The following is a 288,358-nucleotide window of genomic DNA, read 5'->3' on the forward strand; positions in this document are numbered from 1 at the left end:
GTCAAGAGAATACATGATTATTAACACACACAAGGGTTTTTATCAGTATACTTGCCTACCCTTTGGAATATCATCTGCATGCATTATCTTCCAAAGGACAATGGAGAATCTTTTGCAAGGACTTCCCCGAGTGGTAGTATACCGAGGTGATGTTCTGATCACAGGGTCAACTGAGACCGAACATTTGGCCAACTTGGAGAGGCGCTAAGAAGATGCATGGAAGCCGGATTATGGTTAAAGAAAGAAAATATACATTTCAAGCACCTGGGTCACAGGGTGGATGCCGTGGGTTTGTATCTAGTAGAAGAGAAAATTTGGGCACCCTCTATGTCCAATGTAACTGAACTCAAAACTTTCCTGGCAAGTATGGCTTCTTGCCAAACTTATCAACTGTGTTAGCACCATTACACTTGTTGTTAAGAAAGAATCCCAGTTGGTCGTTGAATTCACAACAGGAAGAAACCTTTGTGAAAGTAAAGAAACTTGCATTCGTCCTGTTTATCGGTGCACTATGACCCATTGAAAGAATTGGTATTAACATGTGATGTTTCTCTATATGGTGTAGGAGCTGTGTTATCACATAGAATGAAAAATGGATCAGAAAGGCCCATTGGCTACATCTCGAGAACCCTCTCCATAGCCAAGAAGAGTTATTCCCAGATGGAAAAGGAAAGGAAGATTTAGTGGTGCAATTCAGAGTGAAGAAATTCCACCAGTATCTGCATGGATGACATTTCACCATAGTGCCTGACTATAAACCATTAATGTGTTTATTCAGTGAAGTTTAGGACATTCTGCCATTAGCATCACCAAGAATACAACATTGGGCTCTGATATTATCTGCATATGAGTATACTTTTATGTACTGTTCTGGTTTACATATTGAAAATGCGGACGCACTCAGTTGTCTCCCGTTATCAGATAGCATTGTACATGCTCCAGTGCCACAAGAATTTGTGCTATTACTGAATTTCTTGAATTCTTCACCTGTGTGTGCGAAACAAATTAGAAATTGGATGAACAGAGATCCAATATTATTGATAATCAGAGACCTTGTTTTGCAAGGATAGTCAAATTCGCCTGTATCAGAAGAGATGAGACCATTCCATGCCTGAAAAACAGAGTTGAGTTGTCAAGATAGAATTTTGTTGTGGGGATCAAGAGTTGATCATCTCATCGCAAGGAAGAGAACCACTCTTGACACAGCTTCACAGTGCGCATCCAGGCATATCGAAGATGAAAATGCTTGTGCGAATCTATGTCTAGTGGCCAAGCATTGACAATTACATTGAAAACATGGTCAAGCACTGTCTCCAGTGTCAGCAGCAACAGAAGTTGCCTGTTTCAGCTCCACTGCATCTGTGGGAATGGCCTGGTAGAAGAGAGAATCATTTGAAAACACATGGACCATATTCATGATAGAGACATTCCAACAACCAACTACTCCGCCCATGATTAACGTCGAGCCATCAATTCCTGAGGGAACAGGATTGACCCAGAATAATCATACCCGATGTCTCTGTGGAGTTGCCAAACCCAGAAATGTCACCTTTCTAATGATGTATCTCGCGCTGCAGTTCCTCATCATGTTGATCCTGTTGAGGAACCTTAAGTGGTAGAGCTACACCACTCTAACCATATAAGGAGAACACCTCAGAGGCTTAATCTTTATGCACATATATATGTATATGATGTTGGATATTCAAATGTTCTCTGTAATTAGAAACTGTAAAAAAAACTAACGGGGGAGGAAATGTAGTAACTGAAGGTATAGCTTCTCCTGCTGTCTATCAGGGGTCACATGATATTCAGGGAAACTCTGACCAATGAGCCCTAAGCACGGCAATCCTGAGGGATGGGGCTTCCTGACAAGAGTCCTGATCAAGCATCTGGTATCTGAAAAACTCTCAGTAATAAAGTTGACCTGTTTCTTGCTGAAAGCTGTCCACTCCATCAGATCCAGCCCATCTGAATCCCCTCTTCCTGTGACCCCAGCAGCTCCAGCTCCACAGGCCGATGATAGTGCCACTGCCACACAGCAGGACCCTGAAAGCAGGCTGGAGCCTTCCAGGTCTAGGCCCTCCAGAGGACGCTGGACAAGGTCGTTACAGTAAGGGCATAGCTGTCAGCAGGCTGCCTCCATCTCTGATGTGGATTTCAGGAGCACCAAGATGTAGTGACAGGGTTGGGAAGGTTAAGGAGATGTATTTGCACAGCCTAGGCACGGTTGTTAATCACTTGTACGTAATGTTCACTATTGTAAATAAACTCCCAAGAATGTCTTGCTGCCTATGGCTCCTTGTTCTGAAGAGCAGTTTGAAACCTTGGTTCCTGAACAAGATAAAGGCAGGTGTCTCAGTCCAGGGCCTCTTCCCTGTGCTTTGTGCAGCCTTCAGACCAAAGTGATGGTCCAGCCTTACACTCACTGGGCACTTTACTGACGACTGCGCCTTGATGATGCTGGTCATTGCTGTCAGAATGTAGTGGACAGGCGTCACAAAGTTCCATCATTCTCTCTGTGTGCTCTCAGCACCTTTAAGGTGGGGCTGGCCCCCATCTCTTCACCATCTGTGACCAGTGACTCTGTGCTCCTGAAGGGAGCAGGTGCTGAAGGCTGACAAAAGGTCAGGTGCTTTTAAAGTTTCACGACTGTGTTTTCATGATCTGATCCTGATCACAAAACGCAATCGAGCTGCCCTCGGCCAGACAGAAATCAAAATTTCACAGATGCTATGTGAAAATCTATGGAATTTTCTCATTGCATGTCATCATCATTCTCCTGGAATCAAGCGACTACTGGGGCCTCCACTGCATCTCCATGCCTTATCACAGAGGGTATGTGCGCTGCCGTCAGCCAGACTGAAGTCAACCATTCACAGATGCAATGTGAAGATGAATAGTGCCTCCTCACTGCATGTTGTCATTATCCTCCACAAATCTAGGAGCTATGAGGGCCTCCCAAGAGCGCCTGCCTCATCTGGCCAGTTCAATGGTCTAATCACCTTCATTGTCACCTTCAAGGACCTCCTCACCCTCGCCCCCATAGATGTTGTCCTCATCAAAGGAGATGTGCAGCTCCACCATCTCCTGTTCATCCAGCTCCTCGCCCCGTTGTAGCGCCAAGTTGTAAATGGCGCAGCAGGTGACAACAATGCGTGACACCCTCTGTGGACCACTGGACCAGTCCAGGCACCTGAACCATATTTTCAGCATCCAGATGTTTTGTCCCACCAAGTTGCGAGTTGCAGCATAAGCCTCATTTTGCCTTTGCTTGGGTGCAGTCTGAGGCCACCACATGGGTGCCATCAGCACATCCTCTGCAGGTAGCCTTTGTCCCCGAGGAGCCATCCTTGCAGCCTCTGTGAACCCTGGAAGATGTCAGGGATTTGAGACCTGTTAAGGGTGTAGAGTCATGGACGCTCCCTGGGAACTGTGTGCACATCTGCAGGATGTGTTTATGGTGGTTGCACACAGCTGAACGTTCAGTGAGTGGAAGTCCTTGCAGTTGACATAGTTGACTGCTTGTTGCCATGGAGATCTGAGTGCTATGTGAATGCTGTCAATGGCATCCTGTACCAGTGAGAAACCTGAGATCTAGGCAAATCCCAGCGCTTTTGCATCCTGGCTTTCCTGGTTCCGGGTGAAATGTGTGCCCTTGCGAAGGTGGCATCCATGACCTCATTGGTGCATCTGAGGGTGGAGGCTTGCAATATCCCACAGAGGTCATGTGTGGAGCCCTGAAAAGAGCATCATGGTCACTTTCATGTCCATGGGTGGTGGATACCCTCCATGTCTCCGTGGCACCAAATCCTGTAGCAGCTGGCAGAGATACCAACCAGTTCCTTCGATATGCACTGTCTTTGGTGACACTGGTTCTCGGTCATCTGCAGGAATGAAAGGCAGCATCTATAGACCCTGTCTCTAGCTCAGCACCAACCAGTGAGGACTCACGGTGGCTCTTCAGTGGTGTGTGCTGGAACCTCAGCTGCCCCTTCTTCCTGAGGGTACTGCTCCTCTGACCAGCCAAGCGCCTCTGTCACTCTCTTCTCCTTCTTCTCCACTCTCTGTATGTAACAAGGCATACTGTTTGGTTAGCAGGTTCCATGCTCCTTATGTACTCCTCCTGCAGGTTGAAAGAGAGAGATGCAAGGGTTAGTTTGTGTACACTAAGAACCTCTCTTAGTTAAGTCTGAAGTCCCCTGAACACATCCCAGAGAATGCTGGCTACCACTTGGATGGCCAGAGTTTAATGCCTTTCATGGCTGCCTGAAATACCACCCACCTCTGCCCCACTCCACCTGACCAATTGGCAGCAGCTTTGCCCACTGGACTGCATGCTGTGTTCTCAGCTCAGGCACAGACATTCTCCTAACCCATACTGCAAGGCTGCACTGTTAGCTTGAACCATGGGGGAGGCTGGTACAAAACTGAATGATGACATTGCAAGGATCTGTGAGCACCTCCACCAGTGACTGCTCCATGACCAGTTTTAGCAAGGAGATTGTACAACGTGCCCAGTCGTCCAACTGTTCTGCAGTCCGCTAAAATGCTCATTAGTTTGCAGGCTGTGCACAAGGGGTGAAAAGTTTAGGAGCATATGATGGCACATTGATGCCTCTGCATTTCTTGAATGGGCAGATAAGCTGGTGGTCCGACTCCACACACGTCAATGTGGCTGCACCTGAACTGTCTCGGCTGAGGAGGAATGGTCACTTTACACAAGGTTTCCTTAATACATGGCTGCTTCCCTGCCCCCCCCACCCTGCACGTGCTTGCGCTTTACCATCAACTGCAATGCAGCCCTTCCCACCCCCCAAGTCGCCTCTACCACAATGCAGCCCTTGCCCTCCCGCAAGTTACCTCGACCGCAGTGCAGCCCTTGCCCCACCAAGTTGCCTCCACATTGAACTCCAACAAGCGACCCAGACAAGTGCTGTGCAACTTTACTGTGCACTCACCTCTTAGCTCCCCTCAAAGTGCAGACCGCCAAGAGTACACCTTATACATGCTGTTGTGAAACATGTTGGTGTGCTTGATTGATCCAGCGGGGGTGGGGGGGGGTTGATTCCAGTGGGCTAGCCTCATAATGACATGCAGATGTAATGCAATGTGGTTCCCGACGTCCTACAGCAGAAACCATGGCCTGCCATTGACGGATGGTGCGAACGATTGCAAACTGGTTTCACAACATCATGAAACTGACTTTTGGCCTTCTCACCGTATTGAGCGCTCATGCCTACCATACATGCCCGATACCATCTGGCACAGAAATTACCGCCCAGAGTGAAGTGGGCTTGGGGGTGGGTGCTGGTTAAACACAGGATGTAAGTGAATTAGCAAATGTACTCACTTGTCCTGAACTGGTAACGTCATTAAATCATTTCCTGCACTACAGCCAATACCGAGGCACAAAGCTCCTGCTGCTCACCGCTTCAGTCGCTGCCAACTGCACGTTCTTAGTGAGAGCCAAAGGGTTCCTCCTCTCATTGCTGGGGAAATGTATATCCCTCCTGCACCTTGCGTATCCAGTGGTAATTCCAAGGTTGCATCATTAAATTTGTGTGTTTTCTTTATTCCCTGCTTTCCCATTACTATAGGGTCAGTATCTCCGTCTTTGTCCAATTGCAACCAGAAATGTGGATCATGCACAACACTTGGCTTTCAATGTTCCTCTACGTAATGCCCAAGAAATAGGTGCATATTAGGAAAATTGGCCCCATTGTCTTTGTGCCTTAGCAAAATAATGGGCCTAAAATTACCTTTTGAAGAACAAATGTATCAACAAAAGAAACAAATGCAGAAAGTGATTTCTAATTCTTTCACTGTTTTAGACAAATGTTCATCTGGTACTGATGAGATAGATATGTGTGTAAGCATACATAGGTGCTGACATATGCTTTGTGTAAATTAACAAAAATAATCTTTGGGAATACCTAGTAAGACTCCCATAATCATATAATTATAAACAAGTAATATTTAAAGGCACAAATTTGTTTCCTGAAAGGCATGTATTTTTTGCATTTTTATACTTGTATTCATACTTCCAAACATTATAATTGACATGCATATTGTATATAGGAACCCTAAAATTTAGAACAGACTTTCCAGAACCCCCCTTGATGTAATATTCCATTTCATGCTCCACTTTGTAGGCCGAATAGCTCTGCTATGTGACTGCTATTTCATTTTTTGCAGCTCGATTAGGCTCAGTTCCTCTCCTTACTTGCTGATTAAATGGATTGCTTTTAAATTGTGTTGCGTTCTGCACAGCATCAAAATATTTTTGATGTTCATCGCTGATCCATTTGTACTTTGCAAAAATAAAACTTCTATCATGCTTTGCTAGCACCCTTTTGGGTTCATATGATTGATTCTATTGCCATATGCTATTAAATCTGGGCCTATAATATGCAGCACCATCAAGGCTACCTCTTACTCAGTAAATGCAGGCTTCCTTTTTTTCCAGTTAGTTGGGCACACCACTTCCAATTAGGTGTGCTACTGAGGCTATTGTTTTGTTGTGTATAGGAACTTAAGACTTCATATAAAGGCTTGTCTATGTGCTTAACAATTATTATTTTGGGTTTTCAATGTTTGGACAGTTTCACTTTCTATTGTTTCAAGCTGAAAATAGGGCAAACAAGATAAATAAGATAAGTCACCATTACAGACCAGTCTAAGCGCAAGACTTGGGCCTGAAATTTACCCTTGGCAGGCACGTGCGATTAGCAGCCCAGGGACCAGTCGGGAAACAGACGCACGACCACAATCGGCCTCCGACCGCGGTTTTACGCCGGCTGGCCAATTAAGATCCGCCCAGCAGGTAACACATCTTGCCAATGGTTGGGGAGGGCCGGGCAGGGGCAGGCGCCGGATCTAATGGTGACCCGGCGGGCGGTTTAGAAACGGCCTTTGAAGGCTGTCAGGGCAGAACATATCTTCTGCATTCTGAAAACCAAAGCTCAACAGCAGCTGGAGACGCCAGGCGGGAGGCCAGGTCCCATGGGCACTTGCTCCCGGTTTTGGGATGAGTGCCTCGCATTGCTCTTGGAGGAGTTGGCTGCCAGAAGGGACACCCTTGTCCTCAGAGATGGAAGGAGGTGGCTACCACACCTGACAAAAAGAGCTTGGCAGGAGGTGGCAGCACAGGTCAGCAGCCACAATGTTATGCAGCGCACATGGGTGCAGTTTCACAAAAGGTTCATCCTACTGCTCTCGGGAAGGGTGAGTACCATGTTGGCATGGATCAGCATGGTAAAGTGTTATGGGCTGGCCATTTCCCTGTGGAGCTCAGAGGGGTTAGAGTCTAAGTGCCAACTGTCAATGACGCCAGAGCTGGCCAAGGGGGTGAATCCTGGCTGCTTGGGCTGAGTGCCTTGTAGCTCGAGGGGCACAACTCATTGTGCCCTGTCAGGTGCTCCTCAGGTGAGATTGGCCAGGCTGCGATAGTGCTGCAGGTAGACAGTGGACTAATCAATGCTCCTCTATCCTTTCAGGGGAGGACGACCCACAACAACATTGAGAAGTCACAGACAGGCAGAAGCCCCCCAAACCTCTTAGTCCTGACCAGATTTGAGTGGGATGCCTTGGAGCTGGAGAGGCATTACTCACCTAGTTCAGCTGGTCATAGAGAGACGAAGGTAAGAGTGCAATGCACAAAGGTGAGAGTTTTTGATGGTGCAACTATTCTAGGATAGTCTCTTCATTGACTGGAGCTTCAAAACTGAAGCCCCCATTGATCATTGAAAGACGATGGTACCATGATGCAGATCTCTATTGTCTCATCAGGGTGCCTGGCATGCACAGTGACAGCGTGATGACTTAAACTAATGACATGTCCTTGTTCCCCCTTAGATTCACTAGCTCGCCCACGACCGCAGGACCCTGAATTTCACCCCTGATGCCAAAGGACCACCGGGCTTCAGCTGTACCTGCATCACGCCCGCTCTCTGAACCAGGCACCAGTGCAGATACCAGCACCTCGATGGGTGTTAGATCTTCGGCTACAATGTTGGCACAGCGTTGAGGGCAGTTCACACACATTTGAGGTGCAGACCGAGGCAGAGAGTGCCCAGTGCGCCGGCAGTTGAAGGGCTGCTGGAGACCAGGATGATGCTCAGTCAAAGGCTGATGATGAGCCTCTGGAGTAGATCATTATTTGGCAGATGCTGGATGTCCAGCAGGATGTACGGGAGGATCTGGCGGAGATCCATCAGAGTCTGTGTGCCATTGTCTCTGTTGTGGAGGAGTCCGTGCGGAGCATAAGCACTGTGGTGACCCTCATGGCCGAGCGCACTGCCTCCTCCATTGATAGAATGGTGACTCTCATGGAGAGGCAGCTCCAGGAACAGAATCAGGGGTTCCCAGGGTTGCGCTCGGACCTGCAAACCCTCACACAGGCAATGACCTCAGGTGGTCAGTCCAAGTGTAGGAGGTGGATGAGGCACCTAGTATCCCAGCTAGGTGAAAAAAAATCCTCAGTGGCGAGCAGAGCGACCTCATGTTGGAGCATGAGCTGCTTTTCGACTCTGCAGGTTCCTCTCAGAGCACTCTGGATGATGGCAGCAGCTCCTTCGCCCCTCTGCCAGTGACCATGGCATCTGATGAGGCTGTAATGACTAGGGAGATGCCAGCTGTGGCTCTGGCTGCTCCCTCCAAGGTTCCACTTGCCAAAGGACGACTGTCAAGGTCATCAAGGCCAACAAGACAGCAGAGTCAGCAGGCTGCCTCCAATGCTGCTGCCAGCGAGGGGGTAGGGGCATCAAGACATAGCTATGTGAAACATATGTTTAAGGCACCATGAGCACAAGAGGGACTGGTCATGGGTGATCTTCTGTTCTGCAATGTTTTGTTTATGTTTACTGGTCTGGTAATGAACACCAAAGATGGTAATGTTAATTTGTTTTGTTTGTGAAAATTAGATAAATTTTATTTTCATCATAATAGCCTGAGTATGCTTCACTTTTTCTTTTGGTGTTGGATACACTAGTATGTAAAAAGAATACGTGAGTGTCTCTAAACTTCACTGCACAGGTGCTGAATAGAGTTTGGGTTTAAATGAAAGGGTCATTTCAGACATCCTGGCGGCAGCCCTGGCATGAAGCAGATCTTTGGCAGCCTAGCCGAAGGAGCATTGGATCAAGGCAGCCCTGGTGTCCCTTCCCCCCTGGAGATTACCGAGGTCTGGCTCCACACCCTCAGCATTCTCCTCACCATGCTCCTCTTCTGACTCACTACTGGGTTCATCATCTGGGGCCTGTGCAGCTGCGTCAACACCCTGGTCCTCCAGTTGATCCCCCCTTGCCAGTGCCAGATTGTGGAGACCGCAGCATGCAGCCACTATCAATGACACCCACTCTTGGGGGGATATTGTAGCGCTCCCCCTGAATGGTCCAGGCATCAGAAGTGCATCTTCAGAAGAGCCATGGCCCCCTCTATCACCGCCTTTGTGGAGGCATGGCCTCTGTTATAACGCTGCTCTGCCTCTATTCTTGCGTGGCAGAGAGGCGTCAAGAGCTACCTTTTCAACGGATAGCCCTTGTCACCCAGCAGCCATCCATCCAGTCGGGCTGGAGTACCGAAGAGCCTCGGCACCAGGGAATATCTCAGGGTGTAAGTTTCATGGGAGCTGCCTGGATATCTTGCACAGACTTGAAGAATATACGTCCTGTCATCATACACTATCTAATGTTTGTTAAGTGGGATCCCTCCTTGTTGACAAAGGCACCTAGCTGACCCACTGGTGCCTTGATGTGTCGATTGCACCCTGGGTGCGGGGGAATCCAGCAATTGCAGCAAAGCCTCTGGCTCACTCAGCCTGGCTGGCCTCATCCATATGGAAATGAATAAATGTCATTACCCACCTGAACAGAGCTTCTGTCACCAGCTTGATGCAACAATGGACAACTGATTGGGGCACTCCATGAAGATCCCCTGCTGACCCCTGGAAAGAGGCGGAAGCAAAGAAGTTGAGGGCCACTGTGACCTTCAGAGCCATTGGCGTAGGGTGTCCACCCACACAGTCGGAGCTGATCTCAGGCCTAATCATCTGGCAAATGGAGGTCACAGTCTCCCTGGAGAGGTGGATCCTCCTTTGGCATTGCACCTCGGACATATTGAGGTAGCTGCATCACTGCTTGTAAACCCTGGCAGCAGAATAGTGGCGTCTTCTGCGGCCCCTTCCACCTTGGACTACCTGCTGGTTCTGCGCCCCTTGTGCCTGTGCCTCTCCTCCCACAGGTCACTCCCCGGGAAGCTGCATAGTGACACCTGGCCACCTCTTCCCTCTGCCCCTCTCTTTTTCCTCAGAGCAAGTGCCTCCAGTGGAGAACACAATCCCCATTACCAGGGTAACAGCTGTCTGATACCTGGAAGGGTCTACATGGTCAGAATCCTCTGGGGGCCTTCAACACAAACCCAGCACACATCCACAGGACCCTCACTCATTGCCAGTGCAAGGGACATCATCATTCAATCTCTGACGCAAACCTTCATTGTCCTCAGCCCGTCCGTAGGACCACTCACTATGCACAGGCCAGGCACATTTATCATCTGGCCTGGAAAAAATTATTAATTTTGCTTCCAATTTCCACCCCTCTGTCACTTTCACATGGTCCATCACTGACACTTCCCTTCACTTCCTTGACCTCTCTGTCTCAATTTCTGGTGATAGACTGTCCACCAATATTCATTACAAGCCCACAAACTCCCACAGCAACCTTGACCACAACTCCTCACACCCAGCTTCCTGTAAGGACTCCAACCCATTCTCTCATTTCCTTCACCTCCGTTGCATCTGTTCCAATGATGCCACTTTCCAAAACAGTTCTTTTGGCATGCCTTCCTTCCTCCTTAACCGAGGTTTCCCACCCACGTGGTTGACAGGGCCCTCAACCGTGTCCGACCCATCTCCTGCGCCTCCACCCTCACAACTTCCTCTCCCTCCCAGTACCATGATAGGGTGCCCCTTTGTCCTCACTTATCACCCCACTGGCCTCCGCATTCAAAGGATCATCCTCCTTCATTTCCACCAACTCCAGCATGATGCCACCACCAAACACATCTTCCATTCACCCCACCCTATCGGCCTTCCGCAGGGATCGTTCTCTCTCGGGCACTCTGGTTCACTCCTCCATCATCCATAAAACCCCAACCCCCTCCCACGGCACTTTCCAATGCAATCGCAGAAGGTGCAACACCTGCTCCTTTACTTCCCCCCCACCCTCATCGTCCAAGGGTCCAAACATTCCTTTCAAGTGAAGCAGTGCTTCATCTTCCGACTAGGCACTTTACAGCCTTCCGGACTGAATATTGAGTTCAGCAACTTCAGATCATGAACTCTCTCCTCCATCCTCACCCCATTTTGATCCTCTTTTTTCAAGTATTTATTTTTAAATTTATATATATATATTTTTCCCACCTATTTCTATTATTATCATTTTTTAAAATTTATTTCCATTCATTGTTTTATCCCCATCTTTTAGCCTATTTTGATTTTTTTTTCCCACACTGTCCCCTCCTCTCTCCCCCACCAGGGCCATCTGTCATTTGCTCATTCTGCTTTTTACTCTTAATGTCACCATTAGCACCTCCTTTAGCCAGTATCACCACCATCAACACCCCTTTGACCTTTTGTTTATGACATCATTTGCAATCTCTCCTTTGCCTCCACTTATCACTCGTCTCCTATCCAGCTTCACCTATCCCACCTCCTTAAACAGTATATATTTCACCACACTTTTACTTCTCTTTAGTTCTGAAGAAGAGTCATACGGACTCGAAAGGTTAACTCTGTCTTTCTCTCCACAGATGCTGTCAGACCTGCTGAGTTTTTCCAGCAGTTTTTGGTTTTGTTTCCGATTTCCAGCATCCGCAGTATTTTGCTTTTACATCTATCATCTGGCCTGGCAGGTGTCCTGATTACACTTTCTCCATCTCTATCCATGCAGGACAAGCTGGCACACAACAAAAGAGAGAGGTCCCAGACCAGTGGCGGAATGCCTGAAATCAAAGACCTCACGGACTTTGAAAACAGAGCCATCCAGCTGGCCACTGATGACTGGGACTGGTCCTGCGCTGATAGTGAGGTCGGCGCTGCTCTACCAAGTGAGGATCCAGCAGTGCAACCATGCTGTGAGTGATGTGTCCTGTTTCACAGGCCACTGCCATGCACTAATTATCTCTCCTTGCTTTCGCAAGCACATTTGCCAAACAGCCGACAGAGTCCATGACCCAGGGCCTCCAATCAAGCCACAAAAAATCCTCCAAAGAGGAATCTGAAGGCATCCTCCTTGAAGTTCTGCCACAGCGCTCACCCACACCCTGCACCAGCACCGAGACACACACCTCGGTGGGACCTAGTTCTACAACAGGCACGGGATCACATATTAGTGAGTACAATGCACAGTCTGATCCACAGCAGGTGCTGGCAGGGACTTTCCAGGTCCCCGGCATTCGGAGGGCTGCTGGAGGCCAGGAACCTGTTGAGTCTGAGTCAGATGACGAGCCTCTGGACTTGGTCATGTAACAATTGCTGGAGCTGCAAAGGCAAGCTCGGGAACATCAGGAAGGGATGTCCGCTGCAGTCCTCAGATTAAAAGGCATGATAGAGGGGTCTGTCTGTCCTCAGGATGAGGTGATAGCACTGGCATGCCAATGCACCGAGGTCAACACTGATAGGATGGCAGCTGCCATGGAGACCTTCATCCAGGACGTCACTCCTGCACTGCTGCGCGGGCTGAATTCCATCGCTGAGGCCATAGTTGGCATCCAACAGTGTGTATGTGAGAAGGATGCCGGGCAGCTCGATCTCACTGCAGCTATCCCTTCCCCTCACGGAGTCAGCCAGAGGGCCTCTGGCACCCATAGGGAGGAGGATCAGCATTTGTGCACCCTAAGGCCATCCATCCAGGTGACTCCGGGGCTATCCAGCCCATCCGAATCCCCTCTTCCTGTGACCTCTGCAGATCCAGCTTCGCAGGCTGAGGAGGGTGCCACTGCCACACAGCAGGACCCCAAAAGCAGACCGGGGCTCACCAAGTCTCGGCCCTCCAGAAGGTGCCCTTCAAGATCATCACGGACAGGGCGACACAGTCAGCAGGCTGCCTCCACCTCCGCTGTGGATGTCCAGGGAGCACCAAGACGTAGCGGCAGCGTTAGAGCAGTTAAGGAAAATTAGTTTCACAGTCTGGGCACGGGTATTGGTCACTTGTACATACTGTTCACTATTGTCAATAAACTCCTAAGTATGTCATCCTGTCTGTGGCTCCTTGTTCTGATGAGCAGTGTTCTTGTCACTCAGATGTGAAACCTTTCCACACAAGATAAAAGGCAGGTGTCTCAGTCCAGGGCCTCTTCTCTGTGTTCTGTACAGCCTTCAGACCACAAAGATGGTCCAGCCTCACACTCCCTGGAAACATTACTGATGCCTGCACCTCAGCAGTGCTGGTCATTGCTACCAGAATGTAAAGGGCAGGTGCTACATAGCTTTCACATTCTCTCTATGTGCTCTCAGGACATTTAAGGTGGGGCTGGCCCTATCACATCAGCATCTGTGACCAGTGATGCTGTGCACCAGCTCCTGAAGGGCTGAGGTGCTGAAGGCGGACACAGCATCAGATGTGTCTAAAGTTTCATGGCTGCTTCTCTGAGATAACCCTAATCATGGAGGGCAAGCAAGATGCCCTCGGCCAGACAGGAGTCAGACATTCTCAGAGGCTGTGTGATAATTTATGGAGTGTCCTCACTGCATGTTGTCATCATCCTCCTGCAATCAAGCAATTATTAGGGCCTCCACTGCATCTCCATTACAGGAGTAGTATCATAGAGGGTACCTGCACTGCCATAAGCCAGGCTGGAGTCAAACGTTCACAACTGCGCTGAGGATCTATGGGGACACACTGCAAGTCATCATCATCCTCCACAAATCTGGCAGCTATAAAGGCCTCATCTAGCCAGAGCAAGGGCCTCATCCCCATCATCATCACCACTGAGGACCTCCTCACCCTCATCCCCATTGGCACCCTCCTCACCGGAGGAGATTTGCAGCTCCTCCATCTCCTCCTCAGCCAGCTCGTCTCCCCATTGGAGTGCCAGGTTGTAAAGGGTGCAGCAGATGACAATTATCCATGACACCCTCTGTGGACTATATTGCAGGGCACCGCCAGAATGGTCTAGGCACTGGAACTGCATCTTCAGCATCCCAGTGGTCTGCTCCACTAAGTTGTGAGCTGCTGCATGAGCTTCATTATAGCGTCGCTCTGCTGCAGTCTGAGGCCACTGCACGGGTGTCATCAGCCACGTCCTTTGTGTGTAGCCCTTGTCCCTTAGGGGCCAACCCTACAGCCTCTGTGGACCCTGGAAGACATCAAGGATCTGTGACTGACTGAGGATGTAGGCATCATGCACAATCCCTGGAAGCCGTGCACACACCTGCAGGATGTGTTTGTGGTGGTCGCTACCAGCTGCACGTTCAGTGAGTGGAAGCCCTTGTGGTTGATGTTGTCCACTAAGTGTAGCGATGGACACATGAATGCCACATGAGTGCAGTCAATCACACCCTGAACCTGTGGGAATCCCAAGATCAGGATGAAGCCAATGGCCTTTGTACGCTGACTGTCCTGGGCAAAATGCATAAAGTTGTGTGCCCTTGAGAAAATGGCATCCGTGACCTCATGGATGCATTTGTGGGTGGTGGATTATGAAATCCCACAGGGGTCACCTGTGGAACCACGAAAAGAGCCATTTGCATAGACATTGAGCACCATGGTCATTTTCACAGCCACTGGCAGTGGATGCCCTCCATATCCCTTTGGTGCCAAGTCCTACAGAAAGTGGCAGATGTAAGCCACCAGGTCCCTAGACATGCGCAGTCGCCGGCGCCACTGATACTCAATTATCTGCAGGAATGGCAGGCAGCCTCTATAAACCCTGGGTGTTGCTAGGCACTGACCAGCCATGGCTCACTGTTGCTCCTGGACAGTGTGTGTGGGAGGCCCAGCTGCCCCTTCTTCATGAGGTTGCTGCTCCTGCCTTTATGGGACCAGGACCCTCAGTCATTCTCTCCTCCATCTTCTATGGCCTCTGTAGGCCATCAGGCTTACAGCTAGGTCACCAGGCTCCATGCTCCTGATGTGGTCCCCCTGCAGCATGAAAGAGAGAGAGAGACATGGTTAGCATGGCTGGGGTACTTAGCATCTTTCCTGGCCCTATGTGACTGGCCCTTAATGCTTCCCAGAGAGTGATGGCCACTCCTCGGATGGCCACAGATGAGTGTGCTGCATGGCTGCCCTGTCAACCTGCGACATGGGGACACTAGTCCAAAGAGGGATGCTGAGATTGCAAGGGGCTGTAAGCACCTCCAGCAGTGACTGGTACATGGCCAGCATTGGCGAGGAGATTGTACAATGTGTGCAATACAACTGCTCAGCGGTCCAGTAAAGCTGTCGCAGACTCACAGTCTGTGCTTGGGTGGTGGGGTGTAAGGTCCGGAGCGCTTGGTGGCCCTTTGGCGCCTCCACGAGCTTGTATGGGCGGGCTGGCTAGGAGTCTGACCCCAATCATATCACTGTGGCTGCGCCTGATCTGTCTCAGTTGCAGAGGAATGGTCAGTTTATACAGGTGTCCCTAACGTGTGGCCATTCCCCTCGCTTACCCTGCCCCCACCTCAATTTCATGTGCATGGGATCCAGTTGCCCCTTGACACCCCCACCTATATTACAGTCAACTCCGAGGCCAGGCAGCAGTTGCCCCCGGATGACACCCCCTCAAAAATAGTCGCCTCCGTGGCTGGGCTGCAGTTGCCCCTGGACAGCAACCCACCCACCCCCCACCACCCCACCAACCCCACCCCACCGAAAACAGTCACCTCCGAGGCAGGGTGACACTTCACTCCGACCACACCCGGCACCCCTGAAGCCTGCAAAGCAACAGACAACCCTGGCGAGCTGTGGAAAACGATGCTGTTCACTCCCCTCCAGTTCCCCCAAAGCGAAGGCTGCCAAGTGCACATCGCCTATGTGCTGTTGTGAAACACATCGACGTGCTTTCCCACCGACGTGGATGGATGATCTAGCGGGGGTCCAGAGCCTGGCGGGATGGCCTTTTAATGAGATGCTGATGTATTACAATGAGCTCCCTGCTGACCATTGGCGGGAACAGCAGACCGCCATCGGTGGGCTGAGCAGACGATCGTGACCTGCCTTCCTGCCCTCGTTATCCAGATCGTGTCATATTGTGCATGCCCGCCATCTATCACACCCGCTGCCAACAGGCGCGAAAATTCCACCCTTTGTCTCCCTCACAAAAGAACTCTAACTTTTTCACTTTTGAAGATCAAGCCTCTGAATTTCCTCAAAGCCACTCCAACTCAGACTGCCTCAATAACTGCACACCTCCCAGGGTTTCAATCTCACCTCCTGGGATTCCATTCCAAGTCTGTACTCCAGTGTCTACTTACTGGCATAACTTCAGCTACTGAACAGCTGGTTAGTTGCACTGAGCAGGCACTGTCCAAGTATTTCACCAATTTCCTCAGTTACACCAAGCTATAAATGGCTCCCAGGGCTCTTTCTGAGTCCTAACCCTTTCCAGCACAGAGCCAGTGACCCTCTGCCACCTCTCAGCTCTGCAGGACTTCTCCTGAGCCCCAACTACACAGGGCCAGCTAACAGCAACGCTTATGCTGCCTGGAGTCTGCCAGCAGCAGCACCCTTTTCAGTATGGCTTTCTCCCCCTGCTGCAGAACACTCAATCCCCCAGGAAACACACATAAATTTAAAACCTAGAGCTTTCTTAAACTCCACCTACTGCCATGGTGATCCTTCCAGGACTCACTGGATGTTCTTAAATTAATTGTAGCTCTAACTCTTGAATCAAAACAACTCTCTGAGCTGCATTTCTTTGCAAGCAGCATAGATACCTTGTCTTCAATTCTCTATCTATGTAAACCCACCTGCTGTTTTATGACCTTCCCTTTCTAGCTTTGAATGCTTTAAGTCAACATGACCCCAATCTTTTAAGTGTAATAGTCTTCAAGGTGCATTAGTTGCATTTAACCCATTTTCTACAGTTAACTTTGATCTTCCCAGGACTAAAAAAATCCTCTAAAATATTACTATAAACCATGAACAATGGTTATAACAATAGCACAAATATTTACAATTAAGTGCCTTCAACACCCTTATGGGACTTTGGAAGACTCAGAATCTACAAATTGCAAACCCAGAGGCTTCTGCTATTGTCTCCAAATGTAAAAACCTTGAAACTCTTTCCTTTGGCCTTTAACAATTAAACCACCCAGGCTTACTTTACAGCCTTCTACACTCAACATTGAGTTCAACAACTTAGGACCACAAGCTCTGTCCTCTATTCTGATTCCCACCCCCAAGTGACAGTCTGTGTTTTGTTCTCATGTTTTTGCCTTCAGACAGTGCTGACCTTTATTTTGTTATTCACACATTTTCTGGACTAATTTTTGTTCTTTTAGTGCTATCATTACCATTCCCTTTGCCGTTTGTTCCATGACATATTTGTTATTTCATCTCCCCCACTCTTTAACCTATCCCTGACCTTCTCTTTTGCTCAACCTGTCTCTCCCCACTTTTTTAACAGCAGAAAACCCATCACATTCCTACCTCTCTTCAGTTCTGAAGAAGTCATATTGTCTCGAAATGTTAACTGTTTCTCACCCCACAGATGATGCCAGACCTCTTGAGCTTTTCCAGTACTTTCTATTTTTATTTCACCCAGGCTTACTGTCAGACAAACGTCAAAGCAAGTCACATGACCCCCTTCCTTTACTCTAAATTTAAAGCTATAGTCCCAAAATATTATAATCTTATAAACCTCCCAATGGTAACAATAACCAACTAAATGGCTAGATAAAATCATGCAGAAGCAAGTTAAAATTTCCAAATAAATGATATATGCACTGGATTTATGTCAACAAAGCACGATGCTTAAATGCTTTCCAGGTGATTCTATGAATAAAACTCTTGAATTTGTTACTGCAGCACCAACATGTGTTTCCTAAATAAATCAGCACCTTTCAAAGCTATTTATAAAGAAATGTAGAAGAATGGAACAGCATTACAAGCGAAAGTGGATGCCAGCTGTGATAACAGTTACACTTTAGCAATGTATCCACTTTTAAAACTGCAAATTAAGACACTAGGATTATTATTGCCTCAGGTACAGTTCAAGTGGAATTTCCATTAAATTAATTTTACAAGAACTATTTTTACAACACCAAAAAACCCACAGTTAAGAAAACTTAGAATTAGTACTTTATGGAAGGTTCAAGATTGCTAATTGAATCAAGCCATGAAAAATCTTGAAAGGAAAAGCTTTGGCTTACAGTTTGAAATAAAGTAAAGCTCAGAAAAACATAGGAGGTTCCCGAGAAGGGCTCATAACCAAAAGCTGCCTCAGTGCTATTAACTGGTCACTATAACTAAAGCAACCAAATTGCCAGAATATCTGCACAATATGCCCTTCCATTTGCAACTCTCCTCGGGTAGCTGTATTTCATATCTCCTCATGCACAGTTCATTTTGGCCTTAGTCTTTCATGTGGCTCTTCCAGCTAGGATAAATTCTATTATCTCCTGTGTACATTGATGTTTGCCCATGCAACACACAAGCCCTCTCCATTCCACACTTATTTTAACATGATCAGCACCTGAATAGAGGGCACATTTTTCTTGACTTCTGCATTGATGTAATGTGTAAACTTCTGCCCTTAACAGGTTACTCTACTATTTGGATATGAGGATTATGGGAAACATTCAGACAACCCTCAAAAGCCCAAATTAAATACTAATGCCTTTACTAGATTTGTTAGGAATATCAACTGACAAAACAACATGCCATTAGCAATACATCTGTTAGTCACAAATACGTTATATGGAGTTATACATGATCATCTATTGAGCAGTAACCTCCTGTCAATTGTATTCTTCAGTAGTTAACCACATTGGTTAGTTTCAGCCTCAGATCACTTTTTATAATACTTTTTGTACCCTTCTTTCCAAGTTGGGCAGGATGTTTCATTGGCAGCTCCATACTATCCTATCAAAATTCACCTTGAGCTACAGTTTTCACTGGGGCATCAAATTCATTGTTCAAACCCAATGTATTCTGCTGTTCATAAGATCATGAAAAATAAGTGAAGGAGGAGGCAATCTTACATGTTGTACATTTGTTTTAAATTTCCTTCAGTAGTTCCATCACTCTAGGGCACTGAAGATTTCTTAAATCATTATCAGTACTCACAAAAGAATCAGAATTGATGAGCTGGAGTCTGAGCTCTAGACGCTGCAGCACATCCAGGAGGGGGAGAGTTACCTGGATGCTTTGTTTCAGGAGGCAGTCACACCCGGTAGATTAAGTACCTCAAGTTCGGTCAGTGGTCAGGGTCAGCAGGGTGTGACTGCAAGTGAGGCAGGTAGAGAGATTCTGTGTTCAGGAACAGAGGAGCCTCAGCTCGTGACCGTGTCCAACAGGTATGAGGTACTTGCTCCCTGTGTGGATGAGGAACAGGGCTGTAGGGAGGATGAGCCAGCTGACTACGGCACTGTGGCACAGGAGGCCATTCAAGAGGGGGGAGCAAAAAGACAAGTGGTAGTTGTAGGGGATTCTATAATTATGGGAATTGATAGCATCCTTTGTAAGCAAGATCGAGAGTCCCACATGGTATGTTGCCTGCCCGGTGCCAGGGTGAAGGACATATCTGACCGGCTTGAAAGGATATTGGAGAGGGTGGGGGAGGATCCAGTTGTTGTGGTCCACGTCAGGACAAATAACACAGGTAAGACTAGTAAAGAGGACCTGTTTGGGGATTATCAGGAACTAGGAACTAAATTAAAGAACAGGTCATCAAGGGTTATAATCTCCGGATTACTACCCGAGTCATGTGCAAGTTGGCATAGGGACGCGAGAATAAGGGAAGTAAACACATGGCTAAGGGAGTGGTGCGGGAAAGAGGGGTTCCATTTCATGGGGTACTGGCATCAGTATTGGAACAGGAGGGATCTGTACCGTTGGGATGGTCTCCACCTGAACCGATCTGGGACTAATGTTCTAGCGAAAAGGGTAAAAAGGGTGGTCAACAGGAATTTAAACTAGAAAGTGGTGGGGGAGGGAAGGGTAAACCTCCAAGATGTATGACTAATGGGAAACAAAGCAACAGGTTAGCATTTGGGGGGATGGATTCAACTTCGTGGAAAATTATGAAAGAACTGAAAAGAAAGGAGAGGCTATTACAGTCTCCAGAACACAAAATAGGACAGAGTGTTTCGAAAGGGCTAGGAATCTAACTTCAAGCACATCAGATAAAGGGATGACAATGAGAAAGGGGACGGGAAATACAGGACTGAAGGTGTTGTATCTGAATGCACGCAGTATACGAAATAAGGTAAATAACCTTGTGGCGCAGCTTGAAATTGGCAGGTATTATGTGGTGGGCATCACGGAGACATGGCTGCAAGGGGATCAGGACTGGGAGCTAAATATCCAAGGATATACATCCTATCGAAGAGATAGACAGGTTGGCAGAGGGGGTGGGGTTGCTTTGTTAGTAAGAAATTAAATTAAATCGATAGCAAGAAATGACATAGGGTCAGATGATGTAGAAGCTGTGAGGGTAGAGTTGAGGAACCGCAAGGGTAAAAAAACCATAATGGGAGTTATGTACAGACCTCTGAACAGTAGTCAGGATGTGAGGCACAAGATACACCAGGAGATAGAAAAGGTGTGTAAGAAAGCTAAGGTTACAGTGATCATGGGGGATTTCAATATGCAGGAAGACTGGGAAAATCAGGTTGGATCTCAAGAAAAGGAATTTGTGGAATGTCTACAAGATGGCTTTTTGGAGCAGCTTGTGGTGGAGCCCACTAGGGAACAGGCAATTTTAGATTTAGTGATGTGTAATGAGGCAGATTTGATAAGGGAGCTTAAGGTGAAGGAACCCTTAGGAGGAAGTGACCATAATATGATAAAATTTACCCTGCAATTTGAGAGGAAAAAGCTGGAATCAGAAGTTACGGTATTACAGTTGAATAAAGGCAACTACAGAGGCATGAGGGAAGAGCGGGCCAGAAGTGACTGGGAGATGAGCCTAGCAGGAAAGACAGTGGAACAGCAATGGCAGGAGTTTCTGGGAGTAATTTGGAAGACACAGCAAAAATTCATCCCTAGGAAGAAACAAACTAAAGGGAGGATGAGGCAACCATGGCTGACAAGGGAAGTCAGGGACAGCATAAAAGCTAAAGAGAAAGCATACAATGCGGCGAAGAGCAGTGGGAAACCAGGGGATTGGGAAGCCTACAAAGACCAACAAAGGACAACTAAAAAAGAAATAAGGAGGGAGAAGATTAAATATGAGGGTAAACTAGCCAGTAATATAAAAGAAGATTGCAAGAATTTTTTTAGATATAAAAAGGGTAAGAGAGAGGCAAAAGTGGACATTGGGCCACTGGAAAATGACGCTGGAGAAGTAGTAGGGGAACAAAGAAATGGCGGAGGAACTAAATAGTACTTTGCGTCAGTCTTCATGGTGGAAGACCCGAGTAACATCCCCAAAGTTCAAGAGAGTCGGGGGGCAGAAATGAGTATGGTGGTCATTACCAAGGAGAAGGTGCTAGGAAAACTGAAAGGTATGAAGGTGGATAAATCACCTAGACCAGATGGATTACACCCCAGAGTTCTGAAGGAGATAGCTGAAAAGATAGTGGAGGCATTAGTGGTGATCTTTCAGGAATCACTGGAGTCAGGGAGGGTCCCAGAGGACTGGAAAATCCCTAAGATAACCCCCCTGTTTAAGAAGGGATTGAGGCAAAAGATGGGATATTACAGGCTGATTAGCCTGACCTCGGTCGTTGGTAAGATTTTAGAGTCCATTATTAAGAATGAGATTTCTGAATACTTGGAAGTGCATGGTAAAATAGAGCAAAGTCAGCATGGTTTCATCAAGAGGAGGTCACGCCTGACAAATCTGTTAGAATTCTTTGAGGAGGTAACGCGTAGGTAGACAAAGGAGAGCCAATGGATGTTATCTACTTGGACTTCCAGAAGGCTTTTGACAAGGTGCCATACAGAAGACTGCTCAGTAAGATAAGACCCCGTGGTGCTAGCATGGATAGAAGATTGGCTGTCTGGCAGGAGGCAGAGAGTGGGGATAAGGGGGTCCTTCTCAGGATGGCAGCTGATCACTGAGCTCCGCAGGGGTCAGTGTTGGGACCACAACTTTTCACTTTATACATTAATGATCTAGATGAAGGAACTGAGGGCATCCTGGCTAAGTTTGCAGATGATGCAAAGATAGGTGGAGGGACAGGTAGTATTGAGGAGGCGGGGAGGCTGCAGAAGGATTTGAACAGGTTAGGAGAATGGGCAAAGAAGTGGCAGATGGAATACAATGTGGGGAAGTGTGAGGTCATGCACTTTGGTAGGAAGAATGGTGGCATAGACTATTTTCTGAATGGGGAGAGAATTCAGAAATCTGGTGTGCAAAGGGACTTGGGAGTCCTAGTCCAGGATTCTCTTAAGCTTGACTTGCAGGTTGAGTCGGTAGTTAGGAAGGCAAATGCAATGTTGGCATTTATTTCAAGAGGACTAGAGAATAAAAGCAGGGATGTGCTACTGAGGCTTTATAAGGCTCTGGTCAGACCACATTTAGAATATTGTGAGCAGTTTTGGGCCCCGTATCTCAGGAAGGATGGGCTGGCCCTGGAGAGGGTCCAGAGGAGGTTCACGAGAACGATCCCAGGAATGAAGGCTTAACATATGAGGAACATTTGAAGACTCTGGGTCTATACTCAATGGAGTTTAGAAGGATGAGGGGGGATCTGATTGAAATTTACAGAATACTGAAAGGCCTGGATAGAGTGGATGTGGGGAAGATGTTTCCATTAGTAGGAGAGACTAGGACCCGAGGGCACAGCCTCAGAGTAAAGGGAAGACCTTTTGGAACAGAGATGAGGAGAAACTTCTTTAGCCAGAGAGTGGTGAATCTGTGGAATTCATTGCCACAGAAAGTTGTGGAGGCCAGGTCATTGAGTGTATTTAAGACTGAGATAGGTAGATTCTTGACTGGTAAGGGGATCAAAGGTTACGGGGAGAAGGTGGGAGAATGGGGTTGAGAAACTTATCAGCCATGATTGAATGGTGGAGCAGACTCGATGGGCCGAATGGCCTAACTTCTGCTCCTATGTCTTATGGTCTTATGGTCTAAAAGCAGCTTTATTTCCTGTTCATGCATATTTCAGGGCCACCGACATAATTAACAATCAGAATGCCTCAAATTACTGACGTCTTACAAGGTGGTGGAAAAACAGAAAATGTTGGAAAAACTCAGCAGGTCTCGCAGCATCTGTGGAGAGAGAAACAGAGTTAACATTTCAAATCTTTATGACTCCTTCAGAGCTAAAGAGAAGTAGAATATGATGGATTATATACTGTTTAAGAGGGGGTGAAGCAGTTGGAATGAGATAGAAGGTCAGGGATAGCTGACAGCTAAGGAGAGATTGACAAATATGTCATGGACACAAGGCAAAGGGAGTGTTAATGGGAGTGGTACAGAGTAAAGAAGGTGCTGATAGTGGTCTATATTCTTCCATTCCTACCATCTTTCAAAATATCAGCATTCCTCCTGTTCTAGCTTCTTGATCAACTCCAATTTTAATCACTTCTCTATTGGTGCCTGTGCTGTTAGCTACATAGGCCCTGAGCTCTGGAATTCCCTCCATAAATCTTATGGGCTAGGTGTCAAATTTTGTTTTATAATTCTCTTTTGAAGGTTGTTGGAATGTTTTACTACATTTATGGTGCTGTACAATATGAACTGTTATTGTTGATAAAGTGGAATTCCACCATTCTAAATCCAAGGCTGAGTCTGTTAAAAACTTGGACCTTCAAAGATATCAACTTGGATCTGATCATATAATTCACTATCCTAACCAGTCTGAGCATATAATTTTAATGGTGGTTTACCCACACTGCTCTATGCCTGATCATATAATAGCTGGGCCTGGGAATGGGCCTTGAGTATCACTTTGTGATCTGAGTTAGGTATTCATGCCTTGCACATTTATACGTAATTAATCTGTTGAAAGCACACTGAGTATAACTTAGCCAGATGAGACTTCATATCAGACAACTTTTTTATAACAGAATCAAATGCAAATCGCCAAAGCCAAGCGATAGTCTTCTCACATGCTGAGTTTAAGGTGGTTAGTCCACCATTTAGTCTGTAGAGGGTACAATCATCGGTAATGTGTCAATAAGCTACTTCATTTCGCAGTAAAGTGAAAATAAAGAATGTCAGTTACGATTGCACTCAAAAATAAAACCAGCTATCTATTCATAAAACTACAAGTAAAGACAATCCATGCTAGTCAGTATAAAAGGTCATTTTAACTGACTTAAGCAAAAAGCACCAGATCATTTATTTCTGGACTACAACCTTCAGTTGCTTAACAGGCTTGCAACATTCTTTTTCTCCCTCTCCTTGACTGTCAGTGTTTTGTCTCCTGTTATTCACAGGCATATAAGGAACATCTGTCAGAACTTGAATCAAATGCACAGGGTCACTGGGCAAGATTTTCCCGCGGGCTTTGGGGTTCCAACTTGGGAGCAAACAGGGGCCCGATGCCACACTTGCCGTCAGCAAGAGCAACAATGCATTATTACTAATTGGCTGCCTCAGCCATTCAATTCAGGACTTTGGGTGGGCTCTTGATGTTGGTGGCCCAATCAGTGGGGTCTACAGCTCTGGAGCCTTGGCAGCCACACCAGGAGTGGTGGACACTGCTGAAGCTGATAGGAGACATCAAGGGCACCTCAACTTGGAGGGAGCCTCAGCGCCGTGAAACTAAATTAACAATGCAGAGTGAAAATGTGGAATGTCCCGAGGAACAGGGGGAAAGCCCTCAAGGGGATTTGTTGGGCTGCAGCCTTCCAGCTCTGATTGCACCCCAGCCTGTTGCAGGGAGGTCATCCTCGTTGGGGTAGTGGCCTATCCTGGCAGTGCAGGAAAATTGCCAGTGATCCCGAAAAATTGCTCCAAGTTGGGGCCTTAGCTATTATCAGGGGGCTGAGACCTCACTCTATGGCTATTGAACCCTGGAGGAACATATGCATCACATGCTGGGTGGATCCTCATGAGCATGGCTCTGCCGCGAAGCAGCTCACAGAGAGGTTTTCGTTGATGTCTCGGGTCTGCTTCAGGACATCATGGTCTTGGCCATGGACAGCTATGGTGAGAGGTGGGGGAGGGGAAGGTCCACCTGTGAGTGGGAGAGGAAGGTGTACTGAGGGGTGGGAGAGGAATGTCTAGGTTTCAATGTGAGAGGAAGGTGCACTGGGGGGTTGAGGCTGGGAGTGGGAGAACAAAGATGTTGGGATGGCTGAAGTTGGGAGGGGGAAGGGAGCACAGGGGGTTGGAGGGTGTAATGAGCAAGAATGCAGCAACTGGTGAGCTACGTGTAAGGGGGGAGGAAAGAGTAAGAGAAGGAGGTTGGCAGGGTAGGAGTTTAGAGGGGGAAGGGCTTTCGGGGGAGGAAGGAGTCTATGGGCAGGAACAGGTCCAGAGGGTGGAAGGAGCCCTGGGAAAGGAGGGAATCCGGGGAGAAGAGGGAGTAAGGGTGGAGGAGGGAACAAGGGGGAATGTCCAGGCGAATGTGCAAGGGAGGGGTCACTGGAGTCAATGACTGGCATCTGGGGAGCGAAATGAGGGTGGGCATGGTAGGAGGGAATGGTGAGCATGAGAGCAATCAGAGAGAACCGGAAGGGTGGGAGCCGAGGGTGCAACAGTAACAGTAGAAGGGACAGTGAGGGTGGTTGATGTGGAGCTGGAGGTAGACACGGACCCAGAGCGTGAGATTCTCAGGAAGATAGGGAATGTGCACGTTCACCTGGACATCCTGGAAAGAAAAGAGTTCTGGTTAGTAAGTGAGGGTAGGGAGGTGGAAGGTCATGCTGGGGGATCAGCAGCGATAGGGGATAGGACATGGGTCACTGGGGGAGGGGAAAGGATGGTGGAGCTCAGAAGAAACGTAATGACTTCCATGGCTGTTGAAATAAAAAATGTGCGGAGCCTCGTGTTGGACGGGCACAGGTGCTGTATGGGAGTGTGATCAGTGGGTGGGCGGAGATGCAGGTCAGCTCAGATGGACAACTGAACGCGAACGCCAGCAAGCAGCATTGAAAATGCTGGGAACATTGAGACGGGTGTGATGGGTGAAGGCTGCGTGTGCATAGGAGAGTGCTTGCACGAGGCTCTGAAAGGCCCTGCAAAACAGACACACGTCTCCCTCCAGAATCACTCGTGGTCCGGCTGCATACAGATGAACTGCTAGTGGGGGGGATGCAGGGGGAGGACTTGCAAAGCTGAAAGACACCATTACACATTATTCAGTGAAAGTGAATATATTTTCAGATTATAAAGTGACAAAATGTATTCACCGATACAACCACATGTGATCAGAAGTTCTTAACTTTTCCAGGCCTACCGCTTCTTCTAGGTGCTGCCCTGACAGCTGCAGCAGGGGTGGAGACAGCCTGTGCAATGGTTGGCCCTGTTGCCTCTGATGACTTTGGCATGCATCCTCTGGAGAGCCAAGGCCTTGAGGACCCTGGCTTGCTTTGTCTATTTTCCTGTGGGCCAGCTGTTACTCTGCAGTGAGAGAGGACAACGTTAAGGGGGCCACAGGCAAAAGGGACTTGGAGGGAGAGGGCAGCCTCTGAGATTCCTGAGTGGTTCATCCAGAGGTGTCCAGCTGCTACTCCTCCTCCCTTTGGGTGCCCCATCCTGATTCCTTGAGGGGAAGGAGCACCCGGGGGGACGTCGAGGTGCCTCAATTCTCTCTTGCGCTGCTAGTGCAGAAACGCACCCATGGCTACCGCAATAGAGTGCAGGTCCAACACATCTCTGTGTTCTGCTGGATGAGGGTCTCCATGATGTCTGCCATCCTTCCCATGGAGACCTCCAAATGCGCAAATGTGGGCATCTCTTCATCAGAGAGCTGGTGGACGCATTCATCTAACTCATGTGGCACTCTGTTGAGGGCTTCCAGCAGCTCTTCATGATGTTCATCCACCTTCTGCTGACTCTCCATGATGAGTTTGAAGGCTAAATCCAGAGGTTCATCATCTGACTCAAACCTCACAGATGCCTCTTCCCCAGCAGTCCTCCAAGTGTTGTGGAGCTCGGCTGAACCTGCCTCCTCCTGCTGAGGACACGTGTCCATGTGATGACCACCAGATGTAGTACTCAGATGCATTCTGACCAGAGAACTATGCAGTTTGACAATAATAACTTCTGACTTGTGCTGGGCATACACTTTACAGTAAATGTTAGAAAATTGCAGATGACAACAGTTTATAGTCATTCATTTAATTTTATTTATGCCATTACACAGTAAGAAATGCCCTACAATCATTAGAAAATATCAATTATCTTCAAAGAAATAAATAGAATAGGTTTTTATTAATAACTAATAACTCGGAATCTATTAAAAAACATAGCTCTACAATTACAAGACAGAACTTCTAAAATTAAAAGGATTTCTCTGGGGGAATCCATAGCCAACACTTTCTTGATGTGTGCTGGTTTAATATACTAAAAGACATGTCCTAGATGACATGCCTATTGGGAATATACAAATGTTACCTTCCTAATTAGGATTACATTGAAAAATTAGTTTACTATGAATTTTAAGCTCTAGGTATATTAAATTACTGGTCTAAGATAAATAGAGGCAGAATGTCAAACACAACTGGCAGGTTCTCTGTTATATTGCTTGGTTGCAAAGTGCACTCCATCTACAGGGCAGATCCCTGCACATGCAAGCATCTATATAGAGCTCTGCCTCTGGATGGTTCATTTTTAATGTTTGAGAGTTTTGATGAGAAAAGTCTAGTTTCATAAAATTTGAAAACTCTCTTCTAAGATTAGAAATAACCAGGAAGGGTACCATGTTTGGTGTTTCCAGTAGTGTTATACTGGAGTTTTACTTCACACAGGGGCCTAGAAATTTGATGGCACCACGCCCATTTTCTAAGCAGTGACTAAACCTCCAATATGGTGGGGAGGTCACACGCATTCGCTAAGAGCTGCAGTCTGTCATGTTAGTACAGGCAAAAAAATCCTCAGCCTAGCCTGACAGAGGGTCCTTTACACATAGGGATAAAAGGCCTAAATGTCTGAGGTCACTTGTGTCGGATTGGGTTTGCCTTTCTGAAGGATTTTAGAAATTTGTCGCTTTATTGTGACATTTCCCTTTAATTGTCCCCATTGCTCTAAATTTCAATTGCACGCAGGTTTCCACAAGCAGCATGCTCCCTAAAACAGTCTCCCAAAGCTAAGTAAGAATCTGTGAATAATTATGCAAATAGCATGACACACTAAATTTGAGTGCTATTAGCACATTACCATTCTGATGAGATAAGCAGCAGTTTTTCACCCTTTCGAACTGCTTTACACAAGCAGCTGAAAATCAACTCTTTGGGCTGCAAGGCAAATCTTCTGGGGGCAGATATAAGAATAGCTGTACAGAATTTTATCTTGAAGGTCAAAAACAAACTGTACAACCTTGGCAGAGTTGTTTGTGAGATGGTTCATTGAAGGAGCCACGTGATGCCAAACCAATAAAAATAGGTTTACTTGGTTTCGGTACAGAAAAACTTGTGACAGAATAAAAAGTTAAAGGCCAAAAATGGCACAAAACATTTTGTTCTGATCAAGGCCTTACTATGACATCTACACTTATAGCAATGTCAGTAAAATTAAAGTTACTGCCTGCTGTCTAAATCATTTGTGCATCGTCAGGGTTTACTTCCACAGGGTGTACTATCTTTCTGATTGGGCATGGAAACTCATGGTGCTTCTGATATATCAATGTCTTAAACAAGATGTTACCTAAATTTAGAATAAGTTCATATAGGTGACAAAATGAACTTGATGTACTGGACCGATTTCTTACTTGAAACAGATAACTTTATTACAGGAAAAACTCAGCAGGTCTGGCAGCATCTGTGGAGAGGAATGCTGTTGACATTTTGAGTCCATGTGACCCTTCATCAGAATAATGGAAATAGGTGGGAAAAGAAAAATATATTTTAAAAATATTGAAAAAAAGGGGAACGGAAAGGGGGTGTGGACCACCTATTCCCACCTATTTCTATTATTTTTAAATGTATTTCCATCCATTGTTTCATCTCCACCTTTTAGCCCATTTTGATCCCTTCCCCCCACTCCACCCCCACTAGGGCTAACTGTTACTTGCCTCATCCTGCTTTCTACCCTTAATGTCACCATTAGCACATTCCTTAGCTAATATCACCACCGTTAACACCCCTTTGTCCTTTTGTCCATGATATCTTTGGTAATCTCTCCTTTGCCTCCACCTATCACTGGCCCTCTATCCAGCTCTACCTGTCCCACCCCCCTCAACCAGTTTATATTTCATCTCGTTTCTATTGTCCCTCAGTTCTGATGAAGTGTCATACAGACTCGTAATTTTAGCTGTATTCCTCTCCACAGATGCTGTCAGACCTGCTGACTTTTTCCAGCTGTTTTCATTTTTGTTTTAGATTTCCAGCATCCGCAGTATTTTGCTTTTAGCTTTATTATAGAGCTCTTTTAGCAGCTAAATGCTTAAACCAGGCCCACGACTAGAAAGCTCCACTCCCCCAAGATTACCTGTGTTTAAGGCTCATTCGTCACTACAATCCATGACCCCTAAAGGCCGCAGGAAATGTTATACCTACAATCACCACATTTCCTCCCCCTTTAGTTTTTTTACATTTCCTATTTACAAAGAATATTTTAATCCACAACATATATACACGGGTCATTTTATTAAAGATTAATACTCTATGGTAGTTTTCTAATTTGGTTAGAGTGGCATAGCTCCATCACCTGAGATTCTCCCCCTGGATCAACGTGATCAGGAAGTGCAGTAACAGGTACATCCTTAGAAAGTGGCAGTTCAGGATTAGACAATTTAACAGGAACATCAGGTACATCTGTTCTAGGTCAATCTGTCACCTCAGGGATTAAAGGTGCGACATCAATTACAGGCAGAATAGCTGGTTGTTGGAATGTCTCTCTACTCCTTAGGTGATCCACATATTTTCGAACAATCCAGTCATGCACTCCACTTGGAATGACAAAGGTCCAATTTCAGAAGCAATTATACCAGGAACCCAACTAGGTCCATTTCCAAAATTCCACACGGAAACTATCTCCCACGGTAAGTCTTTGAGTTTTGTTATGAAATTTGTGATTCAATTTTTGACTCTGATTCTTCTCTACCTTCCCATCTAAGTTTGGAAACACCCCCTTGTATGTAGGTGGCATTTCATCAATAATTCAAATGGTGTTGAACCCATAGAACACTGAGGAATCATATGATGATTGATAAGAAAACGTGAACTTCGAGTTTCTAGAGTACCTTCGGATAACCTCTTCGTTCCTGATTTGAAAGTCTGCACTGGTCTTTCAGCTAACCCATTTGATGAGGGATGATATGGTGCTGTTTTAATATGCTTAATTCCATTTAAATTCATTAATCTCTGAAACTCTGTACTAGTAAAAACAGTACCATTATCTGAAACAATGATTTCCAGTAGGCCATGTACACTAAAACATTGGCTCAGCTTTTCAATAGTTTCACACGATGTTGGTGATCTAACTGCATATACATCCATTCACATAGAATGCGCACCAATGATCAATAAAAACATGGTACCTAAAAATAGACCTACATATTCTATATGCGGTCTAACCCAGGGTCGACCCGGCCACTTCCATGCTGAACTGAAGCTGAAATGGGCAACTTCTTTTGTTGCTGACAGTGGAGACAGTGCTTGACCATGCTTTCAATGTCGCTATCAATGCCTGGCCCCTAGACATAGCTTCATGCAAGCATCTTCATCTTCAAAATGCCTGGATGCGCACTGTGAAGCTCTGTCAAGAGTATTTCTCTTCCTTGCGATGACTCTTGAACCCCACAACAAGATTCCATCTTGATGAATTAATTCTGTTTTACGGACATGGAATGGTCTCATCTCTCAGGCAATGGTGAATTCAACCATTCTTGCAATACCTGATCTTGGACTTTTGACAAAATTGAATCCCTGTCCAATTCTTTATTTGCTTCATACTGACTGGCAAAGAGTCCAAGAAATGCAGCACAAATACAACTTCTTGTGGCACTGGAGCATGTACAATGCTATCTGGTCACAGAAGACAACTGAGTCTGTCTGCATTTGTAATATGTACACCAGAACAATACGTAAAGTATACTCATACGTCAACAAAATCAAAGCCCAATGTTGAAGTCTTGCTAAGGCAAGGTGGAATTGCTTTATCTTTAAATAAACCCAATACTGGCTTATGGTGAAATGTCGTCTATGCAGATACTGATGGGATTTCTTCACTCCAAGTATTACTGCTAACCTTCCTTTTCTAGTTGTGAATAACCCTTCCCGGCTGCAGAGAGGGTTCTGGAGACATAGCCTATCAGCCTTTTGGAACCATCTCCTGTCCTGTGTCAAACACAGCTCCCACACGGTAAGGGGACGCATCACAGGTTAATATTAATTCTTTGGATGAGTCACAATGTACTAGTAGAAATGATGAGTATAATAGCCTCTTGACTTTCATGGAGGCATCTTCTTTTTGTGAATTCCATGACCAACGATGGTTCTTTTTCAATAATAAGTGTAAAGGTGCTAACACTGTTGACAAGTTTGGCAAATAGCAACTATAAAAATTAATCATGCCCAAAAAAGACTTGAGCTCAGTGACACTAGTGGGAAAGGGCACCTCTTCGATTGCCCAGACTTTCTCCTCAACTGGATTCAACCCCTTGGCATCCACTCGCTGACCCAAGAAAGTGACTTCTGGCACTTTGAATGTACATTTCTCTTTCTTCAATCGTACACCAGCCTCCAAAAATCTTCTTAAAACCTCTTCTAGGTTGGCAAAATGTTTGGCTTCCATTGACCCTGTGATTTGGACATGATCTAGGTGTACTACTACTTGGGGAGGTCCTTGCAATAGACTTTCCATGGTCCTTTGGAAGATTCCAAAGGCAGATAATACTCCAAAGGGTAGGAACATATTTTGGTACAGGCTCTTGTGTGTGTTGATGGTTACATACCCACTAGATGTGCTGTACAGCTCAAGATGTTGGTATGCATGGCTCATGTCCAGTTTTGGTGTAGGATTTTCCTCCAGCTAGCTTTGCATACAAATCTTCCCTCCTTGGGATAGGACATTTATCTGGTTTAGCAACATTGTTCACAGTAAATTTGTAGTCCCCACAGATTTGAATAGCTTAATCAGGTTTCATCACAGGGACTAATGGCACTGCCCATTCTGAAAAGTGGACTGGCTGGATGATGCCTAGCTTCTCTAAGTGGCAGAATTCTGCTTCCACCTTCTCCTTTAGGACATAAGACACAGGTTGGGCCTTAAAGAACCAGGGTGTTGCCTCTGAATATCCAATACGCTGTCATATTCCCTTAACAGTTCAGGAAGTCTTTCAGTTCTCACTTGAAATATTTCTGACCAGTTGAGCTCAATTTTTAGTAACCAGTCACACCCAGAAGACTAGCTCCTTCACCTGTCAATGGAAGCTGGGCTGTCTTTTACCTATAGGACGTGATCATTTACCTGTATGGATTCGCCAGTATTCATCTTCAGTTGAGCCTTGGTTTGCTCCAGAATCAGTGGCTGGATACCTTAATTTAGGTATTTAAATATGTGTTCTTCCACCACTGTGGTTGAGGCTTCCGTGTCTACCTCCATGACTACAGACTTGAAAGGTTATTGGTTCAGTTTTTACTGCTTTGACATTTTATAAGGAATAGACATCAGTATCGGCAGCTTCTGGTTCTGTTATATTATGCATATCAATCAATGGTCTGCTGTCTGATGGGCTGGCTCTATTTTGCCCTGCATTGCTATATGGCGTGCTCTTTTTTTATGATAGTAGTGGCATTCTGTCCCCTTAAATCTGCAGGTTTCCAGTACATGGCTACCACCCCACATGTGTAACAAGTTAACTTTGGAGTCACTGCTAAGATGCTTCCACTAGGCCTTTTTGTTTTATGAGCAGCCGAGACTGTCTCCTGCTTTGCGGCTATCTCTCTGGTTTTTGCGCCACCCCTGGTGGCAGATTCCCACCTCAACTGAAGAATGGCTCCACGTTGCACACTCTGTAAAGACTGCAAGTCCCTCCCAGAACTTTCCATTGCTCACGTTATTTCCATGGTGCGCTTCAAATCGATGTTACCTTCTGCAAGTAAACAGCACTAAATAGCGTCATTATGAACACCGCAAACCAACCAATTCTGCAACATGTCATTGAGTGTGTACCCGAAGTCACAGTGCTCAGTCAACTGCTTAAACTTCACTATCTAAGTTGCGACGGACTTTCCTGGGGCCCTTACTCTGGAGTTAAACTTGAACCTCTGCATTATTAACAATGGCTTCAGCTAAAAATGCATCTTCATGAGGTTTACCAATTCTTTGAAAGATTTAGAATTGGGTGCACTTGGGGGCATCAGGCTACGGTTGAGGTTATATGTCTTGCTACCACAAACACTTAAAATAATTGCTTTCTGTTTCTTTTCCATGGCTATTTCATTAGCCACGAAATACATACTGGCGCTCTACATACTGGCTCCAGTCTTCCATAAGCATGTCAAAGGGTCGATTCTGCCAAGAGTGGCATGACCGATGAGTATAATTTTCTTTCTTTCCTTAAGAACTGACGTACTCACGTTAACGAGGTGAGGTGCAGCATCGGAGCTATCCCATCCTCATCGCCAAATGTAATGAACTTGATGTACCAGACAGGTTTCTTACTTGAAACCGATAGCTTTATTACAGAGCTACATGCTTGAGCCAGGTCCATGACTAGAAGGCTCCACCCGCACCCCCCCCCCACCCCCAAGAGTACCCGTCAGTACAAACATGTGACCCCTAAAGGCAGCAGGAAAGGTTTTACCTACAATATCTACAGGTATTCCTCCCATTGTGCTATAAGAAATGCATAGAAACAATTTAAGAGATTGTAGGAGATTACTTTATAAAACTAATTTGGGAATAATTTCCAACTTTGCCACTTGAGCAATCACCTCATGGATCCAATCACCTGACCATTGTAGAAGTCTCCTGATTTTTGTTCTGGTGAAATCAGTGAGATAAATAACAGATGGATTCTACAAAAAGGCACTTCTCCTGGTTACTGCCCAGGTAGCCATGTTGGAAATCATTGACATTATTCTTAAGACAAAGAGCTTCCATATATCAAATTGAAGAAAGCACAATGATCTCTCTGTGTAGGTAGACTGAGAATAATGTATTTTTCCACTGGGTAATGCAACATCAATTTTTAGGCTTTTTTTCCCTGTCAAGGTGACACCCTTAAGGCATGCTATGCCTCAATAGCAAACATAAGAGTATTGCCTGTAGCACAGCATTGAAAAAAAAAAGCACGAGGTCAGAATCTGGCAACGTTCCTGCCAAAGGCACATGCATAAGCAGACCAACCAGTGGAAAATTTAGAACAGTGACTGTCAATTAATTCAGAGTTAAGCTACATTGTTAAAATGACCCAGAAATATTTTATAGACAGCAACTGTGGCTTTCTTCAGGATTTGTTTTTGATGATGGAGTTCATGATAAAATGGAATTTCAACATACGCTACGCCACAGCACTTATCGTCACCAAAAAGAAGGTTGGGGAGAGATATTTTTCTGCGTGTTATTTTTGTGGCTGGAATTTTCTGCTCCCATTCACAGCAGGCATCATGGTGAGTGGGAGCAGAAAATATCACAAGAAGGCCAAAAATGAGTTTTACGGTGTCATAAAGCCAGTTTGCAATTGTGTGCTGCAGCCTTCAATGGTGGGCTGCATTTTCCATCACGGCATATCGGGGATGTAATTTCAATATATTTGCATCTCATTATAGGAATCATCCCCTCACGCTGGATCACCCGAGCATATCAGTGTGCAATTAGAATGGCGTGTTTCACAACGGGATATAAGCGACGTGCGCCTGGCTCATGACTTTGCGGCATGCAGCACTGTGGTAATCAGCACCAGACTTTGCAGGCGGGACCGCATTGCATTCAGCAGGTTGTCAGAGGCAAGTCTATACCTACCAGTGATAAGGCAGAGGTAGCTTTTAATGGGCAAGGGTTAGGGCTGCACTGGGGAAGGGGGTGAAACTGGTCTCAGGCACTGGAAGGGGCTGCAGGGCGAAGGCTGTACTGTGGTGTATGAGTGGGGAAGGTTGCACGCAGACACATGACTGGGGGGAGGGTGCAGGGGGGTTAACATCCTTAGTACCAGGATGGGGAGAGAGTATGTTACAGAATGACATACGCCACTTGGTGCCAGAATGGGTGGAGTACTGAGTGAAGCAGCGCCTCAGTTTATATCATTGAGCTTGCAAACACTGTCCTTTTCCCAGTGCAGGAAGGGGGAGGGCATGTCAGTCCAGTCTCAGTCGTGCCCAGCATGTTGTGTTGTGCACGGGGCGTTGTCATAACATCACGTGCCTCAGTCTGGGGGGTTCCTGGCATCATACTGGGCTGCAGATGGCACACTCCGTCAAGGGAGGAATCCGCATCCTACAGCTGGGGAAAAGGCATTGTGGGGGGGGGCGGTATCTGAGGATGTATGGGGAGGTATTTGTGTAACTGTGTAAGTGGCCTCAAGGTGGGGAGGGGTGAGGTCCACATGGGGCACAGGCACATCCACCTCAAAATGTTCAGGGGCTAACAAACAGGTATTCATCACAACCATAATGGGATCAAGGAATAGAGGAGATGGATTTAGAGGTCTGTGAGGGAGTGAAACCTGGACATGAAGATACTTCGGGATGATAGGAGGGGTTTCCTCACTCACACAGGGAGGGTCCAAGCTGGTCTGGCAGTGAAAGCTTAGCACCACCACCTTCCATCCTGCAGCAATAGCACAGTACAAAATTAAAATGAGGAGAAGCTCTGTTGGTGAGGGCTCTAAAGGGACATTGGAGGGCAGGTGCATGCACTGGGGGGGCCGATTAAAGAGGCAGCCAAGTGAATGGTGCTGAATAAGGAGAGAGGCACAGCTGAGACATGTTAGGAGGCTTTCAATGACAATGCAGGGAATAGAGAAAGTAAAACAATAATACACATTCATGCGAGACTAATCCCGCAAAGTGGCACTAATCAATCTCCTTTTATTAACCCCTTGTTCGCAGCATGGAAATTCCCCAGAGCAATACTGAACTACAGAACAATTGGGTGAATGCATAAGCTTCAGAAGTGTGTTAGGATTGTGGTGCTGGTGGAAGAAAGGCCTCAGGCCCCTCTCAAATAATCTTATTTTCTGACTAAACATTTTCTCCCATGTTTATTCCAAAGGGTGTAGTGCAGTGTGCAGTGAATGAGGAGCCCAGTGCCTGCTCTGAAAGCAGCACATCCAAGCACCTGGCCAAAGCAAAGTCATAGTAGTCGCTCATGTCAAGGATGGGGAGGCAGGGGGACCCCCTTAAAACGCACCCCGCACTGGCCATCATTTCAAGGGTGAGTACTCTGATACAGGAACAAAGCTTTTGAACTCACATTCACTGATGTGTCATTGACAGAAATAGGACCTTTGGAGACTGATGCTGCCTCTTGTCTGTTTCTCATTGACACTGCAGAGAGGAGGCCATCATGAAGATGGAGGCTGGATTTATTGCTGTCTGCATTATCGCTTACAGGCAGGAGAGAAGAGGGAAAAGATTGCAACAGAGGCGCCTGGCTTGCCAAAGGGAGGTGCAAAGCCCTCAAGACCAAGGGGCAGCAGGGCCCCCTCTGGACGCAGGGGAAGAGGCTGTCACAGAAACATTATACGTAGGTTGCTCGCAAGACCTAAGGTGTACAGAACTCCCTTCTCTTATGAGCAAGAACCAGCTGACGCCTCCACATAACCAGGGATCTGGTGACTCATATTTGCCACATTCTTCAGGACTTGGCACCAGGGGGACTGGGAGGACATCCATTGCCAGTGGTTCTGAAAGTAACACTGCACTCAACTTCTATGCCGGTGGTTCCTTCCAGGGCTGCACTGGAGACCTCTGTGGGATCCCATACAAATGCATTCATGAGGTTACAGGTGCCCTTTTTGCCAAGGCCCACAATTACGTCAACTTCGACAGAGATCAAGCAAACCCAGACACCAGAGCACTGGGCTGTGCTGAGATTTCCAGATTCCCACAGGTGCAGGGTGCCATCGACTGCACTCATGTGATTATAAATTCTCCCTGGCAACAGGCATTCCAATACATAAACAGGAAAGGCTACCACTCACTCAATGTACAACTGGTCTGTGAACACAAGAAACTGATCATGTAGGTTTCCGCCAGATACCAAGGAAGCATCAACAACTCATACATCTTGAATAGATCACAGATTCTGGATATCTTCCAGGGACCACACAGATCCAGAGCTGGCTCCTCATGACAAAGGGCACCCACAAAGAATGTGGCTGATGATGTCTATGTGGTGGCCTCAGACTCCTGCAGAAAGAAGGTACAACGAGGCTCATGCCATTAGCCAAACAGTATTGGAACACACCATAGGGATCTTAAAGATGTGATTCTGATGCCTGGACAGATCTGCTGGAGTGCTCCAGTACACCCCCCAGAGGGTCTCATGAACCATCGTAGCTTGCTGTGTGCTGCACAAACTGGTGCTGAAAAGTCGGGATAGGACTTGCCAGATGCCGACATGGAGGACCTGCACATCTCCTCCAATGAGGAGGACATCGAAAGGGATGAGAGCGATGAGTTCAAGGAAGTCGTGGCTGCAGGGTAAGTGGCCATAGCATGGGCCAGATGAGGCAGGCATGCAAGTAAGGCCCTCATAGCCACTAGATTCCATGAGGAGGAAGACGAGTTGCAGTGACTCTTGGACATGTGCCCTCCAGCTTTGCTTTTCCTCCCATTTCAACCATGAATTTCAATATGAGAGTGAATACTCACACATCAGGCTAACATTGTCCTGATCCTTTGAAGGATGATGAACCATTGGGAGCATGTGTCCATGCTGAGATGAAGTGCCAACTGGAGGAGGGAGACCCGGCATCAGACCTCAGAAGGCGCTGCCTCTTCAAGAGTATCTCCAGCATCCCGGTCAAATTGGCACCTACAAGAACCAGGAGATGTGCCACTATCCTCAGTGGGCTCATAGCTGGATGCCTTCAATGTGACAAAGCTCCTCAAGGAGATCCATCTCCAGTAACAGGACAACAAATTCTGTGTAACATCGATGGTGAAACTGATAGATGACACTTGGGCCCAGGCAGTCAAGGACGTTCTGCAGGTGTACACCGATTAATTGATGACTCTATCTTCTGTCACCATCTTCTCTATCACATTAACATCCAACACTCTTAGTTAGGGATGCTGGCCTGCTTTTATCCTCACCTTACCATGCATGTGGACCACCTGAGGGTGATGACGTTCAACTCTCTGCAAGTGTCTAGGTGGTGGGATGCGCAGTGCTCCTTCCCAACATTGTGACGAGAGCTTTGTGGCCAAAATCCAGACAACTTCAGGTTGAGAAATGGTTACGGTTGAAGGGGCGAGCATCAGGGAAATAATGTGGCTGAGAGGGGCAGAGCTTCGACACTTTGAGATGGCAAGGTGCTCCCGCTTATTGTTCAGTATCACAAATGTACACTCAGAAAGTGGAAAAGTAGTTGGCAGAAAGCAACAAACATAAGTTTGGGCTCATGTGTGGTTTAATAGCATGAAAACCCTGTTGAGAGACAGAGAGCACATGGAGTTACATGATATTTGGACCCTTCTCCATGTGTGAGCACATCTCTCCTTGTACACTACACCTTCACCTTTCAAGAATGCAGGCGAGATAGGACAACACCTCTGCCTCAATCTTACGCAGCCAAGAATAAACATAACGTGACCCTGCAAAGCGTGTGAATGAGGTTAATCCACAAAACACACTTAACATTAAAGTTGAGGCATCACTGATGTTGAGATTGATCTGGAAAAGGGCCACACACTGTGGTGATTTGGAAGCACACTACATAGACAAGAGGCCCATGATAGCGACAACTGCAATAAGTGGGAGCAGGTAACAAGGAATCATACCTGACTGACAGCAACACAGCTCATCATAGAAAGGAGGCATACAAAAGGGGGGATGTGAAATGGGTGCAATTCTGTTTATAGTTGTGAATATTATATACATGTTGTGAACGCCAGTGCCACTGCTGTGCTTCTAACCCTATCGCTATGTTTTGGTGCTTCCCTGGAATCCATAATGGAGGTGGAGGCAGCCAGCTGCCAGCTATAGCCTGTTGTCTGTGATGACCTTGGAGGGTATCCTCTAGAGGGCCAAGACCTGGAGGGTCCCAGCCTGCTTTGGGTGTCCTACAGTGGTGCACCCTCCTCAGCCTGTGGAGCTGAAGGTAATGGGGGTCACAGGAAGAGGGGATTTGGATCAGTCAGACACTCCTGCAGTCACCTGTGCTGATGGTCCCCGGGGTTCCAGCTGCTATGGGTGCCCAAAGGCCCCTGGCTGACTCCTTCAGGAGGAGGGTCAGCTGGAGTGAGATCTAGGTACATTGCACCCATCTTGCATAGTCACTGATGGATGCCACCAATGGCTACAGTGATGGATTGCTGCTCCTGCAGCTGCACAAGGCTGATGTCCTGGGCTAAAGTCTCCATGGCAGCTGCCATCCTACCAGTGTTGACCTTGGTGTGCTGAGACTGAACGCAGAGGGACTCCTGTATCAACAGCTGCAATCTGAGAAATACGGCTAACATTCTTTCCTGATGTTGCTCTGATTGTTGCTGCAGTTCCATCAACTGATTTAGGACTGAGTCCGGATGCTCATCATCTGACTTGGACTCAGCAGAATCGTAGTCTCCAGCAGCCTCCTGAGTTCCGCCAACCTTGGATGTCCCTGCCTCCACCTGCTGTGCACCAGATTGTGTGCTGTGCTCACCAGATTGTGATCCCAAGGCTGCTCTAGAACTAGGTCTAACTGAGCTGTGCGTTGGAGGTAGGTGCGGGTGAGCGGTATGATGGGTCTTCTATGATGCTGTAAGGTGTTGTCGGGGATGGAGCCGAGGGCCTAGTTTATGGATGCCCTTAGGTCCCTTTCCAGAGGTGCCTATGAAAGGGAATAGACGCAATTAGTGCATGGCAGGCAACTCTAAACCAGGACTCTAAACCATCCCCAGTATCAGCCTAGTGAACCTTTGCTGCAATCCCTATATTGCAAGTATATCCTTTCTTAGGTAGGGAGACCAAAACTGCACATAATACTCCAGGTGTGGTCCCACCAAGGCCTTGTATAACTTCAGTAAGACATTCCTACTTCTGAACTCAAATCTTCTTGCAATGAAGGCCAACATACCATTTTCCTTCCTAACTGCTTGCTGCACCTGCCTATTTACTTTCATTGACTGGTGTACAAGGTCACCCAGATCCCTTTGTACATCCACATTTCCCAATATATCACCATTTAAATAATACTCTGCCATTCTGTTTCTCACAACGAAGCGTATAACTTCACATTTATCCATGTTATACTGCAGCTGCCATGTGTTTGCCCACACACATAACTTGTCTAAATTGCCTGAAGCCTCCTTGCATCCTCCTCACAACTCACAACTGTGCCCAGTTTTGTGTCATCAGCAAACTTGGAAATATTGCAATTGGTTTCCTCATCCAAACCATTTATATATATTGTAAATACCTGGGGTCTAAACACTGATCCCTGTGGTAAACCACTAGTCTTCGCCTGTCACCTGGAAAAAGACCCATTTATTCCCACTCTCTGTTTCTGGTCTGCCAATAAATTCTCAATCAATGCCAGTATATTACCCTCAACCCCATGTGCTTTAACTTTGCCCACTAACCTCTTAAATGGGGCCTTCTTGAAATCCAAATGCACCACATCCACTCGTTCTCCCTTATCTATTCTACTAGTTACATCCTCAAAAAATTCCTGTAGATTAGTTAAGCATGATTTCCCTTTCCTAAACCCATGCTGACTTTGTCTAATCCTGTTAATGTTTTCCAAGTGCTCTGTTACTGCATCTTTTATAATAGACTCTAGCATTTTCCTCGCTACTGATGTTAGGCTAACTGGTCTGTAATTCTCTGTTTATTCTCTCCCTCTGCTTTTAAATAGTGGGGTTACATTTGCTGCCCTCTAATCGGTAGGAACTGCTCCAGAGTCTAAAGAATTTTGGAAGATGCCCAACAATGTATCCAATATTTCCAAGGCCACTTCGTTTGGTACTCTGGGATGTAGATTATCAGGCCCTCTGAATTTTTCAGCCTTTGACCCCATTATTTTCTCTAGCACCACTGTTTTTACTAATACTGATTTTCTTCAATTCCTCCCTCTCACTAGACGCTTGGTTCCCTAACATTTCTGGGAAATTATTTGTGTCCTCTTTTGTAAGGATAGAACCAAAATATATGTTCAATTCTTCTGTCATTTCTTCATTCCCCATTATAATTTCCCCCATTTCTGACTGTAAGGGACCTACAATTTTTTTTGCTAATCTTATTCTCTTAACATATTAATAGAAGCTTTTATAGTCAGTTTTTGTATTCCTTGCAAGTTTACTCTCATATTCCATTTTCCCCTTCTTGATCAATCTTTTTGTCCACTTTCGCTGAATTCTAAACTGCTTCCAATCCTCAGGCTTGTTGCTTTATCTGGCAATTTTATATGTCTCCTCTTTGGATCTATCCCCCGGGTAGAATTTTCAGGTCGGCGAATGGGGCGGGGCCTGCTCGCCAACGCATAAAATGACGCACGGTGATATGGGCGGGCGTCACGACGTCACTGCGTGTCATTTAGATTTTCAGTTCGGATGCACACCTGCCGAACTGTCAAAGGCCTATTAAGGCCTGTTAAAAACTAATTGAAATAATTAAATGAGCTGCCTGTCTAACCTTAAGGTTGGTGGGCAGACGAAGAGCCCAGGCTGCCTTTGCATTTTTCATGAAACCTCATCCACGGGCGGGATGAGGTTTCATGAATTGTTTAAAAATTCAATAAAATTTTTAAAAAAAATTTATTGACATATCCCAGCTCATGTGACACTGTCACATGAGGGGAGATGTTTTAAAAGTTTTTAATTTCGTTATTTAGAAGTTTAAACCTGAAACAATTTCTGCGTTCTATCAAATGCATTCGCAAAAGAGCGCAGGCCCCGACTCAGGGAATCCTCCCTCACCCGCAAAGGGAGCGCACAACGCTTCCGGGCGAGCGTCACACTGGGCGGGTCTTAATTGGCTTGTCCACATAAAATGATTGTGAGGCACCGATCGGGGGTACCGGCCAGGTTCCCGTCTGTCCTGCACAACCCACCCCCTTCGCCCAAAGGGGGATATTTCTGCCCCTAATTTCTTTTGTAAGCCATGGTTGGGCCAGGTTTCTTGTTTTATTTTTGCACTAGACAGGAATGAATAATTGTTATAATTTATGCATACATTCCTTAAATATTAGCCATTGCCTATCCACTGTCAACCCTTTCAGTAAGGTTCCCCAATCCATCATTGCCAACTCACACCTCATACCCTTGTAGTTCTCTTTGTTTGGATTCAGAACCCTAGTTTCAGATTCAACTCCTTCAGTCTCCATCCTATAAACAACTCTTATCATTTTATGGTGGCTGTACCCCAAGGGACCTCGCACAACAAGATTGTTAGTTAATCGTTTCTCATTGTGCAATACCCAGACTAGGATAACCTGTTTTCTAGTTGGTTCCTCAATATATTGGTCTAGAAAACCATCACATACGCACTCTAGGAAATCCTCCTCCACAGTATTATTGCTAGTTTAATTTGCCCAATCTATATGTAGATTTAAGTCACCCATGATTACAGCTGTACCCTTATTGCATGCGTCTCTAATTTCCTGCTTTCCCTTACATTTCCATTACTGTTTGGGGGCCTATAGATAACTCCCACCAACATTTTCTGCCCCTTGGTGTTTCTTATCTCCATCCAAACAGATTCCACATCATGATTTTCCAAGCCAATATCCTTCCTCACTATTGCATTGATTTCCTCCTTTACTAACAGTGCTACCCCTCCTCCTTTCCTTATTTGTCTATCCTTCCTAAATATTGAGTACCCCTGGACGTTCAGTTCCCACCCTTGGTCATTTTGCAGCCATGTCTCTGTAATTGCAACTAGATCATAACCACTTATATCTGTTTGCATGGTTAATTCATCTACCTTGTTGTGAATGCTCTGCGCATTAAGATACAATGCCTTTAGATTTGTCTTTTTAACCTTGTTAGCCATTTTCGCTTCATTTTGCGCTATGACCCTATTTGTTTTTTGCCCTTGTTTTTCTGCCTTCCACTTTTGCTTCTTACTTTTCTGTCTTTGCTTCTATCCCTGTTGCCCCCTTCTCCCTCTCCTTGCTGAGGTTCCCATCCATTCTAGTTCAAACCCTCCCTGACTGCACTAGCAAACAGCACCGCCCCCAACCGCACCCCCCCCCCCACCCCCCCCCACCCCCCGGCACCTGAGGGACATTGGTCTCAGTCCTGCCCAGATGCAACCCACCCGTTTGTACTGGTCCCACCTTGCCCAGAACCGATCCCAAATGTCCCAGGAATCTGAATCCGTCCCCTCTACACTATTTCTTCAGCCTTGTAATCATCTGATATATCCTGTTATTTCTACTCTCGCTAAGCATGTGGCACTGGTAGTAATCCTGAGATCACTACCTTTGAGGTCCTACTTCTTAATTTACATCCTTACTCCCTATATTCAGCTTGTAGGACCTCACCCTTTTTTTTATCTATGTCCTTGGTACCAATATGTACCACGACCACTGGGTGTTCACCCTCCCCCTTCAGAATGCCCTGCCATCTCTCCGAGACATCCTTGACCCTGGCACCAGGGAAGCAACATACCATCCTGGAGTCTCCTTTGTGGCCGCAGAAACACCTGTCTGTTCCCCTTACTATTGAATCCCCTATCAGTATGGCCCTGCCACTCTTCTTCCTCACCTGTTATGCAGCAGAGCCACCCATGGTGCCATGGGCTTGGCTCCTGCTGCTTTCCCCTGAGAAGTCGTCTCCTACAAGAGTATCCAAAACAGTATATCTGTTAGAGGGGGGGATGACCACAGGAGACTTCTGCACTTCCGGCCTTCCTCTACTCTGCCTGGTGGTCACCCATGTCCTTTCTGCCTGTTCAATCTTTACCTGCAGTGCGACCACCTCACTGAATGTGCTGTTCATGATAATCTTAGCATTGCGAATGCTTCACAGTGAATCCACCAGCAGCTCCAGCTCTGAAATATGGTTGGCTATTAGCTGCAGCTTGATACACTGCCTGAACACATGGTTGCCAGGGACACTGGAAGTGTCCATGACTTCCCACATAGTGCAGGAGGAGCATACCACAGGTGCAAGCTCTGCTGCCATGACTTCCCTTTGGATTAAGCTCATTAGTTATTCCCTTTAAAGAATACTAATTATGTTAGGGGCCTTATTCCCCAAACTGTGCCACTACAGTCCAGAGTTCTCGCTTTATTTTGTTTAAGCTAATGGACTGCAGCAGTTTATTTAGTAGAAAAAGTAGAAGTAGAAGTGCTCATCTGTGCCTACTTACTAATCAGTTGCCTCCCCTGTGTTGCGTCATTTTTTGAATTGTGATGTCCTCGCCCCGCTTTCAGCCCGAGTCTCCCTGTAACTCTCACACTGTCCTCGACCTACTTTTAGCCCTGAGTCTCCCCAGAATGCTCGCTCTGTCCTTGCACTGCTTTCAGCCTCAAGTCCAGCTCCCACTCATTTTAAATCTCCGGTATGACTCTCAACTTCTGTTCTTTTTAAATCTCCACTCTCTCATCTCCCACTCTTTTTATATCACCGCTCTGACTCTCAGCTCCCCCTCTTTTTAAATCACTGCTCTAACTCTCAGCTCCTGCTCTTTTTATACCTCTGCTCTGACTCTCAGCTCTCACTCTTTTTAAGTCTCTGCTCTCTCATCTTCTGTTCTTTTTAAATCTCTGCTCTGACTTTCAGTTCCCGCTCTTTTTAAATCTTACCAAGGCCGCCGCTCCTCTCTCACTGTTTCCCGGTCCCACTCTAGAGGATCACCAGCTGTTTTATCTCAATGGCTCTGTTCTCAGAGGGATTGAGGACCTTGATTTCTCCCACTCCACCCCTGGTCTGAGACCTCTCTCTCTGATTGTGCGTGAGCTTGTCCTGCATAAAGACAAATGGAGAGTATGAGCAGAACACATGCCAGGGCAGATGATAAGAAATCCTGGCATGGGTGGGTGGTGAGTGCAGCCATGGATGGGATGAAGACATGAACTGCAAAGGATATGAGGCCAGATAGATATGTGAAGGTTTGTGTGAGAGAGTACGTGGTGATGTCTGTTTAGCTGGCAGTGAGTGAGATGACAGTGAATGTGTGATGGGCTGGCAAGTGTGAGTTGAGAGTGATGAGATGCTTGACTTATCCTGGTGGCACGGATGAGAACAGTCATCTTATTTCTGTACTGGGTGCCTGACCTCTGCTGTGCTGCATTGACACTGATCACAGCTGCCCCCACTCGCAAAGCCAGAGTGATGAGGTTGGTGGACCTCCTCCAGCCATGACGGGGGTAGAGGACATCACGGCGGGCCTCGACTGCATCCTGCAGGTGTCCCAGGGAAGTGTCACTGAAGTTGGGCACAGTTGTCTTCTTCCCATTTGGGGCCATGTTTGTGGCAGTCCTGGGCTGCAGGCATTGACAAAGGTTTGCATGGGTGCCATTTAAATTGGTGCCCGGAGTGAGGAAGCAGTGGGCTCACTGTGGGGCAGATGAAACAGAGACTGCCCACCTGTGATCTGGCATGTTCTCTGTGCATGCATAATTAATGCAGTGGGAAGTGGACGATGCAGCACAAAATTTTGCTATTGTGGCCAGCGAGTAGTACGCCGCATTTAGTGCACTGAGGAGAAAATCCCACCCTGTATTTTATTGAGTCTGTCCAAAGTAGCACCCTAACAGATGTGTCTCTGATACCCAATCATAGCAACTAGAATGTTCAGTAGAGTGCATCAGTGCAATGCCAGATATTATTGCACTGACATAGCTGGCTTAACACTGCCACTGCTCATAATGTACAAGTAGAATGTTCTTCATCAGTGGCTAGATGACAGTGTAGACTGAGTAGAGACTTGAATAAGAAAGGATTCTTCAGGTTACCCCTCAACCCTGACAACAATATTGAGATGTGATTGTATGTGTCATATGGAAGGAAAGTACCAGATGGAAAAAGATGCTTGTTAGTTCAGCTGTCTTGTGTAGTGTTCTTTTTTTCCATATAGTTTCAATTTTAATAGCATTCTAACAATATGCAAAGGCCAGTCTTTGCAGGATAATCAGATATGAGCACAGATTTTCCTGGGAAAATTTATATTTTTTCAGTTCCTTTGTATTTTGGAAATATTTTTTTAAAATGTGCCAGTCATGCCTTTCATCACCCTGGTATGTGTGAACAACCTTAACTTACACCAAACACATTTTGTCCAACAAGCCAGGATGGATGGCCAAATGCAACTGGCAGGCTACAGGAAATTAATATGCTTGTCACCAGTTCACTTGCATCTCAACTCTCCTTTCTGGTTAATTGTTTACTTGCGGTGTTTTGCTGCAGCATCAAGGAATCCTCCTGATGGACAGTCCAATTCATGAGAGGGACTTTGGCAACTTGGGGGTGGCTTTTCAAGTAGTCGTGCAGGTGAGGCTGGAGGCAGTAGGCAGAAAAATTGCCATGGAAGAGCGGTGTGCCAGATTGACAGCTTCTTCCTGTCCAGGACCATTTTCAAACAGGCTGGGTTGGAGGCGCAATGCCGAAACACCTGCAAGCGGTGGATAGCTACTTAAAGCAAGTAAGGGGCCTATTAAAGATCTTCTTCTCCACCAACTGGAATTTTCCAGTCAACAGAGCAGAGCCTCCACAGTGACCAAAATATGGCTGGTGAAAGGAGGCGGTCTCCCAGATGCAGAAAAATTTAAAGCTCCTCCATTTTTGTTGCAGGTGCAGAAAGGTGACCACAGTTACAACTGGGGAGGAGCTCCCCCTCCACAATGGCGGTCTGACAGCTGCAGCCATTTATATTTTCAAAGTTTTTAAAAAGCCTCCTTCTCAAGGTTCCTTCTCTCTCTCCCTAACCTGCATGAGCAGGCTGCCCCACTATTCATTGGCCTTCTCCAGCTGTCTTTTATTCAAGAAAGCTCTCTGGCCATTAATTTGCCAATCCTAAGAAAGTCCAACATATTTTCAGACTTGGCATCATTTTCTGGTTCCAAATCCAATTGTTGGTATATTGGGCCTTCTGGTTGTTCTTAATCAGCCCAAGTCAATTAAGAACCCGCCTCCAGCCTGTGCAGTCAATTAGGCAGGGTGACTATTGCTGAAACTGTGTGGATCAGGACCCACCTTTGATCCCGTGTTGAGGCCTGACCCAAAACAAAAATCCTGCCTCTGGTGTCTAGGACTGTCTGGCACCCTGCTTCATTTCCAAGTTTTGCCATGATCAGAAAAAAAACAAACTAGGGAGTTCTGTAAATCTCAGTATACAGGATAATCACTTGACATGCTCTCCTCTTCCCAAGATTGAAAAGCCTGTTTCTCTGGTCTTTATCTCATTTTGCTTTAAGGATAATTAAGATCAGTTGACAGTAGATCAGGTGTATGAATGCTGATAGAAAATGTCAACAGAGCTGGATATAGAGTGAATAAATGGAAATGTAATTTATTTGTGAATCAGAAAGCTCAGCATGAAAGGATGGAAAGTCTATAGGGAATAGTTCCAGTTCAAATATCTATGCAAAATAAAATTAGTACCTTGTTTTAAAAAAGGTATTCTGATGGGCACTTGCCATTTTGGGGCTCTTTCCATCTAAGCCACTCCAGTTAAACAATGGCTCGGATTTTGCAGGGAACAGCAGAGGAAGAGTGATTGCCATTTACCTCACAGACAGCTGCCTACAAAGTTTTCATGGGTTTTTGAGCTTTTTTTATTCTTTCATAGGATGTGGGAGTCACTGGCTGGGCCAGCATTTGTTGCCCATTCCGAATTGCCCTTGCTCAGAGGGCATTTAAGAGTCAACCACATTGCTGTGGTTCTGGAGTCACATGTAGGCCAGACCAGGTAAGGATGACAGATTTCCTTCCCTAAAGGGCATTAGTGAACCAGGTGGGTTTTTACAACAATTGACAATGGTTTCATGATCATAATTAGGCTTTTAATTCCAGTGGAGTCTTACTCAAATCTGGAAACTGATCTAGCCAATACCCATGCCAAGGGATCTGCGGCATTTGTGAGCAGGGCAAGAAGTAGTGTGGCTCTTCAGCCAATCAGATTGACCAATACTCATTGAGACATGCAGGCCTGATATTGTCTCTGAGGCCTTTTTGGTATGGGGTAGAAATTATGGTCAGGGAACCCAGAAACATGAGTTTGCTGAATGTTTTTCCAGTGTTTAACTAACTTTTAAACATTTATTAAACAGGTTTGCCACTGACAACCAGCCTGGTTGACAGCCTGGCTGCCTGTCAGACCAGAAAATGTCCAGCAGAAAGATGCAGTGGAGCAGCAAGAAGGGAAAGATCAATTACTGTCTTCTAGTGAGGGCCTGGAGGAATAGTGGTCAGAGACATTGTTGGAATGGTGGTCATGTGGGTTCAATCATGGGGTGGAGGGAACAGAGCGATTGTGGGGATGGGTAGTTATGCTGAAAGAAACAATTCTTCTAACCCACAAGCAGTGCAGTAAGGACACATCATGTGAATCCAATCCTTCTCACCTCCTTTTACATTTCAGGTTTCTTGGGTCCTGGGAAACTTACAATAACATGTGTCATACCATATTCAACTATCAATAACAGCATTTTGTGAGAAGTGGCCTTGGGCTAAAAATCTGGCAAGGCTGTTTTTTTGGCACAGGGATCACAATGTGAGATACCCGTGCCTGACTGAGTTGTGCAGGCAGCATGTAAACTTTGTGCTGCCTACTTATCATCATGATTACAGTCTGTAGCCCAGTGCTAAATGTAAAGCATTCTGGTGCAGAAGAAGGTGGAACTTTTTAAACATGAGTAATGTTGCCAGATGGCCTAAAGAGAAGCAGGACATTTAAATACATTTTCAACATTGTTTAATTTGTCTGAAACATAATCCCTCTTTGTACATTCATCGTGCCTTTGTCACAACCACTCTAGCCCATCTCCCAACCTCACCCCTCACCCACCTCCACCCCACCCCAGTACCCCCAGGGACCATGGATTTACATCCAAATTTACTTTCACTGGGCCATAGCACAAGTCAGGTGTAGGTAACCAGTATTGCTTAGTGATTATTGACAAATTCACCAAATGGATCGAGCATAGCCCTTACTTCAACATACTAGCTACTGAGTGAGGTGATCTGCGGGTGGGGACTACTAATACAGGCTGATAGCAATCAAGGTTCACATTTCACAGGGAAAATTTTATAGCATTACAGGAAGCAATGGGAATTATGCAAACATTGTGCATATCACATCATCCTCAGTTATCAGGGATGGTGGAAAGGGGAAATAAAACTTTGAAAGTGATGCTCAAAACATTTTGTGCAGGTCATCCAACTCAGTGCACAGCCATGCTGCCAATGTGTTTCATGGCTATACATTCTACCTCATACTCCATGAGAAAAATGTCACTTTGTCATGGATTGACTGAATGACTAATACTTGAAGAAAAACAGAAAATGCTGGAAAAACTCAGGAGATCCATATGACTCTTTTTCAGAGGACTCGAAATGTTAACTCTGTTTCTCGTTCCACAGATGCTGTTGGACCAGCTGAGATTTTCCAGCATTTTCTGTTTTTATTTCAGGTTTCCAGCATCCACAGTATTTTGCTTTTGACTAATACTTAACCCAGGCCACCTCTTGCTACCAGCAAAAGCTCCATTACTATAAGGAGCAATTGGAGACCCATGGTTGGCCAACGTGACTGATCAGATCCAAGTCACTAATGGGCTCCAAAAATTGGAAAATCGCAAATATGAGATTACTTTAATTATTTAAATATGAAATTGGAGACACCATCATGATATGAGACAATGAGAAGAAGAATCACATATTTGCATCTAAATGTCAAGGATCTTTCTCAATTGTAAATAAGGCAAATCCAGTTGTGTACCTTTTAAAATACATGGGGGAAAAGAAACACAAAAGGCAGCATTGCATTCTTCAGTAAGATTATAAAGAGCAGTCAGAGATTGTCTGATAAGTAATACATTATAGATACAATATTTAATTTACAGGTATAAAGCTATCATGATGACAAGGATAATACAATGATTACTGTAACATTTAGATTTATTTATGGAAGCTATGATGATGAATGAGTTCAAGCAAGGAATCACATCATTGTTAATGGAACCATAAACCCAACTGTGATTGTGTAAGATCATTAATCCTAGAATGCAGAATACAATGTCAATCAACAGTAAATGGCAGTCAAGGAAAAGCCTAGTCTTCGCGTGGGCTGGGGTGTTAGTAGAGTATGATTAAAGATAACAGCTACTTTCCAGCAGAAACTTCAGTAAATAATATTGGTTTAGGAGTTAAGAAAGATGGGCAAATCCAGTCCAGGGCGTCCTCTCCAGTGATTATGTTATCATCATGCCAGGACCTATTGATCCACTGTGGTAATTATGGCCAGAAATTTCCCCCCGTTGTGGGGGGGTTGTGCGGCTGTGGGCAGGGGAGGGTGCGAACCTGATCGGTGTGGTTTGCACCGCCATTTTACACAGGTGGGCCAATTAACATGCGCCCAGAAGCACTGAGCGCTCCCTGTGTGGGCCGGGGGGGTGGGCGGGGGGGATGGATTCCCTGAATGGTTCCCTGCGCTCTTTCGCACATGCGCATGAAAGAACGCAGAGATTTCCGTGAGGCACCTTCGTGCCTCAGGGAGATTTGTTTCAGTGTTAAACTTTTAAATAAAGGATTTGTAAACTTTTGAAACATGTCCCCTCATGTGACAGTGTCACATGAGCTGGGAAATGTTACTGAAATTTTAAAAAACATTTTACTGATTTTTTAAATATTTCATGAAATCTCATCCAGCCTGTGGAAGGCCACCTGGGCTTTTTGCCTGCCTGCCAACTTTAAGGTTGGATGGGCAGCTCATTTAATTGTTTTAATTAGTTTTTAACAGGCCTTAATAGGCCTTTGAAAGTTCAGCCGAATTGGCTGCATGCCCGCCAAACTGATAATCTAAATGACATGAGGTGACGTTGGGACACCCGCCCACCGTCACTGCGTGTCACTTTACACATCAGTGAGCTGGCTCCGCCCTCTATTTGCTAAAGGGAAAATGCTGCCCCATTTTCCTCTTAAGCTTACAAAAGACATGAGGGCAAGTATCAGCATGTAGAGGCAACAAATCATATTATTTATACTCATGAGGTTTGTCATCCAGGATGGACGTGTAAGTCATGAACTGTTCAGGTTCAACAAGATTCTCAAACAGAAGAAACTCATGCGCAGGAAATAGTGTGTGAGGAAGTTTACTTTACGAAGGGACCCAATAATAGACCGGTGGTTCAGGAAAATCATCAAGTGGTGTACTCAAATATGCAATATGAAATTGTACAGGTTGTAATTGATTTAAGAGGTCTGGCATTACCTCAGAGACTGTGTTATAATCATTATGAAGACTGAGCTCAAGTAGTGTTTAAACAAGGATTCAATTGATTCCATGGACTTATTGCTGGAAGGTATTGTGATGCAGGGATAGATGTTTCAGCTGACTGTCGCCAGGGTAGATACATCACGGACTGGACAGCAGATGTGACTGCTGGGGCTAAGTGCAACATATTGGATAGAATCAACATTATGTTCAAGATAAATTAACTGATCTATTGAGAAGTTTCAACCCTTAGTACAAGCAGCTAAAGATAATGAGATTGTTGAATCTTAAATGAGGAATCAGAAACATAAATAGGAGTAGGATTAGGATTAGGTTTTGGCTATGACTCCTTTACCACATGACCTTTTGAAATAAACAGGGGCTAAACTGGCATTGCAGTAAAATACCCCACTTTGACCACCTTCTTTAGTGCCTAAAATATTTGATGAAAATCACCCCTCAATGAACCTTTCAAATATGGCACACAGCCTCTTCAGAAGATTTTAGTGATGGACCTGCCATGTGAGAGTGGATTGGTTGTCTGTCCCACCTTCAGTAAAACTAGAAGACTCCAGATTAGAGTTGAGCTGGGGCTAGATCCGAGACTTTAAAATTTTTTACCTGATCCAAACACACATGTTATTGGGCGTTAAAATTCCCTGGCCTTTTTAACAACTGTTTAATCTCATTAAAATAATTCTCAGAAAAAAATGTCGCTGCTGATTTGAACCCTACCTGCCTTGCTGAAAACACAATGGCGGATTATTAAAAATGGTCCACACTATTTACATGTTTGTTACTTGACCCTTTCAAGTCATTTCCGATTTTTATTTTATCCTCTAATTTCACACAAATATTTTAATCTAAATAGGCTGCTTACATCTACCTTGTCCAACCTTTTAGCATTCATAATCTGGATATTGCATTTTCCTTGAGTTGTCACTTCTGTCAGGATCATACACATTAGTGCCCTTTGGCATTGACACTGCTGGAGTAGGAGAGTCAGGATCTGATTTGAACAGGACCAATGGAGGGCCTGCAGCAGGATGGACACATTCCAGATATCCATTGGCCCCTGCACTGCTGGAAACTTCAATGCATGCTGCCATCCAGGTTTGAAGTGGTAGATACCCTAACCTTGCCACACTGACTGAGGGCCCCATTTGTAGGCTGGACTGATTTATCTGGGTGTTGGCCTATTTCAGGGTTGTTCCGTACGAACATATGAATTAGAAGCAGGAGTAGGCCACTTGGCCCCTCAAGCCTGCTCTGCAATTCAACAAGATCACGGCTGATCAGAATGTAATCTCAACCCCACATTCCTGCCTACCCCTGATAATCTTTCATCCCCTTGTTAATTAAGAATCTATGTAGTTCTGCCTTAAAAATAGTCAAAGACTCTGCTTCCACCACATTTTGAGGAAGAGAGTTCAAAAGACTCATTACCATCTGATAAGAAAAAGCTCTTATCTCTGTCTAAAATGAACGGCCCTTTATTTTTAAACAGTAAGACCAAGTTCTAGATTCTCCACAAGAGGAAACATCCTCTTCACATCTACCCTCTCAAGGCCCCTCAGGATCTTAAACGTTTCAATTAATTTGCCTCTTACTCTTCTAAATTCTAGTAGATCCAAGCCTAACCTGTCCAGCCTTTCCTCATTAGGCAACCAGCCCATTCCTTGTATTAGTCTGGTAAACCTTCTCTGAACAGCTTCTAACACATTTACCATCTTTCTTTAAATAAGGGGGCCAATGGGTACACAATATTCTAGATGTGGTCTTACCAATGCCCTGTACAACTGAATCGTAACCTCCCTACTTTTGTGATCAATTCTCACAATAAATGATAACATTCTATTAGCTTTCCTAATTACCTGCTGTATCTGCATACTAACCTTTTTGTGATTCATGTGCTAGGACACCCAAATTCCTCTGAATCTCAGAGCTCTGCAATCTCTCACCATTTAGATAATAAGCCTCCTTTTTTATTCTTTCTGTTAAAATGAACGATTCCACATTTGCCCACATAATACTCCATTTGCCAGATCTTTACCCACTCACTTAACGTATCTATGTCACTTTGTAGCCTCTTTACACCCTCTTTAAAATTTACTTTACTACCTATCTTTGTGTTGTCCGCAAATTTAACCACTATTCCTTCAGTCCCTTCATCCAAGTCATTTACATAAGCTGTAAAAAGTCGAGGGCCCAGCACTCATCTCTGTGGCACACCACTCATCACATCCTGCCAACCAGAAAAAGACCAATTTTTGCCAACTCTCCGCTTCCTGTTAGCTAACCAAACTTCTATCCATGTTAATATGTTACCCCCTACACCATGAGCTTTTATCTTCTGCAATAACCTTTGATGTGGCACTTTATCAAATGCCTTCTGGAAATCTAATTATAATACATCCACCAGTTCCCCTTTATCCACCAGACTCCTGCTGGATTTCACCAGAATGCTAATTCAATCCTAAATTCAGTAAGTTTCTCTTTCTAACTTGGAGCTCTCAATCCTGGAATCACCTTGTTGGATCCTGTAGATTCTCATCACCAGTTTGTTGTGAGAGGTGGCCGAGTTGGTAATATTGATGGAGTTGATTAGCAGACACTTCTTAGGTGGGAACTTTTAGTTTATTTACAAAGGTATTCATCAGCAACTAAATGTGTGCTTTCACTTCGAACTCTATCTCTATACTCTTAACCACCGAGGTAGCCTACGATACTCTCCTATTGGATAGTAAGATCACGTGATCTCCCTTAACAGCATTCTTCTTAAAGGTATATTACACATTAGATTAAACTATAATTGCCACACACCTCAATCCAGCTTCTTTTTGCTTTCTCTAAAATATTAATCAACCATTTAAATGTGCTTTTAGAATTAAGAAAACAGGCCTTGAAGTTTCTCAAGTCCTGTTCAGGTGTCAGAAGTGCAACCACATGGGAAGTCCAGCCAGCAGACTGACCCAGATTGGTCCTGTTCCAGATCTTGGGATTGAAGCCAATTAAGTAAAGGGGTCAATCCTATGCCATTTATGTCAGCCCAGATGCTGATAATGTAATAACAGTGAGGCTATCAGCACTCATCATAATTGTGAAGGAATTCGGGCAGCAATGGCTAGGTCAAAATTTTCCTGGTCCCATGGAGAGAGGGTTGGAGCTGAGTGGGACTGGGAAAATTGTGAGTAGCTGCATCAAGATGGCTTCCTGATGCATTTCTGCCCCTAAGGAACTTTTCAAGGGTGTACCGGGAACCAGCCAGAAGGAAAAAACAGTTTGGACCAGTAGTCTTATTTCCCAGTTTTTACTGCTGTTCCATTTTTAGATATACAAGGCTTGTTCAGACCAGTATTCTTATTTCCCAGTTTTTACTGTTTTTTCCTTCTGGGAGCTGCGCTGTCGATTAGGGCAAATGAGGCCCAACTTAAGAGCCATTTTGCAACAGTGTTGGTATTTTCCTGCTTGTGGAGTACCCTCTGCGCTGACTTTGGAAGCTGCCAGCTCTTGGAGGTGGCCTTCTGATGGCAGATTGGGCGGCCATGAGAATCCGAGGCTCCATGCACCAATGATGGGGTCATGGGGATGAAAAGCTACAAGCGCAATTCTCTTGAAGAGGGGATTCACCACTATCCGAAAGGCTTTACCAGCTTCAGGACTCTTTATTTGTTGATTTGTTTGCAGGCAGTGAGGGCATCTCCATGTTGAGTTGCTCTTATGGTCTTCTGTCAGTCTCAACAGCACCCGCCCCTCCCAATGGGACTGCTAACCTGACATTGCAAATGGCCTCTGATTAGGCCTCACACTTCCCTGGTCTGCCTGCTGTTCTTAACTGAATGAGGATCCCAGGGATGGCATCCTAATTGGCTATCTCCGGGATGTCCCGCCACAGTCTCTTCTGGATTACTGATCTGGAATTGATGCAGACTATTGGAATCATGACTAAATTGGGAAACTCCAGGTTCGGGTGTCTGCATATTTAAATATGGAAATCCAGAATTTTACAGGCCTTCCTGGAACAGTTCTCGCTGAAAGGTAAGATGGTCAATACACAGTGGCAGACATTTAAGGTGATATCTCATAACCCAACAAAGATATATTATATTGAGAAAGCTTCAATGAGAAGGACGCATCATCTGTGACTAACTAAGGAAGCTAAGGACGATATCAGGTTGAAAGAAAAGGCATACAATGCTGCAGAGGTAGGCCAGAAGATTTTAAAAGTTTAGAAACCAGCAAAGGATGACAAAAAATAATAAAGAGGGAGGAATTAGAATATGAGAGCAAACTAGCAAGAAATATAGAAACAAAGTTTCTACGAATATATAAAAAGGAAAAGCGTAGCTAAAATAAACATTGGCCCCTTGGAGGATGAGACTGGGGAATTAATAACGAGAAAGAAGGGAAAAGCAGAAACATTGGACAAATATTTTAGAGGACGCAAAAAAAAAATCTGAAGAAAAACAGGAGGCAAAAGGAAGGGAGGAGCTTAAAAACAACAAGATCACTAAAGAAAAGTACTAGGGAAACTAACAGCAATAAAGGCTGACAAGTCCCCAGGACCTGATGGCCTGCATTCTAAGCCTTGGCCTACATCCAATGGCATTAAAAGAATTGATTGCAGAAATAGTAGGTGCATTAGTCATAATCTTCCAGAAATTCATTGATTCTATAAAGGTCCCAGTGGGAAATGCACAAGATGTCTTGAGGGTGAGTTATTAGTCAGTGACATTGTGCTATCTATTCCCCAGCTCAAGTAGTTCAAACATTTGCTCTCTCTTTCCAAAAGCTGTGCCACCACTATAACACGAGGGCCAAAAACACCGGGCGGAATTTTGCCTCATCAGGCGGGCGTGGTGGGCAGGCCCGGGAACAGTTGCAAAGCTGAACGCCGCCCGCGCTCAGGCCCCAACATTGTATCACGCTGACTGGCCAATTAATGCAGTGCACAGCGCTACCTGGGCAGAGAGGGAGGAGCGTGGGCGCGGAAGTGTGTGCATGCATGGGGGAGCACACGGTAAAAGCTCCCTGAGGCACTGAGCTGCCTCAGGGAGCTGAAGATTTTTGAAAATAAAAAATAAAGAATTTAAAAATATTAATAACATGTCCCCTCACGTGAGTCTGTTACTGTCAGAAATTAGTTTGAAAAATGTTAATTTTTTAAAAATCACTGAACGAAACCTCATGCCACCTGTGGATGAGGTTTCACAAAAAATCCAAAGTCCACTTAGCCTTTTCACCTGACCGCTAAGGTTGACGGGGTAGTGAACAATTTCATTTAATTAGAACTTTAATGGCCTTAACAGGCCTGTTAATTGTCGGTGGGTGCTCTGCCGACTCCTGCATGCACCCCACCGACCGTAATATTATGTGTGTGCACGATGATGTCAGGACACTTCCCAGACGACATTGTGCGTCATTTTTACGCTCATTCGGGTCAAGCGCACCCCTACCGACAAGTGCAACATTCCGCGTATCAGCTGGGTATCTACTGATTTTATATGGAATAAAGCTCTGAATACACCAGATTACACCCAGGACATGGAGTGCTTTCACCATTGTTGCCAGTGACATTGTTGCATCTTTAAAATACTTGAAATTTGACATTGAATTTGGAAGTTGGAAATGCTGCAAATATGCGGCAGGCTAGTCAGCATCTGTAAAAAATAAAATTAACACTTTGGGTATGCACTCATCATCAGAACTAGTTCCAATTGAGGGTATACACCTGAAACCTGCCATTCTTTCTTTAGAATTTGCCTGACCTATATTCCTGCATTAGCAGTCTTTTGTTATTTTTGTTGCATATTCTGTACTCAATAAAATTCATAGCAGGTTATTTTTAGTCACAACGATTTCTGCAGTTCACCTCCTTTTAGGGCCCATTGTAGGCAGGGTGGGAGCTGGCTGAATGTGGGACTCCAAGCAGGTGGAAGTAAGCTCATTGAGCCTGGGAGAAGCTCCTGCACCTCCAGGCCCAAAAGCAGTGCAATAAAGGCACTTACCTCATGGACCCGGTCCTTCTCATCTCCTTTCACCTACTAGGTTACTGAGGCCCCCCCAAGTGTTATAAATAGGGTGAAAATAGGGGCATGCAGTCTTCTTAAAAGTTTTTATACACACACCTCCTGAGAGTGGATTAGTGACCTGTCCCCATGCCCAGCCTCCATTAAAATTAGAAGTAAGCAGGTGGGTAATATCACTTCAACAAATGGCTTTCAAAGACAGACTCTCATTTTAATCCAGTCCAACTGAAATAATCAGAGATAAAAACAAAAAAAACTGCAGATGCTGGAAATCCAAAACAAAAACAGAATTACCTGGAAAAACTCACCAGGTCTGGCAGCATCGGCGGAGAAGAAAAGAGTTGACGTTTCGAGTCCTCATGACCCTTCGACAGAACTGATTTTTCTTTACAAGGAGAGGGGTGAAAGATAAGCTGGTTTAAGGTCGGTGGGGGGGGGGGGGGGGCACCTTAAACCAGCTTATCTTTCACCCCTCTCCTTGTAAAGAAAAATCAGTTCTGTCGAAGGGTCATGAGGACTCGAAATGTCAACTCTTTTCTTCTCCGCCGATGCTGCCAGACCTGGTGAGTTTTTCCAGGTAATCTGTTTTTGTTTTGAAATAATCAGACAATGAACTGGTTTCACTCATCAGATTCTACAGATCAGGTGAAATGCCAGATGCTTCTTTGGAGATCAACGCATCAGTGGTCTGTCTCTGATTTTGATTCTATGGGTGGAATTTTCTGTAGCCGTTGGCCTCTGGGCACGCTCGGTGGCTTGAGCGGACAATGTGGCGAGAAGACCAGAAATTGGTTTCATGACGTTGTGAAACCAGTTTGCGATCATACGGTCCGCCTGGCGATGGCGGGCCACGCGCCCCACCATCGGACTTCGAGATCCTCATTGTAGTACATCAGCATATCATTATAGTGCCATCCACTGGAATTGTCCCCCCACACCCTACTGGATCATCCACCCATGTTGGCGCGATTGCATGCCAATGTGATTCACAACAGAACATAAAGGGCTGCACTTTGAGGGGAACACGGAGGTGAACACACAGTAATGTTGTGCAGCACTCACCCAGGTAGCCTGTTGGACTTCAAGGTTAAGGTGCTTAGGGCAGAGGGGTGGGCAAGGGCTGCCCTGTAGTTGAGGCGACTTGTGGTGGGGACAGGGACTGCTCTGTGGTTGAGGACTTGGGGTTCGGGGCAAGGGCTGCCCTGTGGTTGAGGTCTTGGAGTGAGGACAAGGGCTGTCTGCGGTTGAAGGTCGATCAGGCCACTCCCATGGATGCAGTGGAGCTGAAACGGGCAACTCCTGTTGCTGCTGATGCTGGAGACTGCGTTTAACAACATTTTCTGTATTACTGTCTACACCTGACCACCAGATATAGCTTCGTGCAAGCATCTTCATCTTCGAAATGCCTGGATGCGCACTATGAAGATCTGTCAAGAGTGGTTCTCTTCCTTGCGAAGGGAGGAAGACTCTTGCTCCCCACAAAAAGATACCATCCGGACAACTTAATTCAGTTTTACGTGCATAGAATGGTTGTAACTCTTCAGAGACCTGTGCATTTGACCATCCTTGCAATACCTGTTCCCAGCCTCTTGATAAAATTGGATCCTGGTTTGTCCAATTCTTTATCTGCTTCACGCAGACCAGGGAGGAGTCTCAGAAATTCCACACAGATACAACTTCTTGAGGTATTGGAGCATGTGTAATAGTATCTGGCAAAGGAAGACAACTGAGGGCGTCTTTACTTGCTACATGCACACCTGGTTAGTGCATGCAAGTGTACCCATATGCCGACAAAAATCAAAGCCCATCTTTGAATTCTGGCAGAGGCTGTTGGTGGGATTGGTTTATCTTCACTAAATAAACCCATAAGTGGCTTGTGATCTGACACTATGGCCAAGTGTTGACCATACAAATATTGATGGAATGTCTTTACTCCAAATACTATGGGTAAGCCTTCTTTTTCAAGTTGTGAGTAACCCTTCTCGGCTGCAGAGAAGGTTCTGGAGTCATATCCTATTGGCCTTTCAAATTTTATTTGCTTTGATTTCTCTCTTTTCTTCTTGTGTTTGCCGCAGAGTTTTGTCTCATCCTTCATTTTGATTGCACAGTCAGCCAAATTTCTCTCTGGTGACATCTTAACTTGGTTCAGTTCGTGGTTTGAGCTATCCATTTGTATCTTGGAAAGTTCCATGACTTATCCTTCTCATGCCTCTTTTTTTCAGTTCTTCTGTCTCCTTTTTGTATCTTTTGTTTTCCTCCTGGAACATTGAACTTTGAGTTTTTTCCACCACCTGTTTCTTCAGTTGGTTCAGAGTAGTGCTACATTTGTTTCACTTCTTTTCATGATTTTCCCCTTCTCCTTTAGGGCATAAGACACAGGTGTGACCTTAAAGTACCAGGGTGTTGACTCCAAATTTACATATATTTTTGCTTGTAGGCGTTTCATCTTTCCCATTTTATCACGGAATACGCTGTCATACTTTTTTGACAGTTCAAAAATTCTTCCTGTTCTAACTTGAAAAATTTCTGACCAGATGAGTTTAATTTCTTTCAACCACACGTGGCCCTTCAGCTGTTACAACCATCACTGGCAGTTGGGCTGTCTGTTGCCTGTAGGATACAGGTTCAGAGATCATGCCTTTCACCTGTATTGATTCTCCAGCATATGTCTTCAGCTGAGCCATGATTTTCTCCAGATTCAGTGGCTGAGTACCTTCTCTCAGGTATTTAAAGATGGTCAATGCTCCTGTGTCAGCCTCCATGACTACAGGCTTCTCATTTACTTGAAGAATGACAGTGAGGGTTCAGTTTTCCTTGCATTGATATTATGTAGGGAATAGGTTTCAGTATCAGCAGCTTCTGGATCAGCTATATTGTGTACTTCAATCATCTTGGCCTGCCGTCCAATTGGATGCCTTGATTTTGCCCTGGAATTGCTTTATAACATGCCCTTTCTGTGACAGTAGTGGCTTTCTGCCTCTTTAAATCTGCAGATTTCCAGTGCATGGTTACCCCCACATCAGTAACAATTTATTTTCTGAATCACTGGTGGGATAGTGTCTATTTTTGTTTTTCAAGTGGTAGGGGCTGTTTCCTGCTTCACAATTGTCTCCCTGGTTTTCGTGCCATGCATGGTGGTAGGTTCCTGCCCCAACTGAAGAAGTGCGCCATGTTGCACACTCTGCAAAGCCTGTGAGTCCCTCACAGCACTCTCCATCGCTAGCGCTATCTCCATGGGTCGCTTCAGGTCATTATTAACTTCTGCAAGTAAATGGTGCTGAATGGCATCGTCGTGTATGTCGCAAACCAAATGATCTCGCAACTTGTCATTGAGAGTATCTCCAAAGTCGCAGAGCTCAGTAACTGTTTTAACTTCACAATATATGTTGCAATTGACTCATCGGGTGCCCTTGCTCTAGAGATGAACTTGAATCTTTGCATGATCACCGATGGGATAGGCTGAAAATGCTCATTCATTAGGTCTACTAGCTCATTAAAAAATCTGGAATTTGGCGCGTTCTGGCCCGTCAGACTACGGATGAGGTTTCATGTCTTACTTCTGTGGGCGCTTAGAAGAATTGCTTTCTGTTTCTCCTACGCTGTTACTTTGTTCACCACAAAGTAGAAACTTAGGCACTCTATGTACTGATTCCAGTCTTCAATGGACGAGTTGTACAGGTCGATTCTGCCGAAGAGTGGCATGACTGGTGAGTATACTTTTCTTTCTTCCCTTAAAAAATGAAATCTCACATTCGTGAGGCAAGGTGCAGTTTTGGAGCTATTTGTCCTCGTCGCCAATTGTAATAAACTTGGTGTACCGGACAGGTTTCTTGTTAGAAATAGTAAACTTTAGTTACAGAGCTCCTGATGAAGCTACATGCTTGAACCAAGACCACCACCAGAAAACTCCACCCCTAAGGTTACCCACGCCTAGGGCTGATTCATCTGTCCAATTACATGATCCCTAAAACAGTATGAAATGTGTTACTTAAAATCACTACACTGAGAATTTTGGAAAGATTTCATTTATACTGTAATAGGATATCTTTTAATGACACTTCCGTGATGGAATGCCAGCAGAATGGGAGCAGCTCCAAGGTATTTCCTGGACATTAAATTGGTCTATTCCAATGCTGCAATGCTTCCTGTGTACTTCAAACATTGGAACGGATTTGTGAAATGATGTTGTTAACAGAGTGTAATGCTTCTTTAGGAACAGTTCAGGTTAAGGAAGACAATTACAGCTATGATCTTTCCAAAGGATTTTTGCAATAGTTCCTAGGAAAATATCCGCAGGCAAGTGCTAAACAATCTGCTCTCGGCATGTGCAGGAAGGACACGTTTCTATACCAAGGCAGCATACTTCAAGCAGGAAGACATTGGAAAGCTCTTTTGTAGCACGCTTTGCAAATGATCACAGAAGGAGAACTTTTGCTTCAGTTTGCAAATTGAACCATGAGACTGCTAGCAGCTCTATCAAAATCAACAGAGTTCTTCAGTTGCTAAAGCTGCCTGCGTTATCTCAGAACTCCGAACCTCACAGTGGGAAATTAAATAGTGCCTCCCACAGCTTCTCCTGTCTGTCTGCCTATTATTTGCAAAGCTTTCTCATCATGTGGACAAAGGTTTACACTATTGATATTCCTCTCCAGTTTCAGTTTTGAAAATGTTTGCACGTGATCTTTTCCATTTTAGGAAGTGAACATAATGTCAAAGCTATGTGAATGGCTTGGATATGTGTTTTCCCCAATACAAGCACCAATGAAAGGACTACATCACAATTGAGGAGGGATAAGAGTTTGGATGATCACATTCATTTATATTTTTAGTTGACTGCAGTTATTTAAAGCAGTGTGGGAAAATATCCAACTCTTCGTGACTGAGGGAGCTCAATCATGGAACAACAGCTTACCAATATTAAAACGCCTTAATAACCTGAGGTCCCAGCAACCTTGCTAAACTGCAAGCATTTGGCAGCCTTTCGGATTTTGCAATCCCAGATTGAAATATCAGAGATATTTGAAATGATACATTTTTGGAGAATCCTTATTACATTTCATGGTATGTACAGATGGTTTTGAACAGCTATATAGCTCTTCACATTTGGGAGTATTATTTTTTGGGAGGTTAGACATTCTTTCTCCACAGTGCTCAAAATGTCATGCTTTTATGAATCCCATTTTGTCATCTTAAGAGATGTCTATATTCAGTGGAGAATGTCCCATACAGGGACATTCAGTCCCTTAGCTTGTTCTGCAACTCTTTATCATTTGTTCAAGGAATGTGGCGTCCCCAGCTAAGCCAGCATTTATTGACCATATTCAGAGGCTATTTAAGAGTCAACCACATTGCTGTGGGTCTGGAGTCAGTAAGGGCAGCAGATTTCCTTCCCTAAAGGGCATTAGTGAACCAGATGGGTTTTTATAACAATTGTTACATGGTCATCATCAGGCTTTTCATTCCAGATTTTTATTGAATTCAAAATTCACCCTATGCCATAGTGAGATTCAAACCCAGGTCCCCAGCACATTACCCTGGGTCTCTGGAGTACTGGTCCAGCGACAATACCACTATGCCACTACCTCCCCAGATTATAGCTGATCTGTATCCACCTGGCTTGGCTCTATATTCCTTAATATCAGCTAACAAAAATCTTTCAATCTCAAATTTACAATTTAATTGAGATAACAATTGCTTTTGTTTTAGGAGAGAATTCCAGTCTTTGCGAGACGAATTACATAAAATTGCATAAAATATACAGCAGAGAAACAGGCTAAGTAATCCAATTGGCCTTTGTGCAGGTTTTTATATTTCACATGAGTCCCCTCTCAATCCACATACCTCATCTCAGTCTTTCAGCAAACTCTTCTGTTCCCTCTTTGATTCCCTCCTTTTGGAAGCATCTAAGCCAGTTACCGCAGTCACTTCCCGTGGTAGCAACTTCAACATTCTACACACTGTGCTTGCTAAATTCTCTCCAGAATGGCTTGGCTCTAATGGTATTAAGAGGGAGTGCCAACACACTTCAAAAGAGGACAGCCACCCAATGCCTTAAGAGGATGAATGATCTCCTCCGTTCTACCTCTCATCACTTGCAACTCACACACTCACAAATATATCACACATCCAAAGGGATCTCATTAATTGCCAGATCAAGGGACATCACCATTCACTCTCCCACACAAACCTTCATTGTCCTCATCCCATCCATGGGACCATATGCCAGGCATACTAATCATCTGGCCTGGCAGGCATCCTGCTTACAGTCTCTCCATCTGTATTTATGCAGTACAAGCTGGCACACAACAAGAGGGAGAAGTCGCAGACTGGTGGAGGAATAACTGAAATCAAGGTCCTCACGGACTTTGAAAACAGAGCCATCTAGTTGGCTGGTGAGGATCTGGATCGGTCCTGTGCTGACGGTGAGGTCGGCGGTGCTCTACCAAGTGAGGATCCAGCAGTGCAGCATCCATCAGGCAACCATACTGTGTGTGATGTGTCCTGTTTCACAGGCCACTGCCATGCACTAATTATCTCCCCTTGCTTCACAGGCACGTCTGGGAAGCTGCCGAGGGAGTCCATGGCCCAGGGCCAGCACCATGGTTACTTTCAAGGCCACTGACAGTGGATGCCTTCCATGTCCCATGGCACCAAATCCTGCAGTAGCTGTCAGATATGACCGGACAGTTCTTAGACATGCACTGTCTTCAGTGACATTGGTTCTCAGTCATCTGCAGGAATGAAAGGCAGCATCTATAGACCCTGGGTCTAGCTAGTCGCCGACCAGCAATGGCTCACTGTGGCTCTTCAGCTGCCTGTGCGGGAGCTACAGCTGCCCCCTTTTTCCAGAGGGTGCTGCTCATCCCTGTGTGCAGCCAGGTGCCTCAGTTACTCTCTTCTCAGTCGTTTTCACTCTCTGTAAACCATGAGGCATACAGCTAGTTCACCAGGCTCCATGATCCTGATGATGCACTCTTGAAGGATGAAAGAGATGGGTTAGAGTAGGTGTACTAAAAACCTGTCTTGGTTAAGTCTGAAGGCCCCTTAACGCATCCTGGAGAGTGCTGGCCACATTTGGCTGGCTAGAGGTTAGTGTACTGCATGGCTGCCCAGAACCCTACCCACCTCTGCCCCACTCCACCTGATCGATTGGCGGCAGCTTTGCCCATTGGACTGCATGCTGTGCTGTCAGCTTAGGCATAGACATTCTCCTAAACCACACTGCAAGGCTACGCTTCTAGCTTGAACTATGGGAGAGACTGATCCAAACCAGGAAGATGACATTGCAAGGGGCTGTGAGCGCCTCCACCAGTGACTGCTCCGTGACTAGCTTTCGCAAGGAGATTGTAAATTGTGCACAGTCGTCCAACTGTTCTGCAGTCCACTAAAACACTCATTGGTTGCAGTCTGTGCCCGGGGGGTGAAAAGCTCTGGAGCTGGTTGCACTTTAATGCCTCTGTGTTGCTTGAGTGGGCAGAGAAACTTGAGGCCTGACTCCAATCCTATCAATGTGGCTGCGTCTGAACTGTCTCAGCTATAGGAGTTGATGCCAGGTTTCCCTAATGTGTGGCCATTTCCCTTGCCCATCTATTTTTCCCCTCCACATGTGCATGTGTGCTTCCTTCAACTGCAGGGCAGCCCTTGCCCCCCCATAAGTCACCTCAAACACAGAGCAACCTTTTCCCATCACCCCCACCAAGTTGCCTCATCTGCAGGGCAGCCCTTGCTGCCATCACCCCCTGCCCCCACCCCCCCCGGTGCCAAGTCGCTTCAATTGCAGGGCAGATATTGCCCCCCCACCCCAACACATCTCAAGCTTGAAGTCAACGGGCGACCTGGGGGAGTGCTCCACAATGTTACTGTCTACGCACCTCCAAGTTCCCCCAAAGTGCAGGCTGGCAAGTGCACATCTCTTATATGCTGTTGTGAAACACATTGGCATGCAATCACAGAGACGTGAGCAGACCATCCAGTGGGGCGGGGATAACGATTCTGGCGGGTTGGCCTTGTGTTGATATGTTGATGTATCTGATGTCTGATGGTAAGGAATGTGGCCTGCCATCGACGGATGGAGCAGATGATCGCAAATTGGCTCCAAAATGTTGTGAAACCGATTTTTGGTCTTCTCATCATATTGTCTGCTAATGCCATCGAATGAGCCTCACGCCAATGGACACAGAACATACCAGCCCTTGAGTTATAAAGGCTAACATCCATCCGCAGTTTTTTTGTTTTTATCCCATTTGAGGTTTTGTTTATTCTTTCTACCTGACTACTATATTTTAGTAATCTGTGTATATCTAGCCCCGTGGGCGGAAATTTACGGCTCCTTCTGCCAATGGGATTTTCCAGTTCCTCTGGAGTCAATGGCCTTTTGAATGGCTTGCTGCATTTTCTGGCACCGTCCCCACCGGGACAGGGCCATAAAACTCTGAACTAGGTCTCTTTGGATCTCCACTGTTCCTGGCTTTCTACAATTTAAAAAATAACTTGGATCTATTCTGTTTTGGGCCAAAAGAATAACCCCACACTTACCTGCAATGAAATCCATTTGCCAGAGTTTTGCCCACTTGGTTACTCTACCAATATCTGTTTGTAATTTTATGAGTCCATCTGTGGTACTTACTATGCCACCAATATTTAGATCTAAATTGGATGCTGCATAAAAATGAGACCAGGGATTGCAATGTGCACTTTAACATGCGCCTATTAAGTGAACATTGAACTGCCTGCTCTTTAGAGTGATTAAGGCATGCAGCCAACACTAACCATGTTATTCATTGGCTGCACTGCATGGGGGTCTGAAATTCATAGCATCCAAGCACCACTTAAAGCTATCCAGCACAGCTTAAAGTTAGCCTGCTACTCTTCAAGATGCATTGTGGTTTGAGCAGGTTCTAGAGTTATGCAGGAAGTGAATCTGTCCTGGAAACAGTGAGGAATGGCACAGCCTGGAAGAGAGTGGACTCCAAGTTTTCCTGACACTGTGCTGTAGGGCTTGGTGGAGGAGGTGGAAAGGAGGAGCAGTGTCTTGCATCCTGAGGGGGACAGGAGGCCATCCAAACACGTAGTCAAGGTTAAGGCAGCAAGCTGGCCTTACAGGTCAATACCAGGAGCTGAGCCTCAAGGATCTCAATGCAGTGCTGCAAAGTTCAATGGCCTCACACAACAGGTCAAAGTCAGTGAATGCACCTTTAAATGTCATATTCCATCAACTGCATCACTAATCTCAGATATTGCTCAATTAACCACATGTCCATCACTCACCTATCAACAGTCTGTCTGAATCAGAACTCAGACATAACATTCATATGCTTGACCATACCCTCAGATATCCAGCACGGCTGTGAGCCTCACACTCACATCTCACAGGTTGCGTAGACTACCAGCTAGTTCACAATGACAGTCACATCACCCAAACAGATTGCCCCATACTCACTCATACACTTCCCTCATCTACACAGGGCAAAGTGACACACAATTGGAGGCAGCAGGAAATAACTGGCAGGAAACAGACATGTCCTGAGTACCATGATGGAGATGGTGCTGACCATTGTGCGAAGGATCTTTGGTGAGGGCATGGCCATCGGTGGGGCTGAAATCATTGAAGAAGACAATATTCTCTTACCTAATTCTCATTCTCACACCCCACTTCCACCTCATTTAACAATCTCTTCTGATTTACAAACTGCAGATGGTGTGAGCAAGCACCCCTTACCCTGCCTCACCACAACCTTGCCCCTTTGCCTTTTTTCCTTTCAGATAGCTAAGAGGTGCAGTCTGAATGAGCAGTGATGATTGAAGCGAATGATGATTAAGACACAGCACCATCAGTTAGTTTTACACTTTTAGGCATTAGCTCAGATACAGGAAGTGCATATATCTTAGAGCATAGATTAGGTACTGAATCTGCATGTGGTGACACACCAAGGACGAGTGCACTGTGGCTGGGGCAGAGAGAAAGGATAATACAGGTGTCATCTGGCCTTCCAAATCTATGCCCCTGCCTGTCCAGAGGCAGACAAAGTAGGACAAGGCAAAAAGAGATGCTTATGTCAGATACCAAAGACTCAATTCTCTAGAAAGCCTAGTATATAAAAAGTGCAGGGGTGAAATTAAAAAGGAAATTCGGAAAGCAATAAAAGGACGTGTAAAATGCTGGAAAATAAAATCAAGGAAAACTGAAAGAGGTAAGGAAAGAGGAGTGTCTATTAAAGGCCAAAAAGGTAACAAGGTTACCTTTCATTCAGGTAGAAGATGTGAGCATGAATGAACACTTTGGCGAAAATGACGGATGAACCCAGAAACTGCGAGCCCCATGCACAAACACGGCACTTCCAGTTTTTGTGGGGCAGGAATGGTGGGGGGAGGGGGCGGGGGGGGGCGGGGTGGGGGGGGGGGGTGGTGGGTTGGTTGGTGTTTCATGCATGAGCAGTTCACAGAGGCAGCTGGCCAGTTAAATCATCAGCTGCCTCCATGCAAGTCAAATTCTGGGAGCCCAGGAGTGTGAAACCTGAAGTATGCAGACTAGGCCTGGTAAGTGCAGGCCAGAACTTTGTGCATTTCTTTGGATAGCCTTTGAAGGTGTCCCTTTTGATTTGGTCCTGGGCCACCTTTGGGGGAAGTCAGGTGCCCTTTGAAATTGTTAAAATTAGGCATGAATGTATGTAAAAAGTACATAAATTCAGTAACAGTTAAGCTCATTGGAACTCTCAATGGACCTGTCAAAATCAACTGTCAAAATTATCAAAAGTAACTGTCAAGGGGACCTGACAAAAGTCTCAAGAGGACCTGTCAACAAGCGCCTGTCAAAAGTGCCAGGGGGGCCTATCAAAGGTGTTAAGAGGACCTATTAAGAGGACATGTCTGTTACTGGGATCCAAGCAGGTTGGTGAAGCAGAAACTAAGATACAGAGCTTTTCTTATCAAGAGAGTTTAATGACTTGTTCAGTCTCACCACTGTCTTCCCACACACCCAGTATCCCAGCTGTCCCCTATTTATAGTTTCTTTTAAAATAACAAATGGTCAAATAATAATAATCAAATAGGGTGACAGGCAATGGTGGGGCACTGTAACTAAATCAAGAAATGTAAAAGGAAACTTACCTAACTAAACAAAAATATAATTCCTGGGGATGATGTGCACCCCAGGTCCTGTGGTGCCCACCGATCATGGAAGGACCCAAACGTGCTGCTGGACTCTGCGTGCTTCCTCTTCAGGGCCACCCAGCTGTGAACGTAGCTGTAGCAGGAAGGCAGACAGTTGGGTCTGACGGCCGCCTTGACAAATTAAACAATCAAAAAAATTGTCGGGGTGGCCAGTTGGGAAGTCCCTTTAAGGGACAAGCAAAAACAAAACCCCCAAAGCAAATTTACTAACTTCAATTCAAAATGTGGATTTGGGGAGAAATGATGCATCCCCAGTGGGGCCACCAATCACGAAGGCTTCCAACATGACACAACATGCTCCCTTTCGAGGGACTCCCAGCCGTGAACATAGCCGTGGGAGAGGGGCAGACAGTAGGGCCGGGCAGCCCCCTCAACTGCCCACTGCCTGGGCCTGTTAATGGCCAATTTGGTCAGGCCCAGGAGCAGGTTTACGAGGAGGTCACCCTCCCTCCCCGTCCCCCTCTGCATGAGGTGTGTCACCTATTTATAGGGGAGAATTTTCTGCCTGTCGGTGGGGAGGCATTGGGCAGAAGTGGGTGCAGGCGGGCACGCAGTCAATTGCCGCCCGGCGATTGGCTGGGCGCCACCATTTTACGTAGGCGGGCCAATTAAGGCCCGCCCAGTGCAACACGCATCCGGAAGTGCTGAGTGCTCTCTGTGCGGGCGGGGTGAGTGGGCTGAGTCGGGGAGTGGACACTTTTGTGCGCATGCACAGAGCTGCCTCAGGAAGATTAGTTTTAAGTTCTGAAAATTTTAATGAAGAAAAAAATTTAAGACATGTCCCCTCATGTGAAAGTGTCACATGAGCTGGGACATGTCTATGAATGTTATTTAAAAATTTTATAAAACTTTAAGCAGCTTCATGAAACCTCATGCCACCCATGGATGAGGTTCCATGATAAATGCGAAGGCCGCTTGGGCTCTTCGCCTGTTCGCCAACCTTAAGGTTGGATGGGCAGCTTAGTTTATTGTTTTAATTGATATTTAAATGGCCTTAACAGGCTTTCAACAGTTCGGTGGTTGCGCAGCCGACTCAGAACTGAAAATCTGATTGACGCGTGGTGACCTCGGGATGCACCGAACGTCACTATGCGTCATGTTATGTATCAGCGAGCAGGCCCCACCCTTGCTTGCCGACCTGAAAATTCTGTCCATAGGCTCTTCTTGAAAACAAAATCAATAAATTAAACTAAAAATCAATGAGGGATGTCAGCCTCTGGTGCAGCACTGTAACTAAAACCAAAACGTGAAATGAAGCAATGAAGCTTACAAAACTAAGCCAAAATGTCATTTCTGGGGGTGATGATGCACCTCAGCCGCCACAGTACCCACCGATTCTGAAAGGCCTCTAAATGCACCAGAGGACACTGTGTGCTCCCTCTCCAGGGCCTCCCAGCAGCGAATAGAGGCGTGGTAGAGGTGCAGACAGTCGGGTAGGATGACCCCCTTGACCATCTGCTGCCTGGGCCTGTTGATGGCCACCTCGGCCAAGCCCAGGAGCAGGCCTACAAGAAGGTCTTCCTTCCTTCCTGCCTCCCTCTGCAGTGGGTGTATTCCCTATTTATATGTGCCCAAAGTACTTAATTAAACAATGCACTTCATCTGCATATCTTAACAATATAGTTGACATATAATTAACAGATTCCCCTTTTTTCTTTAAACAATAACTTTATAACACAGTCAAGTCATTTCAAAACCAATCAAAGAGAAAAATGATTTCCCACATTTCGCATAATCCCATCATAATCGAAGACATATCTCTTCTAAAACCTCCAACAATTTCTTCAAGTAAGCATTCCTTTCTGTAAAACAGTCTGATAATTGGTGACTTGCGCCAACCCATTTTATCTTAGAGATCTCTTTTCTCTTTAACATTTCTTTTATGCTAGCAAGGTCAATCCTTCACCTTTTCTCAGCCACATTTTTTGTTGAATGTACATTATCCCATAGAAAATGGTTACCCACATGACATTCAATGGGTATGCATTTCTCTGAATGCCTCTTGTATAAGATGTCCTTCAAACTATTTGATAAGTAAAATCCCATATCTATTGCTGCTACTAGAGCTAGTGTTTCTGCAGCTAAGGTGCTTTTAACTACACTTTTTACTTTCTTCACTTACCAGGCCAATGGACAACATTCATTATTCTTTCCCTCCCAGAAGTGATTAATCCCACTGTGCTAGAATATCCATCCAGAAGATTGGCATGTGAAGCATCGCTAAAAAAGATTAACCTCATATATTTTGGATCACCGAACACTGGAAACCTGAGTGCACATTTCTCTGAATTTAATTTCTTTAATGTTGCATTTGCTCCCAGAACTTCCTCAACTACAGCATTTTTCATCATAGTACTCAGTTCCAATACAACATAACTGGGATCAGGTCTGGTCTGAGTGCACAACCAGTTTAACTGTCCAATCAAACTTCTTAATTAGTCTGTTTCTTCCTTGGATGAAAGATTCTCTTTCTGTGAGGACCTGGTCTGATTTATTGGGATGCGACTGACATTTAATAAGTAAAATAATTGATTCAACGTCACTCCTAACTTATTATGCTTAATGTCTAACCCTATGTATTTAAAAAGCCCGAAGACTGACATCCAACCTTAAATTCCTTTTTTATTTTACTTTCAGCCATTGCTCAAGTTCTGTAGAACCTCCCGATGAAAAATCATCATAAAGACATCAGCTAGTTTCTCCTTGTGTTGCCAATAAATCATTGCTGGATCTGCCTTTAGCTGAATACAACGTATTTTCAGTAGTACGGGGCTCACTAAGAAATACCATACCCTTAATGCATCATTCAACCCATTGTTTAATTTCCACATTTCCCCATCTATATTGCCAGCTTTTTTTAGGTAGTTTCAAAAACATGTCCCTTCGAAATTTCTCACCCTGCAAAAATGCAGCTTTTATATCAATTGATTTACACTTGCAGGAATATGTTGCTAAAAGAGCTAAAGAAAATCTTCAAGCTCACTTTTTCTGCAGTAGGGAAGTTCACTCTCACATCTCGATCACCAAGTCTTTCTTCGAAACCTCAAGCTACTAGTCTGGCTTTAGCCTTATACGTGCAGTCAGAAAGTGCTTTTTCTGTGCCTATCCACCTGTGTAATAAGTCTGGCTGTCCCCTGTGTGGTAGCTCAGTGTATACACCAAATTCTTTCCAACATTCCAACTCTTTTTGTTTGGTATCCTTTATTGATTTATCTCTTAATTTGTGAGTAGCCACTCAAAACTTGATCATAAGGGCTTCTACTTCTAATGGAATCCCTACCCTGTTCTATGGTCTTTGTTCTTGTCAAACTACTCACTGTCCCATCTCTTTCTGGACTACTGCTACACTATCTCTCCCTCCTATGGTCAGAGGCCCCTTTCACAAGTCTGTGATCCTTTCCTAGGGCTGCGATCTCTTCCCAGTCCATTTCCAGAACTCACACTGCATTTTCTGGCTTCCACATCCCTACCTCATTTTACCAATCCATGGGTCTTAACTTCTGTCACTCTTCTTGCACATTCAGCCAATGTTTGTATTTGCCAGTGGATTTTCTTGCTCTGCCTATAATGGTGACAACTGTCCATTCCCTGGCCCTAACTGGCATATATGTTACTTTAGTGCCAACTTTAGGTAGTTGTGCTTTGGGAAAATGGCCTTATCCTGTACTTCAGTATCACTTTGTTCATATTCAGTCAACCCTTTATCTGCCATAATCTGCTCCCTGTAATTGTCCAACATATGTGTATGTGAAGTGCATTGAGCCTTTTCATTGTCTGTTACCTGTTCAGATGATCAGTGCCAATTAGCCTTGAGGAACGTACCCTAACAGTCTGATAGCCATGTTGCAAAATTATTGCTTTTCCAACACAGCCTCTAACCATACCTGGGCCATTCCATTCTTTCTGCACTTCCCTTTTGTAATATGCCATGCCCTGAGTAAAATTTATTTCTGACAGCCTTAAGCGGTACCTTAAGGCTCACCGAATTTTCTCTGAAACCTCAGCCTTGAGGTTTGACTTTGACCTCCCAGTCCAGTTCCTACCCATTTCCCCAGCATGCAGGGCATTCAAGTACTCAGGAAAAATTGAACTAATTGTAGCCCCTTCCAAGGCCAGGGATGATCCCACATCATGTAAGGTGTTTTTGGATTTCCTCCATAAACTAAATTGATAGGGACTGCAGCACCCCACCCCCCCAACCATTTGAAGTGAATTGGTCGCATGGACGACCCATGTCAGGGCAGATGTCAGTTTACAGCTTGGTTGGTCAGCTAAGGCTTTGTGAAATATTTCCTTTTATTCTTTCATGGGATGTGGGCATGACTGGCTAGGCCAGTATTTTTATTGTCCATCCCTAATTACCCCTGAGAAGGTGGTGGTGTGCTGCCTTCTTGAGCTGCTGCAGTCCATATGGTGTAAGTGCACCCACAGTGCTGTTAGGGAGGGAGTTCCAGGATTTTGGCCCAGTGACAGTGTAGGAACAGTGACATATTTCCAAGTCAGGATGTTGTGTGGCTTGGAGGGGAACTTGCAGGTGGTGTCTGCAGACTTTGTCCTTCTAGGTGGTAGAGTTCTTGAGTTTGGAAGGTACTGTTGAAGTAGCCTTGGTGAATTGCTGCAGTGCATCTTGTAGATTGTACACACTTCCGCCACTGCTTGTTGGTGGTGGAGGGATGGGTTATTGCGTGATTTCTTTCACAAACCTCATTACTAAATGGACCTTCCACTGCTGCGTTCATTACTATGATATCAGTTTACAGCTTGGTTGGTCATATATTCACACATACGTTTAAATTCATCATTGGCAAATTTCCCCATCTTTGTCAGTTCAAAATTTAGCCGCTCCCAGTCCAGTTCCTACCCATTTTTCCACTAGCTTATCCACAATTATCTTTTTGTCTTTATTATATTTTACTGTTAACAAAGAGTGAATCTAGTTGCCACATCTATGAAGCGTAAGAGAAAATGTTTTTGTCCACATCCCATACCTTCAAGTCCCTTGCTACAATTTCATTAGTGTGTCTTGGTAGTGGGAGACTCATTATGGGCTGTGATGGTGTCCTCCTATATTTTTTACATATATGACATTTCTCACTGATCTCTCCTATAAGTTTAGTATATCAATCCTCCATTACTCTTGCATCCTTTCATAGAATTTTTAACCTATGGCAAGATGGATGGGCAAATTGATAATGTAGTTTGAAAACAATATGCCTTTTTTTTCCTATTAACTGTTTCCCCTTGATGCCATCAACACTTCTTTAACTAGGTGGGCAAAACTTTTAGCTCGGCAGGTGGGCGCGCACCCGACCCACTCGAGTGTAAAATGACGCGCATTGATGTCGGGCGAGCGTCCCAACGCAGTCGCGCAATATTTTGGTCAGTGGGCGTGCGCAGTAATCAGCAGTTCACCCACCAACAATTAAAAGGCCTGTTTAGGCCATTAAAGTTTCAACTGATTGATATTTTTTGCTGCCCTTCCAACCTCACGGCATTTGCACTTTTTAGGATGGGCGGGATGAGGTTTCCTAAAGCAAATGAAAATAAAATAAAAAATTTTAAATTTAATTAATAACATTTCCCTGCTCATATGACAGAGTCACATGACAGAGTCACATGAGGGGACATGTTTTATAACCTTTTCAATTTCTTTATTTATTTTAAACTCCTCGTCTCCTGAGGCAGCTCTATGCCTCAGGCAGTTTCTGAAGCGTGCACTCGCACGCATGCATTCTCCCCACTCGCCCTCTTCCTACCTTAATTGATCCGCCAGCATGAAATCGCCTTCTGGCCTCGATCACGGGCGGTGGTCGGCTTCCCAAACACCCCTGCCCCCCCTGCCGAGCCTGCTCAACAGGGGCAAGATTCTGCCTCATGATTCGAAGTGTTAGGTCTTTTTAAGGGGATATGATTGTGTCCCGATTGTGTGAACTCCAAAACTACAGATTTCCCTAAAATAAATGAATTATTGTATTCCACATCTAATTTCACTTGAGCCTTTTTTCTAGATGGCTTACTCAACGGAAAGGGTATTTCACTGAGTCCTACATTTGTGCTGATAAAATGGTTTAACCCGGCTATTTAACAGAGAATCACCACTCTCTTTAGTGACTTTAACATGTTATCGCCCACGAACCTGAAGTAAGTAGAACTTTCATATTCCTTAACCTCACTTTGATCTTTACTATTTAGGGAACATTTTAACCAATCCACTCCACATACTGTGGATGTGCACCCACTGTCCAACACAACACAATTGAATGAGTCCATAACTAGAGCACCCATTGCATGAAACGCGAGTAGCAGCTCCCAGTGCTGCCCAACAAGGGCAAGTTTCTGGTGACTAGTACAATTCCTTCTGACTGATCAATATCGCCACCTTCCCCCTCCAATCCTTCCTTGTCATGTGTCATTTCAAAAACCATGTTATTCTATTTCAGATAATTCATTGCATAATGACATTTCAAGTCACATTTGAAACACCTGTTTACCATTCTTCGGTTACTCCTGGGATGCATTCTCCTGCCATAGTTACCCAATTCTTGTTGTCTGTTAGAGCTACCCAAAGGGTCTCTAGCCTCATTTCTTTTGTTTGTTGTTCTTCTTTCGTACTGACGCTTGCACCCCATATCTAAATGGTCTTGAAATGCTGCCAGCATTGAATCTTCCACCTTTGGTTTCCAACGAATGTTCCATTGGTGCCATGGGAGTGGCTGGAAATGAATGTTCCCCAAGAAATGTAGTTATAGCATCAGACATCTGTTCCAAAAGTGTGTCTCTTTCTGAGAATCTAACTCCAGTCAAGACCAGGAGCCTATCCATGTTTGATACTTTAGCACAATCCAACAATTTGAAAGCAAGCACTGAACTAGGGACCTCCAAACATAATTCCTGCAATCTGTATATAACCTGTTAAATTCAATGATATATACTTCTATGGAATAACTGTCCATCCTTCTAAATTTATCAAAACCTGGCTATGCCTCATGTGCGTTTAACAGGATAAATTTTAAGAGATTATCCAAACCTTCCTCAGTGTCCAAATGATGAGTCTCCAATTCTGAAACTACTTTGGCTCCTGATCCTGCTCCTGGCATGGAAGTGCCAAAGTCATGCCCTGCTTTTTCTTTAGTAAGGACATAACCCTTGTCCATATATCCATTTCATTCTTCCAATTGTGGAAAATCATAACCTGATACTTTACACTTAGTTTCAGCCATTCTTCTCCAAGGTAACTCAAATTACAATCCTCTGTTTGAAAAAGTATCTTAGTTTCCAATCTTCACCTTTAGGCCAACTATTCTCTGCTACCAATGTTAATAGGCTCCATGCTGGTCGGTAAAGTCAGAACTAAGACACAGAACCTTTCCTTGCTGAGAGAGTTTATTGACTTTGTTCAGTGTCAACGTTCCTCACCTACACCCAATGCCCCAGTTATTCCTATTTATGTGTTCAAATAACCATCACCTGTTTCCCTTAACAATGTAAGAGACATTAACAAACCTTAGCAATGGAATTGATAAAACAAAGGCAGCGCATACCTTCAGCTCGAGATGCATAGAGGTTCATTGCCACAATCACCTTCATAGCATCTGGCACTGCAACAATTGAGCTGTTCTGTTTTGGCTGCAAGAGGTGGCAGATTTCAGTGAAGACATTCCTATTAAGTGCAGGTGTCTCACACATTGTTGCTTGCTAAAGTTCAGGTGGGAGAATTGCTCCCTGTACACCTGGATGGATAGTGGGACTGCAGTAATCCATTTATCCCCTCCTCCTCCTCCCTTTTCCAGCATCTTGTCTTGCTCTACTCATTCTCCTAGTCATGCTGCATTCTAAACAGGCTACCTACTCATGCACCAGTGTCAACATTGTTCTGTTTTGTGTTCCCCAAACACAATCCATTATGCCCAAACAACGGGCAATATCAAGCTCAATTTTGCGCCCTATTTGTTATTAGCAAACTTGGATATATGGCTCTCTATTGTTTTGTCTAAGTCATTAAACAAATGCAAACATATCCCAGCTTTGCACTAAGTGTGGTAGCGGGCAGGAAAAAGGTCATTTTACCTGCTGGCCACAATGGTGAGTTTTCACGCGATATCGTCCCATTAATTATGCAGCCACAGGGTACATGCCATCTCGCTGATGGGCAGTCTTTGATTTGGCCACCACGTCGTTACTTCTCCACTTCCTCATGCAGGGCACCATATTTAAACTGCAGCCACATGTACACTTCTCCATGCTTGCAGCCCAGGACTGACCTGGTGAAGACATAGCCCCAAAAGCCAAGGAAGAGTACAGCCCCCCGATTCAGTGACACATCCTGGTGCACCTTCTGGGTGTGCTGGAGGCCCACCACGATGTTCCCTGTCCGTGCTCTGGCTGCAGGAGGCCCATCGGCCTCACCAATCCATTTTGGGAGACAGTGCAGAAGTGGTCAGTACCAGCGCTGTACACAAGAGGTCAGCCATCCAGTGCAGTGGGTAAGGCAACCACCTTTTCACTCTAAACTCACATACTCACAAGGCCATCACATATTCACTGACATCTCACCCACTGCTATCTCAAGAGACATCCCCATTCGCTCTCTCACACACACCCTCAAATCTCCATCTGGCCTCATCTCCTCTGGAGACTGACTCCTCAGCCCTCACCATTTGACGCCATTTGCAAAGGTAAACAACGTGCCCCCACACACACCTGGGATATCGCCCTTCTCCAGTACAGCCCTAGCCCTGCAGCCTCTTCCTTTGCCTGAGGCCACTTCCCCCCTTCCCAAGCAAGCCCTAATCCTGCAGCCATTGAAAAGCCAGCCCTGCCTTATGGCTGGTCTGGTAGGTAGATACCTGCCCATGAGCTCCCCTAAAAGTGATGTGGTTCTGCCTGAGAAGCCTGGCACTGATGACTGTGAGTAATGCCTGAAGCAAGGTAGGCAAACAAACCTCAAAGTCCCCAGCGAAGTGCAGCTCACCAGGTGCACGTTGCTTATGTACAGTCGTGTGTAATCACACTGATGTGCTGAAATGATCCAGTGTGGGGGGATAATTCCAGCGAGTAGGGCTTATAATGAAATGCTAAAGTATTGAAATTAGGTTCCTGATGTGCAGTGGCAGGAAATCCCATTGACGGGTGGAGTAGACAATTGCAAACTGGCTTCACGACGGTGTGAAACTAATTTTTGGCCTTCTCACCATATTGACAATCCCATGCCCGCCTTGACGCCTGGCCTTAATGGGGCCAGAAAATTCCAACCATTTTGAATTGTTGAGGCTCAGTAGAGATACAAGTTCTCTGACGGTCATCCTTCTTCATTCAAACATGAAGAATAGAGTCAATAGAATAGATGAGTCATATGTTTAGTCTGAGTTTTATGACTATTTATATATACATCTGTTTGTATCATATTGTAGCACTGTCTTCATACTAGTTGTGTTGAGGGACAGGTTATCATTTTCTGAATCAGGTGATTCCACTAGCAGCCATCATTTGAATGTCTATGCAGGGAAAGGTATTCCATCTAGATGCATATTTCTCAACATTTATTCTGTTAATAATACCATCACTTTTGCAGCTCCATCAAGGAAGTGAACCATAGGCGAATAATTGGTTGAGAAAATGGACAGTTAAAAAACATTAACAATAAGTCAGCCACCTCCTGTTAAACTGTTTAATAGTTGAATGTGATGGAATAAGATTACTGATTGCTTTAATTTGCACAGTCAAAGCATTCACTAAGTATAATATTAAGCGTTCCATGCAACTGCTAGTATCAATGAATAGAATCTCTATTGAAGTGAAAGCAGGGACATTACTACATTGTTAGTGTCAAATCTTTTGTTCTGTGGTAGTAAATTAAACTAAGAGGATATAACTGAACTTCAAGATTTCCCTTCTTTCTCTGTTGATGACATCTGCTGCTTAACTGCATAATCCAGTAATATAAGACATTGCTCTTCCTCAATGCAATGACTTAAAGATTTTGTTCATGTAAGCACTATTTAATCTTACACAAATTTTGACTTACAGCATGAGCACATTTTTTGACATTTTGTTATACTAAATAGCTGGGTGAGTTATTTCAGTTAGGTCAGTCACTTAATAATCAGCTCATTTGTTTTTTTGCTCTTCGTATGGAAATATATCTCCCCAGTAATTCATTAACTACCCAAAATGCAAATTTGTAGTAATTACATCTAAAGTAGAATTAATGTTAAGCTATCTATGTTGTGCTAAATGGGTGGCTACATTACCAGAGCCAGACTGAGTTAATCCATTTTTGTTTATTTTCATATTAACATGGTTGTTTCTTAACTGCCCTCTTAATTGGTTTAGTCGGTTGTATCAACTGCTGTTAATGCAACTATTCAGGAATAAGTTTCTCAGGACAACCAGGGGTGGGGAATAAATATCAGCTTTGTCAGAGACACCTACATTCCAAGAACAAATTTTAAAAATGTAATGTTTGAAACAAGTGTTTTAACATTTAGAACTTTTTTATTGGACACGCCTGCGCTGATCCTTATTTAAAGACGTATTCGGATTGTTCTATTACTCTTATGTCATCTATCATGTAAAGTTAGCCTGAAACCTGGTTTTAACACTTGGTCCATTAAAAGACAGGTTCTCCTCTCCTGAGAGATGTGATCCCCCAGCAGCATTCAGCACACACTGTGACAGTTTGTCCACCTGCACACGCACATCTAAAGTTTAATCAGTCTGTTTCAATTTATCTGACAATTAGACAAGAATGATATTTTTTAACATTTGTGATCTTATAGAATACTTTCTCTTTCAACTACTGCATTATATTTCCTGGAAGCACAGGTAGCAGGGCAATTTCCAACTGTCATTTGTCATATTATGGACCAGCTGACAGGGGAAATATAGGTGGGGGAGGGGGCACCCTGGCTGCCTTGTGGATGGCCAAGGTCTGTCTACTGCAATTTGCCTTAAAAGAGTCACCGATGGTCACTTCAGAATAGAGCCCCAAACTTTTATTTTTTTTTCTTTCTGTGGTTCCAACAAAAATACAGCAGCTCATTACTGGTCTGTGTTCATTGCCCGTCACCTCCACCCCCGACCCAACCAGTCAGTCAGTTCAGCACACCTGGCGAGCTGCAGCAGAGTGGCCACTTCGTGAGATTGCCAGCTACATTCAAATATGATTCCAACTGGGCAGTTTGCCTGCCCTGAAAAACTTATGCCTGTTTCGGGCAGATATTAAAGATTCCTCTACTGTCCCCCATGACCCAAAAGCTGCACTTTTTTGTAGCGTTGCTAGAATTTTAGGATTACCAATTAATTTATCTGTAGTATCCATGTAATGGATTGACTGCAATATAGTGTTATGGTATACCTCCTTTGAACTGGTTTTAAAATGTAACTAAAATATTTGTTTACGATTAAGTGGAAAAAATTAAACCATGAAAAAATTTGGCAGATGCTAAATACAATATGACACAAAATTAATGGCCTGGATTTTGTTCGGTACGATGGTGACACTTATACCTTCCCATCTTCCTTTGAGTTCTTGTACTGTAGCTTTTGGTGATGAGAAATCCAAAACAATGCAACATCATTGACAGGGATAAAAACAAAAATAAAAACAAAAAACTGCAGATGCTGGAAATCCAAAACAAAAACAGAATTACTTAGAAAAACTCAGCAGGTCTGGCAGCATCAGTGGAGAAGAAAAGAGTTGACATTTCGAGTCCTCATGACCCTTCCACAGAACTGATAGGGAGTCTGGGACCTCTGTGAACAGGTTAAGCAGCTGTGTATCTCCATAACCAATCAGATTGAAGATTCCTTAGTGAGAAACAATTTGGTGGGGCTGTGGTGTTGGTGGGGGATAAGGGGGCTAACCACCAAAAACAGGTTGTTCAAGATCAGGTGGGAAGTAAAATGTAAAAGATTTCACACCAGAATCCACTCCCTGACTAAATGCACCTGCTGACCTCTGGTTTCAATGGAGGCTGGAAGTAGGTGGGGGACAGGAGACCATACTGCTCCCAGGAATAGTTGGCATGCCTCAGCCCATTTGTTGGCTAGGTTTATCGGAGTTCTGAAAACTCAGCAGCTAAAGAGAGGCGCAGGCTGCTGCATGGACCAGGTAAGTGCCTTCACCATCTACAGCAATGTCAAAGGCCTTTTGTTCTTCACCTACTAGAAAATGTTGACATCATTCTGCGCTCAACAGTGTTCATTTGCACTTGTTTACAATAATTTACATTCTGAGGTGATTTTTCAATCATCATTTGACAACTCATAGTGAACAACTGAAATCATTGACCTGAAATGAAATCACACAACATTCAAACCACATCAATCGCAAACATTTATTTGCCTTCAAAGTGCTTAAAAGCATTTAACTGACATCAGTGGTGATCAAATGCCATGGAAATGAAGCTGAAGTAATATCATCAGCATTAAAATGCTCAGCAGAATTGACACCTAAAGTGATCACAGAGCTGTGAAGTTTCAGACATCATGGGCAGGATATTGAAGTCGGCGAGCCGGAGGCGGGGCCCAATCGCCAACGCGTAAAATGACAAAGATGATACCGGTCAGAACTCCCGACATCACCCCGCGTCATTTCCATTTTCAAGTCGGTGGGGGCTCAGCCAAATCGGCTGTACGGCTGCCGACCTGTCAACAGCTAATTGAGGCCATTTAAAAAGTAATTAGACTAGTTACTGGACCTACTTGTCCAACCTTAAAAGGCTGGCGGGCAGGCCGGGAGCCCTGGTGGGCTTCAGAAGAATCATGAAACCTCATCCGTGGGCGGGATGAGGTTTCATGTGGGTTTTTAAAAATTTTATAAAAGTTTAATTAATAGTTATGGACATGTCCCAACTCATGTGACAGTGTCACATGAGGGGACATGTCCGGGAAATTTCATTTCTCTACATGTACCATTTTTAAATTTGGCACAGATCTCCCTGAGGTAGCACTTAGCCTCAGGGAGATCAATGCGTTCTTTCATGCACACGTGCGGAAGAGCGCATCCCAGCATAGGGAATCCACCCCCCTGTCTGCACAGGGAGCATATAGCGCTTCCTGGTGGACATCACGCCTTAATTTTCCCGCCCATATAAAATGGCAGTGCGCCCCCCGATCAGGGGCACCGATCAGAGGAGTGCCCACACACACCTGCTCCTGAGCATCCCACCCTGACAGGGGGAAAATTCCTCCCCATATTTTTCTAAGTCCCAGCTGATGCAGTGCATGCAGTGTGTAAGCTGTTTAACACTGGGCCAGTGAGCAAAACACTATAGTGACTGTAATAGTGGGGGTGCAATGACCTGCTGCATTAAAACATTTTGGGCAAATTTTTCAAATAAAATTACGAATCGGTTCACAAAACAACAGCAATGTGAATTTATACTGCTTTTAACATAATAAAAATCTCCCAGGAGTGTTATCAGACAAAATTTGACAAAAGTTTGCATTTATATTAGATTGTTCAGAAATGTTCGAAAGCATTTTTCATAATCAGAGTGACAACACTGCTGATAATACACAATGGATTATTATCTTATAGGATGTATTGAAATCCTAACATGGAACTTTTGAAACCATAGTGTTATTTTTATGCATTTATGTATCATTTATATAATAATTAGAGTCTTAACGGGAGACTGGTCAATTCCACTTCCAATAGGCAATTACCCTGCACCTGGAACAATTTGATACTCCAATTTAAATCAGAGACTTTGTATGGTTCCTATTCTCTTAGCAGGATAGTTACCCAGGTAGAGTTAGAAGGATTTAAACCACTTAGAACTCCTGGGTGTGGTATTGATCCCACTGGAACCCCTGACTACACCCCTACCTCACCCCTTCCCCGACAATGTCTTCATCCCCCACCGCACTAGTGCCCCGTCCCATAACCAAATCTCCCCCTTCCCCTTTCTCCGCCTTTCCTCCTCTCCCCCTTTACCCCTCCCTCCTTTCCGCAACACCTTTCCCCCTGCCCCTCCCTTTTCCCCTCCCCTATCCCTTTCCTTCCCTCTTTCCTCTCCCCTTTCTCCCTCCCCTCTCCTCTTTCCCCCTCCCCTCACTCCCTTCCCCCTTTTCATGTTTCTTCCTCCTCCCCTGCAGAATTGATGTCAAAATTTTCTGGTAGGGCCACTTGCTCTTATTTAAAACCACTTGCAATGTGCATAAAACCAACAATATAGCCCCAACTCCATCTGACCACTTCTTTAGAATCCAAGAATAAAATGAACATCTTTCAGCATTCAAAGTAGCTGATGAAAATGTAATTAGATGTCATCAAGAAATACAATCAACAATGTTAATGAAATGTTCAGCTTGCTGCAACTAAACAGTTAACTAGGAGAAAAGAAACAGGAAGAAGCCATTCAGCCCCTCAAGCCAATTGCATTGCTCTATTAGATCATGAATAACCTGTACCTAAACTCCATTCACCTATGTTTGATCTATGTCTTTTGATACCCTTTCCTCATAAAAACCTGTTGCTCCCAATCTTGAAAATTTTAATTGACTCAGCACAATTAAATGCGATGACCTACAGAAACTATGCCACGCAATGGTGTGAGGCTTAACACTATCTGTACGTTACCAGACCAACATATTGGGTAAATTACCATGTTGTTCAGAAAAGATTTGGCTAATTACATCAAGACATGTATTTGTAGCTTGCACCAAAACATTCATCTTACTCTAGGAAGAGAGGTCAACTGTTTATAATTCCCGACCTCACACCATCTGATCTTTACTTTCAAAAGATTATGAGTAAAATCCTGTATTGTGACACCCATCTAAAAGATGCATGCAAAAAAATTTAAGGACCTTCTGAACCAGTAGCAGTTTTAAGTTATATAAGAGCATCAATTTTACAATTTATAATGCCATCTGGGTTCTCTGATTAGGCTACAGCCTTGTTATAAATCATTGCATCACTCCCAGCCAATCAACAGGAATATTTATCAACTCAAAGGTTGAGAGATGTGTGAAAATTACACTTTCAAAATGGAACCACATGCAATCTAATTGAGAAACTGAAACACAACTCATAATTAGGTAACTGCAGATGCAGCAACAATCTGCACAGAATTTAAAAATAATGCATAAACTGGTTTCTAAATGATCATACAACAATCATATATTCCATGGAATGCCAATCACCATCGGATTGTGAGAGTCATTGGGAAGTTTGTCAGGGGTGGAGGTTTGGCTAGATAGTTGATGGGTGGGGGAGGTGTAGTCAGTGGGGGAGGGTATGTGAGGATAGTTGGGTGGTCGGGGAAGGTATTTCGGGGGGGTTGAGGAGGGGAATCAGGGTGTGAGGTGTAGTCAGCATGGTGGCTGTGGTTGGGAGGGCAGCGTAGTCGGGGGGTGGAAGGGTGGTTAGGGGGATGAGGGGTAGTCCGTGGGCTGGGAGTTAGTCAGGGGGTTGTCGGGGGCGGGGGTTGTGGGGTAGTTGGAGGGTCTAATGAGGGGTCAGCAGGGATCAGTGCCATAGCTACTCAGAAGTTAGAAGCGGTTTTAATCCTTCTATTTTTTTATAACTATTCTGTAACTATTCTGCTATGAGAGTAGGAACTATTCAAAACTTTTGGTTTAATCTGGAGTTTCAGATGGTTCCTGGCGCAGAGTAATTGCCTATCGGACGATTAAACTTCCCAATCAATTCCTGTGCAGTCCTTGCCTGGCAACGTCCGAGGGGGTTCCCCCAGCCCGGGTATGACCTCACCCCTAGGAATAGAAGTAGTAGTAAACCTTAGCCAACCAATTAATTAATCATCAATTTTGGTCCTGAGGGTGGTAAACATATTTGTTTGAGGGTGATAATCTTTACCCAAATGATTTCTTAAAAAAAGCAAAAATAACAGTTGCAAGAAATTATCTCTGCATTGATTGATCCTTCCAATTCCCTCATCTACTCTATAACTATATTCCTAATGCAGATGTCAGAGCCTCAAGATCACAATCCACAAAAAGGCAACTTTCTCTGGCTGCCAACATTAGATTTTCTCCACTATTATGAGAGAAATGTCACACATTTAAATTAATAGAGTTAATGACACTCACATTAACATTGTGGACAAAATAATTTCACATGCATTCAGCATTCGTAAAATAGCATCACTGATAATTGCTAACCTTCTATGTTTATTGTTGCAAATAAATGTGCCAGAGATATATAAAAAATACAACAAATACAATAGCTTAAAATATAATTATATATTAATGTGAGAGAGTATAATTGGGTGATCAGACTGGACAGAAATTAAAGGGAAACTAGACAGGATTATGAGGGGCAAGCAAATAGATGGTTATGATGATAGATTCAGAGTAGAAAAAAATGGGAGGAGGCTTGAGTGAAGCATAAACATCGACGTGGACTGGTTGGCTGAATGGGCCGTTTCCCTGCCATATATCCAATGTAATCCTATGAAAACGTATATGGTGCAATCCTGATGGGGTATTCAGAAAATGAAAAAAATGTATGGAATGAGAATGTTTATCACAGCCAGAATTTTACACTGCCCCCTGGTGGATTTTAAGGCTGGTAGTGAGGTTGGGGAGGGTGGGGGGAGGAATGCGTGAAATTGCAGGGATGGGATTCCCTCTGAATTCCCACCCGCCCTGACCTCGCGGCGATTTTAGGCTGGAGTGGGCAAGGCCTCAGGCAGAAACCCGCCCTTGCCCCAAGCGAGACCCTTAAGTGACAAATTAATGGCCTATTAAGGGCCATTTCCCACCCAGCCTCAATTTATATGCTGACACATTTATTGAAGATCTGTGGAAGAAAACTGCAAATAATACAAGTTAAATCTGGGGTGGCAAGTGAGGGGGGTGGGGAACGTGCCATCAGGAGCTCCCTTCTGACTGGAGGCACATCCTCCCCCACAACACTGAAGGCCCGGTGACATTCAGGCCTTTTGCCGGCCACCAGTCTCCCCACAGGAACCCCAACTGCCCCTTTTACAACTCCCCAGGCCTTTCCAACCCTCGCCACCCTGGGATCCCTGACGCTTACCTTTTCCTCAGGTTCCCAGGCTTGATCGCAGGCCTCCTGATGCAGTTCGTTGTCCAGCCACTGCAGCACTGTTGCTGCAGGGACTGGAAAACTGCTGTCCAAGGCAAGACTTCCTCCCGAGTGAGGGCCAGAAGTACTACCTAATGCCAATCAACATTCATTAGAGCATAAATTAGCAGCAGGGCAACTGGCGTCAGCGGGAATGTGCTTCCCACCCACTCTTGGATGATGGGGGCTGAGCGCCTGCCATCCTAAAAATTCAGGTCCATGTTTTGTATGAGGGCCGCTTTACAATGTTTGACACAACACACAGAACAGGGCAAGAGTGAGTATCGTTGTATAAAGGCGAGCACTCTATGTTTTATGACATGCAGGTTAGACTGATACAAGCTACAACTGTACTTATAAATGATGGTTAGTCAACATTAGATTACAGGATTCAAAAATTGCTGAAATGCTAACCTTCTTGATCTTACATTGCTTCAGCTTTAAAATGATTAGTGGGATTTTTCAGTGACTGCATGGAAGATTGGTTTCTAGCACGTAACAGATCCCATTCAGTGGTACAGTTTGAAGCGTTTAGTTCTTGCACTGCTCTTACACCAATGAAAAATGGTATGGTAGTTACATGAGATTTTCCTGGTAATCTTATTTGCACCTCTGCTGCAGTTGTGATTGGCATAAAATGACTGTAAAATGGGAGTAATCCGCTGGAATGTCATGTAAATTAGCCTGTAGCTTCCAAAATGCCAAACCTAGATGACAATTGCAGCACCAGCTGGGCTACCATTATGGAAACCAATGCTGGGCTTGGTGAGTGGATTGTCAGCTGCCTGTTTGGGTGTATTGTCATTCAATTCTACACCACATGGATTGCGGTGGTTAAAGAAGGCAGCTCACAACCACCTTCTCAAGGGCAATTAGCAAGGGTAATAAATATTGGCCTAGCCAGTGATGCCCACATCTCAGGGACAAATAAATGAATTTTAAAAAATGTAAACTTGTGGCATTACAGGGATATTTACCACAGGACAATTTGGCAGAGAGAGCCAAAGAAGGAACACGAACTTGACACAGGGCCAGTAAATAGGATACAATTTCACGGAGTTGGACCTGCAAGCCTCCCTCAATGAAACTAAGATCAGGCAACACTTGGGTGTCAGTGGCAGGTTATTTGTAGCAGGTGGCAGATGGAAGATGGTGGCACTGGCACCGATTGCCCACTCTCTCATTACCAAGAATCAGACCAAAGATCAACTATGAGGCCAAGGCAGACAAGTCAACACAACAGTCCTATCCCTTTTGAATAATGGGCACTCTGGGCATCAGGATGCTCTTCACCCACCAAAAGTGACAGCTGAACAACTAACCCTTCACAATGCACTCTGGTTAAGATGGGCACGAATTCAGGATCTCACAGCATGGCTACTTATTTCATCTCAGTGCCATTACTTGCATGTGCAAACATAAAACCTCCACCCCCCACACCCTCACACTGGCCCCCCCACCCCCACTCGCCACCCTCACCCGCCACCCCCACCCCACAATTCCCAGTTGCTGAAGCAAGCTTTGCAAATGCTTTTTCTTTCTGCCATTTTTGTTGAGATTCACACACTCCACAGCTGGCATCTCAAACATTTCCTGCTCCATTGGGGTGGAGAGAGTAATTAATTGCTTCAGAAGAGTAAAATGATCATTCTTGCAGATACTGTGCAAACAATTGTTACTGCTAACAAAACCATACTTTTGTAATTTAGGCCTGTAAAATTTGCTTTCACTGTTAATCAGTCTGCACCTCCTAGTTTCCTACAAGAAATAAAAATGTTTTCAATGAGTTTCACCCTCTACATCACTGTCAATTTTCAAGAGAGATTTAAAAAGAAAGAAACTGGAAAACTGGGGAGAAAATGTGTCTGACTATGGAGTTGCTTCTACCTGATTCAAATATTACAGGCAGCTTGTGAAGTTCCTACAGAAATCATGCTATTTATGGTATTGGAATTACACAGTGCATTAGTATGCTGCAACACCGAGTATATTCTAGCCCCATGGCTCTCCACACGGTGTTATCAGCTGGGCCTGGATGATCAAAAACCTGACTACCAGATCAATTCTGGGTCCCAACTCCACGTCACGTATGTGGCAGTGATGTGACGTAATTCTAAAATGCAAATGGAATGTTATCCTTTTTTACGAGAGGAATTGAACATAAAAGTAAGGATGTTATGCTTCCGTTATACAGGGCATTGGTGAGACCGCATCTCAAGTACTGTGTGCAGTTTTGGTCTCCTTATTTAAGGAAGGATGTAAATGTGTTGGACGTGGTTCAAAGGAGGTTTGCTAGATTGATACGTGGAATGAGTGAGTTGTCTTATGAGGAAAGTTTGGACAGACTGGGCTTGTTTCCGCTGAAGTTTAGAAGAGTGAGGGTGATTTGATTGAAGTATACGAGATCCTGAATAGCCTTGATAACGTGGGTGTCCAAAGGATATTTCCACTTGTGGATGAGTCCAGAACCAGGGGCACTGTTTTAAAATTGAGGGTCACCTTTTTAGGACAGAGATCATGAGAATTTTTTTCTCTCAGAGGGTTGTGCGACTTTGAAACTCTCTGCCTCAGAATGTGGTGGAGGTGGGGTCATTGAATATTTTTAAGGCAGAGAGAGATAGATTCTTGTTAGGCAAGGGAATCAAAGGTTATCAGGTTTAGATGGGAATGTGGAAATCGAAACACAAGAAGATCAGCCATTATCTTATTGAATGGCGGAGCAGGCTCGAGGAGCTGAACGGCCTACTCCTGTTTCTATTTCTTACATTTCTAATGTTTCTTAAAAGGCCTAATTCACCTGGGGGCATGTTTGATGCCCACTTAGTTACACAGGGAGTGATCTGGAGGTAGGATCTAATAACAGCGGGTCATTGGAAAAAGATGAATGGCAGCCATGGCTGAGCTTGCCATTTATTGAATCAATGAAGCAGCAAAGAGCTCAGCGGGCAGCTCCACACTTGTCTCCTCTTTGAATCTAACACTATCTCTAATTTCTTTTGTAATCCATGGTTGAGCCACCTTTCTTGTGTTGTTTTGCACCAGGCAGGAATGAATAATTGTTGCAATTCATGCATACATTCCTTAAATATCAGCCATTCCCTATCCACTGTCAACCCTTTTAGTAAGGTTCCCCAATCCATCATTGCCAACTCACACCTCATACCCTTGTAGTTCCCTTTATTTAGATTAAGGACCCCAGTTTCAGATTCAACTTCTTCACTCTGCAACTTAATAGACAATTCTATCATTTTATGGGTGCTCTTCACCAAGGGACTCTGCACAACAAAACTGTTAATTAATCCTTTCTCATTGCACAATACCCAGACAAGGATCTCCTACTTTCTAGTTGGTTCTTCAACATATTGGTCTAAAAATTCATCATGCACACACTCCAGGAAATCCTCCCCCACAGTATTATTGCTAGTTTGGTTTGTCCAATCTATATGTAGATTGAAATCACCCATGATTACAGTTATACCCTTATTGCATGCATCTCTAATTTCCTGCTTACATTTCCATTACTGTTTGGGCGCTTATAGGTATCCCCCACCAATGTTTTCTGCCCCTTGGTGTTTCTTATCTCCACCCAAACAGATTCCACATCATGATTTTCCAAGCCAATAACCTTCCTTGCTATTACATTGATTTCCTTCTATACTAACAGTGCTACACCACCTCATTTCCATGTTTGTCTGTCTTTTCTAAATATTGAATACCCCTGGATGTTCAGCTCCCATCCTTGGTCACCCTGCAGCCACGTCTCCGTAATTACAACTATATCATAACGACTTATGTCTATTTGCGCGGTTAATTCATCGACCTTATTGTGAATGCTCTGTGCCTTAAGGTACAATGCTTGTCTTCTTAACCTTGTTAGTCACCTTCGCTTTATTTTACACTAGGACTCCATTTGTTTTTTGCCCTTGTTTTTCTGCCTTCCACTTTTGCTTCTTACTTTTATGTCTTTCACTTCTGTGCCTGTTGTCCCCTTCACTGTCTCCCTGCTGAGGTTCCCATCCCCCTGCCATTCTAGTTCAAACCCTCCCTGACCGCACTAGCAAACACCCTCCCCCCTCCCCCCAAGGACATTGGTCCCGGTCCTGCCCATATGCAACCCGTCCTGTTTGCATTGGTCCCATCTTCTCCAGAATCGGTCCCAATGTCCCAGGAATCTGAAGTCCTCCCCGCTACACCATTTCTTCAGTCACATATTCATCCAATATATCTTGTTATTTCTACTCTCATTAGCACGTGGCATTGGTAGTAATTCTGAGATCACTACCTTTTAATTTACCTCCTAACTGCCTATATTCAGCTTGTAGGGCATCATCATTTTTTTACCTATGCCGTTGATACCGATATGTACCACAACCACTGGCTGATTGCTCTCCCCCTTCAGGATGCCCTGCAGCCTCTCTGAGACATCCTTGACCCTGGCACCAGGGAGGCAACATACCATCTTGGAGTCTCTTCTGGCCACAGAAATGCATGTCTGTTCCCCTTACAATTTAATCCCCTATCACTATAGCTCTGCCACCCTTCCTCCTTCCCTCTTGTGCAGTAGAGCCACCCATGGTGCCATGGACTTTGCTGCTTTCACCTGAGAATTTGTCTCCCTCCGCAGTAACCAAAACAATATATCTGTTAGAGAAGGGACAGCCACTGAGGACTCCTGCACTTCCTGCCTTCCTCTATTCTGCCTGGTGGTCACCCATCCCCTTTCTGCTTGTTCAGTTTTTACCTGCGGTGTGACCACCTCACTGATTGTGCTGACCATGACAATCTCAGCATTGCGGATGCTGCTAATGGAGATTAGTTTGGGAAATTGTTAAAAGTTATGATGGTAGTAATTTGTAGCCATGTGTATACATTTAACTTGTCTAAGTTAATAAAATGTTTCATTTAGTTTAATATAAAACTACTCAAGAACTAATGGTCTGATTCCTGAATTTAGAGTTGCATCTCAAACATATTGCTTAAAAATGTAGATTATGACAGTTGTTTAAGGTTTCCCTCTGAGATTTTTAAATAACTCAGCTTTACCAACTGCTGGGTCTTAACAATTGGGGTCTCTTGCTGGGATGAAAATATTTCTAATTCCTTGGTTGGTTTGGAATTGGTGAACCTTAATGTTATGAGTATTAGAAGAACTTTGAATTCAGGAGTTGGTAAGGTATTTTAGAAGTGCTGAGACTGCAAGATGGATTTGTCTGGAAGTAGAAGAGATAACTCTGATTGAGTTGGAGAAAACAATCAAAAGTAAGTTAACAGAGTTGGCAGATAAGTTAAAATTCGGGTTACCTGAGGGGGCTAGGAAATCAGATATAATTACAAGTGTAGCACAACAGTTACAGTTGGAAGTGAAACCTGACACTAGTGAGTCAGAGCTGGAGGTAGTGAGACTTCATTTGCAAATGAAAAACTTGAATTAGAAGGAGAGGAGAGAGAAATGGCTCCTAAAAGGGAATTAGAAATTGCAAAGATAAAGAAGGAGGAAAGAGGAAAAGTGAAAGAGAAGTCCAAATGAAAATGTTGGCAGTTAAAAAGGAGATGCCAGTAGGTGAGGAAGGATTTATCTCTAGAGTAGAACCCAGTGGGAAAATGTTTAAAGTTGTACAAGCTCTTCCAAAGTTTGAGGAAAAATATATTGAAGCATTCTTTATTTCAGTTGAGAAGCTAGCAAAACAGATGAAATGGCCACAGGAAAACTGGATATTTTTGTTATAGTCTAAGTTGTTAGGTAAGGCACTTAAGGTATATGCTTCACTATCAGAAGAAATATTGGTGAATTATAATGTGGTGAAAAAGGCTATTTTGAGTGCATATGAGTTTTTTCCTGAAGCATACAGGCAGAAATTTAGGAATATGAGAAAACAGCCTGGGCAAACTTATTTTGAGTTTGAAAGAGTGAAACAAAGTAATTTTGACTGGTGGATACAGACTTTAAAAAGAGAGACAACCTATGCAGCTTTTAGGTAAGTCATTCTTTTGGAAGAATTTAAAGATTCAATCCCTTTGGTAGTGAGAACTCATATGGAGGAACAGAGGGTTGACTCTGTAGGACAAGCAGCAGAGATAGCTGATGATTATGAGTTAGTTCATAGAGCTAAACCTTTTTTTTTGTCACCCTTTCAATTTGGAAAAGGATAAAAAGTGGGAAGGTGAAAGGAAGGTACGTAGTCAGGGAAGAGAAGGAATAGCTGGAAATTCCCAGAAAGTTTTTTCTCAGAATAAAAAGGAAGCTGCTGAAGGTAGAAGTGACATTCAAAAATTGAGGTGTTTCCATTGCAATAAAGTGGGGCACATGAAGTCAGTGAGTTGAAGATTGCAGAAAAAAACCTGTTGGAATTGTTCAGTTAAAAGAGCTCTGGAAGTAAAATTACTGTGGGTCCTGAGGTTCAGGCACAGGAGAAACCAATGGTTTATGTACAGGTGAAACAGGGAGAATTAGTGAAAGGCAAAGAAGTGGGAATGTGTTCACAGTTTACTCAAGAGAATTCTGAGGAGCAGGTTGCAGAAATGTTTAAAGATTTTGCATGTGAAGGGAAAGTCTTTCCATGTGTACAGGGTGGAGTAGATAAAGATGTTAAAATTTTAAGAGACACAGGGGCTAGTCAATCCATAATGTTGTGGGTTTGTGGTATTTGTTGTTCAAAAGGAGTATTGCAGGAGAAGGTCATGATATGTGGGGTTCATGGAGATGCTAAATCTATTCCATTGTGGAATGTAAATTTAAAGAGCAAATGGAAGACAGGTGTAGTTATAGTTGGAGTGGTGGAAAAATTGCCCATTACAGGGGTTCAATTTATTCTAGATAATGATATAGCTGGATCGCAAATATGGGTGATGCCTATGGTGGTTGAGCAGCCTGTAGAAGTGTTTTCAACTGAGGTGTTATAGAAGGAACATCCTGGATTGTTTCCTGATTGTGTTGTAACGAGTTCAAAAGCTAATAGGGGAGAACAAGACAAACAAGATAAGCAGGCATAAAAACAAAAAAACTGCGGATGCTGGAAATCCAAAACAAAAACAGAATTACCTGGAAAACCTCAGCAGGTCTGGCAGCATCGACGGAGAAGAAAAGAGTTGATGTTTCGAGTCCTCATGACCCTTCAACAGAACTAGGTGAATCCAAGGAAAGGGGTGAAATATGAGCTAGTTTAAGGTGGGTGGGGGGGGGGGGGAGGTGGGGGGGTGTGTGGGGGGGGGGGGGGAGGTGGGGGGTTGGGTGGGGGGAGAGAAGTGAAGGGGGGTGGTGTGGTTGTAGGGACAAGCAAGCAGTGATAGAAGCAGATCATCAAAAGATGTCACAGACAAAAGAGCAAAAGAACACACAGGTGTTGAAGTTGGTGATAATATCTAAAGGAATGTGTTAATTAAGAATGGATGGTAGGGCACTCAAGGTATAGCTCTAGTCGGGGTGGGGGGGCATAAAAGATTTAAAAATATTTAAAAATAATGGAAATAGGTGGTAAAAGAAGAATCTATATAATTTTTTTGAAAAAACAAAAGGAAGGGGGAAGAAACAGAAAGGGTGTGGGGATGGAGGAGGGAGTTCAAGACCTAAAGTTGTTGAATTCAATATTCAGTCCGGAAGGCTGTAAAGTGCCTAGTCGGAAGATGAGGAGCTGTTCCTCCAGTTTGCGTTGGGCTTCACTGGAACAATGCAGCAAGCCAAGGACAGACATGTGGGCAAGAGAGCAGGGTGGAGTGTTAAAATGGCAAGCGACAGGGAGGTTTGGGTCAATCTTGCGGACAGACCGCAGGTGTTCTGCATAGCGGTCGCCCAGTTTACGTTTGGTCTCTCCAATGTAGAGGAGACCACATTGGGAGCAACGAATACAAATACTTCACCGAATACTTCACCGCATCTGTCGGCAGTCCTTAGGGATCGTTCCCTCTGGGACACCCTGGTCCACTCCTCCATCACCCCCTACTCTTCAACCCCCACCTATGGCACCTCCCCATGCCCACGCAAAAGATGTAACACCTGCCCCTTCATTTCCTCTCTCCTCACCGTCCAAGGGCCCAAACGCTCCTTTCAAGTGAAGCAGCATTTCACTTGCATTTCCCCCAACTTAGTCTACTGCATTCGTTGCTCCCAATGCAGTCTCCTCTACATTGGAGAGACCAAATGTAAACTGGGCGACCGCTTTGCAGAACACCTGCGGTCTGTCCACAAGAATGACCCAAACCTACCTGTCGCTTGCCATTTTAACACTCCACCCTACCCTCTTGCCCACATGTCTGTCCTTGGCTTGCTGCATTGTTCCAGTGAAGCCCAACGCAAACTGGAGGAACAGCACCTCATCTTCCGACTAGGCACTTTACAGCCTTCCGGACTGAATATTGAATTCAGCAACTTTAGGTCTTGAACTCCCTCCTCCATCCCCACACCCTTTCTGTTTCTTCCTCCTTCCTTTTGTTTTTTCCAAAAAAATTATATAGATTCTTCTTTTCCCAACTATTTCCATTATTTTAAAATATTTTTAAATCTTTTATGCTCCCCCAACCCCGACTAGAGCTATACCTTGAGTGCCCTACCATCTATTCTTAATTAGCACATTCGTTTAGATAATATCACCAACTTCAACACCTATGTGTTCTTTTGTTCTTTTGTCTGTGACATCTTTTGATGATCTGCTTCTACCACTGCTTGCTTGTCCCTACAACCACACCACCCCCCTCCACTTCTCTTCCCCCACCCACCCCTCCCCCCCTACCTTAAACCAGCTTATATTTCACCCCTTTCCTTGGATTCACCTAGTTCTGTTGAAGGGTCATGAGGACTCGAAACGTCAAGATAAGCAGGCAGTTCAAAGGCAAGAAGAAGGTGTTGAAATCCAATTAGCTGACACTGTATTGATAACATTGTTCAGGAGGAAGGCATGCAAGACAGCTCAGCTAAAGTGTTTAACTCAAAGAGGTTAGTAGAATTACAGAAAAATGATTTGCAATTAAAACTTATATCAGAAAGCTTATTCAGAAACAGAAGCAAAATGTAGTCCAGTATGTTGTTATCTTCAGGAAGGTATTTTGATGAAAAAGTGGTGGTCGGATCATATCTCAGCAAATGAAAGCTGGAGGAAGGTGCATCAGATTGTTACCCCATTAGGGTATAGAAATGACGTTCTGAGGATTGCTCTTGAAATTCCAATGGGGGGACATTTATAAATTAGGAAAACACAGGAAAGGATACAGAGGTTTTTTTTCCAGCCAGGATTGCATAGGGATGTAGCTAAATTCTGTAGAAACTGTTAAACTTGTCAAATAACAGGAAAACCACAAGCTGTGATTAAGCTGGTGCCTTTAATCCCAATACCAGCATTTGAAGAACCTTTTACCAGGGTCATGGTTGATTGTGTAGGGCACCACCCTAAGACTATAAGTGGAAAACAGTATTTACTGACACTAATGTATGTGTCTACCAGATTTCCTGAAGTGATACCTTTAAGAAATATTACAACTAAGAAGATTGTGGCAGAGTTAATTAAATTTTTTTACAAGATATGGTTTACCCAAGGAAATACAATCAGATCAGGGGTCAAATTTCATGTCACAGCTGTTTAAGGAAGTAACTGAACAGTTTGGGGTTAAAAGAGTTTAAGTCAACAGCTTATCATCCAGAGTCACAAGGAGCTTTGGAAAGATGGCATCAAACTTTAAAAAGCATACTGTCATGATTATTCACAGGATTGGGATACAGAAATTCCATTTTTGTTATTTGCTATTAGAGATGCTTCTGGTGCATCGACTGGTTTTAGCCCTTTTGAACTAGTTTATGTTCTTGAGGTAAGGGGATCACTGAAATTGATTCATGAGAAATTGATGGGTCAAAATTCAGAAACTACTCTCCTGGATTATGTATCAAATTTCAGGGAAAGATTGAACAGAGCATGTGAGTTGCATTTAAAGATATCACAGCAAATGATGAAAGTGAAAGCAGATAAGAAAGCTAAAACTCACAGTTTTATTTCTGGAGAGAAAGTATTAGTTTTGTTACTAGTCTTAGGTGATTCATTAAATGCAAGATTTGGTGACCCTTACAGGATTAAAAAGAAATTGAGTGAACTAAATGATTTAATAAATACTCCAGATAGAAGAAAGAAGCAGAGGGTGTGTCATGTAAATATGCTTAAAAAATACTTTGACAGGGAAAAGGAACAAAAGGAGGTATTAGTCATGGTGGATGATGAGAAAGAGGTAGAAATGCAGAACTCTGAAATTGAATTTCTTCTAATCAAATTGGATAATGACGGGGTGCTTGAAAATGTAAAAAAATATATTGAGTTACCTTCCAAGTAAGCGTCAAAGTGATTTGGAAAAGCTATTGCAGTCATACAAATCTGTTTGTGGAAATAACTGGGAAGGACAAATTTAGCTATACATGATGTTGTATAGCAAAACAATCTTCAATAAGGCAACAACCTTATAGATTAAATCCGGCAAAGGTATCACAAGTACAAAAAGAAATTGATTTCATGCTTCAAAACGCTATCATTGACTCTAGTTACAGTAACTGGAGTTCACCTATTGTGCTGATACCGAAACTGGATAGAACACAATGCATGTGGACTATCAGAAAGTGAATGTGGTGACAAAAGCAGATTCATATCCCATACCAGGACTGGAAGATTGCATTGAGAAAGTGGGACAATCGAAATCTATCACAAAGATTGACTTGCTAAAAGGATATTGGCAGGTACCGTTGTCGGAGAAAGCAAAGGGGATATCAGCTTTTGTAATGCCAAGTGGACCAAATCAGTTTAAAGTCATGCCATTTGGTATGAAAATTGCATCTGCGACATTTCAAAGGCTGACAAATTGCAGGTCTAAGCATATGTGCGGTTTATATTGATGATCTAATTGTTTTCAGTCAGACATGGGAGGAGCATTTTCAGCACCGGGAAGAATTATTTACTCGAAGCTAATTTGGTGATGAACTTGGCTAAAAGTGAATTTGCAAAAGTGCAGGTTACATATCTAGGCCATACCATTGGACATGGTAAGGTGGCTCTGAGAGATGTGAAAGTCAAGGCTATTGTGGATTTCCCAGTGCCTACAGCAAAACGAGAAGTTTTGAGATTTCTGGGCATGAGTGGGTTTTACTGGAAATTTGTACCAAATTTTAGCCGTGTGGTTGCTCCACTGACTAAACTATTAAAAAAGAACAATAAGTTTCAATGGCCACAGGAGTGTCAGAAGTCATTTGATAGTTTGAAAACTGTATTATCTATGACACCAGTTTTGGCAGTACCCAATTATGCCAAGCAATTCAAGCTGGCTGTTGATGTAAGTAATATAGGCATTGGGGCTGTACTGTTATAAGAAGATGACACTGGAATTGAAAAACTGATAGGGTATTTTTCACGCATGCTGAATGTACAACAGAGAAGCTATTCAATGATCAAAAAAGAAACTTCAAGTTTGGTGTTAGCATTGCAGCATTTTGAAATTTATGGCAAGAATCTTCTGTTCGGCATGCGGGGGTGGGTCCTGCACACCGATGCATAAAATGACACACTGTGATGTCGGGTGTGCGTCCCGACGTCAACGCATGTCATTCCGATCTTCAGTTAGGCGGGCGTCCACTAGAGTCGGCTGCGCGCCCGCCGGACTGTCAAAGACCTGTTAAGGCCATTAATAATCTAATTAAACTGACTGGGCTTGCCCATCCAACCTTAAGACTGTCGGGCAGGCAAAGAGCCCAGGCAGCCTTCACATTTCTCTTGAAACCTCACCCACGGCCGGAATGAGGTTTCATGAACAGTTTATAAATTAAATAAAACATTTTATTAAAATACATAAACATGTCCCAGCTCATGTGACAATATCACGAGGGGTAATATCTGAATATTGTTTGTCTTTCATTCAATTTTTCATAATGAAATTGATCTGCTTGCATGCGTGAACGAGCGTAGGCTCCGAAACTCCCTCCTCCCCCCACCCGTACAGGTAGCACTGAGTGCTTCCTGGTGCATGTCATGCTAGGCAGGCACTAATTAGCCCACCCATGTAAAATGGCGGCGTGGAGCTGAATGCCCACTCCTGCCCAGCCCGCCCGACGGGGATAAAATTCTCCCTTATGTTGCAAACAATTCAGAAACAATTGCCTATATAGGCCATAATCCTTTAACATTTTTGGACAAATTTCGAGGCAAAAGTGCAAGGCTTTTCAGGGGGAGTTTATTATTACAACCACTTAACCTACAGATTATACATATTGCTGGAAGAAAAAATCTTTTCGCAGGTGCGTTATCAAGAGTTTGAAGCTTAAAGGAAAATGGGACATTTTTAAAAATAAACCTAGGCACTGAATTGGAGTGATTTCTGTTGATACCAAGGACTTGTGTGTATATATATATATATATATAGTTACGTTAATGCATGCGTTTGGTGATATAATAGTGTAATAAGTATAGGAGATAGTGTGAAATGGGTTATTAAAATGAAGCCATCTTTTAGAATTATGATGGTCCATTTTTCAATAGGGATGTCATGAAGCTATTAATGTATATAATATTATTGGAAAATATTTTTCTTTTAAAAAAGAGGTTTAGTCTGTGGGTGTGTCTTAATTGGATTAAGGACAGCTAATCTGTGTGCTTTGATGTGTACTATATGTAAGCTGTAAGAGAGGTAGAGTGCATTTGCATTTTTTTAAATAGAGCATTCAAGAAGTGGAGTGAAATCTGGTACTTATCTAACAGAGACCAAGCAATTTGGTTACATTGCAAATTTCACAACTGGTACATCAAGGAAGGGGAGTTCATTTGAGTGTTCCAATCCAAAGGTGAATTTGAGAGCAGGATGGATCCCATTAAGACATGTTAGGAAATTATTACATGTAGCAGTGGATTTAAATATAGCAAACCTATCATCCGCATATTGGAAATATGAGAGGGGTAGGTGGTTAGGTTTTATTTCATTGAAGACATGGAACCCAGCAAAGATGTTTGTGAGGGCTGCACTTAGGGGGGTTCCCATAGTTACACCATCTGTTCGGGCATACATTGTATCATTAAAACTGAACTCAATTGTACGTGTTGCCAAGTTCATTAGTACAATGAAAACCGATCCACGCAATGGTGGCGGGTCTAGATCACTATATCGTGCTGCAGTGCAAATATCTATGGCTTCCTTAACTGAAACATTAGTGAATAGGCTAGCACTTTCAAATGGGCACATGGACACAGCATCGCTATCAATATGCAAGCCTGTATGACATTTGCAAATGTGAAGAAATCACATGTCTTACTTGTCCTCATTTTTCACCCCACCAGCCTCCACATTCAAAGGATCATCCCACGCCCTTTCCGCCAACTCCAACATGATGCCACCACCAAACACATCTTCCCCTCGCCCCCTGTTAGAATTCCATACCTACTGTCCCCTCTGGGCACCCTGGTCCACTCCTCCTTCACCCCCAATGCCTCATCCCCTTCCCACAGCACCTTCCCATATAATCGCAGAAGGTGCAACATCTGCCCCTTTACCTCCTGCATCTTTACCATCCAAGGGCCCAAGCACTCATTTCAGGTTTCACTTGTACCTCCTTCAATTTGGTCTACTACATCCGCTGCTCCCAATGTGGTCTCCCCTACATCGAGCAGACCAAACGCAGACTGGGTGACTGCTTTGTGGAACACCTTTGATCTGTCTGCAAGCATGACCCAGACCTTCCTGTTGCTTGCCATTTCAACACACCATCCTACTCTCACACCCACATGCCCATCCTTGGTCTGCTGCATTGTTCCAGTGAAGTCCAACTCAACCTGGAGGAACAGCACCTCCTCTTCCAATTAGGCACCTTAACAGCCTCCTGGACTTAACATTGCGTTCAGCAACTTCAGACCATGAACTTTTTCCTCCATCCTCAGCCCCCTTTTTGTCCTCTTTCTTCTACATTCATTTTCATTTTTAAAATTTTTATTCATTTATCTGTAGTTTTATCCCTATCTTTCACACAATGCTACCTTTATTCTGCTATAATCACGTTTTGCTTTCCGACCTTTATGCCACTATTAGCATATTTTTTAGCACTAACCACTACCATTAACAATCCCTTTGCCATTTAGTTCATGACATCTTTGTCCATCCCTCCTTGTTGCCCAACTATCGCTGGCTTTCTATCCAGCTCCATCTGCCCCACCTCCCTTAAACAGTATAAATTTCATCACATTTCCACTTCTCTTCAGCTATGGACTTGAAACATTAACTTTGTTTTTCTCTCTGCACAGATGTTGTCAGACTTGCTGAATTTTTCCAGCATTTTCTCTTATGTGTTGAAGAAATCTTTTACCGTGTATGAAGAAAACTTACTCAAAATTAGCTGTAACAGTTCGCCCAACCATTTAGCCAATTCATGTTATGCAGAACCGGCTATAGCTAAGATAGGGCATAAAGGGATATCACTTTAGTGTGTCTTGGGCAGCCCATACATATGCAGACGCAGTGAGCTCTGAGGACAAACCCTGTCATATATATCATGTGGCAACTCATCACTCTTACACAAGTGCAGTAAGCGTCTTAATGGGCTCCATCCTGCACTCAAATTCACCTTTGAAATGGAGCAGTCAAATCAACTTCCCTTTCTTGACATGCTAGTTGAGAAATCTGCCAATGGGCTCTCTACCACCATCTACCACAAGCCTATCTTCACTGGTCAATATATGCATTGGGATTCTTACAGTTCCACATGCCATAAGATTGGTATTAACGGCAACCATGTAAATAGGGCCCAAGCCATTTGCTCACCATGCAATCTTGATACTGAAATAGGGCGCACCAAAGGCATCCTGCGGGATAATGGCTACCCTGATCAGATCATTTCACACAGCATATGACAGGAACTCATGAACAGGCCTAAGACCATCGCTTTCGGCCCTGAAAAGTGCCCAGTCTACCTCAGATTACCCTGGAAGGACAGGATATCTCAAAAATTTGAGCAACAGGCAAAGCTAGCTGTTTCACGCTGCTATTATGCAGTAGCAACACGAGTGGTATTTGCAAATAACAGGATGCTGCCATCAAGCCAAAAAGATGTTCTGCCTATCACACAAATGAGTAATGTGGTATATGTATTTCAGTGCTAGTGTGATGCTAGGTATGTAGGCTGTTTGTCCCAAAGACTGGCGGATCATATCAAACAATATGTCGCAGCGGCTGTTCGCAAAGGACAATGAACAAGGTACAGACTGTACCCACACAGCCCATGCTTACAAAACTCAAAACGCAGTGTCCAACATTAGATGCGATTCTGTGATTGGACAACATTTGCTAAAAAATCCTCAGAGTGCTAAGAATTACACAGACAACCAATTTAAGATTGTCAGTCAGGCTTGCAGTGTGGTGCATTTGTGTGTACTGGAAGCTACATATATGAATACACAGGGCCATGTTCTTTGCAGACAGAAAGAACATGTACACACATTACACTTGTTTCAGCTAAACAAAATAAGTGACAGCCATTCATTGACACATTCCTCAGGGCAATGCCTTAACCAATCAGGGTCAAGCTGCCTGGTTTAAATTTCAAATAAGGCTTGGCAGTTAACTGCCAGTTGCCTTCACTGGTGCTTTCTCCATGGCAACACCTCTACCAATCAGTGTCCAGTTGCCAACCAATCAGCATTTTCTTCTGATACAGTATAAATTTTTGTTTTCCCCTTTATCTGAATTCCTGAAAAGTGTCCTGACGAGTGCAATACGAAAATCTTTGACATGTTTCTTTTTTTGGTAATACTCAAGTTCTGTATTACCAAACAACTAAGTGTAAAGCAGAGATTGATAGATTTCTAAATACCAATGACATAAAGGGATATGGGGTTACTGTGGGGAAAAGGTGTTGAAGTGGGTGATCAGCCATAATCATATAGAATCGCAGAGCAGACTCGACGGGCTGAATGACCTACTCCTGTTCCTTTGTTCCTATATTTCTATGTGTATCTTAAAGGTGCCAATTGTCTATTCAGTGCAGATTTGTATTGATAGGTGGCCCTGGTGCCTCATATCTGCAGTGTCAGGAGCCACCTCTTCAGGAGGTAAACTTATCCCCAAGCAGCTACCCATAGAGTCTGAACATTGACCTAAAGAAGTGTGGCATTTCTTCAAAGGATAAAGGTACCATAATGCCTGCCCAGGAACTGAGCTCACCCCTGCAAGATGGGCTTCCTGTGGTCACACACCAGATGGACATTCACTGAGAGGAATCTGGCTGCCTTGTCTGTCGGTGCTTTGATGGCTACCTGGATGCAATCAATAACCCAAAGAAACCCAGCGATGGTGGTAAACCTCAATGTCCTCTGTGCCTACACTGGCCCAAATGTCTCAAAGTGGAAATAGTCCCCCAACTTCTGGAAGCAGGCATCCATGACTTGCCTGATGGCGTGATGAGCTTCTCACTGCAATAAGCCACCCATGTCTGTAGCTTATCCCCAGAATGACCTGGATTCATAAAAATAACCTTGTGATTGTAGGTAGGGGCCTTCCATGGGGGCAACAAGGCTTCAGGTCATGGAACACCAGAGTGCAAATATCCGAGACTAACTGCCTGGATAGGTGCAGACTCCTGTGGCACTATCACTCTGTCGTTTGCATGTTTTGTGTGGTACACTCAATGTCTTGGTTAGCGCCTTCTTCCCCTGCATCCCCTTGTTGTGCTCCTCTATCCTCATCCTGACCAGGAGGATGCATCTGCTGAAGCTACCTTTGTTTAAAAAGCGAACCAGGGATAGAGCGAATAACAACAGTTTAACCTCAGTAGTGGGCAAGTTATTGGAATCAATTCTGTCAAACAGGATAAACTGTCACTTGATTAATCAAAGGCAGTCAGCATGGGTCTGTTAAGGTAAAATTGTGTCTGACTAATATGAAATTTTTGAGGAGGATTGATGAGGGTAGTGTATGTAGTTGATGTGGTCTATATGGACTTTAGCAAGGCTTTTGACAAGGCCCCAAATGGCAGGCTGGTTAAAAATATAAAAGCCCATGGGATCTAGAGAAATGAGCAATCTGGCTACAAAATTGGCTCAGTGGCAGGAGACAAAGTGTAACTGTATTGGGTATTTGTGTGACTGGAAGGCAGTTTTCAATAGGGTTCCGCAGGGCTCAGCACTAGGTCCTCTGATTTTTGTGATATATATTAACAGTTTTGACGTAAATGTAGGGGACATGATCAAGAAGTTTGCAGATGACAAATAGATTGTTTGGTAGAAAGGAGGATAGCTGTAGACTGCAGGAAGATGTCAATGCACTGGTCAAGTGGGCAGAAAAATGGCAAATGGAATTCAACCCAGAGAAATGTGAGGTGATGCATTTGGGGAGGTCAACAAGGCAAAGAATTACACAATAAATGGGAGGATACTGAGAGATGTAGAAGAAGTGATGGACCTTGGAGTGAATGTCCACAGATCCCTGAAGGTAGCAGGACAGGTCGATAAGGTGGTTAAGAAGGCGGATGGAATCCCTTCTTTTATTATCCGAATTATAGAATAAAAGAGCAGGACGGTTATGCTGGGCCACAACTTAAGTTCTGTGTGCAGTTCTGGTCACCTAATTGGTGGACCAATTAAGACCCACCAAGCGTGAGTCACGCGCGGCAGCGCTCAGCGCTGTCTGTGTGGCAGGGAGGAGGGCGATCGCGAACTTTGTGCATGCACGCGGGTGCGCACTGGGAAAGCTCCCTGAGGCACACAAATGCCTCAAGGAGTTGAAGAGTTTAAAACGTTAAAAATAAAGATTTTAAAAATGTTTCAAAACATATCCCCCCATGTGACCCTCATGTCACATAAGCAGGGACGTATTATAAATGAAATGTTAAAATTTTTATTTTATTTTTATTTGCTGCTGGAAACCACATCCCGCCTGTGGATGAGGTTTTCTAAAAAACGCAAAGGCTGTTTGGCCTTTTCGCCTGCCTGCCAACCATGAGGTTGGATGGGCAGCGAAAAATTTCTTTCAATTATCGTTTTAATGGCCTTAATAGGCCTTTTAATTGTCGGTGGGTGCGCCACCGACTCCGGCCGACGGAAGTGTTGTGCAAGTGCGCAATGACATTGGGACACTCGCCCAACATCATCATGCATCATTTTACGCTCGGTCAGGTTGGGCACATGCCTGCCTAATGAGCTAAAAATTCTAGGAGTTATGAGGGACTGGCAGGAATGTGGGGTTAATCCCACAGTCAGATCAGGCATGAGCTCATCTAATGGCGAAGCAGGCTCAATTGGCTGATTAGCCTACTCCTTATGATCTTGTGAATTAGAGTTAAAATTGGACAAAACAAGTTAAAGTGACTTAATCTATTTGACTGCTGAGCAACTGTTTCAGAATGCTTCAAGGGCCTAGAAAGAGATTGCCTGCATCTGTTCCAACAGAGGACTGTTGTATCAAGCATCGGACCCTGGGTGAAAGGGAGATGTTGATCACACACAGCTCGGGTGATTTGACTTGGTGTGATTGTGTAAATCACTCATTTTACACTAACATGCAAAAAATCAAAATTGCCCTCCACTTGTTTTTACGCATGTTTTGGTGAACATTTTTATTTTTAAAAAATTATTTTGTTTTTACTTTGCCTCCTTAATGAAAATTTTCTCTCTTTCCATATATCTGCATTTTTTTAGCTTGATCATAAGCAAATAGGCCATGATATCACAGGCTTTCTCCCTGTCAAGATCGAACTGAAGAACAGACCTGACTAAATTCTTGCGCAGTACTCTCGGACAAGAAAGAGAGATTACGAAAAATCATTTCTCAGTGGACAAATTGAACAAAAGTATTGAGTCAGGTGGAGAAACCACCGAATAACTTTCTGAATTCTTTTGTTGGTCGGCACATCTTGATGAAGAGTTATATATGACTCATTGGGATTTAACATAGCATAAGAGTGTACAGGACTGCAAAACATCATTGCAGGCCATTTGGCTGGCCCTCTAAGTGAATGGTAACATAAATTAGGAGATGGTGTTTAATGTGCGGCTGAGCCAATATCACCTGTTTTACACTATCACCGAAAACAAAAATTACACCACAGAATCCCAGAATCACAGAATCACACAGTGCAGAAGAGGCCTTTCGGCCCATCGAGTCTGCACCGACACGTGAGAAAACCTGACCTACCTACCTAATCCCATTTAACAGCACTTGGCACATAGCCTTGAATGTTATGACATGCCAAGTGCTCATCCAGGTACTTTTTAAATCTAAAATTAAATCTAAACTGTTCTTTCTCCACCACAGCCTCTCCAACGTCTGATATCTTTTTCATAGTGTGCTATCTGCACTAAACACAATATACCAAATACAGCTGGCCCAGTGCTTTATTCAGAATGACAGGATAAAATCTATGCTGTATTCTTCTGTCTTTACGATGCAAGATTTTAATTGCTGTAATTACTGCTGCTCACACTTTGCTGATGACTTCAATGATCCAGGACTCCACAAATCCTTCTTTTATTCAGGTCCAGTAGAATCAAACAACTTAGTTTATATTGGCACTGTTTATTCTTTTTGCATTTGTTACATTAAGTGACATCTGGCAATTAGCAACCAGCTTCCAACTCTATCAGGTCCAATGCTATTTGATCCATCCATTCCATGCTGTTTGTAATCCTTTCCAGTTTGGAATCATTTTGCACCATTTGGAGTTTTGTTTCTGTCACTACTTCCAAATTGGTTTTATATGTATTAGAAATACCTAAAGTATTCCATTCATGACCTCCAATCTTGATTTCAGTCAATGTTTTATCCATTCCAGAGACAATCTATCTGTGCCGTGCCTTCCATAAGAATATGGAACAAACTTGATCAAAAACTTTGCTAAAAATCTTACTAATAGTGTTCTGCATGTGTGCAAGATGTGTTATCTCAGCTATATCAGCTCCCTGAGCATGAATGGAAATTGCTACCAAAGAATTCCAAATTTCACTGATAAACTTAATTACAATGCACAATCAAATTGCTGTCGAATCTTCTAAATTGAAGTCTCACTTGTTTTGTTAGATATAATGGTCCAAAAAGCCTGTTGGAGCACGAACTTGGCAGCTATGTTAAAATTGCATCAACAGTGGATCTCTGCTGATCTACACTGGCCTTCATATTTGGAAGATAAAGGTCTCCAGGAACGGGCCTCAACAATATGAAGCACAGTACTCCATCCCCCTTAACCCCACTGAACATGCTTTTGATACACGGTGAACCTGAGGCGTGATGATGCCAGAACTATGACATTTGTGTGTGTGCACACTCAGAAACTGAACTCTAGGTTATTGTCAACTCCTTCTCCAAGCCGTTTGAGAAAATGAGCCTTTCACTAAACACTCGGAAAACTATGATCCTCTTCCAATCAACTCCCACAGCACAACACTTCCCCCAAAGGATAAGATCAACAGTGAGATCCTGGAAAATGTGGACCAGGATTTTATGGCTTCACCGCAGTGTGCCTCCCACCGGCGGATACGGTGAGCCATTTAAATCCCCATTCAGTCCGACAAGACCGTAATATCCCGCTTGGTGGGAGGGGCCATAAAATCCTGACCGTGGGCCATTTTCCATGCCTTGGGAACCTCCTTACGATGAAGTTGGACATGGAAAACAAAATTCATCATCAGCTCCAACGTTCCAGCTCAGCCTTCGGCCGACTGAGTAAAAGAGTATTCGAGGATAAGGTCATGGTTTACTGTGCAGCAATGATCCCTGAGCTCCTACTTCAAAGACTTGGACAACATACACAGATACCTCAAAACACTGGAGAAGTACTACCAGCAGTGTCTTCACAAGATCATATTGTTCATTTGCCTGACACCAGTCTCCCAAAGTAACTGCTCTACTTGGAACTCGGTCGCGGCAGGAGGATAATGGAAACACTTTAGGGATGTCTTCAAAGCATCTCTGAAGAGATGAAATATCGCTGTTGACTCATGCCTGGCCTGTGACCGACCAAAATGGAGAAGGTTCATTCTGGAAGGCACTGAGAACATTGAGAGACGTTGTCAGGAACAGGCAGGGGCAAAGTCAAGTTGGGGAGATTACACAAACCTCCAAAGAACTCATCTACCCAACCCTTAAAGCACCACCTGCCCCACATGTGGCAGAGTTTGCTGTCATGCATTGGAGCCATCTCAGAATACAACAAATTGGAGTGGAAGCAAGTTATCCTCAATCCTGAGGGACTGACTGAGAAGAAGATCATGTCAGGACCACTCCTACAATGCTATGAATCATGGTCCCAACAGTCCCTTGCATGAGGAAGCAGCTTTAAAAATGGTCTTCAACAAGTTTCTCTCCCCAAGCTTATATAATTATATAATTATATAATTTGTAAATTGCAATGGTAAGTGACTGAATATATACAAAATTCTAAAATGTTATGAATTACAAAATCTAATTTCTAAGTTAGTTGACAAATACTATGTAGTCAACTTGTGTTTTTATTTAAAGCACCCGTGATACATGGTCTAGCAGCAGGAGTTATCTCACTTACAGTGCCAGCTGCCTGATCGTACCCAGATACCACACACAGTGTACTGGCCTTCAAACATGTGATAAGTCCATTTGAAGGTGAGAAATGTCAGCAAAGGAAGTTCCATCCTCAATCCTGCCACCATTTGATTGGGATGGATGAAGACTCCAGCAGTGATTTTGGGCTCTGTAGCCCAGCTTATGCCAGCACCATGAAAACCCCAAAGCCATAAAATGATGTGATGCGACCTGCCGGCCTTGTCCAGCATGTTTCACAGGGCGCCACAAATGGACAAAGCATTAGCATACATGCACTGGCAGCATAAGCAGATTCTGACGTTGATCAGCTGTTCCGGCTGATTTGACGCATGTCACACAAACTTGGTCTCTGTGTCTCCAACGCGCAGAAATCATAGGGCAGCATTTTCCCCCTGTCAGTGGGGTTGTGTGGGAGTGGGTGGGAGCAGGCAGGTTCCCGATCAGTGCCCCCAATTGGGGGCACACCGCCATTATACGTGAGCGGGCCAATTATGGCCCGCCCAGCGTGTCATCTGCCCGGAAGCGCAATGCGCTCCCTGGCGGGTGGAGGGGGATTCCCTCAGCCGGGAGTGTACTCTTTCACGCGTGCGTGCAAAAGAGCGCACAGATCTCCCTGAGGCAAAGTGCTGCCTCAGGGAAATCAGTGTTATTTTTAAAAAGATAATAAAGGATCAGAAAAATTTTATTGACATGTCCCCTCATGACACTGTCACATGAGCTGGGACATGTCAATTACTTTTATTAAAAATGTAACACAAATTTTAAAACCCTCATGAAACCTCATCCCGCCCATGGATGAGGCTTCATGATTTTTCTGAAGGCTGCCTGGGCTCTTCGCCTGCCCGTCAACCTTAAGGTTGGACAGGCAAGTCCATTAATCATTTTAATTACTTTTTTAATGGCCTTAATAGGCCATTGATGGGTCAGTGGGCACACCCGCTGAACTGAAAATCTAAATGACACGGGGTGACATTGGGACGCATGCCTGACGTCACCCTGCATCATTTTACGTGTCGGCGAGCAGGCCCCACTCTCGCTTGCCAACCGGTAAATGCTGCCCATAGAAAGGGAGGAGTCAGCACAAAGTTTGTGTGCTGCTTGCCATAAAAAGAGTGGGCACAGGCAGATCACAAATTATGACTTCTGTGTCTAAAAACGGGCCTCGTCAAATTTCATTGTTTCCCCAGTCTCCAAACAAGGCCACAGCCAACTATTATATGTTCAGAGCCTGAAGCATCCAGGACTTAAATGTTCATTCAAAGACTGTGACTGTTCCATAGAGCTCCTAAGTCTCCAGGATGGGTCTATTGGAATGGCCAAGCAATTTTGAGGCCTGCCTCTTTAAACTTAGCTCACACAATCCACATACCATGTATTTGGCAGCAGCCCAAGCAAAAGTCATTTGATTTTTAAAGAAAAAAGCACCTATGATCTGATAAACCAGAATGACTCAAGAGTTTTAAGAAATTATATAATTTGTAAATTGCAATGGTAAGTGACTGAATATATACAAAATTCTAAAATGTTATGAATTACAAAATCTAATTTCTAAGTTAGTTGACAAATACTATGTAGCCAACTTGTGTTTTTATTTAAAGCACCCGTGATACATGGTCTAGCAGCAGGAGTTATCTCACTTACAGTGCCAGCTGCCTGATCGTACCCAGATACCTTGTCAGTTGAGCTCTAAAGATTGAAATGATATATAGGAGCACGAGTAGGCTGATCCTATATCAGTCAATGTCAGCGTTCAACAAAGTTACAATAAAAGGAATGAGAAAATAATTATTTACATCAAATCCATTTATTTTCCTGACTCTGTCCAATTCGCCCGACTAAAAACTGCTCTAATCCTGTAGACCAATGTAATGCTTTCTATGGATTCAGGCAAACTACCTGGAGATATTTGAGGAAAAAAGCTTTCTGTTGTACTCCCCTGCTTCATCAGGGGAATATTACAAATTGGCACTGGAATCTGAGCTGCCTGCAAACTTTGCCACAGGGATAACATTGTCAGTGACAATCCAGCTAGCCACTACCCTGAATATTTATGCACTAGGTTCATTGCAAGCTGCTGCAAGGGGACATCAGCAACATCAGTCGAGCTGAAGTGCACGGATGTACCAATACTCCATCATTATGGAGATGGCCAGTCGCCAGCAATACAGGCTCAGGCAGGAGAACGCCAAGTTCTGAGTGAGTAACCATGGTTCCTTGGCTTTTAGGCAGTTGCCTGCACCTGAACAATTTTAAGGTGAAAGTGGTTTAAAACAATGGCCCTGGAATATAAAGGCTACATCCACTCTTCCCACCTGCAAAATAAATGCCACATGGGCAAAATAAAAGAGTGTATATAAAAGAGTTTTGCAGACTATGTCCCAGAAAGTTTCTGAGTTCCTACCCTGGATTCATGCCATATTTGATAAACTTCCCAAAATAAATGTGTGAAAGTCAGAAGAAATCTGACCTGTCCTTTGTTTTAAGAGAAACACAAGCCTTCCATCTTCACAGTCAATTACAAGGGAGCCACATTGATTTGGGTGATCTACAGCTCCAAGTAGGAACACCGTCCTTAAGTGTAACTTGTACAACAGGACTTTCAAGTAGTCTGTGTCAGCAAAAGCTACGTGTTAATATATATATACACTGTCTGCCGATGTTGGCTAAAGTGGGAGTTTTGAGTACTTTGAATGTCTTTAGTAGGCTTTGGATGTATCTGTCGGGGGGGTGCGGGGGAGGGGGCTCCAAGAAATGAACTTGGGGGTTCCAGGACTTCCCACCTCTTATTTTAATGACCGTGTTTAGGAGTGGCTAGAGGGGTAACTCCTGCAAGGCCATCCTGAAAATTTGGGCATAAGGTTGTGACCCTGTTTATTGGGTGGATCCCAGCCTAGTTTTTAGCCATTCACATTGACGTCATACTTAAGCAGCATTATGTAATGTCTATTAATATTTTGAAAAGTTAGAACAATAATTTCAAAATCATTGCGGCTTCAGGAGAAGGCAGAATTGTTTTATTCCCTTGTGTTCACTCACCCTTGAGTGACCTCATCCTCTTTATTTCTGACGATGTGTTTTATTTCCTTCCTCCACATCCTCCCTCCCATCCGGCCCCGCACTTCTGGCAAGCTGCTGCTTATGAACTGGCCTTGTATACCTATTGGATCCTCCCAATACTGGGAGAGAAACAAAAAACTATATTATTCTAGTGTGATATGTTAATGATTTATTTTATGGGATGTGACCTAAAAATTCAAAAATAAGTGTTTTTGCAGTGTTTGACTGGCAGACATTTCCTGACACCTGCTTTCGGCTAAGTTCAAAGCCAGCAAGAAGGAAAATATTTTGTTGTTAGTTAATTATTGCTGTTGAAACTGCTCTTCCAGATTTAGATATATTTTGGAAATATTTTCATTTCCTGTCATATTTTATGCCTTCTATTCCTTCTGAACAGTCATTGTCCTAAATATCTTTCAGCCATCTGGCCATTCCACATAATAATTTTAGAATGATAAAGATCAGTTAACAGAAGAACAAACATGCTTATATTCGCTGGACTTTCCAAGTAAGCTGTCAGAATAAATTCATGTTTAAGATGTATCAAAACATTACATCTTGAGTGTAAAACAGTTGCGAGTGTTCAGTCAGAAGGCAAGCCTATTTTTCATTTTGCAAGTTGGTCCTGAAAGCTCTAATTTTTATTAGAGTACAGTTCCACAGGTATTGTCTGGCAATTCTTTATGAGCTTGCCTAGACTCTAAAGACCTTATTTTAATTTGCTGTGGGAATAGGGACATTAGGAACATGCGTATAGTCCATTTGCTGGCTGATCTATTCTGATCTAATAGGGTTACCTGGTTAGAGGTAGTTCTGGAGTTTTGATTAGTGAGTAGAGATTGGGACGTCTGTAGTTGAGTATCTTTAGGCGAGGTATTGTGCCAGCAGCTGTTGGATAAGATATTCTGAGAAGCAGGCAAAGAAAGTACGGACATTAAAAGCACAGGGACAAACTGCCAATGCAGCTATATGCAAACTGTACCTTTCTCCCAGGTTGCTTGCAGCATTGCCTGGGGGATTAATCTTCGATCCTTGGAGAGTGCATATCATCCAGGAGTGTTGGAAACCCCTGTAGTGTAATCTATGAATATTTATCCCAATGTGTGCAGCAAAATACTCAAGTCTTATTAATGTTTCATGAAAGGTTTATCATTCATATGGCTTATATATTCTATGCTGCTTGAGACAAAACAATAATTAGCATTTATCACAGCCATATCAATCTGAGGCATTGCCTTGAGTGTCCTGTGTACCTATATCCCAAACCGCTCCATAGAACCAAGTTTACTTCTATTCCGAGTAGAATTATTGCTTTTCTTAACCAGAACTTATTACCTTACGCTTACCGACACTGAATTCCATCTTTGAGTTTTTGGTTCATTCCTCCATCTTAGTAATGTTAGCTCTCGGAATGCTTTGTGCAGGTTTTCACAAAAAGAACAAATGATGCAACCTCTGGGTTAACACCAATATCGCCAATAAAGATCTGTTGAGCGATCTGCAGCAAAGCATCTGGGGTTCAACCTCCCCAAAAACAGTGGACTACATTCAATAGGATCCACAATCTCCATGCAAGGACATCAAACCTTCTCCATGAATGGAATTTCAAGGATAGCCCAGCATGCGACTGCGATAACCTAGATCAGAATTTTCACCACATTGTGGGCTGAAATTTAAGTCCCGCAGGTGGGCATGTGCCTGACCCAATCGGGCGTAAAATCGCACGAGAAGACATCGGGCGAGCGTCCCAACGTCACACTCGTGCGATAATTTGCTCAGCGGGCACAAGCAAAATTTGGAAGTGCAGTCGTCGACAACTAAGAGGGCAACTAAGCCCATGAATGGCACAATTGTCTCTGATTTTTCATGGCCCGTCCAACCTCACAGTTGGCGGATGGGCGAATCGGCTAGGCGGCCTTTACATTTTTCATCAAACCTCATCCAAGGGCGGGGTGAGATTTCCATTATGAAATAAAATGAAAATAAATGCCTGTGGACAGCATTTTCATCAGCTATATTTTCAGGTGATCGATTGTGATGCATGGACGCTTGTTTACAGCTTTTAAAATCCTTATTTCAGCATTTTCAGGTCTGCAGCTCCCTGAGGCAGCTGTCTGCCTTCAGGGAACCTTCTCACAGCGCTCACCAGTGTTACTTGGCCATCCAGTGTGAAATCGCGGTGGGGGGGCCGGTTGTGGTCAGCGGTCTGTTGCCCAGCCACTCCTAGGCCAGCCAATCGCTCCCTCCGGCCAAGGGTAAAATTCAGGCCTGTGAATGAATGTCACCCGCAATCATTTGCCACAGGATTCAAAACAATCCACCGAACAACACAGAATGTTGTGACTTAGCTGCACACCTTGGACTATACCTTCTGCTTTAGGTTCAGCCAGGACCACTTGACTCCAGAACTCAGTACAATCTTGGTCAAAACATAGACAAAACAGCTGAATTCCAGAGATGAGAGTGACTGTCTTTGTTATGTCAATGAAGCATTGACTATTTGTGGCATCAAGCAACTTTAGTAAAATTGAAGTCAGTGGGATTCGGGGGGAACACTCTCTTTTGGCTGGAATCATGCAAAGCACAAAGGAACATGATTGCGGTTGTTGGAGGCCAATCATCTCAGCCACAGGACATTGCTGCAGGTGTTCCTCAGGATAGTGTCCTAGGCCCAACCATCTACAAATGTTTCATCAGTGACCTTCCCTCATCATAGATCAGAATTTGGGATGTTCGCTGATAATTACACAGTATTGAATTCTGTTCACAACCCCTCAGATAATGAAGCATACATGCTCGCATGCAGCAAGACCTGAACAATATTCAGAGTAACAGAACAAGTAACATTCGTGTCACATAAGTGTCAGGCATTAACTATGTCCAACAGAAGATAATTTAACCACCTCCCCTTGACATTTAATGACATTAATATCAATAAGCCCTTCCATCAAAATCCTGGAGGCCACAGAGGCCAGTGGAGGCTGGGTCATTGAATATAATGGCTGAGTTAGACAGATTTTTGCTTGACAAGAGTTAAAAAAATGGGGGACAAGAAGGAAAGTGGAGTTAAGGCCACATCACATCAGCCATGATCCTACTGAAAGGTGGCCTGGCAGTCTCAATGAACTGAATGGCCTACTGCTCCTATTTCTTATGATCCTATGTGACCATTGACCAGAAACTTAACTGGACTGGCCACATAAACACTGTGGCTACAAGAACAGGTCAGAGGCTGAGAAGCTGACTCACCAAAGCACATTCGACCATATACAATCCACAAACCTAGAGCGTGATGGAATTCTCCCCACTTAGAAAGATGAATGCAGTTTCAACAATGCTCAAGAAACTCGACAGTGTCCAGGACAAAGCAATGCTTGATCAGCAATATACCATCATCATAAACATTCACTCCATCCACCACCATTGAAAAGTGGCAGTCGTGTATACCGTCTGCAAGATGAGCTGCAGCAACTCAGCAAGTCTCCTTCAACAGGACCTTTAAACCCATGACCTCTACCACCTAAAAGAGCAGGGGTAACAGATGCAAGCTGTCTTCCAAAATCACATAACATTCTGACTTGGAACTATCTTGTTCTTCCTTTACTGTTACTTGAGCAAAATTCTGGAACTTCCTACCCAGCAGCATTTTGGGGACTGTGGCTGTTCAAGAAGGTGGCTCACTGCCACCTGCTGAAGGGCAGGTTGGGATGGGCAATAAATGCTGGCCTTGCCAGTGATGTCCACATCCCACAAGCCAATTTTTTTTAAAAGCAGAATTAATCAGCTTTCACAGGAGGGAAGCAACTTGCCAGCCCAGAGCGCCCAAACTGATGTCACGACATAAATGCTCAAACCTCACATTCCCCCTGTCCACTAGCACCACCACCCCTCCATTACCACATCATCAGATTTTCTCAGTACTCCCTGAAAGGGTCAATAATCCATTGGAAATGAGTTCCACCCAGCAGCTAATTTACAGTTTGCTGAAATTATGGTATCCCAAAATCTGAGTGTTCTGTAAATGTATGAGAGGTTATATATGGATAGTATGGTACCCTTGGACAGGCAGCACAGAACCCATTATAATTAAAAAAAAAAAACAAAAAAAAAACAAAAAAACTGCGGATGCTGGAAATCCAAAACAAAAACAGAATTACCTGGAAAAACTCAGCAGGTCTGGCAGCATCGGCGGAGAAGAAAAGAGTTGACGCTTCGAGTCCTCATGACCCTTCGACAGAACTCTGTCGAAGGGTCATGAGGACTCGAAGCGTCAACTCTTTTCTTCTCCGCCGATGCTGCCAGACCTGCTGAGTTTTTCCAGGTAATTCTGTTTCCATTATAATTTAAACCTGCTGAATTATTTGATATGAGTAATGCAAATCAAGTTTGTCTTCATTCACACTTTTAAAAGCTGTGAATAAATGTCCACTTACAACTGTTTCCAGCAGCATTATTTCATTTTTAATTCATGAAGCTTCAGTTTGGCTACTACAGCTTCACTTAAATTAATTTATTGCCTGTAATTATCCGCACCAAATATACTAACATCTAGTTTCCCAACTTGGGGCCAAACTATTTGAAAGTCTGCTGTGCAATCAGTTGGCTAAAATCATTGTTAATAACAACTGTCAAACCTTTCTAATCAGTAACTAATATTACCTGAGACTAAAGGCAACATTATTTGAAAGGAAATCAGACAATCTTCAGGTATGGGAATTGCAAAATTGAGCTGCTGCCTTAAAAAAATAAGTTGACAATTGAGCAGCAATTTGTCTTCCCCTTTCCATCCCCAAGAAGGAATCTCACATTTCATTACAGTCATGATTAGTTTTGTTAAGGTAAAGCAGAGCATGTAGGAAAAACCTTACTGACTGCTCAAAGAAGAGCCTTATTGGCAAAACTGACCATTGAATTTTTCAGAACATGCCTCCGTGAACAGAACATTCAAACAGGACAGGGTACTTATTGCAAGGTTCTTGTTACTGTAGACTTACCCTCATGAAAGAAGTGAATCGAGCCATTTAACACTTTCCTAGAATGACCAATCGGCTAGTAAGTAGCCACAAGAAGCATCGTCCACAATCTAGATGATTTCCCCTACATGCACACCGTTGCACAGATGAATTACTTCCATTTCTTAACAAGTAATATGGCTGTTCACTTGGCCAAGTTGGGAAAATGTACCTCCATAACATTTATCTTAATGGATAGAATGGGAGAAAATGAAAATGAGAAAGCATGGATCGAAAACAGGCTATATATCCCATCAAGCCCATTTTTCTATTGACCATGTACAATTTGCCTCATCATAGATTCTATCCAATTTATGAATTCTCCTGAGGGATGTTCTGCAAAACAACCTTCTCAGATGTCAGGTCAGAACTTGACTACACAACAGTTAAGGTTTTTCTGAAAGATAGATAAAATGCGTACCCGCATGGGCCCCAGTTATGTCTGTCTATATATGGGGTATATGGAACATTCCTTGTTCCAGTCTTACTCAGGCTCCCTCCCACAACTCTTTCTCCAGTACATCAGTGACCACTTCAGTGCCGCTTCATGCTCTCATCTGGATCTGGTAAAATTTATTAATTTTGCTTCCAAGTTCCACCCCTCCATCATTTTCACATGGTCCATCACTGACACTTCCCTTCCCTTCCTTGACCTCTCTGTCTCAATTTCTGGTGATAGACTGTCCACCAATATTCATTACAAGCCTACCGAATCCCACAGCTACCTCGACTACAGCTCCCCAGACCCTGCTTCCTGTAAGGACTCCATCCCGTTCTCTCAGTTCCTTCACCTCCGTCGCATCTGTTCTGATGATACTACTTTCCAACACAGTTCCTCTGACATGTCTTCCTTCTTCATTAATCGAGGTTTTCCACTCACTGTGGTTGACAGGGCCCTCAACCATGTCCAGCCCATCTCCTGCGCATCCGCCCTCACACCTTCCTCTCCCTCCCAGAAACATGATAGGGTCCCCCTTGTCCTCACTTATCACCCCACCAGCCTCCGCATTCAAAGGATCATCCTCCGCTATTTCTGCCAACTCCAGCATGATGCCACTACCAAACATATCTTCCCTTCACCCCCCCACCCCGGCAGGTTTCCGCAGGGATCATTGCCTCCGGGACACCCTGGTCCACTCCTCCATCACCCTCTGCACCTCAACCCCCTCCAATGGCACCTTCCCATGCAACCCCCGAAGGTGCAACACCTGCCCCTTTACTTCCCCCCTCCTCACCGTCCAAGGGCTCAAACACTCCTTTCAAGTGAAGCAGCACTTCACTTCCACTTCCCTCAATTTAGTCTACTGCATTCGTTGCTCACAATGCGGAGTCCTCTACATTGGAGAGACCAAACGCAGACTGGGTGACCGCTTTGCAGAACACCTTCGCTCTGTCCGCAAGCATGACCCAGACCTCCCTGTCACTTGCCATTTCAACACTCCACCCTGCTCTCATGCCCACATGTCCGCCCTTGGCCTGCTGCATTGTACCAGTGAAGCTCAATGCAAACTGGAGGAACAGCACTTCATCTTCCGATTAGGCACTTTATAGACTTTCAGATTTAATATTGAGTTCAACAACTTCAGATCATGAACACTCTCCTCCATTCCCACCCACTTTCCGATCCCCCTTTTTTCCAATAATTTATAATTTTAAACAATATATTTTTCTTTTCCCACCTATTTTTAAATTTATTTCGATCTATTGTGTTATCTCCACCTTTTAGCCCATTTCGATCCCGTCCCCCACCCCACCCCCATTAGGGCTATCTGCCACTTACTTGTTCTGCTTGCTACCCTTAATGTCACCAGTAGCACATTCCTTAGATAATATCACCACTGTCAAGACCCCTTTGTCCTTTTGTCTGTGACATCTTTGGCAATCTCTTCTTTGCCTCCACCTATCACTGGCCCTCTATCTAGCTCTACCTGTCCCACCTCCCTCAAACAGCTTATATTTCACCTCATTTCTCTATTTCCTTAGTTCTGATGAAAAGTCATATAGACTTGAAATGTCAGCTGTGCACCTCTCCGCAGTTGTTGTCAGACCTGCTGAGTTTTTCCATCTATTTTTGTTTTAGTTGTAAAAGATTCCCATTTTGGTTTCTCTCACAAATTCAATAGTCAGTGAATATTTCTGCTCATTAGTAAGAATCCCATGACTGAGAATATTGCTATTTTACTTATGCTGCAATTTATTAAATAATCACATTTATAATCACATGATATTTTGAGTCTTGCTTCATGCACCTAACAAAATGTTACAAAGTGATGATCAAAGTATAAACCAAACATTGAAGGACAAATTTCAGTTATGATCACCTTGATCAAAGTTATTGTTTCAGGCTGCTTTTCAGGTTTGATGTCTGTAGTGATTGTAAGTAAAACCTTCATACTGTTTTGGGGATCATGTGACTGTACTGGCGAATCAGACCTAAGCGCAGGTCATCTCAGGGGCAGAGCTTTCTGGTCATAGACCTGGTTCAAGCATACGGCTTCATCAGGAGCTCTGTAAATAAAGTTTACTGTTTCCAACTTGAAACCTGCCTCATACAACAAGTTTATTACAATGGGGGGTGAGGGTGGGGTTGCTCTGATGCTGCATCTCGCCTCTAGATGTGAGTATATTTTTTAAGAGAAGAAAGAAAAGTATACTGACCAGTCATGCCACTCTTCGGCAGAATTGACCCATATGACTTGTCCATGGAAGACTGGAGTCAGTACATAGAGTGCCTATGTTTCTACTTTGTGGTAAATGAAATAACAGCGGACGAGAAACAGAAAGTAATTCTTCTAAGTGTCTGCGAGAGCAGGACATATAAACTCATCCTAAGTCAACAGCCTTGAACATGCCAATTTCCAAACCTCTTAACAAGTTACCAGATCTTGTGAAGGCACATTTTCAGCTTATGCCATCAGTGGTCATGTAAAGGTTCAAGTTCAACTCCAGAGTAAGGGCCCTGGTGAGTCAATCACAATGTATATAGCAAAGTTAAAACAGTTGGCTGAGTACTGCGACTTTGGAGCCGATGACAAGTTGTGAGATTGTTTGTTTTGTGACATACACGACGATGCCATTCAGCGCAGTTTACTTGCAGAAGTTAATATTGACTTGAAGTGCACCATGGAAATGGGAATGGAGAGTTCTGAGAAGGACTCACAGGCTTTGAGGAGTGTGCAACATTGTGCCGTTCTTCAGCTGAGGTGGAAACCTGGGCGTGGTATGAAAACCAGGGAGACAACCACAAAGCAGGACAGAGTCCCTACACTCAAAAAAAAAATACTGGAAGCATCTGACCAGTAATTCAGAAATTAAATTGTTACTGATGTGTGGATAACTATGTACTGGAAATCTGCAGATTTAAAGAGGCAGAATGCCACTACTGTCATAAAAATGGCATGTTATAAAGCAATGCAAGGTGAAATCAAGGCAACAAATCAGACAGCAGACCAAGATAGTTTAAGTACACAATAATACTGAACCAGATGCTGCTGATACTGAAACCTATTCCCTATAAAATGTCAAAGCAAGGAAAACTGAACCAATCACTGTCATCCCTCAAGTAAATGGGAAACCTTTAGTCATGGAGGCTACACAGGAGCATTGACCACAGTGGTGGGAGAACACATCTTTAAATGCCTAAGTGAAGGTACCCAGCCTTGAATCTGGAGAAAAATCATGGCTCAGCTGAAGACATACGCTGGAGAGCCAATACAGGTGAAAAGCATTGCCTCTGTACCTGTATCCTATAGGCAACAGACAGCCCAGCTGCCAGTGATGGTTGTAACAGGTGAAGGACCTGGTCTTCCAGGCCATGATGTTGAAAGAAATTAAGCTCAACTGGTCAGAAATTTTTCACATTAGAACAGGAAGAATTCCTGAGCTGTCAAAAAAGTATGACAGCATATTCAGTGATGAACTATGAAAGGTAAAAGGCCTACAAGCAAAAATATATGTAAATTCAGAATCAACACCCCAGTTCTTTAAGGTCACATCCATGCCTTATGCCCTAAAGGAGAAGATGGATGCAGAATTGTGCCGCTTGGAGAATCTAGGCATCATCCAGCCAGTCCATTTTTCAGAATGGACAGCGCTCATACTCCCTGTGATTAAACCAGATCAAACCATTCACATTTGCAGAGACTACAAATTAACTGTGACCAAGGCAGATAAATTAGACAAATACCCCATCCCACTGATTGAAGGTCTGTACACTATGCTTGCAGGAGGAAAATCCTACACCAAAATGGGACATGAGCCACGCATACTAACAGCTAGAGCTAGACAGCATATCTAGAGGCTATGTAACCATCAACACGCATGAGAGCCTGTATCATCTGCCTGTGCAATTTTCCAAAGAACCATGGAAAGCTTACCTCAAGGAATTCCATGAGTTGTAATGTACCTGGATGACGTCCTGATCACAGGATCAATGTAAGCTGAACTTTTGGCCAACCAATAAGGGGTTTAAAGGAGATTTTTGGAGGCTAGTGAATGATTGAAAAAAGAGGTGTACTTTCCAAGCAACTGAAGTCACTGATTTGGATCATCGAGTGGATGCCCAAGGATTGCAACCAGTAGAGGAGAAAGTCAGAGCAATCAAGGGAGTACCCTGTCCTACCAGTGTCACTGAACTCAAGTCCTTTTTGGGTATGATAAATTATTACAGTTGCTTCTTGCCAAATTTGTCTACAATTTTAGCCCCTTTACACTTATTATTGAAGAAGAGCCACAGATGGTCCTGGAAGGTGCAGCAAGAGGAAGCCTTCATAAAAATGAAGAAGCTTTTACACTTGTCATGTCTGCTAGTGCACTATGACCCCTAAAAAGAATATTAACCAGTGATGCATCTCCCCATGAAGTGGGAGTGGTATTGTCACACAAGATGGAGGATGGATCCAAAAGGCCAGTAGGATATGGTTCCAGAACCCTCTCTACAGCCGAGAAGGGTTACTCACAACTTGAAAAAGAAGGCTTATCCATAATATTTGGAGTAAAGAAGTTCCATCAATATTTGCATGGTCAGCACTTCACCATAGTGTCAGATCACAAGCCACTTATGGGTTTATTTAGTGAAGATAAAGCAATCCCGCTGATAGCTTCTGCCAGAATTCAAAGATGGGTTTTGGTTTTGTCGGCATATGAGTACACTTGTATGCACTGTCCAGATGCGCATATAGCAAATGCTATATAGCCCTCAGTCATCTTCCTTTCCTAGATAGCATTGTACATGCCCCAGTGCCACAGGAAGTTGTACTTGTGTTAAACTTCCTGGACTCCTCGCCGGTCTGTGTGAAGCAGATAATGAATTGGACAAACCGGGATCCAATTTTATCAAAAGTCCGAGAACAGGTATTGCGAGGATGGTCAAATCCCCAAGTTTCTGAAGAGTTGAAACCATTCTATGCCTGTAAAGCTGAATTAAGTTGTCTATATGGTATCTTGTTGTGGGGAGCAAGAGTCTTTGTCCTTTCATAAGGAAGAGAACCACTCTTGACAGAGCTTCACAGCGTGCATCCAGGCATATCAAAGATGAAGATGCTTGTGCAAAGCTATATCTGGTCGCCAGGTATAGACAGTGATATAGAAAAAATGGTTAAATATTGTCTCCAGTGTCAGCAACAACAGAAATTGCCCATTTCAACTCGACTGCATCCATGGGAGTGACCTGGTCAACCCTGGGTTAGACTACATATAGACTATATAGGTCCATTTTTAGGTACCATGTTTTTATTGATCATCAACGCACATTCTAAGTACATGGATGTGTATGAACAGAGATCACCTACACCATGTGCAACTACTGAAAAGCTGCGCCGATGTTTTAGTGTACATGGCCTACAATAAGTCATTGTTTCAGTTAAAGGTACTGCTTTCATAGAAGATTGAGTCTGATGTTTCCAAACTTAGAGGGGAAGGTAAGGAAGAACCAGAGTGGTCAGAAAGTGAATCATGATATTCACAGTAAGGATTGAAAATTTACTGTGGGAGAGAAAGTTTTTGTGCGAAATTTTAGAAATGTAACTAGTTGGATTCCTGGTAGAATTGTCTCTGAAACAGGACCTTTGTCATAAAAAGTGGATGTGGAAAACTAGATTGATAGGAAACATCTGGATAATCTAAGCAGTAGAGAGGCATTCCAAAAACCAGTTACACCAAATTGATGTTGAAGTTTTAGTCCCTGAGGTGCCAGATTGACTTAGAATAGACATACCTGATGTCTCTGTTGAAGTAAATAATTCTGAACTGCCATTTTCTAAGGATGTCCCAGATGCTATCATCCCTGATCAAGGGATACTCTCAAGTCGTAGAGCTACACTCTGCCTGAATCAGAAAACCACCCCAGAGACTTAATCTACAATTGCATGAACTGTGTATATTTGTCTATTTATAGATTAAGATATTCTTGTAAAGGATCTAAAACAAAATTAAAGGGGAAGGAATGTAATGATTGTAAGTAAAGCCTTTCATACTATTCTGGGGATCGTATGACTCATGACTCAACCCTAAGCACGGGTAGTCTTAGGAGTGGAATTTTCTAGTCATGTATCTGGTTCAAGCATATAGCATCAGCGGGAGCTCTGTAAATCAAGTTTACTGTTTCTAACAAGAGATCTGTCTGGTGCACCAAGGGAAATATTTCCCCCCCATTGGGAGGGAAGTGCAGGAGCAGGCATGGGCAGGCCACCTCCAATTGGCACCCCCAATTGGGGGCGTGCCGCCATTTTAAGTGGGTGGGCCAATTAAGGCCCGCCCAGCGTGATGTCTGCCAGGAAGCGCTATGTGTCCCTGTGCGGGCAGGGGCAGAAGAGCACACTGATCTCCCTGAGGCGAAGAGCTGCCTCAGGAAGATCAGCTCTGAACTAAAATTTGCAATAAAAATTAAAAAAAAATTTCCCTGACATGTCCCCTTATGTGACACTGTCACATGAGCTGGGACATGTCCGTAACTTTAACTGAATCCTATATTAAAAATTTAAATAATCTCATGAAACCTCTTCCCACCCGTGGAACTACATTCATGTAAAATGGTGGCACGCCCTGATTGGGGGCGCTGATTGGAGGCACACCCGCCCTGCTCCCGCACTTCCCCCCAGATAGGTCTCATGTTAGAAACAGTAAACTTTATTTACAGAGCTCCTGCTGATACTATATGCTTGACCGAGATACATGACAAGAAAATTCCACCCCTAAGACTACCAATGCGTAGGATTGAGTCATGGGTCACATGATCTCCAGAACAGTATGAAAGGCTTTACTTACAATCAATACATTCCTCCCCCTTTAATTTTGTTTTACATCCTTTATTTACAAGAATATCTTAATCCATAAATAGACAAATATACACAGTTCATGCAATTGTAGATTAAGTCTCTGGGGTGGTTTTCTGATTCAGGCAGAGCGTAGCTCTACGATTTGAGAGTATCCCACAGGATCGACTTGATCAAGGACTGTAGCATCTGGGACGTCCTTAGAAAATGGCAGTTCAAAATTATTTTCTTCAACAGAGATATCAGGTATGCCTATTCTATGTCGATCTGGTACCTCAGGGATCATAGAGTGGAGCCGTCCCAGGTTTGCAGTAAGTGCAGTAGAGGGTGGGTAAGATGACGTTATACACGTTGGCCGCAATGGCAATTTTTTAACCCATATTGACACATATTTTCCCGGGAAACACGCCATTTCCATGGCAGGCGGGCTCTCATTCACCATGCCATCACCTTGTTGCTTCATCACACCAGGCGTTATATTTAAAGAACAGCCAAGTGCACACCTCTCAATGCTTCCAGGGCTGCTGCATGGCCTCAAAAGGCAAGACAACTGCAGACCCCAGATTCAATGACGCATTCCTGAATGCAGTCGAAACCTGCCGTGATGTCCTCCACCCCTACTCTGGCTACAGGAGGGGCAGCAACAGCACCAATCTGGGCTGGGAGGCAGTGGCAGTGTTGATCAACACCAATGCCCTGCAAAACAGGACAGTCATCCGTTCCACCAGGGTAAGTCACTCTTCTCATCAATCTCAACTCACACACTCACAAACCAATCAGACATCCCCAGGGGCCTTGCTCACTGAAGATTCAAGGGACATCGCCATTCACCTTTTCACAGATGCCTTCATTATTCTCATCCTGTCTATGGGACCACTTACCACCCACGCAGGCCAGGCATATTTATCATCTGGCCTGGCAGGCATCCTGCTTACTCTCTCTCCATCTCTATTCATGCATGACAAGTTGGCACAACAAGGGGGAGCAGTCCAGACTGGTGTAGGAATGCCTGAAATCAAGGTCCTCACAGATTTGGAAAACAGAGCCATCCAGCGGGCTGGCCATGACCGGGCCTGGTCCTGTGCTGATGGTGAGGTTGGCGCTGCTCTACCAAAGGAGGATCCAGCAGTGCAACATCCATCAGAGAACCATGCCATGAGTGATGTGTCCTGTTTCACAGGCCACTGCCATGCACTAATTAATTATTTCTCCTTGCTTCCGCAGGCACATCTAGAAAACAACCAAGAGAGTACACGACCCAGGGCCTCCAATCAAGTCCTGCAGGATCCTTTATCCTCATGGAGCCAGTCAGGGGCCCTCATGCACACATAGGGAGGAGGATCAACAGGTATACTCCACCAGGGCCATCCATCCAGGTGATTCTGGGAGTGTCCTGCCCATCCGAATCCCCTCTTCCTGTGACCTCAGCAGCTCCAGCTCCATAGGCCGAGGTGGGTGCCACTGCCGCATAGAAGGACCCTGAAAGCAGGCTGGGGTGCTCTAGGTCTTTACCCTCTAGAGGGCACCCACCAAGGTCATCACAGGCAAGAGGGCATAATAGTCAGCAGGTTGCCTCCATCACTGGTGTGGATGTCCGAGGAACACCAAGGCATAGCTGTAGGGTTAGGAAAGTTAAGGTGTAGTTGCACAGCCTGGGTAAGGGTATTAATCACTTGTACATAATGTTCACTATTATAAATAAAAAACCAAGAATGTCCCCCTGCCTATGGCTCCTTGTACTGATGAGCAATGTTCTTGTCACTCAGATGTGAAACCTTTCTGCACAAGATAAAGGCAGGTGTCTCAGTCCAGGGCCTCTCCCGTGCTTTGTGCAGCCTTCAGACCAAAGTGATGGTCTGGCCTCAAGCTCCCTGGACACATTATTGATGCCTGCACCTCGATGGTGCTTGTCATTGCTGCAGAATGCAGTGGACAGGTGCCACAGAGTTCCGTCATTCTCTCTGTGTGCTCTCAGTGCCTTTAAGGTGGGACTGGCTTCATCTCTTCAGCATCTGTGACCAGTGATCCTCTGTTCCTGAAGGGTCAGGTGCTGAAGGCGAACAAAGGATCAGATGCTTTTAAAGTTTCATGGCTGCATCTCCATGATATGACCCTGGTCACAGAGCGCAAGTGAATTGCCCTCAGCCAGACAGGAGTCTGACATTCTCAGAGCCTATGTGAAGTTCTGTGGAGTGTCCTCACTGCAAGTCATCATCATCATCTTGCAGTCGAGCGACTATTAGGGCCTCCGCTGCATCTCCATGAGGGAGCATTATCGCAGAGGGTATGTGACTGCCATAAGCCGGACTGAAATCAAAAGTTCACAGATCCAATGTAAGGATCTATGGTGCCTCCCCACTGCTTGTCATCACCATCCTGCACAAATCTAGCAGCTATGAGGGCCTCCGAAGTGCTCCTGCCTTGTCTGGCCAATGCAAGGGCTTTGTCGCCATCATTGTAGCCTTCAAGTCCTGCTTACCCTCATCACCTTCAACGTTCTCCTCTTCGGAGGAGACCTCTGGCTTCTGCATCTCCTCCTCAGCCAGCTCCTCTCCCCGTTGCAGTGCCAGGTTGTAAAGGGCGTAACAGGCGACAACGATATGTAACACCCACTGCAGACTGTATTGCAGGGCTTCACCAGACCGGTCCAGGCGCCAGAACCACATTTTCAGTATCCTGATGGTTTGCTCCGCCAAGTTGTGAGCTACTGCATGAGCCTCAATATACCATCGCTCTGCTGCAGTCTGAGGCCGCTGCATGGGTGTTATCAGCCACACCCTCTGAGGGGGGCCCTTGTCCCCAAGGAGCCAACCCTGCAGCCTCTGTGCACCTTGGAAAATATCAGGGATCTGTGACATGCAGTTGTCGGTCATCTGCAAGAATGAAATGCAGCATCTATAGACCCTGGACCTAGCTAGGGGCTGACCAATGATGACTCGCTGTGGTTCTTCAACAAATTTTGCAAGAGCCCCAGCCACCCCTTCTTTCTGAGGGTGCTGCTCCTCCTTCTGCACAGCCAGGTGCCTCCATTGCTCTATTTTCTGTTGTCTCCACTCTCTGTATGCATGGCTCTCTGTATGTAACGATGTATACAGCCAGTTCACCAGGCACTATGTGGAGAATTTTCCCCTCAGCAGGCAGGTGGGGGCGTTTGGCGGGAGTGGGTGTGGGCGTGCGAGCAGCTGATTGCCACCCGCAATTGGCTGCGCGCCACCATTTTACGTGGGCGGGCCAATTAAGGCCCGCCCAGTGTGACACGCAACTGGAAGCACTGAGTACTCCCTGTGCAGGCGGGAGGAGGAGTCTGAGTCGGGGCCTGTGCTCTTTAGCGCACGTACGCAAAAGAACACAAAAATCTCCGAGGCGCAGAGCTGTCTCAGGGAGATTACTTTGATTTTGAAAATTTTACTAAAGGAAAAAAACATTTAAGACATGTCCTCTCATGTGACAGTGTCACATGAGCTGGGATATGTTTATGAATTTTATTAGAATTTTTTATTAATATGTTAAAACCTTCATGAAACCTCATCCCGCCCGTGGATGAGGTTTCATGATAAATGCAAAGGCCGTCTGGGCTCTTCGCCTGCCCGCCAACCTTAAGATTGGACGGGCAGCTCAGTTAACTATTTCAACTGGAGTTTAAATGGCATTAATAGGCCTTTGAAAAAACTCAGCAGGTCTGGCAGCATCGGCGGAGAAGAAAAGAGTTGACGTTTCGAGTCCTCATGACCCCTCAACAGAACTTGAGTTCGAGTCCAAGAAAGAGTTGAAATATAAGCTGGTTTAAGGGTGTGTGTGGGAAGCGGAGAGATAGAGAGAGAGAGAGGTGGGGGGGGTGGTGTGGTTGTAGGGACAAACAAGCAGTGATAGAAGCAGATCATCAAAAGATGTCAACGACAATAGAACAATAGAACACATAGGTGTTAAAGTTAAAGTTGGTGATATTATCTAAACGAATGTGCTAATTAAGAATGGATGGTAGGGCACTCAAGGTATAGCTCTAGTGGGTTTTTTTTTATATAATGGAAATAGGTGGGAAAAGGAAAATCTTTATAATGTATTGGAAAAAAAAAGGAAGGGGGAAACAGAAAGGGGGTGGGGATGGGGGAGGGAGCTCACGACCTAAAGTTGTTGAATTCAATATTCAGTCCGGAAGGCTGTAAAGTCCCTAGTCGGAAGATGAGGTGTTGTTCCTCCAGTTTACGTTGGGCTTCACTGGAACAATGCAGCAAGCCAAGGACAGACATGTGGGCAAGAGAGCAGGGTGGAGTGTTAAAATGGCAAGCAACAGAGAGGTTTGGGTCATTCTTGCGGACAGACCGCAGGTGTTCTGCAAAGCGGTCGCCCAGTTTACGTTTGGTCTCTCCAATGTAGAGGAGACTGCATTGGGAGCAACGAATGCAGTAGACTAAGTTGGGGGAAATGCAAGTGAAATGCTGCTTCACTTGAAAGGAGTGTTTGGGTCCTTGGACGGTGAGGAGAGAGGAAGTGAAGGGGCAGGTGTTGCATCTTTTGCGTGGGCATGGGGTGGTGCCATAGGAGGGGGTTGAGGAGTAGGGGGTGATGGAGGAGTGGACCAGGGTGTCCCGGAGGGAGCGATCCCTACGGAATGCCGATAAGGGGGGGTGAAGGAAAGATGTGTTTGGTGGTGGCATCATGCTGGAGTTGGCGGAAATGGCGGAGGATGATCCTTTGAATGCGGAGGCTGGTGGGGTGATAAGTGAGGACAAGGGGGACCCTATCATGTTTCTGGGAGGGAGGAGAAGGCGTGAGGGCGGATGCGCGGGAGATGGGCCGGACACGGTTGAGGGCCCTGTCAACGACCGTGGGTGAAAAACCTCGGCTAAGGAAGAAGGAGGACATGTCAGAGGAACTGTTTTTGAATGTAGCATCATCGGAACAGATGCGACGGAGGCGAAGGAACTGAGAGAATGGGATGGAGTCCTTACAGGAAGCGGGGTGTGAGGAGCTGTAGTCGAGATAGCTGTGGGAGTCGGTGGGTTTGTAATGGATATTGGTGGACAGTCTATCACCAGAGATTGAGACAGAGAGGTCAAGGAAGGGAAGGGAAGTGTCAGAGATGGACCACGTGAAAATGATGGAGGGGTGGAGATTGGAAGCAAAATTAATAAATTTTTCCAAGTCCCGACGAGACCATGAAGCGGCACCGAAGTAATCATCGATGTACCGGAGAAAGATTTGTGGAAGGGGGCCGGAGTGGGACTGCAACAAGGACAATTACAAACCCACCGACTCCCACAGCTATCTCAACTACAGCTCCTCACACCCCGCTTCCTGTAAGGACTCCATCCCATTCTCTCAGTTCCTTCGCCTCTGTTGCATCTGTTCCGATGATGCTACATTCAAAAACAGTTCCTCTGACATGTCCTCCTTCTTCCTTAACCGAGGTTTTCCACCCACGGTCGTTGACAGGGCCCTCAACCGTGTCCGGCCCATCTCCCGCGCATCCGCCCTCACGCCTTCTCCTCCCTCCCAGAAACATGATAGGGTCCCCCTTGTCCTCACCTATCACCCCACCAGCCTCCGCATTCAAAAGATCATCCTCCGCCATTTCCGCCAACTCCAGCATGATGCCACCACCAAACACATCTTCCCTTCACCCCCCTTTATCGGCATTCTGTAGGGATCGCTCCCTCCGGGACACCCTGGTCCACTCCTCCATCACCCCCTACTCCTCAACCCCCTCCTATGGCACCACCCCATGCCCACGCAAAAGATGCAACGCCTGCCCCTTCACTTCCTCTCTCCTCACCGTCCAAGGACCCAAACACTCCTTTCAAGTGAAGCAGCATTTCACTTGCATTTCCCCCTACTTAGTCTACTGCATTCGTTGCTCCCAATGTGGTCTCCTCTACATTGGAGAGACCAAACGTAAACTGGGCGACCGCTTTGCAGAACACCTGCGGTCTGTCCGCAAGAATGACCCAAACCTCCCTGTCGCTTGCCATTTTAACACTCCACCCTGCTCTCTTGCCCACATGTCTGTCCTTGGCTTGCTGCATTGTTCCAGTGAAGCCCAACGTAAACTGGAGAAACAACACCTCATCTTCCGACTAGGGACTTTACAGCCTTCCGGACTGAATATTGAATTCAACAACTTTAGGTCGTGAGCTCCCTCCCCCATCCCCACCCCCTTTCTGTTTCCCCCTTTTTTTCCAATAAATTATTAAGATTTTCCTTTTCCCACCTATTTCCATTATATAAAAAAAAACCCACTAAAGCTATACCTTGAGTGCCCTACCATCCATTCTTAATTAGCACATTCATTTAGATAATATCACCAACTTTAACTTTAACACCTATGTGTTCTATTGTACTATTGTCGTTGACATCTTTTGATGATCTGCTTCTATCACTGCTTGTTTGTCCCTACAACCACACCACTCCCCCCCACCTCTCTCTCTCTCTATCTCTCCGCCCCCCACACACACACCTTAAACCAGCTTATATTTCAACTCTTTCTTGGGCTCGAACTCAAGTTCTGTCGAAGGGTCATGAGGACTCGAAACGTCAACTCTTTTCTTCTCCGCCGATGGTGCCAGAACTGCTGAGTTTTTCCAGGTAATTCTGTTTTTGTTTTGGATTTCCAGCATCCGCAGTTTTTTTGTTTTTATATTAATAGGCCTTTGACAGCTCAGTGGGCGCGCAGCCGACTCCAGTGTATGCCTGCCGAACTGAAGATCTGAATGATGCACGGTGATGTCACCACACATGAATTTACACCTCTGCAATTGGGGCCCGCCCTCGCTTGCTGACCTGAAAATTCTGGCCCATGTTCCTGATGTTCCCCTCCTGCAGGATGAAAGAGAGAGACGCATTGGTTAGTGTGGGTGTTCTAAGAATCTCTCTTGGTTAAGTCTGAAGCCCCCTTAAAGCAATCCAAGCGTGCTGGCCACCACTTGGAAGATGAGAGTTGAGTTTGCTGCATGAAACCCCACCCACCTCTGCCCCACTCCACCTGACCAATTGGCAGCAGCGTTGCCCACTGGACTACATGCTGTGCTCTCAGCTCAGGCACAGGCATTCTCCTAACTCACACTGCAAGGCTGCACTGTTAGCTTCAACCATGGGGGAGACTGGTCCAAACTGGGATGAAGGCACTGCAAGGGGCTGTGAGCACCTCCACCAGTGACTGCTCCATGACCAGCTTTAGCAAGGAGATTGTACAATATGCCCAGTCGTCCAAATGTTCTGTAGTCCCTAAAATACTGATGAGTTTGCAGTCTGTGCCCAAGAGCTGAAAAGCTCTGGGGCACTTGGTGGGACTTTCATGCCTCTGCGTTTCTTGAGTGGGCAGATAAACTAGAGGCCTGACTCCACCCATGTCAATGTGGCTGCGTCTGAGCTTTTTCAGCTGCAGAGGAATGGTCACTTTATACATATGGTCATACTTTATATTGCGTGGCCGCATAACCGCCCCCACCCCGCCCCCCCCCACCACCACCCCGCACGTGCTTGTGCGCTGCCTTCAACCGCAGGAAGCCTTTCTCCACACCCCCAAGTCACCTCAGCCACAGGGCAGCCCCTTCCCCCCTCCCCCAAGTCACCTCACCTCACCTGCAGGGCATCCCTTACCCACCCTGCTGCCCAATGTGCCTCAACCTTGATGTCCAACAGGCGACCTGGGTGAGTGCTGCACAAAATTACTGTGTGTTCACCTCTGTGTTCCCCTCAAAGTGCAGCCCTTTATGTTCTGTTATGAATCATGTTGGCATGCAATCGCGCCAACATGGGCGGATGATCCAGTAGGGTGTGGGGGGACAATTCCAGTGGATGGCACTATAATGATATGCTGATGTACTACAATGAGGATCTCGACGTCCGATGGTGGGGAGCGTGGCCCACCATCGACAGGCGGACCGGATGATCGCAAACTGGTTTCACAAAGTTGTGAAACCAATTTCTGGTCTTCTCGCCATATTGTCCGCTCAAGCCACCGAGCGTGCCCAGAGGCCAACGGCTACGGAAAATTCCACCCATAGAATCAAAATCAGAGACAGACCACTGATGCGTTGATCTCCAAAGAAGCATCTGGCATTTCACCTGATCTGTAGAATCTGATGAGTGAAACCAGTTCATTGTCTGATTATTTCAATTGGACTGGATTAAAGTGAGAGTCTGTCTTTGAAAGCTTTGGTGAAGTGATATTACCCACCTGCTTACTTCTGATTTTAAAGGAGGCTTGGCATGGGGACAGGTCACTAATCCACTCTCAGGAGGTGTGTGTGTAAAAACTTTTAAAAAGACTGCATGCCTCTATTTTTACCCTATTTATAACACTTGGAGGCCTCAGTAACCCAATGGATGAAAGGAGATGAGAAGGACTGGGTCCATGAGGTAAGTGCCCTTATTGCACTGTTTTTACTCCTGGAGGTTGAGGAGCTTCTCACAGGCTCAATGAGCTTACTTCCACCTGCTTGGAGTCCACATTCAGCCAGCTCCCACCCTAACTACAATGGTCCGTAATCCAACAATGTCTGACCCCAATCCTAACCCACCCTCTGCTTTGTTGGATTTACCCATTTTCACTGAGCTGTGCAGAGTAAGCAGGTTGAAGGACAAGTGATTGAGGAGGGACAAAATGGACAGCAAAGTGAAAAGGAAATGGACGGCAATGAAATGAGAGAGAAATGGATGGTAAGCTGAATATAGAGGGACTTTGCTCTGTAAATTATAGAGTAAATTTGTTGGCAGATGGCTGGATGCCCTCCACTTTTTTTGGTGCCTTACGATAGCTCAGTCCCATATGTTCCTCCTCCTCCTCTTCTTCCTCCAACAAAGATATAGATATATTATAAATGGAAAACACAAATATTCTAAGGTTAAACTGGGATATTGTAAATGGGTAGCAAACTGACTGGAAGCTCACCTATTGCTTCATAAAGGAGGCCCAGGATATTTTAACTCCCAGTTCTCATTTAAACCATGGGCAGAATTTATGCCTGACCCGATCAGGTGTAAAATAACACAAGGAGACTTCGGGCAAGTGTCCCGATGCCATCCCGCAGGGGCACAATTTTCAGGCCGGCACATGCACGGGTGTTAGAGCTACTCCTGCCATCAATTAAAAGGCCACTTAGGCCATTAAAAAGGCAGTTGATCCCAATTTTACATTGTCCGTGTGATTTTGTGTTTATCACACGAGCAAAACGGGCAGGTGGGCAGCCCACATTTTGCAAAACCTCATCCAAAGGCACGGTAAAAAGGGTCAACAGCATTGCCAGTGTGAGTAATGAGGAGTTTAGGAGATAATTTGCTGCTGGTTGTTTATTTGAACTTGACAGCTTCATCTCTGTTCTGAGCTTCATTCTTAGCATTTCTGGGCTTCATTTCAGGAATCATTGGTGTCTCCAAGGCCCCCGGTGCTTTCAGACAGCGTGGACCCTTCCAGGTGCTGACAGCCTTCTGGTAATGGGGATTGTGGCCTCTGCAGGAGGCACCTTCTCTGAGTAGGAAGAGAGGGGCAGAAGAGAGAGGAGGCAAGGTGTCCCAATGCAGCTTCCAGGGGAGCGACCTGTCTGAAGAGAGGCGCAGGCATTAGCGGCACAGGGCCAGCAGGTAGTCTAAGGCAGAAGAGGACGCAGAAGACGCCACTATCCTGCTGCCAGGGTTTACAGGCAGCGATGCAGCAACACAATATGTCCGAGGTGCAATGCTAAAGTAGGCTCTGCCTCTCCAGGGAGACCGTGACCTCCATTTGTCAGGTGATTGGGCCTGAGATCACCTCCAACTGTGTGGGTGGAAACCCCATGCCAGTGGCTCTGAAGGTCACAGTGGCCCTCAACTTCTATGCCTCCGGTTCTTTCCAGGGGTCAGTGGGGATCTTTGTTGAGTGTCCCAATCAGCTGTCCACAGATGCGTCAAGCTGGTGACAGAAGCTCTATTCAGGCGGGTAATGACATTTATTCATTTCCTTAAGGACAAGGCCAGCCAGGCTGAGTGAGCCAGAGGCTTTGCAGCAATTGCTGGGTTCCCCTGCACCCAGGGTGCAATTGACTGCACTCATGTGGTCACCAAGGTGCCAGCGGGTGAGCTGGGTGCCTTTGTCAACACGAAGGGCTTCCACTCGATTAACGTTCAGATAGTGTGTAACCACTGATTCTGCAAGTCTGTGCAAGGTACCCTGGCGGCTCCCATGATGGTTATATCGTGAGACACTCCCAGATGCCGAGACTGCTCAGTGCTGCAGCCCAACTGGGTGGATGGCTGCTGGGTGACAAGGGATATCCTTTAAAAAAGTGGCTTATGACACCTCTCCACCACCCAAGAACAGAGGCCAAGCCACGGTACAATAGGAGTCGTGCCTCCACAAGGGTGGTGATAGAAAGGACCATAGACCTTCTGAAGATGCACTTCTGATGCTTGGATCATTCAGGGGGTGCACTATAATACCCCCCTGAGTGGGTGTCACTGACAGTGGTTGCATGCTGCGCTCTCCACAATCTGGCATTGGCAAGGGGGGACCCACTGGAGGAAGAGGATCTTGATGCAGCTCCACAGGCCACAGAGGATGAATCCAGCAGTGAGTCAGAAGAGGAGCCCAGTGAAGAGAATGCTGAGGGTGTGGAGGCAGACCTCAGTAACTCCTGGGTGGTAGGGATACCTTGATCCAATGCTCCTTCAACTAGTCTACTAAAGTTTGCTTCCACCTCATGCCAGGGCTGCCGCCTCCATCCAGGATGTCTGCAATGACCCTTTCATGTGAACCCAAAGTCCACTCAGTGACTGTGTAATAAATATTAGAGCCACTCACGTATACCTTTACATACTGGCTTACCCTGCACCGAAAAACTTAAAAGGTGAATCATACGCAGACCATTACAGCAAAAACAAAATTTATGTCAATTTCACAATCCAAACAAATTAACATAACCTTCTCTGGTCTTCATTCCCAGACCATTAAATGTAAACAAAACATCACAGAACAGAAGATCACCCGTGACCAGTTTCTTTTGTGCTCATGGTGCCTTATACTTACGTTTGCGAGTGCTACACCCAGGTTTTCCCCCCTCACTGGCACCGGCAATGGAGACAGCCTGCTGTCTGTGGTGTCTTGTTGGCCTTGATGACCTTGGCGGTTGTCCTCTGGCCAGTGGAGCCTGGGCTGGCCCCGCCTGGGAGGGAGTGGCCAATGCCACAGTTGGCATCTCCCCAGTCACTGCAGCCTCATTGGATGCCATGGTCACTCACAGAGGAGTGGAGGAGCTGCTGCCATCATCCAGAGTGCCCTGAGAGGAGCCCGCAGAGATGGCAAGCAGCTCATGCGCCAACGTAAGGTTGCTTTGGACCTCCCTGCTCGCCATTGATGGACAGGCTGGGATACTGATTGCCTCATCCATCTCCCACACTGGCATTGACCACCTGAGGTCATTGCCTGTGTGAGGGCTTGCAGGTCTGAGCCCAACCCCAGGAACCCCTCATTCTGCCCCTGGAGCTGCCCCTCCATGAGAGTCGTCACTCACTCAATTGAGTAGGCAGTGCGCTCGGCCATGAGGGTCAATGCGGTGCTCATGCTCCACATGGACTCCTCTACAACAGAAACCATTGCAAGCATAACCTCATGGATCTCCGCCAGATCCTCCCACACATCCCACTGGGCATCCAGCATCTGTCGCCTAATGGATGCCTCCAGAGGCTCATCATCGGCCTTTGACTCAGTATCGCCCTGGTCTCCAGTAGCCCTCCAACTGCCAACGCACTGGGCACTCTCTGCCTTCGCCTGCACCTCAAGCCAGTGTGAAGTGCCCTCACCACTGTGCTCTAGCATTCTAGCCAAAGATCTAACACCCACCGAGGTGCTGGTATCGACGCTGGTGCCTGGTTCAGAGAACGGGAGTGACGCAGGTGCAAGTAAATAAGGTGGTTAAGAAGGCATTTGGGATACTTGCCCTTTTTAGCTACACATAGAATACAAGAGCAGGGAGGTTATGCTGGAACTGTATAAAACACTGGTTAGGCCACAACTGGAGTATTGCATGCAGTTCTGGTCACCACATTATAGGAAGGATGTGATTGCACTGAGGAAGGTGCAAGGGAGATTTACCAGGATGCTGCCTGGGCTGGAGGGTGTGAGTTAGAAGGAAAGATTGGATAGGCTGGGGTTGTTTTCCTTGGAGCAGCGAAGGTTGAAAGGGGATCTGATAGAGGTGTATAAGATTATGAGGGGCATAGATAGGGTGGATAGGAAGGCACTTTTTCCATTAGTAGAGGGTTGATAACCAGGGGGCATTGATTTAAGGCAAAAGGTAGAAAGCCAGCATGGGAGTTGAGGAGAATTTATTTCACCCAGAGGGTGGTGGGAGTCTGGAACTCACTGCTTGAAAGGGTGGTTGAGTCAGAAACTCTCGTAACATTTAAGAAATATTTAGATATTCACTTGTGTTGCTATAGCCTCCAGGTCTATGGGCCAAGAGCTGGAAAATTGGATTAATGTAGTCAGACCCTTGTTGACTGGAGCAGACACAATGGGCTGAATGGCCTCCTACTGTGCTGTAAACATCTATGAGTTTGTGAGAGAGAAAAATATAGTTAACATTAACTTTTCTTCAGAACTGTCCTCAGTTCATCGACCAGTAATGTTAATTCTGCTTCTCTCTCCACAGATGCTGCCAGATCTGCTGAGCATATCCAACAGCTTCTGTTTTCACTTCAGATTTTCAGCATCAGTAGTATTTTGTTTTTGTAAGAAATCTTAACTGTTAAAGCGTCTTTTGGCCTGGGCTTTTCTTCCAGCTATCTTTATCTAGCAGAAAATCTACAGTCGATTCCCCGCTTAATCTATCAGCTACAAGTTTGATCAGGTCCTAATTACATCATCAGAACCTGATATGCATATGTAAAGAAGGACCTCATTTGCTTTGTGTGAATAACTTTGCCACCAGCTCTATTAGTAGATCAGGTTAAAAATGGAACAGTGAGTTCCTGATGCCTTTCTGTTGCATAATTAACCAAAGTAATTTTAACTGCCCCACTGCCCAGATTCCCCCTTGCCCCACAATTAAAATTGCCATCAAAATTGCCTTTTTAGAATGGAGGAAACAAAAGTAGGAGGACATGGCAAAAGCCTTAAAGGTAGACTTCAACTCCGTTACCAGAAGACAGCAAACAAAATAAGAAGAAAACAATTGAAAAAAAAATATGTTTTACTTTTACTAATACCTTTTGTATGCCTTTCAATTACCCCCACCAATGAAGGTGGTCTAATGTAATGTTTTGCCCTGTTTGTTAGTCTGTTAACCTGTACATTTGTAAACAATATATCTCAATAACTAATAGACAGATTTCAGCAAAACATGGTACACTGATAGGGTATGGCCCAAGGAACAACTGATTATTTTTTTTTAGTGAAGATTGGATCCAGATCCTGGAATTTTTTAAGTGATTTGGTAACATTGGGAGATAAGGCAAATTGACTTTTTTTTAGAATATTCTGGGTTGTTTTATTTGTTGATAATATTTATAATGTTGTAGATAGTTTTAGAATGTTGTAGATTGTCTCAACTGGTGTGTTGGAATTTGTCACAGCTTTCAAAATATGAGCAGAGTTTTCAGAGCAGGTTGTTAGATGTAGATTAGCCTGATGCCTCCTCAGTGAGATGGAAGCTCTTAATAAAAATATTTATTTTCTCGGCTTTGTGGTTAAAAAGCATCAACCAAGCAGGAAAAAGCCTCAAGGAAGAACTGTTTTATATTGCTGACTAGCAAAGCTGGCCACCTGCTGTAATGGTGGGAAGTACAATAGATGACATAAGCATATCCCTGCTCTCCTGTTTAAATACGTGCGTCTGCAATTGAGGAGGGTGCTTCTGGCATTTCATGGAATAAGTGCAAGATAAATGCATCACATGGGAAAAAAGAACGGAGATGCAGGGTGACAGGTCCAGTTTTCTTTAATTGCCTTCTGGAAATGGAACTGTACACCGAATATTTGCTGAGAACCTTACAACATTCATTACATATCAAAGACCATCAAATTGATTTATTTTGAAATTTAAAAAAAGTTCTATCATATCTCTGCTACGATCTATTGACAAGTCAATATTTGATAAAGCGACAATTATTTTTAGGTTAATTTTCTTTCTTTCTTCCACTGGCTGAATATATTCCAAATTCACTCCATGAAACAGAAGATTATAAAATAATGATTCTAAGAAATGTCAAGAGACTGATGGTTCTGTTGCATAACTCTTGATGGAACAAATGATTATTTTCATGTTATTCTGGCTGAATATAGATTACAAGTTCCAGGAAAGTGAGGAAATAAATTATGCAAATTGTAACCTTTATATGAAGTGGTGATAAATATGTGCAAAAGTGAACAGCAGCTCAGTGCACAGAATATGCTTGGATTTACATAATATAAAAGAATGAAAACATTTGTCATCTTTATTCCTTGCATCACCGGTAGGAGCTTTTCAGACAGTGGTTTCAAATCATGAACAGATTTAATGTTGTTTCCATTACGTCTCTGGTCTGTGGCCATAATAATGGCCCAGAAACATTCAGCAGACAGGGGTGTAGAGTAAAGAATTAACATTAGAAGCATACATGATGCTGATGTAATAATGATGTTGGTTCACATGACTGAGAAGTAAGAGAGATCTTGAAGGGGAAGAAGCTCCAACCTCGTGTAGAGATATAAATATGTAAATACTTGCTGTAAATAAAAAGAGTAATGGTTTTAAGAAACTATGGACTCGAGCAGCGTACTTTGGGAGGATCAGCAATCCACAAAGCTACCAAATAGACCCCTGCTACACAACAAAACCTGGTGGCAGCATGTAAAAAGCTCAGCAGACCTTAAAATGAAGATAAAGGGTTGGCAAGAAAACAGATCCTCAAGGAAGGACAAAATAAAAAAAAACACTCACCAAGTTATTAGAACATCACAGGGGCCGTAAATAAAGCTGAGACACAGACAGCAATGAGCATAGGTTCAAAGCAGCAAGCAGTAGCACAGGAGCAGAAACAAATCCAAGGCTCCGCAGTAGCACGGACCACTCCTAGAATCATTTCAGAGTGCAGAAGGCTCACAACAGGCCTAGAACTGGAACAACTGGAGGAAAATGTTCACAAGGTACAGAACCGCTTCAGGATTGCACAAAAAGGATCAAAAATGCCAGGTCAGTACACTACTTTACACAATAAGATCAATTGCTGATGCCGTGATAGCAAAGCATGAGGTTAATGAGACTTTAACTTCTCATGAAGAAGTTCTGCAAGCTTTTGACTCTTATTTCAGTGTCTGTCAGAATTCAGTAATTGAGAGGGCTAAATTTAATAAAAGAAAGCAAAGACCAAAAAAAAAAAACCCATGGATTTATTCATCAACAATCTCCATAGACTGGAAGGGAACTATGATTATGGAATCTTAAAGGATGAGCTGATTCATGACAGAATTGTAGTCAGGGTTCAAGATGAAGCGTAATCAGATCTCTTACAGACAAGAGAGAATTTAACACTAGTAACAGCAATACAGATTGCAAGATAAACAGAACTCAGGAAACAGAATTGGGTGCTTGTTTGCAGGAGAGTAGAGGACCCATGGAGAAAATCAAATGAGACCGTTCAGTTTGTAGACCATAAAAGAGAAAGCATGCCAAAGCCTAAGCCCGCCAAACTGGGGAAAAGTGCATCAACCACCATTTTGAGACATCTTCAGTGTGGCAGGAACAAACCACACAAGCAAGAAGAATGTCTAGCCAGGGATGGGGGTGGGGGGAGGGGGGGTGGGGGTTCAAGGGGGAAGAGTGCCACAGCTGTGGACAAAACAGTTTGTCACTCGAAAATGCTGACAGCCTGTAAAAACTGGAACAAGATTTTAAAACAGAGCCCTTGCAGGAAGTGGAAGAACCACAAGCAAAAGAACTAACCTCCCTGGGGGAGGTAAATGATACTGAAAACAAGTATTGGTGTATTAAACTTGAAGTGATTGTACACCTCACAGAGTTTAAACAAGACACAGGAGCAGGATTTCTGTTTTACCAGATGAAGTCAAATGGTGCAAACAGGCTACATTGAAACCCTCATCTATTAAATTAACAGGTTCTAGTGGGGCAACTTTAAAAGTGAAAGGCCACCTCATGGCAAAGCTGAAATATAAAGACTGAGAAATCCTCAAACCTTTCTGTCATTCAAAATCAAGAGTGTTCTTGAATAAACAGAAAGGCATGCATAAAACTGAAATTAATCTGCAAAGTGGATGAAGTTGCTGATGACTACTACAGCAGGACAATTTGAAATGAATTTCCAAAATTGCTTACAGGCATAGGGAAATTAAAGACCAAGTACCAAAGCACCCTATGAGCTGATGTTAAATCAACTTGCCTCTTTATACCAACGAAAGCCCCTCACCCACTCTTGGACAAAGTCAAGAGTGAAATTCAAAAGATACAGCAGCAAGGGGTTATCTCACCGGTCATCATGCCAACAAAATGCTGTTCAGGAATGGTTATGGTCCCAAAGCCAAATGGCTCTATATGAGTCTTCATGGATTTAACTCAACTAAATAAATCAATGGAACATGAGATCTACCAGTGGATGAGAGCCTTGCCAAACTAGCTAACATTAACTTTATTTACCAAATTGGATGCAAGCAGTGGATTTTGGAAGTTGCCTCTAGGCAAAGAAACTTTTATAACACCATTTGGCCATAATTTGCTCACCACACTGTGACATCAGCACCTCCACTCTCCAGGCGCTATACTTAAAGTGCACCAGAGCACATCCTACTTCATGGCTACAGACCAGCACTGCTCCAGGCAACAAATTGCTCCAGAAACAAGAAGACAGCAGCCCCCAAATTTAGTGACACCTCCCTGGGATGCCTGCTGGATGCAGTGGAAGACCTCTGCGATATCTCTGGCCACAGGAGATCCACCAGAGTCACAGTCTGGCCTGGGAGGTGGTGGCAGTGGCGGTCAGCATCACCGGAGCGCAGAGGAGGTCAGTAATCCAGTGCAGGAAGAGGATGAATGGTTTCATCCATTCTGTCAGGGTAAGTCAACCACCTCATCACTCTCAACTCACACATTCACAAACTCATCATGCATCCACAGGGATCTCAAGTCTCAAGGGACAACACCACTAAATCTCACACACACCGTCACATCTCCATCAGGGTCCAGATCCTCTGGAGTTCGCCTCCTCATCCCATCTATGACTCCGCTCAACACAAAAACATTCCATGCAGTGCCATGCATCCTGCTCACACTGTTTCCACCTATTTTCTTGCAGGGGAGGCTGGCTCACAGCAGCAGGGAGAGGTCCCAGACTGGGGGTGGAGTGGCCCACATTGGACCCTTCACTCACTTTGAGGAGCATGCCTTCGTGCTGACAGGTGTGGATGTGGACTGTGCCTTCGGCAACATTGAGGTCAGCGGTGAACACCCACATGAGGATCATGCACCAAATCAGTGCTCTCGCAACGCAAATGTGAGTGCTTTCTCTCCTGCTTTTGACTCTGCTGCCATGCACTAATTATCTCTACTTTGGTTCATAGGTCCTCGCCTCTTCACCTCCAGCCAAGAGGACACCTCCTCCATTGAAGATCTGGAAATGAGCAGCCAGGAAGACCCATTACAGCGCTTACCCACACCCTGCGCCAGTGCAGAGACACACACCTCAGTGGGACCTAGATCTAGAGCAGACTCAGGTACGCAGTCTGGTGGTAATCACACGGGCACATGTCCGCAGCAGGAAGAGGCAGGTTCAGCCAAGCTCTCGGGTTCTCGGAGGACTGCTGGGGAAGAGGCATCTGTGAGGTCCAAGTCTCAGAATCACAGAATTTTAATTGTACTGATGGAAGCCATTCGGCCCATCATGTCTGCACCGGCTCTCCAAATGAGCATTATGACCTAGTGCCAATGCCCTGCCTTTTCCCCTTACCCTTGTATATTGTTTCTATTCAAATGAGAGTCAGACGATGAGCCCCTGGATTCAGTCTTCCAACTTACCATGGAGAGTCAGCAGAAGGCTGGGGAAAATCATGCAGAGTTGTTAAAAGCCCTCAACAGAGTGGCATGCAAGTCAGAGGGTGCATCCGCCTGCTCTCTGATGAAGTGGTGCCCACATGTACATATTTTGAGGTCTCCATGGGAAGAATGGCAGACGCCATTGTGGCCATTGTCCAATAGAATGTGGAGATGCACATAGACCTGCAGTCCATTGTGGTAGCCATGGGCGTGTTGCAGTAGCAACCTGAGAGTGAAATGGAGCACCTAGAGGCCCCTCCAGGTGCTCATTCCCCTCAAGGAATCAGGCTGGAGCCCTCGGGCACCTGAAGGGAGGAGGAATGGCAGCTGGACATGCCTGGGTCATCCACCCAGGAAGCTCAGAGGCTGAACACTCCCTCCGGGTCCCTTTTTCCTGTGACCCCTACAACCTCATCCCCTGTCACCACAGAGGGAGCAGCTGGCCCACAGGAGGACAGCCAAAACAAGCTGGGGTCCCCAAGGCCTCGGCTCTCCAGAGCACTCACATGGAGAGCATAAGAGGCAACAGGCCCAAACATTGCACAGGCTGCCTCTACCCCTACTGCAGATGTCAGGGCAGCACTGAGAAGAAGTGATAGGCCTAGAAAAGTTAAGAAATTCTGATCACAAGTGGTTGCACAGGCGAACAGATATTGTCACCTTGTAATCTGAAAATATATTCACTTTCACTGAGCAGTGTGGTAATGGTGTCTTTCAGCTTCATTCACAGGCTTTGCAAGTCCTCCCCCTGAAACCCTCCCCTGCCATACCCAAACCCCACTCCCCCCCACGCTCCCCCCCTTCCCCTAAAACTAGCAGTTTAGCTGCATAGAGCCAGCCCAGGAGTGCCTCTAGAGGGACAAGTGTGTGTGTGACTGGGCCTTTCGCAGCCTCGTGCAAACATTCTCCCATGTGCACAGAGTCTTCCTCCATCACACTCATCTCAATACTTAGAGCAATTTCAATGCTGCCTGCTGGGGTTCCTTCCAGTTGTCCATCTGAGCTGAGCTGCATCTCTGACCACCCACTGATCACACTCCCATGCAGCACCTGTTCCTGCCCAACATGAGTCTCCACTCACTTTTAATTTGAAAAAACATGGTCGCAGTAGGATTTCTTCTCAGCTCCCCAGTTCTTTCCCCTCCCCCAGTCACCCTTGTTTCTTCCCCCATCACTGTTGACCCCCTGGCATCACCGTCCACCTCCCCGTCATCAACTACCAACCAAAACATTTTTCTTTCCAGAATGTGCAGGTGAACGTGTACCTTCCTGAGGATCCAACCCCAACCACATTGGCTTCACCGACCTCCTCCTTCCCACCCACAGGGTCTGTGTCTGCCTCCAAATCACCACCCTCGCCATCCCTTCTACTGCTACCATCGAACCTTCACCCTCCCACCCTTCCGCTTACTCAGCGCACAATCTGGTCCGCACAGCAGGCGGAGGCAGAGACATCCGAGATTGCCGGCACTTAGAAGACTACTGGAGGCCATGATTCTGCTGAGTTGGAGTTAGGTGACAAGCCTCCTGACTCAGGAGCTGTAGCGACAATCACAGGAATATCAGGAAGTGTTGTCAGCTGCATTCCTCAGATTGCAATGGACAATGAAGGAGTCCAGCCGCTCTAATTCTAAGGTGGTAGTGCCAGCAGACAAAGGAACGCAGTCAACACTGGCACGTTGGTGGCTGCTGTGAACATTGGTCATGCATTGATGCAAGAGCAACACTCTATCCCTGTAGCCTTTGGTGGCATTCATCAGTGAGAGGAGGGCAGAGCATCTTGACCTCACTCCAGCTGCCCCTTCTCCTCAAGGAGTCAGCCAGGGGCCCTTGGGCACCGAAAAGGAGGAGGACTAACAGCTGGACACCCTGGGGCCATCTACCCAGATGACTCCAGGAGTTTCCAGCTGATCCCCTCTTCCTGTGACCCCCACCACCTCCAGCTCTGCAGGCTGTGGAGAGTGCAACTGCCCTGCAGCAGGACAGCCAAAGCAGGCCGGGACCCTTCAGGTCTTTGCCTTCCACAGTATGCATGCCAAAGTCATCACACACAACAGGGCATAGCAGTCAGCAGGCTGCCTCCACCTCCGCTCAGGGAAGCACCAAGGCTAGTGGTAGGGTTAGGAAAGTTGAAAATATTTGGAGCACTACAGTGGCACGAGTGTTCACAGCGTGTTTAAAATGTTCACAAATGTAAATGGATTCACAGTCATTTCACACCTCCTCTTGTCTATGCCTCCTTCTTATGATGAGCTGTGTTGCTGTCAATCACGTGTGATACCATGGTTCATCCCCCTACTTATCACAGATGTTGCTATCATGGTCCTCTTGTCTGTCTGTGCAGTCTGCTTCCATATCACCACAGTGCGGGGCCCTTTTCCAGATCACCCTCCTTTTCCTATCCCTTCCACCTTAATGTTAAGTGTGCTTGTGCAAAGGACCTCACTCACATACTTGGTGGATTTAAGTCATGTTTATTCTTGGCTGTGTAAGATTGAGGCTGAGGTTTTCTCCTATCTCGTCTGCATTCTTGAAAGGTGAAAGTGTAGTGTACAAGGAGAGATGTGTTCATGCATGGAGAAGGGTTATATATCATATAACTCCATGCGCTCTCTATCTCTCGACAGGGTTTTCATACGATCAGAGCTTGTGTGCGCTGCTGTCTGCCAACCATGTTTCCATTTTCAGAGTGTATATCTATTAAGCTCACCAATAAGTGGGGCACCTTGCCACCTCAAGGTCACAAAGCTCTGCCCCTCTCAGCCACATCATTGTGCTGGTGCTCAAACATCCAACTATGAGTGTCTTTCAGCCTGGGGTTATACTTTGCGGGGACAAGGCTCTCGTCACAAACTAGGGATGCAGATCTGTGCATCCCCTCACCTGAGCACCACCGAGGTCACTGATGTTAATTCCAAATGGTTATTCCTAGCAGTCAATATAGGCTTTGAGCAGGCTCTGGAAGCTCACATGGTTGCTTTAGATAATGTGGGCGTAGCAATGGGATAGGAGTGAGGAAGTACTGAAGCTGAAGTCTGCTCTTTATTCACAATGACACATGCCCTTGAGGACCTCATGGTGTGTGCGCATTGTGGACTTGGCAAAGGCCAGGGGCTGGCCATGAGGGCACAATGTGACCATTAAAGAGGAGCCACTTTAACGTCTGGCAGGCAAGTGTTTGACATTGTCATGCCCAGGTTGTCCACATCTATATTAAGCTGAGGATAAATACAGCCCAGGATCCCTAACTGAGAGTGCCAGATGTTGGTATGATTTGGAAGAATGCACCGCAGGTGACTAAGTAACCCCTAAATGGATTCACAGCAGCAGAACATCATCGGCTGCCAAGTGCGAGTTATCTGATTCACCACCAATATTACACAGAGTGCAGAGTTCCTTTGCTTCAGATGGAACTCCTTGAGGAGCCTTGTCAGATTAAAGACATACAGCTACGAGACCCCTGAGGGTCGACCCACAGCGCCTGGCTTTTATAGGGTGCTGTTATGACTGGGATGCTGAAGTGATGTTTGAAGCAGCAGCATCTCCTGAAGTCTGATACCAGGACTTCCTCCTTCAGTTAGCATCTCATCGCAGCAAGGACACAGGCTCCCGAGGCTTTATTATTCTTCAAAGGATCAGGAGAACATGAGCCTGATGTGTAACCATTCCCTCTCATATTGAAGTGCATGGTTAAAATGAGAGGAATAGCAATGCTGGTGCTCATACTGGCCCATGATGGAGGGCACTTGGCCAAGAGCCACTACAACTCGTCATGCTCCTGGTGAAGTCTGGTGGCTATCAGGGCCTCACGTGCAATCCTGCCTCATTTGGCCTATGTTGTGGCCTCTTCCCCTGCAGCAGTGGCTTCCTTTAACGCATCACCCTCATCCCCTTCAAGATCTCCCTCATCGGATGAGACAAGCAGCTCCTCTATCTCAACATCTGGCAACTCCTCCCCCTTTTGTAGCGCCAATTTGTGCATCATGCAGCAAGACACAATGATCTGTGAGGTCATCTGGAGACTGTACTGGAATGCTCTGCTGGATCCGTCCAGGCATCGGAATCGCATCTTTAGAATGGCTATGGTGTGTTCGGCTAGCTGCATGAACCTCATTGTATCTTTTTTTCTGCAGGAGTCAGGGGCCGCCGAATGGGTGCCATCAGCCACATCCTTTGCGAGCACCCTTTGTCACCAAGAAGCCAGCCCTGGATCCTGTGAGGTCCTCGGAAGATATCCAGGATCTGCAATCTTCTCAAGATGTATAAGTTGTGGACTCTTCCGGGTATCTGGCACAAACCTGCATGATCAGTTTCTTGTGTTCACGTACCAGCTGTACACTGAGTGAGTGGTAGCCTTTCCTGTTTATGTATTGAAATGCCTGTCGCCAGGGAGAATTTATAGCCACATAAGTGAATTTGATGGCACCCTGCACCTGTGAGAATCCGGAAATCTCAGCAAAACCCAGTGTTTTGGTGTCTAGGTTTGCTTGATCTCTGTTGAGGTTGATGTAATTGTGGGCCTTGGCAAAAAGGGCACGTATAACCTTATGAATGCATTTGTGTGTGGGTGTTTGAGAGATCCCACAGAGGTCCACAGTGGAGGCCTGGAAAGAACCACTAGCGTAGAAGTCCAGAGTGGCCATTACTTTCATAGCCAGTGGCAATGGATGCCTCCCAAATATGAGTCACAAGATCCCTGGACATGCAAAGCCCTCGGTGAGGCTGGTTCTCGCTCGTTTGCACATAAGACATGTGAGTTTCCTTTCACAAGACCATGTTGACTCTGCCTGATTACCTTGAACTTATCCATGTGCCCTTCAATAGTTTCTTTAATAAGAGCTTCTAACATTTTCCCTATGGCAGATGTTAAGCTAACTGGCCTGTAGTTTTCCGCTTTCTGTCTCCCTCCCTTTTTGAATAGTGGAGTTATATTTGCTATCTTCCAATCTAATGGATCTTTCCCGAATCTAGGGAGCTTTGGAAAATTAAAACCCATGCATCAACTACCTCGCTCGCCACCAAGTCCATCACGTCCTGGGCATTTGTCAGCCCACAGCTCCAACAATTTACTTAATACCACTTCTCTAGTGACTGTAATTTTCCTGCATTCTTCCTTCCCTTCCATTTCCTGAGTTATAGCTGCTCCTGCGGTGTTACATGTATCCTGTATAGTGAAGACTGATGCAAAATATCTGCTCAATTGATCTGCTATCTCCTTGTTTTCCATCATCGATTAATCCCACCTTGTTGCACAATACCAGGTCTAGTATAGCCTGCTCTCTGGTTGGCTCCAGAATGTGCTGTTCTAAGAAACTATCCCGAAAACATTCTATGAACTCCTCATCTAGGCTACTTTTTCCCATCTGATATTTCCAGTCTATATGTAGATCAAAATCCCCCATGATTATCACTATGCCTTTCTGACAAACTCCCATTATTTCTTTCTTTATGCTCCATCCTACCATGTGATTACTATTAGGGGGCCTGTACATGACTCCCACAAGTGGCTTTTTGCCTTTACCATTTCTCATCTCTACAGAAACTGTTTCCATATCCTGGTTTCCTGAATTTAGGTCATCCTTCTCTGTTGTGCTAATACCATCATTAACTATCAGAGATGCCCTTTCACATTTCCCTTGCCTCCTGTCCTTCCTAAATGTCCTATACGCTTTAATATTCAGGTCCAAATCCATGTCATCCTGCAGCCATGTCTCTGTAATGGCTTTCAAATCGTTCATATTGATTTCTATGTGTGCTCTCAGTTCAGCTGTTTTGTTTCGAATGCTTTGTGCATTCAGATACAGAGGCTTTAGTTTTATCCTTTTATCCTTTTTATAATCTCTAGTCTCACCTGCTGATTTACTGTTAGATTGGAACTCTCTATCTTTTCCTGTCACAGTCTGTTTTTCATTTCCTGTAATACCTTTCTCTTTTGCCTTGTCTCTTTGATTTACCACATCTTCCCACATTTGATCCCTTGCCCACACTACTTATTTTAAAACCCTCTCTACTTCCCTAGTTATGCATCTCACAAAAACACCAGCCCAAGTGCAGTTCAGATGCAGATCCTCCCAACAGCACTTTCCGCAGTACTGGTACCAGTGCCCCATAAACCAGAACCCACTTCTCCCACATCAGTCTTTGAGCCATACATTCATTTCCCTAATCTGATTTGCCCAATGCCAATTTGCACGTTGCTCAGGTAATAATCCAGAGATTATAATCTTTGAGGTTCTGCTTCTTAATTTGGTGCCTAGCTCCTCATACTGCTATGCAGAACCTCCTTCTTTGTCCTGCCTATGTCATTGGTACCTACCTAACAAAGAACATAAATACCTACATCTTAAATAGTTACATTAAATATATTAAAAATATAATGAAATCAGTTACTTATAATCTAACATGAACTTCCCAACTCAAATTTCTTTCTACACCTATTTAATTTATACCCACAAAGCTCAAGTCAGATACTAAATAGAAATTAGACGATTAACCATTCGGTCTGAGTACTGTTTCAAAGATTTGTATAAGGATTAAGAATCCTTGGGCCTTTCACTTATTTCCAGGAATGGTGTCTCTTCAAATCTCCTCCAACAATTCCATGGTTGTAGACCCGCAGTTCAACACAGGTGTCAACAAGCGTCTTAAGCGTTACCATCTGGGATCGGATCAGATCACTATCTCTATCTCCATCTTTATCTCAATCTCTTTATCTCTCTCTTCTTAGCTTGGCTATCCCAGAAGTCCAGCTCATTATTAGTAGAGTTCTTCAGTTAACCAGGTTTCTAAAACCCTTTAAGCCAGCACACTGAATCCTGCTTAAAAAAAATTCCCTCAAGCCAGCTTTCTCTGCACTAAACCCAAGCTACTTGGAAACAGACCCACTCCCAGGAACCTACTTACCCCTATAAGTAACTTCTGTGTGACCTCTTTTTTTTTCTATTGGTTATCGCCAAAGCACATTATCAGCCACTGGAATCATGCTGGTTTTGCAAAAAATCTTTCAGAGAAACCTAGCTCTTAAAGGGGCCATTGACCCAACATAAAACATTGTTTCCCCCCCCATCCCCCCAGAAATACATGGGCCATCACAATGCTTTACATGAAACTCTGCCAGATTATTATGTGGCAATGTATACATGCTCCGTAGATGTCTCAAATTTGTATTTGCTACTTGTCATACTCAATAATGACTGTATGTATAAATAAGCTCATTCAATTTATTCAAAGGCCCAGTGAGGCTCGGACCACTGGAATCAATAGTTTAAAAAGCACTCAGTTGAACCTTAAGGCCATGAGGTTGCAAGTTTTACAATTTCAGCTACACTTACCACTTCTCACTTATGCTCTGTGCTCAACTAAATGATCTTCCCAAAAAATCCATAACTGACCCCTGTCCAGAATAGATATAACCGTCTTCTGTTTGCCAATGTAAGACTGGACAATGTAAAACGCTATGAGGTACTCAATTAAGGCCAAAAGTTGATCTCTGGCTTTCTGATCAAGGCCAAAGATCTGTTTGGGAGTAGACTATGAGTCAACAATGAATTTGCTAGAGCACTGAGTTATGGTTGTCTCAATTTAATTGAATTCTTCAAAGAATGTGATTGCTTGTTTGGTTTGGTGAGAAATACCCAGGTTTGATCAGGACCTGCAATATCTGGGTCCCAAATTTTCTGGGTCCATTTTAGTTTCTGCAGCCAGGGTTATGGCGTGAGTCTAGCTAAACAGGTGTGTATATTTGGCCGCTTTCATATTAATTGCAAGAGCTATTAATTTAGTTTCATTTGTAAGGTTCAAGATTTTCTTCCTTAGCTAAATTCTTAATGTAATGGCCAATATAACAAGCAGGAATCACAATTTTAATTTTTTTTTTCATATGAACTGTTAATTTTCAATAGATTTCTCAGGCTTGGGCTGACAAGTGGCAAGTAATAATCATGCCATACAAGTACCAGGCAAAGACCATATCCAACAAGTCTAACCATCATCCCTTGACATTCAATGGCATTATCATTGCTGAATCCCCCGCTATCAAGATCCTGGGGGTTGCCATTGACCACAAACTGAACTGGGCTAGCCATATAAATACGGTGGCTACAAGGCCAGGTCAGAGGTTAGGAATCCTGTGGTGAGAAACTCACCTCCTGACCCCCAAAACTTGTCCATCATCTACAAAGCACAAGTCAGGAGTGTGATGGAATACTCTCCATTTGCCTGGATGAGTGTAGCTCCCACAATACGCAAGAAGCTTAACACCATCCAGGACAAAGCAGCCCACTTGATTGGCACCCCATCCACAAACATTCACTCCCTCCACCACCGACGAACAGTAGCAGCAGTGTGTACCATCTACAAGTTGTGCTGCAGGAACTCACCAAGGCTCCTTAGGCAGCACCTTCCAAACCCATGACTGCTACCATCTAGAAGGACAAGGCCAGCGGATAGATGGGAATGCCACCACTTGGAAGTTCCCCCTCCAAGTCACTCACCATCCTAACTTGGAAATATATCACCGTTCCTTCACTGTTGCTGGGTCAAAACCCTGGAACTCCCTCCCTAACAGCACTGTGGGTGTACCTACACCACATGGTCTGCAGCAGTTCAAGAAGGGAGTTCACCACCACCTTCTCAAGGGCTATTAAGGATAGGCAATAAGTGCTGGGCTAGCCAGTGACACCCATATCCCATAAATTAATAATAAAAAGAAATGCCAGTGCTCTAAGAGTGAATAATTAAGCTTTAAAGGTAATTTGTCTACTTTGCTGGGTTAGATTGATGTTAAGAAGATTCTGTGTAGCATTTGCCTGAATTTTCATAATATGGTCCTGGCAAACAAGATTCTCTATCTAGCGAAGAATAGGGAAAATATGAAAAACAGAAAAGCTGTTTGATGCAAAGTGTCCTGCAACTTTTTTTCAAGTGTTTAATTATATCTTCATATAATGCATTTTGGAGAATCCTTTTAATCTTCACGTGGGAGTATTTTTGGGTGAATTAGGTTACTTTGCAATAAGATAAGGTTTTGAATTGATAAGTGTTTTGCTTCAATGGCCTTTAGGCTGGACCACTTCTTTCTCAGTTTTGTGATTGTAGGAATGATTTCACAATTTGATGCTTCCAGCAGGGAAAAGGAAAACATCTTGAGAAATCATGGAAGAACAATCTTTAATGCTCCAAACATTAGTTTTAACTAACTTTCCATCCATTAATTTTAATGGATAGAAAATTGTGTGTTGCTTACCCATAATTAGTGATTGAAAATCCTGGACCACACAATCACCCTCATATTTTTACCTTACTGATTGGCTAATGGTGTTTTTCATCTACTACAGCTAAGATCAATTAAACTGGTTTCGAGCAGGGCTTTACATCGAAAGGATCCTGTTGATTAGATCTCAGTTGCCTCAACAACAACTTATATTTATATAGTACCTTTAAGACAAGACGTCCCAATATGCTTCAAGGTAATTTTCAACCTTGCCAACTGTTTTTATTTCTTTGTTAATTTTAATTTCACTGAAGCTAGAAGAATCACTTATTTCCTTCAATAGCATCAAGTAGCTCACAGTAAAGCAGCATGAGTATTGCACACCCTATTGTGCCCCAACAATGTGTTTCATTCCCAAGGATATTATCAATGCTGTACCAGCAGAATATTCTTGTTTCACTATAGACTTTCAAACGGAGATTATCCAATCTAGTACCAAATGGTGGCTAGTTTTGCCTGTGGAAATGAGAATAGAATTATAGTGTTCAAACTCATTTTATTTAAATGCCCTAAATAGCTTTAGGAAACAGAGGCTTTAATTCCATCTGTCTCAGCTGGATTCAATCCCAGGTTCTAGACATAAAAACATTTATATTCCAACTCACTGTGCCACCTCGTCCCTCCATCAGCTGTTTTATGAAGTATTACTGGCACCAGAACTCAGGAGCCATGGAGGAGTTCATAGCCTTCCCATCTGCTATATCCAGGTGCAGAAGAATGAATGGAAGTGAGCAGTTACTCGAAGTGTGTGGGAGAAGTTTGGAAGGGAAGGTGGAAACTCAATACACTTGACAAATGGATCATTTCCAGCATGAACTTCCATTTATCTTAATAAGTACAAAATAATTATGAAAATGTAAACCTGAGAACAATTTCACTTTTATCAGGAAGTAAGGTGTATTAATGCAACAATTACTACATGAAATAAGTTTAGTGCTTGAACTGAACTTTTAATTTAATACCTTCCCAAAGATAATCATAATGATAACTTGTTTGCATCCATTTGTGTCTTGTCTTAGTCAATGATGTAATGTGGCGATCTTTCGGGGAAAAAGATTTGCAAGCCGAATTAGAACATCAATTTGTTCAGACTGAGCATTTGGTACAAGATAATAGAATGGCTTTAAATTTAACTGCAAATTCCCTAAAGCCTGGCCAGTGGGATATTTTTGCTATTACTCAAGCAAAACTTCACATGTTATTTTATAGTACATGATCCCCTTCATTGCCATTTAATCGCCTAAGCCAAGAATAGCTTTCATTGCCCCAAGGGCGAAATCCTCCATTACCACCTGGTGATAAATGGATCGGTCTAACTGCAACCAGACTCATTACAACCTTCTAAAGAAAGTCAAAGAGGTCTTGTGAAATTAAAGTGTAGACACTTACAAAACTCTAAATGCTAACATGTCCCATACAAAAATGTATCTGTTTAATCTAACAGCTACTAACAAATTCAACTTGTAATAAACACCATCTTTTTTTGCTTTTTGGCCGAGCTTGACATACAATTTTCAAGTTGTTAATAAGACACTAATAAATGAACTCTAAAATGAAGATTCAAAGCCTCATTATGTTAAAGCTGATGCCTCAATATACCTAAGAGGCAGGAACATTTATATCTTTTGTGACTTGCTTATAAAGACAGATACGTGTTTGAGACCATAAGTAACTCAATATGCTGTATAGACCTGACAATTCAGACTTCATGCATTTTCATGAATCAAGTTTTGAAATTACTTGAGAGCAGTCGCTTGCAAAGAATAAATTTTACTAATTTGTTCTCTGTTTTAATAGACCTCAAGCTATGAAATTAGAATGATTGTGACTGACAAATCTGTTCAATTCTGGGAGTTATACAATTTTCTGTCTGGTATTAGGTTTTATGCCAACTTAATGGCATTTGGAGAATAGCACTTAGTTATGTCTGAGTGGCATTTATGCCTGCCTACAAATTCTGGCATTGATTTAACTCTGGTGGAATCAAAACATCAATGCATCCAATTATTGGAGTCTATCCAATTTATGTTTCCATGCAGCAAATTTTACATATTTATTGATATAAAAATACATTTCTGACTCCTCACATACAGCCTGGTATTTCACATGCTGCAAGCACACATTCTAAAATCAACGACGCTCTGCCTATGATTTTATACTCAATACAAAGGAATTGGATATGATCCCTGAATAATAGTGTGAGGTAGGGGTATGGTGCTGGATGTGATCTCTGGATTTTGGTGTGGTGTAGAGAACTTGGCAATAGCAGTGTTCTCTGGTCAGTGGTGTGGGGTAAAAAGGTTGATGTTAGCCATGCTCTTTGGGAGTGGTGGAGGTTGGAGGATTGATATTGGTTGTGCTTTCCATTCCAATAGATGGGGCTGCAGCATTCTCTCCACAGTGTTGGGGGGAAAGGGAGAGGGGCTTGTGTCTGCTCAGACCAGTTGATAGTGGATGATTCTCAGTGAAGATTGCAGCCTTTACCTTTGTTAGTAGGGAGGGAATCATTAGCTTTGATTTCTGATAAGTAGGGTAGGGAGAAGGCAGCTTGATTTCTGCTTACATTGATAGTAATAGCTATTGGACACAACACCTGATCGATGGTGTCATTCAAATGGTGCCTGGTTTCTGGATAATGTGAGGTTGGAGGAATGATTGGTTGTCCACCATTTGACCATTAACTTTACTCAGTGGTGGTTTGATTAATGTTGATATTGTTGCTTAACTGTATGTGCAGAGTCAGGGTGGGGGGGTGGGGGTTGGCGGTGGTGGGGGTGTGGTATTTATTGACTGCCTTTGTTCAGTGGGAAGGATTTGAAAGTGCTGTATGAACAGTAGGAATGATTTCAAAATTTTACCTCGTCCTACTTTATATTTTATCCATGTCAATTTAGTTACTTTCATATTATTTTGAATACAAAACTATTTTAATTCAGGTGAAATGGAGCGCATGGCCTCCTATCAGTTTTGCTCGACAATAAGCCGATGTAACTTATTCATAAGTTCATAAGTTCTTAAGAAATTGGATCAGGACCAGGCAGAGAAATCATATGCCCAGGTGTTTCTCCTGTTTCAGGACTCCTTATACAACCCTCCATTCCCTAACTCCCCCACCACCCCAGCGCTGCCCCTCAATCATTTTGGATATTTTTTTCTGCTTTCAAGGTTCACTAATCAATTTACCAAACAATCACAGAAAGGTGCTAGTAATACAATAACACCCATTGTTGGCATTTGGTTACAAACATTATCTGTTTACATACGCAGTGTGTGTCATTAATATTAAGAGCAGCAACAATATAATGTAGTGTTAATTTGTGTGCACCAGATAGGCAATCCCACTGCAACTATTGAACAAATCGGAGAGTGCAAATTTTATTTAATAGCATCATGCAATATTGATAAGTTGACAAGAAAATATCCCACTAGTTATTTAGAACACTGATTTCGGTGACTGCCTCAGCCCTCATAACGAGTTTTGCATATTGCACCATATGAGCTCATTGACAGCAGATTCACATTTGGGAGAAAGATTCAGAACTTGCAATAGATAAACTGCACAAGATCTTTTCCATTCTGTAAAAGAAGTAGAATACTTTCTCCTGCCTGGGTGCATGATATTATTCAATAAAATTATTTCATACAAGGGGTGTAATTGCATTCTATTTTATCAGCAATCCTACAGAGTAGAAAGATCAAATGACTGCTGAGCAACAAAGTAGAATGTTTCATCAACATAGGCCTTCACTGACAAAGAGAAGCATTGGAACACTCAGGTGTCTGTGTAACATGATTTTTTTTTAAAGCGGTCAGAGGACAAAGAATGGTTCACAATCGTATTTGAATTTTCTTGATCGGCAAGTCTGGAGACACTGCTGATTTCTGCTTCTCACAACAATATATTTTTAATATTTTCAATACCTACTAAACAACACAGCTTTATCACAATATTTCAATACCTCAAAAACTCATAAAAGCACCAAGATAGAGTGAGATAACAGACAAGTAGACAAAAGGATAAGATGAAAATCAATGGATAAGACTCTCAAGAATTACATGCAGTGCAAAACAGATTACTGATTCACTCTGAGCCATAACGCACTCCTGTCCTGGCAATCTCACCCCACAAAGCTTGTTCAAAAATTCCATTAGCAGGACAATGAACAGAATTCCATCCATGATTTCACCCTCGGTTTACAAAATAATTGTGGATGACAAAGACCATCTAGCCCAGCTCATCTTCAAACAAAATGGTATACATACATATGTACTAGGAGCAGGGGTAAGCCATTCAGTGCCTTGAACCTGCTCTGCCATTTTATAACATTGCCCACATTATGCCAGTGAGTACAATTCAAAAGTACTTAATTAACTTTAAAGCAATTTGGGATATCATGGAAGATGCTGTATAAATGTAGGTGTTGTCTTTCATTGCACCTGCATGCAGTAAGAAGAGTGACTAGCAGTCTCTTGAAGGCCAAATTCTGATTTTCTAAGGATAATTAGTCACAGAGCAATCAAATGATATTAGAAAAGTGGCTACATTTACAAAACTATTCAACTCTGTAGCTGATTATAACCTTACCATTCTGACTTATCTGGTGCCAACCAACAATATACCATAAATGGTATCTGCTCCTTTTATACTAATGACACTATCCCCTAGGATTTATCAATCAGACATTACCAGCATCTTAGGAAAAATGTAGATTGAATTGTTGTTCTGAATTTCCAGAGAAGAATGATACATGGTACATAAATTCAGTACAGCCTTAACTCAAGAACTGGATTGTTCCCCTTCCCCAGAAACTGTAATACAAATTGTGTTGTACGCTATGAATTTACAGATTATCTGGGGTAAGCCTAGCATGGAGTAGAGATTTGTAAAACCTTTCTTTAAGCAATCTCCTAGTCACATATAGGGATTCTGTTCTCAGACTTAGCAAAAGTAATAAAATGGGCAAAAGCGAGTCATCAGAATTGAGTCAACTTTAGGGCATAATGAAAATTTAGACTGCTATTAATATGCTGGTTTAAATTCAAAAGAAAATTTTGAGAAGCGTACATTATTTAATTTTGTGGTACTAAAAGTTAAAATTGACTTTCCCAACATCCCCATTTCACCCACTTTTGCCCCACCAACCCACCCACCCTCACATCTCAACATTCCCTCAACCCACCTCTCAACCCACACTCTCATCTCAGTCTACCTCCAGCTCACCCCAGCCCCCACCTCCCAACCCACCAACCTCTACCCTACCCTCCCCACCCCCATTCCCCATGTCCTCATCAGCCCCCACCCCCTCACCCACCCACCCCCTTATTCCACCCCCAAACCGTCTCACCCCAGCCCCCTACCCCCTTGATCTACCACTCCCACCCCATCCAACACACCTGCCAACATTCAATTTTCCCACATTATGCCCAATCTGCCAAATGTTTGGCAACTTGCTTAACCTATCTAATGGGCCATAAGTTATGAGCTCCCCAGCATCAGATTTGGGGGTACCCCAAAGAGGCACTGCAAAGAAAATCCCCTTTAGAAGATCCCAGGTAAGGGTTTGCACAGCAATTGCCAGTAGCACAAACTTCCTCTGGGCAATTGCCCTGCACTGAAACCGTCCAAGAATTTGAATTAAATCGCAATCTTTGGACGGTTCCAATTATGTTATACCAATAGTTATCCAGAAAAATCTAGAGGAGTTAAAACATCTTCTAACTTCTTGGTAACTATATCAAAGACCCAGACTGAATCCCCCTCAAGGGACCCCACCTCCAATCCCCTGATCCCACCAGGTGACTCCCCCCACCACCTGAACCCCCAGGAGACTTTCTATCACCGCCCAGCCTGACCCAACCCACCCCCTCCCCTGACCCGAACCACTACCCCCATCCCCCACCCCGACCTAACCCAACCAGACACACCCTCCCCTCTCCCACCCTAGCAGTCCTGACCCAACCTGACCACGCCCCACCCGAGGTTCAACACCCCCGAGGTCTGACTTCCCCACCTCAACCGAGCCCTGACCTACCCAATCTGCACAATGCCCCCCCACTGAGGTCCCACCCGACCCCCCCATCCCCAAGGCCTGACTCCCTCCCCCCCTCACCCCCATACCCCCACGGTTCTGAATCCCCCCACCTCCAAGGCCCAACTCCTCCCACACCCAAGGCCTGGTCCCCCCTGAGGTCCAACCCTGCCAAAGATCTGAGCCATCCCACCTACTCACCCCCCATTGAAGGCTCACCAGATTTCCGATTCCCCCCAACCTCTGATTTCCACCACCTCCCTCCCCAAATCCTATCCACTCACCTTAGACCTCACCTTCTCCATGGTCTGTCAAGGGGCTTAAAATTTCATGGGACCTTTAACTTACCTGGTTCATGGCAGCCAGTGCCATAAAAATGAGAATGTGCTCTCCTTCACTTCGACGGAGTTAGACTTTGACACTGGGCCTTGAGGATGCGCTGCGCTGCCTGGATCTCATCTGGCCTGAGGTTGGAAGTTGGGCAAGACAGGATCTGAAGAAAAATCACGTAGGTAATAGGGCAAGGAGTGGCTATCTGCCACTGATTGCCACTCTGAGGAGGTTACAGCCCAATATCTCTTCGCAGACTCTTTATATCCTTATCACAGCTAACTTTCCTACCTATCATTGTATCATCAACATTACAGTCCGTCCCTTCATCCAAGTCATTAATATAGATGGTAAATAATTGAGCGCCTAGGCCCTAGAACTGATCCCTGTGGTACTCCACTTGTTACAGTTTGCTAAACTGAGAATGTTGCCTTTATCCTGTCTCCCTGTTTTTTGTTAGTTAGCCAATCATCTATCCATGCAAATGTATCACCTCCAACACCATTACCTCTTATCTTCTGCAGTAAACTTTTTATGTGGCACCTTATGGAATGCATTTTGGAAATCCAACTACACTAAGGCTAGAATTTTTCCCTTGTCGAGTGGGAGCAGGTGGGGGTGGTTGGGAACCCAGCCACCGCCGGGGATCAGCTCTGCACTGTGATTTCATGCGGCGGGTCAATTAAAGCCTGCCCTGCATGGTTCGTGAGCAGCAGTGCTGAGCGCTACCCGTGCAGGCGGGGGGATGAGGGAGAGCCGGGCCTCACGCACAGTTCGTGCATGTGCGCGAATGAGCGCTTCAGTTTCCCTGAGGCATGGAGCTGCCTTAGGGAGATTGAAGCGCTTTTTAGAAAAATTAATAAATGGAATAAAAATTTAATGAAAAATATCCCACCTCATGTGACTGTGTCACATGAGATGGGACCTTTTTTAATGTCAGAATAAAGTTATTATTAATTTGTATTAGCTTTAGGAAAGCTCATCCTGATTGTGGATGAGGTTTCCTAAAAAATGTAAAGGCCGCTTGGCCTTTTCACTTGACCGTCAAATCTTAGCTTGGACGGGCAGCATAAATTTCAAGTTATTTCAAGTAATTTCAAGCACATTAATGGCCTTGATAGGTCTTTAAATTGTCGGCAGGCGCCCCGCTGAATGAAATATTGCGCAAGTGCGCGATGACGTCAGGATGCATGCCTGACATCATCGTGCATCATATAACACTCGTGTGTGTCGGGCACACGCCCGCAAGCCAAATTTAAAATTCTGGTCTAAATCTACTGGATCCCCTTTATCCACCCAACTTGTTACATAGTCAAAGAACTCTTTGTCAAACATGATTTTTTTTCTTTCAGAAAACCATATTGGCACTTCCAGGTTATTTTATGATTTTCTAAATGTCCTGGGACTAGCTCCTTAATTATAGATTCCAGTTCTTTCCAAATGGCCGAAGTTAAGCTAACTGGCTATAGTTTCCTGCTTTCTGTCTCCCTCATTTCTTGAATTGGCATGTTAACTTTTATGATTTTCCAATCCACTGGGACCTTTCCAGATTCTCGGAAACTTTGGAAGATTGCAATCAATGCATCCACTGTCCCTGCAGCCAATTCTTTTAAGACTTAGGATGCAAGTCATCAGGTCCTGGGGACTTGTCAGCCTTTAGTCCTGTTAATTTTATTAGTACTTTCTTCTAGTGATCTTGATTGCTTTAAGTTCCTCTCTTTTGTTTGCCCCCTGTCTTTCTCCTACTCGGGATGTTGTTTGTGTTTCCTATTGTGAAGACAGTAACAAAATGTTTGTTCAAAACCTCTGCCATTTCCTTGTTTCCCATTATTAATTCCCCAGTCTCACACTCTAAGGGACCAATGCTCACTTTAGCTACTCTTTTCCTTTTCTATATACTTGTAGACGTTATGCTATTTTTATATTTCATGTCAGTTTTCTCTTATACTGCAATTTCTCCATCATTGGGTAAAATTTTTAGTTCGGTGGGTGGGCGCGTGCTCAACCCGACTAAACGTAAAATGACACGCAATGATATCGGGCGCATGTCCCCATGTCATCACACATTCGCGCGATATTTCAGTCGGCGGGCATGCGCCAGAGTCAGGAGTGCGCCCGCCAACAGTTAAAAGGCCTATTAGGGGCCTTAACAAGTTAATTAAAATAAATTTTTTGCAGAGCCTCAGAAATGAGTTTAAGCTAGCTACCTAATTAACTGACTACAGCTGCTCCCAGAGAACTTGTATATCCTTGTTTAAGTGTGGGAGAAATGTAACTCTTATCTTAAATAGTAATTGTTAGCTAATTGTTAAATGTAAACAAAAACTAGAGTTCTGAGAAGGTTAACCCTCAAAGTCCCTCATTCACCAAAATCCCAGCTTCAACACTACACAGACAGGTAGGACTCAGGAATCCCTGTAAAGCTTTTTCATGGTTGCTTTTAGTCTGTTTGTTACAGTAAAATCTTAAAACATGGGAAAAATTTTCCCCCGTTGGGGGGGAGATGCAGGACCGGGCGCGGGCAGGCACACCTCTAATCAGTGCCCCCAATCGGGGGTGTGCCGCCATTTTATGTGGGGGGGCTAATTCAGGAGGGCTCTCCCTGTGCAGGCAGGGTAGGGGGATTCCCTCAGCCGGGAGCTAAGTGCTGCGTCAGGGAGATCAGCTCCAAATTTTAAAATGTTAAAGAAACGATATCAAAATTTCTCTGACATATCCCCTCATGTGACACTGTCACATGAGTTGGGACATGTCCATCGCTTTTACTGAAACCTTTATTAAATATTTAAAAACCCTCATGAAACCTCATCCCACCCGTGGATGAGGTTTCATGCATTTCCTTAAGCCTGCCAGGGCTCCCAGCCTGCCCGCCAACCCTAAGGTTCAGTAATTATGTTAAGTACTTTTTAAATGGCTTCAATAGGCGGTTGACTGGTCGGCGGGTGCACAGCTGATTCAGCTGTGCCCTCGCCGACCTGAAAATGGAAATGATGCGGGGTGAGGTCGGGAGTTCCGCCTGGTGTCATTCTGTGTTATTTTAAGCGTTGGCGAGTGGGACCCACCTCCCGCTCGCTGACCGAAAGATCCTCCCCATGATAACTTGTCATGTGGTTCTTGGAGTTAGAGACTGGGAATTCAATTCTCTTTTTAAAGTTGATTGATCTCCATTGGGATCGTAACAATGGGCAGAAATTTTCACTTGGCGGGCGGCCGCGTGCCAAACCTGCTCGAGCATGAAATGATGCGCGTTGACGTCGGCAAAGTGTGACAATTTAAAGGCCTGTTAAGGCCATTAAGTGATCAATTAAATTAAAATTTTTGCTGCCCATCTGACCTAACAGTTGGCAGGCAAGCGAGAAGGCCAAACGGACTTTGCATTTTTTTGGAAACCTCATCCACAGACAGGATGAGGTTTCCAAAAGCAAATAAAAACTAATTTTTCATTAATAACATGTGCCTGCTCCTGTGACAGAGTCGTAAGAGGGGACATGTTTCATTACACTTTTACAGTTCCGTGCCTCATGGAGATTATAAAGTGCTCACTCACGCATATGTGCAAAGTTCGTGCTCACCCTCCTCCCCCCGGCAGACAGGCAGCGCTCAGCTCTGCCATTCGCATTTCACATTGGGAAGGCCTTAACTGGACTGCTAGCTTGAAATTGAGGTCTGGTCCCGATTGCGGGTAGCGGTTATCTTCCCAACTGCCACTCCCCACCCCACCGAGCACCCCTGCCAAGGGCAAAATTCTGACCAATATTAATATTTGCAGAACTCCCAGTGGAAATGGGGGGTGGAGAAATGGGGAAGAGATGTGCATTTCTAGCAAAAAATGTAAAAGTTATAATGTTTGGAACTGTCCCCATTGTGCATTAATACGGTTCTGATAATTTATGGCACCATTTGAGCTGTTCTAGTTCTTCATAGGTGGGACTTCTGCCCACCTAAGTAACAATGCCACTGATCCCACTGTAACTGGTGAAGTCAGCTCATTTGCAACTTGATTGACATTATAGCAGTATGATTCCAATGTGAATTTGTGGGGGCAGAAATTCAGATTTGGGGTGTGTCTGAGGTCCAATTTTGTGCAAACTGCCATTAAAATCATGCAGCACTTTGAACAGCAACAGCAGAATGGCGAGGGGCAGGTAAGTCGTCATTGTTCTAACCACCTGTTTAGTTCGCCAGGCTTGGAAGATAGAAGACTCATCAGAGAATTGGTATAACTGAGACAGAATTATTTCAACTTCAGGAACAGCTAGGAGGGAACAGTGCCTGCAACAAAGCAGTAAACAAAGAGCTCATAATTTCAACAATCTGACCTTTGAAATCATACAGATGAGAGCAAGTAAGTGGCATTCAATCAACATGAAGGGAGATGGCACTGGCACCTTCCACCCCACAGAATTTCAGAGTAAAGTATGAAAAGTGAAATGAAAAGTGGTAGGCAAGCTAAGAGAACCATCTTTATCCTTTTTCTGTTTTAGACACCACGGGAGCCAGTACAATGATGATATTCTTTTATTACTTGGAGACAAGAATTATTGCACCAGGGTTCAAACCTAGTCCAACTATTCATCTTACAATAAGTACTGCCACCTTCCCCAGTTGCCTGCAGCTGCTTCAATATCTAATTTAAAATGGGCTCTATGTGATGCCACCTGGAAAACATTCTTAAGGCATTCAATCTTGTTTCAGAAGAAGCTAGCTAAAAATGTTTCTGGAAAGCAAACGATTGTAGAAGGCATTTCTGACAGGTAAAGCACTAGCCCTCCTATGAGGAACAGACATTTGAGCTCTTGGGGAGCCACTCAGTTGGATATATTGGAAATATTAAGAGCCAAGGGACCATGAAGGCTGAAGGTTACTGGGTGCAGGCCTAGACATTCAGCAAACTGGAAGATGATTCATTACCCCTCACTGTTTCCTCAATCTTTTTGGGTTCTCCATTCCAATTCTTAGCCTTCTGTTCCTGGAGATCCATCACAGCAACTGGGGATAAAGGAAGATAACTTAGAAATGATAAAGATAAAGATAGGAAGGAAAATGGATCATTTTCCTTATCCATATCATTGATAGTGAGGATAAGCATGTGAACCAGACAACTCAAAAGTCACTGAATCCAGAATATGCTACAAGTTCTCCCATCAGAGCCATTTGATCACGACCCTGCGTGATGTAAGTGATTTACATACAAATATACAAATTAAGAGCAGGGGTAAGCTATTTGGCCCCTCAAGTCTGCTTTAACATTCAATAAGATTATGGCTGATCTCATTGTGACCTCAATGCCACTATCCTGCTTACCCCGATACCCTGTCTTTCCCTTGTTAATCAAGAATCTATCTACCTCTGCCATAAAACTATTCAATGACCCTTCCTCTACCATTCTCTGGAGAAGAGAGTTCCACAGACTCATAACCCTCTGAGAGAAAAGAATTTCTCCTCATCTCCACCTTTACTGGGAGACCCCTTATTTTTAATCTGGTCTCTCCCACAAGGCATGCTTTCGACATCCACTCTAACAAGCCCCCTCAATATCTTATATGTTTCAATTAAGATCACCTCTCATTCTTCTAAACTCCAATGGATACAGGCCCAACCCGTCAAACCTTTCCTCATAAGATAACCCCTCATTCCAGGAATCTGTCAAGTGAACCTTCTCCAAACTGTTGTTAATGCAAATATGCCATTTCTTAAATAAGGAGACCAAAACTGTACACAGTTCTCCAGATGTGGTCTTAACAATGCCCTGTAGAACTGTGGAAAAACATCCCTACATTTATATTCCATTGCCCTTGCAATAAAAGACAATGTTCCATTTGCCTTCCTAATCACTTGCTGTACCTGCATATGAACTTTTTGTTATTCATGTACCAGGAAACCCAGATCCCTCTGTACCTCAGTGTTTGCAATCTCTCTGCATTTAGATAATATGCTGCTTTTCTATTCTATTTCTCCAAAGTGAACAAGTTCACATTTTCCCACATTTGCCATATTTTTCTGCTATATCCCTTTGCGGACCCCTTATGTCTTCTTCACAACTTACTTTCCTATCTTTGTGTCATCAGCAAATGTAACAACTGTACATTCAGTCCTTTCATCCAAATCATTGTCATATATTGTAAATAGCACTGATCCCTGTGGAAGCTCACTCATTATATCCCGATAACCCAAAAATGACCCGCTTATGCCTACTCTCTGTTTCCTGTTAGCTAACTAATCCTCTATCCCTGATAATGTGTTACCCACTACACCATGAGTTAGTACTTTATGTAGTAACCCTTGATCTGGTGTCTTGTCAAATGCCTTCTATAAATCTAAGTACACCACATCCACTTGTTCCCCTTTAACCATGGTTGCCTGTTACTTCCTCAAAGAACTCTAATTAGTCAAACATGATTTCCATTTCATAAAAAACATGTCAACTCTGCAGGATTACATTGAGATTTTCTAAGTGCACAGTTATAACCTCCTTAATAATAGATTCCAGCTTTTTTCCTATTTCGAATGTTGAGCTAACTGGCTTGTAGTTTCCTGCTTTCTGTTTCACTCCATTCTTGAATAGAGGAGTTACATTTGCTATTTTCTAATCTGATGGGACATTTCCAGAATCTAGGGAAGTTTGGAAAATTAAAATTAATGCCTTTACTATCCCAGCAGCCACTTCTTTTATGACCATAGGATGAAGTCCATTGATCAGGACCTGGGGAGTTGTCAGTTTTTAGTTCTAAGAATTTTATCAGTGTCCTCTCTTTCGTGATTGTAATTCACTCTTACTCACCAGCTCACATACTTTCACTGGGTGTGACTTAGGTAATATACCTAAGAATGTATCACTGGGCGACATCAAGATAACATTCAACCAAGTCTGGCACTGAATCTTGTAAAACTGAACTCAATGGAAATTGGGGGTGAAAGTGCTCCAGTGGTTGAAGTTACATCAGGCATAAAGGAAGATGGTTCTTGTCATTGGAGTCCAAGTATCCCCAGCCACCCCAACTCCTTCTGCCCTGTAAGGAAACTTAAACGTATGAAAGTACCCTACTTATCGAGCCTGCTGACCAGGATGGCACCAGGCATTGAATACATGACTGTCTGTAAAAATCTAGTCAGGGTCTGATTGATATCATTGGAATTGAAGTTTTGACCATTTATGAGATCCTTATTTGCCTGTGGTGAAGCACTCACAGGCCTTTCAAAATCCAGGCGTGAAAATTGTGCAGCACCTTCTGACGGCAATATTTTAATCTCCCTCACTGTGTTATTGGCAGGGGAGCAAGGGGTTTAAAATCACCCCTTTAGAGTTTAAACATATTGGGGGTGAAACTCAATTTGGCTTGTCTGCCTGGTCTTCTTCTTTGAAGTCAAGGAAAAGAAAATCAAGTGGAATGTAAAATGGGCGGCCAATTCTATAAGACCTGTTTTGGGCTACAACCCAAGATGAATCTCATCTCCTTTTTCGAGTATTTAGAGCCCACATAGAGCTTTGCTAGCCATGTTTGAACAGTGGTGAAATTTTCCATGTTGGATAAGAACAATCTGTCTTGTCAGCTGTTGCTATTATTAAAACCATGAAGGTTCAGCAGAACACCCAGAGGCCTTATAAACTTTAAAATGAAGATTTACAGCATTGGCTTTAGATATACTTGAATTATATTGCAGCTAGTCTGCTGCCAAATGGTCTTACAGCTAAAACCAAAATAGAAATGGTCTTACAGCTAAAACCAAGCCAGAACTTCCTGTTTATTTAATTTCTGCTATACTGCAAGGGTTGTTTTGTTGTGGAGCTGAAGTCATTGCAATCAGTGCAATATCTACAGGATAATTGCTTTGGGGTTTATGTGTCAACCCAGGCTTAGTGGAAGCCTTACTTCTCAGTCAGAAGATTGTGAACTCTAAATTATACTCCAGAGGTTTGGACATATCATCTAGCCTAATTTTTCAGTATAGTATTGAGGGAGTGCTGCACTGTTAGAGCTGCCGTCTTTCAAATGAGCTATTAAACCAATCTGCCCCTTCAGGTAACTGTACAAGATCTCATTCCACCATTTAAAGAAGATCAATGATATTCTTCTGGTACCCTGGATAATATATATCTGTCAAGCAATCAAACAAACTATCTTGTCATGAATTATAATGCTGTGGAGTTTGCTGCGTGCTGGCTTGTTCCTTTAAATTGCATCAGCAACTGCAAATCAAAAACAAACTATTTGGGGCTGTGATACACTCCAATATATTTTAAAAAATAGTTTAAATACTCAAATAATTTATTGTTGATTTTATTAAAAAGATAAAATGCATTGCTAAGAAAATAAAAATTCCACCAGATGCAATGATTTGCAAGGTTTTGAAAAATTACCACAGTTAGTCATGAACAACAAGCTGTTTTTAAGTTCAGCAGTATGGATACAGCAGTTGTTTATTCATGCAAGGGGAACTGGAAGAAAGTTGTCCAAAAGCAGAGCTCACAGGAGCAACTATGCACTTACTAAAAAAGAGTCAGTGAGATAGGCAAAATGAAGGACCAGTGCATGAAGAGGCTTAGGGTCATCATTGAGTTTGTGATTAAGGTGATATCAATTCATCAATGTCGTCTAGACAGTGAACCATTCATACAGGACAACAAGAGGAAGTGAAGGTATCATTTCCCTCAATCTCTATGCCATATAGATTGTTGGCCATGAAAATCTGGTAGGTTATTAGCTGTTAATTTTACAAAGAATATAAAGAATTTTCAGATATGATATATATACAAAAACAATAGAGTACACACATGCTTTTCTCAAACAAAATGAGACATCTGTTGAAGGAAAAAAGAAACATGAAAAGCTTCTGAAACACAATATAAAAGCATTTCTGTGGAACCGCCATATTTGAGCAAAGAACAGATGTAACGAAGCACACGAGCAAACCAGAATGTTGAGCAGGGTTTTAAAGTCTGAAACCAAAACTCACTTTAACCAGTCGGGCACTGTCTTATAATGTTTCTCATCGTGTTGTTAGCAGGGGAGCAAGAGCTTTCAAATCACCCCTTTAGAGTTTAAACATATTGGAGGTGAAACTCAATTGTAGGCCTACAAAAGTAGAGCTATTATCTAATTCCTCCATAATATTGTCACAGACCAAGTGCTATCCATGGACTGAATTGAGGAGAATCAATAGAAAACCAAGACGACAATGGAGCACAGGAACAGACAACAACAGATGATCGACTGCAGCCAGGGAGACAGGTGCATAATAATCTCATAGCTTCTTCTTCTAAATTATCTGTGCTATAGGCTGCTATTATTTTCTACTGGACATATTTACAATCGCAATAAAATGAATGACAGAACGGAAGACACACTAATTGTAAATGAATATTATTTTGTTTGAGTGCATACATATTTAGTGTATTATTCCAGTGCAAATGCCCAATTTCAGCTGTAAATTTCTGTGTGGCTTGTGTAGGTGCTTTACTCTCCTAGCTGATAAAGGAGCCGAAGGAAGTTGTTGCTCTACCATTCGACGGGTCGCAAGGAATACAGGAGGCCTACTATGTGTGACTAAATGTAACTGATATCCCTACATCAGTTTTGTCTCTTTTGCTGCATTCTCATTGGGTGGAATTTAATGAGCCCATGGAGCAGGCGCCATGGTGGGGTTGGAGGTGACATAGAATCACATGAGTGGCGGGAGGCAGGGACATCACATGCAAGCAGTAACGAGGTAAATGAGATTGTTAAAAATGTCATTAAATCAAATTAACATACCTGCCCAGAAGTAAAACTGGGAAATAAGAGTACTAGTCCGAATTGTTTTTTTCCTTCTGGGTCTGAATGCAATTAAATGTTACTCTCTGAATTTAATGAGTAGCAAACAGATGTCAGATCCCTGACCATTAAAAAGTGGTGGTTTCCAAGTGAGGTCTCAGACTCTGAGGGGAAGATCAGCCAATTTGGAGCTGCCTTCCATCGGACTGCAACCTCCTATCAAAAATAGAGAGGAGGCCAGTGAATGTCTGTAGGAGAGGGGCAGAGCTGTGAAGGAGAGAGGCAGCTCTCAGAAGCTGAAGGGCAACAGCTGGACACTGCATCCATGGCCAGCAGTAAGTGAAGGGGATGTCATCCAAAGATGGAACTCATCCACCCAGTCTTCCTGACACACGTGTGGGGCAGATGAGGCACAGAGGAAGGGTTCACCAGGCCCCAGAGCTACCATTAGCATGCAGCAGGTGCAGGAGGAGATGCAGCCAACAGCTGGACAGGTTGCACCAGGATGGCAAGGGAAATGGCAGCAGGAGAGATGACCAAGATGGCTCATGCCCCATATCAGAATGCTCAGGAGTTGCATGAACTTCCTGCAGTTGTCGGCGTGCCAGTGCCAAAAAAGACTCCACTTCTCAAGGGAGTCTGTCACTGACCTCTGCATGATGCTGCAGGATGACCTGGGTGGGCACCTGATGCCAGTGCTGCAGGCATTTTCAGCACCTGCAACTCTTTCCAAGGACCCACCCGGGACATATGCGGAATATCACAGGCGTCCACACACCACTGTATTGGGCAAGAGGTCAAAGAAATGTTTAAAAGGGCTGAAGAGTTTGTGCAATTCTGAAGAAACCCTGATAGCCAGGAATGGAGGTCTGGTGACTTTGGAGCCATTGCAGGCTTTCCAGGCATGCAGGTATAGTAGATTGCACGTAAGTGGCTATCAAAGCTCGACCAGGCCAGCCTGCAGCCTGCAGCCTTCAGCAAGGGAAGGGCTTCTACTCTATAAACGTCCAGCTGGTCTGCGAACACCAGAAGCACATCCTGCAGGTGTTTGCCCATTTGCAGGGGATCAGTCATGATGCATATGTTCTCTGCACTCACAGCTGCCACAGTTGTTTGAGCCCCTCAAACTTCTGTGAATGGACCCTCAGTGACAGTGGCACCATCACAAGACATGGCCACTGACATTGGTGAAGAACTCTTACACTGAAGCGGAGAAATGGTATACTACCTGCCACGGCTCAACCCAGGCCACAATCAAACAGACAATAGGCCTGCTCAAGATGAGATTCCATTACCTGGACTATTCTGGAGGAGCTCGCAGCAGAGGGGTGAGAGGCCTTGCATCCAGAGGAGTTGGAGTAGGTTCACTTTTCTTCTGATGTGGGGGAGGAGGCTGTGGAGGCAGGACAGCAACATCAGCCAGAGGCCAGAGCCTTGGAGATATGTGTTAGACAGGTTCGTGACAAAGTGATTCACAGCTACTTACAGCAGATATCAGGTCCCTGAACAGGCTGCCACACACCAGCAACAGGCCACTCCTCCCCCTCATCTCATCAAACATTGTGCGTCAGGAAGCTCAATCCGCCTTTAATCTATCATCAAAGTCCTAAGAACAGAATTCCTACAATTCATCCTGCCATAGGGAAACTGATTTTTGGCTTCATGCCAAATTAAGATCCCCCTCCCCCCACACTTCCTGCTGCTGGCATGACCGGAAGACTCCGCCCAATGTACTTAATTGGGAGGATGTTATTTGCCCAAGCTTTCCTCCAGGTTTCATCAGTGTTATGGAGTTGGAGATATTTGCTTCGTGTGCAGAGGGAGTTTCATAGAGCCATGTGGCAAGTTGGGAGATCTTGAAGTCTCTATGGATAGGGGGCTCCAAGCTGCTGCTGAAATGAGTTATTTCTCCGCGTGTTGCTGCATCCCATTGAATGGAATGGGTGGGTGATATTTAAGAGGACTGGCAACCTCTGAATTTCAATTGATCTCAGAGTTCCAGAGATTATCCTCATTGCTGAGTGAAGTTCTGTACCAATGAGTTTGGTATGATTGCTACCACCTCCTGCTTCTATATAATGTAATGAGGGCAATTATGATGCAGCTTGACTAATGTCCATTTCCAACTTCTGAAGTGATTGAACCACTCAATTGGTATTAATGATGAAAAGAAATGTTTTGGTCTGCATATAACATACATAGGAGCATAGATGCAAACATACGAATTAGGAGCAGTGGTGGGCCATTCAGCTTCTCGAGCCTGCTCAGCCATTTGATAAGATCATGGCTGATCGGACTGTGGCCACAGCTTTACATTTCTGTCAACCCACTACAACCTTTGACTCCCTTGCAATCAAGAATTTTTTATTTTATTCTTTCATGGGATGTGGGCATCAATGGCTAGGCCAGCATTTATTGCCTATTCCTAAATGACCTTGAGAAGGTAGTGGTGAGCTGCCTTCTTGAACGGTTGCAGACCATATGGTTTCTAACTCAGCCCTAGAAATAATCCACTGCTCTCTGAGGAAGAGAATTCCACAGACTAACAAAACCAAGAGAAAAATATTCCTCCTCATCTCTATCTTATATGGGAGACCACTTATTTTTAAACTGTGTCCTCTTGTTCTAGTAACTCCTACAACATTACCCTTTCAAGCACCCTCAGGATATTATATGTTTCAATAAGATCACCTCTTATTCTTCTAAACTCCAATGGAAATGGACCCAACCTGTCCAACCTTTCCTCATAGGATAACTCCTTCATCCCAGGAATCTATCGACTGAACCTTCTCTGAACTGCTTCTAATGTAATTACATCCTTTCTTATGTAAGGAGACCAAAACAGTACACAATACTCCAGAAGTGGTCTCCCTGTACAACTGTAGCAAAACATCCCTACTTTCAGACTCGATTTCCCTTGCATAGGAACATAGGAAATAGGAGCAGAAATAGGCCATTTGCCCAACAACCTACTCTGCCATTCAACTAAATCATGAAGATCTACTCTCTCAACAACATTTCCCCACACTATCCCCATTTCCCTTGATATCTTTAATACGTCTAAATCTATCAATCGCTGTCTTGAACATACTCAATGAATGAGCTTCCACAGCCCTCTGCAGTAGAGAATTCCAAAGTTTCACCACCCTCTAAGTGAAGAAATTCCTCCTCATCTCAGTCCTAAATGCCCTAACCCTTATCTTGAGATGGTGTCCCATGGTCCTAGACCCCCACCACTCCCCAGCCAGGGGAAACATCCTTTCTACATCTACACTGTCGAGAAATGTAAGAATTTTGTAAGTCTCAATGAGGGCACCTCTCATTCTTCTAAACTCTAAAGAATACAGACACAGTGTCCTCAATATCTCCTCATAGAACAATCCTGCCATCCCAGGAACCAGTCTAGCGAACCTTTGTTACACTCCCGCTGTGGCAAATATACCCGCCCTTAGGTAAGGAGACCAAAACTGCTCATAATGCTCCAGGTAAGGATTCACCAAAGCTCTATACATTTTCAGCAAGAATTCTTTACTCTTGTATTCAAATGCTCTTGCAATAAAAGCCAACATACCATTTACCTTCATAATTTCTTGCTATACCTGCATGTTAGCTTTCAGTGACTTATGAACAAAGACACCCAGGTCCCTTTGGACAACAAAACTTCCCAATCTCTCACCATTTAAGAAATACTCTGTATTTCTGTTTTCTCCGACCAAAATGGATAGCTTCACATTTTTCCACATGATATTCTATCCATCATGTTGTTGCCTATTCATTTAGCTGTCTAAATCACTTTGGAACCTCTTTGCACCTTTCTCACAGCTCACATTCCCACCTAGTTTTACGTCATCAGCAAACTTGGAAATATTGTCCCCACATCATTGTTATAGATTGTGAATAGCTGGGGCCCAAGTACTGATCCTTGCAGTACCCCACTTATCCCAGCCTGCCAGCATGAGAATGAGCTGTTTATTTGTACTCTCTTTTCGATCCAATAGCCAATTCTCAATCCATGTCAACATATTACCCCCTATCCCATGTGTACCAATTTGCTTAATAAACTCATGCGTGAACAAAAGAGCATAAGAACATAAGACATAGGAGCGAGAGTAGGCTATTCAGCCCCTCAAGCCTGCCTCGCCATTCAATAAGATCATGGCTAATCAGATTAGGCTCAACTCCTCTTTTGTGCCATCTCCTCATAGTCCTCAACTCCCTGATATTTCAAAAATCTATCCACCTCCTCTTTAAACACTTTCAGTGATCTAGCCTCCACAACTCTCTGGGGTACAGAATTCCATACATTCACTACCCTCTGAGAGAAATTCCTTTGCATCTCAGTTTTAAATGGCCTAACCTGATTAGCCATTCTTGATAAGTCCATCCTTTCATCCCAGGAATCAGCCTAGTGAATCTCTTTTGAACTGCCTTCAGTGCCAGTATATCCTTTCTAGAATAAGGGGATCAAATCTGTACACAGTACTCCAGGTGTGACCTCACCAGCAACCTGTACAGTTGTGGCAAGACTTGCCTATTTTTAAACTCCAATCCCCTAGCAATATAAGCCAAAATTCCACTTGTCTTCTTAATTACTTGCTGCACCTGCATGCTAACTTTTTTTGTTTCATGCACAAGAACATCCAGATCCCTCTGTGCTGCATAATTTTGGAGTCATTCTCCATTTAAATAATAGTCTACCTTTTGATTCTTCCAGCAAAGTGCATCACCTCACACTTTCACACTTTCCTACATTAAACTACATCTACCAAGTGTTTTGCCCAGTCACCCAAACTATCTATATATCCCCTTGCAGATTCCATATGTCATCATCCCAACATGCCCTCCCACCTATTTTTGTATCATCAGCAAATTTGAATATATTACACTCTGCCCCCTCCTCCAAGTCGTTAATATAGTTAGTAAATAAATGAGGCCCTAGAACTGATCCTTGCGGCACTCCACTAGTTACGTCTTTCCAACCTGAAAAAGACCTATTAATCCCAACTCTCTGTCTACTGTGCGCTAACTAATCCTCAATCCATGCTAATACATTACCCCCAATACTGTGAGTTCCGATCTTGTGCAATAACCTTTTATGTGGCACCTTATCGAATGCCTTCTGGAAATCCAAATACGCTATATCCACCAGCTCTCCTTTATCAACTCTGCTTGTTATATCCTCAAAGAACTCAAGTGAATTTGTCAAACATGACTTCCCTTTCACAAAACCATATTGACTCTAATTGCATTAACCTTTCCTAAATGTCCTGCTATTTCTCCCTTAATAACAGACTCTAGCATTTTCCCAATGACAGATGTTAGGCTGACTGGCCTATAGTTTCCAACTTTTTGTCTCCCTCCCTTCTTGAACAGGGCCGTCACATTAGCTGTTTTCCAATCTGCTGGTACCCTCACAGAATCCAGTGAGCTCTGGAATATTTCGACCAATGCCTCCAATATCACTGAAGCCACTTCCTTTAAAACCCTTGGATGCAGGCCATCAGGTCCAGGAAACTTGTTTGCCTTTAGTCCCATTAGTTTGTCAAATACTTTGCCCCTTGTGATAGAGGCTGTTACAAGATCCTTCCTCCCATTAGCTCTTTGCTTATCTGATATCTTTGAGATGTTTATAGTGTCCTCCACCATGAAGACTGATGCAAAATATTGGTCTAAATTATCTGTCATTTCCCTGTTCCCCATTATCAATTCCCCAGTCTCATTCTCCAAGGGTGCCACGCTCACTTGAGCCACTCTCTTTTTATATACCCATAGAAGCTCTTGCTGTTTGTTTTTATACTTCTTGGCAATTTACTTTCATAATCAATTTTCTCCCTCTTTATTAGCTTTTTCGTCATTCACTGCTGGTTCCTAAAAAATTTCCAATACTCTGGTCTACCACTAATTTCTGCTGCTTTGTATGCCTTAGTTTTTGATTGGATACTCTCCTTGACCACCTTTGTTAACCATGGGTGGTTCATCCTTCTCATCGAGTCCTTCTTTTTAACCGGGATAAATTTTTGCTGAGCATTATGAAATATCTGTTTATTGTCTGCCACTACTCATCCACTGACTTTCCCCTTAGTCTACTTTCCCAGCTCACTTTAGACAAATCTGTCTCCATACCGCTGTAATTGCCCTTATTTAAGTTGAGGACACTGGTTTGATACCCGAGTACCTCGCCCTGAAACTTTGAAATTCTACCAGGTTGTGATCGCTACCCACCAGAGGATCCTTAGCTAAGATACTTCTTATTAATTCTGCCTCATTACACATTACTAGATCTAAAATAGCCTGTTCCCCGATAGGTTCTGCAATGTTTTGCTCTAAGAAACAATTCCTGATGCATTCTACAAATTCATCTTCCATGTTACTCCTGCCAACCTGATTCATCAATATGCAGATTAAAATCACCCATGACAATTGTAGCACCTTCTTATATGCCTCCATTATTTCCCAATTTATACTTTGTCCTACAGTGAGGTAACTCTTTGGGGGCCTATAGACGACTCCCACCCATGACTTCTTCCCTGTGATATTCCTTATTTTCACGAAAACTGATTCCACATCACGATCTATTGTACCTACATCACTCCTCATCACCGCACTGATGCCTCCCTTTATTAACAAAGCTACCCCATCTCCTTTTCCTTTTTGCCTATTTTTCCGGAACGTTGAACACTCTTGAATATTGAGTTCCCAGTCTTGGTCACCTTGCAACCATGTCTCTGTAATAGCTATCAGGTCATATACATTTGTTTCTATTTGTGCCGCCAACTCATTTATCTTATTACAAATGTTACGCGCCTTCAGATAAAGAATCTTAAGCTTTGACTTTTTACCATTATTACTCATTCTGGTTCTAATTTCTGCTGCGCTCTTCTGCTTATATTTTCTGCCCCTTCCTGTCACACATTGATTATCTTTCACCACTTCACTATCCTGCACCTCTGCTCTCTCATTGCTTTTTGAATTTTTAAACTCCCCTTCAATTGAACCCTCCCTCCAACTAATTAGTTTAAAGTCCTATCTACAATCCTACTTATATGATTCACCAGGACACTGGTCCCAGCATGATTTAAATGAAGCCCGTCCCAACAGAATAGCTCTCCTTCCCCAGTAGTGGTGCTAGTGCCCCATGAATCAGAACCCATTTCTCCCACACCAATCTTTGAGCACGCATTTACCTCTTTAATCTTATTTATCCTATGCCAATTTGCACATGGCTCAGGTAGTAATCTGGAGATTATTACCTTTGTGGATCTGTTTTTTAATTTAGCTCCCGAGCTGCTCATAGTCCCTCAGCAGAATCTCTTTCCTAGCCCTACCTATGTTGTTAGTACCTATGCGGACCACAAAAGCTGGATCATTCCCCTCCCACTCCAAATTCTTCTCCAGCCCAGAAGAGATGTCCTTAACCTTGGCACCAGGTAGGCAACACAGCCTTCAGGACTCTCTGTCTTTGCTGCAGAGAACAGTCCTATTCCCCTAGCTAAGGGGGAGACTTATTGAAAGCCTTCTGAAAATCCAAATACACCACAACCACTGGTTCCCCTTATCTGTTTTGCCAGCTACATCCTCAAAAAGCTCCAAGCTCAAACGTGATTTCTCTTTCATAAATCCATGTTGACTTTGTCCAATCCTACCATTATTTCCTAGATGTCCAATTATCACATCCTTTATAATAGATTTTAGGATTTTTCCTACTACTGATATCAAGGTAACAGCTCCATAGTTCACCATTTATCTCTCTCCCTCCTTTCTTAAATAATAGGGTTACATTTGCGCCTTCCAATTGGAAGGAACTGTTCCAGAATCGATAGAATTTTAGAAGATCACCACCAATGCATCCATTATCTCGACAGCCACCTCTTGCAACACCCTGGGATATAGATCATCAATTCCAGGAGAGTTATCAACTTTCAATCCAATTAATTCTCTGGTAATATTTTTCTGCTAATATTAATTTCTTCTGGTTCTCATTTCCATTAGACCCTTGGTTCTCTATTAGTTTTTGGGAGATTTTCTGTAACTTCCTCCATGAAGACAGACACAAAATATTTGTCTAGTTTCTCTGCCATTTCCTTATTCCTTGTTATAATTTCTCCTGCCTCTTCCTGTAATGGCTCCACATTTGCCTTTGTTAATCTTTTCCTTTAACATATATATAGAATCTTTTACGGTCCATTTTTATGGGCAGAATCCTCGGCTCGGCGAGTGGGGGCGGGGCCCACTTGCCGAGGCATAAAATGACGCACAGTGATGTTGGGCGTGCGTCCCGACGTCATCTTGTGTCATTCAGATTTTCAGTTCAGCAGGCGCACAGCTGACTTAGCTGCGCGCCCACCGAACTGTCAAAGGCCTACTAAGGCCAGTTAACTGTCAATTGAAACAAGTAGCTGAGCTGCCCATCCAATCTTAAGGTTGGTGGGTAGGCGAAGAGCCCAGGTGGCCTTCGCATTTATCATGGAACCTCAGTCACGGGCGGGATGAGGTTTCATGAAAGGTTTTAAAGTCTTGTAAAAATTTTTAATAAAATTAATAGACATTTCTCAGCTCATGTGACAGTTTCACGGGAGAGGACATGGCTTAAAATTATTTTTTCCCTTTACTAAATTTTTTTGAAAGTAAACTAATCTCCCTGAGGCAGCTCTGTATCTCAGGGAGATTTCTGCGCTCTTTCGCATGAAAGAGCTCAGGCCCCGGCTCAGGCAACACCCCCTCCAGCCCACAAAGGGAGCACTCAGTGCTTCCAGGCACATGTCACGCTGCGTGGGCCTTAACTGGCCTGCCCACGTAAAATCGTGGTGCCCAGCCGATCGCGAGTGGAGATTGGCTGCGCGCACGCCCACGCTCTCTCCCGCCCAACCCCCCCACACCCCCAATAGGGAGAAAATTCTCCCCTATGTTTCTCACTGGTTTATATTCATATTCTCTTCTCCCTTTCTTTATCAGTTTCTTCATCCTCCTTTGCTGAATCCTAAAATGCTCCCTATCCTCAGGCTTATTACATTTTTTTGGCAACTTTATGGGCCTCTTTTTTTGATTTAATGCAATCTTTAACTTCTCTTGCTAGCCACAATTAGATTACTTTTCCTGCTGGGATTTTGTGCCCTAAAGGAATGTGTATTTGTTGAAAACCATGTATTAATTCCTTAAATTGCCTGTCTACCATCATAGCTTTTAATGTAGTTCCCAAATCTCCCACAGCCGACCTGCCTCTCATACTTCTGTAGCTTTCTTTGTTTAGATTTAAGACCCTAGTTTCAGATTTAATTTCATCATTTTCAAACTTAATGGGTTGAATTTTCCCCCAGTCAGGGGGGAGGTTGAAGCGTGGGCTTGCACAGGCGCGCTTCTGATCGGCGCCCCCAATTGGCGGTTTGGAGCCATTTTACGTGGGCAGGCCAATTAAGGCCCACCCAGCGTGATGTATGCATGGAAGCACTATGCCCTCCCTGTGCGGGCGGTGGGGGGGGGTGGCGGGTGGGTGGGTGTAATCCCGAAATCGAGAGTGTGCTTTTTTGCGCATGTGCACGAAAGAGCGCGCTCATCTCCCTAAGGCTAATTACAGCCTCAGAGAGATCAGCTCAAAATGTTAAAAACCTAAAAATAGAAAAATAAAATTTGCCTAACATGTCCCCACATGTGACAATGTCACATGAGTTGGGACATGTCCATAATTTTTACAAAACCTTTATTAATTTTTTTTAAAACCTACATGAAACATCAATGCACCCGTGGATGAGGTTTCATGTTTTTTCTATTTCCCGCCGGGGCTGCTGGCCTGCTCGCAAACCTTAATGTTGGACAGGCAGGTCCTTTAATTACTTAATTGATCCTATCAATGGCCCCAATTGTTCATTGACAGATAGGCAGGCGCGCAGCTGACTTCGCTGCGCCCCTGTTTCCTGAAAATTTAAATGGGGCGCGGTAACGTCTTGCACCTGCTCGCCGACGCGTAAAATCTTGCCCAATGTAAAATTCCATCATGTTATGGCCACTCTTCTCTAAAGGCTCCTTTATAATTAGATTATTAATCAGCCATTTGTCATTGCACAACACTAGATCTAAATTAATCCATTTCCTAGTTGGTTCCTCAACACACTGTTCTAGAAATCCATCTTGTATACATTCCAGAAATTTGCCCTACACAGAGTTAATGCTAGTTAGATTTATCCAGTCTATATGTAGATTGAAGTCCCCATGATTACTGTATTACCCTTGTTACATGCACCTTCAATTTCTTGATTTATACTGTGCCACATATTACCATTACAGTTTGGTGGCCAATTAACAACTCCCACCAATGCTTGCCACCCCTTGCTGTTTCTTTGTCCCACCCAAACTGATTCTACATTTTGATCTTCTGAAATAAGTTCCTCTTTTAACAGTGTACTGACTTCACCTTTTATTAATAACGTTACCCCACCCCCTCTTCTTTTCTGCCTATCTTTCCTAAATGTTGAATACCCTTGAATATTCAGTTCCCAGTTTTGGTTACCCTGAAGCCACATCTGCATAATGGCAAGTAGATCATACCTGTTTGCTTCTATTTGTGCCGCCAATTCATCTACCAGGTTGTGAATGCTGCATGCATTTAGAGTGCCTTTAATTCTGCCTTTTTAACAGTTTTCCATGCTTTAACCCTATTTGCTGCCTGCCTTCATTTCCACTGTCTTCCAATTTTGCTTACTACTTTTCCTCCTACCATTCCCTTACCAGCTTTGTTTCTCTCCCAACTGAATGCCCTCTCAGGTTCTCATCCTCTTGCCAAGCTAATGTAAACCGTCCCCAACAGCACGAGTAGATCTCACTGCAAGGATATTGGCCTTAGTCTTATGAATGTGTAACTGATCCACCTGACCCAGAATCAGTCCCAAAGCCTCAGAAATTTGAATCCCTCCCTTCTGCATGATCTCTTCAGCAATGTGTTCATTTGCTCTATCTTCTCAATTCTACACTCACTAACATGTATTATTGGGAGTAATCCTGAGATTACTGCCTTTGAAGTCCCACTTTTCGATCTCTTTCCTAGCTCTCTAAAATACACTTTCAGGGCTTCATCCCTCTTTCTATCTATGTAATTGGTACCGATGTGGACCATGATTTCTGGCTGTTCACCCTCCCCCATAAGAATGTCCTGCAGCCACTCTGTGACATCCTTGACCCTGATAAAAGGAAGGCAACATACTATCCTGGAGTCACGTCTTTGGTTACAGAATTGCCAGTCTAATTCTCCTAACTATTGAACCCGCTACTACTATTGCTCTTCTACTCTTCTTCCCTCCTCTGCAGCTGGGCCACCCGTGGAGTCATGGACTTGACTCCATCTGCACTCCGCTGAGGAGCCATCACCCTCACTAGTGTCCAAAACAAAAAAAAACGGTCAGCAAGCAAGATGGACTCAGGGGCTCTTGCATCACCTGCCTGGTTCTCCTGGATTGTCTTGCAGTCACCTATTCTCTCTCTGCCTGCACCTTTTTAACCTGCAGTGTGACTACCTCCCTAAACTTGTTACCCACATAATTCTGAGCACGAATGAGCCATAATGACTCCAGCGTCTTTTAAGTTCTGAAAGCCGGAGATCAGGTTTCTGCAGCTAGTGACACTTCCTGCACATGTGGTCGTCTAGGCAATGGGAAAAGTCTACACATTTCCATACATCACAGGATGCGCATTCCACATGGCCAAGCTGCCCTGCCATGCTTTAACTTTACAAATTATTAATTATAAACTGGAAACTAGGAAGTAAAAAGTAGAATTACTCACCAGCTACTCACCAATCACTTCCTTCCCCTATGCCTTCCCCTGTGATTTGAACTTTGCTAATATAATATTAATAAACCTTACAAGTTAAACATTAAATAAAACAGAAGGCTCACCAGCTTCTTAGTTCGATTTTTCTGGCTTCCCTTAGCTATAAGCAAACTACTTGAATATTTTATGCTTTTTAAACTGCAGATAATTTACTCTCACACTCCTCAAGAGTCCTATACTCACCAACCAATCAAATTGTGTGATTCCTGCGATGTCGCTGATTTTATTTTCAGTTCTTTCCAAGTTCAGTGTGCACTCCAACTGCCACTGCTCCCGAGTGCTATTCTTCCACAGGCCCGCCTGCCTCTCAGCTTCTGAAGGTAAATCAATAAACGTCAACATTTTAATGCCCAATTAAGTGCCTCACCCCTCTGCCACTGCTATTCATCAATGCAGGGAGTATGATAAGCAAACCTTGGTGCGTTTGCTTGTGGGGTCCCAGTAGAGTCCCTCATTCAAAGGACCTATCATCAGGAAGGGCGGTCGGGGATGCTGAAAGCCATCCCCTGCCCTTGCTGCCGACCCTTCTCCCCTGTGACCTCCACCCCACAACCATCCCCACCATCACTCACCTGTGCCTGGATCCCTTCTGGATCTGAGGCCTTGGGTGGGTGTAGTACCAGCAGCAACCACTGTCTTGCCAATGGCACTTCTGAGTATAGAATCGCTTGTAGCCTCTGATTAGGTGACAACAATCTGCCCCGGGGTCTTTGATCCTGGAGGACAGCCCACTGTCCGGTTAAGTGCCTGAGTGGCACAAGATATGGTGGGCCTTCCTGAGAAGAGGAGCCACGGGGGTCTTCCTGGCTCTCCAGGCAGCAGCCAAGCCCCCCATCACCTCCACAAGATTCAGCTCAGAGTGAGTAAAGTTCCTTGTTAGCAACGTGACTTCTAAAATTAGCCCGTAAATGTTAAAGTTTATCATTTCCAACCATGTCCCGCTACAGATCTTTAGGAACATGAGAAAGCCATTCAGCCTGTCGGGCCTGCTCAGCTATTCATTACAATCGTGGCTGATCGAACACTTCAATGCCTTTTACCTATATTATCTCTTTATGCTTTGGTAAATCAGAAATCTATATATCTCTATCTTATACATACTCAATGACTGAGCTTCCACAGCCCTCTGAGGTAGAGAATTCCTAAGATTCACAAGCCTGTGAGTAAAAGCATTTCTCCTCACCTTGGTCCTAAGAGGCTTCCCCCATATTTTGAAATTGTGTCCCCTGGTTCTAGACTCCCCAACCAGGGGAAACATCTTATCTTCATCTACCTTGTATGTTCCTTTAGTATTTTATGGGCAGAATTTTCTGGATGGTGGAGGGGGGAGGAGCGGGAGTGGGAGCAGGCGGGGGTGGGTGATGTCCCAATTGCCGCTCGCAATTAGGTCCACGCCACTGTTTTACGCAGGTGGGCTATAAGGCCCGCCCAGCGTACTTCACAACTCCCGTGCATAGTGGGAGTGGACGGGCTTGGCGGGCGCGTTCAGCCCACCAGGTCCAAAGGTGACCTGGCAGCCTATATAAAGGAAGGCCTGGCAGCCTTGGAAAGGCTGCTCACAATGACTGGGTAAAGGGCTCTGCAGAGGGGCAATGGAAGTTATACAAGTCCGGAGGGTAGGCCATTGGGGCAGGTCAGATCAGAGGGTAGGGTGAGGGGCCAGTGTGCCCCTTGTTTTTCCGATTACTGCCTTGCTGCCCTCCTTGAGGAGGTGGCAGCATGGTGGGAGGTGCTGGTTCCCCAGGATGGGAGGAGGATGCCCCAGCACCCCCCTCCCCACCCCCCCACATGACGAAACGTGCCTGGGAGGTGGTGGTGAGCTCCCACAATGTGGTGCTGCACACCTGCATCCAGTGTCATAAGCGCTTCAACAACTTGTTGCGCTCTGGAAGGGTGAGGGCAATTTTGGCATTGGTCACTTAACCCAGCAGGTAGGCTTTTCCCCCTGCTGCCGCCCCCTCCTCCTCCTGCCCCAAGTCTGAGTGCAGTGGCTGCATTGAATCATTGATTGCATGTGTCCTTCGCTGGGTGGGCCAGCAGATATTGCCAATGCCGAGGTCACCCTGAGAGGGTGGTGAAGAGATGGGTTCTGCCCCCGCAGCATATGGTACACTGAGACCCACATTACTGCTTTGGGGGCAACCTGGAGGAGCTGCACCTAGGCACAGTGCTGGAACTCCAGGACACGTCAAAGTCAGGATGCTGACATGCTGGGAGGGGAGCTTCAAGGTGGCGTGGCACCAATCGATCTGCTGCCCTCTGCGCTCCATGTGCTTGCGCCTCCTTGCTATGGAAGGTTAGACTGTGTGGTGCCCAATGTAATGTAGGCAGTATGTGGCCAAGGGGAGGATGCGGGGGGTGGGGAACAGACCTAGCATCTTTGTGTGAGTATTCGGCAGCAGCAGGGTGAGAAGGCACTGGAGCCCTACAATGTCCCACTCTGGTTGGGGTGGGCTGTGTGCGAAGAAAGTCCAGGTACAATATGCACAAATTGATGCTCTTCTCTCCTTTTCAGGAGAAGAATGCTCATAATGCTGCAGAGTGTGTGAGGACTGGCAGCGGCCAGGCGCAGATCGCCATTCTCAGCCGGTTCGAGCAGGAGGCCCTGGATTTGCAGAGGCGCAATGCGCCCAGGTCCACCAGTGTCAGTGAGGCTGCGGTGCCACAGGCAGGTATGTGTGCCCAGCAGTGAGGTCACCATTGTTCTCCCAGCAGCCATGGCAGTGTTAAATGTTAAGTGATTTAATTTTGCAACATGACTTGAACATTGCTTATGGAAGGATGAGCGCATAATGATCCGGAGCACAGGGATATACTTTGTCGATGTCTCCACGTTAATTGATCCAATGTCCTTGTTCTTTCTTTCAGCATCAGTGGATCAGGGCCGGAAGGAGAAGCAGCAGAGGCCCCCTCTCACACTTGAGGACCCTGAAATCTCACCGGCATCACACCATCTCTGCCAGGCAGGCACCAGCGCAGATACTAGCACCTTGGTGGGAGTTAGAACATTGGCTAGTGTCCTTGGGGCACAGCGGTGAGGGCACTTCACAGTCGCTGGAAGAACTGGCAGAGACAGAGAATGCTCATGGTGCCAGCAGTCGGAGGACTGCAGGGGATCAGGCACATGCTCACTGGGTGCCTCTGGAGTTATCCACAATGCAGCAGGGGGATGAAATGCGGCTGGGTGTGTGGGAGCATCTGGGGGAGATACATGAGGCTATGCTTGGCTTGGTGTCCGTAGTGGAGGAGTCTACGTGGACGAAGCAATGAGCCACATGTCCAAACGCCAAGCGTCCTCCATGGAGGGAGTGGGGACTTTCATGGACAGCCTCCTCCAGGAGACCAATCAGGGCTTCCTGGGGTTGCACTCTGACCCCAGCAAGGCCTCAGCTGGTCAGTGCCATTGTGGGAGATGGTGTGGGCACCAAGTTTCCCATCTCAGTGCCCATCCATCTACGGTGAGCAGGGAGGTCCGAAGTGACCTCAGTGCAGCAGCTGCCTGTCGTGTCTGTGGGTACCTCTCAGGGCGCTCTGGATGAGAGCGGCAGCTCCTCCGCCCCTCTCCCAGTGACCATAGCATCTGGTGAGTCTGCAACAACTGGGGAGGAGCCAGCTGTGGACCTGGCAGATCCCTCCCAGACGGAGCTCCACAGGCCAGAGGAAGGCCGCCAAGGTCATTGAGGCCAAAAGGACAGCACAGTGAGCAGGCTGTCTCAGATGCCAGTCCCAGCAAGGAGGCAGCACCAAGGTGTAGCACCCAGAAATGTAAACATAAGGCACCTTAGGCACACCACAGGTTTATCACTGGTGCTTTTGTGCTGGCCCGAGATGAGGTCTTTATGATTTACTTTGAATTGGAACACTCTTGTCATTTTATTTCATTAAGTTTCTTTGCCTGTGATATTAAATTCAGACATGTGACCTTGGCTGAGAGTGCTTCTTTTCTTCTGCAGGTGGATGCTTTCCAGAAAAGTTAGGGGTTCTTTGTGGGACATTCAGCTTTATTAACAAGGCCCTAAGTTAATGTTCCTAACCAGGCAGATTTGGCACTTAGGTGTCGAGTATGGAGCCTACAGCCCACACTTGTCCTGGTGGTCCATATGTGGTGTGCTAGCTGAAAGTTCATTGGATTAAAGCCCCCTGCCTCCCTACCCGGGTCAGCATCTACCCCCTCAGCATTTCCCATGCATGCTCATCCTCGGACTTACTGCTGGACTCATCATGTGCAGCCGCAGCAACTGCGTCTACACCTCCTTCATCCACAGCGTTCCCCCTTTCCAGTGCCAGATCGGGGACAGCACAGCATGCAACCACTATCACTGACACATGATCTGGGGGGTACAGGAGTGCGCCCCCCGAGCGGTTCAGGCATCGGAAATGCATCTTGAGAAGACCGATGGCTCTCTCCACCACAGTCCTTGTGGAGGTGTGGCTCCCATTCTACCGCTGCTCAGCCTCTGTTCCTGGATGGTGAGAGGTGTCATGAGCCACCTTCTGAGGGGATAGCCCTTGTCACCCAGCAGCCATCCATCAAGCCGGCTGGAGCGCTGAAGACCCCTGGCACCTGGGAGTGTCTGAGGGTGTAGGCGTCGTATGAGCTGCCTGGGTACCTTGCACAGACTAGCAGAATCAGCATCCTGTGCTCACACACTATCTGCACGTTCATGGAGTGGAAGCCCTTCCTGTTGATGAAGGCACCGAGCTCACCTGCTGGAGTCTTGATGGTCACATGTGTACAGTCTATTGCACCCTGGACGTGGGGGAAGCCAGCAATGGCTGCAAAGCCTCTGGCTTGCTGTATCTGACTTGTCTGGTCCCAACGGATGTGGTTGAAGGTCAATGCGCTCCTAGATAGAGCGTCTGTACCCTGCTCAACACAAGTGTGTATAGTTGATTGGGAGACACCGCAAAGATCACCCACCAACCCCTGGAATAAGCCAGAGGCATAGAGGTTGAGGGCAGATGTGAACTTTAGAGCCACTGGCATGGTGTGTCCACCCACACAGTTCACGGAGATCTCAGGTCCAACCATCTGCCAGATAAAGTTGACTGTTTCCCTTGAGAGATGGAGCCACCTTCGGCACCACACCTCAGTCATACTGAGGTAGCTGCTTCGCCGACTGTATACCCTGGCAGCAGGATAGTGACATAGTCTACAGCCCCTTCTACTTTGGTCTACCTCTTGGCCCTGCGCCCCTTGTGTCTGTGCCTGTCCTCCCAAAGGTTGCTCCCCTGGAGGCTGAATGTGCACTGCTGGCCGCCTCCCCCTTCTAGCCCTCCCTCCCTCCTCTGAGGAGAGTTCAGCTCCCATTCCCAGGTTATGGGAAGGCTTCCAGAAACCTGCAGGCCCAAAAAAGATTCCTCACTGCAGAGTGCTGACCTGAAGGTTAAGAGCCCAAAGCAGTTGGTTCGCGTTTTGAAATATTGCAGATCACACAGGCAAGTTTAAAAATTTTGAAACATCAATATTTGACAGAGCACACTCGTGACCCCAGTGAACCCTCTTATCCTGCCCGTTGATGAAGTTTATACAAATGTGTCTGACCCGCCTGCCCATTGTGCCCTGAAGATTGCACGGGCACCAAAAAATCGGTGTCGATTAGTGAGTCAATGGCCTTAAGTGGCCAGTTAATTAATGGCGGGTGCGCAGCGTTTATCATCGCACGCCCGTCCAACAAAATGTCGCGATGGCACGCGGTGGCGTCACCCAATGTCACCAAGCGTCATTTTACACGCCGGCTGACCCCGCACTCCAACTGGAAAATTCTGCCCTATTGGTTTCAATGATCGCCTCTCATTCTTTGAAAGTCTAGAGAACACAGGCCCAGTTTGCCCAATCTCTCCAAAAGACAGTCCCTGGAAAGCCAACCCTGGAAAAGCCTGGTGAACATTTGTTGCACTCTGTCTATGGCAATAATATCCTATCTGTTAGGGGACCAAAACTGTATACAGCACTCCAGATGTAGTCTAACCAAGTTTCTATACAATTGAAGAAAGACTTCACTACTCCTGTACTCAAATCCTCTTGTGATAAAGGTGAACATTCCATTAGCCTTCCTAATTCCCTGCTGCACCTGCATGTTAGCTTTCAGTGACTTATGGACAAGGACAACCAGGTCCCTTTGTACATCCACATTTTCTAATCTCTTACTATTTAGGAAATACTCTGCACATCTGTTCCTTCTACCAAAGTGGATAACTCCACATTTTTCCACATTATCCTCCATCTGCCATTTTCTTGCCCACTCACTAAGTGTGTCCAAATCCACCTGTAACCTCTTTACATCTTCCTCACAGCACACATTCTCACCTACCTTTGTATCATCGGTGAACTTGGAAATATTACATTTGGTCCCCACATCCAAATTATTGATAAATATTGTGAACAGCTGGAACCCAAGTACTGATCCTTGTGGTACCCCACTAGTCACAGCCTGCCAGTGTGAAAATGACCTGTTTATTCCCACTCTCTGTTTTCTGCCTGTTAGCCAATCCTTAATCCATGCCATCTATCCCATGTGCTTTTATTTTGCTAATCAACCTCCTGTGGAGGACTTTATCAAAAGCCTTCTGAAAATCCAAGTATACTACATCCATCGACTCTCCTCTTTCAATTTTGTTAGTAACATCCTGAAAAAACTTCAATAAGCTTATCAAACATGATTTCCCTTTCGCAAATCTGTGCCGACTATGCCCAATCGGATCATGATTACCCAAATATCCATTTATCACATCCTTGATAATAGATTTGGCATTTGCCCCATTACTGATGTAAGGCTAACAGGTCTATAGTTCCCTGTTTTCTCTCTCCTTCCCTTCCTAAATATTGGGGTGACATTTGCTACCTTCCAATTTTTGGGAACTATTCCAGAATCAATAGAATTTTGGAAAATAATCAATATAGCATCCGCTATCTCTTTAACGACCTCTTTCAACAATCTGGGGTGCAGAATATCAGGTCCCGCAAACTTATCAATACTTGGACCCCAGTTGTTCACAATATTTATCAATGGTTTGAATGTGGGGGCCAAATGTAATATTTCCAATTTGTTTGATGATACAAAGCTAGGCGGGAATGTATGTTGTGAAGAAGGTGTAACGCGGCTACAGGAGGATTCGGACAGGCTTAGTGAGTGGGCAAGAACATGGCAGATGGAAAATAATGTGGAAAAATGTGGGGTTATCCATTTTGGTAGAAGGAACAGATCTGCAGCGTATTTCCTAAGTGGTAAGAGATTAGAAAGTGTAGATATACAAAGGGACCTGGGTGTCCTTGTCCATTAATTTCTCCAATACAACCTTCTTATTTCGACTAATTTTCTTCAACTCCTCATTCTCCCTCGTCCCTTGGATCTCTAAACCTGGGAGATTTCCTGTATCTTTCTCGGAGAAAACAGACAACAAAGTAATCATTTAGCTTCTCTGCCATTTATTCCCCTATATGAATTCTCCTGAACCTCCTTGCAATGGACCCACATTTGTCTTCACCAAACACTTCCTTTATATGTACCTATAGAAGATCTTATATTTTTATGTTTTTTTGAAAGATTGTATTCCTATTCTAAGAGCAAAAATTTGCGGATACTGGAAATCTGAAACAAACACAGAAAATGCTGGAAAAACACAACAGGTCTAACAGCATCTGTGGAGAGAAAAACAGAGTTAACGTTTTGAGTCCATATGACTCTCCTTCAGATCTAAAGAGAAGTAAAATGTAATGAAATTTACACTGTTTAATCAGGGTGGGGCAGGTGAAGTGGTAGAAGGCCAATGATAGACGTGGGCAAAGGAGAGATTGACAAAGATGTCATGAACAAAAGGACAAAGGAGGTGTTAATGGTAGTGGTAAGGGCTAAAGGAGGTGCTGCTAGTGTCATTAAGGTAAGAAAGCAGAAGGTGATAAGGGTAAGCACTCTGAAAAGAACAACATGAACAAGTGACAGATGGCCCTTGACAGAAGGGGGTAGGGTAGAGAGAGGGGACGGTGGTGGGGAATAAAGATAGAAAATAGGTTAAAAGGTGGGGATTAAAAAATGAATACAAATGAAAATAAATAAAAATAAAAATAAGTGGATAAAAAATAAAACTGAATTTTGGAGAAAGGGATTGAAAGAGGGGTGAAAATAGAGGAGAGAGGACAAGGGTAAGCACTCTGAAAAGAACAACATGAACAAGTGACAGATGGCCCTTGACAGAAGGGGGTAGGGTAGAGAGAGGGGACGGTGGTGGGGAATAAAGATAGAAAATAGGTTAAAAGGTGGGGATTAAAAAATGAATACAAATGAAAATAAATAAAAATAAAAATAAGTGGATAAAAAATAAAACTGAATTTTGGAGAAAGGGATTGAAAGAGGGGTGAAAATAGAGGAGAGAGTTCATGGTCTGAAGTTGTTGAACTCAATGTTAAGTCTGGAAGGCTGTAAAGTGCCTAGTCAGAAGATGAGGTGCTGTTCCTCCTGTTTGCGTTGAGCTTCACTGGAACATTGCAGCAAGCCAAGGATGGACATGTGGGCATGAGAGCAGGGTGTGTTGAAATGGCAAGCAACAGGGAGGTCTGGATTGTGTTTGCGGACAGACCGAAGGTGTTCCGCGAAGTGGTCACCCAGTCTGCATTTGGTCTCTCCAATGTAGAGAAGACTGCATTGGGAGCAGTGAATGCAGTAGACCAGATTGAAGGAGGCGAAAATTGAAAGAGATCTCCTCTACATAGGAGAGACCAAATGCAGTCTGCGTGACAGGTCTGGCTGTCTCCGCTCCAGGAAGATTTGTGAAGATCATGAGCCTCGCCCTCTATTTAACTGCTGCACGAGAAGTGGTGTGCCTTGCAGGTCCAGCTCGTACTCTACTGTAGCAGTTGGGTTCTTTCAGGTACGTGATCTTCATGAACAACTGGTTTTTAAAAATTCACAAATAATTCAAACATTCATGAATTAACCATGTTCAAAACCAGAAAAACTGTGGCAGTGATTTATTTAGGCCATTAAGGCACTTTACATGGATACTGTGCTGGTTAAGGAGAAAGACACAGTGGGCAGAATTTTCCCGTTGGCATGAGGGGAAGGGCCCCGCACACCGACGAGTAAAATGACATGCGGTGGTGTTGGGTGAGCATCCGGAAGTCACAGCACGCCATCGCGATATTCTGGTGGGCGGGGGCGTGATGATCTCCGCTGCACCCTGACTTTGACATGTTTTGCAGTTCCAGCACTGCGCCTAGGTTCAGCTCCTCCAGGTTGCCACCAAAACAGTAATGTGGGTCTCAGTGTACCGCATGCTGCGGATACAGAACACATCTCACCACCACCCTCTCAGGGTGACCTTGGCATGGGCAATATCTGCTGGGTCACCCAGCGAAGGACACATGCTGTCAATAATTCACTGCAGTCACTACACTCAGACTTGGGGGGGGGGGATGCGGCCAGGGGGAAAACTTACCTGCTGGGTTAAGTGATCAATGCCAACATGGTACTCACCCTTCCCAAGCACAAGAGGTAATTGAAACGCTTGTGGCACTGGATCCAGGTGGGTTGCACCACATCGCGAGAGCTCACCGCCTCCGTCACTTCCTCCCGGGCACGTTTGGTCATGTGGGGGTGCCTCCTCCTCCCATCCTGGGGTATGAGGACCTCCCACCGTGCTGCCACCTTCTGCAGGGGTACAGTGGCCCCCCCCGTCCTGCCCTCGTGCCTGGCCTGCTCACCAGCAGCGCTCTGGGGAGCCCTCCTGCTGGCCATGTTTGACAGCCTTTGCAAGGCAGCAGGAGCTCTCTTAAACAGGCTGCCGGGTTGCATTTGGACCCAATGGTCATAGCAGTCCCGCTGCGGCCCACCCACTCCTGCTGTCCTTGGGAGCTGCGTTTCACACTGGGCGGGCCTTAATTGGCCCACCCACATAAAATGGCGGCGCGGACACAATCACAGGCGGTGATCAGGTCCAAAACCCTCCCGCACCCGCACGGCCCACCCGACAGGCAGAAAGTTCTGCCCAGTGCTTCCACTGATAACCAGATGCAATAGTATAAGGTAGTCAAACTCTGCATCTCCACTAATTGTGCAAGAGTAAACTATTCCTAAACCCTGAGACTAGGTGTTAAAGGTGCAGTAAAGAGGAATCCTTCTTCCTTATATTGTTTCTGTAGGGGTTGAAGAAGCACTCCAAAAAGAGGAAAGTGCCATAGGTCACTCAACGTACAAAAACTAGTAATGCCTTTAGAGTGTTTCTCACAATTGAGCTGAAATTCGTTTTTCCCACTACTTAATTTTGAGTGTTTGAAAGTTAATGCATCCAATTTTAACAGGTGCCATGTATTGCTTCTGAAATATTTCTTCTGCATTAATGCCTGAGCAAACTTAATTTCCTTTCTGGTGGTGGGAAAGGGTGTGCAGTTTGTGGTTTTTGCAATTAAATGGCTGTTGTAGTTTTCTTGACTGGCAGATGATCCTCCAAAGTTCTTAATATTTTGGATTTATTTTTCTTGTCAGAAGAATAAATTTACAGTGCAGCCCAAATTTTGTAAAACTGGCAAAATTGGGATGACACTTGTGTGTAGTCCCTGTACTAGCAACAGGGAGAGCTGGTCTAGCCATTTAATGTGCTCATACCGATCTTCAATTTTCATCTGCTGCTTATGCATGGAAACTTTGTCCTACAGTTAGTTGACTCTTCAGTGTCCTAGCAAAGCCACAGATTTATTCAAAACCACCAACACCCCAAGTCCAATTAGGGATGGGCAAGGAATGCTGGCCTTGCAGCCCACATCCTGTGAATGAATAAGAAAGAAAATTGAAGGCTTCCTGGTAATCCAAGCTGCATTGGATCCAAAAGCAAGTTCAGTGGCATCAATGAAGGTGCCAAGAGGCAAGGAATACTTAGTTTTTAGACTCTCAGGGAGACTCTTTAGAGATAACCTTTGTTTCTTTATGTTAATACCACTTCATTGTGCAAAAGATGGAGCCCAGATTTCCAATCTTGACACAATGACATCTTCCCTATAACAGTTCAACTTTTAACTCAAAATGAGTACCCATCACAAAAAGCAGCATTTTATTTTCCAATGCCCTTGAACAGGCAGAGGAGTTGGATAGAAATTTATGGTCACTGAGGACCTCGTCCACCAGCTGAAAAACTGGTGGTAACCCCCCAGCACCCATTTTTGGGAAGCCAAATGGGATTTAATCCCAATCGGGCACCTACTTGTCCATCATCAGGCTTCTCAGCTCCTTTAGAGGGGAATCTTCCCCCAGAATTCCTGATGCAGGGCGAATGTTCATTTAGCCAATCAATTCATTAGTACTGGCAGCATCACTGTAAGTGGTGGCCACCGGAGGTGCAGCAGTGTGGTCTACACCATGGATCATTAGCGGAGCCCAAGGAAATATGTGAGTGGGGTGGGTGTGCTGAGCCAAGCAGGGAAGCCCTGGTGAAGGGGGGAGGGCAATTTGCCAAAGTCCATTAAGGACCATAGGCATTTACCTCCAGTAGAAGAATAGTTGGTTAGATACAGCTTGAGGAAAACCACTCTATAAATCTGGGGCAAGGTGAGGAGGCAGGCCTCCATGACCTGGAAGGACTCCCCACTACCAGACCCAAGACCTACCCTCCAGGGTTTTCCTGGTGGTAGGCCCACATGGCATGGCCCCACCCTGCAGCAACAAGATGAAGCCCTTAAGTGGCCACTCAAGGGCCTTAACTGACCTCCAACCAGGAAGGTATTCCTTGAGGGGAGCATTAAATTCCACCAAAGGGTAGTGTTCGGGACGCTCAGTTAATTGCTAGCTTCTTAAATTTTATGGGCTTCTGAGTTAAGACAGCATAAAACCAGAGAGAGACCAGGACAGTCATGTTGAAACAGTTGTCTTCATTTGAGGAGGTAGCCCTAAATTATTTTTGAGCATGAAGCTAGAAGGAATTTCCAAAGGTGAGTTTGGCTGCAGGGTTCCATCATCCTCCATTTATTATTATCATTCACAGCCTGAATTACTTTCTTAATTCTCACAATAAGGACAAACATTGCCAGGAGGCAGCATGTGGAACAGATTGCCTTATAATCTCATCCCTCTTTGAAAGCAGTGTGGAGGAGAATTCATAGTAATTCTTCTTCCTTCTCTTCTTGAGTTAATTAATTACTTTCATTAGGTATTTTATGTCATAATTTCGAGACCCAAGTTATTAATGTAAGAGAAGTGCATATTCATTTCAGTTGAAATTTGAAAATTATTTGTTGAACAAAATGATCTATAAAATTTGCAATTAAAATGTACATTAGTACATCATATTAGCTTGTGTCAAATGCCAACTTATGTAATGCACATAAGATGTGGGAGGTAAAACCTCTGGGCCATTCCTTCTTAGTAACAAAGGAATCTGTTTCAGAACTATTAATCTGGAAACTAAACCATGGAAACAGAAGTTATGTCAATCCAGAATTAAGCCATTATATACACAATTTGTATAGGAAATTCCCATCCAATCTCCATTCATGATGAATGAAGAAGTGTGGAGGACAACCGATGATGATTTAAAAAACTGTATCTCTTAGAAGGACTGAATTCAAAAAATAATAAGTAAATCAAAATTAAATTTACCTAGGAAATCTCCTTTTCTGGATCATAACATATTTGATTCAATTTATTACTCGAAGCACATCTCACTCTATTGAATGCGATCAAATGCTTTACTCAATCTACTAAGAATTACTCCTTCTGATAACTTTTAAGAAAAGTGACTTTATTAAAGTATAAAGCATGATCCAGACCTGCCTGTCGCTTGTCATTTCAACACTTTACCTTGCTCTCATGCCCACATGTCCGTCCTTGGTCTGCTGCATTGTTCCAGTGAAGCTCAACGCAAACTGGAGGAACAGCACCTCATCTTCTGACTAGGCACTTTACAGCCTTCCGGACTAAATATTGAGTTCAACAATTTTAGATCATGAACTCTCTCTTCCATCCCCACCCTTTTTCCAATCCCCCCTTTTTTTCCAATAATTTATATAGATTTTGCTTTTCCCACCTATTTCCATTATTTTTAAATGTATTTCCATCCATTGTTTTATCTCTATCTTTTAGCCTATTTCGATCCCTTCTGTTCACCCCACCCCATCCCCACTAGGGCTATCTGTATCTTGTTTGTCCAACTTTCTACCCTTAATTAGCATATTCCTTAGATAATATCATCACCTTCAACATCTCTTTGTCCTTTTGTCTATGACATCTTTTGGCTATCTCCACCTATCACTGGCCCTCTATCCAGCTCTACCTATCCCACCACCACCCCCCCACCCCTTAAACCAGCTTATATTTCACTTCTTTTCTATTTTTACTTAGTTCTGTTGAAGAGTCATACAGACTCGAAACATTAACTGTGTTCCTCTCCGCAGATGCTGCCAACCTGCTGAGTTTTTCCAGGTATTTTTATTTTTGTTTTGGATTTCCAGCATCCACAGTTTTTTGCTTTTAGTAAAGTTTAGTTTGTCAGTACTTGCAAGTCACTGAAAAATATCAGTTCAGATGTTAAATGTGAGACGTTGTTTGCAGAAGGAACATATGAGCTTGTGTGAACTGTGATTCACCAGATGAAAATGTCTCTATGTAAAAATATTTAATAGTTATATGTAGATGACTTGGGATAATATCCAGGCTTGGGCTGACAAGTGGCAAGTAACATTTGCACTTCACAATTGCCAGGCAATGAACATCTCCAACAAGAGTAAATCTAACCACCGCCACTGGATGTTCAATGGCATTATCATCACCGAATACCCAACTATCAACATCCTGGGGGTTACCATTGACCAGGAACTGAACAGGACCAGCTATATAAATATGTGGCTACAAGAGCAGGTCAGAGGCTAGGAATCCTGTGATGACTAACTCACCTCCTGACTCCCCAGAGCTTGAGCACCATCTACAAGGCACAAGTCAGGACTGTGGTGGAATACTCTCCACTTTCCTGGATGAGTGCAGCTTCCACACACTCAAGAAACTTGACACCATCCAGGAAAAAGCAGCCCACTTGATTGGCACCACATCCACAAACATTCACTCCTTCTGCCATGAACACATAGCAGCAGCAGCGTGTACCATTTACAAGATGTGCTGCAGGAATTCACCTTCCTAGCTCATGACCACTACCATCTAGGACATGGGTAGCAGATAGATGGGAACACCACTCTGCTGGAAGTTCCCCTTCAAGTCACTCACCATCCTGACTTGGAAATATATCGCCATTCCTTCACTGTTGCTGGATCAAAATCCTGGAACTCCCTTCCTAACAGCACTGTGGGTGTACCTACACAATATGGACTGCAGCAGTTCAAGAAGGCAGCTCATCACCACCTTCTCAAGAGCAATTATGGATGGGAAATTAGTGTTGGCCCAGCTAGCGAAGCCCACATCCCATGAATGAATTTTTGAAAATGGTCTATTAAGCCAGATCATGACCAGTAACTGGCTTGTCCAATATTCTCACAGCAAGTGCTGCTTGATATCACTGTTGATGACCCCTTCCATTACTTTACTGATGATGGAGAGTAGACAGATGAGGCGGTTATTGGCCAGGTTGGATTTAAGCCCTGCAGTCCTGCCACATCCAGTCGTGAATGGTGGTGGAGAATTAAACAACTCAATGGAGTAGGAGGCTCCACAAGTATCTGCAACCTCAATGATGGAAGAGCCCAGAACATCAGTGAAAAAGATAAGGCGCTTTGGGCCATCCCACATGATCGATCCTGGCCCCCTCCGGATGTCTCCAGCATCACAATCTTCAGCCAACTCAATTCACTCCACATGATATCAAGAAATGGCTGAAGGCACTGGATGCTGCAAAGACCTGCCCTGGCAATATTCCAGCAATAGTACTGAAGGCGTGCTTGTGCTCCAGAACTTGCCGCACCTCTGTTCCAGTGGGATTGCTTATCTCTGTTGATCACTTGCTGCTTATGCTGTTTGGCATGCTAATGGGACTGTGTTATAGCTTCACCAGGTTGACACCTCATTTTTAGGTATGCCTGGTGCTGCTCCTGACCTGCCCTCCTCATTGAGCCAGAGTTGATGGTGATAGTAGAGTGGAACCAAGATTCATGGTAATAGTAGAGTGGGGGATATACTAGGCAGCATTCATTCATTCGAGTAATATTCTACTGCTGCTGACAGTCTTGAGTTGCTAGATCTGTTTGAAATCCATCATTCATGGGATGTGGGCATCGCTGGCTAGGCCAGCAATAATGCTCATCCCTAATTGCTCTTGTTCAGAGGGCATTTTAAGAGTCAATCACAATGCTGTGGTAAGGATGGAAGATTTCCTTCCCCAAAGGGCATTAGGGAACCAAATGAGTTTTTACAACAATCAACAATGGTTTCATGGTCATCATTAGATTTCTAATTCCAGATTTTTTTTATTGAATTCAAATTCCACCATCTGCTATGGTGGGATTATGAACCCAGATCATTACCCTAGGTCTCTGGGCTACCAGTCCAGTGACAATACCACACCACCACCTCCCCTAATTTAGCATGGTGCTAGTATCACATAACACAATGGAGGGTATCCTCAATGTGAAGATGGGACTTCATCTCCACAATGAATATGCGGTGGTCATCAGAATCATTTAAAAACTGTAAGGCGTGGAAGAATCAGGAGAACCAAGAAATAAGCAGCAGTACTCCAAGATTAAATTGAAACACCAAAAGAATCTTTATTCTACAAATTTGAACAAAGCAAGCATAAGCAATGACTAAATAGGCAAATAGGAGAATGATGTGAATTCTACCCTTGGGTACACCCAAAGTTGATGCGGCCAGAAGTGGATGTAAAACCCGGTCCTGGCGGAGTTCACGCTGTGAGCACGAACTTACTCTGAGTGACCAATTAAGGCACACCCAGTGTGAAACGGTACTGCCGATGTGTTTTCCATGCACAAGGGTGGGATTGCATTGGGCACCAGGTCAAAAATGGAAGCTCCCTGAAGGCTGCCAGGAGTTGTGGGGGAGGCTGTGGGAGCTGTTTTGAAGCAATCCAAGAAGTGTCCTGGCGTGCAGTTATGGCCTCAGCACCCGGTGCTCATGAAAGACGGGAGGGCAAGTCGGGTGGGCACTCTGCCTCCTGTTTCTCAGATGAGTGCCTTGGAGTGCTGGTCAAGGAGGTCAGTACCAGGCAGCATATCTGAATGCCCAGGGAGGGCAAGAGAAGGCCGCACCGCCTGACCAAGAAAGCCTAGACAGGAGCTGCCACTCAAGTGGAAGCAGCACCACCTGCAAGTTCCCCTCCAAGTCACCTAACATCCTGGCTTGGAAATATATCATTGTCCCTTCACTGTCGCTGGGTCAAAATCCTGGAACTCCCATTCAAGCAGCACTGTGGGTGCATCTCCACCATATGGAATGCAGCAGTTCAAGAAGACAGCTCACCACCACCTTCTCAAGGGCAACTAGGGATGGGCAATAAATGCTGGCCCAGCCAGTGAAGGCCACATTCTGTGAATAAATTAAAAAAAAATCAGCAGAAATGATGTGGTGCCCTGCACGTGGCTTCAGTGCCACAAAAGGTTCAGTGATGTGCTGCGGTTAGCAAGGGTAAGTTCAGAAATGGCATGAACCTGTGCGGAGAACTTTAGTCGGGTGCCCATTGCTCGGAAAGTTCAGGGGTCTAAGAGTGTGTATGACAACTGACACTGAAGCTTGCCCTGCCAGCACGACTGGCCTCAGTGCATTACAGGGTGAGATGTGCCACATTGACACGGCCCTCCTAATGCCCGGGTGGGAGGGCGTGTGGGAACCAGGGGAGGACCTTCAGGGAGACAGAACAATAATGAGGTTATTTTTCCGTGTCAGGAGAAGAACAGCCATAATGTCGCGCAATGCTGCAGAAGAGGTGATGGAGGGAAAATTCTGTGCATCCTCACGAAGCACGAAAGTGATGCACTTAATCTGGATGCCCCACTGGCCATCTCGCTCTTCCAGTCGTGGTAAGGCGGGGGTCTCGGATGAAGATAAGAGTATAGGTGATAGATGCATGCATGGTGGGTACTGGAAACATAACAGGCTCCTTTCATCAGAAAATGAACTGTCATAGCCAGAGAGCCCACTGAAGCCCCAAGGTAGATGGCATGATGCAGCACGTCTCCACTGTCTCCTCTGCCTGCCTCAAATAGTGACTTTGATGATTGAAAGTACTGATCTTTTGCCTTCCTCCCACAGATGCACCATCCGCAGGGGCCACCGTCAACCCCGAGGACACCACATTGAACTCCAAGGAAGACATCACACCTACACCAGCGTCACACCATCTCTCTGAACTGGGCAGCAGTGCAGATACTCACACATCGGGTGCCATTTGGCATGGCGCGGAGGAGCTTTTTGTACGGACTGCTGCTGCACACCTTTCATTTTCTCGCCCTCGTCCGCCGCCCGGACACGCCCTGGCATGCCTTGTTGCCGTCCGGCGGCAGAGGCCCCCAATGGGAGGCCCTCTATGGAGGTGTCCTCCCTCTTTCTATCGGGGACCTGGGTTGGAAGGTGTTGCATGCAGCAGTCCCCTATAATCGGAGAATGTGTAGATTCACGGACTCCCAGGACACCTGCCCTTTTTGTGGTCTTGTGGAGTCCCTGGACCATGCTTACATAGGGTGTGGTAGGCTGCACTCCCTTTTTAGTTATTTAAAAAACCTTTTATTAATGTTTTGTTTGCACTTCAGCCCCACGCTCCTGATCTATGGACACCCGGTGCGGAAGGGGGTCGGGAAGGAGGAGGACCTCCTCGTGAACCTGCTCCTGGGCCTGGCCAAGTTGGCTATTAACAGGTCCAGGCAGCGGGCGATCGATGGGGGAGTCCCGCCCGATTGTTTGTCCCTCTTCCGCGGCTACGTTCGCGGCCGGGTATCCCTGGAGAGGGAGCACATGGTGTCTGCCGGCACTCTCGAGGCCTTCCATGCTCGGTGGGCACCGCGGGGACTGGGGTGTTTTATTGACCCCTTTGATCACATTTTGGTTTAATGTTTATAAGTTTCCTTTAAACTTTGTCCTTGGTTTTACAGCTGACCTGACTTAGGGGCTGTGCTTGATTTATCCCTTATGTTGTTAATTTATGTTGTTTTAACTCTAAAAGAGTTACTCACACATCGGTAGACATTAGTTATTCGGTTCTGTGGGTCATGCACAGCTGTGAGGCCACATCACACTCGCATGAGGAATTGGCAGAGGCACAGAGTCCAAGGGACTCCTGTTGTATCTCTCCTCAGTCTCAGTTCTTGGATGATGGAGTGGGCCCATCAGCCGCCTCTTCAAGGGATAACCCTTGTCACCCAAGAGCCATCCATCCACTCGTGCAGGAGCCACGAACAGCCTTGGTACCTGTGAGTGCAGCAAGATGTAAGCATCGTGTGAGCTCCCAGGGTAATGGGCACAAATTTGGAGAATCTGTGTCCTGTGGTCACAGATGATCTGAACGTTCATTGAGTGGAACCGCTTTCTGTTTACAAAAGTTCCAGGCTCACCTGCTGGCACCTTGATGGCCACATGAATGCAGTCTATTACACCCTGGACACAGGGGAGCCCAGCCATCTCAGCAAAGCCTCATGCTCTCTCCGCCTGGCTTGCCTCATCTATCCAGAAGTGAACGAACAGGTGGATGTGTCTAAAGTTAACATCAGTCATGAACTTAAAGCAACTGTGGGCAATTGAGAAATACTGCACAGACCCCCCAATGAGCCCTGAAAAGAACCGGAGGCACAGAGTTTGAGGGCCACTGTGACCTTCAAAGCCACCGGCATGGAGTGTCCACCCACACAGTTGGAGGTGATTTCTGGACCTAGAGCTGTCACTGTGTGCCTGGAGATGTGGAGTCTCCTGCAGCGCTGCACCTCGGATATCTGGAGGTAGCTGGAGTGCTGCCTGAACACCCTAAATGCTGGGCAGTGGTGTTTTCGGCCCTCCCGCCTTGGCCTCCCTACTGGCCCTGCACCAACTGAACCCGTGCCTTTCCTCCTAAAGGTCTGTCCCTGGGATGCTGTCCATGTCCACCTGGCTTCCACTCCCTCCTGCCCCTCTCTTCCTCTTCAGAGGAGGTTCCACCAGCGGAACACATGAACCCAATTAGATGGGATGCAGAGGACTAGTGCCTTGAAAATGAAGGAACGCTGTGCTGCAATACTCAGGGGAACCTTCCAGGGAAGATGAGGACCTGAGATGCTGGCAGGCTTTGCAATCAAATGAAATGCAAAGAAACTCAGGGACAACTCTGTACTCACACAGCAATGAACAGGCACTGACAGAGAAAGTGCTGCTGCCCCGGGGGCCTTTTATCCCATCCGTGGATAAGTAAATGATTAAAATGTGATTTCTGTTCACTTGTTTTGCCAGTGCAACAAGCTAAAAATCGCACAGGTGATGTAAAATCATGTTCAATAGGCTTTTTTTTGACCTTATTTGACCCATTAATTGTTGGAAGGTATTGCTCCAACTCCTGCGCATGCCCGCCGACCTCAGTATTGAACATATGCACGATGTCGTTGGCATGCATGCAATTTTACCTGCGTTCGAAGGCAAGATTCATAAACATACCCAGACTCTGGGAGACAGTTCCTTTCTCTCTGGGTCTGGCTGCAGAGATCACAGCTCAGGTCTATTTTATATTCTTACCAATATGACCTCCTAGTCTAAGTATAGGCATTGCTGACAGTCACATGCCATGATCCACAAGACACACATAGACATTCCCTTGATGTCTAATCCATAGCTAGACCTTTCCTCTCTTTACAGAGCTACTTGGTCCTACCCAATTCTCTAGAACTCTCTCTTTTTCTCTCTAAACACACAGAACTGAATTACCTGGTTAAACACAACAAACTGGATGTCTGCATCCTCCATGTCAGCTTCTCTTACACTTAATTTTTCCTAAAAAAATACAAAACACAGCAGTTTTCCTTTTGGACCTTAGCTCCACCCTCAGCAATTTTCTCCATAGCAACCTCAGGGTTTTCTTACTTCTAACAGCCTCTCAGTTAGATCAAAAGTTCAAGCATAGTTTGTAAGCACACACAGACCCATTAAACCAAACTGAAATATACAACCTCCAATTCACCTTAAACTGACAGCAAAACTCTACATTCTTAACCCTTAATATAATCCAGAATAGAGACAATTATAACAACTTATACCTAATACCCATGGTTTCACACACTTATATAGTTTCAAACCTCAAAACTACATCCTACAACTTGCACACATTGCCAACTATTCAACCATGACAGGGACATCACATAAGCAGATTGCACCACACTGGACAAACTTCCCTCTCTCTTACATTGCTAGGTGGCGCAGAGCTGCAGTCAGTACCACATAACTAATTGCGGACAGGCATGGCTACATGTCCAAACCCCGATGGGGAGACAGTACTCACCATCATTTGAGCAGTATGACTGAAGCTGCAGGCATTGAAGATGAAGGCATGCTCATACCTAATCCTTCTTCTTACATCCCACTTTCCACTCAGAGAAACATAGAAACTAGGAGCTGGAGTACATCATTCAGCCCTTGGAGCCTGCTTCGCCATTCAATATGACCATGACTGATCCTCTATCTCAACACCATATTCCCGCTTTCTCTCCATACCCCTTGATGCCTCAAATATCCAAAAAATTATCAATTTCTTTCTTGAATATACTCAGTGACCTAGTCTCCACAACCTTTTGTGGTAGAGAACTCTATAGGTTGACCACCCTCTGAGTGAAGGAATTTTTCCTCATCCCAGTCCTTAATGGCCTGCCCCATATCCTGAGACTTTGGTCCCTGGTTCTAGATACCCCAACTAGAGAAACATCCTCCCTGCATCCAGTCTGTCTAGCCCTGTTAGTATTTTATACAGTTCAATCAGATCCCCTCTCATTCTTCTAAACTCTCATGAATACAGGCCCAGTCGAACCAATCCCTCCTCATATGACAGTCCTGCCAACCCCGGTGTCAGCTTAGTGAACCTTTACTGCCTCCCTCCAAGGCAAGTATATCCTTTCTTAGATAGGGAGACCAAAACTGCATGTAATACTCCAGGTGTGGTCTCACCAAGGTCCTGCATAACTGCAGTAAGACACCCCTACTTATGAACTCAAATCCTCTTGCAATAAAGGCCAGCATACCATTTGCCTTTCTAACTGCTTGCTGCATCTGCCTATTTACTTTCATTGACTGGTGTACAATAGCACCCAGATCCCTTTGTACATCCACATTTCCCAATATATCACCATTTAAATAATACTCTGCCATTCTGCTTTTCACACCGAAGCGTATAACTTCATATTTATCCACATTATACTGCATCTGCCATGTGTTTGCCCACACACACAACTTGTCTAAAGCACCCTGAAGCCTCCTTGCATCCTCCTCACAATCCCGCCCAGTTCTGTGTCATCAGCAAACTTGGAAATATTGCATTTGGCTCCCTCATCCAAGTTATTTATATATATAGTGAATAGTTGGGACCCAAGCACTAATCCCTGCGGTACTCCACTAGGCATTGCCTGCCATCCAGAAAAAGACCCATTTTTCTCCACTCCCTATTTCCAGTTTGTCAATCAATTCTCAGTCCATGCCAGTATATTACCCCCAATCCCATGTGCTTTAATTTTGCCCACTAGCCTCTTATGGGGGATCTTATCTAAAGCCTTCTTGAAATCCAAATACACCACATCCACTGGTTCTCCCTTACCTATTCTACTAGTTACATCCTCAAAAAACTCCAGTAGATAAGTTAAATATGATTTCCCTTTCATAAGCCCATGCTGACTTTGTCTAAGCCTGTTAATGCTTTCCAAGTATTCTGTTACCACGTCTTTTATAATAGGTTCTAGCATTTTCCCCACTGCTGATGTTAGGCTAACTGGCTTGTAATTCCCTCCTTTTTTAAATAGTGGGGTTCCATTTGCCACCCTCCAATCTGTAGGAACTGCCCCAAAGTCTATAGAATTTTGGAAGATGACCACCAATGCATCTAATATTTCCAGGGCCACTTCCTTTAGTACTCTGGAATGTAGATTATCAGGCCCTGGGGATTTTTCAGCCTTGAACCCCATTACGTTCCCTAGCACCACTTTTTTACTAATACTGATTTTCTTCAATTCCTCCATCTCACTAGACTCTTGGTTCCCTCACATTTCTGGGAACTTATTTGTGTCCTCTTTTGCGAAGACAGAATCAGAATATGTGTTCAATTCTTCTGCCATTTCTTTGTTCCCTATTATAATTTCCCCTGTTTCTGACTGTAAGGGGCCTACATTTGCCTTTGCTAATCTTTTTCTCCTTACAATTTTATAGAAGATTTTACAATCAGTTTTTATGTTCCTTGCAAGTTTACTCTCAGACTTCATTTTCCCCTTCTTGATCAATCTTTTTGTCCACTTTTGCTGAATTCTAAACTGCTCTCAATCCTCAAGCTTGTTGCTTTTTCTGGCAATTTTATATGTCTCCTCTTTGGATCTAATACTATTCCTAATTACTTTTGTAAGCCATGGTTGAGCCATCTTTCCTGTTTTATTTTTGTGCCAGACAGGAATGAATAATTATTGTAATTCATTCATACAACCCTTAAATATTAGCCATTGCCAATCCACAGTCAACCTTTTTAGTAAGGTTCCCCAATCGATCACTGCCAACTCGCACCTGATACCCTCATAGTTCTCTTTATTTAGATTCAGGACCCTAGTTTCAGATTCAACTTCTTCACACTCCATCTTAATGAACAATTCTTTCATTTTATGGTCGCTCTTCCCCAAGGGAAGATTGTTAATTAATCCTTTCTCATTGTACAATACCCAGTCTAGGATAGCCTGCTCTCTAGTTGGTTCCTCAGTGTACTGGTCTAAAAAGCCATCACATACACACTCCAGGAAATCCTTCTCCATAGTGTTCTTGCTAGTTCGGTTTGTCCAATTTATATGTAGGTTAAAGTCACCCACAATTACAATTGTATCCTGATTGCATTCATCTCTAATTTCCCATTTAATGTCTTCCCTTACATCTCTGTTACTGTTTGGCGGCCTATAGACAATCCCCACCAACGTTTTCTGCCCCACGGTGTTTTTTACCTCTACCCACACAGATTCCACATCATTATTTTCCGAGCCAATATCCTTCCTCGCTATTGCAATGATTTCCTCCTTTACTAACAGTGCTACCCCACCTCTTTTCCCTATTTGTCTGTCCTTCCTAAATATTGAATACCCCTGGATGTTCAGTTCCCATCCTTGGTCATCCTGCATGTCTCCATCATTGCAAGTATATCATAACCATATATATCTATTTGCGCTGTTAATTCATCAACCTTATTGCAAATGCTCCGCACATTAAGATACAATGCCTTTAGACTTGTCTTTTCAACCTTATTAGTCATCTTAGCTTTATTTTGCACTATAACCCGATTTGTTTCTCGCCCTTGTTTTTTCTCTCTTTCCACTTTTGCTTCTTACTTTTCTGTCCTTCATTTGTATCCTTGTTTCCCCCTTCTCTGTCTCCCTGCTCAGGTTCCCATCCCCCTGCCATTCTTGTTTAAACCCTCCCTGACAGCATTCCACAATGACTTCTGATTTACAAGCTGCAGATTATACACCTCTTGATTCCAGCCCACCCTGATTGTAACCCTAATCTTGTACCTTTCTCTTTTCATACACCCAAGAACTGCCACCTAGCCAGGCAGTAGTTCGGAATCAAAATTTGGAAGTGGATAAAGAAATATCTGATGATAAAGAAACACCACCATTTTCTCTCACACTCAGAGCACCAGCTCAAATGTTCTCGCTGTGCATATTCAGAGGATAGCTTAGAAGTGGGATCTGCATGTGATGAGATAGCAGCACAAGTGTCCTGCAGCCAGGGCAAGGGGAAACCATTGTGCAGGTGCCAGCTTTCAAGAGGGTATAGGCACAGCAAGTGAATCAGATCAGGACAATGATGGGGTGACTTACAGAAAAAAGACTGATAGGTGTGCACACTGAAATGCTTAGTACATTGGCAGGCCTGTCAGAAAGCTTGTGATCACTGTCATGAAGCATGAAAGAGTTGGAGCACCAATTGTTTACAGGGTTTTGTGCAGAGCATGGAGTCCAGTGTTTCTAACATGAAAGAATGGTGGCCTGACCCATTAACATTGAGCGTCAAAATAGCACCATGAGATTCAAATCAGTGTTGCACATCATAGTCTGCAACCGCTCTGCATACTTACGGTGCCATTCCCAGCAGCTGCGCGAACAACCTGCCCAAACTAGCGTCCAGCGCAAACAGAGCTGTAAGTGTGAGTTCATGATGTGGATATCATCTTGCTCCCAAAATGGCACCGGCAGCACCAAAAATACAGGCACTACGTAATCTACAAAGCCACAATTTCTCAGTCTGGAACTCTATCCTTGCTGGGTCAAGTGATTTTTTTTCGGTAAGGGTACTGAGGGGTGTGGAACAAAGGTGAGTTATGGAATTGAGGTACAGATCAGCCATGACTGACTTGAATGGCGGAGAACGGTCAAAGGGCTGAATGAGCTTTATGTTCATATGCTTCTTTGTTCTATTATAGCTGTTAGCTCAAATAGCATTACTATTGGTTGAATTTCTGCTGAGTCAACACACATTTAAAATGAACTTGGATACTTGTTGCTTTTCAGTGAATTGAAGCTAAATTACGGTTATCGACAGTAGCCCTCAGTTTCCTTGGTAAGAGAGATGAACTAAGGAATTAACAGGATTCTGGAGATTAGCCATGGTGAAAATTGGGGTGAGACCCAGTTATGTAATTCTATCTTATGCTGACATTTTCTGTGAGGCTGGGTGTTTTCTTGTCTCCAGCCCTTTGAAGCCAAACATGAGGCTGGACAAGTGAAAAATACCACACACCTGGGTCTAGTGTCTTCAACATCTGCAGGAGGCAGGCATACAACAGTTCAGTGATGGAAATGGGGCCCATTTGGGTTGTTTTAGTTTGGTTTCCTTACAGTAACCCATCAGTGATTGGCCTACATGCACCTTCACTATGACCTGCTAGCTCTGCCCTGGAATTGCTGGCCACCATCACAAATTTATATTTACCTCCGTCCTCACCTACTGGGCATCTCAGCAGCTCCGACACCAGCCAAAGTACCTGCCAGGCATGTGCTAATTGGCTGACTCCAGGAATTCTGGCACAAAGGCCACAGAAGTACGTTGGAAGTACTGCTCCACCATTATTATGACAGTGAAGCAGGATTACGGGTTTTCTGGCCCAGTATCGCTAATGTTTTCCTACATCTTCCCACATTTCTATGATAAATATACAAACCAGCAATTTCTATTAATTGTATTCTGTGATGAACTAAAATATTCCATTTAGTATTTTTTGCAATCACAATATTGTAGTTAGTTTCTCATATTTCATGCATTTACATCATGAATTTGAGTCAAATAGTCTTGAGGTCACACAAGCAATGAATTATGCGCACAGCAGAAACACAGTGATCTTCTAAAAGTACTGCTAAATGCAGCATTGCCATTCTCCCGTGGTCATTTTCAGAACGCTATGGGCAGAATTTTTGGGTTGGTGGGCGTGATTAGCGGGTCCGGGGTTAGCCAGGGAACAGACCGCCCACCATGATCGGCCCCCGACCACAATTCCACACTGGCTGGCCAATTAATGGGATGGGTGGAGGGTGGGCACTGACAGAAAGCTCCCTGAAGGCAGACAGCTGGCTCAGGGAGCTGAAGAGCTGAAAAGCGTTAAATAAAGTTTTCAAAGTCAGGGAAAAAAATGTCCAAACATCACAATCAGTCACATAAACATGTAGATGATAAAATGCTGTACATAGATTTTTTATTTTTCTTTCATTTAATAATGGAAACCTCATCTGCCCTTGGATGAGGTTTCATGAAAAATGCAAAGTCCACTTGGCTGATTTGTCCATCCGCCAACAATAAGGTTGGACGGACCAGGGAAAAATCGTAGACAATTACACCTTTAATAACCTTAATTTGTCTCTTGATTGTCAGCGAGCGCACTTCCGACTTTTGCATGCGCCCGCCAACTGAAATATCGTGTAAGCGCGGGATGATGTCAGGACGCTCACCCAACGTCATCTCACGCAATTTCTCTTCCGATCAGGTCTGGCACGCGCATAAAATTCTGCCCTATAGGATATTATAATGACATTTCATTAAATTCTATATTCACCTAAATATTAGGACTACCTATTGTAAATAAGTAACTTGACAATTCAGTGATATCATATAAAATATTGTGTTAACTTCTCCATCAACAAGTGACTTATTGATCCACCAAGTTTTGCTTATTCGACATGTAATTTGCTAGGAAAAACATGGTTGGATTCTTAAGGCACAGCAGTATTGATTCAATGTGTTATGAATTTCTCAAGTAAACAAGGCCTGTCTGAAGTTAATCAATAAAAGTGACCCCTGTCATTATAAAGGTTTCTGTTCATCCATTGATATCCAAAGTGCATCTCACAGACTGTATTATTTTCTGTTGACTGTTTTGTTTTTTCTGTTTGAATCATAATCCATTCAGACGAAATTCTACTTTTCCACTATCTGACAGCTCAATAATTCATCTGTCAAGTGATGACCTACATACCAGACTGTGACATATAACCTGTCAGGAAGGGAGATATAAGAAAGTCAAATGAATCCTTCGCAGGTTAGTGAGGAAATCAAAATAGTCCTAATCTGCAAATACTGTCAATATTAATTTCAGATATCTGATGAGTGGTCATTCCATGATCTGAAGTTTCATTCCAAAATCAACTATTTGTTTTGTGTGAAATCTATTGTGTCCCTGTGGCAAAGAATGTTAAGTACTGTCAGCCCGGCAGCCGATGCTGGCTCAACAGATTACATTTGGCCTCAACTGTGGATACAGGCCACTGCTAGGTGCAGACCTATGGCAAATGACCTCAACTTACAAATGAGGTGCTGGGGAGCAAGGAATATTGGGACCATTGAGTACAATTTTTTGCCAATTTATTTTCAAAAGATATTGGAGCATTGAATAGAGTCCATAATGCTTTATGTTATAAGGAGATATTTCAAAGATTTGCATTGCCAAAAATAAGGACAGAATTTTGCCGTCGGTGAGCAGGGTGATGCGCAAAATGACACGGGATGACATCGGCCGGAACACCCAACATCATCCCGCCCCATTTAAATTTTCAGGAAGGTGGGGTCGCAGCAAAGTCAGCTGTGGGCCCGTCGACCTGTCAATGGCCAATTGAGGCCATTGACAGGATCAATTATGCAATTAAAGGACCTGCCTGTCCAACCTTAAGGTTGGTGGGCAGGCCAGGAGCCCCGGCGGCAAATAGAAAAAACATGAAACCTCATCCACTGGCGGGATGAGGTTTCATGCAGTGTTTTAAAAAGTTTAATAAAGTTATAGTGCAAATTATGAACATGTCCTATCTCGTGTGACATTGTCAAATGAGGAGGACATGTTAGGGAATTTTCTTTCTATTTTTCATCTTTTTCAAAGTGGAAGCGATCTCCCTGAGGCTGCACTTAGCCTCAGGGAGATATGCACTCTTTTGTGCGCATGCGCGAAAGAGTGCACTCTCACTTTTGTGGAATCACCCCCGCCTGCACAGGAAGCGCATAACGCTTCCCGCCGGACATCACGCTGGACAGGCCTTAATTGGCCCGCTCACGTAAAATGGCAGTGCCGCCTGCTTCTCCGGTGGGTATTGACTCCCCGTCCACTGGAGATTAGGTCGGGCCCACCCTCCCGACTGGCAGAAAATTCTGCACTAAGTGTTTGTGTGTGTGTGTGTGTGTGTAAGTGTGTGGTGGAGGGAGGGAGGCAGTGGAGGGGATGTGTGGTGAGAAGGAGAAGAAAGCCTTCACATTCTTGTGGCCTGACATTGCTAAATCATTATTCTCTGGAGAGGTGTGAAGGGATTTGAGGTGGGACCCAGTCATGCCAGGCCATAGCTTTTCTTTATGGCACATGCAAAGTTTTGCCAATGCTGGGAAAATATTGTTACGGATATGTGTTGCTGTCCAAATATTAAATTTTAATTTCATCAGCTGGACTCACATATGGAACTTTATTAAAAGACCATTTCATCTACTGAAACAAAGACACAGATTTAAGATGGATGCCAGAGGTCACCTGACAGTTCTGCAATTGCAAGTTAGTCAAGCTTCTGGAGCTTCCAAAGTGGAATACAAATACACATGCTTAGACAACCCTCCTATGGAATGTACACCTGTTAATATCAGTAAATACTTCAAGGACAGACTGAAATCTAAAATGGCTGCCACAATTTGCATCACTAAATAGCTACATTCCATTTCATCAGGATTAAGACAGAGAGTCTACAGAGACAATGGCTACCCTGGAGGTGTTGATTGTTCCTTCCTAGTTCATCAAATGGAAGAATGGGCCATTCAGAAGTGCTTGCTTGAAATTTTTTTAAAAATCACCTGGACTATAACAAAATAGCCAGGATCTGACCAGATGTAAGCTAACCAATTACCTTTTTTTGGAAAATATAATCATCATGGAGAGACAGGTCATGTGATCGAAATGGCTCGCCAACCTTTTGAAATTCCTTGTATTACAAAAGCCCTGCTTGCTTTGCAGCATTCTGCAGAAATAACACCAGAGACCAGAAGACACCAGCAGCAGGGCAGAAAGCTGCTTGCCCCTTCTCTCCCTCTGTCAACTAAGCTGGACCCTGTTTGCTAATATCAAACTTATCAAACTTTGGGCAGCAGGCACAGAAACTCTGAAGGAAACTTTGATTTCCACATCAGTGTTCCAGGCAAGAGAAAATAACAGCTACAGTTTTAAACTTTGCCAGTCACAAAACAAATCTTTTGGATTACTACAGCCAAACCAACCAGCCACTTACAACCAATTAACTCCTTATACCTTTATCATTTCTGAATGAATCTTAACTTGACTAAAGGTTAACCTCCTTTACTTTGTAACTCGCATTTTTGCATGCGAGCTATGGGCAGAATTTTCCCATTGGCGGGGTGGGTCTCGCACGCCAACACGTAAAATGATGCGCGGTGACATCGGGCGAGCATCCTGACATCACTACGCGCCATTGTGATATTTCAGTGGGCGGACACGCAATGATCTCCAATGGGCGCCCACTATTAATTAATGGGCCACTTAAGGCACTTGAGGCACCAATTGACGGCAATTTTTCGGGGCCTGCACAATCTTCAGGTCGTTGCACAGGTGCAATTGGCAGGCAGCTAAAACACATTTGTATAAACCTCATCCATGGGCAGGATAAGAGGGGTCAGTGGGGTTGCGAATGTGCTCAGTTAGATATTTAATTTGGGAAGTTACTGATACTTCCCTGTGTGAGCAGTAATACTTCAAAACTCATACCAGCTGCTTGGACAGGACTCATAACCTTCAGGTCAGCACTCTGCAGTGAAGATCCTTTTTGGAGCCTGCAGGTATCAGGAAGCCTTCCCCTAGCCTGGGAAAGGGGGTTGTGCTCTCCACTGGAGGCACCTCCTCTGAGGAGGAAGGGAGGGCCAGAAAGGGGAGGAGGCCAGGAGTGCACATTCAGTTTCAAGGGGAGCCATCATTTGGAGGAGAGACACAGGCACAAGGGGTGCAGGGCCAAGAGGTAGTCCAAGATGGAAGGGGTCGCAGAAGACACCACTATCTTGCTGCCAGGGTATACAGGCAGCGAAGCAGCTACCTCAATATGTCTGAGGTACAGTGCCGAAGGAGACTCTGTCTTTCAAGGGAGACATCTATCAGATGATATGCCCTGACATCTCCCCTAACCGTGTGGGTGGACACCCCATGCCAGTGGCTTTGAAGGTCACAGCTGTCCTCAACTTCTATGCTTCTGGTGCTTTCCAGGGCTCAGTGGGTGACCTCTGCAGTGTCTCCCAAACAGCTGTCCACACTTGTGTCAAGCAGGTTATGGACGGTCTGTTCAGATTGACCTTCATCCACTTCCATTTGGACCAGGTCAGCCAGACACAGCGAGCCAGTGGCTTCACGGCCATTGCTGGCTTCCCCTGCGTCCAGGGTGCAATAGATTTAACACATATGGCCATCAAGGCGCTAGCAGGTGAGCCCGATGCCTTCATCAACAGGAAGGGCTTCCACTCCATGAACGTGCAGATAGTGTGAGATCACAGGATGCTGATTCTCCAAGTCTGTGCAAGGTACCCAGGCAGTTCCCACGATGCCTACATCTTCAGACACTCCCAGGTGCCGGGGCTCTTCAATGCTACAGCCCGGCTTGATGGATGGCTGCTGGGGGACCAGGGCTATCCCCTCAGAAGGTGGCTCATGACGGCTCTCCGCCATCCAAGAACAGAAGCTGAGCAGCGGTACAATAGGAGCCACGCCTCCAAAAGGGCTGTGGTGGAGAGAGCCATCAATCTTCTCAAGATGCATTTCCGATGCCTGGACCGCTCAGGGGGCGCACTCCAGTACCCCCCAGATCGTGTGTCGCTGATAGTGGTTGCATGCTGCGCTGTCCCCAATCTGGTGCTGGAAAGGGGAGACGCTATGGACGAAGGAGATGTAGACGCAGTTGCTGCAGCTGCACATGATGAGTCCAGCAGTAAGTCCGAGGATGAGCATGCACAGGGAAATGCTGAGGGCGTAGACGCTGGCCTGAGCATACTCCAGGGAGGCAGAGACACCCAGGAGGCTTTAATCTAATGAGCCTTCAGCTAGAACAGATAGACCGGCAACATAAGCCTGTGCTGCAGGCTCCATACTGATAACTGAGTGTTAAATCTGCCTGGATAGGAACATTAACTAAGGCCCTTGTCATAAAAGCTCTATGTGACACAACTCACTCTTTAAATCATGGGTAACCATCAACCTGCAGAGGAAAAGAAGCACCCTCAGCCATGGTCACATGTCTAAATTTAATGATATAACAAAATGAACTGAAGGAAACAAAATGACAAAGTTTGAAACAACACACCAACTAATCATGACCTCATTGCAGGGCAACACAAAAGCATCCGTGAGAAACTCTTGGTGTGCCTAAGGTGCTACATCTAGGTGCTCCCCTCGCTGGCACTGGCATCTGAGACAGCCTGCTCACTGTGCTGTCCTGTTGGCCTCGATGACCTTGGTAGCCGTCCTCTGGCCCGTGGAGCCTATGCTGGTCCCGTCTGGGAGGGAGTGGCCAGTTCCACAGCTGGCATCTCCCCAGGCGCCGCAGACTCATTGGATGCTACGGCCACTGGCAGAGGGGCAGAGGAACTGCTGCCCTCATCTGGAGCGCCCTGAGAGGAGCCCGCAGAGATGACAGGCAGCTGCTGCGCTGACATGAGGTTTCTTCGGACCTCCCTGCTCACCGTGGATAGATGGGCACTGAGCCGGGAAACTTGGTGCCCAGACCATCTCCCACACTGGCGCTGACCAGCTGAGGTCAATGCCAATGTAAGGGCTTGCAGGTCCGAGTGCATCCCCAGGAAGCCCTGTTTGGTCTCCTGGAGGAGCCTCTCCACGAGAGTCATCACTCTCTCCATGGAGGAAGCATAGTGCTCGGCCATGAGGCTCATTGCATTGGTGAAGGTCCACGTGGAGTTCCTCTGCCATGGAGACTGAGCCAAGCATAGCCTCATGTATCTCCTCCAGATCTTCCCGCACACCATACTGGACTTCCAGCATTTGTTGCCTCACGGACAACTCCAAAGGCACATCATCAGTCACTGACTGAGCATATGCCTGGACCCAGCAGTCCTACAACTGCCAGTACCCTGGGCACTCTCTGTCTCCGCTCACTCCTCTAGTGACTGTGAAGTGCCCTCACCGCTGTGCCCCGGGGCACTAGCTGATGATCTAATTCCCACCAAGGTGCTAGTATCAGCGCTGGTGCCTGCCTGGCAGTGATAGTTTGAAACTGGTGAGTCCGAGACTTCAGAGCCCTCAGGTGTGAAAGGGAGACCCTATGCTCCCGGCCCTGCTTCACTTATGCTAAAAGGAAGAACAAGGACATTGGATCAGTTAACGTGGAGTCAATGTCAATCTGCACCCCTGTCCCCCAGATCATTATACGCTCATCCTTCCATAAGCAATGGTCAAGCCATGTTGCAAATTTTAATCACTGAACATTCAGCACTGCCATGGCTGCTGGGAGATAAATGGTGACCTCAGTGCTGGGCACACATACCTGCCCTTGGCACCCCAGCCTCACCACCACCGGCGGACCTGGGCGCATGGCACCTCTCCAGATCGAGGGCCTCCTGCTCGAACCTGGTAATGATAGCCAACTGGGCCGGTACCCTGCCAGTCCTCAACCACTCGGCGGCATTAAGAGCATTCTTCTCCTGAAAAAGGGAGAAGAGCTTTGATTAGTATAACTTGTACCTGGATTCTCTTCACTGCCGTCCCACCCCAACCAGAGTGGGACATTGCAGGGCTCCAGTGCCTCCCCACCCAGCAGCTGCCGCACACTCACACAAAGATGCCAGACCTGTCCCCCACCTTGTCCAAATGCAGCCTACATCACATTAGGCACCACACAGTCCAACATTTCTTAGCACGGAGGCGCAAGCACATGGAACGCAGAGGGCAGCAGATCAATCGTTGCCACACCACCTTGAAGCTCCCCTCCCAGCATGTCAGCATCCTGACTTTGACATGTCCTGGAGTTCCAGCATTGCGCCTAGGTGCAGCTCCTCCAGGTTGCCCCCAGAACAGTAATGTGGGTCTCAGTGTACCACTTGCTGTGGGGGCAGAACCCAACTCTTCACCACCCTCTCAGGGTGACCTTGGCATGGGCAATATCTGTTGGCCCACCCAGCGAAGGACACATGCCATCAATGATTCAATGCAGTAACTACACTCAGACTTGGTGGGTGGGTGGGGGTGGGGGTGCAGCCAGTGGGGAAAAGCCTACCTGCTGTGTTAAGTGACCAATGCCAGCATGGTACGCACCCTTTCCGAGTGCAACATGTCTTTGAAACACTTGCAAAACTGGATCCAGGTGCATCGCACCACGTCCCGGGAGCTCACCACCTCCACCACCTCCTCCCAGACACATTTGGTCATTTGCGGGGGGGCCTCCCCCTCCCATCCTGGGGTACGTGGACCACCCGCCATGCTGCCACCTCCCTGAGGAGGGCAGCAAGGCAATCATCAGAAAAACGAGGGGCACAGTGCCCCCCTGCCCTACCCTCCTGCCTGGCCTGCTCAGCAGCAACGCTCTGGGGATCCCTTCCACTGGCCATGATTCACAGCCTTTGAAAGGCTGCAGCAGCTTTTTAAACAGGCCGCCGGGTCGCCATTGGACCCGATGGTCATTGCAGTCCCGCTGCCGCCCGCCCACTCCCGCTGCCCTCGGGAGCCGCGCTTCACGCCGAGCGGACCTTAATTGGCCCACACGCGTAGAATGGCAGCGCAGACCCAATCGCGGGCAGCGATCGGGTCCACGCCCGTTCCCACAAGGCCCGACCGACAGGCAGCAAATTCTGCCCTATATGTGTGTGTGTGTCTGTGTGCTTACATTGTTTAATTTTATTTATTTGTTTATCATAGTGTATTTTTAGCACAATAAATAATCCCTTACATGTTTAAACTCAAGGAAACCTGTCTGATTGATTTCACATAAAGTGTTAAGTACTTACACTGGATTGACGCATTCACCCTTTTAAATAAAAAAAAAGGTACAACCAAGGAATCAGAAAAAGAGGGGAGTACTTCCACCCTTCCTCATCTAGTTGTAGCAATCACATAAGCTGAAAAAGACCATTCAGCCCAACCAGTCTGTGTCTGCACCTCCCCCTCTGTGTGAACATATATTTTTAATCACATGTACCCACCCTGTTCTCATATCTCCTTTTCCTTCATCCATATCATCTGGATTGTTAACATGGGTGAATTTTTTAACAGGGCATAAAACAGACAATAGTAGATTTGCTGCCCCATGATTTCCCTTTGCATCGATTTCAACTCAGCAAGACTGTTGCAGGGGTCATGAGAACAGAGAGAAGCAATGTGTTTGCATGCTGATGTTACAGAGATTTTAGCTCCCAGACCTCAATTACATATGCAAAACTATTTGCTGAACCAGAATCAGTACCTGGCTGGCAGACAGGAGCAGAAGTTTGGCCTACAAGAGGCAGGTGCTGGGGACCCCAGCATAATGTAAGTCCATCGGAGGCCTCAGAGAGAAGAATCCTCATCAGGGGTGAGACCATGGAGGAAGAATGCAGTCAGGGGTGTATCAATGCTTCCTTGCAAGTCTGGAAGAGCACACCTGCTCCTGTCAAATTTGGCCTGCTGAAAGAGCCAGCTCAGGCCTCAGTTTTAAATGATGAACTAGGCCTCAATGGCATCATTACAACTTGACCTGCAAGTGTAAAGAGGACCTCCACCTGCTTGGTATTGGTGTCCTTGCCACCTTCAACTTAAAATTGCTGGCAGCCTGATTGGGGCAGGAAAGGAGCAAGTAAACCCCTTCACTGTTTTCTCCTTGCCTGGTTTCTGCTGTATATTTTATATCTCAGAACTATGCTGGGATTACACTATGTGTGTAACACGTTTTATTCACAGTAAAATGTCTACTCAATGCTACAGCTTTGGCTTCCAGATTTCTCCACAGTGCGTTTTCTTTTCTTTGAGTCCACACCCAGGCCAAACCAATCAATCACAGTGAGCATCAATAGTAAATAGACTAACATAATCAAACACTGAACAATTGAACATTACCATTTCCGCCAGCTGAGGGAGTTAAAATCAAGGCTCAAGTCTCTCTTTTGTCCTTCTTAACCAATTCATTCAGTTCCTTCCCCTTGAGAGGTTTCCATACTTCTCAATTTTCACTGGTAATCTCTCATGCTTTGGCTTGTCAACGCTGTTCATTCAGTCCATGTGCATTACAGCCATTGCATTTGCCACATCTACCATATCTGTTACTTTCTCAAAGAATTTTAAAATATTTGCCAAGCATGATTGTCTCTTATGAAATTCATACTTGCTGTTTCTAACTATTTTTCTTTAACTAGACACATGGTAATGTCATCCAAATTCAAGAGTAATTTTTTCCTACCGCTGATGTTAAGCTAACTGATCTGTAATTACCTGGATTAGCTCTATTCCCCCATTTTATGATACTTTATAGCCACTCTCCTATTGTCCAAGACCCATTCACTCTCAATAAAACCCTGAAACATATATCTAGTGCCTCAGCAATTTCCTTCCTCATCTCCCTCAAGATCCTATGATGTATTGCTTGAGCACAAGCGCTTTGTCTTCCTTTATTTTAACTAACATAACATTTTCTCTCATCCATCATACTATCGTTCATTTCAATCCTAACCATTTCAGAATGCATCTTCTCTTTGACATTCATCCCTTTAACAAAGACCAATGTGAAGTATTTATTAAATGTCTGTTCATTTTTTGATCATTATCCGCAAATTGACAATTATCTTGTCACAGATGTATTATCTCATTAAAAAAAATATTTTAACTGCTATACCTGCAAAATACTGAATTTTTCTGAACATTTTCCCCATTCTTTTTAGCTTTCCTTATGCCACACTTAATCTTGCAATTTCTCAAATTTTGCTTTTTTTGTTATTATTATTATAATTATACTCCTCAAACACGCGCTTCATCAATTTCAATTGTTTTCTGAAATATTTATATATGGCATCCTAAATCTATTAGTATTTTCCTTCTTTTTTAATACTGAAACTTTACCTTTGCAATATTTCTTGTTGGGTCTTAAACCTTACCATATTGCAGTCATTACTCCCAAGCTATGCACTCACATCTAGGTCATCTTCCTGATCTATTTCATAACCTATAGCTAGATCTAATAATGCCTCTGTTCTTGTAATGGAAGGAGTTCACATTTCTGAAATTACAATCCTTTTCACTATTTACTCCCTTTGTCCCAATCAGTAAATGATTTCCCATTTCCCAGAACAGTAATCTTGCAATTCCTACTCATTTGACTGCACATTTCCTCTTTCATTTCTTCCCCAGTTTGAAAGTCTATTTTTTTTTACCATTGTGCTTCAATTATGTTGATTCTGTATACAGTATGTATTCTCTGAGTTGCTGATACAGCCGCTCCATCCCCTTTTCTATGTTTTCTATCCCTCGGAATCCTGTTTTCTCAATGTTCAAATGGCCAGCATTCCAAGGGTGGACAAAGTAAATGCTTCAAAGGCAGTCTGAAGCTCTCCTTGAAGCATGGCAGCATTTAAGTTAATGACCGGGAGCAGCTGGCTACCAATCATTCAAAATGACAGCATCTTCCATGCATCAAGCTGGATTATGCTTTGAATGACAATGTCTTAATGATGAGGCAGAGTGGTGGCAGTGAAGGAAAGAAAAGGAAGCAACTCATGCATTCCATTTTTTTTTATTCGGTCATGAGGTGTGGGCATCACTGGCTATACCAGCATTTATTGCCCATCCCTAATTGCACTTGAGAAAGTGATGGTGAGCTAGCTTCCTGAACCGTTACAGTCCATGTGGTGTAGGTATACCCTCGGTGCTGTTAGGAAGGAAGTTCCAGGATTTTAACCAATTGACAGTGAAGGAACAGCGATATATTTCCAAGTCAGGATAGCGAGTGACCTGGAGGGGAGCTTCCAGGTGGTGGAATTCCCATGTATTTGCTGCCCTTGTCCTACTAGATTATAGTAGTCATGGGTTTGGAAGGGTGTGTCTAAGAAGCCTAGGTGAGTGTCTGCAATGTGTCTTGTAAATGATACTGCTGCTACTGTACATCGGTGGTGGAGGGAGTGAATATATGTGGATGTGGTGCCAATCAAGTAGGCAGCTTTATCCTGGACAGTGTCAAGCTTCTTGAGTGTTGTGGGAGCTGCACTCATCCAGGCAAATGGGGAGTATTCCATCACACTCCTGACTTGTGCCTTGTAGATGGTGGACAGGCTCTGGGGAGTCAGGAGGTGAGTTACTCATCACAGAATTCCTAGCCACTGACCTGCTCGTGTAGCTACAGTATTTATATGGCTACTCTAGTTCGGTTTCTGGTTCCCAGTACCTCATGGGACATCTTGCCCCATGTACCCAAAGAATTGTGGGTTGAGAATCAACCTGTTCATGAAGACCAATGGTAGAAACCCACGATCCTGAGTAGACCTCAAATTGAGGGACAGCCACTGCCGATGAATCCCTCCCAAATATATTATGTAAGGAATTTTAATGTTTGAACCCACTTGCAGCTGGGAAGACCAGGATCCCGCATGTTTGAGGAGCAGATTTCTCAATGGTTCTTTAACTGAGCCACAGTGAAGCAGCCTGTTTCTGGGCTGAGTATTTAAATGTGCCTCAGCATCCTACAACTGGCATTTGAGAGACAGCAGCTCAATTGTCGGAGATTCAGTAAGGGAAGGCTGCACCTCCATTCTCTGAGGCATCCACAGAAATCATGCCATGGGCTACAAAGGTCCAGAGAATCATTTTGTTCCCAGCAGATGGGAAGAAGAAGCCTGCCTCAAAAACCAAAGTGGCATGGCTGGAAATAGTGGAGGTGGTGAGCAGCAAGTGCGTGGTCCCTCACACATACAGTATTACAAGAGTTCAATGACCTCATCAAGGCTGGAAAGGTGGGTGCCATCCCTCATTTCAAGTGCAAGCCCACTGACGCTGACCTCCCCACCCTTCTCATGAACATTACTCCTCAGATCAACACATCATGACACTCACCCTCATTTTACTGCCATCTTACATGCATCCTCACAGTCACTCTCCACAAACATAGTCTTTCCACCCTCTCCACGCAATTCATTTCTCACACTCATGACTCTCTGCTTCATCTCCTTGCAGGAGAAGAGTCCACATAACTCCGAGAGGCAGAGAACAAACAATTGCACCCCCCCCCCCCCCCCAGTAATCACCACCCTGACCAGTGTCAAGGATGATGCACTGGAGAAAAGCAGAAAGAAAAATCTTCTAGCAGTTAACAAACATACATGTTTCAAAAGAAAATCAGTACCCAAAAGAGTTAATCTGCACTATTTCATTTCAGTGGTGTGAGTCAGTGGCAAAAAAGTTGCTTTGGCTGTTATTTTTTTATTGCATTTTTATCAGCAGTCATGGCCATTGGCGATGGAAGAGAAGGGAATATCCCAGCTATCTGCTGACAGAACTAGATATCACGCAGCTACATGGCATACAACACTCACTCATTTTGTCTTGGTGTCAGCAGGCAACAAGATGTGATGATGTGTACAATTAGGCCTGTGAGCCATTTTAGCTTGTCTGTTCTAATTGGTCCTGTGTTTTTCAGGAGCTGGTGCAGAAGCGGGGTGACAACTCCTCAGAAGACGTCAAGAGTACTTCCTCAGGAAGTACCATCAAACAACGGATACACTCATATTGGTGGCTACTGCAGTAAGGATAGTTTGGTTGTCACATGGTGAATCACATAATACAAGTGAGCAGAAGCAGGTTTAGAGACAAGGACAGCAATGGAGAGTCCCCATTCAAGGCGTAGGAAACTCCAAGCTCTGCTCAGCTAGATGCAGATGCTGAGCCTCAAGTGTCATCAGCAAAGAAGACTATACAGTACCAGCAGCAGAAAATGTCTGTGCTTCTGTTCCCGAGGCACTACACACAATTGGAGAGACATTAGAAGAGTCTATCTCTCATATAGGTCCCAAGATATTTCAGTTCTTTGCCACCTGTATGGCCACCTGCGGGGAGATTCGGACATGGCAGGCAAACAAATGCATGCTTGCCCTGACCAATGGCTTGTACACTCAGTCTGTCCACTTAAACAGGATGAGAGAAAGTCTTACCCTGGCCAGTCAGCGCCTCACTGAAGCGCAGCAAAATTGTCTCCAGCTTTTGGCTAGAAGAGAAGTGCAGTTGGGCCATGAGAGGGAAGATGTTGAATGGGCACATTGAAGTGGCAATCCTGTTCAGAGCACTGCCAGTCCTCCTCCTTTGCCCATCACCCCTCAGTCAGAGTCTTACAGACTCTTATCCCGATGGCCAAGTCTGTTTCTGCACAGTGGCAGCTGGGCAGTCTGGATCCATGCCAGTGTGGTGCTAGGTATGTAGGCCGTGTGTCCCAATGATCGGTAGATCATACCAAATAGCATTCCTTCAGCTGTTCACAATAGGCAAAGTACAGACCATACCCAACCAGCCTGTGTTTGCAAAATTCAAAACATAGGGCGGAATCATCCCAGAAATCGACAAAGTCCAATATCGGACAGGGAAAGTGGCGTTTGACCCATCGACAACACTGGCAGCTTTTTCCATTGTATCGTGCTGCACTTTGTTTCAAATATGCTGTTACAACTGGGATGAAAGGAGTGTACGAATTATCAAGCCCCACTATTCTGCAGGCCGTACCATTAATTTAAAAGCTTAATTTCTCACTGAAATGACCAATTGTGTACAGATATTTCTAAGAAAAAAAGAGACTCCGACCAGCCTTCTGTCAAAAAACTCAGAAAGATTAATTTATTTTAAAACAAAACCTCTTTTGACAAGTTGCAAGTACTGGTTAACGCACAATTATAATTGGGAAGTATAATTATCCATCTCTTTCTAAAGAATTCCCCCAGCACACACACAGACACACACACAGAAAAACATACAAACAGATAGATTTTCTCTGCAGAGATGGGCTTTGGAGGATGGATGTTATAAAATAAATCATAAAGTCCGCAGGGTCTCAACGCTGTTGACCTGCAGTTCCCTTGTGTCCCAGTGGATGTTTGGAAGTTGTCACCAACAGGTCTCAGCTTTGCAGGAGCAAATGCAGACTAGTTACACTCAGGTGAGGGTTCTCTGGCTACAGGTTGGTAGAGAGAGGGAGCCATATAGGATAGCCTTCCTTTCTCAGCTTGTTCCCCATCAGGGCTGCCTTCAAAACAAGTAGGTTCACAAATTAGGTTGTTTTTTTCCTTTCGCCCATGTGATTTCCAGCAAATTACCAACCTTCCTTTTCAATTTTTTTCTCCGTAGGTTATTGCGGTTCAAAACAAACAACCCAGTCTTCCTCAGCTACAATAAAGGGCAGGCAATTCCATGGAGGCGGCCTGTTTGCTGACTCAAGGTGAATTTATGAACTTTTTTTAAAAATCCCAGATTATCTTCCAGATGTCCAGATTTTGCCATGTCCTTTCATTTTGTAAAAGAAAAATTCAGTCTTGAGAGATATGATTCTAATAATGCAAAGGCACGGATTTCGCATCCTGTTTCTGCCTCTGATTTGCCCGTCCCACCATGACCTCAGGCCTTCAGTAATCCGGGCACCATATTTAAAGGTCGCTCCTGCACAGAGCTGGCACTCTCTAAAGGTTCGGAAGCTGCTTCAAAGTCATGGCTGCCAAAGGAAGGAAATATGCTGTCCCCAAATTTAGCGACCTCTCCCTCGGCTGCCCACTGGACACAGTGGATACCTGCCGTTAAGTCCTCTATCGCTGCTTTGGGCAAAGACCAGCAAGCAAGGTGACAAATCCAGCATGAGAGGTGGTGGCAGCGGTGGTCAGTACCAACGGCCTGCAGAACAGAACAACCACCCAATGCCGAAAGAGGATGAATGATCCCTTCCGTTCTGCCAGGGTAAGTCACTCTTCTCATTACTCTCAACTCACACTCACAAACCCATCACACATCCACAGGGATCTCATTCACTGCTAGTTCAAGAGTTGTCAAGATTCGTTCTCACACACATCTTCATCTGTTCTGCGGATCGTGTCCTCATCCCACCCTTGGCATCACTCACTGCCCTCACATGCGACGCATCCTTCTAACCTGGCCTGGCAGGTGTCCTGCTTACACCCTCCCCATTTGTATTTGTGCAGGACAAGCTGGCACACAACAAAAGAGAGAGGTCACAGACTGGTGGAGGAATGTCGAACATCAAGGTCTTCACAGATTTTGCAAATATAGCCATCCAGCTGGCTGACGATGATCTAGACTGTTCCTGTGCTGAGAGTGAGGTTGGCGGTGCTCAACCAAGTAAGGATCCTGCAGTGCAACATCCATCAGACAACCATGACTGGGTGATTGAGTTCCCCTGTTCCGCAATCCCCTACCATGCACCAATTGTCTCTCCTTACTTTTGCAGGCATAACTGGGAAGCAGCCAAGAGTGTCCTTGAGCCAGGTTCTTGACTCAAACCCTGCAGACACCTCAGAAGAAGAATATATTGAGGCCCAAATTGAAGTCCCATCACAATGCTCACCCGCACCCTCCACAAGCGCAGAGACACACACCCGGGTGGGACCTAGTTCTAGAGTAGCCTCAGGATCACAACTTGGTGAGCACATAACACTGCCTGATCCACAGCAGCCAGAGTCAGGGACTACACAGGTGTCCAGCACTCAGAGGATTGCTGGAGACCAGAAATTTGCTGAGCCTGAGTCGGATGATGAGCCTCTGGACTCAGTCATGCTTCAGGTGCTGGTGCTGCAAAGGCAAGCTCGGGAACATCAGAAAGGGATGTCTGCCACACTCCTCAGATTGGAAAGCACGATGGAGGACTCTGTCCGACTTCAGTCTGAGGTGACAGCACTGACATGCCAACACACCGAGGTCAATGCTGGTAGGATCGCAGATGCTGTGGAGGCCTTGGCCCAAGACATTGATCCTGCACTGCAGCAGGAGCTACACTCCATCGCTGAGGCACTTGCAGGCATCCATCAGTGTCAATGCGAGAGGTGAGACAGAACATCTTGAAGTCATTCCAGCTACCTCCTCTCCAAAGAGTCAGTCAGGAGCCCTCGGGTACCCATAGGGAGGAGGATCAGCAGGTCTACACTCCGGGGCCATCCACCCAGGTGACTCCAGGTATGTCTGGCCCATCCAACTTGCCTCTTCCTGTGACCCCAGCAGCTCCAGCTCACCAGACCAAGGAGGGTGCCAATGCCACATGGCAGGATTTCGAAAGCAGGCCAAAGCCCTCCAGGTTTCAGGCCTCTAAGGGATGCCCACCAAGGTCATCACAGACAACAGTCCGCAGACCACAGCATAACAGCAGGGTTCGAAAAGTCAACAAGATTTAGTTGCGCAACGTGAGAAGGGCTGTTAATCAATTGTACTTAATGTTGACCGTTGTAAATACACTCCCAAGAATGTCATTTGTCTATGGCTCCTTGTTATGTTGAGTAGTGTTTGTGCCAATCAGATGTGAAATCTTGCTTCCTGCACAAAATGAAGGCTAGTGTCACAGTGCAAGCCCCTGTGCAAAGTCTAAGCTTCTGAGCAGCATGATTGTCCGGCTTCAAAGTCAATGTCCAGATTAGTGATGTGTGCACCTCCATGTGGCTTCTGTTTGCTTCAAGAATCTCGTACACAAGCGCCACTGGGTTCTGTGATGTTGTCAGCATCTTAGAGGGGCTGCTCCACTCCAAATCATCACCATCCCTGACAGCAGAGTGTGGTGCTGAAAAGAGTAGGTGATGAAGCCTGCCAAAGGATCAAGTTGTATTAAAGTCCATGTGGCTACTGTTTCTCAGCTGCGCAGCGATGTTATGAGCCTCTTCACGGAGTGTATGTACGCTGCCCTCAGCCAGACAGGTGTCAGACGTTCCCAGAAAAATAGCAAATGTAAGTTCTTTATTCAAAAAGGGAGGGTAATAGAAAGCAGGAAACTACAGGCCAGTTGGCTTAACATTTGTCACAGGGAAAATGTTAGAAGCTATTATTGAAGTTGTTATTGCAGGGCACTTCGAAAAACTCAAGCCAATCAGACAGAGTCAGCATGGTTTTGTGAAAGGGAAATCATGTTTCACCAATTTATTGGAGTTATTTGGAGGATGCATATGTGCTGTGATAAAGGGGAACTGGTGGATGTAATTTACTTAGATTTCCAGAAGGCACATAAAAAATTAATGCGGAAAATAAAAGCTCATGGTATAGGGGATAACATATTGGCATGGATAGAAGATTGGCTGGCTAACAGGAAGCAGAGAGTTGGCATAAATGGGTCTTTTTCTGGTTGGCAGGATGTAATGAATGGTGTGCCACAGGGATCAGTGTTGGGCCCTCAACTATACTATTTATATAAATGATTTGGGTGAAGGGATCTAAGCTATGGTTGCTAAATTTGCTGATGACACAAATATAGGCAGGAAAGTAAGTAGTGAAGAGGACATAAGAAGGCTTCAAAGTTACATAAATAGGTTAAGTGAGTGGGCAGGGATCTGGCAAATGGAGTATAATGTGGGCAAATGTAAAATTGTCCATTTAGCAGGAAGAATAAATAAAAGAAGCTTATTATCTAAATGGTGAGAAATTGCAGAGCTCTGAGATTCAGAGGGACCTGGGTGCCCTAGTGCATGAATCGCAAAAGGTTAGCGTGCAGGTACTATTATGCAAGTAATTAGGAAAGCTAAGTGAGTTATCATTTATTATGTTATCATTTAGTGTGATGGGAATTGAATACAAAAATAGGAAGATTATGCTTCAGTTATAAAGAGCACTAGTGAGACCACATTTGGAGTACTGTGTATTGTATTGGTCTCCTCACTTAAGGAAGGATATAAATGCATTAGAAACAGTTCAGAGAGGGTTACTAAACTAATACCTGGAATAAGCCACTTATCCTGTGAAGAAAGATTGGGTAGGCTAGGTTTGTATCTGCTGCAGTTTAGAAGAGTAAGAGATGACTTGATTGACACATGTAAGATTTTGAGGGGTCCTGACAGTGTGAATATGGAGATGTTTCCTCTTGTAGGAGAATCTAGGGGGCCATGGTTTAAAAATAAGGGGTCACTCATTTAAGACAGAGAGGAGAAGAAACTTTTTCTCTCAGAGGGTTCTGAGTCTTTGAAACTCCCTTCCTCAAAAGGCAGTGGAAGCAGAGTATTTGAATATTTCCAAGGCAGAGGTAGCTAGATTCTTGATAAACAAGAGGGTGAAGGGTTACCAGGGGTAGGCGGGATGTTGCAGTCAGATCATCCGTGATTTTATTTAATGGCGGAGCAGGCTTGAAGGGCCAAGTGGCCTACTCCTGCTCCTAGGTCATATGTTCGTGTGTATGTTCGTATAAGCTACTCCCACGAAGGCTGGCAACTGCAAAATGCTAATCAAAGCCAAAAGGACAAAGGTAGCAGAAATAACTGCCAACATCTTAAAGATCACCTTCATTTCAGTTAAAGCAATGAGTCCTGTGAGCAAAAGCTTTTCACTTGGGCAAAGAAGCCTCTGTAATATTACTGTCCTGAAATGTTTCCCAGCCTTTTGTTTGCTCAGCCTCATCAATCCTCACTGTTCTCTCATCTTGGTCAATCTCGCAAATTCCAGGATATCAAGGAAACCCATGTGCTGGCAATTTAAGACTGAATCCATGGTTAAAGATGCAGTTAATTAGCTTTCAGTTGTCCCATTGTAGTTGCCCGTACCCTCACCAACACAGTTCTGTTTAATATGAAAGATTGTGGTTTGTAGTGGATGGTGGTGTGTGTCAGCTTCACCTCTGACTTCTGAGCGGCCCAAATCGCTCCCATTCCCTGGGTTCTAGACCTTGGACTTATCTGGGGGTTGTGACAAACTGCAGCAGACAACTGGTTTTGGTGCAAGAAGAACGGAGTTTATTGAAGTCACAGATGAACTTATAACATTAGGATTACACTGAGATTATACAGACCTACAAAGTACACTTAGTTAAGAATGGGGAACACACGGCATAACGAGGGAAAATCACACTACTAATCCCCTTACCCTTGTCCCACCCCAAAAACATAACTAAATTGAACTAGGAGAGGTCAGGGATCATGCTCACCAACCAGGATTCCTTGACAGTTTGAAATCCAGCCAGGTAAGCCAGTTGCAGTTTTGGGGTACGCTCTTTGTGTCCTCTGGGGCCTGCAATCCCCACATGGTCCTGGTCTGTGGAATCTGCGAAGGTTCTTCAGTTGGGCGGAGGGCACGGTTGTGGGTGGTCAATCTTCATGGAGGGCTGCGGTTGCGGCCTTGTCTTCGATTGAGCCTGCCACCCTGTGCCCCTCGCCGTGATGTTGCCAACAGGCCTGCAAACCTCCAGATCTCCTCCCTCCGCTTTGCTCAGCTAAAACTCTGCTTCAACCGCTGCAAAACTGCTTACCCTTCAGATCTGCTCCCTTTCAGAACTGGTGGCCCAGTCATACTGCTTTTTCAAATTTCTTAACTGAAAGCAAATCAAGGTTAGTTCTTTGTCTGATTTGGGCTTCTTCAGGTGATTGTTGTCTCATTTTTAATGGGCTCGCATGATGTTTATCATTGTCTTCCTGTCCCTGTAACTAGTTTCGAACTGAAAGCCATTGTATATGTGGAGTATTGATAGGTTCATATTAATTGCATTCATTGCAGCCTTTCTGCCTTAGTAGTTCGTAGCGATTATTTATGCAAGATTTTGATGTGTTTTAGTTTCGTGTAAGATGAAGTGTTTCTCTGGGTTGATTGTTTTAAAGGGAAGACTGTGTATTCTGTCTCCTCTCGTTGTCTGGTTGCAGACAACAATCCACACTGCACTCAACAAGCCCGGGCATGTCCAGTCCCAGGCCTTCATGGGCTGCAGGCTTCTACACTTAACCCAGCAGTTGGGTCCTCTGCCATAAAAGTCCAAAAGTCATATCCTTCTTGATGATATGAAAAATGTGGGAATTTTGATAACCCTTCAGCACCCCCCTTTGATTCTAAAGGCTTGCTTTAAATATCATACTGGAAAAAAAAAACAAAATTCCCGACCCTCCATAGTCAATCTTCCCCTATAATTACCTATCTAAGATCTCATGACACATACATTCCCCATTCTTTAAAATGTGGTGTACGTAAGCATGCATAGGCAATATACAGTTATTTACAGACATCCAAACATTTAGGGGGTCCAACATCTTTATTAAAAGAAAACAACACGTAAAAGTCTTTCTTAAAAATAACCGAACACAAAAAAAAACCAAATCTTTATTCAGGAACACAAAAAAATATATATGAAAGGTTCAAACAGGTGTATCTCTCTCCACCTTCGCATAATGCTTCTTCCAGGTCCTTTCATTTTGGAACTCCAGGATTTTGCCTTTTCCCTTGCACAGGGAGCACAACAGGTACAACAAGAGGATGTGGGACCCATGAAGGACCTCTATGTTTTCCAAAATGTCCCACCAGGTTGGGACTGTGATACCTTGAATCTCTCCCTCTATCTCGTGTGTTTTCTGTTCCAAAGTATAGAAATACTTTTGTGATAACTGTACAGCTTTTAGTAGTTTAGAATGATGTTCTGGTAGAGGGGGAATTTCGTAACCAAAATGTGTGATAGAGCTCTGCAGGTTGGTAATGTTTTCCCTAACAGTGAGGTGAACAGTGGAGGGTTCAGGAATGGGGACAATCCGATCCTGGGCCACTTGAACTTCTGCCTCGGATTTAAAACAAAAACTGCTGTCACTTACCGGACATCCGATTTGCTGTCCAAGCTGGTAGTGGGGCACACTTGTGGTGACACAATATGTCCCACCCCCTATAAATGCTACTTGTGGGGGAACATGGCCTTGTGCCATTACCACCATAATACAGTTTATAGGTTGTGCACTAGCAGTTTTAAACCCACTCTGTGGTCTGGAATAGGCATTCAAGTGCTGGGGACACAGTACTACGTGCTCCGGCACCCAGAGAGGCCTGTCCCTGTCATCATGTGCTCCCACTTTATGACATAAGGTGGGACTGCTGCAAAACGGACGTGTGCACCCCCTTGAATGACTCCAATGTTCTCCACCCTATATACCGGTGCAGGTCAGGTTGTCCCACCCATGACCTGCATCCTCACTACTATACCCATGATGGTGTGGTTGAAGCTCCCCCAATCTACTGGGACAGGGTAAGTTTCAGAGGCTAGGCAGAACTGACACGGGCTTAGTGAATTCTCAAATGGGTGGAGGCTGCGAGGTGCTTGTTGCTGATCCAGGAGAGGACTAAACCTTGCTTTAAATCCTCCAGGTTGCTGTGGCCCTCGCCCAGCAACCATGGCCCGTACAGCATGCACACCTCATTCAGTGCAGCCTGGTCTGATGCATTCTTATCCTCTCCAATGAGTGCATTCACTGTTTTGGCATGCCTTTCCAACTCAGCAATAATCTCCTTTAAATGGACCGTCATGGCCTGGTCCTCGTGTAGCTCTGAGCCTATCACTGTGTTCTCCTCTGTTAAGATTTTTTGTAATTGTGTTTTTAAACCGTTTATTTGCGTCTGCAATTCTATGTCATCCACACTGTTTATCACAGAGGATCCTGTATTATATGCTGTGAAAACATCATTCCAGGTTCCCCTTCTTTGTTTCCCCACATTGCTAAAGTACTCAGTGTGGGTAGTGTCTACATTGGCAAAATCGAACTCGTAGAATTTCCTGAACATTTCTCTTAACAGGGCCCGGTATAGCTGTTCTGTCTCCTTGGGGCACCACTCAGGTAAGTGTACCTCTGTGAGGTTTAGAATCACGGAAGCTACCGCGTAGTGTACCCCATGGTATAGCACCTTTTCGGTCGACACTAGTACCAGCCCATTCCCTGGTCCCTTGATGGTAGCAGGGCACTTCTCCATATGTGTCCTTACTGTCAGGGCTGTGGACAGGGGCTTTTGGGCGCGTGCCACGAGTTCAGTGGACTCAACTGAGGCTGGAGAGGATGGGGTTATGCAAGTGTGTAGGTGGGAATCCCATTCCACCCCCTTCCCCTTCTCCAGTCATGCTGCAGAAAAGATAATGGATACGCCCGTGGGGCAGGTCTTCCACAATCCCCACATGCAGACATAGATTCCCTGTTCCGATTTCCACCGCTTGTCCCAGCACACGCTCACCCCCCCCATGGTTCCCAGTAATGGTCCGATGGGCGTCGTTCCCCAGTCACTCCCAGTCAGCTGTACCATCCCCCGTGTCTCTGCTCAGCTTCCTGAGCCACCACCACCTTCCCAGGGGAATCTGTCCTCTGCAGGTCAGGCACACGGGTTTCCCCTCAGTGACCCTGACCCGTGTGGCCACAGCCTGTATGCTGGGGCAGGGGAGGGAGGCCTCCCTGTAGGTGAACTCGGTCTGACTGGAGTATTGGGCGGAGTTAGATCCCAGCCACCCTGGCCATCTTCCCACATGGGAATAGGTAGTGATCTCCTCCACGTTACCTTCGCTGCCCCTCACAGTCACAACCGGTGCTCTCTCCCCTGAGCACCCAAAAATGTGGGAGTCCTCCACGTCACCTCGTCTCCCAGCGGCCATTCCTATCACGGCGAGTCGGAGTATGCCCCCTTCCTATCGAAATCCTTTCTGTAGGGAGACACAAGAGCATATAGCCAGGTCCTGAACAGATTCGCTGGCCTGGGTAAAACATGGTCGTGTCTTGCGACCTCGACTCAATACAAACACTCTTAAACAATAACACTTAAACTACCAACCACCTTATTTAAAATTTAACTAAAACACCCAAACTTAACAATCTCAATATTAAATAACAGAAGCTATGTACATCCGCCGCCTGTCCCCGGGCGGCCAGGTTAATCCCTGTTCGGGCTACAGTACACTACCCCCTTCCGTGTGGCAGCCCTGTCCTGTACTTTTGGTCCCTCACAGCCTGTGGTTGTTGGCTGGGAACCTCTGTCCTCAGATCGATCCCTGACTTGAGGGGGTGCCCATTTAAACTGGAGAGCCGGTGAACATGGTTTCTTTGGCCGTGGCTTCGTGGGAACCTTGTAGGGACTCTGGCTGGTAGGGGTTTTCTGGCTGGTGGGTCTTCAACCCGAGCCACTGTCCCCTCTTGTGCGGTCTGTGGAGTCTCCACTGCCGCTGGCTGGGGATTTCTATCCTCCGGCTGTACCTCTTCTAAACCAGTGTCAGGGGCAAATAACTCTCTGCTATCAGGTCCTACCTTGTCTGAGCCCAGATGAGCGGGGGAGTGTCCCAAACAGTGGGTGGGATGACCCTTCCCTTAAAACAAGCCACTGCACCTGCTTATTTCACCTCTTTTCTATTTTTACTTAGTTCTGTTGAAGTCATACGGTCTTGAAACGTTAACTGTATTCCTCTCCGCAGATGCTGCCAGACCTGCTGAGTTTTTCCAAGTATTTTTATTTTTGTTGTGCAGTCTGTGAATTTGCTCCTGCTGCAGGCTGAGGATTTTTATCCTCAGACCTTGCCCCAACTGGCTGTTCCCTTCTCTCAGATTTAAACAACTTACATTGGTTAATGTGGAACCATTTGTTGCGTCGAGGCAGCTTTATGGTGTATACCATGGCACTTGCCTTATCTCCAATGCTGTAGGGCCCCATGTATAATGGTTCTAGACTGCCTACCCGAGCAAAATTCCTAACCTGATCCCCTATCTCCCACTCGTGGTGCATACGGGATTCTAGCAGCAGTCGGTTACTCAGATGCTGTTTTCCCATGTTGCTAGCAGCCTGCCAGTGAACCTGTTTAAGGTGTTCAAACAGATTCCTGACAAAGCTGTCCCGGTTCACTTCTCTGAGTTGACCCTCCATGAGCACTGGGGCTAGCACATGGGTGGGGTCTGCATAACCCTACCAGTCATGAGCTCGTGTGGGGAATACCCTGTACGTTTTGACTAGCTGGCTCGGATCCCCATTAGGATCAATGGTAAGACTTGTACCTACTTTCTAAGTGAGTCTACCATCTCTTCCCTCAGCCTTTCTTTCAAGGTTCTGTTCATCCTCTCTATAATCCCTGAGGATTGTGGGTTGTGTGTAACGTGCCATTTCCCCTCTATGCTGAGTACCATAAAGATATTCTGCATGACCTGCCTGGTAAAGTGGCACCCTTGGTTGGACTCCATGTACTGTGGTAGCCTCCATCATGAGAACACGTCCCTGACCAGGATCCTGGCTGTACTCAGAGCCGTGGCTGTTCGGCAGGGGAAGGCTTCTACTCACTTTGTGAACACATCCACCAGGACTAGGCAGTACTTATGGGCGGTGGGTAGGGGCCCGATGTTGTCGACCTGGATCGACTGCCATGGTCCCTCTACCCTCCTGATGTGTCCCATAGGTACCTTCCTTTTGTGCGAGTCAGGGTTGTCAGCAGCACACACCAGAGGGCTGGCAGAGAACTTGGGACATCTTCCCTGTGTCCTGGTCACCATCCTGCCTGTTCCACCCGCTGCCAGGTGGTCTCAGGCCCGCTCCTGGACTCTTATGGGCCAGGTGAAGGAATTCCCTCCTGTGCTGCTGCAGTACTACCCATTGCTCTCCCATAAATGTCATGCCTCCCTTTAAAGAGAGGGCTGCTGTGATTTAAGGGCCCTCTACCCTTTTCCCTTCTGTCACTGCACTGAGGACGGGGTCTTGGGTTTAGACCGTCTTAGGGTCCGGGGTTAAAGCTACCCCTGCACTCCCCCGTGTCCCATTCCTACCCGTGACTGCTGCTATAGTCCCAGAAAATGCCTGCGCGAGTACCCTCCTTAGCTAGCACGTCGGCCTGTCGGTTGCCCTCACTCCGGCGTTCTGCGGAGGAATGGGCTTTCACCTTATGGATGAAAATCTCCCCTTCCTCCCCCACTGCTGCTAAGATTTTCTCCAGCAAGGGTTTCACTGTGAGGTATATCCCGTCAGCGGAGGTGTATCCACGGCAGGACCAGATGGCCAGATACTCCGTACACGAATTGCATGTGATTAGGCTGTCCAAGCAAATCATGTATGGGGTGGGGAAGATCTCGGGGTGTGTAACCACGTACATTACCACGGACAGTTCAGCCTGCTGGGCGCTCATGGTGCTGGGCAGCTTAATTGCCGCTGGGTCATAAACTCCACACTCAGTGAGTCGCTCACCAGCAGATACTGTGCTGGAGCCATCCACATAGAGTTCATGGCCTGTGGGGTGTATCCCAGCCCATAAACCTATGTCTACTTCCCAAACCCCTTCTATGGAACACCGGTGGGCTGTTCCAGGATATACCAGGTTAGCTACGGGCTTTGGTTCACAGAACCCTTTTACTTTTAGGTCAGTCTGTGAAAGAAGCAGGGTCCAGCGAGCATGTGGGCACTGCTCACTGCTCACTTGATTCTCCCATCCTTGATTCTCCCATCCAGGAGCATCTGGGTGGGTGTGTGATGAGTGAGGAGGGTGATGGAAGAGGTGCCTGTGAAGATCAGTGATCTTTTCACAGCCCAATGTGGAGCCAAGAGGTGCCTTTCACAATTGGAGTAGCTCTTCTCCACATCGTGAGTATCTTGGAGGAGTAGACCGCCGGTCTCAGCTTGCCATGCCGCTCTTGGAGCAGCACAGCACTCAGTCTGTCCCTGCTGGCTGCTGCCTCCAGGAAGAACTCTTTCCCTCCATCTATGGCCCCTAGAGTTGGTGCAGTCTGCAGATCTTCCTTGAGCCTGACAAATGCTGCCTGGCACCCCTCATCCCAAACCCACTCCGCTCCCTTATGCAGGAGTCGGAGCAGAGGGGCTGCTGTGGCCGCATAGTCCTCAATGAAATCTCTGCAGTACTCGGTTAGCCCTAGAAACGATCTCACTCCCGTGACTGTGTTGGGGACTGGTAACTCCTGTACTGCTTCCCGTCTAGCTTTATCTATGGCCCTTTCCCCAGCGTGTATTGTCAGGCCCAGGAATTTCACCTCCTGCTGGCCGATCTTCGCTTTCTTTGGGTTCACTTTAAAACCTTCCTGCCCAAGCAGTTCCAGCAGTTCAGCCAGAAGTGGGCCATGCTCCTCTCTCGAATTGGTGAATAGGAGCAGGTCATCGACATATTGTACCAGCCGCCTGGGCTGGCTGAAGCCCTTTAAACTGTTTGCCATGCATTGGTGGAAAATGCTGGGGCTATTGTGGAAGCCCTGAGGCCGACAGTTCCAGGTGTACTGTTGCCCTTTAAAGGCAAAGACAAACTTGTACTGATACTCTCTCCTTAAAGGGATGGACCAAAACCCGTTGGAGATATCCAGCACCGTAAAGGTGGTCGTGGATGCTGGGGTGCTTCCTATCAGGTCGACAACTGCTGCTACCGTGGGTGCACAGGATGGGATGTTACTGCTGAGCACCCGATAGTCCACTGTGGCCCTCCAGGAGTTGTCCGGTTTTCTAACTGGCCACAGTGGAGAGTTCACGTGGGTGGCTATTGGTCTCAGGACCCCCTGTTGCACTAAGGAGGACATGGCTGCTTCCATGACTGGCTCAGCATCCCTGGGGAAGTTATATTGCTTTTGTGGTCAGGCCATAGGGTCCCCATCTACACTGACCTCGAACCCGTTGACCTTCCCACACCCACAGTGTTTGTATGTGGCAAATGTGGCTAGGTGGGCTCGTACCAATGCCTGGAACTCCCTTGGGGTATTACTGACCATGGGTTCGAGGTTATAACCCTCTTCAGGCTTCATGGTGCACAGGGTGTCCTTCCCCTGTTTCCCTGGGATGACTACTACTCTGCCTTCCTTTCCGGTTTTTGTCCCCCATAGACAGTGATTCCTCAAATCCACTAGGATCCCGTGGCCTACAATAAAGTCGGCTCTATTAGGATACAGGTCCATTTAGAGCAGACTGTTCCTAAAGGAATGGTCAGCGGGATGGAAGATGAGCCAGCCTGTTCTTTACCTGTGAATTCCAACAGACTGAATGGGACCCCATTAGATAGAGGTGAGGTGGTGGGGTTAGCTGAATGGATCACAGTACATGATGCTCCCGTGTCCAACAGATAGGTGCCCTTACCTCTTCGACCTCCATCTCAACAAGGGGTCTCTTCCATAAGTCGTAGGTAAGGGAAAACAGGTAAACAGGCTGTGCTGGCTCTAGTCAGGGTTGTGGGTTAGATGGGGCTGATGGGGTCAGCGCGCTGGTGGTGGCTGCTACCTTCCCTGGGCCAGTCAATAGGGTTCTCAAAACATCCAAAAATGACTCGACCATGGGAGGGACTCCTATCTCTGCCTTTTGAGCTGGGGTTGAAGAATTCTTTCTTGTTATCTTTCCAAGGATTCTTACACTCCTTCCTCCAGTGTCCATTCTTCCCACACCCATAACAGTTGAGCTTTGTGCTGGAAGGGTTATTCCCTTCCTGATGCCACTCCTTCCTATCGTGGCCAGGTTTCATTTCATGTACTTTCCCTTTAGGTGGGTATGCATCGGTTCCTTTACCATTACAGTAAGCTATGGTCAATTGACTAATCACTGTGAGTTCGGTAGTCAGGGGATTCTTTGGGTCAAACCACATTCCTGCCGCAGCTCTGACCTGTGGCAAGCTGTTTGCCACCAAGGCAACGGAGCCAGTGGGCCCGCTGATCCTGGTCCAGGTTAGCCCGGTTAGGCGTCCCACTGCGTGCACTCCTATACACCGGCCACAACCTATGTGCAAAAGCCTGCGGGGATTCTCCTAGGAGCTGCATGGTTTTTTCCACCTGGGAGAAAGGACTTCCCTCATTCATCCCCATGGCCTCAAGAACTTCCTCCTTGAGCTCCCCATAATCACACTTTATGTTGGTCAGAGAGGGACTGGAGAGCTTACTCTCCAGGGAGAATAGCAGCATTTTGGCCTGTTCAGCATCATTACACTCGTTGATGCTTGCTGCTTGTTCCACTTCCCTGAAGCGGACCGAGGGATCCCCATTTGTCGCAAGTTTAGTTAAATGGCTTACCATGTCCCTAAGCTGTTGGGTGCCATGGGGAACTACGAACTGGTTTTGGAGGGATCCCTCATCCCCATTATCAGCGGGCGGTCCAAACCTTTGCTGCCAGGCCGGGCACATCGGTCCCGGTCCCAGCATCTCCTGCTGGGGGTTTTCCTCCCCTCAGCTTCTGCCCCTAATTCCACCACCACCACCTCCCCCCCTCCGCCTCCACCCCCGCCAGATTTTGCTAAAGCTTGGTGCTACGGGTGGTGGTCATGGCCCTCCTGCTCCTCAACTGGGTAGTCCCTTGGCACTACCTGTGGTGTCTCAATCGTCCTCCCCAGGTTCCCTGTGAAGTTGACCTGGGATGCACTAGGGCTTATGAGGCACACCATGCCTTTTGCCATTCTTAGAGCAAGGTTCAGACTCTCTATCTGCTTCTGGCAGGGGCCATGGTCTGCATCCTCAAACCCCTGCACGCTCACTATCTTATAGGCTGCCTGTAAGCCTTTTACTTTCTCCTCCTGCTCTCTTACTTGTCTTGCTAGGCGGGCATTCTTTTTCTGCTGGGTCTTATGCTACCCCAATAACTGCACCCTTTCCTGGTTCAGAGCCTGCAATGCTAACAGTAACCTTTCCCCTGCTAAGCCTTTGTTTGGATTTCCAGGGCTGACTCCTGAATCTCAGCTGCCTGGGCTTCAACAAGCCTGTCCAAAAGCTGCATCTGTTTCTTGTAGCACATCAGCCAGACGGCCTTTTTTATGGATTTTTATGATCCTTCCCTTCTGTCCATTTAGCTGCAGCATCTACCGGGCGCCCAGCCTTTAACAGATTAGTGACCCATTTTTTTTCCATATTCACCTTACTGAATACATAATTTGAAATCATCTCTTCCATTACAGTTCTCTCTTCCAAATCAGAGTCCACTGCATCACATGCCTTTTGCCAATGTTCCATTGTGGTCACCATTATGTAGGGGGTGGTGGTGTGTGTCAGCTTCACCTCTGACTTCTGAGCGGTCCGAATCGCTCCCACTCCCTGGGTTCTGGACCTTGGACTTATTTGGAGGTTGTGACAAAGTGCAGCAGACAACTGGTTTTGGTGCAAGAAAAAATACTGGGTTTATTAAAGTCACAAATGAACTTATAACATTAAGATTACACTGAGATTATACAGACCTACAAAGTACACTTAGTTAAGAATGGAGAACACACGGCATAATGAGGGAAAATCACACTACTAATCTCCTTACCCTTGTCCCACCCCCAAAACCTAACTAAATTAAACTAGGAGAGGTCAGGGATCATGCTCGCCAACCAGGGTTTCTGGACAATTCGAAATCCAGCCAGGTAAGCCAGTTGCAGTTTTGGGGTACTCTCTTTGTGTCCTCTGAGGCCTGCTGTCCCCACGTGGTCCTGGTCTGTGGAATCTGCGAAGGTTCTTCAGTTGAGTGGAGGATGCGGTTGTGGGTGGTCGATCTTCGTGGAGGGATACGGTTGCGGCCTTGTTGTCATCGGTTGAGCCTGCCACCCCGTGCCCCTTGCCGTGATGTTGCCTGCGGGCCTGCAAACCTCCAAATCTCCTCCTTCCGCTTGGCTCAGTTACTCCTCCCTGCTTAAACTCTGCTTCAAACACTCCAAACTGCTCACCCTCCTGTGTCAGCTTAAATGGTGGCCCTTATACTTTTTTTTTTCCAATTTCTTATCCGAATCCAAATCAAGGTTAGTTCTTTGTCTGAATTTGGTGGGCTTCTTCAGGTGATTGGTGTCTCGTTGTTTTAATGGGCTCGCATGATGTTTATCATTGTCTTCCTGTCCCCGTAACTAGTCTTGAACTGAAAGCCATTGTATATGTGGAGTATTGATGGGTTCGCATAATTGCATTGATTGCTGCCTTCCTACAATAGTAGTTAGTAGTGATTACTTATGCAAGATTTTGATGGGCTTTAGTTTCGTGTAAGATGAAGTCTTTCTCTGGGTTGATTGTTTTAAAGGGAACAATGCATATTCTGTCTCCTCTCGTTGTCTGGTTGCAGGCAACAATCCACATTGCATTCAACAAGCCTTGGCATGTCCAGTCCCAGGCCTTCATGGGCTGCCTCCTATCTGCACTTAACTCAGCAGTTGGGTCCTCTGCCATAAAAGTCCAAAAGTCATATCCTTGTTGATGATATGAAAAATGTGGGAATTTTGAGAACCTTTCAGGTTTTTCACCAACTCCCCAACAAGCTGGAATTTTTTACTTAGCTCTGTTGAAGAGTCATATGGACTCAAAACGTTAACTGTGTTCCTCTCCGCAGATGCTACCAGACCTGCTGAGTTTTTCCAGGTATTTTTATTTTTATTTTTGAGCTGGAATTTTTGTTGTTTTAACCTTCTGCACACACTGATATCCACCCAGCCTGGCAGGTAAAATCTGCCCCCACTGCAATATATTTACTTTTCTTTCTTGTTCAGTTTCCACCCAAGTTACTGCCCTTGCTAAGAGGACCAAGGCCCAGGTTTTCACCCCCAGGTCGGGTTCGCCGAGTTGGGAGATTTCCCGGCTCAGTGAAGCCAACCATTGAAAACATTCACCCGCAGGTGGGGGTTTGTCAGGGGGAGGAAGGGAGCGAGTGCGGGGATGGGTGTGGTAGACTGAAACAGCAATCAGGAATGAACGTGCACACTGCCAGATTCGCTGACGAGCTGGGAACAAGGCCTGTCTCTTTGCCCAGGTACTGTGTTTGAATAAATAAAAAACAAAAATAAAACAAAAAAGATTCCTCCATCCCTCACGCCCCACACTCACCCTATGCCCCATTCATGCAAACCTACATCAACCGATCACCCACCCACCCCCCCCATGGCATACCATATCCCCTATTCCAATCCATGCCCCCTACCCACCACCCCTCATTGTCCCAATACATCCTATGCCAACTTAGTGCCCCTCTACCCATCCCATTACCCCTAAAACCCCTTTGCCAATGTAGTGCACTACCATGCCCACCCCCCAATCCAGCACCCTTTGCCCTTACCCACGCAATGTAAACTCACCTAGTATCCTTGGAGAGTTCTTTAACAGCTTTGACACTTCCTGGTTAGCTTTCACAGCCTCAACACAATCTCAGTCCTGTTGACCCTGAAAAGTCCTCCTTACTAACATCTGGGGGCTAGTGCCAAAATTGGGAGAGCTGTCCCACAGACCAGTCATGCAACAGCCTAACATAGTCCTCCTCACAGAATCATATCTTACAGATAATGTCCCAGACACCACCATCACCATCCCTGGGTATGTCATGTCCCACCAACAGGACAGGCCCAGCAGACGTGACGGCATAGTGGTATACTGTTGGGAGGGAGTTGCACTGTGAGTCCTCAACATCAACTCTGGGCCTCATGAAGTCTCAGGGCATCAGGTCAAAAAAGGGCAAGGAAATCTCCTGCTAGATAAATCAGTGCTTCTTCATGTTGAATAACTTGGAGGAAGTACTGAGGGTGGCAAGGGAGCAGAATGTACTCTGGGTGGGGAATTCAATACCCATCACCAAGAGTGGCTCAGTAGCACCACTACTGACCGAACTGGTCAAGTCCTAAATGTCATAGCTGCTCGACTAGGTCTGCGGCAGGTGGTGAGGGAACCAACAAGAGGGAAAAAAATACTTGACCTTATCCTCACCAACCTGCCTGCCGCAGATGTATCTGTCCATGACAGTATCGGTAGGAGTGACTACAGTACAGTCATTGTGGAGACGAAGTCCTGCCTTCACATTGAGGATACCCTCCATCATGTTGTGTGGCACTACCACCATACTAAATGGGATAGATTTCAAACAGATCTAGCAACTCAAGACTGGGTGTCCATGAGGCGATGTGGACCATCAGCAGCAGCAGAATTGTACTCGAACACAATCTGTAACCTCATGGTCCAACATATCCCCCACTCTACCATTGCCATCAAGCCAGGGGATCCATCGTGGTTCAATGAAGAGTGCAGGAGGGAATGCCAGGAGCTGTACCAGGCATATCTAAAAATGAGGTGTCAACCTGGTGAAGCTATAACTCAGGACAACGTGCTATAAGTAGCAAGCGATAGACAGAGCTTAGCGATCCCATAAGGAACTGATCAGATCTAAGCTCTGCTATCCTGTCACACACAGTCATGATTGGATGGACAATTAAACAACTCACTGAAGCAGGAGGCTCCACAAATATCCCCATCCTCAATAATGGAGGAGCCCAGCACATCAGTGCAAAAGATAAGGCTGAAGCATTTGCTACAATTTTCAGCCCGAAGTGCTGAGTGGATGATCTATCTTGACCTTCTCTGGAGGTTTCCAGCATCACAGATACCAGTCTTCAGCCAATTTGATTCACTCCATGTGATATCATGAAAAAGCTGAAGGCACTGGATACTGCAAAGGCTTTGGGCCTTGACAATATTCCGGCAATAGTACTGAAGACTTGTGCTCCAGAACTTGCCACACCCCTAGCCAAGCAGTTCCAGTACAGCTACAACATTAGAATCTACCAATCTATGTGGAAAATTGCCCAGGTATGTCCTGTACACAAAAAGCAGGACAAATCCAACCTGACCAATTACTGCCCCATCAATCTACTCTCCATCATCAATAAAGTGGTGGAAGGCGTCATCAGCAGTGCTTTCAAGCAGCAGTAGCTTAGCAATAATGTGCTTCACTGATGCCCAGTTTGGGTTCCGCCAGGGCCACTCAGCTCCTGACCCCATTACAGCCTTGGTTCAAACATGGACAAAGAGCTGAATTCCCGAGGTGAGGTGAGAGTGACTACCCTTGACACCAAGGCAGCATTTGACAGAGTGCAGCATCAAGGAGCCCTAGCAAAACTGGAGTCAATGGGAACCAGAGACAAAACTCTCCACTGATTAGAGTCATACCTAGCACAAAGGAAGATGGTTGTAGTTGTTGGAGGTCAGTTACCTCAGTTCCAGGACATCACCTCAGGGTAATGTCTTCGGCCCAACCATCAATTTCTGCTTCATCAATGGCCTTCCCTCCCTCTTAAGGTTAGAAGTGGGGATGCTCACTGATGATTGCACAATGTTCAGCACAATTCATGACTCATCAGTCCATGTCAAATGCAGCAAGACCTAGACAATACCCAAGCTTGGGCTGACAAGTGGCAAGTAACATTCGCGCCACACAATTGAAAGGCAATGACCATCTCCAACAAGATAGAATCCAACCATTAATCCTTGATGTTCAATGACATTATCATCACTGAATCCCCTGCGATCAACATCCTGTGGGTTACCATTGACCAGAAACTGAACTGGACTAGCCATATAAACACTGTGGCTACAAGAGCAGGTCAGAGGCTAGGGATCCTGTGGTGAGTAACTCACCTCCTAACTCCCCAGAGCCTGTCCACCATCTATAAGGCACAAGTCAGGAGTGCAATGGAATACTCTCCACTTGCCTGGATGATGCACTCAGGAGTTGCACACTCCTACAACACTCAAGAAACTTGACACTGTCCAGGATAAAGCAGCCCACTTGATTGGCACTGCATCCACAAACATTCACTCCCTCCACCACCGACACACAGTAGCAGCAGTGTGTACCATATACAAGATGCACTGCAGGGATTCACTGAGGCTCCTGAGACAGCACCTTCCAAACCCATCACCATTACCATCTAGATGGACAAGGGCAGCAGGTAAATGGGAACACAACCACCTGGAAGTTCCCCTCCAAGTCACTCACCATCCTGACTTGGAAATACATCGCCATTCCTTCACTGGCGCTGGGTCAAAATCCTGGAACTCCCTTCTTAACAGCACTATGGATGTACCTACACTGATGGACTGCTACAGTTCAAGAAGGCAGCTCACCACCACCTTCTCAAGGGCAACTAGGGACAGGTAATAAATGCTGGCCTAGCCAGCGAAACCCACATCCCATGAATGAATAAAAAAAGGATTTATCTTCTAATCTTACCTTGTATCTTGAATTTGAGTATATGGCTTGAAAGTCATGTCATTAAAGTAGATTATTTACCAAATAATCTAATACTTATTAAGATATACTTGTTTTGACTTGAAATCAATATTTTTCACATCATCTGTGTTTTCAGCCATGTGAAATCCATCACATCAACGGTCTCGCTTTTTATAATCAATCATAAAGCCAAGGATTAACATTGCAAGATTAATGCTGCTGTGATGTGTAGTGAATGGGGATGTGTGAGCAGCATCACTTGCAGAAGGCAAAGTCAAAACATCTTTAAATGCAAAATTTATGACAAATGGAATTTTGGCAAATAACGTATTTTAATTATAAACCTTCAAATGAAATATTCAAGCTCTTGGAAAACAGGAGCTATAAAACAATAAAAAAATTATAAAATTGTAAATGGAAATTTTTGGAAAATATATGCATCTAGTTGTCCTTGGCCTACTGCTCCATATGCACCTATTAGCTGGTTGTTTATGAAAACAGAAGGAAGACTAGTCACAGCTCTAGCTGCCCTTGTCGGACATTTCCATTTACAGGTCAGACAGGGCCTGGGACACTTAACTTGAAACAAGTATTGAAATTTAAATTGGATATAAAACAAGTGGAAATGATGTCAAAGTGGCATCTGCTTCAATTTTCTCCCAAACAGTAGTTACAAATCTTGTGCTAATACCACTCATATAAACTTGGCATTTGTAGTTGCCAAGCTGAATTTGGAATGCACAGCACTTTGGAGGGACAGATGCCAAGTCAGATTTGGAGTTAAAATTTGCACAGTCAGGCCACAGTAAAAATGGCACTGTTTTTGTTTGTTAAGGTTGGGCTACATTATATTTTGGAGCTTTAAAGAGATCTGGAGAATTACACACAGCTTCCATATCAATCTTCTTCAAACAATGGTCCTATTAAGGATCCCAATCCACATGTGCTACTGGGAGCAACAGAAAAAGCAGGACCAGAAAGGAGGAGTTTTACATGCGAGCAAGTGCAATCATTATAGCAAGAAAAGGACTCCAACTCCCAATTTCTGTCAACCCAAATGTATTTGCCATGAATGAATTGCCTGGGCCTGACAGAGGCACAAGCTATAACCTATCAAGGATGCTGCCGTGACATAATCCTGCCACATGCTGCAGGTGGAGAAAATGCATCTCAATGATAGTTGCCTCGAATGTTTTTGTCTTGTGCTCATTCCAGTCAGCAAGTGGGGATAGACCAACACCAGTCAATCAACAGAATATCATTACATGAATCAAAGGACTGATGCATTGCCTGTGGGGGCAGGACATCACTTTTCCCATGCTTAGTAGGGAGCAAAGGACTTAGTCCCAGTTTATTTTTTGAACTGCAGAACTCCACAAATCCATTGAATCAGTAATGGCACCAAAGAATCTAACTTTTCACTCTAGCCTGAACCACAAGGGCCTTTTATTCTATTAATATATAGTTGGAATGTGACTAAATATACCAGAAACTGTAATCTAATGCCAGATTCCCCAACAGCTGTCATAATACATTTATTTTACAACACTCCGTCATGTCAACCATCAAGTGAAATGTTTGATCTTGGGAGAGAATACATGCTGCCTTGGCTTATGACCTCTGCAGGATCCATGCCCACCAACAGAGCACATGTGTAATGAGTTCAAAACCTTCTCCAGATCCATTATTGAGCACATCAGAGAAAAGCCGAAGCAATGCTTCCAATGCCCACGTAAATTGACAGCAAATTTCTGTATAACCCATGTTGAGATATTGTATACAAACCAATGCAGACAATGACATGTACCTTTAAGGAGCTGCAAAGTGACATCACTATGACATCATTGTGTGTAAGGCTGGAGGATAAAAGGTACAGCCCCCATGTTAGATGTTCACTATGGTTTATTATCTCTATTGTAGATGTTCACTACTATCTGTGACCCTGTACCAGTAAGACTTTATGCATACTTTATGAGTCAGGCATATAGTCAAGTAATCAGCCTATGTAACTGTTAGGACCCAGGCTAGTTCAAGGCTTGTGTGGAGGTGTACATAGTTGTTGTTAGTAACAAACTTCATGTAATTATGTTTGACCAGAACCCTTGTCAGCCTCAATATCTTGCTTAGAATAGAGACAGATCCCTTGAGATCTACATTGAGACCCTCAGCTTATATGGTAGCAGCAGACCATAAGAGACCACAACAACCCAGACAATGTTTCCTGTATTTTCAGGGCCTCCTGCATTCTTCATAACCATATTCTGGGGTGTCCACAAGGAAAGGTTAGAGGAAGAGCACTCCGAAGCACAGTTAGAGGATGTCACTAAGAAGCCTGAGAAACCAAAGAAGCCGCCAGCTCAAACATCTTTGGCAGCTGCAAGGGGCATTCAACCATTATACATTGGTGCTGTATCTTTATGTCCCTATGGACCTATTTTATCACCAGTCTTCAGCACTTTTCCATCCCCTACCTGAGAGGCAGACCATGAGTAGAAATTGGGTTTTAGGGTATAATGGCTTTTGGGGACCAATTTATTACACCTGAAGGATGCCTGAATGAGTTTCAACATGATATTAGATCAGACAATCTTTCAGGCATCCCTGGAAGCTGCCTAAAACAGACATTGTGCCTTTTAAATATGTAAACAAAGGGATTAACGCCTGCTTTAAATCCACTCACAGAGATTTCACAGAGAAGCAATTCACATAGAGGCAGGTGTGGTAATTATGGCTTTATGTAATGTGTAGTATACCTTTAAGAAGGATGTTATAAAGGAAGATCACATGATCTTATGTAACCAAAAGAGGAGGAGCATGGGCTACCTCTATAGTCAGTAGCCTGTAGTTAGTAGTCAGAAGTATGGAGATAGGGTTTGAGTTGAAAGCACGCAGGTGTAGCTCCTGAATACCTCCATAAATAAGCAGAATGTATTCCTCCTTAGAAGCGTCTGTTGATGAACTCTGTCTATTGTGCCAACTCGGCCATCCCAAAGAAGTGTGCAACCAGGATCCATAAGTCCCAACAAACTGGTGACTAGGATCCAACAGCAGGCCTCTCTTTTTAAGAGATTTTTAAGTGATCATTGCATGATCACCACAATTAAGTATATATATTTTAAATATTGTTGTTGGTTGCTGTGGAGCAAGGGGTAGCAGGAGCTCAACCAATTGTGCCCCATGCCCCCCACCCCCCCACCTCCCCTTCCCTGCTCCCCCCATTGTCACTTCATACTCCACACTACCCCTTCAAGGATTTAAATTTAGGCCAGGAAATCAAGACCTTCATATAGATTATCGGGAAACCCGATAAGCTGTGTAAACTCAGAAGATCTTAGTTGAATATCTTTCCTGGAACCGCTTGGAAGGAGGCTACAGCAGAGCACAGAAACCCAAGGAGATGATTCTTCCATTCTTCAGGCAGATCAGCAAGCTATCTTAAGAACCAGAACAGTGTTTGCTAAAGCTCAGAAATCCACTGCAGCTCTTAATCCTGGGCACTGGATTATTCTAAGGAACAGCAGCCAGCTTCTTTCAGGCAGTCAACTGGTTGTCTATTTTTACAAAAGCAGGTAATGAATGCTCTACTTGCCACGAGAACCCAGGTTATTAGATTTGATGCAATATCAAGACCAACAAAGGAAAAAGCCAATCATTTTGATTGGGTCTTTAGATTTCCATGAGTGTTTAGAGCTGTAGATTGCACACATGTGGTCATTTGTGTCCTGTTCTCAATGAACCTCATTATGTTAACTGAAAAGGATTTCAATGCATTAATGTCATGCAGAGATATCTCGTGAGTTTACAAGCACAGCCATGAAGTTCTGTGTAACAACACCCAATAAGCAGAAAGCTCTGGAGATTCATTGGCAGGCCTGTTTTCTTGCCCTCCTTGAATGACAAGAAATATCCAGTAGTACAGTGGCTTCCAATCACAATGAATCAAATAAACACGACAAAGAGGCTCATATTTGCACTTCAGCACAAATGTGTACATTCTTTCCTTATGGAATCTATGTTATAGCAATGAATGTGATTGAAAAATTGCAAGCAGGGGAGGCAATGTAGTTTGCTGCTGTAATGATGATGAAATGGGACTAGTTGGATTATTTTATTCAGTTTACAGAGAACTTCACGGCTATGTACCAGTCATTTGATTTTGTTTTTTTTTCAGGAAGAATGTTCGGTAAGAGTACAGGATTCTTTTTACTGGTTGGAGGTTTGAGCCATAAAATTCAGCTCTGGGCTGCCCAATTTTCAGCGTTATTTCACCTCCAAAATTGTTTTACTGGGAGGTTTTCAAATTCCTAGGGCATTAGAACAAGTTCTGGGGCAGGAGGGGGCACAAAGAGGAGGGTGTTGCATCTAAACAGGGCTAGGACTGATCACTTCACAGGGAGGTTAACAGGTGCTGCGAGGAAATAATTAGGGATGGATATTCTGGCCCCTCCGACTGGCAGAATCTATCGAAGTCAGTGGACATTTGAATGGCTTGCCACATCCATCGCAGGGGAACCCGCCACGCCAGACCGGAAAATCCCGGCCTTCAACTAAATTTCGAGGGGACGGGGAGCACCCGGACACAGCAGCATAGAGGAGAGTCAAGGTGCATAGAAAACTAAGAAGGAGGGACAGAAACAGAAGAATAGTACAGAAAGACCAAAAGTTAGATCCAGGAAGAAAGCAAAGCCAATTCCCAGCATGTGTTGAAACCATATGTGTTAATGCAAGATGTTTTCCAAATACAATTCTGACAACCTGCAGGGAACTAGCATGGGTGGACTGGAAACAAAGATTGGCCAGGAAAACAGTAAATAACCAATGGTAGGCCTTGAAGGTGGAGATACTTTGGTCGATCTTTGGTTCCAGCCCAACTGTGCCAGATATCTTCTCAAATCATTGAAATCCATTCTTTTCAAGTTTGGTAATTTCACTGTTGATTTGTCCTTTTCTCTTCCCAAAACTATCTTAAACTATCCAAGCTTAGATCCATAAGGAAGAAAGTTGGAACATCCAAAGCTGAAGCTCTCTGGATATCAAAGAAAATAAAGGTTCAAATAAGTTTGAAAATTTAGGTTTATGACAAATGCCAGGTACAACGTTTAACAGAAAACCATAATAGAGAGCCCTGGGGAAAATGAGTATAAGAAGGGCAAAGAGAGAATATGAGAAAAGATTACTGGTTAAAGAGAAACTAAAAAAATTTTTAGAAACATATAAAAAGATAATTAAATGAATGGTGGGACATAAAAGGAGATCTTCTTGGGGAGGCAGAGGACATGGCTGAGTGAGGTTGATAGTGCTTTACCAAGTGAAGGTCCAGCAGTGCAACACCCATCAGACAACCATGCTGTGAGTGATGTGTCCTGCTCTGCAGTCCCCCACCATGCACTAATTACTTCCCCTTACTTCTGCAGGCACATCGTGGAAACAGCTGAGGGAATCCATGGCCCAGGGCCTCCAATCATGCCCCGAAGAAACCTGTGAAGAGGAATCTGGAGGCACCTTCATTGAAGACTCGTCACATTGCTCAACCATACTCTCCAGCAGTGCAGAGACGCACACCTTGGTGGTACCTAACTTTAGAGTAACCTCAGGATCACAATCTGGTGAGCACATCGCACTTTCTAATCCACAGCAGGCAGCAGCAGGGATTTCCCAGGTATCCAGCACTCGGAGGATTGCTGGAGGCCAGAAATTTGCTGATTTTGAGTCAGGTGATGAGATCCTGGCCTCGGTCATGTCACAGTTTCTGGAGCTGCCAAGGAAAGCTCGGGAATATCAGGAAGGGATATCTGCTGCATTCCTAAGTTTGCAAGACATGATGGAAAAGTCTGTCCACCTTCAGGCTGAGGAGATAGCGTTGACATGTCAATGTACTAAGGTCAACACTGGAAGGTTGGCGGCCGCCATGGAGACATTTGCCCAGGATGTTGCTCCTGTACTGCTGTGCGGGCTGAACTCCATCGCTAACGCCACATTTGGCTCCAACAGTGTGCATGCAAGAGGGATGCAAGTCAGCTTGATATCACTCCGGCTAACCCTTCTCCTAAAGGAGTCAGGCAAGGGCCCTCGGGAGCTCACAGCGAGGCGGATCAGCAGGTGCACACCCAGCCCCATCAACCTAGGTGTCTCTGGGAGTGTCTGGCCCATGAAATCCGCTCTTCCTGTGACCCTAGCAGCTCCAGCTCCAAAGGCCAAGGAGGGCGTCACTGCAACACAGCAGGACCCTCCAGGTCTCGCCTCTCCAGACTTTGCGGGCCAAGGTAATCACGGACAGGGTGTAGCAGTCAGCAGGCTGCCTCCACCTCCACTGCGGATGTCCGAGGTGCACAAAGACTTAGAGGCAGGGTTAGGAAGGTTAAGAATGGAAACACTTGTGGTTGACATAGTTGACCCCTTGTTGCGACAGAGAACTGTCACAGTCGATAACACCCTGCGCCTGTGGGAAACCAGAGATCTGGGCAAATCCAATCGTTTTTGCATCCTGGCTTTCCTGGTCCCGGGCGAAATGCCCTCGCGAAGATGGCATCCGTGACCTCATGGTGGATTTGTGGGCGGAGGCTTGTGATATCCCAGAGAGGTCACCTGTGGAACCCTGAGTGGAACCACTGGCATAGAAATTGAGTGCCGCATGTCCCTGTGGCACCAAATCCTGCAGGAACTGGCAGAAGTGACCGACCAGTTCCCTAGACATGCGCAGTGTTCAGTGACACTGGTTCTTGATCATCTGCAGGAATGAAAGGTGGCGTCTATGGACCCTGGGTCTAGCTAGGCACTGACCAGCGATGGCTCACTGTGGCTCTTCAGCAGCATGAATAGGAGCCCCATCTGCCTCTTCTTCCTGAGGGTGCTGCTCTTCTCTCTGCACAGCCAGGCACCTCCATTGCTCTCTTCTCCACTGTCTCTACTCTCTGTAAGCATTGAGACATACAGCTAGTTCACCAGGCTCCATGCTCCTAATGTACTCCTCCTGCAGGATGAAAGAGAAAGATGAAAGGGTTAGCATGGATATTCTAAGAATCTCTCTTGGTTAAGTCTGAAGGCCCCTTAACGCATCCCAGAGAGTGCTGGCCACCACCTGGATGGCAGAGTTTAGTGCACTGCATGGCTGCCCGAAACCCCACCCTCCTCCACCCCACTCCACCTGACTGATTGGCAGCAGCTTTGCCCACTGGACTGCATGCTGTGTTCTCAGCTCAGCCACAGGCATTCTCCTAACCCACACTGCAAGGCTGCACTGTTAGCTTGAACCATGGGGGAGACTGGTCCAAACCGAGATGATGACATTGGAAGGGGCTGTAAACGCCTCCACCAGTGACTGCTCCATGGCCAGCTTTAGCAAGGAGATTGTACAACATGCCCAGTTGTCCAACTGTTCTGCAGTCCACTAAAATGCTCATTAGTTTGCAGTGTGTGCCCGAGGGATGAAAAGCTCTGGAGTACATTGTGGCACTTTGATGCCTCAGTGTTGCTTGAGTGGGCAGATAGGCTAGAGGCCTGACTTCAATCATATCGATGTGGCTGTGTCTGAACTGTCTCAACTGCAGAGGAATAGACACGTCATACAGGTTTCCCTAATGCGTGACTGCTTCCCTCCCACAACATGCACGTGCTTGTGCATCACCAGCAACCACAGGGCAGGCCTTGCCCTGTCCTCCCCAATTTGCCTCAACTGCAGGGCAGTCCTTGCCCTGTCCTCCCCAACTTGCCTCAACCACAGGGCAGCCCTTGCCCCACCCACAATTTGCCTCAACCACAGGGCAGCCCTTGCCCCACCCACAACTTGCCTCAACTGCAGGGCAGCCCTTGCCCCCCACCAACCTACCTCAAATTTCAAGTCCAATAGGCGAGCCTCGCAAGCACTGCACAATGTTACTGTGCACTCACCTCCAAGTTTCCCTCGAAGTGCAGTCAAGTGCACGCCTTATATATGCTGTTGTGAAACACGTTGGTGTGCAATCATGCTCATGTGCTCGGATGATCCAGCGTGCTGGGAGGATTCCGGCCAGCTGGGCTTATAATGATATGCAGATGTGTCACAGTTAGGTTCCTGATGTCTGAGAGCAGGTAATGCAGCCAGTCATTGATGGGCAGAGCGGACGATTGCAAAGTGGTTTCACTGATTTCACCGATTTTGGCCTTTTCTCCATTTTGTCCGCTCACGCTGTCGAAGACACCCAACACCAGCGGGCAGGGAAAATTCTGCCCTAAGACTGAAAATGGGATTGGAAACCAATACCTCTGGTTTAATCCATATAAAGGGAGACAGAGGAATCAGAGCTCAGTAGTTGATGAGGGTTCCAGGGGTTCAATACAGGCAGGCTGAAGAAGACAGAGGCTCGACCCAGAAGCTGAGAAAAGGCAAATATCCAGTTGCAGCAGCTGTTTCTGTTATTTGAAGATATCATTGGTGGATCTAAGCCATCCAAACTGTCATAAGCAGAGTGAGGAAGTTCTAAAGACGTGTGCCACTTATGGCGAAGACTAAGTCCGTGATACTCGAGTTGGTTGTGCATTGCTGTTGGCCGGGGATCAGGTTACATCCTAGAAAAGCGGAGCTGAAATTCTTTGTGAAGAAGACAGAGCCTTAAGGGACTTTGTGACCGAAACTGATGACACTTATGCTGAGTGGATTGCTGAATCAATTTGTAAGATCCACCTTAGTTGTATCTGCCATTTAATGTGCAATTTATAGTTTATAATCATAGGAACATAGAACTTAGGAGCAGGAGTAGGCTATTCAGCCTTTTGAGCCTACTCTGCCATACAATAAGTTCATAGCTGATCTGACTGTGGTCTCAACTCCACTGCCATCTGTGCCCCATAACCCTTGACTCCCTTATCTATCAATAATCGAGCACAATTTGCCTATTAATTCATGTTTACTTGATGTTGATCCTGGGTTTTAAAAGGTACTTAAGATAGTATTTTGTATTTGCTTTGTTTGACTCTTGCATAGTAAAACATTTGTTTGTTTTAAACTGTGGAATCTTGTGACTTCATTCTTTTAGTAAATACTTGGCTTGATGGGATGGACTTGGAATTTAGTTTCCACCTGTGGGTGATTTCAGAACAAGGGAGACATACTTAGAAGATTAAATTATCATTAAAGATCAACAAAGCATTTAGGAGGAATGTCTTTACGTAGAGCAGCAGTTCCCAATCTGTGGGTTATGACCCCAAATGGTATCGCCGGAACAGCGAATGTGGTTGTAAGAAGTAAAATCACATTAATCTGATAAAGTGTGGTATAATGTAAGGCTTTAAATATTGCTGCAGATACTGGAACAGCTCTTCTTCCACAATGACAGGATAACAGAACAAGTCAATACACTGTGAGATGATAACTGTGAGCTGGGAATTTGTGTTGTGGGCTGCTCTCCAGAGCTCTCAAACTTTCTATACTGGCTCTGTCTGGGCCCTGCCCCCTTAGCCCAACCCTCCATTCACAACTTCACCTCCTCCCCACTCCCATGCTCGCTGATCTTCCAATCACTTCTCCCCGTTTCCCAGTCTCTGCCACTGCTTAAACTTTTTCCATTGATCTTGATGCTCAGCTCCCAGCTGCCCTTCAGCTGCCTTCACTCAGTCTGCAGAGAGGACTCATGCTCCTCTGCTCTTCAGCTCAACAGCCATTGAAATGAGAGATATCTGAGAATAAAAGGTGGAGAAGGGAAATGGAAAAGCAGAGGGAGGTTCACCTGATGGACAGGGATAAGGAAATGGTGGCCCATGAGCTTCCTCTCTCTGACCAGATCATAGAGAACTTATACTAAGCCTGTAAAATGGGTTTTGGACAGAGCTTTAAACAAAAAACAATCAGGGGGCAGGTTTAGGTGAAGGAAGATTTAGGAAACCAAAGAGAAAGGTCAATGCATCAGAACAGTATAGTAATGCAGGTAAAGAGAAGCAGAGTGGGACAAGAAGGGGCAGAGAATTGAACAAAAATTTTACATTGGCAAATAATGACATTGCAGCAAATAGAAGTAAAAAGTTGAAATTAAACGTTCTTTATCTGAATGCACAAAACATCTGCAATACTACAGATGAACTAATGCCACAAATAGAGATAAATGATTTTGATCTAATCGCCATTGATGAGACATGGTTACAAAATGTTCGAGGATAAGAAATAAGTATTCCAGGGTACACAATGAACAGAATTTTGAGGTCTTTTGTCTGACGCGTTGAGCGGGCCAGGGAGTGGCCAGGAAACTGCCCACCGCCCACGATCATCCCCCAACCGCAATTAACACTGGCTGGCCAATTAACAGGCAGCCAGTGTGAAAGGCGCGCTGAAAGGCTCAGCGCTGGCAGGGTGAGGACAGGAGGAGGGTGAGCGCTGTAGTCAGCGCAGGTGCGGGGCAGTGCGCAATGAAAGCTCCCTGCCTCAGGGAGCTGAAGAATTTAAAACCATCTAATAAAGATTTTAAAATGCAGAAAAAACTGTCCATACATTGGACTCACTCACCTAAATATATAGGTTACAAAAATTCTGCCCAAACATTTTTTTAAATTAATATTGGAAATCTCATCCTGCCCATGGATGAGATTTCCTCAAAAATCCAAAGCCACCTGGCCGATTTGCCCACCCACCAACCAGCAGGCAGTGAAAGACCTAAGTTAATTAATAAATTAATTGCCTGAATATGCCTCTTAATTGTCGGTGGGTGCGTTGCCGACTCTTGCGTGCACCCAGTGACCGAAATATCGTGCGAGTGAGCGATGGCATCGGGACGCTTGCCCAACGTCATTGCGTGCTATTTTTTGCTCGGGTTTGTCGGACGTGCACCTGCACACTGAGTGGCAAATACTATCCAATATTTCAAAAAAACAGACAAGATGGCAAAGGAGAAGGGATAGCCTGATAGTAAAACATGACGTAAGGATGTTCGTGAGAAAGGATCTGGCCTCATAAGATCATGAAGTCAGTTTGGATGGAAATTAAGAATAGCAAGAGTCAGAGAACACTGAGGGGAGTAGTTCTATCTAGTATGGTGTAATGACATAGGATTAATGTAAGATCCACTGGGAAAGAGTGGTCATAATACCATTGAATTCCATGCTAAGTTTAAAAGTGACATATTCCAATTACAAACAGGAATATTAAAATTAAACAAAGCCATAGGTATAAGGGGAGAACTGGCTAAGGTTCATTGGGTAATTGGACTAAAATATAGAGAGGTAAATGAACAGTGGAAACATTTAAAGAAACAATCCAAAATCTTCAACAAAAATGCATTCCATTGATAAACAAAAACTCAATGAGAAAGACCCATCCGTGATTCACTCAGGAAATTAAGGATGGTATTAAATTAAAAGAAGAGGCTTGCAATGTTGCAAAAAAAAACAGTAGCAAGTCCGAGGTTTGGGATTGTTTCAGAAACCAACAAAGGGCCATCAAAAGGTTTATAAAAAGGGAAAAAATAGAATATGAGTAAACTAGCAAGAAATATAAGAACAGATTGTAAGAACTTTTATAAGTATATTAAGCAGAAGAGGGTAGCTAATGAGAAGGCAGAGACAGGAGAAATTATCATGAGGAATGAGGAAATGACAGAGGCATTCAACAAATATTTTGTGTTTTTCACAGTAGAAAACACAAGTTTCACACAAAAATAGACAGTAATCTAGGTGCTAAAAAGAGTGAGGAAATTAAGGAAATTAACATCAGCAGAGAAAAAGTTTTAGTGAAACATAAGGGACTAAAATCCGACATATCCCATGAACCTGATGGCCTACACCCTAGGGTTCTAAAAGAGATAGCTGCAGAGATAGTGGATATGTTGGTAATGATTTTCCAAAATTTCTTTGATTTGGGAATAGTCCCATTAGATTGGAAGTTGGCATATGTTACACCACTTTTCAAGGAAGGAGGGAGAGAGAAAAAAAGGGAGTTAGAGGCCAGTTAGCCTGACATCAGTTGTTCAGAAAATGCTGGAATTTATTATTAATGAAGTCTTAACAATGCACTTAGAAAAGCATAGTATGGTTAGAATAAGTCAACGTGGTTTTACTGAGGGGGAATCCTGTTTGTCAAATTTATTAGAGTATTTTTGAGGATGTAACTGATAGGGTAGATAAAGGGAAACCAGCAGATGTAGTATACCTGGATTTCCAAAAGGCATTTGACAAGATGCCACACAAAAGGTTAATAAGCAAGATAAGGGTGCATAGATTTGGGGGTAATATTTTAGCATGGCTAGAGGATTGGTTAATGGATAGAAAGCAGAGAGTAGGCATAAACAGGGTTTTTTCAAGTTGGCAGGCAGTGAATAGTTCACTGCCACAAGGGTCAGCACCAGTGCTTCAGCAATTTACAATCTATATTAATGACTTAGATGAAGAAGTAGAGAGTAATGTATGAAATTTTGCTGATGACACTACGCCAGGTGGGAAGGTAAGACATTGGAGGGACACAGAGACTGCAAAGTGATACAGGTAGGTTGGGTGAGTGGGCAACAAGATGGCAGATGGAGTATAATGTAGGGAAGTGTGAAGCTATTCACTTGGATTGTAAAAATGGAAAAGCAGAATATTTTTTTAAAAGTGAGAAACTTTTAAGTGTTGATTTCAAAGAGACTTGGGTGTGCTTGTACAAAGAACGCATGCAGATGCAGCAAGCAATTAGGAAGGCAAATGGCACGTTGGCTTTTTATTGCAAAGGGATTGGTGTACAGGAATAAAAAAAAGCGATTGAGCAATTGTACAGTGAGACCACATCTGGAATACTCTGTGCAGTTTTGGTCACCAAATTTAAGAAAGGATATTCTTGCTTTGGAGGCAGTATAGCTAAAGTTCACTAAATTGGACCCTGAGATAAAGGGGCTGTCCTCTGATGAGAGGATGAGCAAATTGGGTTTTTATTCTCTCGAGTCTAGAAGAATGAGAGACAATCTCCTTGAAACCTACAGATTTCTGAAGAGGCTTGTTAGGGTGGATGTTGAGAGATTGTTTCTGCTGGCCACGGAGTCTAAAACATGGGGGCATAGTCTCAGGATAAGAGGCAAATCATTTAGGACTAAGATAAGGAGAAATTACTTCACTCAAAGGTTTGATTCTTTGGAATTCTCAGAGGGTCGTGGATGCTCCATCATTGAGTACATTTAAGGCTGGGATAAACAGACTTTTAGTCTCTCAGGGAATTAAGGGATATGGGGAATGGCAGGAAAATGGAATTGAAGCCCAAGATCAGCTATGATTGTATTGAATAGTGAAGCCAGTTTGATGGACCATATGGCATTTCCTGCTCCTATTTCATGTATTCTTGTGTGTATAAGGTACAGAGCATTGTGACATTTAAGAGAAGGATTGATGCATATTTGAGGGAGAAAGGAATAGAAGGATATGGGGAAGGTAATTAGACTGGGAGAAGCCTCATGGTGCATATAAATATGGCATTGACTATTTGAGCCAAATGGCCTATTTCTGAGCTGTAAATCTTATTCAATTCTTAAAATTATGGCCTATTTCTGTGCTATAAATCTTATTCAATTCTTAAAATTATCAGATGTAATATTGTCCACTTTCTATCACCTAAAGTTCATTTTCGTTTGCAGCGAAGGCAGAAAACTAGTATTGGCAGAGTGATCACCTTGCCTGATTTTCCATTGAATCGAACTAGGAAAATCCAGGCGGAGCACTTACATGTGACCAATCCATAACCACCGATTTTACAGGCCCTCTAAAAGTGGAAATTGTTCAATATGAACAAATTTTAAGAATCTACAGCTGTGCAATGCAGATCATATTCCACAGATACTGTGTGAACCAATATCAATACAAATGCACATCAGTCAAGCACAGGAAAAGAGCTGTAGGTTCTTCAAGCCTGTCCCATACTATCATGTGAAAATTATTCACACCCTGGCCCCCATTTCTCCAACCTCCCACTTACTACTAACCACAAAACCTCCTAGGCCAATTTAGATCAAAAATTCTGGAAATTTCCTTTCCAATCTCCAAAAGGTGATCAAACAAGTTTCAGGAGACACAGTGAGTGAGAGACAAATCCTCCTATGCTCCACCTACCTTTCATAGGCTGTGAAGTCAGTGACAGTTAAAAACTTGTCCAGCTTTGTTTGCAGTAAACCTGAACTCTCTAAAACTTTGAAAAGTCTCAACTCTCTGAAAAGAACTACCATTTGACATCTCACCTAATCCTATATTTACCCCTGTCTTCCCTATCCTGTTTAATTCAAATAACCTATCCACATGGACTGAATCAAATCTTTGTCATTACTTCAAATACCTCAACAAGATCTCCTCTAAGTCTATGCTTTTCTACAGTAAAAAGCCCCAGCACTCTAAGCCCATCACAGTAACTATATGAGCAAGTTGGTGAACACAGGCCCTATTTCTTTTGTTACAATCTTCGTAGAGACCAATAACTTTTAAAGAGAAATTCAAACTCTCAGTTATTAGTAAAGAAGGACACACAAGTGCAAGATCAGGTCAGAGGCTGGGAATTCTGTGGACAGTAACTCACCTCCTGACTGCCCAAAGTCTGTCCACCATCTACAAGATACAAGTCAGGAATGTGATAGAATACCCTCCACTTGTCTGGATGTGTGCAACTCCAACAACACCCAAGAAGCTTGAAACCATCCAGGAAAAAGCAGCCCACTCGATTGGCTTCCCATCCACCACCTTAAACATTCGCTCCTTCCACAAACGATACACAGTGTCAGCTGAGTGTACCATCTACAAGGTGCACTGAAACAACTGACCAAGGCTCCTTCAAGAGCACAGTCTAAACCCACGGCTTCTACCACAAGGGCAGCAAATGCATGGGAGCACCACCACCTGCAAGTTCCCCTCCACACCACACACCACCCTAACTTGGAACAATATTGCCGTTCCTTCACTGTCAGTGGGTCAAAATCCTGGAATTCACTCTCTAACAGCTCTGTGGGTGTTCCTACAACACATGGACTGCAGCGCTTCAAGAAGGCAGCTCACCATCATCTTCTCAATGCCCGCAACCCAGGAATGAATAGTTTTTTTTTTTAAATCATGTTTTGAAATTTTACTGTGACAAAGGCAAAAAAAAAATTAAATTATATTTTCTTTTTGTGCTAATGACCAAATAGAACGTGTCCCTTTCTACTTTTAATGATAACCAAAAACCCCAATTCTGTTATGTTACTTGTTCAGTGGACATTCAATTCTCCTGGAATTAATCCAAAGTGATTCACAGCACCCAAGGTTTTCACTTCTGTTCTTTTCATTTCCTAATACCATCTTCCACAGTGAGAGTTTTCCTGGGGATTCTCCCTCTATCTCCAGCTAGACAAATCCTCCAGTCATGATTTAACTTCTCATGAACTCTATCTTCAAACTGAGCTTGAACTCCCATCCAGGTTCTTCATGGTGCACAGCAGATCACAGCTCGATATCGGGGGCCTTAGGAGACTTCGGGTCTCCTCATTTTGGACTTAGAAACTGCTGTCATTGTCTCCTTGCACCTCCCTCTCAAAATATTTTGGGTCCGTTTTGATCTCTAACAATTAAATCACTCAGACCTACTGTCAAGCAGACTCCAACAGAGGTCACATACACCTTTCATTTATCCTAAATTTAAAGATAAAGTCTCAAAGTATAACAGTCTTATAAACCAAAAGTATAATCCTAAAACATAAAGTCTTATAAATCTCACAATTGTAACACTTTAAACACCATCAAGTAAATCAAGTTAGAGCCAAAACCCTGATATATGTTGAGATCCCCTTATTCCAGCCCAGAATAATTCCTCAGTATCTATTTTGATACTTAAAACTTTCATATTAACCATCTGTTGTATTAATTGGTAACTCTGCATCATCTCCTGCTTGTGTTGGATTTGTCCTTGGGCAGGGCTATTCACCAACTTGATTATGTTTTACCCTTCTGTTAACTCTAGGGATATACATGACTTTCTTTTGCATTAGGATAGCTTGGAAAATATTCCATTTTTCTTCAAAGTTGGCAATGTTTCTAATTGTACGGCTGCCTAATTAACCTGGCACAAGCCATCTGTCATCTTTGAAAATCTAACCTTCATGAAATCTGGTACTAAAGCAGCATTAAATTTTCAGCTCTTTTGATTTGGCTTACCCAGTTAAATCTAATAATATTATTGTCACAGTTGGCAGGTGTTCTCCCACATGTAGGTCTGGTGTTGCATCGGGTCATTGCTAATTTCTAAATCCCTAGTTTGTCCGAACCATGTAGTTTATAAAGAAATAATCAAGTATATGTACATATCTTCCATTTTTCTTGTCCTCAATGCTTGATGGATTACTATCAAACCATTGAATGCCTGGGAAATGAAAATCCCCCACCACACACATATACTGATTTAGCTACCCTTTGAATTTGCTGCCAGAATGCATCAACATGACTCCTTCAGCCTGGGGACCTATAACAGATGTATGGGTTTCAGAATACCTGTCACTGTACCTGAGTTACTAATACAATTCCAGGTTTTTTTTTATTCATTCATGGGGCTGTGGGCATCACTGACTGGGCCAGCATTTATTGTCCATCTCTAATTGCTCTTGAGAAGGTGGTGCTAAGCCGCCTTCTTGAACTGCTGCAGTCAATGTGGTGCTATTAGGGAGGGAGTTCCAGGATTTTGACCCAGGTATTGGAACTAACTGGCTTGGCTCTTTTAAGGATAATACTTGAACCTTGAAATACAATAAAATTACATTAAGCTTACAAAAGAAGCATACTTTCCCTTTTTAATGATATAACTGACCTGCTAACAACATTTTTAAATGAGATATATCTCTAAACATTCCTTACAATAATTCAGATAGCACAAATGTTACATCCACATATGACTGTAGTTGTGTTCAATCACGCCATATAACCAAAAAGTGTAGGAGCTAATTATTGTAAATAGGGAATAACTAATAAATATCAGCAATATTTTCAAATTCTCACAATTAGCAAAAAATAAACAAGTTCATAATTAAAGGCTTGAATGGTAAACAAGTGCTTGTGACTTGCAACATTACAGAAGTGACAATACAGTGCTTCAAAAGTGGCTATGTAAGACTTTGGGACATCCTGTGGTAGTGGCAGGTGCTATGTAAATATAGGGTTTTTCTTTTGCTTATGAGTAGCTTTTAATTTCAATCACTGGCACAGAGAATCAGAGCATCTGTAATTGGTAAGATTGGGAGACATGTCTGCTGCTAACTCTTATGAGTGACCAGCTCAATATTTAAAATGTATCCTATGTGCATTTTATCATCCAACATTATCATTACTTTGCACAACCTTCTTGTCTCATTAATTTCAAATTCTTGATTAATAGGTCACCAATTTAAATTTTGGAATATAAATTGTATATTTGTGATCTTATATAACTTGTTTTCTTGACAGACTTAGTTCCTATGAAATGTATTACATGTCGGAGGCACATGAAGTTGGACACTTAACAAAAATATACACTATACTTACCAATGCCAATCTTCCCCAGTTAATCAGGCTTAAGTAAAATACCCTTGGGCACTGAAGCCTATCTATAGAGCCTGAAAAATGATGATAACAATTGCTAAACCTCATTCAACATTTGACAAAAACATATAGATGTGAAAATTTGAAGACTTGAATGTGAACAGTGTAGAAAGCATAGCTCAATGTTTCAAAATATTTGTAAGAAACTGAACTGATTCCAGACTGAAAGCAAGGAAATTCTATGAGTTTGTGCCAAACACTGCATGTTTGTTTAATCTCCCTGAAGAACATTGAATTTAAAATGTGTGCGAATTCAGATTCTCATATAATTACATTATTTACATCATTAAACAAATGAGAAACATTACTTGAACAGTAATTCTTAAATGGCTAGCTTGATAGATAATAACACCTAAAGGCATGCCATAGTAAAATCTGCAGTAAGTGCATTTTTATTGCAAAGTCTCTGCATTATGTGTCCGATTGACAGCTTAGCATTAAAAACCCATCAAACACATAAATTGCTTTGGAAAACCCACAGGGAAAGAAAACATTCTAGTGTCCAAATATAATTTTATAAGTACCTCAGTCAACTGAATGTTTAACACAGTTCAACGGCCTAAAGTGTCAAATTTGAAACAGATGTATTTTATATTTGTGTCTCAGTAACCTAGCAATTGTCTAATCTTGTTCAAAAGCAAAGCAGGATTGTTGAGTAAACACATTTGAATAATCGTTGTATTATAGTGATTTGCGAGCTTAAACTTTTCTCTTTGCACTTCTATTTTTTCTTTTTTCTCTTATGTCATATTTAATAGGCTGACAAGCAACTACACTGATAAATACCTTGGGGGAGATGTGCATCAGTAAGACTGCAGGATTGGTATATTGTAAGGTTTTAGCACAAATGTAGGAACAGTTGACCTTCTTAGATCTTGTGGAATCAGTTGACTTAACCATTCAAAATGAGCTTCATAAAGAAATCAGACCTACCACTAAGGGCTCACTTAATGCAAAAGGGGCAGAGATCTGCTGAAGAATCAATGCTTAGTGAGCGATCGGCCAGAATTAAAGAGAATTAAAGAGGCCGCATAAAGGCTAAGAAGTGTCCAAAATTTGTTTTTAAGTCTGCAATGGTGCATGTCTTGCTTTGCATTTTTTGATATGGAATTTTCAGTAAAGGTTTCCTAAATACTGAAATGCAGAAAGGCCTGGAAAATATCTAGGCTTGGGTTGGCAATTGGCAAGTAACATTTGCGCCACAAAAATGGCAGGCAATGACCATCTCCAACAAAAAAGAATCTAACCATTGCCCCTTGACATTCAATAGTATTACCATTGCTGAATCCCCCACTATCAACATCCTGGGGGTTAACAGTGACCAGAAACTGAACTGGGCTAGCCACATAAATACTGTGGCTACAAGAGCAAGTCAGAAGCTAGGATCCTGTGGTGGGTAACTCACTTCCTGACTCCCCAAAGCTTGTCCATCATCTACAAAACACAAGTCAAAAATGTGATGGAATATTGTCTGCTTGACTGGATGAGTGCAGCTCCCACAACACTCAAGAAGCTTGACACCATCCAGGACAAAGGAGCCCGCTTGATTGGCATCCCATCCACAAACATTCACTCCCTCCACCACTGACGCACAGTGGCAGCAGTATGTACCATCTATAGGATGCACTGCAGAAACTCACCAAGGCTCCTTAGACTGCACTTCCAAATCCACGACTGCTGCCATCCAGAAGGACAAAGGCAGCAGATAGATGGGAACACCACCACCTGGAAGTTCCCCTCCAAGCCACTCACTATCCTGACTTGGAAATATATCGCCGTTCTTTCAATGTTGCTGGGTCAAAATCCTGGAACTCCCTTCCTAACAGCACTGTGGGTGTACCTACAACACATGGAATGCAATGGTTCAAGAAAGCAGCTCACCATCACCTTCTGAAGGGCAATTATGGATGGGCAATAAATGCTGGCCTAGCCAGTACATTCACATCCCATCAAACTTTCCAAAGGATGTAGGAATTCAAAGTTGTGTATCAGCCTTTCCAGAGATCATACGAAGGAAAAGAAGGAAATGGTAAATACAAATGGATGTGAAAACAAAAGCAAAGGCAGGAGGCAGACAAGTCAAATTTCACTCCAGCAGAGAATGAAAGCACTTGCTGTCCACCCAACCATGTTAGAGGAAGGCCCAAATCAATTAAAGGCCCAGACCTCATTTATTTCCCTCCAGTGAGCTACAGGTGTCAAATGGGTCTGAAGCCAGTCAGGTCTGGGCCGGTGGAGAACCATCTGACTCAAATCAGCCAACTGATGAAACCTCAAACCTGGAGGTGTCCTCGGATGCGTTAGCAGTAGTCTGGATTTTTTTGTAGGCTCTTGGATGTGAGGAAGGTTGCTGAAATTCACAGTCTGGGGCACTGCCCCGAAGGATATCAAGGTGAGAGCTGCCATAGGACCTGGTAAGAAGTGCAGATGGAGATATCAGACAATATGAAAAATAGGAAAGTAAAAATACCATACAGTACCATATAGATGGTAAGTGATCCCCAGTTGCCACACATTTACTGGTAGCCAAAGAAACAGCCTGGTGCACTGTTACAACTGTTCATACTCTAGCACGGTTCACCTGCAAACTTCAATGAACAGTTATTAACTTTGGTTTCATGGACATATCAAGAGACTGCAACTTGCTGTAACTTTACTTAACTAGTTACTAGTTAACTAATCAAATAAAAAGTACAGTACAGTAATGGCAGGGTTGGTGGTGTGCCATGCCAGCAAGATGTGGGAGACTGTTCAGTGCATTGCAGTCCCAGACAACCATTCCTGCGGTAAGTGTCTGCAGATTGAGTAACTTTGGTTCAAAGTTGCTGATCTAAAATCTGAGCTACAGACATGCGTGACATCAGGAAGCACAAGAATTACCTGGACATTTTGTCCTAGGAGCTAGTCACATCACTTGGGTTAAACAGAACTTTAGAGTTGGTCAGTGGTCAGGATGGGAGGTTGTGACTGCGAGTTAGGTAGGTATGGAGAATCAGCATGTGGTGATGAAAGAGCCTCAGCCCATAACTTAGACCAGTAGGTACAAGATACTTGCTGTATGAGTGAGAACAAGGACTGCCAGGTGGATGAACAAACTAAACATGGCACCATACTGCAGGATGCCATTCAAGTGGGGAGATCAAAAAATAATGTAGTAGCGATAGAGGACAGTATAATCAGGGGAGTTATACTGTTCTCTGAAGCCGTGACTGGAAGCTCTGAGGGTTCTGTTGCCTGTTCAGTGCTAAGGTTAAGGATAGCTCCTCAGGGCTGAAGACAATGTTAGAGGGGAGGATCCAGTTGTTGTGGACCACTTGGGAACCAACGACATAAGTAGAACCGTAAATGGTGTTCTGCTGAGAGAATTTGAGGAATAAGGGACCAAGTTAAAATACAGAATCTCAAGGGTGATCATCTCTAGATTGTTAGCTGCACCACATGTCAATTGGCATTGGGTCAAGCACTTTAGGGAATTAAACACCTAGCTCAAAGAGTAGTGGGGAAGAAGGTGTTTCGCTTCATGAGGCACTGGCACCAGTACTCAGGAAAGAAGGAGCTGTTCTGTTGTGATGGGCACCACTTAAACCAGGCTGGGATCAGTGTCCTGAAAAACCGCATATCTAAGGCTGTGGACTAAAAAGTTGTGGGAAGGAGAGTTCAGGTGATGCAAGATCTGGCAATCCAAGGAGAAAAGTCAAGGCAGTGCAATGATTTGAGTAAGACAAGCAGAGTGAGATAGGGTGGGACAGAGGGCAGAATGGCAATGGTGCATCAGGGAATAAGGTCCATACAAATAATAGCAGTAAAAAAAAAGGTTCTTTTTCTGAATGTGCAAAGCATTCATGATAAGATAAATGAACTAATGGCACAAATAGAAATAAATTGATTTGATTTAATTTCCATTATAAAGACATGGTTATGGTATAAAGGTTTGGCACATATAGGGTTAATGTGGAACTGAGTACAGTATCGTCCACATAATGATGTAAGAGCGCAGATGAACTGTGTTTCCCACTTTCAGACGTCAGGAACTTCATTGTAATGCATCTGCATATTATTATAAGCCCAGATTACCAGAATCATCATCCCATGTTGGATCATCAGAGCACGACGTTTTTCACAACTGTCCATAAGCGACATGCACCTGGTGGACTGAAATTCTCTCGGGACTTCGAGGTTTGTTTGCCGACCTTGCTTCAGGCAGCAATCATGGTCAACAGCACCAGGCTTTGCAGGCAGCACCACATCACTTTTAGGGGAGCTCACAGGCAGGTCTCTACCTACCAGAGCAGCCATAAAGGGATGTATTCAGGGTTAGGGCTGTACTGGAGAAAGGGGAAATCCAGGGTATATGTGGGGGGCATAAATTAACCTGTGCATGTGGCCTCAAGATGGTGAGGGCTGAGGAGGCAGTCTCCAGACAGGTGAGGCCAGATGGACATGTGAGGGTGTGTGTGAGAGAGAGAGTGGTGATGTCCCTTGAGCTGGCAGTGAGTGAGACCGCAAAAATGTGTGATGGGCTTGAGTCTGTGAGTTTAGAGTGATGAGATTGTTGCCTTATCTTGGCAGCATGAATGAGATCATTCACCTTCTATCTGCACTGGATGGCCAACCTCTTCTGTGTAGCATTGGCACTGACCACCACTGCCACCGCCTACCGAGCTGGATGGTGAGATTGCTGGACCTCGTGCAGCCAGTGCCGGGGTAGAGGACATAACAGCAGCCCTCCACAGTGTCCAAAATGTGTTCCAGGGATGCATCACTGAATCAGGGGCCCGCAGCGTTCTTACCTTTAGGGGCCATGCCTTCTGTGCAGCAGTCCTGGGCTGGAAGCACTGAGAAGTGTGCACGCGACTGCCCTTTAAATAGGGCGCCCGGCATAAGGAAGCGGTAAGGTGACAGCGTTGTGGGCAAATGAGAACCCGCTCACCATTGAAACGGTGAGTTTCGCTGGCATGCATGATTAGTGAGGCGGGATTGGGGCAATATGGCGTGAAAAGCCGTCATTGCAGTTGGCGGGTAAAACGTTCTTTTTCCCACCTGCTTCCGCACTTAGTGCAAATCTAGGACAATTCCATCCATTATGTTATGAAATAACTAGAAATAAAGCTACTTTAGATCTACTGTTGTGCAAAGAAGCAGGGCCAATTACTAATCTCATACTAAAAGATCCACTGCAAAAAATTGATCATAGATAAATTAAATTTCACATTCATTTGAAAGCAACATACACCAGTCCTAAACAAGAATCTTAAACTTAAAAAATTGCCAATAACATAAGTATAAGAGGAGGGCAGGCTAAGATTGGGAAACATTTAAAGAAACAGTTCAAAATGGTCAACAAAAATATATTCCATTGAAAAGCAAAAATTTAGTGAAAAAGATCCATCTGTGGCTTAACATGGACTTTAAGGATAATAGTCGACTAAAGGAAGATGTTTATAATGTTGCAAAGAATAGTAATAAGTGTGAGGTTTGAAAGTTGTTTTGGAAACAAACAGAAGGCTGCCAAAAAGTTTATAAAAATAGAATATGAGAGTGAACAAGCCAGGAATATAAAAACAGATTGTAAGAGCTCTTATAAGTATATAAAAAAGAGGAGAGTAGCTAAAATAAATGTTTATCTCTCAGAGGCAGCAACAGGAGAAATTATCACAAGGAATGGGGAAATGACAGAGACATTGAACAAATATTTTGAATCTGTCTTCCCAGTGGAACACACGGAAATGGAAAGGAACCAGTAAGAGTGAGGAAAGTAAGGTAATCATTATCAGTTGAGAAAAAGTGTTGGAGAAACTTAAGGGACTAAAATCTGACAAATCCTTAAGACCTGATGGCTTGCATCACATGCTTTTAAAAGAGGTAGCTACAGAGATAGTGGATGCACTGCTTATAATTTTCCAAAATTCCCCAGTTTCAAGAAGTGTCCCAGAGGGTGGGAAGTTAGAAAATGTAACAAGAAAGAAGGGACAGAGAAAACAGGAAACTATAGGCCAGTTAGCTTGACATCAGTCATAGGAATGATGCTGAAAACTATTATTAAAGTCTTAAAAGTGCACTTGGAAAATCATAGTATGAGCAAAAAAGTGAATATTATTTCACGTCATATTGTCCCAATCCTGCCTCATTAATCATGCATTCCAGTGGAACCACCATTCACAAATTTATTAGAGTTTTTTGAAAATGTAATTAGGAGGATTAATAAAGAGAAACCAGTAGATGTAGGGCGGAATTTTCCATGCCTGCTGGTGTCAGACGTGCTTGATTGTGCAAGCAGAAAATATGGCGAGAAGGCCAGAAATCAATTTCCCGATGTCGTGAAACCGGTTTGCAATCATCCACTCAGCCCATTGGACATCAGGAACCTCATTATAATACATCTGCAAAATAATACAGGCTGCTTATTCTCACTCTTCAATGGAGAAGGTGTCCTCTTGCTGGAAGTGAGGACCTGGATAGAGCTGAGGGACTGGCTGGCTGAGGGTGTTGGTCATTTGCCAGAGTTCCCTGTGAACCAATACAGAGATAATTAGTGCAAGGCAGCAGAGTCAAAAGCAGGAGAGAGAGCACTCACAGTTGTGTTGAGAGAGGCATGATGTGGTGCAGGATCCTCAAGTGGGTGTTCGTTGACACTGACCTCACCATCTTTGTAGGCACGGCCCATGTCCTGACCAGTCAGTGCGATGGCACCCTCCTCAAAGTGAGTGAGGGGTCTAATGTGGGCCACTCTACCCCCTTTCTGGGACTTCTCCCTGTTGATGTGAGCCAGCTTCTCCTGCATGAAAACAGATGGAGAGAGTGTGAGCAGGACGCATGGCACTGCATGGAATGATTGTGTGGTGAATGGAGACATGGACGGGATGAGGATGCGAGCTCCAGAGGATATAAGCCTGATGAAGATGTGAGAGTGTGTGTGAGAGAGTTAGTGATGCTGTACCTTGTGGCATGAGATCCCTTTGGATGTGTGATGGGTTTGTGAATGTGTGAATTGAGAGTGATGAGAAAAATGACTTATCCTGGCAGAACAGATGAGACCATTCATCCTGTAATGGCATTAGATGGCTGTCCACCACTCCCATGCTGGATTGGTGATGCAGTTGCCCATCCTGCGGCCAGAGTGGAGGTAGAGGACATCATGGTGGGCCTCCACCGCATTAAAAAGTCGCTCAAGGGGCATCTCACTGAAGCAGGAGGCTGCAGTCTTTTTGCCTTTTGGGGCCATCCTGTCTTCTGTCCAGCAGTCGTGGGCTGAAAGCACTGAGAGGTGCGTGCGCAGCTGCACTTTAAGTATGGTGCCCAGCATGATGAAGCAGTGAGATGAAGGCATGATTGGCAAATGAGAGCCATGTACTATCTTGCATTGTTCAGCTCATTAAATGTGTATGTGTGAGGAGCTCGCCGATTCTCGTGGTGGGGGCAGGCAGGAATTCACTGTCTCCACTATTACCTCGTGGGGTCGAAGGTCCAGGCACCATATTTAAAGGACACCTGGACAGCCTGCAGTACGCCTTTCACCTTTGCCTGGCCACTGCCCCACTCTTCCCCGCTAACCTTTCCCCCCTTTCTTGGTCATCCACCACACAAGTTGCATTGGCATCATCCGGTCTCAAGCATAGGCTGACATTTACTGACACTCTGCAAAGAAGACAATGCAGCTGCAACTCACCACGAACCATGGAAGAAGTCTACCTCCTCACCAGGTGCATGCCATGTGCAGTCATAAAATTGAGCATTCTAATTTCTCGCTGGTGAGGAGCTTAATTTGAGGAGGAACTTAATTCTGGTGAGTTGGCCTTTTAGTGAGCATGCATGACATGCTAATGCATATAACTGGGCTTCCTGACATTGTTCACTGGGAAGCTCGACCTACCTTTAAACCGCCTTTAAAGTCCCGAGAACATAATTGCTAATGTTCATCTTGCCATTGGGAAAATGATTTTTGGCCTCCCACCAAATTAAGTTCAACCGCCTGCCTAGGATTCCTCCCTAGGAAAGAAAAGAGAGAAAGAGAGCAACAGAACAGAAATATAAGAATGAAATTTAAAAACAATTAAACTCTGAATCTTTTAAAATCTCTAAGAATCTACTATACATGTGAATGAGACTCAGCATGCTGGACTGGAGATGTTGCTTGGCATTGCATTAACAATTATCAAATCATGAAATGGGCATTTACATTATTAAGTACAAGCCTTAGGTTTCTGCAGCAAAGTTAATCGGAATTTAATAACCAAATCCAGCAAGATTTTCAAAATAATGGGACAGTTGAGGATGAACTGGCTGTTGTGTGGGGCAAATAGTGGAACAGCACAAATTGACCAGCAAATGATGGAGATTCACAACTGATGAGATATTTCCTCTTCACCCAATCTTGCTGGTTGATTTCAGCATTAGTAACTAACGGGGAGCATTTTCCCCATGTCGGGTGGGCCAGGCAGGAGCAGGACCGGGCGGGCGCAAACGCGATTGCCGCCCGCAGTTGTGTCTGCGCCGCTATTTTACACTGGCGGGCCAATTAAGGCCTGCCCAGCTTAGTTCACGACTCATATGCATTGCGGGAGCGGGTGGGCAGGCGACGGGCGACCCGGCGGCCTGTTTAAATGAAGGCCTGGCAGCCTTGGAGAGGCTGCTCACAATGGTTGGGAGAAGAGCACATCAGAGTGGTAATGTACCTGACCCAAGCCCGGAGGGAAGGCCATCGGGGCAGGCCAGGCTGTAGGTTAGGCCAGTGGGCCAGTGTGCCCCTCGTTTCTCCGATGAGTGCCTAGCTGCCATCCTGGAGGAGGTGGCAGTATCTTTTTTGGTATGTATAAATGATCCATATGCCACCAGTAAAATTAAGCACATATAACCTTCCAATGGTGGGTCTGAGAGGGAAACCTCAAGACCTTGACCAACAATTGATGGTTACCGAATCACATAATTGTTACAGCACAGAAGGAAACCATTCGGCCCCCCAGTGTGTCTGCACAGGCTCCCAGTAGGAGCACTTTACCTAGTGCCACTTCCCCAACATTGAATTTGACTTTCCCTTTGTTAATTATTCTTACTCTGCATTGTCCCTTGTCCTTTTCCACAGGCAACCTAAATCTAATGATACAATACTCACTGTTCCCTAAATGTATCCGACCGACACTCGATCCATTTGGTTCACCTCCTTTCCAAGAACTTGGTCTAGCAGTGTCTCCTTCCTCATTGGACTGGAAGCACACTGCTGTACAAAATTCCCCTGAACACACAAAAAGTAAAATACAAAAGTGGAAAACTGCAGATACTGGAACTTTGAAACAGGAACAAAATTTTCTGGAAATACTCAGTAGGTCTGACAACATCTGTGGAGATAAAGGAAAGTTAATATTTCAGGTTGATGACCTTTCATCAGAACTGGAAAATTTACAGATGTAACAAATTTGAAGCAGATGCAGAGGCCGAGAAAGGGGGAAGAGGGGAAAGAACAAAAGAGAAGATCTATGGCAAGTTGGAGGTCAGAAGAGATGAAATGATCAAAGGAATGATGGTGCAAGGCAGAAGGGGCTGGCAATAAGATAAGTATTGGAACATAAAATGGGTCTATAGGAGGTGTAAATGGGGATAGCAGAATCATTACACATTAGTGTTGTTTGGAAAAATAGGAGCCGTGACTTTGATCTGAAATTGTTGAACTCAGTGTTGAGTGCAGACAGCTGTAACGTGCCTAATTGAAAGATGATGTACTGCTCCTCAAACGTCAGTAGAACAGTGCAGGAAGTCGAGAACAGAGGGGTCAAAGTGGGAGTGGGGTGTAGAATTAAAATGACAAGCAACCAGAAGCTTGGGGACTGAATAGAGCTTTGCTGCAAAAGCTTCATTTGGTGTCCCCAGTGTAAAGGAGACCACACCCTGCACAGTGAATACAGTATATTAAATTGAAAGGAGTACAAGTAAATCACAGTTTCACCTGGAAGGAGGGTTTGGGGCCCTGAATGGTGGGAATGGAGGAGGTCAAAGGGCAGGCGTTCCATTTCCAGCACCTTTTGTTCTATATTCATTTATGGGATGTAAGTATCATTGGGAAGGCCAGCATCCATCCATTCCAAATTGCCTTTGAGAAGGTGATGGTGAGCTGCCTTCTTTGAACTACTGCAGTCCATGTGTTGTAGGATCACCTACAATGCTGTTAGGAAGGGAGTTCCAGGATTTTGACCTGGTGACTGTGAAGGAATGGTGACATGCTTCCAAGTGAGGATGGTGTATGACTTGGAGAGGAACTTGCAGGTGGTGGTGTTCCCATGCACCTGTTGCCCTTGTTTTTCTAAGTGGTAGAGGTCGCAAGCTTGGATGGTGCTGTTAAAGGAGGCTTGACAAGTTGCTGCAGCTCATCTAGTATAAGGCACACATAGCTGACACAGTGGGTAGAGATAGAGGGACTAAATATTTAAGGTGGTGAATGGGGTGCTGATTAAGCAGGCTGCTTTTTGTTGGATGGTTTCGAGCTTCTTGAGTGTTGGAGCAGCTTATTGGTGAGTGCTTCTTGACAGCAATGCTGACAACACCTTCCATCACTTTGTTGATGATTAACAGTAGGCTAATGGGTGGTAAATAGTCGGATCAGTTTGTCCTGCTTTTTGTGAACAGGAAATACCCCTGGGCAATTTCCACTTCAGTGGGTTTCGGGTAGATGCCACTGTTTGAGCTGTACTAGGACAGCTTGGCTTGGACCATGGCTAGTTCTGGAGCACAGGTCTTCAGCACTGCAGTTGGGATGTCGAATTCCACAACATTCAGTGTATCCAGTGTGTTCAGCCATCTCTTAATCTCACAGGAAGGTCGGTAGGAAAAGGGAGAGGTTTTTGAGTGTGATTAAAAAGTGAACCAAAGCGTCATGAAGGGATCTAGTCCTTCAAAATGCTGAGAGGGGAAGGGAGAGGAAGATGTGTTTCATAGCAGCATCATTCTGAAGGATGATCTGTTGGATGTGGAGGCTGGTGGGGTGAAAGGTAAAGACAGAGGGAACCCTATCATGGTTTCAGCAGGGAGTGGAAAGGGTGAGAACGTAAGTATGGGAAATGGGATTGATAAAGTCAAGATTGGAGAGGAATCCTTGGTTGAAGATAAAGAAAAACATACCTGAAGCACTGTTATGGAAGATGGCATCTGCAACTCTGGAATGATTCTGCCACTGTATAACGGAAGCATAATCTCCCTACTTTTATATTTATTTCTCCTTGCAATAAATGATAACATTCTATTAGTTTTCCTAATTATTTGCTGTATCTGCATACTAACCTTTCCACAATTCATGCACTAGGACACCCAGATCCCTCTGCATCTCAGAGCTCTGCGATTTCTCACCATTTAGAAAATTAGCTTATTTTTTATTTTTCCTGTCAAAATGAATAATTTCACATTTTCCCACATTATACTTGATTTGCCAGATCTTTGCCCACTCACATAACCTATCCATGTCACTTTGTAGCCTCCTTATGTCCTCTTCACATCTTCCTTTCCTAACTATCTTTGTGTCATCAGCAAATTTAGCAACCAAACCTTTTGTCCTTTCATCAACGTCATTTATATAAATTGTAAAAGTTGAGGCCCCAGCATTGATCCCTGTGGCACACCACTCATTACACCTTGCCAACCAAAAAAAGACCCCTTTATGCCTAATCTCTGTTTTTTGTTAGCTAGCCAATCTTCTATCCATGTCATATGTTATCCCCTACACTATGAGTTTTTACTTTTTGTAATAACCTTTGATGTTACACCTTACCAAGTGCCTCTGGAAATCTACGTACAGTGTATCCACTGGTTCCCCTTTACTGACAGCACATTTTACCTCTTCAAAGAGCTCCAATGAATTGGTTAAACATGATTTCCCTCTCAGAACACCTTGTTGACTCTTCCTGGTTACCTTGATTTTTCCAAGGGCCCTGTTATAACACCTTTAACAATAGCTTCTAACATTTCCCCTATGACAGATATTAAGCTAACTGGCCTGCATTTCCTGCTTTCTGACTCCCTCCCCTTTTGAATAAACGAGTTACATTCATTGTTCTCCAATCTGATGGAACCTTCCCTAAATCTAGGGAATTTTGGAAAATTAAAACCAATCCATCAACTATCTCTCAGGTCACTTCTTTTAAGACCCTAGAATGAAATCCATCAGGACCCAAGGACTTGTCAAACCACAGCTCCAACAATTTGTTCAGCACCACTTCTCTGATGATTGTAATTTTCATGAGTTCCTCATTCCCTTCCATTTCCTGATTTACAGCTTTTTTTGAGATGTTACTTGTATCGTCTATAGTGAAGACAATTACAAAGTATCTGTTCAATTCATTTGCCATCTCCTTATTTTTCATTATTATTTCCTGAGATTCACTTTCCATAGGACCAACACTCAACTTAACTTTTCTTTTTTTAAAAAGCGATAGAAACTCTTACTGTATATTTTTATATTTCTAGCTAGATTTCCTTCCTTATAAATCTTTAGTCATTCATTGCCATTTTCTATATTCTGTCCAATCTTCTAACATACCACCCATTTTTGTGCAATGATATGCTTCTTATATAAGTTTGGCACTATCTTTAACTTTTTTAGTTAACCACGATTCCCTCCTTGGAATTTTTCTTTCTCATTGGAATGTATCTCTTCTGTATATTCTGTAATAACCCCTTAAATGTCTGCCTGCCTCTGTATCCCTATGGACCTATCCCTTAACCTAATTTACTAATTCTCCTTAGTTAGCTCTGCTTTTATGCCTTCATTTAAGTTTAAAATACTGGTTTTGGACTCACTATTCTCTCCCTAAAACTGAATGTAAAACTCAAACATATTATGATCGCTGCTACCTAGGAGCACCTTCACTATGAGGTCATTAATTGACCCTATCTCTTTGCACAATACCAGGTCTAGTATGGCATGCTGTCTGGTTGGCCCCAGAACCTACTGTTCTAAGAAAGAATGACAATCCAACAGATCACTGTGAGCATTTAATGCAACTTCAGACAAGGTTAACATTCAAGGTCTGGGCATACCCGCAGATTACCTCTACGCTTTTGATGCTCATAGATTCATCTGTCCTACACACTTTTGTTATAGTAAATAAATACACACATGTATTGTAAATAGTTATACTTCTTTGGAAGGAGGGGGTGGCAATATCCTTAAAAAGAAAGAGTGATGTTGTAAAATTCCTTTAAGGGCTTGCAGCATAACGTCACTAGAAGGGAAGTGTGTCATGTGATCCAGTTTTAGGTTTGCTTTTGCTTTCAGCAGAGTACACACACAGTCCTGCAGCTCTCATGTATTTAAGCTTTATGTCCATGTATTTCTGTTCTCATGTACCTAGTTTAAATAAATGAACCCACAACATGTTTACCCAAACCCTTATGAGTGATTTGAGCCTTTATATCATTATAACACATACAACAGGATCCAGGTGGAATGAGAATTCTGTTCAGAGACCAAACGCAGACTGGGAGGCCGCTTTGCGGAACATCTTCGGTCTGTCTGCAAGCATGACCCAGACCTTCCCGTCGCTTGCCATTTCAAAACATCACCCTGCTCTCATTCCCACATGGGCCTGCTGCAATGTTCCAGTGAAGCCCAACACAAACTGGAGGAACAGCACCTCATCTTCCGACTAGGCACTTTACAGCCTTCCGGACTTAACAGTGACTCAACAACTTCAGACCATGAACTCTCTCCTCCATCCTTAGCCCCCTTTTTTATCTCCTTTTTTCAATATTAATTTTTATTTTTCAATTTTTAATTTTATCCACTTATTTTTATTTTTATTTATTTTCATTTTTATTAATTGCTTTATCCCCACATTTTATCCTATATTGGATCTTTTTTCCCATCACCGTCCCCTCCCCCGCCCTCACAAGGGCCATCTGTCACTTATTCATGTTGCTCCTTTCAGAGTGTTTACCCTTGTCCTGCTATTATCACATTCTTTTTTCCTACCTTAATGCTGCCATCAGCACCTCCTTTAGCCAGTACCATTACCATTAACACCCCTTTGTCCTTTTATCCATGACATCTTTGTCAATCTCTCCTTTGCCCTACCTTCTATCCAGCTTCACTGCTCCACACCCACCCCCCCAACTTAAACAGTATAAATTTCATCACCTTTTTACTTCTCTTTAGTTCTGAAGAAGGGTCATACGGACTCGAAATGTGAACTCTGTTTTTCTCTCCACAGATGCTGTTAGACCTGCTGAGCTTTTCCAGCATTTTCTGTTTTGTTTGAGAATTCTGTAGATGGGAGAAAGGGTTTGCTGTGCTGAGGACAAGGCTCCTGGTTAAACAAGTATGTGTAGAGGTGAAGGTAACAGAGAAAAGTTCAGCATCATGTCAAGCTCGAAATTGATTATACTGGGGGAGTAAGGGAATGATGGATGCTCCGGGTGGGTGAACAAATGCTGCAATGTTAAATCATGCAGGTTAGAAGTTTGAATTCTAATTTGGTTGATACCGATCTTAGCTGGGCAATGGCGAGGGCACTTTAATCGGCCTCAGGGCTAGCGGACTATCAAAAAAAAAGAGCTGGAGTTTCAGCTTTTAATTGCTAGCCAGTGACTGTTTCTGAAGTCATATGAGAACACCACTGAGCTGTGCTATGATGCCCTCCAATTGTGAAACTCAGACAGCAGGTTCATTTATAAAGCACCCCGTAAGGAGGTAAGATACTAACGATCTGCAAGTGAACATTGTAATGAAACCCAACAACAAGTGACACTTTCGCAAGATGAGGGGAAAAACCTGCAGGGAAAATTAAAAGGAGGCGACTACCAATCAGTCTGTCAATAGAATACTGGACTCCCATCTAAAGGTAGGAAGTTTGATCTCCAACTTTGACCGTCAGTTCAAATTGCTTTCAACCATAGGGTATATTTTTATTGTTTTTGACCAGGCCTTTACAGTAACTAATAAGCAGTATTTCTGTCTGCTTTGATTAATCTTAACACGCGTTAGATTCACAGCCGTTCTTCCTCCTGCCAATTGCTCCAGGAGTATAGTTTAGACATTATATAAATGAACAATGATGTTTGAAATAAAGTGTGCTGTTCACAATATTAATATCTGATCTTAGACCAGTTAGTCAGTTGCAAATATGACCCTTTGCAGATTTTCTCTGAGGACTCATGCTCGGAATAATAAGGGAGACTCATTATTGCATATATACAAGTCAATAAGGAAAGGAGGGATATTGTTCCCCTTGATGTGACATATGGGGCTTTTAGTTAATTTGAGAACAGAAAGTTTGTTAAACTCCTAGGATCATTAGTTGCTTCCTCTTGTGTCACATGGATGATAGAGAGACTATTATGCTGCATCATGATCAATTATGTCAAGCTGTTCAGCTACAGAATGCACCTGCTGCTTTCATTACATTTTGTGATCCATTATAATGTTTGAATTGTAGCAAAGGGTGCAGCACACTCATTTGACAATAGCTGAATTCAAATGGGTGATAATTCAAATTAGATTTGGAGAGTAGTATGCTGTTTTATGCTGCTTTTAAAACTTAAAAGGTTTCATCAATTCTCAGATCTAATAATTGGCTCTCCTTACACATAAGTATTCCATAATTGAATATGATTCATTATGAATTAAAAAGGAAACCTTAAATATAATTTTGAAACATCATGCTCTTGGAAAAATGTATATGTTAAATATGAAATTAGTGGAATAAAATAAATAGAAATTTGGTCTATTTTCTCCAAGATTTTTATATTAGGCTCCTTTTCCAACTTATAATGTATCATTTAGGTGTTTATGTTTTGTAGCGATTCTTTCAAAATGCTTTTTGCTCAGTGAAGCCTTTTAGGAAAACTGCCAGCAGAAGAACAAATACCATGGAATTTAGCTGTTTTGCATTTTTCACAGGAGCACACAGTGATGCAGGAAAGCTTTATTGAAAAACAGATTGTAGAACTGACTTTTATAATCTGGTCTACAATAATTTGCAGTTACTCACCAGCTTTATGTAAAAATAGCTGATTGTTGTTATGTAGACATTGAGCAGAACCATCCAGTTCCGTTGGTGGCGAGCATCATGGCGGGTGTGAGCGGACAATATGACGAGAAGGCCAAAAATTGGTTTCACACCGTCATGAAACCAGTTTGCAATTATATGATCCGCCCATCAATGGCGGGCCGCGTTTCCAGCTACCATTCATCAAGAACCAAATTTCAGTACATTAACATCTCATTCAAAGCCCTGCCCATCGGAATCATCCCTCCATGCTGGATCATCAGGGCACAAATCATGCAGACATATGTCACAACTGTACATAAATGACGTGCACCTGCCGACCTGTAATGAACTCAGGACTTTGAGGTTTGTTTGCCTAGCTTGCTTCATGCAGCACTCATGGTCATCAGCGCCAGGCTTCGCAAGCAGCACCACATCACTTTTAGGGGGGCTCACAGGCAGGTCCTTGAGTGGTTTTTCAATGGCTGCAGTGCTAGGACTAGCTTGGGGAAGGGGAAGAATTGGCCTCAGGCAAGGAAAGAGGCTGCAGGGTGAGGGCTGTAGTGGGAAAGGGGGGTATCCCAGAATGTGTGTGAGGGCACATGTTGATCTGTGCTAGTTTCCCCAGTATGGGGAGGCAGTCTCCAGAGGAGACAAGGTCAGATGGAAATTTGAGGGTCTGTGTGAGAGAACGAGTGTTCATAATTGCTTGAACTGGCAGTGTGTGAGGTGCCAATGAATGTGTGATGGCCTTGTGAGTATGTGAGTTTAGAGTGCTGAGATGATCGCCTTACCCTGGCAGCACGGATGAGATCATTCATCCTCTTTCTGCACTGGATGGCCAACCTCTTCTGTGCAGCATTGGCACTGACTATCTCTGCCACCACCTCCCAAGCTGGAGTGGTGAGACTGCTGGACCTCCTGCAGCCAGAGCTGGGGTAGAGGACAACACAGCGGGCCTTCACAGCATACAGAATGTGTAACTGAATTGGGGGGACTGAACTCTTCCTGGCCTTTGGGGCCATGTCTTCACTGGAGCAGTCCTGAGCTGCAAGCGTTGAGAAGTGTGTGTGCACTGCCGTCTAAATATGGTGCCCAGCATGAGGAAGCTGCAAGGTAACGATATGGTGGTAAAATCGGAGGCTGCCCACCAGCGAAACAGCGCGTTTCCTGTGGCTGCATAATTAATGAGGTGGGAAGCGGACGATATAGTGCGAAAAGCCGTCATTGTGGCCGGTGGGTATAATGTATTTTTCCATGCCCACTATCGCACATATTGCAAATCTGGGATGACTCCATCCATTGGTTCAAATCTTCTGATTAACATCGGAACAGTTCCGACTGATTCCAATCACAGGGGAAAACATACACTTACCTGTCCGCGCTTTTTCAGGCCAGACTTCCATTGCTGGGTGCTCCCTAAAGCCTCCATTATGTAAAATCAGACAGACTTTGGCGCAGCTCAGGAGAGGCCAATCCACGTTTTCTTTTTACGGCACTAGTTGCCATATTGTGGTAAGTAATGTTTAAATGTCCCAAAACTTCTCTTCATTTTATTATTTATAGCCCTGTTCCACAGTAGAAAATGTGATTTTCAATATCTACAATTATTGAACATCCAGTGGCCACCATTTCTAAAACAAATCACTTGCAATTCCTTGAATGAACAGGCTGAGAGGGAAAAACAATTGGGGTTCAAAATGCCTGGAGCTATCGACCTCCCAAACTGCATAGCCTCACCCCACTGAGAGTGCAACCACCTCCCCGGTGCCCCCGAAAGTGTTCAGCCCCCATCACCCCAAGAAAATGCTCAACCAAACCCTCCTCTCATCCCAGCAATGCTGAAGAGCCAGGGATTCCAGAAGATGAGCTGGGAGAAGGGGTGCGGGAGGTGGGGTGGGGTGGGGGAGTGGTGGGGGGTCGGGTGGCGGTGAGCTCTGTCTGAGGTACAGGAGGGGGCCAGCACTATGGGACAGGGGTGAGCGTTATCCAGAGGGTGTTGGGGTGAACACTGTCTGAAATGCAGGAGAGGATGAGCACTGTTCGAGGTACGGGAGGGGATGTGCACTTTTGGAGTAGGGGAGCAATGGGGATGAGCATTGCCGAGCGAGGAGGAAAGAGTGAGCACTGTCTGAGTTGGAGGGTAGGCATTTTCTGGAGCGGTTGGGGGTGGTGAGCACTGTCTTGAGGGGAGGAGTGAGTACTGTCCAAGGTGCGGGAGGGGATGTGCACTTTTGGAGTGGGGGGAGTGGGTTGTGGGTGTGAGCATTGATTGGGGGGGGTGAGCATTGTCTGGGGGTGGTGAGCATTGTATCAGTTGTGGGAGATGGTGAGCATTGTCCGGGAGGGGGGTGGATGTGAGCACTGTCTTGGGGGGAAGGGCGGGGGGGCGTAAGCACTGTCTGAGGTGTGGAAGGGAGTAAGCACTGACCGAGGTGCAGGAGGGGATGTGCATTTTTGAAGTGGGGGGCAGTGGGGGTGAACATTGTGAAGCAGGGGTGGGGGATTAACATTGTCAGGAAGGGGTGTGTCAATATCATTGTGGGTTCTGGAGTGCTCTGACACTCCAGCTAACTTATTTAATTTTCCTGGTTTTATACCTGCTTTGAAAAACTCTAAGTAAAGCCATGTAAAAACCTGGGTACATGTAAGGCAACAGCTGAGATCTGCATGGTTCTAGCCAATCACGGAGCATGGTCAGAGGCTAGGTGTGGTAACTGAGGGGATAGCCCCTCCTTCTGTCTATCATGGGTCACATGATGTTCTGGGAGGCTCCGATCAGTAAGCCCTAAGCATGGGCATTCCAGGGGATGGGGCTTCCTGACAAGAGTCCTGATCAAGCACGTAGCACCTGAAAAGCTCTCTGTAATAAAGTTTAGCTGTTTCTTGTTGAAACCTGTCCGCTCCATTGATCCATTACATTTGGCGACGAGGGTAAAACTTCCTCTGAACCTGCACCTTGCCTGGTTACCATGTGTACCTCAAATTTTAAGAGAACTGAAGACTACTCACCAGTCATGCCACTCGTCGGCAGAATCGATCTTCATGACACGACTATGAAAGACTAGACCCAGTATATAGAGCACATCAGATTTTACTTCGATGCAAAAAAAATTACTGTGGAGGGAAAGCAGAAAGCTATACTCTTGAATATATGTGACAGTAAAACATATAAGCTCATTCACAACCTGACAGCCCCGAGTGTGCCCAGTTCTAAATGAGTTAGTGGACCTCGCGAAAACACACTTCCAGCTGAAGTCATCCATAATAAAGCAGCATTTTAAGTTTAATTCCAGAATTAGGGCCCCGGGAGAGTCAATTGCAACCTATGTAGCGAACCTCAAGCAGTTAGCAGAATACTGTGACATTAAATGATATGCCACAGGATTTTTTTTATTTTTTTATTTGTTCATGGGATTTGAGTGTCACTGGTTGGGCCAGCACTTATTGTCCATCCCCAATTGCTCTTGTTCAGAGGACATTTAAGAGTCAACCACATTGCTGTGAGTCTGGAGTCACATGTAGGCCAGACCAGGGAAGGGTGGCAGATTTCCTTCCCTAATGGACATTAGTGAACCAGATGGGTTTTTTATGACAATCGGCAATGGTTTCACAGTCACCATGAAACTTTTTAATTGGATTCAAATTCCTCCATCTGCTGTGGCAAAATTCAAATCCCGGGGTTTCCGGTCCAGTAACAATAACACTACACCATCGCCTCCCCCTCAGTCAGTGGAGTTAAGGATGATGCCATAGAGTGCTGTTTACTCGCCGAGGTCGATGTCGACTTTAAGCCCACCCTAGAAATCTCCCTCGCCGTGGAAAGTGCTGTGAGAGACTCGCAGGCCCTGCAACACATACAACAAGGCACGATACTTCATGTGGGGTGGGAACCTACCTCAGACGGTGGCATGAGAACCAAACCCACAGCATCGAAGTGAGATGCAATGTCCGCTGTGAGAAACATGAAAAAGCCTAGTAGAAAAGCTTCAACAAAAACTTCAAGATTAAGTTGTTAAAGATGTGGAGGTGACCATGGAGCGGAGACCTGTAAATTCAAGGAGGCAGAATGTCATTTCAGCCATAAGAAAGGTCACATAGTACGGCAATGCCAGGCAAAGCTGAAGCCTGCAGAACAGCAAACCAACATGATCAAACTAAAGAATACAGCAGAGACTGAAGCTGCCAACATCGATGTTTATTCCCTGTATAACGTAATAGCTCTGAAAATGAACCTATCACTGTGACAATCCAAGTTAATGAGAAGCCATTAATAATGAAGGTAGACAGCCAATATAAACCTGGTGCAAACAACTACTAAATGAAGGACATACACGGAAGAATCCATTCAAGTAAAGGGCATCGCCAAAGTAGCAGTTTCCTACAAGCAACAGACAGCCCAGCTGCCTGTAATAATTGTTAAAGGAGAAGGACCCAGTCTAACTAAGTTTAACCTGGGACTGAGTGCATACAGTTGTTGGGTAAGAAAATCTAAATTTTTATTTTGTACAAACCTAATTTAGTTGTCATCAGCATTAAACTGAAATCTACAGTTTAAATTCTGTAGTTGTCAGCCTTAAGCAGGGGTTTTTCAAGGGTTTCAGTGAAAAAGCAGCTTAATTAAGAACCAGCTGAAACTGGGCCCTCAATAAGTAACTCAGCAAGGCCTTCTGTATTAGGAGCATATAAGTAGCCAACTTAGTGTGACTTACAATAAAGTGCCGGAGTTGAGCGCTTCAGGGAGTTAAGCAGAGGAAGGGAAAGGAGTGTTTGGTTGCTTTTGCCTAAACTTTTCAGCCTCCAGAAAATGATTCTTCCTTTGCTATAGGAGAAGAAGCTGGTTAAATGGTGAATACCTGGTAAATGATTAAGGTTATTAAGATATTCCCAAGGCTCAAAATAGTATATTTTGGTGACTGGGAGAGGATCAAAGACACAGATCGAGAGGCCTACCTGCAGTGAGACCAGCAGCGGAGTGATGTCACAAACCACAACATGATATGAGCGCAGGGAAAGCAGCTAATTGGTGAGTGGGATTGGTGAGTATTTCTAGTCTTTGAAGTAAAATTAAGGCTTTTAGTTTGTGTTTAGGTCTTTCGTCTTTCTCTTTTGTTTTTTTTAAAAAATAGCTTCTTAAGAGTATGATTGATACTGGTGCAAAAAAACTATTACAATAATGTGTAAAGAGCGAGGGATTCTTCAAGTGTAAAGAGCAGGGATACTAGAGTAATTAATAAATTAAATAAAATACAATAGTGAAGGCAGGATAGGTGATGTGTTCCCGCTGCAGGATATGGGCGCTGCTGGACACCAAGGCAATCCAGAGCAAACATATCTGTAGTAAGTGTTTTCAGCTTGAGGAACTCTCGGATTCGAGTTTATTTTTATTCATTCATGGGATGTGGGCTTCGTTAGCTGGGCCAGCATCTGTTGCCCGTCCCTAGTTGCCCTTGAGTGGTGAGTGGCCTTCTTGAACCGCTGCAGTCCATGTGGTGTAGATACACCCACAGTGCTGTTAGGAAGGGAGTTCTAGGATTTTGACCCAGCGACAGTGAAGGAACAGCGATATATTTCCAAGTCAGGATGGTGAGTGACTTGGAGGGGAACTTCCAGGTGGTGGTGTTCCCATCTATCTGCTGCCCTTGTCCTTCTAGATGGTAGTGGTCATGGGTTTGGAAGGTGCTGTCGAAGGAGTCTTGGTGAATCCCTCCAGCACATTTTGTATGTGGTACACACTGCTGCTACTGTGCGTTGGTGATGGAGGGAGTGAATGTTTGTAGATGTGGTACCAGTCAAGTCGACTGCTTTGTCCTGTACGGTGTAAGGCTTCTTGAGTGTTGTTGGAGCTGCACTCATTCAGGCAAATGGGAGTATTTGATCACACTCCTGACTTGTGTCTTGTAGATGGTGGGCAGGCTTTGGGGAGTCAGGAGGTAAGTTACTCATCACAGGATACCTAGCCTCTAACCAGCTCTTGTAGCCACAGTATTTATATGGCTAGTCTAGTTCACTTTCTGGTCAATGGTAACCCCCAGGATGTTGATAGTGGGGGATTCAGTGATGGTAATGCCATTGAACATCAAGGGATGATGGTTGGATTCTCTCATGTTGGAGATGGTCATTGCCTCACATTTGTGTGGCGTGAATGTTAGGCAAATGAATGTTGAGAAGCTGGAGTCTGAGCTGCAGGCATTGATTGCACCACATCAGAGGGGGAAAGTTACTTTTGCTCCAGGAGGCAGTCACATCTCTCAGATTATGTCATTCAAATATGTCCTATGATCAGGGACAGGAGGGTGCGACTGCTGCTGAGGTAGATGTGGGGACCCAGGGTGTAGCATTCGAGGAGTCTCAGCCTCTGCAATTGCCCAACAGTTAAGAGACTCCTGCAAGCTGTGTGGATGAGAGTGAGGTCTGCAGGGAGGATGAACGAAATGACCATGGCACCGTGGTACAGGGAGCCATTCAAGTGGGGAGAGAAAATAGGAATGTAGTCATGGTAGGGGACAGTATAATTAGGGGAATAGATACAGTTCTCTGCAGCCATAAGCATGAGTCCCAAGGGCAATGTTGCCTACCCGGTGCCAGGGTTAAGACATCTCCTCAGGGCTGAAGAGGAACTTGGAGTGGGAGGGGAGGGATTCAGTTTTCGTCATCCACGTTGGTACCAACAACATTGATAGGACTAGAAAGGAGGTTCTGTTGAAAGAATTTTAACAGTTGGGAGCTAAATTGAAAGGCAGAACCTCCAAGGTAATAATCTCGGGATTACTACCTGAGCCTCAGGCTAACTGGCATAGGGTGAAGTCAAGGAGTTAAATGCGTGGTTCAGAGATTGGTGTGGGAGGAATGGAATTCAGTTCATGGGGCACTGGCACCAGTACTGGGGTAGAAGGGAGCTGTTCCAGTAGGATGGGCTTCACTTGAACAATGCTGGAACCAGTGTCCTGGCAAATTGAATAATGAGGGATATAGAGTCGGTTTTAAACTAAATAGAGGGAGGAGGGTTCTGGAGAGGGGATACGTGCACTTACAAAGCAAAAGGCTTTGGCAGCATTGCAGGGCAGCTATTTAGGTAATGATACCCAGAGTGTGACAAGAAGGGACAGAATGTACAAACATTAAAATAAAAGCAGCAAATAGGGTCAAGGGTGGTGGTGGAGGGGAGGGAAGGGGAATGGTAAAAATCCAAAATTAATGCCTCTTTACTTAAATACATGTAGTATTCAGAACAAAATAAATGAATTAATGGCACAAATAGAGGTTAATGGGTATGATCTTATAGCCATTATGGAGACATGGGAACAAAGAGATCAAAGCTGGGATATATGACTTTTTGAAAGGACAGGTATGAAGGAAAGAGTGGTGGGGTAGCTTTGTTAGTACAAGATGGAATAAGTACAATAGCAAGAAACAACCTTGGATCAGAACATGTAGAATCCAAATGGGTGGAGGTAAGAAATAACAAGGGGAAGAAGACAAGGATGGGAGTAGTCTATAGGCCCCCTAACAGGACAGAGAATAAATCAGGAGATAATGAGGGCATGTAATAAAAGGCAGTACATTAATTATGGGTGACTTTAATCTTCATGTAGATTGGGAAAATCAAATTGGCAGAGGTAACCACAAGCAAGAATTCATAGAGTGTATTCGGGACAGATTCCTAGAACAATATGTTGTGGATCCAACCAGGGATAAGGCTATTTTGGATCTGGTAATGTGTAATGAGGCAGGTTTAATAAGTGATCTCAAAGCAAAAGACACCCTAGGAAACACTGACCTAGGAAACATGGTAAAATTTAGCATTCGGTTAAGAATGAGAAACTTTGGTCGGAAACAACTGTGCTAAACTTAAATAAGCGTAATTGCAAAGCAATAAGGGAAGAGTTGGCTGAAGTAGACTGCGTCAGGAGTTTAGCAGAAAAGACAGTTGATGAACAATGGCAGACAATTAAGAAAATAATTCATGACTCACAACAAAGATATATCCCAGTGAGGAAGAAGGATTCTAGGAAGAGGATAAGCCAAACATGGTTAACCAAGAAAGTTAAGGATAGTATCAAACTGAAAGAAAAAAACATACAATGTGGCAAAGATTAGTGGTAACCCAGAGGATTGGGAAAGTTTTAAAAATCAACAGAAGATGACCAAAAAAATAATAAAGAGGGAGAAAATAACCTTTGAGGGTAATCTAGCAAATAACATAAAAACTGAGAGGGAGAGTTTCTTTAAAAATATAAAAAGGAAGAGAGAGGCCAAAGTGAACATAGGCCCCTTAGATAATTAGATTGGGGAAATAATAATGGGAACCAGGAAACGGCAGAGGAGTTGAATAAATACTTTGCATCAGTCTTCACGGTAGAATACACTAATAGCATACCAGAAATACTAAATAATCAAGCGGCAAAAGTGGCGGAGAAAATAAATAAAATAACTATCCCTAGAGAAAAAGTACTAGGGAAACTAATGGGGCTAAAGGCCCATAAGTCACCTGGAACTGATGGGTTGCACATAGGATATTAAAGGAAGTAGCTCCAGAAATAGTGGATGCACTGGTAGTAATCTTCCAAGAATCCTTAGATTCTGGAAAAGTTTCAGAGGATTGGAAAACTGCCAATGTAACACCCTTATTCAAAAAAGGGGGAGACAAAAAACAGCTAACTATAGGCTAGTTAGCTTAACATCTGTCATTGGGAAAATGTTAGAGTCTATTATAAAGGAAGTATTAGCAGAGAATTTTGAAATACATAATATAATCAAGCAGAGTCAGCATGGCTTTATGAAGGGGAAATCATGTCTGACAAATTTATTAGAATTCTTTGAGGAGCTAACAAATAGGTTAGATAAAGGGGGACCAATAGATGTAATACATTTGGATTTCCAAAAGGCATTCAATAAGGTATCACACATAAGGCTACATAATAAGATAATAGCCCATGGTGTAGGGTGTAGTATATTAGCATGGATAGAGGACTAGCTAACTAATAGAACACAGAGGCCAGAATTTTACCTTCGATGTGCAGGCGCACCCCTGACATGCTGGAACGTAAAATGACACGCGATGATGTCGGGCTTGCGTCCTGACGTCACCGCGCACTGTCATGATATTTCGTTCAGTGGGCCATCACCAGAGTCGGCTGTGTGCCCGCCGATAATTGAAAGGCCTATTAAGGCCATTAAAAAAGTAATTAAGTTGAAGTTTACACTGCCTATCCAACCTAACGGTTGGTGGACAGGCAAAAAGGCCAAATGGTCTTTACATCATTCCACAAACGGGCCAAGGTTTCCTAAAGCTTTTACAAATTAAATAAAAATGTTCTTTTGAAGTCAAAAACATGTCCCATCTCATGTGATACAGCCACATGAGAGGACATGTTTCATTGAAATTTCATTGCATTTATTAATTTTTTCAAAAAGTGCTTCAATCTCCCTGAGGCAGTTCCGTGCCTCAGGGAAATTGAAGCGCTCTTTCGCACGCATGTGCGAACTGCAAGCCAGGCCCGCTCTCCATATTCCCCCATCCCGCACAGGTAGCGCAGTGCTACCGCTCATGATCCACGCAGTGCGGGCCTTAATTGGCCTGCCCGCATAAAATCGCAGTGCAGAGCCGATCGCGTGCAGTGGTTGACTTCCCAACCGCCCCCACCTGCTCCCGCCAAGCCCACCTAACGTGGGAAAAGTTCAGTCCAGTGAGTTGGGATAGTGGAGGCATTTTCAGGATGGAAACCTGTAACTAGTGGGGTGCCACAGGGATCAGTGTTAGGTCCACAATTATTTGCAATATACATTAATGACTTAGATGGGGGAAGTAAATGTACAATTGCCAAGTTTGCTGATGACACAAAAACAGATGGGAAGGCAAGTGGTGAGGATGACACAGAGTCTACAGAGGGATATAGACAGGTTAAGTGAGTGGGCAAAAATTTGGCAGATTGAATATAATGTGGGAAAATGTGAGGTTATGCACTTTGGCAGGAAGGATAGAGGAGCTGAATATTATTTAAATGGAGAAAGACTGAAGAAAGCTGCAGCACAGAGAGATTTGGGGGTTCTTGTGCATGAATCACAAAAAGCTAGCATACAAGTTCAGCAGGTAATAGGTATGGCAAATGGGATTTTGACTTTTATTTCAAAGGGAATGGAATATAAAAATAGGGAAGTCTTGCTAAAACTATACAAGACACTAGTTAGATCACATCTAGAATACTGTGATCAATTTTGGCACCCTTACCTAAGGAAAAATATACTGGCATTGGAGGCAGTCCAGAGAAGGTTCAGCAGGTTGATCCTGGATATGGAAGGATTTTCTTATGAGGAGGGATTGAGTAGGTTAGTCCTGTACTCACTGGAGTTTAGAAGAAGGAGAGGTGACCTTATTGAAACATATGAGATTCTTAGGGGGCTTGACAAATTAGATGTTGAGAGGTTGTTTCCTCTTGTGGGAAAGTCTAGGACCAGAGGGCATAATCTAAGAGTAAGGGGTCACCCATTTAAGACAGAGATGAGGAGAAATTTCTTCTCTCAGAGGGTAGTGAATCTGTGGAATTCTTTATCGCAGAGGGCTGTAATGGGTCGTTAAGTATATTAAAGATTGAGATAGACAGATTTTTAATCAGTAAGGGAATCAAGGAAAATGGGGACAAGACAGGAAAGTGGAATTGAAGATTTTCAGGCCAGCCATGATCTCATTGAATGACAGGGCAGACTCAATGGGCTGAATGGCCTACTTCTGCTCCTACATCTTTTAGTCTTTGTGGGCCGAGACTGGCTCCAGAAGATCAAGTTCAACTGATCTGAGATATTTCACTTCAAATATGTTGAAAATCCAGAATTTCTAAGAAAATACAATACAGTCCCTTGGGATGAGTTAGGAGAATTGAAGGACCTTCACATGCAGCAAGATCCCTCAGGCCAGATTTGGTTCCCCTGGAAAATAATGAATTTAGTGCTACTCTGAACAAACTAAAGAAACAGTTAGTAGAGAAGACTCAACAATGTTCAATATTCCATAGGAAGCCAAGAGATACAAGGAAGAGACTGAAGAATCAACTGAATGAAACAAAAAAGGCATTGAAACTAAAAGTCGTGGAATTTTCCAAGATGCGAGTGGAAAATAAAACTGTGGGTAGCTAATCTACTGAACTTAACCAAGTTAAGATTTCACCAGAGACAGACTTGCTGACTGTGAAATCAAAATGAAGGACAATGCAAGGCTCTGCAGCAAACAGAAAAAGAAAAGACAGAAATCAGATTAGAAAACACGACACTAGAGTTGAAGGAGCTAGAATGAAGAGCATTGGGTGCTGCAACTGTACTGAAAACCATTAATGGGTTTATTTGGCAAGGACAAGGCCATCCCACCAATAGCATCAGCAAGTATACAACGATAGGGGTTCTGACATTATCTGCGTATGAGTATACTTTTATGTACCATCCTGGCCTACACATTGCAGGTGCACTCGGTCGTCTCCTGCTGCCAGAGAGTATAGTGCAAACTCCTGTTCCACAGGAATTAGTGCTGTTCTTGAACTTCTTAGATTCTTGGCCTGAGTGTGTGAAACCAGTTAGAAATTGGACAAACAGAGATCCAACTTTATTGAAAGTCAGAGACTTTGTCATAAAAGGATGGCCAGACTTGAGTGTATTTGAAGAATTGAGGCCATTCCGTGTCAGGCAGAGGTAATTGAGCTGCCAAATTGGGATTTTGTCATGGGGGTCAAGAGTGGTGGTCCCACTACAAGGCAGAGAGCCACTCTTGACGGAACTCTATCGTGCCCATCCGGCATATCAAGAGTGAAAATGCTTGCGTGAAGCTATTTATGGTGGCCAGGCATTGATGGAAATATTAAACTTGGTCAATCACTGTCTCCACTGTCAGCAACAACAGAAGTTGCTTGTTCCGGCTGCCCTGCATCCGTGGGAGTGTCCTGGTCGACCCTGGTTTTGATTACATATCGATTACATAGGACCATTCCTGGTACCATGTTCTTGTTAATCATAGATGCACATTCCAAATGGATGGATGTACATGAAGTCAAGTTGCCAACATCAAATGCAACTATCGAGAAGCTAAGTCACAGTTTCAGTGTACATGCCGACCTAAAATTGTCATTTCAGATAATGGCACCACTTTTACCAGCACAGAGTTTCAGAAATTTATGAATCCGAATGGAATCAGACAAATTAAAACTGCCCCTGACCATCACTCATTGAATGGCCTAGCTGAGAGGGCAGTACAAACTTCTAGCTTTTAAAAATGTTTCAAACTTATCAGAAAACACTCTGGAATCTTGACTTTCCTGCTTTCTTTCCAGTTATCGTACAATACCACAATCGATTGCGAGCTCAACACCATCTGAATTATTGATGAAATGCTGCCTATGCACATGGGTACACCTGGTATATCCAAATTTAGAGGGGAAGGTAGAGTATAATCAGAATAATCAAAAATTGAATCATGACATACCTAGCAAAGCTCACATTCAGTGTAGGTGACACAGTATTTGTGCAAAATTTCAGCAATAGACCCTGTTGGTCTCCAGGAACCATTGTCTCAGAGACTAGTCCATTATCTCTCCAAGTACAAGTGGGAGATAGAATCATCTGTAAACATGTAGATCAGATTCATGCCAGAGAGACATTCCAACAACAAACTATTCCACCTGTGATTAACATCAAACCATCAAGGTGACTGATGGACCTAGAATAGACCTGTCTCTGCAGAGCTGCCAAACCCTGAATTGCCATGTTCCAATGATGTGTCTCATGTTGCATGTTCCAGATCCTGTCAATCCTGTTGAGGAACCTCAAGTAGTAGAGCTACGCTGCTCTAGATGTATAAAGAGAGCACCTCAGAGGCTTGATCTTTAATCACCTGAAATTGTATATATGTATATGTTGTTGGATATTCAAATGTTTCCCTGTTAATAGAAATTGAAAGAAACTAAAGGGGGAGGAAATGTGGTGACTGAGGGCATAGCCCATCCTGCTGTTTATCAGGAATCATGCATTGCTCAGTTAAGGTTCCAGCCAGTGAGCCCTAAATGCAGGCAATCCGGATAGGGGGTTGGAGCTTCCTGAAGAGAGTCCTGATTGTGCATGTAGTGCCTGAAAAGCTCTTTGTAATAAAGTTCTGCTGTTTCTTGTTGAAACCTGTCCGCTCTATCAAGTCATTACACTAGGAATCCTATGGCGAGTAACTCACCTCCTGTCCCCCTCAAAACCTGTCCATCATCTACAAAAAAAAATATACAAGGCTCAAGTCAGGAGTGTGATGGAATACTCTCCACTTGGCTGGATGAGTGCAGCTCCAATAACATTCAAGAAACTTGACACCATCCAGGACAAAGCAGCCCGCTTGATTGGCACCCCTTCCACAAACATTCACTCCCTCCACCACCGAGACACAATGCCAGCAGTGTGTACCATCTAAAAGATGCACTGCAGGAACTCACAAAGACTCCTCGGACAGCACCTTCCAAACCCACGCCTACTACCGTCTAGAAGGACAAGGGCAGCAGACACATGGGAACATCACCACCTGGAAGTTCCCCTTCAAGCCAAACACCATCCTGACTTGGAAATATATTGCCGTTCCTTCACTGTCGCTGGGTCAAAGTCGTGGAACTCCCTTCCTAACTGCACTGTGGGTGTACTATACCACATGGACTGCAGCGGTTCAAGAAGGCAGCTCACCACCACCTTATCAAGAGCAATTAGGGATGGGCAATAAATGCTGGCCCAGCCAGTGACACCAAAATCTCATGAATGAATATTAAAAAAAATCTGGGCAGGGTGAAACCAGCAATTGGAAATTTAAACTTCCTGCCTAAGGACCATGGATGTGTATACGTGGGGACTAACAAGGGGTCCCACACGTATCTTTCAAGCTATCTCAGGTCTCTGACTATTCAGAGTCCAGAAGATCTGGGCCAATATATTTTCCTCCCCTCCACCTCCCACAACACTGATTAGATATAACAGCAAATGTTATCAGAATTGCTCCCATATCAAATCCACCTCCACTGAGTATATATGAATGCTTTGACACAGCAACAATTTCATTAAAAATATCAATTTTATCTCTGCACTGAAAACATGTGAAGAACAAATGCAGACTTATGAGTTATCGATTTCCAAGAAAATGATTTGTTGCTTCCATCTGCTATATTGAACAACAACGGGAAAAAGTCCCCGAATGCCACAAATCTGTCTTAGCAGAACCTACTGCACAGAAAACATTCTGTTCAGCAATAAAAGATTAACATTGTTTACATTATTTGGTCTGTTTTGTTAATTTGAGTTGTCAATAAGGCTCAAGTTTAAAACATAAACATCGCTTACTGGAATAATTCAGTTAAAAAGCAATACAACTGAGGGGAAATTCAAACTTCATCAGTCAAGCATAACACAGTTCTTCTGTCAGTGGAAGGAAAAACACAAGTTTTAATTTTCATCTGATTCCATGAAGAAAAATGAACAGCTTTGCAATTTAAAAGAAATCATGAAATAAATAAACATCCTTCTCTTCTGGGAGCAGTACCATTATTGTGTGAAGCAGCTGTGTTTCTGTCACTGGTGAGGAGGAAAGCAGTCAACCAATGCAACAAATGCACAGGCAAATTATGTACAACTCAATACTACTGTGTCTCTGTTTGCTTTAATTTATGTGAGATCTAGGAGTCCATTTTGGAAAATGTTGTAACAGGCATGATCTACATCTTTTTAAAACGAAAACCAGCATAATCTAACCACATTTTTTGCGATTTACCTGGTCTTCTTAGCAGTTTTCCCTTCTCCCTGCTCAACAACTGAAGCATTCCCCCATCACCAGCTCAACCAAAGAAGCCCCCACCCCACCCCAAAAGACTCAAAAACAGAACCCCGCAGCAGCCCCCCCCCCCCCAACCCGCCCATTCTCCACTACATCCCCGCAACAGCTCTTGTACCTTCCAAATTTTCACTCTGAGGTTACACAAAGTTTAAGGCATTAAAATGGGGTTACACCAAGAAAAGGTTTGGGAAGAATTGTTTTAACTATTCTTTCCAACTTTGGTGGTATTCTGCACTGTTGGTCTTGGCCCTTAATTTCAGTTTTAAAAAACTGCAATAATTATTTTAAAAGTTCAAGAAGGAAACCACGTGTAGTAGAAAGAAAGAACAATAGAAGCCTAAAGTATACAGATAAGTTGTTTGTTGAATGCAGTGTTTTTAGATTAAAACCAGACTTCTCCAGCAGATTATGCTTTTCTCATCTACCAAACATTTCTTGACATCCCTGGCAGCTTTGTGTCATTTTTATTGTCTATACATGCAAGTGAGTGCACACCAAGGAAAACATGGGAACAATTAAACTATATCTACCAAAGGAAATTCACAGTCAATTCATCAGAGAAATGTACCTATGACTGTTGTAGAAATATTTTATCGAACATTTTAGAACTTGTATAAATGTTTCTTTGAGAGAATCAGGAAATGCTGAAAATGCCATCTAGGTCACTCATCAGCTGAAAGGGAAATAAAAATAAACCCTGCACATTAAGGAAAGCTGAAGTTAGAAAAAACAGAAAATGTTAGAGCACAAAAAGTCTATCAGTACCTCAGAAGGCAGTAACAAAACCAATTATGATGAAAGGCCAACAATCTGAAATGTTGGGCTGGATTCTCCTGGTTTTGTGGAGATAGGGTTGTGGGATGGGGGAGGATGGCAGACAGGGAAATGAAGAGTGAGCCGCATCAGAAAGGCTTCCAGGTGCATTCCCATCGCTGCGGGGGATCCAGATTGGCTGTCTGCAACACTGCAGACTAAAATTAAGATGATTGAGAATCCAATTAGGTGCAACTTTGATGCATCTACAATGTTTTTCCACCAATGGAACACCCTCTAAACATGTGCAGAGGCTGCCAGCTCATGGAGGTGGCTCCCTACAGCAGGCTGTGGGAGTTGGGGGTGGGAGGTGGTTGGGGGGAGGGGGGTGGGTGGTCTCATCAGAGCCAGAAGCTCCAAGAACCATTGATGGGCCTTAATCATGGAAGGCAATAATCATCACTATCCCAATTCAATGGACGGGGTTCCTCTCCATCCCGATGGACTTGCCAACTATGATCTTGTTAATTCCCATTCTGCTCTGCAGGCCAGCGAGAGTGCCACCAACTTGAGATGCCCTTACTCTTCCTGACCTAACTCAGCGACTCAGAAGGGCTTCCAAGGCTCGAGAGCTTGGAAATCTGGTTGGACTGGCAGCATTGGGTGCCTGCTTGCAGCCTTAACGGGATAGTGAGCTCAGAGGCAGTCCATTAGGGGGCTGCCTCCCAGAAGATTTCTGAGCCGGTCTTGCTGTTAGAAAGTGTGGAGCAGCCATTTGGAGTGGGCGTTAATTCTGTTTCTCACTCCAGAGATGCCGCCTGATAAACTGAGTGTTTCCAGCAGTTCCAGCATCTGCACTACTTTGCATTTTTTAAAGGTTGCTATTTTGCATAGGGCTCAGGACTTCAAAGAGGAAGAGGAAGTCTTGTTCTGCCTTTGTTGTTGATTGTAAACTGAAAGTATAATGTTCAGTTAAGGGTTTGCACAAAACCATTTTCTTCCAATAAATTTCACTTTTGACTCAGGCTGTGGCTCCACATTGGAAGAACAGATAAATGGTGATTGTTTTTCAAAATGTCTGACAAGCTGGAGTTTTGAAAGCCAGTACGAAAAGGAGCCAAACATTTTTTTTCATTCATTCACAGGATATGGGCTTCACTGGCTGGGCCAGCATTTGTTGCCCATCTCTAGTTGCCCTTGAGGAGGTGGTTGTGAGGCACCTTCTTGAACAGCTACAGTCCATGTGGTGTAGGTACACCTACTGTGCTGTGAGGGAGGGACTTCCAGGATTTTGACCTAGCGACAGTGAAGGAACGGTGGTATATTTCCAAGTGAGAATAGTGAATGATTTGGAGGGGAACTTCCAGGTGGTGATGTTCCCACCTATCTGTCGCCCTCGTCCTTCTGGATGGTAGTCGCCATGGGTTTGGAAGGTGTTGTCTAAGGTGCCTTGGTGAATTCCTGCAATGCATCTTTCAGATGCTCCATACTGCTGCTACTGTGCATCGGTGGTGGAAGGAGTGAATGTTTGTGAATGGTGTGCCAATCAAGCAGGCTACTTTATCCTGGATGGTGTCAAGCTTCTTGAGTGTTGTGGGAGCTGCACTCACATAGGCAAGTGGGGAGTATTCCATCACTCTCCTAATTTGTGCCTTGTAGATGATGGACAGGCTTTGGGGAGTCAGGAGATGAGTTACTCATCACAGGATTCCTAGCCTCTGACCTGCTCTTGTAGCCACACTATTTATATGGTAGTTTCTGGTCAATGGTAACCCCCAGGATGTTGATAGTGTAGCATTTACATTCCCTTATCAATCAAATATTATAGAGTT

The sequence above is a fragment of the Carcharodon carcharias genome, chromosome 1 (assembly GCF_017639515.1).
Source record: "Carcharodon carcharias isolate sCarCar2 chromosome 1, sCarCar2.pri, whole genome shotgun sequence".
NCBI classification, from domain to species: Eukaryota; Metazoa; Chordata; class Chondrichthyes; order Lamniformes; family Lamnidae; genus Carcharodon; species Carcharodon carcharias.